A 288,358-nucleotide genomic window follows, 5' to 3' on the forward strand; every position below is an offset into this window, starting at 1 on the left:
TTTTATGAGGGTGTCCACCGGATTAGGTTTTTCAAATTTAATCTGTAAGTCACTCGAAAGATTAACGACCGACGCCAACAAAATCGTTTGTTTGAAAATGGTAGACAAACTGCCTAAATTTTATTTAAACTGTGTAGTTCTGGAATTGGTAGATCCTAGAAGACGTAGATTTCTTGCAATTAGAAACCCTGATTACATTTTACAGGTAGAAAGAGAAAGGGAAAAAACAGTACCAGCAGCAATAGAAGTATCGTCAGCAAATTGATGTGCACGTGTTCATGTATATCACTCACGTACAGAAGAAACAATGTGGAACCAAGAATTGATCCTTGCGGTGCCCCTTTTTCTCAAAATTACAAATTAAAGAAATTGGGCGATACTTTTGAATGTCACTTGGATCACCTAATTTTTAAAATAGGAGACACCCAGGCTAATTTCCATAAATCTGGAAAAGTTTCTGCATGCATACATAAATTAAATAAACGATATAGGGGTTTGACAAAAACTGTGGCCCAGCTTCTGATTAGGAAATTCGGGATTCCATCTATTCTGATACAAGATAATATTTTTATTACTCCTAAAAACCTTTATTAAACATCTTAATTTGAAAATTTTCTCTCAAGACTTCAGAAAATTACCAAACCGCAGTATGACTATTAATTGCCCTTGAGTTTATCTTGGACAATAAATTTCACAGCGTGCATTAGAAAACACGCTTCAGTCGCACTTGATTTATTTAATGTACTATTTATTGCTAGTCCGGAGGAAAAGGAAGTCATTCTAACTTTAATAATCCTCCACCATATTTTTACGCTCTTTAAACCATAACCATCTTGAAACGGATGTTGTGGTACACACTTCTCTTGCAGATTCGCTACATTATAATATTAATTAATAATAAAATATTAGTCATCAACGCAGTCCAAATCCGCATCGCCGCATCACCGCATCACCCTCCCGAGCCCGGAGCGATCGTCACCGTCCGTCCTCTCTTCGTCATCGCTGTTATCATCGTCATCATCATCCTTGGAAGGTTGTCGGTGTCGATGGGGTTCCGCTGGCGGCAGCGCTCGCTGAGTCGTCGGCGCAACGTGCAACCGAGTGGACGTAGTTCTCGTACGCAACGCAGGTGCTCGTAATAACAGTTTACGGTCGATTTGAAACAGTCGCGGTCGTGTGTTTAGAAAACAACAGAGTTATGTTTATTAACGGTCTAATATGTTGCTAAATCAGTGAATTAAATAAGCAAACAGTTAATATTATTCAGTGCTTTCCAACTGCTTTTGAGTGAAATGTGCACGAATCGAATGTTTTGATGACAGTTTCATCGATAAGATAGGGAGATCGTTTTTCTATCTATGATAGTAGAAGACAATAAATGGTTTAGATAAACGTCACTGTAGAAATGCGTGAAAAATGGGATACGTCCAACACCCCTGTCCCGATCAACGATGGGCAGCCGGTAAGAATTTTTTTCTATATTATGTACATACACTGTATAATTAAAATTCAAAAATACATTAACAAAAAAAAAACTTGAAACTCACTGTTTAGGCAAACTTCATTTACATATTTACAAAGACAACTTATTATTGTTGTTATTAAACACATTTGATGGTTTTACATATTTAATGGTGTTGTTATGCTGATTTTCATGTCTGTCCATATTTTACTTGTTTTGAAAAAATACAAACAGAATCACTTAATATGTGATGTGTAATTTATAATGGTTTTTGACGTTCTTTCTGACGTAAATAGAATTACTAAAAAACTTGCCGAATTTTCCAATTTTTTTATTTAATGTCTTATAAATGTGGTTTTTGTGGACTTATAATTGTTACAAGCAATCCAGATTTCCAAGATCTGCAGATTTCCCTCATCAAAAGTTGTACTTCAACCATGGGAAAAGTTAAAAAGACTGATAATAGGGGAGAACTTGATACAATAGCGTTACAAAAATCTATATTCTCGTCAGATTTACACCTGGGCCCTGCATATACTTTGCCAAGCAGGAGGGAGATTTAAGAAACAGGAGTTATTAGAATGGTTATAAAAGTGAAGGAGAGAATCCAGTCCAATGTTGAAAATTGTGTTTTAAAAATGTCTAAACAAATTTCTATAAGTATAGTAATTTCTCAAAAATGCTCACAAAAAAAGGAAATATTTTCATGCATTCTTGATACTTATAATCATTTCATACAGGATGTTGCGTTTATAAATTACACACTAAATCGAAGCTAATGAAATACAGTACCTTCTACTTAAAAAAGAAAAACTCGACATTGCATCGTAAATCTTTTATACTTTTCTCAGTACAATAGGTATAAAAATGTAAGTAAATGGAACAATGCGTTTCGTTTTTTTTTTTTTTCAATAACAATAACAACACCCTATACCATTTTCGTTATTTTGCTATAAAATAAACCTCACTTACAAACGGTATATCTCTACCGTGAAAGATTTTAACTTGAATATAAATTAGTTCCGATTCAAAACGTATTACGATGTTTTCTCGCAATCAGAAAAAGAGTAATCTTTCACCATCATTTTTGGAACACCATTGTGGAAACTAAACTGTTTTCATAAGTTGAGAACGAGAAATATTTACAAGTTTTTTTTGGTATTATCCATGTATTTTTTCAAGTTATAATTTCAAATATGACCAAATACGATGTAACGCAACTCACTAAACAAAGTTTAACAATAGTATATTAAAAAACAAGTTTCATCAGTATCTAAATCTAAATTTATTCGGATGCTCCAAAGCTCCACAGGAGCAGTTTAATGAATCATGTGGCAGGAAAACGGTTAACGGTGTAAGTAATTTTCAGCAAAATATTATGACAATATTGACAATAACCAGTTATTAATCTAACAGTAATTTAATTGTCTGAAACATTTCGTCTTTTTGACGCTCATTTTATTTGTTATTTGACAGTGACATTTGTAATGACTACCAATCTCGAACACATAAATTACTTCATTACACATTATTTATTAGTTTTCAAATTAATTAATTAATTTATTTTATGGGTAGTTTCCACTCTGTAGCTCACCGTACGTTGTTTATTTGTTTACATATTAGTTGTTCTTTCTGGGATCAAAGTTCCAATAATTAATTCAAATAAACTGCCATGCAGATAATAAAAAAAGCCACGACAATTTTATTGAAATATATCATCTTTTCTAATTTTTGAAATATTACTTGGTCTTGAACACACTGCAAATTTTTAGCAGGTCATATATATAAAAAAATGAGTACATATAGGTTTAAAAAGTCCTATCAAAAACTGCGTAAGGATTTATTTCATTGGTAACTGTAAACCCTGAATTAATGTCCGTTCAAAATAATCACTTCAGTAGTTTCGAAGATGATCGGCCTAATAAACTCTCAACAGTCAGCATTTTCGTATACTTCGACTCGTAAGAAAATGCCAAGAAAATATCATTGGACATCCATCAAAATTATTAAATTAAATGTTCCTTAAGTAAGGTTGTTTCCATTTTTTTTTAACCGGAAGTGCAATTATTATCATTTTCGTATATCCTAGAGCACGCTTACTTTTGTAGATTCTCTGTTGTGTGGTTTCCTATGATGGTAGTGGAAATGATCTGACAGTTTAAGTATAAAAAGGATCAGCCCTTAAAATACAATAATTTTATCGACAACGATCTGCGTTTACTAAAAAAGATAATTTATACAACAGGCGTTATTAATAATAATTATACATGCACTTATGTTAGATATTTGATCTATTCTAGGCCACAGTCAGTATAGATGCAAATATCCGGACGCCAAAAATATTTCTCATATCAGCTTGTCATTTGACTTGATGTATCAGCTTAACAATAGATAGATATGATAATAATCTCGATGATGACTAATATTAAGTACACAATTTCGATATCAGTTTTTCGTGGTAAATACGTATTTCTAATAAAATAATGTTGATGGACAATTTCACAAAACTTAGTCATCTCAAAAATGTACAACATAGTTTAAAAACTACACACATTTGACCACAGTTCTCCTGTTCCTTACTTTGAAAGCTATTTAGAAAATCCTTGCTATTGTAATTACTGGGTTCCAACTTTGAGTTTGAGTTACATAAAATGGCCTTTTGAAAGTAGCCTGTTGTTCTTTTGCAAACACAGTAAATAAAGGATTAGCGTTATGAGACCACTTAATATCCAGTACTTATCTAAGTATGCATAATAAATGAAATTAATGGCTGCCGCAGCACAAAGAATAATACCTACATATTAGTTAATGCAAACATTGTATTTGTTATTTATTATTCAGACAACGTTACGCAAAGTGTTAAAAATAAAAATAGCAACTACCATTAAATATTTGCTCTGAATAAAGTTTTACCTACAGCCGAGGGCAATAAATAATCTAAATTTTTTTCAATTGTGATAAGATGTGCAATAAATTTCGATAATCCTCGTTCCACTTGTTGAAATAATTTTGTTCAAAGATTAAATATTTGTTTTTCCAATCTGGCGTCTGCGGTAAATATTTGTTGCGGTTAGTTATAAAGTTTAATACTTAAGACGAATAAGTCTTCTCGTTAGGCACATGTTACTTTTGCTGTCTGGAAATTATCCTGTGCGGAAAGCATGAAATTCGTCACTGAAAAACATTTACCATGAAAGTAAAAGATGGGCTTGAAAAAGGTTGTTAGAAGAAACACCTCATAAAGTAGAGCAAAATCACGGTTTTATGATTTTCGCAGTTTTTCTTATTTACTTAAACTATGTTCACGTGCGTCATTCCGTCATTTATAACTTGTTATTTTAATGAGAAATCGAAAAAATGGATTACTTAATTACCCATTAAGGCGTCCATGAACTTCGGACTATTAAAGGAAAAGTTCATAATTGTATTAATTGACACAGATTTTTAAAAGTATGCATAATTGATTAATAAATACATGAATGTAAATGTTATCAATCAGATTATAAGCAGATTAGTTGTAAGTTTGAAAATGAAAGGAAGTAATTGCAAAATACGTTGACGGTGTTGTTAATAACCGATAAGTTTGTGATCGTTCATCAGATACCTAGTATTTGGTAACTAGAACGCATTAAATTCATTCGGAAAATTATTTAAATATGTTATTAAAAAGTGTCTGATGTCTTGAGCTCGAAGACAACGTTGAAAGTTGAAATTCAAGAAAAAAGTATTTGTTTAAATTATTGTTATTATTGTTGCTATTAAAAATTACTATAGTTAGCAATGCAACGTTATAATCTAGACCAAGCAACCAAATGTTGTGATAGTAAAAACGAGGTAGAAGTCAATTACTAGCTAGTTCACTTTCAACTGGACTTGGTTTTTTATAGCTACTAAAAAACTGCACTTTTGCAAGTGCAAATACTAGTTTTTGCTGTTTTGCAACGAATGATAACTTGTTCACTACGGAATACTTTGTAGTAGACCTGGAAAGCAAACGTTCTGAAAAAAATCATACTTCAACAACAAATAAAAATTTTAATTACCTACCCAAAAAAGTTGAATAACAGTGATTAACATAAATTTAGTTTGCAGAGTTCTTTATGTCTTCATTGTTTTACAACTTTGTTGATAATTAGGTACCAGTTACACACCAACGTGCCAAGTATGATTAACAGAGGAGGACTCATTGTGTACATACAAAAATTAGAGTAATAATCTTCTAAAGTATTTATTGCTTTGCTAAGGAAACACAATGACAAATCGTTTGTCAGAGTACTTATAAAAACAAATAAAATAGTAGTAATCGTAAAAGTAGATCATGTGTTTTGAATTGGAAGACAACAATTTGAAAAAATATGACATGGTGATGAATCCATAATCTTAGTTTTTAGTAGCTTTTACTGGTCATAACCCTGTCAAGAAAACAAAAATTTGTAGTGTTTAAGATAGCAAGATATTATGAACATCGTTATATGGTAAAACGCTAACCAAAATTTGTCTAATCACCCCCACCAACAATCATTTACAATAGTAAATATGATTTAAATTGTATAAAATAATATACCTCTGTAGTCGTGGTTTATGAATCCGTGTTGAGTTTTTACCCTAGATATCCAGATTTTTGAAAAAAATTAAACTGTATACCAGCATTTTGCAATTTAATTTTGAAAATGGAAAACTGGAATCTTGTAAACGTTTTAAGGCAGTCAGAAACATGGAAAATCGTTAATCAAAATTTATTTTGAGGTGGCTGAAAAATTATCGAAAATTTCATAAGGTTTCATGGAAATTTTAGAAAAATGGCTTAAAAATCTACAACAAGCTCTGGGATATAGATCTCAAATTATGTACAATGAGATCAATTCATTTGTGTTGTACACATTGATCTCAAAAAATTAAAAGTATTAAAAGTAAATCTTATCAATTTATTTTCCATAATGAGTCATTATTAATGACGATTATAATCTTTCAACTTCATTGTGTCTAATGTCAGGTGAGGTGATTCTGATGATATTTTCTTGTAACTTACTTTCACCGCTAACCGTTTTAGTGCCACGTGATTCATCTAACTGCACGTGTGGAGCTCTGAAGCATCAAAACAAGTTTAGATTTTAAATGATAATTAGAACAAAATCCAGTATTATGTTCATAAAATTGCCCAAAATTTAAAAATTAGAATTTTTGTTTTAAAATGGAAAAGAGGTGAAGAGAAAAAAATAGGAGTAGTATAAAATCCACGTTTCATAAGATATGTTCGTACTATAAAATCACGTCTTATGAAACTTGTTTTTTAAGGTACATATTTACTAATTATAACGTTTGAATTGAGGAGCTACCAGCTATTATACAATAGGAAAGCCGGTTATTTTTTCAGTTTGTAATTGTAAGTGAGAAAAAAAATAAGAGTTTGAAATTAGAGCAAGTATTAAATGAATAATGAAACTTGATAACACGTACACGTCGAGGAATGTGTTAACTTGTAGTTTTGCTAGCAGATGAAAAATATTCCGATAAACAACGTGAAAATATCAGTTATTTTTCTTCACATTTGTATATACCCGATGTCTGGAAAAACCGCTACGCTCAATCAACTGGTGAGTCTGGGAAAAATAGTAAAAAAATTCCTTCTCACATTCTGGTGGAGTGACAACGATTTTAAAATTGGTTCTTTTGCTACGTTCAACATCTTTTGAGCTTTTGATGTTTTATTTTTTACGGATTTGAAAAAGTCTTGAGTGCCGCTGTGTTTTTTTTTAATTCGGGAGACTTTTGGGTACCCATGGTGTATTACTTTGAGAGCCCATGGAAATTTTTTTGTTAATTAAGTATTTAAAACAACTTTGGGGGATTTTGCTATTCTCGTTTTGGAAAATTCTGATCTGACCTGTTTTTGAGTTAATTTTAGGACCCCGTTTTTTTTTGAAAAATTTAAAACAATCTTAAGATCCCAGGTTTGGAAAAAATTTGAAAGTGCTTTAGAGCCTCTAGTTCTTATAGTAATTTAATTAAATTTTTTTAGAGGATACGTGAATTGCTAAAATCCGTCTTATCTTAGAAGGTACTAGCACCGCCCACCCACCCTCTCTTTTCTTACAGGATATGTCATTTGCCAAAATCAGTTTTTCTTAACAAGTTTACTTTTATAAAATTACTTTTTTTATGTAATGTAGGTCATAAAAAACTTTTTTATTATTTTTTGGACTCTCTAAACTCTCGTACATAACGTACTGAAGAGTTAATTCACCGTTTTTGAGACATCCGGTATAAAATCAAAACTAGCAAAATATGTTTTCACTCTAATACAAATATCATACAGAATACCAGTGAACAATTAAATATAGGCGAAGATCAATAATTTAGTGGTCTCAATACGTACACCTAGAACTTCTTTTAAGGAACGCGATGTATGTAATGATGGCAAGCTATTGTTAAAGTCGAAAATTTTGAAATTTGAACTAATTTTAGTTAACTTGCAAAACTAATTGCCTTCAAATACAATTTACTGTTAAATAATATTTTTATGCTTTTGTTTTAAGTTTTAACTAGCTATAATTTTGATCAACACTATATATTGGATTTCGTATTACCTTTTAGTTATGTCCGACTTATTTTTGCATTATTTTCGCTGAAAAGCATCACAAATTTTCATGTCTAATAAATTAAATCTACCATTTGTAAAAATCTCGGCCCTGACTGGTTAACTTACTACAGAGCAACCGGATGACATATAATACCAGTCGTGATTGCAACTACATGCTGACATCAGCTCTGACGGCTTGTGATTTGAGTCAAAAACCTCGTAGCTCATTAACTTTGTGAATTTTGGTGGTTTATCACAAAAATAAAGCCATTTTATTTAAAACTAACGTAGTGTCAAGGTGTTTTTTAAAAAATTCATTTAGTATTCAGTTTACATGACAAAAATATATTTTATACTAACTCAAATGTAGTACTCATTTTATGTAAAATATCAGACTAAATTGCTGTGACGGTGAAAATATACCTGTAGCACTATCTTCTGCAAAAAAACAGTATTGAACCTCTATAGTTATTGCTAAGAAATCACCACTGTAAAACAATGTCTACAAAAAACTAATTTTGATGGCCGTAAATCGCCCAGATCTTGGATTTTCTAATTATAGTTGAGTAGTTTGAAATGAAGAACTCAAACTTAAAATTTTGACAGCTGAATAAACCAATAAATAAAACCGATATCTTTTTGCAACAGTGTGTTATGCCCATGTCATAGGTACTCAGTTCTTATCAACTAGAAGATTTAGCTTTAGTATAGTTTAGGAAATATCGTTGTACCCTATAAAATTTTATTGACAATAACGAGGCGGACAGTAGTACAATGGTAAGAAATATTTATGGCCCACACCAGTCCACCCGAATTTCTCGGACAACAATTAACAGCTAATTGTACGCATAGGGTCGGACTTCCGCTGTTTTAGAAATTTAAGATCTTCGGATTATTGCCACGCGACAACTTTAAGTTGTAATTATCTCTTGCTATTGTACTACTGTCCGTCTCGTTATTGTCAATAAAATTTTATAGAGTACAACGATATTTCCTAAACTATACAGCTAACGTGTGCTCTTTCGATGCCTATCCATGAATAATATTTAAATAACTTGTTTTTCAAAGAAGGGTGACTCGACGGGCAACGAACCATTTTCCCAGACTCTGGTTTTCCCAACTGGTTTCTTATATACCGTCATTATGACTTTTAAACCGCTTATTTCAAAGGATTGGGGTAGTTATTTTGGTAAATGAGTAGGAACAAATGAGCCATAAATGGCTGTTATAACCCATTCATTTAAAACCGTTATTCAATCATTGTCAGAAAGGTATTAAAGATGTTTTCCATTTTCATGCTACATATTTTTAATATGTAGGTATAGTAAAATAAAACGGTTCGTGCATTAGTGCCTGAATCATTGTGTATAATTTATTGGGGTAATAACGAATAGATGGTTGCCTTATCTCAAATGCCGGTTTTATTAGAAATTCAATTAAACTCAGCTTTGTGTAATATGCAATAATAACTTAATTAACCGATATTTTTAACAAGAATTCGGAAGAAATTCATAGCGAATTATATAATAAAGTAAACAGCTAGCGCAATAAATTGGATTCATTATACATAAAAGCGTAGAAAATTCGATTGTTGTAATTTACTAATCTAACAAGAATGTGAAAATATGTTACTACACCTTTCAATTTCACTATAGACAAGAATAATATTTCAGCTACGTATAACACTAACTAATAAATTATTGTGAGCATTGTCCATGATTCTTATTTAAATACACAGTTCTGTAATATTTATAATACCAAAAATAGAATGGCGCAATTATAAAGAAATAAAATAATAACGGTTTAAATAACATCTCCACAGAACTGTGACGAAGATCAAATACACTGCAATTAACAAGATTTCCAACGTCTGTGTTATTGTCTTATTGTTTTTGATTATTTAAATTATTACTTAGTAGTTATTACGTAAAGTACGTGAATCAAGGTTACTACTCAGTATAATTTCAGTAAAAACAAAGTACAACACGTGAAATTAATTGTAGTGTGTGACGACTATGTATCAAATTCGAAAAAACTGCAAAACGTTGGGTAAACTCACATATAAAACTTCTCTTTAAAAAATTTGCAAGTGCGAAATGTTTACTCAAATGAAAATAAATTTAAAAGTTAAATCCAACTTGTGGTTTCCGCTCATTTGAAATGCATTATGACTTTTTCGTTTCACCGGAAATAACTCAATTTTTAATTATTTCGGTGAGATGATGCATATTAATTTCAATTTATTGAAACATCCGCGTAACGACTGTGGAAAGTGCAAGTTAGTGAAGCTTAATATTTTGCTATTAAAAAAAAACTTCTGATTATTATGTATTTGAAAAATGTTTACCACGCATCGTGTTTGGGCACGTGCGACTTACGTTAAGTAAGGTAGCTGAGCAGTTTCAACTTACATGCCGACGTTTTTTCCAAATTTAGTATTGCTGGTAGTAAAGAAAGTTGTTTTACGGGAATGATGGGTTTTGTTATTAGCAAGGCTCAATAACACATTCAAGGTAAATATTGTTCATTATGAAAATGCTTATCAGAGTTTCCCATGGTTGAGCTACACTCAATTGTTTTCGATTTTATTTACATACTTACATGGTTACACGGATTTTCAATTAAAGGACATCGACACGATATCCATCCAAAGCCAAAGGTTGTAACTGTAATTACGCAAACTTTAAAAATGCTGAACTAGATTTAATAATGTCTTAGGAAATTATGGCTTATTAAAACTTTCGATTCGATACAAATAGCGGTAAATGGAGACCTATTTATTTCTATTTACTTACTTTCAATTAGGCCGACTGATTTAAAATTAAATGAACTAAGGGTTTAATCCAAAACTTGTGTAACAGCAAGGTTTAAATTAAGAAAATACACCCATTTCTACAAATTATATATATAAAAACTGATGCGACAATGCTAAATTACAGTGGTTGAGAATTAAATGCGCTGACTAAAAAATATGAACAAATCTAATTATTTTTTAATTATGAGTTTATATAAGTAACCGTAAAAGTGCGTATAAAGTACAATTAACTACAAAAGAAGTAAAACGTGAAGGAACAGTTTAAGCGACAATTTAGCGTTATTTCTTGCAGTGGCTTATTTTCTAAGAGAGAAAATAGAAGTACTACCAACAGGTCATTTGCGTTACGTGAGTTTAATTTCTTCCGTTTATTCCCAGCTAGGGCAAAAGTGGGTCTAAAAAATAAATAATGCGAACATATCTTAAATAATATGGTAGATGTAAAGAAATAATATAGTGTAGTTTTATTTTTATTACTTTTTTGCAACGCTATAATAGTTGATATGAATTTTGTTTGATGAAATGTTATCTAAAAAAACCTAATATTAAAATCTAATATCGTCAACTAGTACAAAAATTGTACAAAACGAATATACTACAAAATGATATCAATACCGGAATTTCCGGAAATAATTTTTTTTTTATTAATCGAGTAGAATATGTTTTTTAAGCGTTTCAACCATTTTTTTTGTTTTATTTAAAAAAATAAAATGTGGTGGCTAACAATTGATGTTTTATTAATTTTCCCACATTAATTAAATATTTGTAGAACTACAAATCAAGAGTGTAAAATAATGAGAAATCAGAGATATTACAGTTCGAGGAGCTGGATATGATTTTCAATGTTAAAAATATTGAAAAAGTTAAAAAAAAGGTAAAGATTATCTGAAGAGAATTTTCGAGCAAAATATATAAAGTCCAAGCGACATTTACTTCATTAGTTTAGCGAAATATTTATGATTATGAGAACATTAGAATATTATAGAATAGGAAATAAATAACTTTATGTAAAAAAAACACCCTTATACATTTATATCTTATATATTTTTTTATTTTAATTAGTAGTGCCAAATTCACATAAATTTTGGGGTAAACAGAGATGCGGCTGTATTTAATAATTTTTTTTCTAAAATAATTATTGTAATTCATTTTTTCAAGACGGTGCAAATAATAAATCAAAAGAACAACATTTTTTTATTATTATTATAATTAAATTTTATCATGAAATGTACAATTGTTCTATACAATGCTGAAAATTACTGCCACGTGATTCGTCTTACTGCATCTGTGGACTCGATGCAGTAATATCAGTGGCGGCTCGTGGCCTTTTGAAATGAGGGGACACAATTTGAACGATGAGTTAAATATGAAGATATAAAACAGGCTGTATATAATACATTCAATAAAGGTAAAAAAAAATTTGAGTACATAACTTTGGTTTTATGAACTCTTTACTGAGGACACACACAAAACAATTTATTATTTTTTTCACAACCGTACATCCACAAAAATGTATCATCCTTGCTATGTCGATTAAGATATCTATGAAAGTCTCATTTTGCCATTAACACGTTTTTTATCAATAAATGGGGGGTAGCTCTCCCTAAATTTTTCACTACAATTTTATCGTCGTAAGACAGAGGACGATCTTTTTAACTGAATTCATTATTTTTATTTAAAATCAAACAATTTCACTCGTACAGGATGAAAATGAACTCCCGTAGTTATTATTTATTGTTATTAATCTTGTTACGGATTACTCAAATTTACAAAGATAAAAGTAAATAAATATAGAAAAGACTTGAACAATGTACTTATTTATTGAATTACTCCTAGCGGTCACTGTCTCAAATGTGACCCGATTGCAGCCAAATACAGCGACTAGAGGCGCGGTTTCTATGGCAACGGTGTAAAGAAAAAATCTAAATGAGTCATGATTTGGGTTCGGCTTTTATCGAGACCTTACCAACAATATATCTAAGACACAATATCTTTAGATTTAAGTTTTGATGCATTTGATACAAATGGAGCGACATAAAAAAATTAGTTTTGATAATTATGACACTAACTTCCGGATAATTTTTTAAATATTGAAAATTAGTATTTTGCTATGTCCAGTGTGTTAGACCCCAGCCGCCCCCGAAAAATATGTTACAATCCTCGCCAAAATTTCCCAAAATTTAAAAAAATACAATTTTTATTTTAAAATTTGTATAATTTTTTTTTTAATTTTGGAATTCGTATTCTAAAATAACGTCTTATGAAACCTGTTTTTTGATATACTATTAAAGTACTAAATTATATCCACTTCACACGTTTCTTTGTAAGTTTGTAACCATTTTAAATTTCAAATTTACTTCGTCTCAAATAACTGAAAATTTAAAAGTTAAACGGGTAAACTGAGACACTTCCTATATAAATAAAAGACATTTGACAAAAACTGAACCAGATGGTGTAAATTTTATTAGCAAATCGGAAAATTTGGATAGGTATTAAAATGTTTTAATTGATTTGAGGTTGTTTTCCGCTTCTTGAACGTGTGAAGTTTTTCATTAGGAGACTGATTGATAACGACATGTTTCGACTTTATTACATAATAAAGTCATCTTCAGGTTTTTACAAGCTAGTAACATGGATTTTTAAAAAAACAGTAATAAAATTACAATGATTAAAATAATTAAAAAGCCCAAGTATTCTACAAAATGGTCTGGTTTTTGTGGAATGAAGTGGCGCAAAATCATGTAAAGAGAGTGTACTTGTTTAAACATGATGTACAGTACCACTATCAATGAATAAATTTCGGGCACTAGTATCATTTCGCTATCATTAGTTTTAAAGCAGTAATTAGTTATCAGTAACTTCATTTTTATAATTGTCATTTTTACTAAATTTTACATGTCTTCAAAGATTAATTTTTAAATGTCATGTTGATGTATGTGGTGCCAAATTTTTAACGCGCCAGTAAACTGGTGCCCGAAATTTATTGTTTGGCATAGCACATGGTCTATATGAAAAACGGTTTCAAATTTTGAACGGATTTTAAATTTTTAACCTCACTTTTTTAAATGTATTTCTTTGTGCATTATAATTCTTTTTTTAACACTGATATTGAATACATAATAATTTTTTTTTCTAACAAATTGTATTGTATTTTATTAAATAACGTAGCCAAAATATTTGTTTCTACGCATTCAAAAGAAAAAAATTCGTCAAAAGTTACTTAGACAGAACTTTCTTAAATAGAACTAAACTAATTCAGTTTTTTCGGAAAATTATAAAATTTTATTTTGAAAATTGTATTTATCTTATAAATAAAATAAATAAATATCGGATATATGAAATACGTGGAAAATATTCTACACAAATTTTTTGTAAATTAATTATCAAAGCGGATTCATAAAGTACGAGAACAGGATTATATTGTTTTGAGAAATTTTGCCTAGTGTTTTATCATCTACACGACATTCTTAAATCACATACAAAATTTTATAACAATCGATCGGGTAGTTTCGGAGATTTTCTATCTAATAAATAAAAATCGACACACACAGACACAGAGGGAGAGAGAGACGGAAAAGGGAGATATATTTCATACTCTTGGGGTCATAAAATGTCGGAAAAACATGAAAGTAGCCACTCGTCGGATAGAACGCATTAAAGTAAAGGAAGTAAAAAAAATCAGTGGGTTAAAGTGCGTTTGGACAGCACTTCTCATTTTTAATTTTTTCCAGATAATGTGCACACATTCAATGTAGGTGATATTGGAATATTACATTGTTTGATAAATAATCACTGATTGCTAAATGTTGTTAACAGTAGATTAAAATTTGTGGAATGGGGCACAGTCGGGTCTTCATATTGTTTACAGAATAGAAGTTTTTAACAAAGTAGTTTTATTAGTAGAACTAATCATCCCTACTTTGTAAACTTTAATAAAAGTAGTGTAATAGTGGACACAACGATAATTTTTTTCAAACAAAGACTAAGTTTTCTCAATGAAAAAAATAGTATAAAGTTTTTATAGTCATTGTCGCAAGTGGTTCGTCTTATAAACTTGAAGTGGTGTCATAATATTGTTACGGCGCCTTTGGGTTTTCTAGTATGTGCGGCGATGATGGGTGACTTATCGTCGGTGACGGGGGCCGGCTAAAGAAAAGCCTAAAAGCGGAATTTTGATGAGTTTTCCAGAAAGACCTCGATCGCAAAACATCGAGAAGTTTATGTATGGATTTAAATAGAGGACTCCTTCGGGAACGATTATTATTCAGTCAAGTCGAGTCCAGCTAATGTTGAGAGTAATCCAGACAATGGGTGAAGTAGAGTCTAATCAAATCCATTCCAGGCGGAATTATTCTGTACATAATCGCTGTGTAATTAGTCGTGTAAATTTGAGTTACAATAAGAAATAAATTGTTGAGTTTTAAATCACCGATAATCGTAACAATATTTAACCTTATAAAATAGGATTTTTTTTCTACTAATGTTTGGATAAATTAAATTCTGTGATATTCATTTAGGTTAGGAAAAGTTGAAAGAAATTTTTCCTAAGAGCGGAAACAATAATTCTTAATCAAAAATTGTACATGTTTGTTACAAATTAATTACTATTATTTTAATTATAAATAAACATTAACATTAACCTTTTAATAATTTGAATAATTTTAATAAGTTGAAATTGACTTTGGACTACTAAGTACCTCTATTTCTTATTTTCATCCTAACAGTTTGTATGCTACTTGAAGTTTATATCCAATACAATTCTCAATATATCCTACATTGGTTGTCTTTAATTCGGAGTGTCTCGTTAAAATTGTGAAGTCCGTCCCTATCTCTACTAAAATTGTAGCAGACGTTCTCTTAAAACAGTGGTCTTTGTAACTGCTAGGATTTGGCAACTTCAAAAAATGGTGAACTTTCAGTTGACGAAGGACGAAATCATTGAAGATTTAGTCCTTCGATATTTCCACTAGACATTATAAACTTCGCACATTAGTTTTTGTATTTGAAATTTTGATCAGAATAAACGACCCTATTGTTTTTAATAATTTCAAGTCGAAGAAAAGTCATTTTTTCTCACACTACTAATTCCAGCAATTAACACGACCTGGAACAATAAAAAATTATAATTTTTTTTTTAATGTAAAAATACTCATTTACCTTCATCGTCAAGTCCACCCCAAGATTTTCTATTTCCGATCTTGTGAAATTATTAGATTTATTAGACTGATATCTATCCAACTGACTTTCGTTTAATAAAAGCTATTAACCTTGCAAATCGTTTTATATCGACAATTTTCTTCACTGATAAGGTTATTCTCAGCATTGAATAAAAACTCTGTAATGTAAATATCTTGTTTCTTGTTCGAAGTATGCTAATAAAACGTCTTCATTAACCGACTTGATGCGCTTTTCTCTACACCAATACTCAAACTGACGATAAGCGTTCTCATACTCTTCTTTTGATTTATTTGACAGCAAGCATTGAACAGTTAATGCAGCTGACTCTTCTATACCCAGATTCAGCCCTACTGACCTGATCTAGCGTTTATATTTCTCGTCAAATAATTTTTCCATAATTAATTCACGCGCTCGTAGAAAAAATTATGTGTGAAACACTACATTTTGCTAAGTACGTTTTTTTTTATTGTTTGTCACTATTTTTTTGTGATTTTATTACTGTTGCTAGTTTGACATTATACTGTTTACCAGTTGTTATTTTGTCGGTAAGGCAATAAATTTATGAAGCAGATCTATTAATTTTTTTAATTGAACCGGTAAGGAAAAATATTGATGATTGTAACGTATACTTACAGTGAAAAAAATTGACGCCTCCACCGTGTATATGTAATTTATTATGTATACAGTAATTTAATAACAATACAGCGCTTAACAAAAGAAAAACATCCTTCATTATATTTGATTAGCGATTAATTTACGTGCAAATATTTACTTTAACCATGATCCATGCAAAAATAGTCCTTGATTAAAAATGCTTTCTTTTTTCCAGGTGCCCCAAAAAATTAGCTTCATCTACGAACCCTCCTACAAACCAAAACTTTTGCTCAAATCGCCGTCGTTGCGTGCGATAAGAAATTACAATAACTTATCGATCGAGAATTCCCAATCAAATACCTACGAAAACCTAAGCTTCATCCCCGAAAATGGAAATGTGGATATTAACACTTACGACGAAGCATACGCATCCACCATAATTTCGAACGATTCGAAACTCAGCGATTATCCGAACAATCAAGACTTGTACGATTACACAACCCTCGGATCCGCCTCGGTCAAAACGACAGCCTCCAACAATGGCTCCGAACTGGGCTCCGAAAGGAACGAAATGGGTTCAACGACTAAATTGGTTTCGCCAAGGATGGAAATGGTATGGTGATTTACATTAACCGTAATTAACTGTATGCAACCGAAAAGTGTAAACTTTAACATCTTATCGGTGTTATGTCACCGCTTTAGTGCTTAAGTAGGTGACTTTTCTTTAAGTAACGTTAATATTGCGAAAATATTTAAATTGTGTACGGTGTGTGCGGTTCCGACTCGGCTACAACAAAACAGACGGACAAGGTTAGATAGTGTTAATTGCTGGTTTCCACTTTTCCAGTCGAACGAGACTGATAACAAAAAGAAATATTTCTGACAATGTTATCAGGCGAACGTTGAAAAACAGTTCCATCCAGAAAGTTCTAGCGAGTTTTGAGTTCGTCGGAAGTCGGAATTGCCGCTTTTAAAAGTCGGTCTGTGCTTGTTTGATCGTTAGGTAACTGGGAAACATCGGAGGAAAAATACTTACTTAACCAGTTTCGTCATCACGAAAGAATTTTCTTCGGGGTTTTGATAAGACAAGACACTTGTTTATGTTTGTAAAATAATACTTTCGGTTTCTTTGAGTGATTCATTTGGTTTACTAAATCACCTCGAGCTAAGCTCTGTCGTACAATAAAATGCAAATGAGTGTTAGTCAAATATAGGAATTTTTCATTCAGTCTTTTAGTGTGATATGTTAATTTCAGATTATGACCTCATGAAAATACCTAACTGTATGATTCTTAAAGTTTCGAAATGTCAGGTGATAAAACGGATTAGTGGAACTATTGACAGAATAGTGTTTTCGTTTTAATGAAAGTCACATTCCAATGAAACTGAAATGAATTAAACAGTAAAACCATGCATGGATAAGAATTTAAATGTTATATCTAGAAGAATGTCTAACATTTTTTGATATTAGTGTCATACTAGTTGGTACTGGTGATGCTGTTATATTTCCAAGACTTTTAAGTCATTAAGTTGGTTTAATTTTATTATTTTATTTTCAAAAGGTAAAGTGTTGTCAATTTAATTTTCTATGGAAATGTAAAAGTAAATTTTTCCGGTGACGACCTTGGTACTTACTCACTTTGAAATACCGATATCATCAATCGAATATTAAAAATTAACGCCCAATTGTGACTTCAGAATTTATTAACAACGCTGCAGGGTATAAATACCAATAACGTTAATAAAGTAACTAGAAAAATAAAGCTTCACAAAACAACTTTCTAGTCTATAACGTTAAAATACAATTAAAATAAATTCACCAATATTTGATGCCAATCTAAAAGTCACACATTCCAAAAATACATTTGTATGCATTCGATGCTTTATAGGAATTGTGTAAATAAAAATACTATTCACTTTATGTGACAAAATTTGTTTTAACTAACCCAATTTTTTTTTTCTTAAAATCAAAATGAATCTATCTTGACAACCTATTTGCATAGGTATACAATAAGTTTGTTCTGTATGATGAGATTTATAAAGCTTTGAAAACAGTTATATCTAGATTCCCAAGTTACTCAAGTACCATTCAAAAATAACATTTGACTCAGTGATTCAGTTTATGTGGAAATATCACCTATATGAATGAACAAATAGAATTTTTTGACACCACATGAGATAAGATAATTTAAAAAATTAATTCCTTTTTGTTTACAGAATCAAAATTAAAGAAATTTTTAGGTTTTTAGGTCATCTAGCTCAAATGTTGCACCAAATTTAATGGTAATGTGGGTAAATCTGAAACCATGGTTGTTTAAACAGTACTCGAAAACATGTATATTGCAACTCGAGTACCTCATTTAAAATTTCAGTTGGTTTGGTTAACTTGCAAAACTGATTGCCTTCAAATCAGTGGCGGCTCCTCAGAGGAGGCAGGGGAGGCTGAGCCTCCTCTGTTTTTTGGAGCTGAGCTTCCTCTAATTTTTTTCGATGAAAGAATTTATATTTTTGTAGACATTTGTTATTTTTCAGAATATTTTGCTGGATTTCATTTACTTTCATCATATATCAGGTTAAAATGTCGCAAAAATTTATATTTACGCCCTCACAATCATAATTCACATTCACACCACTCCGCGTTTGGTTTCAGCGGCAGAGGCTTGTTAGCCGCTAGCCTCCGCCGAGAATGCATCTTGCTATTGAGACCCTAGACCTTGACGCATCGTCAGTCTGTATTGCATTGGCTAAAACGTTCATCGGACTGCCGCTCCAAGCCGCTAGCCTCCGGCCAGTTCATCTCTTTTCAGATCAAGTCGTACAGATAACTTTATCTCTTTCTTATTAGTTGGCGCAATCGGGTGTAAGTAGGAAAAACTTTGAGGTGGTTTCGCGAGCTCCCTGTTCAGTGATGGTGATGTTTAGGCTTTACGTAGGTAAGGGTACAAAAGGGGAGACCAACACCATCACTCCCATTAATTGTATTGACAGTTACAATTAGAAATAAAACAGAGCATTTCATGAAAATAATTATAATAAAACTAAATAGTTAACGGCTTCGGTTTTAAGAAACAAATTATACTGTTGGAATTGTGTATTATTTATAAGTGATAAATCTTCCGTTTGGGGTAAAACAGGCTAAAATAATTTACAAAATTTGTCACGAGCTATAGAAAGGCATGAAAAATCATAGGACCACATATTTCCTTCGATTAAATTAGAAATGCTTGGTAAACAAAACAATGCCAATCATTTAGATTCGGCTCATAAAAGGGAGAACTATTACGAGAAAGTTGGTGAAAATTGGGCAATTTTGAAAAGACTAATCGATGCAAAAGTTTATTTATCTATCAAGGCACGAGTGTTCTTTTCGTGGGCATGACAAAAAAAATATTCAGATAATGAAAGATATAAAAAGTAGTGCTTTTCAAATTTGAGCCTCCTCTGAAGAAAACTTCACGAGCCGCCACTGTTTCAAATACAATTAACTCTTATGCAACAACGTCATACCTTTGTTTTAATTAATCCTGATTTTGTTGATGCATAGAACAGTCACTAGAATTTATTTATATCCAGTCAAATATATCAACAAATCTATATTTAGATTTAGTGTCGGTAAACAAATTAAATAAAGTGATGCAATTTCGTATTATAGTCAGAACGTTATTTTTGTATCCGCTAAAATGTTATGAAATGCAAACTACCAAAAATATCATCACATTTTGTTTTACTTTCAACTTTAATATTTTTTGCAGTGAAATACAAATTTCAAATGTTTGACGGCACAGTGAAATCTTAAAATTACGTGCTTAGCTCGGGATTCTATCTACTACTGGTACAGTGCCATTTGAAGTCTGTTCACATACTTGTTACCGTCTTTAATTTCAGAGCAATGAAATTTTGGTCGATTGAAAAATAACGTTCTAACTATAAATTCCAGAACTGTAATTTTTCATTAATAACCGGAAATTGTCAAGGGATTTTTAATAGTGATATCTGAAACCCAATTGCCAATTAAGCTATGTACCAATATTCGTAAACAAGCGTCTTAAAGACTTTGTGCTATGTTTTAAACACACTGAAAAATTAAGTCAACGTAAGGAGGTTGTTATTGATTTTTTTCCCTTTGTGTATTTGTAGCGTTTCAACTATTAAATCTTTAGGTCAAACGATAAAACATTCCGAGGTATGTATTTATAGCTGCTCATTTAATATTCACTGCTTTGTACTTTTTTACCAAGTCTTACTGGTTTTAGTTTCAATGGATTTTTGTACACATTAAAAAAGATCCTTTTTACTTACCGAGCGCAAGCTAAGGAAGTATAGTAATCGAATCCATCGGACGAATAGCCACTTTTGTATTTTCTCGACGTTTCCTAACCCCAGAGTATTTTTATTAGACACGTAATCTCCGAAACTACTGGACCGATTGTTGTCAAATTTTGTATCTATGTTAAAAATATCATGTAGACGGTTAAATGCTAACCAAAATTTTGGTAATTATCCCCACCAACAATTTGATGACGTCACTTGAAAGAATTCTAATTTTATTTGATTTAATTTAACTGTTATACAACAAGTGTGGTATACGAATCCGCTTCTAGTTTTACCCTAACCGTCCAAATTTTTACAAAAACATAATGCACGGTATAACAACGGTGTATCATTAGCGTAAAGCATCCCGGTCGTGGTCTAGTGGGTACCAGTCAGGAATGGAACCGAACGTCGCGGGTTCGGTTTCAAACTTGGGCTTTCGTTTTTTTCTTTTTTCCTCTTTTTTTCTAGGCATTGTGTATAGTCTTTGCCATTTCTATTGAAACACCACTTGTTGTTGGTAAATTTGGCAACGTTCATATTCAGAGAATTTTCTAATTAAAAGCCGTTGTCAATCAACTGAAAGCTGTTACCAATTGCTGAATTTTAAGCAAAATCAACAGGTGGTGTTTCAATAGAAATGGCAAAGACAATATGATCTATGTTTATGACGTTATCACAAATTTTATATTCGTAAAATTACGTCACTTTCTCGAAAAGGTGAGAATATGCACCTCTTTATCAAAAATTTAAAACCTTGTCGGGGACGCCAAATGTCTTTTTTTAAGAATGTAAAACCTTCTCGGCGGTTCCAACTGTCTTTTTAAAAATGTAAAACCTTCTCGGGGATTCCAAACGTATCTTTTTAAGAATGTGAAACCTTCATGGGGGTCCCAATTGTCTTTTTTAAAAATGTAGAATCCTCCCAGGGGCGTCAAATGTTTTTTTAGAATGTGAAATTTCTTTCTTTTTAATGTGAAACTTTCTCGAAGGTCCCAACTGTCTTGTTTTAAAATGTGAAAACCTTCTCGAGGGCCCCAAATGTATTTTTTAAGAATGTGAAACCTTCTTGGGGGTCTCAGTAGTCTTTTTAAAAAATGGTGGACCCTTTCCGGGGGCCCCAAATGTTTTTTCTTAGAATGTGAAACCTTCTCGGGGATCCCAACTGTCTTTTTCTAAATTAAACCCTTTTCGGGAGCCCCAAATGTCTTTTTTTAAGGTGAAACCTTCTCGGGGGTCCCAAATGTCGTTTTATTTAATGTGAAACTTTCTCGGGGATCCCAACTGCCTTTTTAAAAATGTAAAACCTTCTCGGAAGCGCCAAATGTCTTTTTTTAAGAATGTGAAACCTTCATGGGGGTCCCAATTGTCTTTTTTAAAAATGTAGAACCTTCCCAGTGACACCAAATGTTTTTTTTTAATGTGAAACCTTCTCGGGGGCCCAAGTGTGTTTTTTAAAAATGTAAAACCTTGTCGAGGGCCCCAGATGTATTTTTTAAGAACGTGAAACCTTCTCGGGGGTCTCAATTGTCTTTTTTAAAAATGGTAGAACCTTCCCGAGGGCCCAAATGTTTTTTCTTAGAATGTGAAACCTTCTCGGGGGTCCCAAATGTCTTCTTTTTAATATGAAACTTTCTCGGGGGTCCCAACTGTCTTTTTAAAAATGTAAAACCTTCTCGGAAGCCCCAACTGTCTTTCCATAAGGATGTAATACCTTCTCAGGGGTCTCAACTGTCTTTTTTTAACAATGTGAAACCTTCTCGGGGGTGCCAACTGTCCTTTTTTAAAGAAGGCGAAACCTTCTCGGGGGCCCAAACTGTCTTTTTTTAAGAATATTAGATTTTCTCAGGGCTCCCAACTGCCTTTTTTTTAATGTGAAACCTTCTCGGGGGTCCCAGTTGTCTTTTCATAAATATAACAATTTTTCGGAGGCTCCTAGTGAATTTTTTAAGAATGTGAAACCTTCGGGTATTCCGAATTGTCTTTTTAAAAATGTAAAACCTTCCCAGGGGCACCAAATGTTTTTTTTTTAGAATGTGAAACCTTCGCGGGGGTCCCAACTGTCTTTTTTTAAAACTTAAACCCTTTTCGGGAGCCCCAAATGTCTTTTTTTAATGTGAAACTTTCTCGGGGGTCCCAAATGTCTTTTTTTTAATGTGAAACTTTCTCGGGGGTCCCAACTGTGTTTTTAAAAATGTAAAACCTTCTCGAAAGCGCCAAATGTCTTTTCTCAAGAATGTAAAACCTTCTCAGGTGTCCCAACTGTCTTTTTTTAAGAATGTGAAACCTTCTCGGGGGTCCCAAATGTCTTTTTTTAAGAATATTAAATCTTCTCGGGGCTCCCAACTGTCTTTTTTTTAATGTGAAACTTTCTCGGGGGTCCCAACGGTCTTTTTTAAAATGTAAAATTTTTTCGGAGGCCCCAAATGTATTTTTTAAGAATGTGAATCCTTTGGGGGGGTCCCAATTGTCTTTTTAAAAATGTAAAACCTTCTCGGAAGCGCCAAATGTCTTTTCTTAACAATGTAAAACCTTCTCGGGTGCCACAAATGTCTTTTTTTTAAGAATGTTAAACCTTCTCGGGGGCCCCAAGTGTCTTTTTTTAAGAATATTAAATCTTCTCGGGGGTCCCAATTGTCTTTTTTTAAGAAAGAGAAACCTTCTGTTACGAAAGAGTAAAATTCTGCAAAATCAAATTTAATAATATTTCAGAGAACCAGTATTTGTTGAATTGTACTTCTGAAGCGAGGGAAGTTCTGTTGAAATAACTTTCGACCAATTTTTCCAGGCGAAATGTTTGAATGGTTAATAACAAGTTTTCATTCAGTTTTCATGTTAAATTTTAAAAAATGGTCTTATATTTTTAAACAGAACTTCTTTCACCCTCGAAGCAAAATTAATTAATTCAGTTGTAGCGAAAAACGATATAGACAAAAAAAATCCCGCCACCGCCTTTGATTTCAACGCATTAAAGAAAAACACACTGTTGAGTTGTTTATATTGTTATTACAAAATGGGGTGTACCATGCTCGATTTAATCAGTAAAAAAATAAAAAAAAAACGTAAAAGCCGTCGGTGATCGAATCGCGGACAATTTATTTGTAAAGAAGAGCGCTCTTCCACAGACCTCTATATTAAACAAAACAAGGCGGATTCATAAAGCACACGTAGAGTATATCGCTTTATAAAATTGAAATTGCGTTACCAAGAAAAATTTAAATTGACACCATTACAGTGTGGGAATGATCAGACAAATTTTAGTTAGCGTTTCACAAACAACAAAAATCGGCACAAACGGTAGATAAGGGGCGATAGACAACATCAAGCAGCGGGAAAACATGAAAGTAGCCGTTCGTCCAATGGGATTTACTACAATACTTTTTAGTAGTTCTTTTTTTTTAGTTTACACGAGGAAGTAAAAAATACGAAACGTGCAATTTGTTAGCTTCACACTTTTAACTATCTACATGAGATATTGAGTTACATAAAAAATTGAATTATTAGCATATGTAAGTTTCGAGTAGATACATATTTGTATATTAATGCATCTTTAAGGTATATATTTTAAGGTTAATCAAACTAGGTTATTTAAATTTTAAACAGAGTAAATATCAACACTATAACTTTGTTTTTGGCTGGTGACTTATATTGACATTCATTATTATTAACTGCATTTTTATTTCCCGAGAGTAAATTGTATTGATCCGACGAATGGCTAGTTTCGTGTTGTAAATTATGAATTTGTTACTTTTACTTTTCAAAATTAAAAAAAAATAAACACTTTCTGTTTTTGTGACTACAGTCTATTGTTTTTAGGTCAAAAATTACGACTGTAGGTACTTTAAAAACCAACCTTTAGACAAACATTTTTCAATTTGTTTGAAAACTACACTATGAACAAACAACATTAGAAAATATATTAAATTCGTGTTAATTAACAAATTGGATGCAAATATTCCCAACGTCATTAGCACCTACAAATAACTGACCATTTCAACCAGTTTTGTAGAAAATAGCTTGATTGGGATAATAAAATATACATTAAGCACTTGTGTGTTAAAATTTCTGCTAAAATATGTAGCTTTCAGCATTATCAACACTGAAATTTATGCGATTATAATGTTGAACATCAAGCGACATTTGAAGGACTTGTTTAAGTGTGAGTGGAATGAAAACTCGCAACTTTATAATTTCTTTGGGAAGTTTACCGGTGGGAATTACCAGGTGCCGTGAGTAGGGTTGTAAATTATTAATACTGTAATCTTTAAATAAACCCATCCAAACTCAACTGGCCAAAGTTCACTATTTTAGAACTAAAGTCGTATAAATCAAGCCATTACGGAAGTAATAATGATAAATGTGACCACAAGATGATGCTTACGCTCATTCGCCATACTTCAATTTAGAGTGGATATTAAAAATGTTAGTGTGATGTCACATCACTTACATAATTTTGCGATGTTAATGATTTTAATCAGAGAGTTTAAAAGTCACGTGAACGAGATCACTACTATGCATATAATTCAATTGTGTCAAGACCTTTCATTGGACATGTAAGGTATACACCATGCCCATTTTAGGTTTAAAACTAATCGAATGTCTTTTAAAATGGCAAAGTTAGCATCTTTTCACTGATTAATTTTTAATAACCGTAACCGTACAGCAAATCGTGTAATTATTGTACAATTATAAATAAGTATGTATCCTGAAATTTGGCATCAGTTACAACAAATTTTTAGCGTTTTAACTGACGTACATAGGTTTAGTGTAAGTATTAAATTAACCGTACTTTTATCTAATCGTGATCGCATCAATATATTTTTTTTATCACGATAATCACTACATGTTTATTGCTAATTTAGGCCAGGTAAAATAAAACGGAATTGAAGGCCTTCTTACAAATTCTAGTACGACTAAGCAGGTAATGAAGATGCCAAAATGTATTTGTTGATAATGAGTAGTCTACTTATTGATTATTCGTTTTTTTGACTCTTTAAATTTCTATCGTCGCCTCTATGTTTCTATTTCTGTCTCTTGGTTTCTGTTTCTTTTTATCTCTGTCTCCCATTCTCAGTTTCTCTTACGATCTTTATGTGTCCCTTTGTCTTTCTCCCTCTGTTTGTTTGTTTGTTTTCCTCCCTATCCGTGTTGCTTTATCTCTAGGTTGGTCTTTCCTTCTGCTTTTGTTTTTATCCTCCTGTTTTTGATACCTCTCTCCTCTCTCTATCCCACTTCTCTCTATTTCTCTGTCTCTCTGTCCTATCTCTCTGAATGTCTATCTCTATTTTTGTAATCGTGTCTATCCCTGCTTCTTGCAATTTACGTTAAAATAATAAAAGCGCAAAATTATACAAGAACTCACAAGTTGGCTTTGAAATTTCGCGAAATTTGCCGCCTCGTTGCGATGATTGATGACTACTCATCGCTTGTTACCACACTTGTCAGAAATGTCAATCATAACCTAATTTTTTTTAATTTTTCAATGAGATAGATTGCTGCCTATCCATCTCAAGGAAGCGGCAAATTTGTATTAAAAATGCAGACAGCTTTTCCGAAGCCAACTTGATGTACGATATTTTGTAATCAATCCGTATGTCGCAACATCTATCGCATTTAATAATAGTTCAAATTAAAACGTTTAATTTTATAACAATAGAATGATAATTGAATTAACTTTTTCCTGATAAACACAAAAAAATTGGGTAAGGTATTTCTTGAGAAATGAAAACTATGTATTTAGATTTTGTCACGATAATCTATCAATTTTTATAACCTTGTATGCGATTTATTGCCGAATAAAATAATCCTCTATATAAAATCCTATTGTATTATAGAAAGATAGCCGAAGCACGCATACTAATTAATTAATTAATAGCTGGAAAAGGTAACTTTAACGGAAATTTCGTTATTAGCAATAATCAAATCTAAGGAAGCTATAATTATCCTGTTAATGGATATTACAACAGTTAATATATACCAAAATTTAATCGATCTTTCACGCTCTGAAAAATTTAAAGAAGCACTTAAATACCTCACTTTGATACAATATTTTCCCGAGAAAATAATAACGTAAGCGTTATTTTTAATATCATTTTGATAAGATACTTTACCACGCTACTTACACTGAAAAAATCGTATTTCGCAAAGCCATTGTTTCTTTGTTACCTTCTTAGTTCAGCTTTTACTCCAACTATCCTCAATCGTTTCGATAAAAATTGACGAAAGAATACAACTCTTACTTCCATGTAACTCTTGCCTCACTGCTTGCTCAATTTTTTTTTATCATACATGTAAATTTAACAGCCATCTGCCCTTCGAAGTTCGTCGAGATCGTGAAGAGCAAATTAACAGCTGTTTTTCACACTCCGTTGGGCTCAGATACTGGTGCTTCTTTATTAATAATGGTTACGAGTTAGTCTTCTAGCACGCTTCGTTACGACAACTACAAAAGTTCTGAAGGTGGATAGATCGTTGCGAAAATGATTCGAGATTTTAACTCGTGGTTTTACGAAAAGTTGTCGTGATGCTGTTAGATTACAACAGACAGTATGAGTATCAGCAGTATAATACGTATCCGCCACAGTTTTACTTACGGAGGTGCGAGAATTTAAATACTTGGAATTTTAAACTGAAGTGCATTGTCAAACGGTCTCATTGCTACAAGAACTTAGAAAAAGTCAAAGTGAGTATTTTTTGTAAGTAATAGTATTATGGAACTAATGAATTTTATATTCATGACGTTCCTATGACATGCCATAAACGCAGCTGCAGTCGCATGTTACACACTGTTGCATCTAACATCTTGTCAATTAATGTAACAAATAATGTAAATTCGCTCAGTTTTTGCAATTACGACATTTACATGAAAACTTGTCGACACTTTTTGCCTACTACCAGTTCCAATTAGCCTGCAGTTGCGGAAAAATTAGCTACAAAAAAATTCAGACGCGTTATTATTCTGAGTAATTCTAGTGTCACGACAAAAGTTTACTCATATTTAATTCAAAAATACGGATCTTAGCTCCATATAGGATACAGTTTTTTTCTTAATTTTAAATTCAGATTTACAAGCTCTACTGCGCATAATCACATGTTTGTACTGAATGCAATCATTCATTTGCAGATGGTATCTACTTCTTATGGACATTAAATTTATAAGTTACAGTCTTTTGCCGTTACCTTGCAACGAATAATATACTACGACTAGCTCGTTTTCTAAAATCTGCAATTAGATAGATAAACTAAGCTTAATGCCATGAGGGCAAGTATACTTACATACGAATGTGTGTTATTTTGCGTATTTTATAAATATTATTGTTTATTTATTGCGGCAAAAACAAGCTCGGAATGTGAAAATGTTTAAGTACGGTTGAGTATTAAACACAAATTCGCAATTTTCTCGAGAAGGTGGAACAAATTATATGTTGTTTGCAATTTGTAGTACTAATAAAAATACCTTGTTCGTGACATTTTTCGGTTTTGTTTGCACATTTTTCATGGAAATAATACATATAATTACGTCCATATCTCACAAGGAAATGTATTTTAGTTGACATTGTGGTGTTCATGTGATAAGTACGTATTTTCAAAAACATACCGGGACTTATAAACAAAACTAGGTTAATGCCCGATATTCCAATAAAGGTATTATTTTTAAAACATAGTAATCAGCAGTTATTTTTGTTTGAAATGGTATAAAAGAACGGAAAATATAGTGTGTTAATTAAGTTTACACATACTGTGGGTCTATAACTGATTATTACACTGTTATTACAGAGTATTTCACCGATAAAAACAAAAAAATCAGGTGATGCACATGTGACCATGTACTTTTCGTAATATAACAAACTAACACATAAATAAAAGAACTTCTGTTAGCAAAAATGTTAAACTTATAAATATTTATGTGTAGGTGTTTGGACATTTTAAATCTGAATTTTTGTGTTGCAAAAAATCTATTTATAATTATTAATATTAAGAAATCTACAGAAGCAATGTTGATCATGATTAAAATATAATAATTTAGAAAATGCACGAAAATTAACAACGTGAAAGTGGTTGTGTTGCATTTTGTATGCAAAACCGTTATAATTTAATTAACATAAATGAATGTATAGCTGCACTTTACCTTATTTTTAATTAGGGTACAAAAATTAGGTATCGTCTACATTAACACCAGAGGCAATATAATTAAACTTGGCGCAAAATAAATTTGCAGATTACGTGACATTTACCCCAACTTACGTAGACTTAATCGCTGTTGCGTGAGTATCCCTTGATTCCGGAATAATTAATTAAGTACCTTCTAATTTTATATCTTTATAAAGCCGCGCTATTAATCCTATAATCAATACATTTTCTCTAAATTTGTAACTCGTAACATATTATTAGCGTAAATGGCGTGAAATCAAATTAGAACCGTAGACATCCTGCCAACAAATTTTTATTGTTTGTAGAAAACGCATATTAATTATTCAATTTTCGAGAACAGTTTAATTGCAGTGAAGCGGGAAATTATGCAAATGTATCGAAGTGATTAATTCAGGAGATAGTTTATGGGTAATACAAATTGTACACATTCATTATATGCAGTAGAAACTATGGGATGGCTTCTTCGGGAATTTAAAAACTTGTACTAAAATTACTCGAATGAAAGTCCGTTGTATAAAGTTTATTACTTTACAAGCAATTATCTATAGAGTTTTATTTTATGAATCCTTGCGCTAGCATAGATATGGACTGCATTTTTTTTCAGCGACACTCCACTTTTCGCGAAAATACAGAATAAAGATAAAGACTTTCATTATTTTTCTATGACTATATATACCTACTACTTTTGAATAATAATTTTTCATGCGATTTTGTTGGTTTAGAATCAAAGAAAATTTTCTATTAGCAATAAATTACAAACCAAGTTGAATAGCCAGATTCCTAAAACAGAAAATTTTAAGTATATTTCCAGTAATTACAAGAACAAATAATTTATACAACAATTAAGCTGATGAATTAGGAATGTAACAAACAAATTACACACTGAAGTAGCAACAGAATTTTGAACTTTGTTAAAAAAATGTTTTACTTTTATTCTTTCTTGACCTTATAATTTATTAACTTCGTCATATCACAGCTTCTGTACATATTAAATTAAGTCTTTAACAATAATTATAAACGTAATTTTGTTGTTGTCGGACTCGCCTTAACAAATAATAACAACATTGCGAGTGCTTACCTTTTTCACCTTCAGTACATTTCCAGAATGTAATATCGCAATTATTATTAACAAACTTACCTACTTCTATGAAATTTTAAATATAAATCCTCCACGACTTTCTCTATATAATACAACCGCAGTTTAAAAAAAAACAGTTTACCATCAACATTCTTTTTAAAATTTTGATAAAATTCTTTATCACGTATTTTTAAAAGTCAATAATCTCAATTGTTTATGGAAATTTCGGAACACGCTTTTCACCACTGTTTTTAGCTTGCAAAGGTCTATATACTACGTAGAAAACATTGTCAATTTCTTCTACTGAAAATGAGATAGATACAGCAAAAGTAGCTTCTTCGACACAAAAAAAATCGATAATGTTCCCGAGTAACATATAGAGTTTTGTAAGCTGAAAACAGTGGTGAAAACTACGTTATGAAATTTCCATATATAATAGAGATATTAATTTTAAAGATACGTAGTGAAAAATTTTACCAAAATACTAAAAAGAAGAAGACGCTGTTTTTAAGAAACTAATGTTGCGTTATATCGGGTGTCTAGAAAATGGCGGATTAACTCTCTGGTGAGTCTGGGAAAAATAGTAAAAAAATCCTTCTCACATTTTGGTGGAGTTATGTATAATAATTATAAAATTGGTTTTTTGCTACGTTTAACAACTAAACAACACATTCAGAATCACAATAACTAGTAAAAAAACTTTTAGAAAATATTTCTTTCGCCCATGATCATGTTTAATTACCATTTCAGTTAGAATGTACAAAGATATGGTTGTGTTGTTTTTGTAATAATTTGATAAAATTCCATTTGACAACAATGCTTGCCTGATATAAAGCTTAAGTACAAATCAGCAAAAATCGAGTAAGCAGTTAAAAATGTTTGACCTATCAAAAATCCTACCACGTTTAGAAAGTTCGCAGTTAATTTTAGGCCCCCCGGTGTTTTATTTTCGGGTACATTTAAAGGATAAATTTTGTTTTGTGAAAAAGTTTTGAGTGCCACAGTGTTTGGGTACCCAGAATGTATTATTTTGGGAGCCCATGGAGATTTTTCAGAAAATTATTTAAAACAATTTTGGGGGACTGTTTTTGAGTTAATGTTGGGACTCCGTTTTTTTTTCTTGAAAAATTTAAAACAATCTTGAGGTTTTAGGTATCCCTGTTTGGAAAGAATTTGAAGTGCTTTGGAGCTTCTAGTGTCTTTTTTATATGAATGTAATTAAATTCCTTACAGGATACGTCATTTATCAAAATCAGTCCAATCTTAGCAGGTACTAGCCCCGCCCACCCACCCTCTCTTTTCTTAGAGAGTATGTCATTTGCCAAAATCAGTTTTATCTTAGAAAGGCCTGATGACTTTTACAAAATTTGGAAACATTACGAGCTTACTTATATTCATAAGGAAAGAATTTTGAACATCTTCTCTAGTGTTTAGTTGGTTTTTTCTTTTGTTGGTTTTGTTTTTTTTTTTTTGGTTTATTTATTAATGAAAAATAACAGCTTGTTTTATTAATAATAAAATAATGCACAACGATTAATGACTACTGGCTTCCAGTCATCATTGTTACTACTACGAAATCGGAAAATAAGCTGGAGGTATTTACGCATTAGGTGCATGCAGTGTTGCCAATTTTACTTTTTATTTCGTAATCTACATCATAAAGAATTTTTTTTTGGGATTCCCGAAAACTCGTATATAATGTACTGAAGAGTTAATCCGCAATTTTCCAGACACTCGGTATCGTGAAAGGTGTGGACAGATTATTTTTAAAATTTCGTAATGTGTCGGTATATCGTTTGTTGGCGTTAAATAACTTCTGAAATTATTAGATAGATTTCTATGAAATTTTAGATTTACGTATTTTAAAGAAATCATATCAGTATGTCCCCGGATTGAGTTCACAAGAGGAAAAAAAATGTATTTACTATTTTACAAAAAAATGATAGGAATAACTTTTTTGCTTAATTCAAAACGAATAAATCTGCAATTAAAACTTCAATATTCCTGGTCCGTACTCTTAAAATTATTTTTTTCATATATCTAAGTTCTTCGTTACTTTTAGTTTTTTTCGATTTTAAGGAACCTGCTACGATAAAACTGATTTTGGCAAATGGGTGGATGGGGCTAGTACCTGTGAAGATAAGACTAATTTTAGTAAATGACGTATCCTCTAAGAAACTTAATTAAATTTGTATAAGACACCAGAGGCTCCAAGATTGTTTTAAGTTTTTCAAAAAAAAAGAGGGGGTCCCAAAATTAACTCAAAAACAGGTCACGTCAGAATTTTCCAAAAATAGAACACCAAAGTCCTACAAAATTATTTTAAATACTTAATTTGCAAAAAAAATTTCCATGGGCCCCCAAAATAATGCACCATGGGTACCCAAGAGTCCCCTGGATTAAAAAAAAACTGTGGCACTCAATAATTTTTCAAATTCATAAAAAATAAAATACTAAACGTTCAAAAGATTTTTTCAAGTTCATCCAGCAACAAAACACCAGATTCATTTAAATTTATACGGAAATAAAACACCAGGGGACGTAAAATTAGCGCGGACATTCATTGATCCAGAAATAAATTACAGAGATTGAAATTTCCGAAAAAATCTACGAAAATTTTTCGTATATTATTATACATCAGAAATCAATTTTGCCATAGATCTTCGAATAACAAGTTAAAAATGGGAAAATAATTTCCAAACCCTTTTCAAAAAACTGTTAAAACTCTTCAGCTCGACGGGAAAAGAGCACAACTTTGCATAAAATTCGTCCAGAACGTCTGAAGAAAATTCAGTTATGAGTCATCTGACAAACTTGAAAAATTAATTTGCAAACGGAATTTTTCAAAAACTCGTTCCGAATGCAAAATGAAAAACTCAAGCTTTTTGAGAATTCGCCACGGATTATTAGTCTGAAGTCACACTATAGCTCGTCAAATAACAAATACATGAAAAAATAATTTCGAAATGGCAGTTCTGAAAACATTGTAATGACTTTCCAAAAAAGAACCGGAAAATAATCGAAATTTATGAAAAAGTTTTTTGTGTAATTTCGAAAGTAAGATTCGGGGAAGATCAAAAATTTCAAACGGGGAGAGGAGTATTGACAAATGAGATTTTGAAAATATCTAAAAATCCAAAAAACTGAGGAGTATAAATCTCGATGAGCTGATTCCAAAAACTTACCGTGTTGATGGTCCCGGACTAGGAATTTTCGAAATTTTAATTGCAGATTTATTCGTTTTGAATTAAGCAAAAAATGTTATTCCTATGTCATTTTTTGTAAAATACAAAATACAATTTTTTTTCCTCTTGTGAACTCAATCCGAGGACATACTGTAGATAGTAAAACGAAACAAAAATTTGTCGGATCATCGTCACTAAAGAATTTATGACGTCACTCCAAAATTATGCCATCTTACTTAAAATGTTCGTATACTTGTGGTTTATTAATCCGCTACTATTTTTGACCTTATAGGTTTTTGAAAAAAAAAATTAAAACTGTATAACCAAATTTTAGAATTTGTTATTTTTGATATAAAAAAAAACTCAACTTAGAAACTAGAGAAGTGTCAACTGTGGAATTTTGCACTCCATTTAAAGTTATCACAAACACGGAAAATTTGATAACATAATCTAGCAATTTTGTGACGTAAATTTTGTCTGAATTTTATAGTGTAACATAAAATGCTTTGTTTGTGGCCTAATAATATCTCATATTTTGTAAGAACAAATTTTACAGTTTGTCTTAGAATCTGCGACACGATTTTTTTTTTATTTTGGCAAGATATTAAAGTTCAACCAAAACTATAAGGCATTTACGATTGTGAGAATAAATATCATCTCCTTTAGGAAGTCAATGGCAAAAATTCATTAAATAACTGTTTATTAAAAAAATATTCAGAAATACAATAGATTATAATATATTTTTATAGTAGATTGTACAGGTTGTTAAAAAAAATAATAAAATCGATCACCCATATCTGATTTTTTTGCGTCAAGAATCTGTATGCATACTCTGAGATAGAAAAAAGAGTCACAGACTAAAGTTGTACTCCTATGTTTTTTTTGAGTAGCACACTTTAAAATTATTTTAGACTATAGAGTGTTTTGGTTTTGACGCATAGTACACAACTTTTTTTTAAATACACTATATATATTTTTACATATTCTCATTATTACGCACATTATTCTCATATTATTCCTAGACTTTATCAGCATAATTTATTTTTGAAACTCCGATGCAACGTTGCCACGCTATTTCTTTCAATTTTCTTGATTTTTTGCTTCCCAAGGGTAAGCTAAGGAGGCATTGTAATTGAGTTCACCGGGCGATTTGGAACTTTGATGTTTTCTCAACGTTTCATGACTCCTAGAGAGTACGAAAAAAATGGTCTCCCGTTTTCGTCTGTCGTCTGTCTGTGTCGATTTTTATTAGAGTCATTTTATTAGGCCATTTCCAAAACTACCAGACCCATTGTTCTCAAATTTTATTACGTCATCTCAAAAAATTCTACATTAAAATGACTTAAATGAGACATTTTAGAGGGTGCTCTTCATTCTACATTGTCCATGCGTCACAAGTACAAATAGAACCTTTCATTATAGAAAGTATCTCTATAATCATACATAGAGATGGATCATTTTAAGTTCAACATGGTGAGTCATTAGAATCTGGCAGTAGCGTAACATGCACACTTCAGAAGGGGGTGGTTTTTAATTTTTTTTTTTTTTTAAATCGCTTAACTCAAAAGAAAGAGAACAAACAACAGAATAAGATGTATGGTAATAAAATACAGGTGCTGTATTTGAAAAAACTGAAATATCGATATGGCAACGTTCCATTGGAATTTCAAAAATAAACTGTGGATATAAAGTTAAAAAAAGTTCAATTAGAATATGTAAAAATAATTTCGGTATATGGTCTTCAACAAACCATAGAATTTTTGTTCTTGACTTTTTTCTCTTTTTAGTAATTAATGAGACAACGAAATGCGCGAGCTTAGTGACTCATTCCGTATATTAAACAAAACACATGCTAAAAAATATCAAAGTTAGGTAATACATAAAAATTTAATTTTAACGGAGAAGCTACGATGTGGTATAGATTTCATGATGTATTGGAATATTTAGTTAACTTCTTTGGAAACTGGAGGTGTAGTGGTCCAACTATGACTTCGTTTGTATGGAACTGCAATGTCAATTACCGTAACCGTACAAGTATTATTAACTCCTTCACAATGGGATGGAGTCGTAAAAACGAACCAGCAGTTGGAACACTATACTTTGAAATAAACGCGCACACCAAAAAATTGATAACTTAGGTAGACATGAAGTTTACACTGTGCCAACTAAATTCGAACCCAACAATAAACAATATAATCCACAAGGTAACAGAGATAAACCATAAAAGACTTTTTATACTATTTACATCGATTGTTTCGTATCATTCTTTTGTTAAATTAACTTCCGCGACCCCAAATTTAAGTTCCTCGGACGCACAAACCCGACCTAGAAGAAGGTAGCGGTTTATGAATGAGCGCCTGCGGTGTCATTACAATTACAGGAAATTGGGAAAAGGTAACCGGAAATTTGCGACTGAATCGGCACTCGACAATCTTGATCGACTCGCACCTCGCCTATGGGAAGAGAAAGCGTCCTTCTGGAAGTAACCGCATACTGAAAATTTCTTTTTTGTTGCAGTCATGTCAGACGTGGTTTACCCATTTGGAGACGGTCCTGTGCACGATAGCCCTAGCAGCTGGATTTGGAAACTTGTACAGGCTACCACAAGCCACTCTCAACCAGGGTGGGCTGCCGTTTTTAGCGGCGTACGTCATTCTCACCGTACTCGTCGGACTTCCTTTGCTATTTTTGGAATTGGGTATAGGTCAGTTAGCACAGGAAGGGTTCATTAAGTCCTGGAGGGCGATACCCTTTTTCAAAGGTCAGTTATTCGCGTGGTTTTAGTGAAGTATGATAAGTGATAAATGTTAAAATTAGTATGGTTGGTTTCGTTACGGGCAACGATCTGGAAAAGACCTTTCAATTTCTCTTTGAAGTTTAGACCGGAGGGTATTTTTTAATTTTGTGGTGGTTCGCACACTTAAAACCTGATTGCGAATTTTAGCAAAAGTTGATGTGAAATAAAATGCGCACCTAATTATCAGTGACAGGTACATCGACAAATTGGATCACTGCTGTCGGATTCTAGTAAATCTGGTTCTTCATACAGGCGCTTCGAAAAAATAAAAGCACTCACTCAATTTTAAATTCGGTTAGGTATAGAATACTTACTTAAGATGGCAGTTTATTCTGATTGTGAGACAAAATGACTTGTGTAACTTCGTCTAGTATTTACATGAACAAGTTATAATCAAAACGCTAAACTCCTGAACAAACAAGTTAAAAAATGGAACCCATCCATAACCATGATTTTTGGAATGACAATAGATTTTAAACTCAAATTTTTGAGAAAAAAATTGAATATTAAAACTAAAAAAATTAACATTACCGAAAAAAGGTATTTAAATCAACGAAGGCTTCAGAAAGAGAAAGTGTGATATTACAAACATTAAATTTGTAATAAACTGAGTTCAAAGCGAAATTTTATGGGTTAAATGACATAAACTTCTCGTCAAGGTGGTTTAATAGCGGCCATTTGGAAGTGCACGAGGGCATGATTTTTTTTTTTTATTGTAATGAAGGTACTGCTCAAACTATCATCAATTAACAAGTCAATTTATTGATGTGTTTTCAATCGTCGTGTAATGTACACCAGAATCAGTTCGACGTTTAAAAAATTTTTGCCGTTGATTATGACAATGCAGCTTTCATGATTCCATATATATGTTGGACATTTTTGAATATACAGACTTCGCGGAAAATATGCCACCAGTTGTTCTAAAATTTTAAGTGTATATTAACATAGAACAGAATTTGTTTAGTCAGACCTCTCAAAAAATTTTCTGAACCTTTACTTGTACACGTTATCCTTAAAAGTAAATTAAATGTTTGCATACAAATTATACAGCGTGTTATTGAAAGGTACGTACAAAATAAAATCGGCAATTGGTCTCGAAGTATGGGTGCTAAAAGTAAAAAAAGTTCAGGTAAAAGTGTTCTCCTTTTAGAGATAAAAATTATTAAAATTTATTTCCAAATTCGTTGTACGCCTCTGATAAAAAGATCATCTTTCGTTTCTATAGCAACATTTAGTCTTGACAAAAGTTTTATTGTTACAGTTGCTAGGATTTACTAAAATAAATTAATTTTACCTATTTATCGTTCAGCAGCGTCTAAAAAGGTTGGATAAGGGTTGATTTTCCCCTTATAATTTTGATAACACAAAATAAGTTTTTCAGACTTCTTAGACTTCGCGATTAACTGTCAATTTTGTTGTACGTACCTTTCAATAACACCCTGTATAGATAACTAGTATTAAAAAATATTCTTTGAAATTTTGGTGAGACAGTAACATTAATGAGGAATAGAATGACATGTGGTTCTATACGTTTATTGTTCTGAAGGTAAGCTAAGAAAAATGTTGCTGCCTCGGTGGGAATCGAATCATACGTCACCGGCTTGCCGATATCTTGACTACTAGACCACGAGGCCCTTATCTTACTCCGCTTATCAACGTGTTATTGTGCCGTCACAGTTCTATAAAAATTAATGACATCATTTTACGCAAAAATTCTTAAGCAGGATGCGTGTATCGAGTGGATCTTGTATTTTCCTTCTAAAGAGGTAATCTCTGTCCTCAGAAGAACTTTTGATTCACATATTTTTGAAAGAAAAGCTAACTACAAGCCTACTACAGACTATAACTTTTTATAAATTCCTGACAGACTTTGACTAAACGAAAATTGTCAAAATATAGTGAATGGAAAGAATATAAACGTTTGATCGTTCCTAATTGATGATTTCAGTGTTGCAGCAAAAACATCAACCAATTCTTAATTCAGAGTAAAATAAAATAATGCTACAAGTACAATCTCATCTCAGAGATTAACGAGATTACTTGATTCCTAAATAAACAAAATTGATTGATGTATGTATTGATTACGTAATTAGGAATTTTCACTTTATCGTACACTTCACTTGAATTTTTCAATTTTATTACGGGAAATACACAATGTTTAAAATAAATTCGTTGGAATTATGCAAAATATAAGTTAGTAGGAACCAAAAATATATTGTTTTTAGGAAATATTTATCATAAACCATATTCGAAAAGATTATTTCAAGAAAATGACTTGTAGCGAAACAGCGTATTTATTCTGAATGAAAACTGCAAAAACATGCGTTCATTTCTTTTTCGGTCATATATAGGTGCCCCAGATAACGCTCCGCGATCTTACAGCTTGAAAACAGATAGATATATCGAAATTCTAACCTAATATTATTTTCAACTATACAGATTGGTTTGTTTTTGAGGTAAAGCACATAATTTAGTTTTTTTTAAACAGAATAGCCTATATATTTTTTTATATATTCTCATTATTCTAGGCTTCGTAATCATAGTTTGTTCTTAGAACCAAATGCGACGTTGGCATTGTTATTCCAGTTTGCTTGGGTTCACATAAAATCGTAATCATGTTATTTTTAAGATCTGTGTTGCAATATTTTATGGAAAGATAAAGACAGGTACGAACTTTGTTGTGGTATCAATTAAATCGAATTTAAAATATATAAATGTTCATTAAAAAATCTACACCGTTACAATTTTAAAAATATTAATATTTCAGTTTTTCAAATAAACACCCTGTATTTTATTAGTATTTCTTACTTCATTTTTTATGTCTTTCTGTCAATGTTCGGTGTGTCTCTTAAAAAAGTAAGAAATCGCTCAACTTTTTGTTAACCCTTTCGCTGCCAGACCTAGGGGCGGAGCCTACTTGCAAATTCCATATTTCCCTAGAAAAATTTACGATTTTAAACGTGTTTTAAATTTCTAAGGATAAAAAAACCATCACAATTGAGATCGGATGGGTGGGCGGTGTTAATATTTTGCCTTTTTTTCTTAATATACAGTATTAAGTATTAGTATTCTTTGAACAACACGATACTCAAAAACATGTTTTAATTTCCTGTAAAGAAGAAAGTATTTTGCAGTTAAGCTCCACCCCCTTGGTTCACGGCGAATACAAAAAGTCATCACAATTAAGACAGGGCGGGTGGGCGGGCTTACATTTTGCATTTTTGTTTTAATTATTATACACTTCTTTTCACAACATGAAACTGAAAACATGTTTAAAATGGAAAATTTGTGTAAGGAAATATCGATATTAGGATCCGCCCCATAATTACATAATCCATATTTCCTTGCAAAAATGTACCATTTTAACCATGTTTTCTTGTTGTGAAAAGATGAATATGCAAATTAAGAAAAAATATAATACTCTAGTTTTAAAACCTAAAAATGCATAGCAAATAATATACAAATATACGGGGTGTCTGAAAAATGGCGGAGTAACTCTTCAGTACGTTATGTATGAGGGTTTCGGGAGTCCCAAAAAAATTATAAAAAAATTCTTTATGCTATAGATTACGAAAACAAACGCAATTTTATAAAAGTAAAATTGGCAACACTGCACGCACCTAATGTGTGAATACCTCCATCTTACTTTTTGATTTCTTAGTAACGATGGTGACTGAAATCCACCTTTAATTTTTTTTTTAGGACAATAACCATAGCAACCAGAAGTTATTAATCGTTGTGCATTCTTCTTAATAAAATAAGCTTTTCATTAATAAATAAACGAAAAAGAAACTTTCAATAAGACATTTAAAACAAAAACAAAACTAACAAAATAAAGCATAACCAACTAAACATTATGGAAGATGTTCAAAATTCCTGCCTTGTGGATATAAGAAAGCTCGTAGTCTCCAAATTTTCATCATTTTTTGTAAAAATTAGTCATCAGTATTTGCTGAGATAAAACTGATTTTGGCAAATAGGGTGGGTGGGCGGGGCTAGTAGCTGCCAAGATAAGACTGATTTTGGTAATAACACACCCTCTAATAAAAGAGAGGGCGGGTGGGCTAGTACCTGCTACGATAAAACTGATTTTGGCAAATGGCATACCCGCTAAGAAAAGAGAAGGTGGGTGGGCGGGGCTAGTATCTGCTATAATAAGATCGATTCTGGCAAATGACATATCATCTAAGAAAAGAGAGAGACGGTGGATAGTGCTAGTACCTGTTAAGACTAATTTTGGGAAATGACGTATCCTCTAATAAATTTAATTAAATTATTATAAAAAAAAGACTCTAGAGGTTTCCAAACAGGAATACCTAAAACCTCAAGATTGTTTTACATTTTTCAAAAAAAAAAACGAGGTCCCAAAATTAAGTCAAAAACAGGTCAGGTCAAAATTTTCCAAAAATAGAACACCAAAGTCTTCCAAAAGGCTTTTAATTAATTTACAAAAAAAATCTCCATGGGCTCTCAAAATAATACACCATTAGTTCCCAAACACTACGGCACTCAAGACTTTTTAAAATTCGTAAAAAGTAAAACATTAAAAGCTCAAAAGGTTTTTTTCAAGTTAATCCACCAACAAACTAGGTACCAGATTTCTTTAAATTTATCCGAAAATAAAACACCAGGGGACCTAAAATTAAAATTAACTGCGAACATTTTAAACCTACAATTTTAAGATCATTATAACTCCACTAAAATGTGAGAAGGTATTTTTTTACGATTTTTCCAGACACCCGGTATAGCGTCGTTGCGCGACGTAAACCTATGTTTTTTAAACTAAGAAGAGGTCAATTAGGATGTGTAAAAATATAGAGGAGATTCCATTTTAAAAAAGTTTTGTGTTATACCTTAAAAACAAAACACTCTGTACAGTTGAAAATAATTGTATGGTTCTCAAATAACCTTACAACTTTAGTCTTTACCTTTTTTCCGATTTCTAACAATTACATATTATATATCACGTAATGATTCACGCTGTATATTTTCGGTTTTTCTTATTAGGCTTGGCAAAAATTACAAAACTATTGAATTTTCATTTTGAAAAACGTTTTGATGTAAAATCTAACAAAGTGAATTTAAACTGAAGTTTTATCTCTGTTTATCAGTCTTCACAAAGAGTGAAAATAAGGGCACTGCACTTATAAATTACTCAGTCACAAAGCATTCCAGTAAAGATAATTTCGACACTTAAATTTGCAGTAAAGATTAAAAATGAATTTCCAAGTTCATTATTTTCCTACGCTGTAAATTATGTACTACTACTACTACTACTACAGGATGTTTATTTAACAATTCTAACAATTCTTAAAAATTCAGGTTATTCCTTGGATTATTGAAAAAAAATTGTTTCGAAGATACAGGACGATAAAAGCTTCTCGAAAAAAAACTATTAATTTATATTGTACATGTGAAGATTCTTAATCTACGAAAACTGCTGAAAATGACTACCACCATCTTCTCCTTATTAACTGCCGAACTTTTTCAAAAATACCAGGGTTGTTTCTTATAGTAGCATTACATCCTTCAATTATCCGATTTTTAAAATCTTCATTTTCCACTGGATTTAAGTCTGAGGATAGAGTAGTTTTACTTTATTTTGATAGCCAAATGAAACAAAACGTCTTTCTGAACATCATCAAAGAAAAAAAAATACTGAAATAAACACGAAATTTTTGGCGTATGTTTCGTAAACACCCTATATAACAAAACACAGAATCATTTCATACAAAAAAATGTATCTACTTTCCGACAGTGTCACATAGGTCAGTCAACAATATAGTTTTAAGTATCCTGCAAATTTTAAAAACGTACGTGTTTTACGACCCATAGATAATAATAGGATACTGTGAATAAGTAAACATATTTATAGTTATCTTGAATTTAACGAATTTTTGAAAGGTACTTACTTAATATTTACTTCTATAACGCGTGGAGATTACCTAATAATATTTTCTGGATTAACGTTACGTCAAGGTGGTATTGTCAATCACCTATAAAATGTTTCATTCAATCAGATCACTATTTTATCTTCCTTTATCATAGACTACAAAATTGTAACTACAAACAAATGGACCCATACTGTTTTTATTTGTTAAAGACGAAGACAAACAATTTGACGATTGTTGTGTACAAAAAGTGGAACGATTATTTTCTGTTGTTATACTTACCTGATGTTCGTTCAATGGCTTATTGAAAACCACACCAAAGTTTAGCCTAAATTTGGATTTTGGTATACGGGCTATGTAATTATTGAAACTTAACAAGATTTACAAATTTTTCTCTACAATATAATAGTTCGTGATATTAATGATGCTCATTTCACCTTACTCTTCCTACTAGGGAAGCAGGAAGCACTTAGGAACAGACGTGTAAATTACGAGACAGCTAATTACATAAGCAGCACTATAAACAAAAGAAATTTAATGTGAAAAAAAGTTTTAACATAACACTTTGTTACCTTGTAACAATTTATTTATAGAACGGAAACAATAAGTGATAAATAAACAGTTTTTAAATACATAGCGTCAAACCATAATTGATAAGGATGACACGTAAAAACAATCAACTAGGATCAAATAATAAATACCAAAAATGTACAATTTGGTACCAGTATTAAAATTCATAGATATTGTAGATCACCTGGCGTATTAGTATTTAAGAAACTGGTCGGGATCAACAAATTTATAATATCCCAAGTAACATTTGTTTTACATTCGTAAACATGATGAACGTTGTATCTTACGTTTTTATAAAGGAATTAATTAATTTCATTATTCTCATGTCCTTGGAGTAGCGTCATTTAACACAGTCTTCTTCGATTGTTAATAATACATATTACGTTCAGGATATTAAATAACGAGTGTGGGTAATAACAATTTACATTGTTCATTATCTTTCCAAAGTGTAACATTTAAATAACAATTTTTTCTTTACAGGTATAGGATACGTCAAGCTGATAGCAGGATGTTTCCTCAGCATCTACTATCCTCTGTACATGGGGTTAGCACTCTATTACATCGCCTGGATTCCTTCACACACTGTTCCGTTTCCGGAATGCGCCAATGTAAAAATGAAAACAGTAAGTAATACCATAACCGACTCCAGTATTACTTTAATATCGCTACGAATAAACAAAAACCAGACCGACAATTTTTTAAGCGGAAGTGCTCAGTCCTTGATGATGACGGAAACATGTTTTGCATTATTACTGTGATTCCCTATAAACATAAATGCCGCCAATAAAACAACTTCATAAGTAAAAACACGATGAAAATCACTTGATTATCCGTTTCTGTTGTTAGCCGGTGTTTTGTCGTTTGATTGCTGTGAGTATAATTTATTCCTAACGTGCTATCAAGGTGTTCACAATTATTGTCTCTAAACAATGACTAATTCTTTCTTATCACCGACCAAATTATAAGGGTTTGTGTCAAGGAATTTTTTTTTTTTATAGTTTTCCTTTTAGAATTGTCTCAAGTACATCGTTAATTGATACTTTGCGAAAAGTTTTGGCCTCACTTGAAGTAGGTGTTCCCATTAACTACACAGAAGATAATTTTATGCAGCTCATCTGTCTTTATTAACTGTATACGACATGAATAACAAATAAGGTATTTACTCCTTTCAAAACGTTTTAATTGCTGCATCACACTTTGAATTTTTATAACGCCCACCTAGCATACACGTACATATCTACAACAATGGCTGTATAATCCTGGAATAAAGACTTAACTGTATCTTATACGAACACACACGGTTCAATAATGTTACGTAACGTTGTTAATATGTATTAAACTGTACCTACGTAGCTGCTGTAATTTACTCTTTTTTTGCTAAAACTCCGGGATGTAGAAATTGGAATACGAATTATTTTGGGTCTCATTCTCATAAGTTGTTACGTAAGTTTAGCGTAAAAAACAGAGTAATTGTACCTGTTGGCTAGTTCCACGTATTTTGACATTGCATCATAACATACTCATTTGTGTAATTTCAAAGACTTCGACAATTTTTCAAAAATTTGATTGATAAAGTAGGAAATAATGTATTGACCAAATTACTGCAGAAGCTACGACCTGTGTAGGAACTATAGTTGTATATAGCATGTTAAATATTTGTGCCCGTTATTAAATAATTTTAAAAATCATAGATAAATTACTTTTTCAGACGATAAATACAATCCTGGAACCAAATAATTATATATACCACGCTGAGTGACTTCTAAATTAATTCGTAAATATTTCCATAATTACCTTTTGTAACTGTTTTCGTAGTACATACTTAGTTATATCGTGGATTGAGTCCGATGACCTGTAATAAACAATATAAGATGACGTGTGTAACAAACGTTAATTTAAGGTGCTTCAAGCTTTTTAGATTTTGTAACTGATAATTAATTTTTCATTTTAAAATTACAATGTTTTCAACATGTTTTCTTCCGTTTTACTCTAAGAACGAAGATCCTTAGTTTCTTGTCGTAAGTCAGAAGTTTGCGGATTTTCAGGTTTTGAAAAAATAAACAGGCTTAATCAGGCAGCAGTACGATAACCAGAATTTGAAAGACGTATGACAACAGTTCAAAATAAATCAGCAAAGGAAATTTAAGAAAGCAAACATATCAAACAGAAATAAGAAATAAGCACACTGGTGGAACAACGAGATAAAAACACAATTTAAAAGTAAAAAATTGGTCGAAAGTTATTTCGACAGAACTTCCCTCGCTCCTGAAGTACAGTCTGCTTCTCTGAAAAATTATAAAACTTGATTTTGCGGAATTTTATTTTTTCGTGATGACCTTTATTTATTTACTAACCACAGTGTAACAGAAAAAAAGAAGGTTTCACCTTGTTAAAAACATACAGTTGGGAGCCCCGAGAAGATTTAATATTCTTAAAAAAAGACACTCGGGGCTCCTGAGAAGGTTTCACATTCTTAAAAACATCTGTGACGGCAGACAGACAGATAAACGGACAGACAGGCAGACGGAAAAGGGAGACCTATTTTGTCGTACTCTAGGGGTCATGAAAGGTCGAGAAAACGTAAAAGTAGAGAGTTTCACATTCTTAAAATATACATTTGGGGCCCCAGAAAAGATTTTACATTTTTAGAAAGACAGTCGGGACCCCGAGAATGTTTTATATTTTGAAATAAAGAGAAGCGTAGGAAGTGGGGTAATTTTATCAATCAAAAAATTGTTAGGACGTCATAGACATAGATAATACACAATTCGAAGAAGAGACAAAAAAAAAGAAAAAACAAAAGGTCAAGTTTGGAAGCGAACGCGCGACGTCCGGTCCGCATTCCTAACTCGTAACCACTAAACCAGGACCGGGATGCCTTCCGCTATTGGTAAACTGTTATTATACCGTGCATTATGTTTTTTTCTCAAAGCGGATTCGTACACCACACTTATAGGACTACATTTTTGTATAAAAGTTAAATCAAATAAATATATAATTCTTTGAATTGACGTCATCAAATTGTTGGTGGGGATGATTGGCAAAATTTTGGTTTGCATTTAACCATCTACATGATACAGACACCAGACAGACAGACAGACAGGCGGAAACGGGAGACTACTTTTTCATACTCTAGGGATCATGAAACGTCCAGAAAAGATAAAAGTGGCCATTCGTCCGATGGACGCGATTACTATACTTCCTTAGCGTACACGCTTGGGAAGTGAAAAGAAAACTGGAATATCTGTTTAAGTGAAAAATCAAAGGAAATCTATGAATATTACAAACAACAAAGACAAGTGATGAAAAAAATGGTACAACAGGATTATGACAAAGAGAAATTTGGGGAAGCTTAGAAAAATTAATATTAGTAATCAAAAGTTTTCATGAGAGAAACAAGAGTTATATTTATATATAAGAAAAATAATTTGGAATCAAAACTATTCGAAATTAACGCTGGTCTGAGGCAGGATGAGATCATGAGCCCGGCATTATTCATGGTGATTATTATTGACGATGTAATAAAAGGAACAAGTAAGGAAATCCATAAAGTACACACATGATGTAATAAATTAAGAACAAGGAAAAACACTGGCCTGATCTGACTTGACCGCAGAACCTCAACTCTGATCCAGGTCGGGCGTTCACGATTCCGACACCGTAACGGTCGCGGTCATATTCGTTCCTTCGGTATAGGATTAACTCCGGTCTGGCAGATATCTAGCTGGTTCTAATTATTATTTAATAAACATTATTTTAATAATTGTTTATTTACACAATATTAGCATTCATGGACTTACAAAATTTGTTATAAATTATAACATAACAGTGTTACATTTGCACGAGACACATTTTACAAAATCATATCTAGAAATGCGGTTTTCATAATATTTGCAATATTAGAATTCTACCGTTGTCTAACTTATTACACATCTACTTACTCGCTTATTTAGTTTCACGTTTGTTTCTATTTGCACGGGTTTTAAAATTGGAATTTAAAAAGGGATAGCTAAAATTTATACAAAATTTACAATAGATACTCTTATTAGTTTGGTCCGGAGTTAAAGGGAGGGATTAAGGCACTCCATATACCAAAAATAATGTAACGAGATTGGAGCGGAGTTAATGATCGTTCGACTTGACTTGACTTGACCTAATCCCACCTGATATATATAGGAGTAATAATAAACAGAGGATACAAAGAATGTAGAAACAGCGGTATGTAATAATAATAATTACAGAGACATTTCCTTACTAATCGCAGCGGATAAGGTGGATAAGAGAATTCTTGAGAATAGATTTATGAGAATCTTGCTAGATTTCGTCCAGGAAAAGGGATGCAAGGCTGGATATTTAATCTGTAGCAGATCAAAGAGAAAGTAGATATTACTGAGTATAAATTATTCTCCCTTTGTCCCAAATAAAGTGTCCGATTTGAAAATAAATTTTGTCTCAAAATAAGTGTCCGATTTCTAAAAAATTCGTTTTTTTTTTAGATAGAGAGTAAATGCTTTTGAAAAATTAATATTATTATAACTGTATTTTCAGTTTGTTTTTGTGATTTTTGTTTCGTAATGCTGTGCCGAAGAAGCCCAAATACCAAGGAGACGCGATCCGAACAAGTGAAATATTTAAAGCAGATAACCTTCGGGAAAAATGTATTCTCAAATTTTCAGTACATGATTAAATTCGCCTGTTTATGTTTATATTTCGAAAGAATTATACTATTAAGACGTTCAGGTAACAAGCATCAGCGACGGCATTGAAAATGAAAATTGAGCAAAACTTTAACAACGCCTCGAAGTTGTATAAGATTTATAGGAAGAACTGAGATTCACGGATACGTAGATAACAGTATATAAGATAGTTTAGAGACCAATACTACTTGACAGCAACAAAAGTTGGCTTTTGGCAAATAAAATGAAGAGCAAGGCTCAAGCGTTAGATAAGAAGAATAACACGAAATGAAAGAAATGTTCGGAATAATACCACATAGGTATCTTGAAAAAATTAAAATGGTGATTTTTTGCAACGAGCAGCAGTGAATTGTGCTGTAAAAAAATAAAATTGTGGGAGCATAGAAAAGGAATAAAACCTGTCGATATCTACAACAGAAATCAATCAAATCACTAATTTATTTTCAAATGTTAAAGATAACGTAAAAAAGACGTTTATAAACCTCCAAAAATTAAATACACATTTTAAAATAGGTTATATTTTTCGACTGATAAAGCACTGAGTGAAAAGTGTAAATATCTGAAAAACAATTAAGCTACAAGATACTATTAATTGAGTTCATTGGAATTTCCGGAAAACTTTATTCACAACGAGAAAGATTCCATTAGAAAAATGCATATGACGTCAGAACTAAAAACAATTGAACAAAGTAGATACAATTGTTATTCATTTTTTGAATTCTCAGTAGCTCCCACAGTGAATAATAGATCACATTTTAGAATAAGTTAACGCCGTTTATAGTCGGAAAAGAACACAATACCCATACTAAGTAATTATATCACTTATATCATCAAAGTGACATAACATTAAGAACAGCGACTAACACGCTTAGATTATTCACTTTCGATGTTCTTCGAGTGAAACTGTATATAGGTAGTGAACATCTCCATCATCACTGAAATTGCTAAGGCAATTAGAAACAGTTTCGCGATTCTCTTCACCGATTATTTTCAAATCCTCGTTAGGAAAAAATTTCGACCTCAATGCACAAAAAATTTAATTGAAAAATGACGTTATGCGCATTAACCACAGTATTATTCTGTTTTCCGGTAAAAAATAAGTTGGTCAGTACTAACTATTTAGATGGTTATCGTTAAAAGTAATTGACCGTTCAAGCGGTATAAGAACTTCGTTTATAGAATATCTCAATTAATCTATGCCGGAGCCAGAAAAAGTGTTTTCTGTAAGCTTCATGTTGTACACAACTATTACTAGTATTTTTTAAATTAAATTAATAAGAGTATCTTCCGTAAGAAAAAAGGTAATTTGTTATGGTTAAACCACCACGGCGTGGACGGACCATTACCAAATATATTTTTGTGGTTAATTTAACTAATTATGTATAAAATGTTGCGGTCTGTTTCCAAAAAATAAACTCAAATCAGCGTTACAGACATTTTCTATGAGGAAGAAATGTAGCCTTCTTCCACAAAAGCATTAAACTGTGTTAGTAAGTTTTTTGTTGTTTCAGGATGGCTATTCCGTGGACGGACACGATGGTCAACAATGCTTAAAGTAAGTTTACTTTTCTGGGTAAAGAAACACACTGTAATTTGAACTTTTTTAGAAAAACTTTTCTCGTGTCTCCGTGGGATGATCCACAGTGGTATGGAATCTTCGCGGGGATTTTATTTGTCATTTGGATCATAGTAATAATTCTGTACGTAATCACAATCACACTAGATGAAAAAACTGATTAAGCAAATTTGTAGGTCCATCCGCAGAACCAAAAGTTTCACTAGATCCATTTCCATCCTTCTGTTTCCAGTACTGGGTTGTATGATTGCCCTCATAGTAAAAGCAGTTGATGTTGAGGACAATTTCGAAAGTTTAGAAAGATTAGGCAGTAACAGTGACTGGTCACTTTTAGGACAGTCTTCTGTAAGTACCTACTACTCATTCTTTCCGCGTTTGATGCAACTGAAATTTTAGGTTTGGTACTACGCTGCCATTCAGGTTTTCTTTTCAACAAATGTAGGCTTTGGGACTTTCATCACAAATGCTGGAAGAATATACAACAAAGTGAACCCTTTGTGGTAAGTAGGTAGCAATTGTCTGGAATTCGCAAAAATCATTTTCTCGTAGGACTGCTTTGGGCTTCACTGTTGCTAATTTGCTGTTTGGAATCGGAGGAGTTGTTATCTGTTACATATTTTCTGGTGAAGTGGACATTGTGTCTCCGAGTGAACAGGATGTTCCAGAACTTCATCTTCTAGCTCTTATATACACGATCACAGTCAAGAGCGACGATAAAGACGACGCCAAAATTTGGGCTATTGTTGCCTTTGCTGCAATCTTATTGGCTGGTTTTATAAGCATGGTGAGTTTGTAAATACAGGGAAACAGTTTTTGTGTCATTATCATTTTAAAATCAATCTTTTTGATTTATAATATTTAATATGATTACAGCAACTTGATCAAGTAATTGCTCTTTCATAAACCGTCATAAAATTTAATGCATTTCATGATTTATGGGCCAATTCACGAACTGAACTGAATTTGCATCAAATTTCGTGATTCACGTCTTGGGTATTTAAACTTGGTGATATAAAATGAGACACATTTTATGGTTTTAAGTTATCTCGGTTCGTATTTTGTTCTGAGTAATAAACAAAACGACATCAGAAAATAAATACAGGATGATTAAAAAATGGCGCACTAACTCATCGGTACATTATTAAGTTCACAAGTGTAAGTGTGAAAAAATTACTGAAAATGTTTTTTTTATGTCGTTTGACGTTCACTTACAAGAACAAACCATATATTTAGACAGATAGATTTGAAAAATTGAAAAATAAACCATACGAAATATAAGTAATATTAACATATACTGTACAAATCAGAGCATATTTTTTAATAGAAATTGAATTTTTTGTGATGACGTCATCGATTTTTTGATGAGGAAGCACACATTAATTTTTTACTGTCATGTCAAAAGTTTGAATGGAGCTTTATGTCATTAGACAGGACACATGTCAACATGACATTTAAACAGAAGAAAAGAAAAGAAAGATGTGTATTTAACAACTGTAACAACTATAATGTAAAAAATGTCATATTTAAAATCTTCATCATTTTTGCAGATAGAACCGGGAATTAAAAAAAAACCACTAAAAGTTTAAACTTTGATAAATAAATTGATAAAAAAGAAATCATCTTGTATAAATAGAATGTGGTAATCCAAATATCCCGCGAAAGTTAAGGCATGCGCTCAAAATTATCAAAACCCGCGAAAAATTCAAAATTTGCCTTAAATGCGTATTCTCCGTTCTGGAGAGGGAAAAGCTGTGAAACAAGCTTTCAAAAATGAAATCAAATCGATACAAATTTTTGAATTTCACAAATTTAAACACAGAAATAAAAAAGAGAAATCGTCATTAAAGCAATTGGATGACATAGCTCGTCCCCGGAAATACGATTTTCACATCAACGTCCCCCTTGTCAACGAACAATGAGCATTTTACACTAATATCCATATAAACCGACACAATTAACCGTACTTAGCCCCTAATGTAGAAGTGATTAGCCAACCACAAGATATAATAAGAATTGACGAATCTTTGTTTCGTCGTTAAGAATTAATTAACACTAAATCGGTCAGTACCTATAATGTTTAGGACGGACGTAGATATATAAACATAATTTTTATTTCATACTTATTTAGAACTGTTTATCTCCACAATACTAAACATAGGTAGTGATAGTGATATTTTGAACCTGAATATAATAATTAATTTATGACAAGGCCCAGTCGACGTACATAAGGTAAACAAATTATCATTTTTTGAATGTGTGCTTAATATTTTTTAAATTTAAGCTGTAAGAAATTATTGAACCTGTAGAAAAATATTAAAGCCCTCTCCCTTTCGAGTCCACGGTGATATTAATTTAACCCATGATAAATTTCAAGATCCTTACTCTCAAAATAGATCGATGTTTAAGATTAGTTTTAATGAATGAATTGTTATAAATCTCGAGTGGGAAGTTATGAAGGTCGATAATAGAATACCTTAAAAACTTACAGGACCATATTGACACTAAAATAAGTTAAGCTTAAATAACTAAATTTTCTGCCATGTGTTTTATGAAAACACCTCCATTATTGTAGTTAAATTGTATTAAAAAAATGAACAGGGAATTTACAAACAATAAAACAAAAATAACACGTGTTGAAGGGGGACCGTGGTGTCGAATGCGATTTCATTTTATTTAAAGACCTGCTCTTTTGTAAAATTAAAACCAAAATTTATCTACCACTCTTAACACCAAACAAAAAGTGACACGCCAAAAACAGGAAGTGACTTTTTAGGATTCTACCTGCCTTGTCTTACAAAACTCCCTAGACTAAATAAAACATTCTGTTTATTTGAAAATAATTTTAAACTGGACTCCTAAATAAGTTCTACAGGAATGGGTCATCAAAAAGAACTCAAAAATTCATAGGGGTGGAATAATCTGCCAATAAAACATTGTAATACCTTGTATTACAAAAATTAAAAAAAATCAAACACACTGATCTTTTATTAAATGATCACCAGCATACTAATAAAACGTATTTTCTAGATGTAAAATAAAACAACGATGAATCTTTAGTGCGTAAATAGATAATACCCTTGGCTTATTGTTTTGATAAGATGGCCTTTACAAGATAAAAAATCTTGACATATATACATATTATAAAAGTTCTAATGGAATTACTATTCAATAATCCTAGAGATTTTAAATATAATTTATTGTAGTAACCATAAAAAGTTGCTATTTAAATGAAATACCAACAACAATTAATACAATGTAATAAAAAAACTAACTGTAATTTTTACATTTCCAGGCAACCATTACCTACACATTGCTCAAGGTAATAACAGTACAAAACAAAAGACGTCTGAAGTGGTGGCAAACCAGCATCGTTTTAAGCTTCATAGGCTTCATATTAGGTTGCGCCGTTCTGTTAAAGTCTGACTTCCAAATAGTACGCTTATTGGACCACTACATAGTTGGAAACTTAATCATCATTTCAGTCATCATTGAAATCCTTGCCCTTATCGCATTTTATGGTAATTGTTGTTATCACCACAAATGATTTTTTTATAAAATAGGAATTTGCAGGTACCGAACGAATAAAATCGGACTTTGAGTTCATGTTGGGTCACATTTTAAGCACAGTTTGGTTAATCCTTTGGTGGATTCTGCCTTTACTCCTCATTGGTATTTTCGCATGGGCTTTGATCACCCTTCCTAAAGAAGACTTCAAGAACGATCCTGAATGGTTGTGCGCTACGGGTTGGGCTATAGTTCTCACAGCTGCCATATTTATTTTTGTCATCGGATTTTACACTGTTACCAACCAAGATGGTTACACGGTTACTGATGTAAGACTCAAGTACTCAATTTTTAAAACCATTTTACTCTTCTTTCTTCTTACAGAAATTCAAATCATCGTTAAAACCATCCCATAATTGGGGTCCCAAAGACCCAATACTGAGACACACATGGATCCAGTGGAACAGTAAAGCAAAACAAGGCGAACGTGATTTCACTCTGAAACGAAGAGGTACCCGAGAGTACACCCGTTCTATTAAAAAGAACGCAAAGAAAGCAAGTCTTGGACTCAACACAAATCAGCTTGGGAAAAATGATCAAAATCAGAATGTTCGAATTAGCAATTGTAGTTCTGAGTATGTTGAGCCCTATTACTTGGAAAACGAAAGGTCGTCAGTCACGAATGGGGTTCGAAGGGAAAGTAATAAGCCCTTACGAGTTACGTCACTTGTAGATTCGTTAGACCCACCTAGTCCTTCCTTTACTGTTAACATAAGGAATTCATACAGTGGAGGATATAAAACTAACATTAACCCTTTAGCAAGGACGCATGTGCACGATACCCAGGAAAGTTCCAATTCGGAAGGATATGGTACCTTCAGAAAGGGACCGTATGTTATTCCTGAAACAGATAACATAACTCACGTGTGTCATAGAAGATTTAGCCAAAGTGAAGATGCCACAGAACTGTAATAATTCTCCTTTAATGATATACTTTCCTGTACATAGTATTCGTAGATACGTATTCTGTTTACTCATTATGTTATTTATTTTTTAAATATGGTTTTTAATATAAAATCATGAACCCTCATACTTGTTTTATTTACAAAAGTTTCCCTCAGTAAATTAACTATATTATAAAAAACGTTCAAAAATACTGCAAACATATCGCCAAATGCGGCGCACTCAAGAATAAATAAAAGAAATAAGACAAAGTGCCCATCTCATTTAGAGTCCACGATTATGTTAATTTAACGTATTTCAAAGTCTTTTCTCTCAAAATAGGTCACCATTGAAGATTATGGGCAATCATATGACTTCAATTGCAATTCACATTGAACCCATCTCTTTGTTTAACATTTTCTTTTCCGAACGTCATAAATGCATGCATTCCGTCACCAAATATGGGCAGCATCTACTGTCCACCCCTCAAATCAATCAAATCGCTTCAAGTGCAATTAATACACAACGTTACACAGTTTCATACGCGACACTTTTGCTTAAGGTCCATTAGATCTTTTTGTCAGTGGCCCGCCGCCTATAAAATCATGAGAAACGGATTTTTTTCACGTTCTTCATGCTCAAAAACTATTCTATCGCAAGCACTGCCCCACAGCACCCCTCCATTACGAACATGCCGTACGAGCAGGCCCTGACTTCTATTGTGCAGATGGCGCGACCGACAACTCAACAAAGAACCGTGCACTCCACTTCCGCCACGTATTCCTGTGTTATTTATCTCAATTCCAATTAAATGTTCAATTTCTATGACTCTGATATTAAACTACAACTGAACAAGTGTTAAAGTTTCAGAAAGAGCAATAAACAACATTTAAATTCGCCATACACTCTCGTGAAATTTTAAACCCAAAGCATTCTAAGCTGAGATCAAGTTTCGACATCAAACAATTTATATGATGGAAGCATTAATCAACAAAATATTTACATGGTAAAAAAATTAGCAATGTAAGAGTTTATTTAATAATAATGTATTTACAAAGTCAAAAAAAACACAGTACACTAATTATTCGGAGCCCGCATCCGCTGTCACGGCGTTCCGCCTCGGGGACGATTGCTGTGGAAGCCTTGGGGGCCACCCTCGCCTTCTCGGAAGGGGTAGCTCGGCGTGGTATCGGGGCTGCGGCTCGCCCGTAGCTTATCCACCCTGACCGGACACCCAGTGCTTGTGGAGTTCGCTACGAAGGACGAGGAGACTTCTACTGGGCAAGTCTTGAGTTGTTCCACCTTGACCGGACACCCAGTGCTTGTGGAGATCACCCAAGAGAGCTGGTAGAACTCTGTCTGAAGAGGGTGTGCTACCCTCTTTTATTAGTGATCCCCTCTCCTACTGTAGGGCTGAGTCGGTTATTTGTCCAATGGGGTGAGGGTGGTTTGGCGTGGGAGGTGTCGTACCGACATCTCCGCTGGTGACACGAGCGCTAACGCGGAGGGTCCGGCGGAGCGTATGGGTACTAATTTGGGGGATGTTACAAATCTCCCCCTTCGGAACCCCTAGACGTCCCGGCGGGGTTCTGATGACGTGGAGGTTGCTTGCGAGGGCGTCCTCTCCGTCGAATTGGTAGTATAGGTTGTGGGTCTTCGTCCTGGGTGGTGACCAATCGAAGATCGGAGACGTGGTACACCCCTAATGGGAGGGAAGGATGGTCTGGTGCTGCAATTTCAAAGCTGCAGGGTCCCTTGGCGTTGAGTACAATGTACGGTCCATCCCTCTTAGGTGCAAACTTTGATGTTCGACCCTTAGCTGAGTTGCTCACCGGATGAGTTTTGACTAACACACGATCACCAGGTTGGATTTGTGGGCCGGGTCGTCGGTGCTGGTCGGCATAGTGTTTTTGTCGGTCTTGTTCTGCCTCGTGTTTTTCTCGGGCCTCCTTCAAGGTATCGACGATCCTCACGAGGCGGGGCGTGACTTCAGGTATAAAATTTTCGCTTAAGATTACGGCCCTGAGGTCGTGCTTGACATCGCTGGGCGTTCGTGGTTCTTGGCCAAAGGTGAGGTATGCTGGGGAGAACCCTGTCGACTGGCACCGGGTTGTATTCATCGCAAATCGAATACTGGCTAATTTCTCGGGTCAGGTTTGATGTTCATTTCCCACGAGGATAGATATCTGTGGTTTCAAGTCCCTATTTTTGCGTTCCACCATGTTGGCCGCAGGATGATATACCGGTGTGAAGATCTGGTCCATGTCAAAACAATAACAGATCTTCTGCATGACGGCGCTTATGAATTGCGTGCCGTTATCTGATATGATTCGCCTAGGTAGTCCATATCGCAAGCAGATTTCTTGAACCAGGACCCATGCGCATGTTTCAGCCTTGGCATCCTTGAGTGCGAACAACTCAATCCATCGGGATGCACAATCCTCCACGATAAATATCCATGTTTCGCCGTCGGGTCCTTTTGGTAGTGGGCCAAACAGATCGATGGATATGCTTTCAAATCGTTGGCGCATCACAGGGGTTTGTAACAGTCCAGCAGGTTTTTGATTACTTATTTTGTACCTTTGGCACATCTCGCAGTTTTTTACATACTCTTGTATCATCTTTCTCATTCCTGTCCAATAGAATCGTTGAATGATCTTGTAGTACGTGCGTTCGGCTCCATAATGACCGGCAGACGGAGCGTCGTGGTGATCTCGAATGATGGCTTCGCGTTTGTTCAAAGGCACCACATACTGCGGATTTTCAGTGTCGTCATCAGATGAATAGCGGTGTAGCACTCCTTGTGACATCATGTATCCCCGTGCAGCCCATCGGGTAGATTCTTCTTGGTTGTTCTGCTCGAGTGAATCGATGATTTTCTTTAGGTCCGGGTCGGACAGTTGATCTTGGCGTAGTTCTTTGGCCCCTGTTCTTGGTAACTCTATGGAAACGATGCATAGCGGACAGTCGATGGTCGTGTCTTGGTCACACGGTGGCCTTGATAGGGTGTCGGCGAGTATATTGGCCTTTCCTGGCGTATATTCGATTTTTAGGTTATATGGTTGTAACTGCAAGGCCCATCTTGCCAATCTTCCGCTTGGTGATTTGAGGGACATCAGCCATCGTAGTGGCTGATGGTCGGTGATCGCAATGAAGGGTGCCTCCTCTAAGTACCCGCGGAACTTCTGGACTGCCCACACAAGTGCTAAAGCTTCCCGCTCGGTGGTAGAGTAGTTCCTTTCCGGCGGGGATAATAAACGGCTTGCGTATTCAACGGGACGTTCTTCGTTTCCCTCCCCCTGGAGGAGAGCTGCTCCTAAGGCATACGCGCTTGCGTCGGTTCGCAGTATGTAGGGTTTCCCGGGTTCAGCTGGCTTGAGAATAGGTGCCGAGGTGAGGGCTGTTTTGAGTTCTTCGAAAGCTGCTGATTGGGTTGGACCCCATTCCCACACTACGTTCTTCTTAGTTAGGTTGGTGAGTGGCCTGGCTACTTCCGAAAATTTATCGATGAATCTGCGGTACCAATTGCAGGTTTGTAGAAATGTTAGGAGGTGTTTTGTGTTCCTTGGAGGTGCCATGTTGGCAATAGCAGACACCTTCTCAGGATTGGTGCTAATGCCTTCAGAGGTGAGGATATGTCCCAGATATTTCACCTCGCTACAGCCGAAACGGCACTTCTGTCGATTCATTCGTAATTGAAAATGTCGCATTCGTTGAAAACAATCCCTCAGGTCTTGCATGTGTTGGTCATATGTCGGGGATAGAACTATTATGTCGTCCAGGTACACCAGTATCTGGATATGGTCTAGTCCTATCTTGAAGCGATCCATCAAACGTTGGAATGCGGCTGGGGCGTTCCGGAGACCGAAAGGAAGTCGTAAGAACCGATATAGGCCAAATGGGGTGACGAAAGCGGTTTTATCACGGTCTTCCTTAGCAACTTGGATTTGGTAATAGCCGGACTTCAGATCCATGGTGGATAGATATTTTGCCTTTCCGGTTGAATGCAAGAGGTCATCCAGGCGTGGTAGTGGGTACGTATCGGCCACGGTGACGTCGTTCAAACGGCGGTAATCAATGCAGAGTCGGTAACCTCCGCTGGACTTTGGAACAAGCACGGTAGGTGCGGCCCATGGACTCTCACATTCCTCGATTATCCCTTGCTCGAGCAATTCGCTGACCTCCGCGCGTAGTAAGTTTAGCCTCACTGGGTTTTGCCTATATGGTGGGCTTGATATGGGAGGATGGTTGTTTGTGTTAATCCGGTGTTCTGCGAAGGGCGTTGGGGGGCCGTGAGCGGAAAAAAGATCCATGTTTTGGCACAGCAGCTCGTTGAGTCCTCTCACCTGTGCCTCGCTGAGTTTCGTACCCTCATCTGTACGCAGGGTTACATCTTGGATGTCCATACTGGCCCTCCAAAGACGTGCGTAGGGCCCTTCTAAGTTCCTATCCCATTCTTGCTGGACAGCGTTAGCCGCATCCTGCATCATAAATCCCGTTCTGGAAAAGTCATTTGTGATGCATGGGCCGTATGAGTCAGCGATTCCTGATATGACGTCACATTCCATGGTAACATCAGGAATGGGGGTTAGCGGTCTGGGAAGGTGATGCTCCTCGAGCATCGTCGTAAGTTCTTCTAGCGTTGGCGTGTTGGCAGCTCTAATATCTAGAGCGGCGGTGCTACCGTTCGCTGGCAATGCGTCATCGTCCTTTGACACAAATCCGTATGTCTCGTGTCTGCTCCCTTTAAAATGCCATCTCTGAGCTTCGTAGTCGATTACGAGTCCTGCTGATTTGTGGAAGTCGATTCCAAGTAGCGTACGCGAATCCCGAGCATCTGGGAGTGACACGAACGTGGTGTCGATGGTTCTGCCCATTAGAGTCACCGGTATGGTAGTGACTAGCACCTGCCGGTTTTCGGTTTTGCCGTCTGCTTGTGTTAGCAAAACCGTCTTCTCAGAAAATGGGTACCCGCGTTGTTTGAGTAGTGTCGTGAGTTGGGCACTGGCAAGGCTGGTTTTGGCGCCACTGTCCAGGTAAGCGGTGCCTTGAGCGCCCTGGATCGTGATAGGTACTGCTGGACGTATGCTTGCTTGTGTGTCCAGGAAGCAGAAGTCGAACGATGCTGTAGCGATCGTTGGTTTCTTGCAGCAGTTGGAGCATTTTCTTCTTATGACGCCGGGTTGGCCGCATCCGTAGCAAGAAATACTTTTAGTGGAAGTTCGGTCGTTTGGAATTTCCAGATGCGCTGGTACCCTTGGTGCTTCTCGCCGGAGACCTTGCTGGTGCTTCTTCCGGCATACTGTTACATCGTGGCCATAGTTATGGCAAAACTCACATTTCGTTTTCTTTTGCTTTGCTCCTTCCTCGTCAGTTTTCTGTTTCCTCACTTCCTGAAGCGTTGCTTCTACTTGGCGAGCGGCTGTGATGAGTTCGGTGAAGGTGGCCACGGTTCTTCTGGGAACTCGGTCCCTGATTTCTATTTTCAACAGGCCATAGATGAAATCCATCTGTTTGGTCTCGCTGTCTGGAGGATCGATTTGTGCGAGGAGTGCGCGTTTTTTTGATATGAAGTGGCTGGTTGGCGTATTAGCATCTTGGGCGGTTGCGAATACTTCCTGGTATACCTGGTATGGCAGGAGGCGTGGCGCGAATTCGTTTCGTAGAGCGGCAATCGCTTCGTCCCAGGTTCTTATGAGGGAACTTATACCCCACCACCAAGTGTACGCGTCTCCTTGCAAAAGGAAACGGAGACCTTTGATCGCATTCTCCTCTGAGACCTTCTCCGATGTCCGATAATACTCGACGTCAGCGATGAATTCCTCAACCGTCTCGCGCTTTCTGGTTCCGTCAAAGCGTGATGTACACTGCGTGAATTGTTTGGCGGGAGTTTCTGGTTTCAGGCGTTGTATGAGTAGTTCTATTTGTTCTGCAGTGATGGCCATTGCGGCGCGTTGTGTTCGTGTTAGGACCGGGATGATGGAAAGTTCGTGCACACGATTCTTTAAATTCTCGCGTTTTTACGCACTTTCGCGGTATTTTTCGCGGTTTTTCACCTTACAACGGTTTTCGCGGTACTGTTCGCGGTTTTCCACTTCGCTGTGCTTTTCGCGGTACTGTTCGCGTTTTTCACTTCACTGTGCTTTTCGCGGTTTTCCGGCCGTAGCGTTGGGCGCCAGTTTGTAAGAGTTTATTTAATAATAATGTATTTACAAAGTCAAAAAAAACACAGTACACTAATTATTCGGAGCCCGCATCCGCTGTCACGGCGTTCCGCCTCGGGGACGATTGCTGTGGAAGCCTTGGGGGCCACCCTCGCCTTCTCGGAAGGGGTAGCTCGGAGTGGTATCGGGGCTGCGGCTCGCCCGTAGCTTATCCACCCTGACCGGACACCCAGTGCTTGTGGAGTTCGCTACGAAGGACGAGGAGACTTCTACTGGGCAAGTCTTGAGTTGTTCCACCTTGACCGGACACCCAGTGCTTGTGGAGATCACCCAAGAGAGCTGGTAGAACTCTGTCTGAAGAGGGTGTGCTACCCTCTTTTATTAGTGATCCCCTCTCCTACTGTAGGGCTGAGTCGGTTATTTGTCCAATGGGGTGAGGGTGGTTTGGCGTGGGAGGTGTCGTACCGACATCTCCGCTGGTGACACGAGCGCTAACGCGGAGGGTCCGGCGGAGCGTATGGGTACTAATTTGGGGGATGTTACAGCAAAGATTTATAAAAAAACATATGGTGTGAAGTAAAACTTGTGCAGACCAAAAATTACTGAGGTTAGGAACTGCAGAGCATGAAAATTTACGTTGAATTTAAATTATACAACACAGAAAATTACTGAGGCTGAAATTGTGAGATAGAGAAAAATTGCATGAGATGAAAAATTGCAAAACTAACAAAATTACATGAGTTTACTATTTGGTTACTTAACACAATTAGCTTCGAGAGTTTATATCATGCACTGTCCCCAGTTTATCCCAAACAAACACATGATAAATACAGACAAAATGCATCCAGCGTCGCGAGAAATGCTTCTCGGTGGTGTAATTTTCAACGTTGCGAGAAAAATGTCTCAGTGAAGTGATGATAATAACGATGATAACTGCCTAAGGGGAAAATTTTTAATCCCCTCGTACCTCAGTCCACGATATTATGAATTCTACCGCACTTTCCAATGTCTTTTCCCAGAGTGGGACAACGTTAGATTGATTTAACTGCCGTAAATGAACTATTAGCAATCTTGTGTGAGAAATTAAGAAGTGTAAAATGTAACGCTTAAGTATAAGCATCCAGAAACCTTATATATAACTTGATAACCAAAGGATGAGTCCTGACTAAGTGAATCTCATGAAATCTCCTAGCAAGTGCTTTATCTGAACAAATCTTATGACCGTTAAATTGTGTTAGAACCAGTAATGATTAAAATCCTAACATGAACTGTGAAATTACAAACAATAAAACAAATTTACACCACGTGTTAGCGTCGGTCGAAAATCCGCATATTTCCGCTTGGACAAACTAGCTACGCGTATTGGGGAAACCGTGGCGTCGCAATCGGTACGATTTAACTTTCGTTAAAGAAAATTTCCTCTTTTTTCTAACTACCAAACCAACTAAATTTAACCCAGCTTCCTTATCGCGTGTTTTCACTCACTACAACAAAAACAACAGTGACGCTACCGAACAGAATGACGCATTTCAACCCTCTACAAAGCAAGCCACCTTCTACCAACCCTCTCACTAGATACTCCCCCACAAATTCCCCTAGGACAGCTACCAACTACCCAAAAAGAACTAAACGTGCACATGGTTGCCTATGTTTAACGATTTTCTTGATTGAATTTGTTTTTCAAACTTTAATTCAAAGCTGGTCATCACAGTCTGTTATGAATCTCATGTACAGGGTCATCAAAATTGATTGAGAGAGTTGGTACCCCCTGTTTTTGTCGTGAAGTTTGTCAACCTTATGACAGATTTGTTTAAGGTTATGTGGCAATGAATTCAGTGGCGTGACAAAAATTTGAAACTTCAAATCTGACAACTAATATTTTTACCAAAAAAAAAATCGAAAAAAGACGCCACTGAGTTTTGAAATTTGAAACTTGAAACTTCAAATCCGACAGCTAATATTTTTATACAACTTAATAAAGCAAATTATTCAAGATCAGGTTTACCAACTCTCTCAATCAATTTTGATGACTCTGTAGATGACTAAACGCTAACAAAAATTTGTGTAATCATCTTAGATCATATAATAAATACATACCAATACTCAAACTGAAAGGTGTGACTAGACATGAAGCTATCTGTTGTCGTTTTCTACGTCCAGGGGAGTAGTATAATGCTATCCTTGTGTGATAACCACATCTTCATCTTTGTTATATGCATTTCATCTGTATATGTCTATTTCACTTCCATCCTTGTACCGCACCAGCCCAACAAGTCGCTTTTGACAGATGTTTCTTCTAACCTCTCTTTCGAGTTGTTGTACAAAAAACAATTTTAGAATTTAGAACAAAGATCCTATTTTAAGTGATGTAGTCATAAAGGATCACAATTGCTGCCCAATAATTTACTATTGCTTTCGTTATCTACTGTGAATTATTTATAAAATCAAGCTGTCAACATCTTTCTTCCGAAGTTAGTTCAGACATACTTCCTAAAATTTAGGCGCGCAAATTTCAAATAGTGATCAGGCAAGGATAGCTTCATTGTAATCCCTCCATTCACGAGAGAGATGTGTGACAGGAGGATGTCGTCACAGGCTGTCCTAGGGAAAGAACACGGCATGGTGGTATCTATTTATTATATGATCTAAGGTAATCATCCCCACCAACAACGTGACGCAATTCCCTCAAAATTTTTAACAATAAATATTTTTTAATGTTATAAAATCATATACTCCTACACTTGTAGTTTACTAATCCGCATTTAGTTTTAATCATAATTACTTCAAAAATGTAGTTGCTTCGGCTCTGTCGCCAGGAGGTGACTAATTTCTGATTTTCAAATTTGAATAAGATTTGCACTAGTGAGTTCGAATCTCATTCACATCCTCGTTACATCTTTTTTTTATATTGTGATAACCCAACTTCCCGCCTTAAATTGACACTTAAAAAAAACATTGAAAGGCTCGCGAAAAATTCAAAATTCAAAAATTCGCCTTGGCTGTGATCGTCTAACAAAAGGAACCTACGTTGTGTGTGTGTGTGTTTCTTTTTTTCTTGAAAAATGGCGGGAAGACCTTATTTCATACAAGTGAGCATACATTGCGTGCGAGTAGAGAGCGCAAGAAATAATAGACAAAATTTTTGGGACGGGGTTAAAAAATCGCGCCCCCTCTCTAGGAGGAAAAGAGCTGCGAGCGAGGACGACACGGACTTGCCATCTCTCGCATTCACTCCTCAGCCCCAAAAACCCCCTATGGTATATTCACCCACATATAATACATCGCAAATGAAACACATAAAAATATGAAAGAAAAGCCAACCGCGAATTAACAGACATACACATCTGGGAAACCGAACAAGTGCAAAAACCCTACGTTTATATGTATTTTGTATCAATACAAATATCCGAATATCACAAATTTAATAAAAACAAAGCAAAATCTGAATTAAAGTAACTGGATGCAAATACACAAGTTATTACGGGCGTGTGGCGTCAAACTTAAAATTATGGCAGTTAACAAGAGCACAACAAAAATACCTAGCACAAGCGGAGTTTGGGGCTCCCAACCTTGGCTGTTCTCCCCCGCGACGGTGATTCTATCTATCGCAAGCCTACCGCACAGCACATCTCCACTACGAACATGCCGTCCTAACCAGGTCGTTTCGGTCGAAAACTGTTGGTTGGAATGCAAGGCTATAAATAAGCTGACAGCATCACATCGTCCAGACAGTTCCCACTGACTCTATACAAAGCCTGCACCCCTTGTGCAGATGGTGCGACAAATCCCGCCAGGTCCCACTAGGAGCCGCGCCCTCCGCTTCTGCCACGTGTTTCGGTGTTATTTAACCTCAATTCCATTTTAAATGTTCAATTTCTTATCACTCTAATATTATCGACAACTGAACAAGTGTTATTAAAAGAGCAATAACCAACATTTAAATTCGCCATACAATCTTGTGAAATTTTAAACAACAAATAATTCTTATGTGAGATTGAAACTGGACATCAAATAATTTTTACGATGGAAACATTCATCAACAAAATATTTACAAAACAAAACTTAGCAAAGATTTATAAAGCAAAAGATCTGGTGTGAAATAAACTTGTGCAAATAAAAATATAATGAGAGGTTAAAACTGCAGAGCATGAAATTTACGTTCTCATAAAATTATACAGCAAAAAAAATTACTGAGGTTAAAATTGTGAGAGAGAGAAATAGTCTATGAGGTGAAAAATTGCAAAGTTAACAAAATTTACATGAGATTAATACTTGCCAGACTTTATCAACGATTCAAACAAAGAGTTTACATTATGTCAAATTATGTCATGATCCAAGTGATTGGTCACTTGAAAACAATTTACTTTGAGAGTTTAAAATACCGCCAACTGGTTACCCCAACAAAACACAGAATAAATAAACACAAAAATATCCAGTCATCGTTGAGAGGAAAAAGCGTCTCGGTGATGTAAATTTTATCGTTGCGAGGAAATGCCTCGATGATGTAAATTTTAACGCTGCGAGGAAATACTCCGATGATGTTATCAATCTTTAGCGTTGCGAGGACATGCCTCGTTGATGTTATTAATCTCTAGCGTTGTGAGTACATGGCTCGTTGATGTTATCAATCTCTAGCGTTGCGAGGATATGCTTCAGTGATGTAATCAATCGTTAGCGTTGTGAGGCGATGCCTCAGTGATGTAACCAATCTTTAGCATGGCGAGAACATGCCCAGTGATGTGATCACGATACGATGATACTAACGATGATAACCGTCTAACGGAAGAAATTATAGATGTGGGTCGTCGTATTCTTTAAAAAGTGGCCTTCATAATGCTTAATTACATATATTTAAAGCAAAAAATACAAGGGCTTTACTAGAAATACACCAAAGACAAGTTTTTTGATTCTAATAATTTCTAATAAAATAATTATTTCTGAAAACTTGTTTACTCTGGAAGTGTTATTTTGTAAGTACCTGCTTGGCAAATTATAAATAGAACATCTGGGGCTGAGCGAAAAGACCCAACGACACAAAGTCATAAAAATTCTTTGTCCATTGTTCCTAAAACGGGACAAGGTTTTGAAGAATTCCTTGGTCGAATTTTGATTTTATAAAGATGTTTGTGAAGTGATGATGGTTACCAAAAAAATTAGAGAGTGATTTAATATTTAGTTTTATTAAATTTATTTCATCTAATGAAAAAATAATGCTTAACTTCCGTATTTACTATATAATACATCAGATGTTTGAGGCGTGTATTCGGACTTTCCCTTTTTTCGGTATTTTTGTTTATTGCACTTCACAGTGAAGCATTTCAATATTTCCAGTTGGTTCCCAACCACCGAAACTTTCTCGTGTATCCGTTATTCATTTCATTTTTAAAGCAGTTTTGTGAAAATTTCTGCCATTCAGTGTGGGTTGTACTTATTAACACTTGGTAAGTTAATATCTAATAAAGTAATCATTTTAATTTTTACGTGTTTCTTTTATTTTTCATAACTGTACATAGATAACAAAAGCAGTTTTTTCAGATAAGCTGGAAAGACCACCATTAATCACTGAAGATACTCCCACTAATTATGAAGAACTTACGGTGATTGTTTTTGAAAATGAGGCGCTTTGCCATAAAATCTTGCAAAAGGTATGTTACTGCAATTTTTATGAACTAATGCTAATGAACATAATTTTATTCTAGATTTGAAACAAATACAAAACACATGTGCGAAACGAAAGAAATGCTAAAGGAAACAAGTGAAAAAATCTCCAACATGGAAACGTCATTAAATCTGACAACTGAAAAAGAAAACAAAAATAGAAGTTATGCCGCCAAGACCACACCTAAATAAATTTTGACGAATTACAAGATTATGTTTGCATATTAGAACAAGCAGATTTCTTTGTAAGTTAAAAAAATACAATGAATTCATATATACATATAACATTGGATATTATATACAGGTAGATGCCTGTAACACCACGATACTTTTTGGTAACTTACTATACATGGCACATTTCGCTTCATTGTAAAAAATTATTGACAACGAGATTTTCCTGATAGGGTATGCGTTTTTGTCAATGCAACCATTTTACGATTATCCGTTAAATTCAAGTTGTGGTAGCTCAGCGGTTTATTGATAATAATAAAACAATACAAGGCAAAAATATGGGTATGGGTTCTCGAAGAGGCGGCAATTCTCGTCGGGGATGGTGGCGGCTCCTGGGACTCGGAGCGTCGTAGGGGATGACGGCGGCGATGTATGTAGCACAGGGGACCTGGACGGTGCGACCCTGGAGATGACGACGTCGGCGATGCGGTACAGGGGACCTGGACAGTGCGACCCTGGAGATGACGACGTCGGTGGTGCAGCACAGGGGACCTGGACAATGCGACTGTGGAGATGACGCCGTCGGCGATGCGGCACAGGGGACCGTAAAACAGTGCAGCCCTGGAGATGACGACGTCGAAGCGGCGCAGGGGACCGTAAAACAGTGCAGCCCTGGTGATGATGTCGAAGCAGCGCAGGGGACCGTAAAACAGTGCAGCCCTGGTGATAATCTCGAAGCGGCGCAGGGGACCGTAAAACAGTGCAGCCCTGGTGAAGACCAGAAGGGGACTTAGACAGTGCAGCCCTTAAGGTGGAGATGGTGGAGTTCCATCTGCCTGAAAAGTGGTCGTGTTGGCCCTTTTATAGACAGGGTTCAGATGCGTGGGAGTACCTGTATAATGACGCAGCTTCAGGTGGGGTGCGTTCCAGTGGGGGTGAGCTTGGTGGGGTTGATACCGGCGATGCCGAAGACATCGCCCTCGAGAGGGTACTAGCGGAGCGCTTTGAAAGCTCCGCTACAAAGTAAATTTAGCATTTTTAAAATGCAGAATTTGTCTTCTGCTTTAAGCTGTAATCCCTTAAATTTAATAATAGCCAAATGCTTGCTGTTGTCCATAGACGAAAAAATTATTGCATTTCCATTAATCCATGCACTCTAACGGTTTTTTTTTTCAGTGCAATAAATTGAGACAAACTTAAAAAACTTAGCTTATTAATATGATTGTTAAAACAGAATTAATTCTTAACGGTACTTTTTTGTGTGTTGGGGACAGTTAAGTCGTCGTGAATTAGAAAGTTTTACAGTGCATTTTCAAATCAAGTAACTTCAACAATGCGATTCAATTGTCTTTTCCATTTATTCTAGTTTTTTTTTTATATTTTTTGTAAATAGATTTGTTTGTGTTTTTAAGACTGATTTATAATTTATTATAGTTTTCTTTTAACATTCTTTGTAACTACATAGATATCTTTGTGTTTTTAAATCCAATTTTTCTTTAAATAGCATATTTTATTGCAACGTTTATTTTTGATTGTATATTGTATATTATCCTTTTTTTTTGTTTATAGTAATTATACTCGTAATTATCTGTATGTAGATTTGTTTGTGTTCTAAGGAGTGGTTTGTTTAATTGACATATATTTTTTTATTTGTTTATTGAAGTTCATTGTTGGTTGTACAGAATTGTAGTAAATTTAATTTTTTTACACTAATTTGTTTTAAACTTTAATTAATATATATTTTGTTTTGGGGTTTACCTGGTAATTATAACGAATTATAATATTTTATTTAAGGTAAACAATATAAAAATATCAAATTATATCAGCGTTTTATTTATTGCATATTTTTTTCTAAAAATCAAAATATAAAAAACGTCTTAAAATGGACAATAAATGCCGTCTCTACAGACGTCAGTACATCACGTCAATAGTTCGTTAGAAAATGACGTCATCTGGACGAGACATTTAACCATCATTGGTACGTCAATATCACGTGAAATCTTTGGTCACTATGACGTAATTGATGACCATTTATTCACGTGAAAAAGACGACATTATGTTGCCTGGGTACCAAACCAACTAATTTAGCCTAGCTACTTACAGCGTCTTTTCACCATCCACTCGCACGTCACCTAACCAAAAAGACAATGAGCCACGCTTTCAACATGCCGCTCTCTCCTTCCAAGCCTCCCTTTAACTAAAACATGCAGAACTACCCCCAAGCGCTGACACAAAGCTTTATGGTATAAGTTAAACGGAATACTCTATATGTTTGAAAATACGTTTAAATTGTAGCTCTATTAGATTGCGTTGAAGAATTTTTGTTACAGTCTACAAAAAATGTTTAATTTTCGGCCCTTTGACCATTGAAACACCCCATATGAACATATTTTACACGAGTATTTTGGCAGTACTGTCGAAAAACAAATATTTGCAAAAGACGTGTTTAAGTCGAATTTTGTAATTTGTCTTTGGCGAATTGTATGTGACATTCGTAATTCCTTATTCATCCACACAGTGCGAAAATGACGTTCTGCTAATGAGTAATGTTGCAGTATTTTAATTAAGATTCACTTAGTGTGCCATGCATCGACGAATAAAAACTCTGCAAAAAATGTCCAATAAGGTTTCGGTGGGAATTTTTTGTTCATTTTTCGTGTTACGCAAAGGAGTTCGGTCGCAGTCGGTTTTGACTTTGTTGAGTTGTGTAGTGTAAATTAGTTTGTCTAAGTGGTTTTTTTGTTAAAAATAATTTGGTTTCGGGCGTAAATTGAAAGGTGAGTGTTGTGATGTGCTCATGAGGAAGGAGTCTGCAAGAATCGGCGCAGAAGGAAAGGAAATCCGGATTTAAAGGGTAAGTGTTGCTATTAGGCTTTGTGTATCTATGATTCAATGTATTTCTTCCAGTTCTTTTATTCTAAAAGTTGATACAAAAATGCAGATTTTAAAGGAAACGTAGCTTTAATGTTCAAATCGTTGCTTAACTACTTGATAAATGTTTTTTTTTTCACTAGTAGCCATGAAGCTTGCAATTGTCGATTTGTTTCTACCGCGCTTAAAAACGAAGATATAGGTTATGTATGAAATCTTTGAAGTAATTATTTCTTAAAAAATGAATAAATGTGTGTAATTAATATTACTGAAGTATACGCATGGTAGTTGGTAGACGGTTGAAGATAAATTAAGTATTTACACGGTTTTCTTTGTGTTGAAGATTTAGGTTAAGTTTGATTAAAAACACAGGGGAACAAAAAAAAACAAATTTTATGCGGCATTAGCTTTGATTATACTTTCAGTTACTGCTATTGTTGTACTAATCTGTTGTGTGATCAGAACATTTGAAATGGCTCTAGTTCGCAAGATATAGCTCTTCACGAAAAGTCATCCAAAAATGTTATTTTCAAACATTTCCCATCAAATCGTTCTGTTTCTTTATTACAGCTTTATCTTCGCGGTCAAAAATTTCTAGGAGAATCATAAAACAATAGAATATCGCCATTGCGTTGCCAATATCCTAAATAAATATTTGAAAAATTAGAAATTAACATGAGCATAGCCATTTGGACCCATTTCCTAACAGTCTTGGCGATTCCAGCTAATAGCAGGAAAAATGTTTTCACGAGTACATAAGGGTAGTGGAAGAAAAGTACTAAGGCCGATGGAAGCGCAAATGATGACAGATTACTGTTATTACTTCAAAAACAAATTGTCTTAATTCAAAATATTGTAGAAAATCCTACAAGAAACTCCTAACATATATTAGCAGTTTGGTTTGAAAATAACAGTCTTAAAATAAATTTCGTATATTTATTACATATCTGAGGTCGTGTAATGAAGATTTATTTTTTTTTCATTTATCTCAAAAACTAGAGCTAATTCGGCAAATCTAATATTTTTTTCGTATTCAGCAGACTTTAAATGCCCAAAATCGACTCTCGAAGTGGTTGCCGCAGATCCACTGTTCCCCGGTGAAATCAAAACAAAATCATTTTGCATTACAAAATTGAAGATTCATTCTTCAAATTATTGTCTTACGGTTTCTACTAGTGAAAAAAAAAGTATATTAATCAGGTTTGTGAAGCCAATTCCAGATTTTGCGGGTTAGAGCCCTCGACATTGCGCGTCTCTGGTTCTTCTAGAATGATTGTCTTCACAACCTTGGGTAATAAAATAATATACCACAAAACACATACCAGTGTTATAATGATAATATAACATATTTCAACAACAATTCAAACTTTAATATCTCGTCAGATATTTATTCTTTAAAACTGAAATAATTGATATTTAAAAATTAAATCCAATTTTGATTTTTATCTCATTACGGACCGTCTTTACGTTTTACACATTACTGCAATGCAATTAATAATATTTTTGTATTTAGGACATTACTTAATTACAACTAAAAGAAGTTCACTACTAAATCAACAAAACATTTCAGACAGTCATTTTAATTCATTGAAAACAGTTTCGGTTAAATTAACTTAAAATGTTCTTAACGTAGTGTAGCAGGGTTATTTTTTTTGTTTATTTTGATCCTATTATATAAATGTTTTTCTGTTCATCTTCACCAAGAATCGCGTGATGTAAATGTAAAATTTTTCTTAGAATTTATATTGATTTCAAAACTCTTTCTGATCAGTATTTTTTAAATCTTAGTGACTTCATAAACTTGTGTAATATCGAATTGCACCGTTGTTAAAAATAAATTAGTACGTATAAGGTTGATGTCAGCTTCTATGATGTTTTTGTTACACAAAAATTTCATGTGTTTTTTGTTGCAGTGGGTTCGTAAATGAAGATGAGGGAATTCGCTAAATTGTAGCAGAAGAAGCCTAAAGGTTAGAATTTTGCATTAATTTTATTTTGATTGTTGTATTTTTTTAACATATTTTTATCTTTTATGAAGGCTATTTTGATCGGTAATTTTGTCTTATTTCTGTTTTTTCAAACATTTTTTGACGTCTTTTTCTTCCATATTTTTTCAGTAGTTTATTTTATTTTTTTTATGCACTATTTTTCTTAGGTGCGCATATTCAGACAATTTTTTCCTTTCGATTTTTCTCTTATATTATTAATTGTTTATAACCGTTTATTTAGAGTTTGATTTTGTTCACAAGATTTTAAACATTTCATTAAACTATTCTTATTTCATAAATAAGATAAATAATAGGAATTAATAATAAAAGATAATTCTTTTTTAGTAGTTAATAAGTTAACTGAAGGAATTTTATTATCTATTTTTTCCTCTCTCTCATTATTATTCCCTTGCCCCTGAAGTACAATAAAACATACCTAGCTTTTTCGAAAACTTCAAAAATTTGATTTTGCAAATTTTATTATTTTTAAGAACTCCCGTAAGTTAAAATGAAGATATGTATGCACTGATAAAGTAAAAATAAAAAAAGTGCTACGTATATGTTTTAAGGGTCCCCAGTCGTCGCCCGCAAAATCGGTTTCAGTGAGAAGAATTATTTTTGTAACTATGCAACCCAAAGTACCGATCCACCGCAGGTACCGACCCAAAAACACGAGAGATTATGGTCACTGTAGGGAGTCCGTCATAAAATGTAAATCGGTAAACAACACCAGATAAGCTTATTTATTTTCAAATGAAGGGTACAGGGCAATAACCATCGAAATCCATTTGTATGTATTTTGAAAGAAATTGAGTGGAAAGTTTAAAATGCTGGGGAAAATAGATTGAGAAACCCACAAGGTTCAGTCTAACACAACTTTTTATTTTCTTTATAATGTTTTAAAAATATATAAAATAAACTGTTTATGTTCAAATATAACAGCAAAAAAAATTGGTGGAAAGTTGTTTGGACAGAACTTCCCTCGCACCTAAAATACAATGAAACATATCCAGCATTTTCGAGTTAAACTTTTACTTTAGGTACACAATTTTGTTATGAAATCATCAACATTTTGGAAGGACACGAAAATTAATGTGGATTAGATTAAAAATAACAGTATTCCCAAAATTTCTGGGAAAATGGAGTGAGTCGTTCCTGATTTAATCAATATCAATAAATTGACTCATTCATTAATTTTTTTGAGCCACCTAGGTATATAAGCAAATCTAAAAAATATGAATGCAATGATAAATTACAAGTAGAAACTCATCATATGTATTTTGCACATTTTTAGTAGAATTTATTCGGCAAAATTTTGAGATGACGTTATCAATTTTTAGTAGCATAATCCTGAACTTGTGGTTTATAAATACGTTATTAACATTTTTCGGCTTTTCGGTTTTTCGATTTTTCAACTTTTGATGTTTCAATTTTTCAGTATTTCAATTTTTGACATTTTCAGTTTTTCCATTCTTCAAATTTTCGATTTCTCCATTTTTTTATTTTTCGATTTCTCAATTGTCCGATGTTTCAATGATACGATTTCGCAATTTTTCAACTTTTCGATATTTTAATTTTTCAATTTTTAAAATTCTATTTTTTTCGATTTCTCGAGTTTTTAGTTCTTCTATACATATTTCAATTTTTAAATTTTCGGAATTCATTAAATTTCTGATTTTCCATTTTTTTTTAATTTTTCGATTTTCCAGTTTTTCGATGTTTTGATTTTTCAATTATACGATTGTTCAATTTCTCGATTTCTAAATTTTATTTTTTTTTTTAATAAAAGTAAAAAATAACTACCAAAATTGTGTGTGACTAAAAATATGTAAAAATTAATAGAAAGTAGAACACATTGCTGTTAAAACATAAAAATAACTGTGCTTTCCCAAAAAATTCTATTGCATGATTACTGTTCCACTAGTATTGCTAATTTAGGACGTTAGTATCAAACGCAATGAAAGTATTAACTCTTAGTTAAACAAAAAAATAGTTGCGTGTCAAAATCGAGTGAAACATGTGAGATGTGTGTAAACAAAAGCATCTAAATAATAACTATTTTCCGCAGAATTTCTGGAGGCCTATAGAGTCGACATTGGCCTGAGCGCGTTCCGGTCTGTGGATCATACAAGTTCTCGGGCAACGATGTATCTAACGGGGCAGTTGAAATATGATATATGTCACAGTGCAAAAAGTATTTCTCAAAAAACTTTCAAACGTTGATGTCTTTTTAATTGAACAAAACACAATTGGCGAACGCAATAATCCAGAATGGTGCGCAGAAAAATCCGAAAGTTATTTTGGTAAAATTTGCAAAATGAGAGAACAAGTAACACGGCTAATCCTACTGTACTGTGAAAAACATTTTACATCCCTGCAAATCTAGTTCAGGATGTACTCTCCCAAAATCTTTGCATAGAAAGTGAAGCAAGGGCAACTGCAGCATTTTGCAGTAACACCAAACTGACAATATGACAATGCGATTTGTACATTTTTAGCGGCATCGCCAGACGGCTTAATAAACAAAAACGCTATGGTAGAAATACATATATAAAATGTCCGATTTAAATAATGCTTCATTCAACGAGATGATAAATTTTGGGAAAATAATATGATAGAGTCCTAGAAAAATTGTATTTATATGTCTTACTTCCGGAGAGAGTAGATTCTCGTTATTAAACAAGTCAACCCATTAAACAAATTGTAAAGAAAAAATTGTACAATTAAAATTTTTTATTTGCATTCGCGTCATGTGTAGTTCATATAAATCTTTTGCCCTTCTAGTATAAACACACACAGGAATAAATAGTAATATTGGAATAGGTTTACTGGAGATATCACGTAAAAAACGTGCCTATAATACTCTACCTCATAGGTGGTGCGGAAAAGAGTATCAAAAAATTAAATTTAAATAAATATGATTGTTCAGGTAAATAAGTGGTTAGTGAAGTGATGGGAATCTAAATCTTGTCAGTTTTGTGTATTGATTAATATATAAAATGACAGATTAATAAAAAATATTTGAATAATTTTTTGAAAGAAAATATTTTAGTAGAATGTATACAATTATAAAAATCTGCATACTTGTAAATCAAATTATGTCAACAATGAAAGAAGTCGACTTGTAAACGAGTTTCAACAATGTTGGTAAGCTAAGAGTATTTATGAGTTTTATGACCCAAAGTACCTGAACTGATTACCTGAAAGGGATCTTTGTAAATAGGGTTGCCTAGTTTCACTTTATTTTCATTATTCAGTATTTTTTTAAAAAGCAAATATTTTGATAAATATAAATTTTAAACAAAAATGACCGGGTCTTCCCCATTGAGCTCAATGTTGTCTTTGCACTGATATAAAAGTTGAAGCGAAAAATGCTGTCTCCGCGTCTAAAAATGCAATTTCCTTCGAAGAATGAACGATTAATTAAACACTAAACAATCACTTATTTTAAAAAATATTGTGTCTTCCCCAGAGATTTAGACATAATCTATCAATTAAAATGTCGATTTTTTTTTTCAAAGTTGAAATTACGCCCGTAAATGAAATTGTATTTAACTCATTTTTCGGTCTGCTACTGGGCACCCTTTTAAGTGAGTTTTTCCATTACAAAAGTTTGTGATCATGTCATCAACATTTTTGCAAGGACACTATCAATTTGGATCGTTGCAGTGTAATACTAATAAGAACAATATTGTATTTCTAAAATTTCGAGAGTATGGAGTGAGTTATTCTTGATTTAATCAATAAAATAAATTTCTGATTTGTTAAAACTATCGCGCTAACCAAAATTTATCTAATCACCTCCAACAGCAATTAAATGACGTAAACTCTTTTTTCATATTTACGTTTTATAACATAACATACTCCTATATTTATGGTTTATGAGTCTGCCTTGATTTTTATCACATTACTTTATAAACATTTTTGTGCGCATAACTGATATTTGGGTTACGTGTCTTTATGTCTGAACTCCGACGTTATTGAAAAAATAATTCAATCTGAATGTAAGTATCTGTAAAATTTACATTTTCTGCTACCTGACAAATAAAGGCGATCATTTAAATTTAACATGTCGATTAAAAATTGCAAAAACACATGAAATCAAAATATTTATTACTTACAATAAAAACTTAAACCCCTATATGTAAACATGAACTCCACGCTTTTGTATTAACTTGTTTTAGTATGGTTGTTAGTGATGACCCTGGACCACACTCAAAGGTACGAGGAAAATATTCATCTTGGGTCCTTTCATATATCACATGAAGAGTTTGTTCCCATTTTACTGGTTTAACAATCTATTGTAAAAATAATTAGTTTCCAATGCAGAAAAATAGCATAAACAACCTTTACCTGTTTGGGCAACTGTTTTTTTATGTGCGCTGCGTTTTTGTATCTTTTACCATCTACATTTGAATATACACTTATTACTGGATCTTGTATTTCTGTCTTATTTAAAGCTTTTCTAAACGGTTCCACTGCTGGTAACATTAAATCAGAATGAAAACCTCCACTGACAGGTAATTTCTTGACTCTTCGAAGATTGTATTCTTTGGCATTTTTTTCCAGATAATCAAGAGCCTGCAGAAATTGTATTAATAAACTTTTAACTAAATGTAGTCAAATAATTACTGATATACTCCCAGCTACAACTTTACAGTGTGGATATAAATAATTGGCTATTCGACACTCTGGAAATAAATCACCTTTATCTACGGCCCATTCTTTGGCTTTCAATAATGCTTGATTTAATTTAGAATCAGGACCATATATTACTGTAACCATCCCTCCTTGATAAGCTTCACTAGCTAACTGCATTGCCTCTCCTCGTATTTTAACAAGCTGTAGACCTAAAAATTATGCAACTATTTATTACATCTACTTCTTTTACCATTAGTAAATATTACCTCGTTCAAAACCAATAGCTCCTGCAAAAACTAGTGCTGTAATTTCCCCTAAACTAAACCCTGCAGTTCCCGTACAGTTAAGTATAGCATTAGGCCTTTCTTCTTTTAGTCTTTCAATAGCTGCTAAAGAACTAACCATTATTGCTGGTTGACAATATTGAGTTTGATCCAATTTTTCCTTAGGACCTTCTTGGCACAACTTCAGTAAATCATACTTAAGAATATAATTGGCCAATTCAAATAAGTCTCGAGCCATTGGAAATTTCATTAACTCCTTAGTCATACCAACAAACTGACTACCTTGTCCAGGAAATAAAATTATTGATGTTTCCCGTGGATCTTGTTTCGGTTTCTCTGCGAAATATTCGCCTTGTTTCCGAATCTTCGCTTCTTGTGGATATGGTAAAGTGGCCCATCGTTGTTCTTCGTTTTTTATTTTCAAGTCCTCAAATGATGCTGAATCATCTAATAGTTTTTTCAAAGGAGATTCCTCGGGTTTGCCTTTATTTTCACACAGAACCTTATTAGAATTATAAATTGTTCTTTGTACAGAATGATGAATAAATTCTGTAGTATCATGTGTGAGCAAAATATTTTGCCCGAATGCTTTTCCAGTAGATCTAGTAATTAATTTATATAAACTCATATTAAAACAATTTAAAAAAATGCTTCACACTTTTAAACCCATGAAACCGAAAACATAACCTTAAACTTGTGCATCAAATTTACAGGTTATGTCGGTACATGTCCAACATTTGGGGTCCAGGTCGTTAGTTAAAGTCACTAACTCAGACTAACCAATGGCAAGTTTAGTTTAGTGTCACGTGAGCCAAATTGGTTATTGTGATTGGTAGCACAAATGCGACTTCAAAACGAGTCCCTTGTACTATTAATCAGCTGTCAACTTCACGTGTATAATGTTATCATTATCAAAGTTAAACAAAATTTTATGATAGGGGTAGAACGTGTTGCCAGTACGATTCATTGTTTTGTATTTACGCGATTTATCCTTTTACGAGCTCATACCCAATTTCGAAAACACGGTTTGTGATATAATTTTATATTTATCAACATTGGATACCCACCCAAAACAAACAAGAAATGACTAATACTCAGGATACTGACATAAACTCGGAAGAAGATTTATATTATTTTGAAACAGATCACTTGGCTTTAAGAGGAAACAAAGATTACAGTGAAGTACTGAAAAATTTACTTATTTTATGTGCTCAGAGGAAACAAGCCATTAAAGTAAGTCTTCATACGGTTACTATTATAGTTTATTAACTAAATGTGACAAAATTAGGATTACAATAAGGCTGTCGAATTGAAAAAAGAAGCTCTTGCAGACCCTTCGAAAGTACTCGAAAAAATTGTTAAAGGAGAATCACTAGGAATGCCAGATATACATCATATACCAGAAGTATATATGTTTTAATATTTATGGAATTTTACAGCTTTTATAGTTGATGTTTTAGTTACCAGTGATTGACTGGTCAAAATATGATGTTAAAATACCAGAAGATAGTTTAAAACTTATATATTCAGATGTAAATGAGTCTGTGAAGAAAAAAAATGAAAGCCCTAAAAAAGACACTAAAATTTCAAATAAGGTAATATTTAGTTTTACGTATTTAGGTAAGAGATAATAAATATTTCATTAGAGGTGGACAACTGAAGAACAGAAACGTTTAGAAGAACTTTTACAAATATATCCTCCAGAACCTGTAGAAATGAGGAGGTTCAAAAAAATTGCAGATGCCTTAGGTTTAGCCGACAATTTTGCTTAAAGTCTGGATAACTTATTTTTATTTTTTAGGTAATAGAACGCTTCAGCAGGTGTCAAGTAGAGTACAAAAATATTTTTTGAAATTGTACAAAGCTGGTTTACCCATTCCTGGTAGAATACCAAAATCTGCAGAAAAATATAAGGTAATTAAGTACTTTTTTCTCGCAAGTAGAAAATATTCTTCTGGATACTGTCAAATTGACACTACAAATCGCGCAAAAAAAGTTAAAAAACATTAACCTAACACTTTTTTTAATTGTTTTATTCATTTATTTATAGTAATATGTATTAACAATTTGATGCGTATTTGTCAACAGAAAATTGCAAAGTTAGTCAAAATACCAAATAATAAAAAAACGACTTCTAGTCAGCTATGGAATTATTTTTTATTTCCCGAGCGTAAGCAAAGGAAGTATTGTAATCGAGTCCGTCGGCCGACTCTCTACTTTTACGTTTTCTCGATCTTTCATGACCCCTAGAATACGAAGAAATAGGTCTCCTATTTCCGTCTGTCTGTCCGTCCGTCTGTCCGTCTGTCTGTCCGTCTGTCTGCCGTCCCGGATTTTTATTAGACAGATAATCTCCGAAAGTACTGGGCCGATTGTTGTCAAATTTTGCATTTATATTAGGTATATCATGTAGATTGTAAAACGCTAACCATAATTTGTCTAAACATCCCCACCACTAATATGATGACGTCACTTTAAAATTGTACATAGTAATTGGGTTTTAAATTGTATCAAATAACATAGTCTTACACATGTAGTTTATGACTCCCAATTGAGATTTTACCCGAAACGTCCAGATTTTTGGAAAAAAAATCAAAGTGAGGAAACAACATTTTGACATTTAATTTGGAACCTACAAAACCGAATGATTTGAAATCTTGGAGATGGTTTACAGTTATGATAAGCATGATAAAGTTTTAATCACAATATATTTACTTATCCCCTCCAAAAAATTGATCACGTCAGCTCAAAGGTTGCCGAGTAAATCCTATCTAAAATGTACAAAATATTGTGATTTATCTTTCCATTCATATTTTTTGGATTTGCGTATACAGGGTGACTCAAAAAATTAGTGAATGCGTCAATGTATTTTATTGATTAAATCAGACACTATAAAACCAAATGCTTTGAAATTTTGGAGATGTTTTAAAGTTATCATAAACATAGTAAATTTTTGTTCAAAATGGTATTTGCTCATCCCCCCTAAAGAATTGATGACGTCACCCCAAAATTTTGCTGAATAAATCCTATCTAAAATGTACAAAATATGATGAGTGTGTATTTGTAATTTATCATTCCATTCATATTTTTTTGATTTGCGTATACAGGATGACTCAAAAAAATTAATGAATGCGTGAATTTATTTTATTGATTTAATCAGGAACTGCAAAACCGAATGATTTGAAATCTTGGAGATGGTTTATCATAAGCATGGTAAATTTTGATCAAAATGTATTTCCTCATCCTCCCTAAAAAATTGATGACGTCACCCCAAAATTTTTCTGAAAAAATGCTATCTTAAATGTGTAAAGAATGATGAGTCTGTACTTGTGATTGATCACTGCATTAATATTTTTAGATTTGCTTCTACGGGGTGTCTGAAAAAAGCTAATGACTGAGTCAATTAATTTTATTGATTAAATCAAGAATTGCAAAACTGAATACTTTGAAATCTTGCAGACGTTTTAAAGTCATTGTAAGCATGGTAAACTGTTAATCCAAATAAATCTGTTTATTTCCCCCAAAAAATTGATGACGTTATGTCAAAATTTTGCGGAATAAATTCTACCCAAAATGTGCAAAATATGAGTTTTTACTTGTGATTCATCATAGCATTCATATTTTTTATTGATCAAATTAAGAACGAGTCATCCCATTTTCTCGAAAATGTGAAAATACAAACGTCTCTATTTAATAAGAATTATAATAATGATATTCAGAACATTTTGTCGATTGTAGCTTACTAGTTAATTGTTTTGTTCCTCTGTTTTGAGCGGTCGAACTTAGTCAAATCAAACTAATTTCTACATGACATTCTTCCGATGTATAAACATAAACACTTTCAAGTTGTTTTTCTTATCGAGGATAATCAATTTTACAGTAATGGAGTCCATTGATAAATTTGGTACTCGTTTCTCGATATTTCATAAGGCCGTAGCTAGGGGAAGCTAGGGGACACTCCCCTAGTTGTAGACAAGTTATAATTAACCAAATGTGAATTACAGCATCCAAAAACCAAATAAAATGTAGTGTTTTATTCAATAAACGGAAGTCACACCAATAAAAAAGTCTGGACCGTCGCATTGTCATCCGGTTATTGCAATTCGTAGAAACCATGTTTTAGTTTCGTTTGTATTTCACCGTCATGTCTACAGGTTGATAAGTGTTATGGCTATTTGTCTTAAATTAAAAGTACTATACAGGGTGTTCATTTTATCTGTTCACACCTGACAATTTTTGCATAGGCAACATACATATTATACACCCCAGAGACGACTTCGTGCATTTTAATTTTTTTTTTAATACGCAATTATAGCAATCACAGAAAAAAAATAACAAAAATGTCAATGCCAAATAATGATAAAACTGAAAAAATTAATTCAATTTATTTTAAAATGTCCCGCTGCAAAAATGTAATGGGAAAAAAACAATAGGCATGCAGTCGTCACGTTTCCTAAACTCTTTAAACCATTTTTTTAAAAATTGTGTTGGCAGTCTACACTGTCACATTTGTTCGTTTTTGAGGTTATGGGAAATGAATATGAAATTCTTCTATGCATCGCATTAGAGATTTGGACCATCGACAGTTTTCTTGTTTAACTCCATTTCGGTAATAATTTTGGATAATAAAAATTGCATGTTCTGTTTTAAATATTTTTTTATTACACTAACAATACCAATGTCAAACTAACCGATAACTCGGGTTCTCTAACTTCAATGAGAAATAATAGTACTGCCACTACTGTTTGTTAAAAAGTAGATTCCATGGCTGACTAGACGAAGTTTTTTTTTTCGACCATAAAGAGATCAATTGCAATGAAATCTTTGAATTTCTGGTGTTGTCTTAATTTTTTTTTTATTTTGATTATGTTATTGCAGAGAACATTACTGCACAAACACCAGCGACACAACCATTATCTCTGGAAACCGACCACTTTTTTTCCTGATTTATGTGTTCCCGTTGTTATGAATGACTTAGAAAGTGTTCCTGGACCTAGCTCAAAAGTTCCTGAGGAAACTCCCCAACAGTCTTCTAGTTCTAATTATTTAATTCCTACTGGATATCACGAAGAAGGTGACTTCCATCCACAGAAAAGTGAAACTGAATTACAACTAGAACTATTAAAAAGAGTTAAAAAAGTTAAAATAAAAGATGAAGAAAATGCCTCAAATTTACATAATCACGTTGGTTTTAAGGTATTGTCATATATACTTATTTCTTGATTATTATTTGGCTAAAAATTTTATTTACAGTGTGATTTATGCGGGGAAGAACCAATTGTTGGTACTAGATGGCATTGTAACACATGTACAAAAGACTCGATTGATTTTTGTACAGATTGTGTTTTGACTCAGATGTATTCCGAGAACTGTCATCCTTTAAAGCACAACTTAGTTTCATACAGCGATAAAGAAAGCAATCATTATTTCAGTGATTCCGAATCGAATGCTGGCAGCGGTGTGGCCAGTGTGAACAAAAACAACGAAAGTAGTGACAGTAGTGACAGTGAATTTAACATGGAAGATGTGAATGATGAGCAAATGAGCGAAGACGACACTGAAAAGATTAAAGATCATGTTATCTCCAACGGCGTGGAAGAAGACGCCGGGAGTAGTGATAAAATTTGTGATGATAATTTCAGTGATTTTCCAAAGCTAGACTTTGGAAACTTTAACAACGCCGAAGAGTTGTATGAATCTGGTTTAGGGTCGGATCTGTTTAGCGAAATTGAGAATATTTCGTACGACTATCTACACTCAAATCTACTTCTTGACAAAGAGTAACTTAGTGCGTAATTTGGTCAGAGTTTCAGAAGCGTGTTTTGTATTCGTGTTCGAATTAGAATAAACTTTGATTTTCATTTTGTGTTTTAACTTTTTTTGTTTACAAACTTTATAACTAATTCAGGTATTGCAGATAAACATTCACATGAACAATGACAAAGAGAGAAAAACTCACCTTTTGGATGCGGACTGGTCACTGGACCCATGCGTTTATTCGGATTAAAATTAGAAGCAAAATTTAAGTATACCACATTTTATAGGCAACAATGAATAGAAACAACGTTCAAATAAGCATCAACTTTAATTAAAGATAACATCAAGATGAAGTTCATCAAGTTAATATACATCCTGGGCGGAATCCTTCTTATGTTAAAAACAAAGTACATGTGAAATAAACACAACAGACACATAATACAAACAGTCAAAGTCAATATAAAGTAGTCTTAGTAAACGCTTCGCCATGGAGAGGTGTTGCTTCAAGAATAAATGTTCGAATTCAAGCTGTGGGAAAATAATATACAAATGATAACATACAATAAATATAAAATACCGGTTCCCGTTTCGAATCCACAATGTTAATTTAACTGATGAGAACTTTCAAGCAATGAAACGAAGATATACTTGTTGACAAAATTTAAATACATAATCCTTTTTACACACGTGTTTTTACTAGCACCATAAAACGAGAAATTCTTCCAAAACTTCCTAAACTAACAACCTAGAGGCGACATTCCGCCAAAACCGTCAATGTGTTACAACATGAAAGATTGTCTAAGATATGGGAATGGCTTTGGTGTTCAAATACAATTTCACGACATTTTTTCGGCGAGAAATTTAATTTTCAAATCGGGACCCCACAAAATGGAATTTTAAATTTCTTTTTGTGTGCTTGAAATTTGTTAATGAGCAGAAAAAATGTATCTTCATTTGTATTATTCGCTTTAAATGAATACATTTAAATTTTGTTTTTTATTCGCGGTACTTATAAAAATATGAAATAAAATTTAGTACGACCAGATAATCACCTGCATATTGTTAATGTATCGCTCATAAAATATAATCTAATATGAATGAGATAATATAAATTTTTATCTGACAATAAGCGGTAATTAATACACTTAACATTTTATCGATGACTCAAAAAATGGCGCTGATTGATAATAGCATGTCAAAACAATTCTGTACATGCTGTAAAATGCAATAAATTACAATCACCTTGACAACGCAACAACGCCCTGATACTTCGCACTAATGATAAAAAAATAAACACATCTGTTATAACATTTTGGTACAATTGGTAAATTATTGGTAAAATGTGTAATACATTATAGTCGTTGTGCCTCCAAAGATTAACAGATTTCGTAGAAATACGGACAGACTTTCCATCATTTATTCGTACAAATTATCAAAGTATAAATAAGGGGTTTTGAATTGTTGGTTGCGCTGACAATGTTGATGATACATACAAAGACTCAAAAAAATATGTCAAATGGGGTGATACCATTTTAAATCAATCGAAATAAAGTTTCTGAAGTTTGTATTGTGACTATCTGTTGTGCGGATTCATTTTTTAGTGGACTTAAATATTTTATAATCTTTATATTTTGGTCATTTTTGAATGCTTTAAGAATGTGGCGATCAAACTATATCAATTTCATTCTAGAGCACAGCAAAATTACCCATAGAGGGCGTTATAGCACGAGCGGAGTTTGGGTACTCCTGGTTGTGGTTGTTCTCCCCCCACGACGGTGATTCTATTCTATCAGCAAGTACATGCCACCCAGCACTCCTTTATTACCAAGAACCGTGCCGCGTGAAACAGACCGTCACGGTCACAAACTCGTGGTTGGGTCCCGGCTATCGGGCCAAGCCGACAGCGTCACGTCATCCCGACCGCCCCTGACTTCTATTCTAAATCTGCGTCTTTTGTACAGACGGCGCGACCGCCAGCTCGAGAAGGAACCGCGCATTCCGCTTCCGCCACGTGTTTTTGTGTTATTTACCTCAATTCCATTTTAAATGTTCACTTTATATAACTCTGATATTAAACTACAACTGAATTTAAATTCGTCATACACTCTCGTGAAATTTGAAACAGCAAAGAATTCTTATCTGAAATTAAGGTTGGATATCAGACAGTTTATATGATGGAAACATTAATGAACAAAATATTTACATGCTAAAAAACTAGCAAAGATATATTATAAAAACAAAAAAGATCTGGTGTGACATAAAATTTGTGTAGGCAAAAATATTAGGTGAGGTTGGGAAATTTACGTTTGATTTAAATTATACAACAAAGAAAATTATTGAGGCTAAAATTGTGAGATAGAGAAAAATTGCAAAGCTAACAAAATTACATGAGTTTAATATTTGCCACACTTTATTAACGATTCAAACAAAGAATTTACATTATGTTAAATTATGCCAACTTTATCAACGATTCAAACGAAGAATTTGCATGATGTGAAATTATGCCATGAGCCAAGTGACTGACTGGTTACTGAAAACAATTAACTTTGGGAGTTTAGGTATATCGACTGTCCCCAGCTTATCCCAAATAAAACACGTGATAAATAAACAGAAAATGCATCCAGCGTTGCAAGGAATATGCGTCTCGGTGATACAGGTTTCCACGTTGCGAGAAAAATGCCTAAGGGGAAAAAATTTAATTCCCCCGACCCTCAGTTCACGATATTATGAATTCTACCGCATTTTCCACGGTCTTTTTCCTAGAGTGGGACAACGTTAGGTTAATTTAACTGCCGTAAATAAACTAACAATTTTGTGTGAGGAATTAAGAAGTGTTATAATGTATAATTATCCAGAAACCTTTTATATAACTTGATAAACAAAGGATGAGTCCTGATTAAGTGAATTTCATAAAATCTCTTAGCAAGTGCTTTATCTGAACAAATCTTATGACTGTTAAATTGTGTTCGAACCAGTAACGGTTAAAATCCTAACATGAACTGTGAATTTACAAATAATAAAACAAATTTACACCACGTGTTAGCGTCGGTCGAAAATCCGCATATTTAGGCTTGGAAAAACCGCAAGAATTAGCTACGCGTGTTGGGGAAACTGTGGCATCGTCATCGTTACGATTAATTTTTGTTAAACAAAGGTTTCTCCCTTTTTCTAACTACCAAACTAACTAAACTTAACCTAGCCAGCTTTCCGCGTGCTTCCGTTCACACAGAACAAACAATAGTGACGCGCTACCTACCCTCTACCAAACAAGTAACTTCACGACCAACCCTCTCACTAGATACCACAAACAAATTCCTCTAGGAAAGTTATCAACTACCCAAAAAGAACTAAATGTGCACATGGTTGCCTATGTTTAGCGATTTTCTTGATTGAATTTTTTTCAAATTTAAATTATTCAAATGCGATTTCGCGCCGTTGTTTTTTTTTCAGCGCGAAATTTTAATTCAAATCTGGTCACCACAACATCTATTTATCCCCTCCAAAAACTCGACGACATCATTTCGAAATTTTGCTAGATAAATCCTGTCTAAAATGTGCAAAATAGTATTATGCGTTGTGATTTATAAGGGCAGTCATATTTTTTAGCACTATTTATACACGATGACTCAAAAACGTTAATAAATGAAACAACTGATGTTACGTATTAAGTCAAAATTCTGAAAACATTGTTGTTATTTGTACAACACTATTTGTCTACACTAAGAAATTGACGAGGTGATCACAAAATTTTATTAAGAAAAAACTCACTTGAAACATACGTATAGCAATGCTTTTTTACCTGTAGTTTAATAATTCACTCCTATTTTTATTTTAACTTATAAGGGGTAACATAAAAGACTAAATTGATAGAATTAAATTTTAGACAACATATTGTTACGTTGTACGGGTGATTGAAATCCGACGTGGGTAAAACTCAACAATTTATTCCTTACTAACTCGAATATACACGATTAACTATTACAGCGATTCTGTACAAACTATTTCCGACGCAACTTGGTTGGCTCTTCTTAACACTCGCTAGACTCGTAGTTTGACTGAATAATCCTCTTTCCCGAAGGTGTACTCTATTTCAGGGATGTTGCGAATATTCGCATCCGCATTCGCAAATGCGGAGCTTCCGCATTGATTTGGACATCCGCATCCGCAATAATCAATACGGAACTCATGCGGATGCGGATGTTAATGTGGTGCAAGTCGCGACAAGAAAGAAATTAGTTGGAGCCGACGAGTGACGCATAGCGACAGCATAGCGTGCACACGTGATGCATTGACCAATGGGAAGACAAGAATTCTACTTTCGGTGTTCCGTTTCGCACATCTGAACGTGTTTAGTCGGGGTTGCGCGAATTGTGAACGTTTTGTTTTTGTATGTTATTGGACAAGTGAATCTACAATGGCACCACCGATGCAAAGTGAGATTTGGACTTATTTTAAACCAGATGATGATCGAAATGAAGCTCAGTGTATAATATGTAATAAAACATATTCTCGCAAGGGTCGTACCACTTCGTCTTTGAAAAATCATCTGAAATCCATGCACCCAGAACAGTTTAGTTTGTTCGAAAGTTCGAATAACGAAAAACAAATGCAGAAGATGAAATCTGATGCACGTAAGTTTTACTATCAACAGTGTTTATTTATTAGCCTTAATAAAGCATTTTGCTTTTATTAATTACTAAGGGGGAGATTCTGGAAACTCTGATAAGTTGCAAATCGCTATCGAAACTGCAAATACAATGCAACAACAATACATGTTGCTATGGTTTTGAATTTGCAGATCCTTGCAAGGCCTTATCGAGTTTCGAGAATCTCCCCCTAAGTATATTATTCTTAATAGATTATCAGATAAGCTGCTTTAAGGAATTAATTAAAATTAACAGAAATGTTAACAGCAGATAAGGCCAAAGTTGGTTTATTTTGTATTTAAATAATACAAAAAAGTCGGTGCAATAAAAGTTTCGTTATTTAAAATCTATTTTGCATCCGTTTATTTTTGTTAATTTCCATAACAAGTTATAATTTATATGTGTATGTATTTTTAGATAAAATCCTCACTCCACTACAAGAAGCAAAGAAACAACTTTCGATTGAGGAAGCAGTTCAAAAAGAAAAAAAGTGGGATACTAACAATTCAAATTCGAAAAAAATTGACAAACTGATCGGAGAAATGATTGCACTTCAAAATTTACCGTTTAATTTTGTAGAGGGACTCGGTTTTCGCAGACTGATACAAAAATTATCACCAAGGTATAATTTAAGAGGGCGCAATTTTTTTACTGACTTTGTGTGCACGGAACTGTATGGCAAAGTTGCTAACAAAGTGAAAGAATTAATCGAAAAATTTTATTACATGGCGTTTACTTCTGATATTTGGTCGGATCCAAGCTCTAATGCATCTTTGCTTAGCCTGACTTGTCATGGAATCGCAGAAAACTTTGATCGATCATTGATTATATTGAAATGCGAAACCTTCGACGACCGTCACTTTGGTGACATAATTGCAGAAAAATTTGACACCATGCTTACTGAATGGAATATTTCAAAACAACAAGTGCACTGCATTATTCGTGACGAAGGCTCCAATATGAAAAGAGCTATGCGATTAGCAGTATTGAATGATTTGGATTGTGCAGTTCACAAGATGCAACTCGCTATTCGAAGTGGTTTACAATCGCAGGAAAACATAACAACCGTCGAACAAAAATGTAAGAAAATTTCGACTCACTTTAACCATTCCACCATTGCTCAAAAACAACTGCAAAAAATCCAGGACAAACTGAATCAACCGCATCTCAGAGTGTTTCAAGATTGTGTAACGCGATGGAACAGTACGTTTTACATGTTTGAGCGTTTTTTAAAGGTAAAAGATGCATTGAGTCTTTATATCAATGACAGTGAAATTGACCCTATTTTGCCAGAAGAGTGGAAAATTATTGAATGTTGTGTTGAGCTATTGAAACCTTTTGAAGAAGCCACACGGGAACTAAGTAACTCTCATACACTTATATCATCTGTGATTCCAATAATTAAAATGCTTGGAAAAAAACTTGATGATTATTTAACAAGACCACAGGATTCTGATCCAATTCGGGTGGCTGTCACGACTCTGAAAACTGAAGTTTCAGCAAAATTTTCTTTGTTGGAAGAGAACAATTTATATGTCATAGCCACGTACTTAGACCCGCGCTATAAGCACAAGTTTTTTACACCAGTGACCGAGAAAAATATTAAGGACGATATTTTGAAGATTAGGACAAACATAGAGAATGACGTCTCAAACTCTCAAATATCTCCAAATTTCAAAGCAGCGAAAAAAATGAAAATGGGAGATTCCTTCGTGAAAGATACGGAACAACCTGGAACAGCCAGAAAGCCATGCTTGAAAAGCGATCTTGCCATGATGCTAGATTCGTCAAGTGAAGATGAGAGTCAAGAAATATCAGAAAATGGTTCCCCTGATGCTGTCCTCAAGAAGGAATTGCTTTCGTATCGAAATAAAGCAAGGCTGAATATAAATGAAAATCCACTTAAATGGTGGAGCGTTAATCGTACCGAATTAAAAATTTTATCTGGAATAGCACGCAGATTTTTATCGCCTCCACCAGCTAGTGTTCCCAGTGAACAGTTATTTAGTAGTGCAGGATTAATTTATGAACCTCTGAGAAATAGACTCGAACCTGAAAAGGCCGCAATATTACTTTTTATTAAATATAATTCAACAATTTTTAAATTTTCGTACTAAAAATTTGTTTATTAAATAAAAATATTAAAAACCCCCATTTTTTTAACTGGTTTCTGTACACATACTAAGTTTCTTAAAAAAAAATTTTAGATCCGCATCCGCATCCGCGGATGTGAGACCCCAAAAATCCGCATCCGCATCCGCGGATGTTGAAAAATCTGCTCTATTTAAACAGCACGCGGTCCTTATCGAAACGTCTACGTAATCGTTTCTAGACTTCTCCAGAAAACACATTAGCGACTTCCGTTTCCAGGCCTTTCTCTTTAGCGCTCCGCCGACCGCTGATGAGTCATCTCCGCGTATACCAGAATAAACACACATATACTAGAAGACCCATAGGCGTCGTACCGGGGCGGCGTATGGGTTTCTTTCGTAATAATATTATCGAAAAAAAATCTTTAGCAGTTTTGGGCAATACTCTACAAGGCAGACTCTCCCAGTACGACACATAGGACCTAAATACAACCGAGAAATCCGACTTTGTGATTTGTTGATCTCTCGTAGTAGCTCCATATTGACCTATTTGGTACATATGATTGGTCGATGGTGCGACAATACGAGGGCAAAATATTGTGCACACGCATAATAATTAGACCAACGGCAACTTGCACGATAAAAGCCATCGGATGGGTGACTGGAAAGGCGCGAACAACTCGATGGACCAGTTCTTCGACTACGTGACTTAAAGTTCTTGGGGCTACTTTGCATGGTCGGACTAGATATCCATGAACGCTGATGTCGCCTATGAACCCGGGCCATCTTAGATTTTAATTGTCATTGAAGTGATCTAATTGGCGGTCAGTACATTCTATCTGGGTAAAATATGTGTATCGCGCAAGAACTGTGGAATAATAAAATTGGTCTAAAGAGTTTAGACAGTACTTCCCTCGCTGTCGGAAACTTGACGACTGCATGCCTATTGTGTTTTTTCTCATTACATTTTTGTAGTGGGAATTTAAAAAAAAATTGCGATGACGTCATCAACATTTTTGCAAGGACACGTATATCAGTTTGGGATAGATGTAGTGTAATACTAAGAATAAAATTATTATATTCTCAAATTTTCAGGAAAATGAATTGGGTCGTTTTGAATATTGATTTGTAATAATCAATAAAATAACGAAACAATTTACTCACGTATACGTATCCCAAGCAGCTGAAAATCGTGTATGTATAAACATTCTTAATTTAAGATGACAGGCGTAACAGCATACTTGAGAGTCAAACAGAGAAACTGTAAACAAAACGACCATCGGTTTTATTGCTTCGACTTCCGCTTATTATATAAAACATTGGGTTTTATTTTAATTCTTGACGGTGAAATTCACAATTGGTTGATTATAAACATGTCTATTTCACATTCGCGGAACCAAGTGAACGCATAAAACAAATGCAGGTCTGTAATGTTAAAGTCGATGTAAATAAGCATGCTATCCTTATGTTTCAACCGAGTTTTTCCTTTAACAAATTTTTTGTCTACCAAATTGGGTTGGTTGGGGTGTAATACTAATAATAAGTGTTGCCTTTAATTTAATCAATAAAATAAATTGACTTCATTAATTTTTTTGAACCACCTCTTAAGAAAATCTAAAAAATATGAATGGAATGATAAATCACAAGTACAAACTCATCATATTTTTTGCATTTTAGATAGGATTTATTCAGCAAAATTTAAGGGTGACGTCATCAATTTTTTTAGGAGGGATGAACAAATACATTTTGAACAAAAGTTTACCATGCTTATAATAACTTTAGAATATTCCCAAGATTTCAAAGCATTCGGTTTTGTAATTCCTGATTAAATCGATAAAATAAATTCACGCCTTCATTAATTTTTTTGAGTCACCCTGCATATGCAAATCCAAAAATATGAATGGAATGATAAATCACAAGTACAGACTCATCATATTTTGTACATTTTAGATACGATTTATTCGGCAAACTTTTGAGCTGACGTCATCAGTTTTTTGTAGAAGATAACCAAATATATTTTGACTAAAAATTTATTATGCTCTTTATAACCTTAAAACATCTGCAAGATTTCAAAGCATTCGGTTTTGTAGTTCCTGATTAAATCAATAAAATAAATTTACGCATTCATTAATTTTTTTGAGTCACCCTGTATATGCAAATCGAAAAAATTTGAATGGAATGACAAATTACAAGAAGAGACTCACCATATTTTGTACATTTTAGATAGGATTTATTCAGCAAAATTTTGGGGTGACGTCATAAATTTTTTAGGGGGGACGACCAAATACGTTTTGATCAAACATTTACCATGCTTATGATAATTTTAAAATATCTTCAAAATTTCGAAGCATTCGGTTTTGTAGTTCCTGAGTAAATCAGTAAAATAAATTTACGCTTTCATTTATTTTCTTGAATCACCCTGTATATGCAAATCCAAAAAATATGAATGGAGTGATAGATCACAAGTACAGACTGATCATATTTTGTGCATTTTAGATATGATTTATTCGGCAAATTTTCGAGCTGACGTCATCAAGTTTTTGGAGGGGATAAGCAAATATATTTTGACTAAACATTTATTATGCTCTTTATAACCTTAAAACATCTGCAAGATGTCAGAGCATTCCGTTTTGTAGTTCCTGATTAAATCAATAAAATATATTTTCGCATTCATTAATTTTTTTGAGTCACTCTGTATATGCAAATCCAAAAAATATGAATGGAGTGATAAATGACAAGTACAGGCTCATCATATTTTGTACATTTTAGATATGATTTATTCGGCAAACTTTCGAGCTGACGTCATCAAGTTTTTGGAGGGGATAAGCAAATATATTTTGACTAAACATTTATTATGCTCTTTATAGCCTTAAAACATCTGCAAGATGTCAGAGCATTCCGTTTTGTAGTTCCTGATTAAATCAATAAAATATATTTGCGCATTCATTATTTTTTTTGAGTCACTCTGTATATGCAAATCCAAAAAATATGAATGGAGTGATAAATGACAAGTACAGGCTCATCATATTTTGTACATTTTAGATATGATTTATTCGGCAAACTTTCGAGCTGACGTCATCAAGTTTTTGGAGGGGATAAGCAAATATATTTTGACTAAACATTTATTATGCTCTTTATGACCTTAAAACATCTGCAAGATTTCAGAGCATTCGGTTTTGTAGTTCCTGATTAAATCAATAAAATATATTTACGCATTCATTAATTTTTTTGAGTCACCCTGTATATGCAAATCCAAAAAATATGAATGGAGTGATAGATCACAAGTACAGACTCATCATATTTTGTACATTTTAGATATGATTTATTCCACAAACTTTTGAGCTGACGTCATCAAGTTTTTGGAGGGGATAAGCAAATATTTTTTGACTAAAGATTTATGATGCTCTTTATAGCCTTAAAACATCTGCAACATTTCAAAGCATTCTGGTTAGCAGATTAAAAATTAAATTTCAAAATGTTGTTTTATAATTTTGATTTTTTTTCCAAAAATCTGGACGTTTCGGGTGAAAAGTCGATTCAGAGTTGTAAACTACATGTGTAGGACTATGTTATTTTATACAATTGAAAACCCATTTACTATGTACAATTTTGAAGTGACGTCATCGCTTTAGTGGTGGGGATGATTCGACAAATTTTGGTTAGCGTTTTACCATCTACATGATATTCTTAATATAAGTACAAAATTTCACAACAATCGGTCGAGTACTTTCGGAGATTATCTGTCTAATAAAAATCCGGGACAACAGACGGACAGACGGACAGACGGACGGACAGACGGACAGACGGACAGACGGATGGACAGACGGACAGACGGACAGACGGACAGACGGACAGACAGACGGAAATGGGAGACCTATTTCTTCGTCTTCTAGGGGTCATGAAAGATCGAGAAAACGTAAAAGTAGAGAGTCGGCCGACGGACTCGATTACAATACTTCCTTTGCTTACGCTCGGGAAGTAATAATTGGTGGACAGTAATTTCTGTCCATATTTCGGTGAAGAATATATCTCGCGCCTGGACTGTTGAAATGATTTGATTGGTGGACAGTAATTTCTGCCCATATTTGGCAAGCAATTGTGTTTCGAGCGAAGAGCAAAGTTACGAAAGGACAACTTTCTGGTGCAATGGGGTTAATTTAACAACAACACGCTTTGCTTTACGATTTGAAATTTTTTCCCAATTCAACGAAAAACATCTTTTTTCAGGCTGTAAATTTCAGTTGTTTGAAACGCGTTGTTGAAATCTAAATATAATATACGCGATTTAATTAGATCACAATACAAACAGATACAAATTCTCTCATGCGAAATTAATAGCTTCGGGTACTGATTAATATTAAACTCAAAATAAAATAAAACCACTCTCCTTTATTTCAGTTTTATTAATTTTTAATAAACATTTTATGAAAATAAGTATTCAGTACTCTTTAATAAATAACTATTGTTTATTTTCAGGCACAAAATTGTGGGTCCTATGTTTTTATTCGTGAGAACTGTCTGGAGGCACTGCTTCAAACAATATCTGTATAAAGCGTGTAAATCTTTCTATAAAAAAATGTTTTTAGTGTATTGCTTCGCTCTTAAAACATCCATACTTACTCATAATTGTATCTGGAAAATTCTTTTTGTAGATAAAATAGTAATAAATAAAAACGCCCACTAAAATAAAAGCCAGTGCTGACAAATATTTAGGAGAGGGATCTGTCACTATTGGAGTTACGCTTAGATAAATTGCTATTAATAACGCAAATATCACAATCCATGTGGGCACCTGAAATAAACCATACCAAAAATGTATACATTGTCATTATAGCGATATCGAAATAATTTTTAATCCAATCAACTGTACAGTTAATATTAACTGTGAGTAACTAAGTAACTCACTTACAAAATATCTTGATCACAGGCACATCTTCAGATATGGATTCGGGTTTTTTTTTTCGAAGATATAATAATTTCGAGTGTGAATCTTTAACTAATTCAATATAAAGTATCAATTCAAATCCAAATCTGAAGTTTATTTTCAGCAACGTTCAAAATAATAAGTTAGATTTCACAAGTAGAAACTTTCTGATTACAGCTTCGACACTGACAGTTATTGGTGTTTTTATAATAAAACCAAACCCTTGTATTTGACTTAATTACCTTATATGGCCTGTGTACATCTTTCATCGTTTTCCGTAAAACTAAAAGAGACACGAAAGCCAAACCATAAAATATCCATATAAGAAAACTGACGAATTCAATCAACTGCACAATATCCCCGGCTACGATAAACACAAATGTGACTATTCCTTGCAAAACTACTGCTGGTGAAGGAGTTAATTTTTTATAGTGTACGAATGACAGACTTTTTATCATTAAACCATCTTGAGCAGCCACGTAACAAACTCTATAAAGAAACGTGTAGAAGGTATTTATTTGATTAGGAAACATACCTTGTAACACCAAACTGAATACTTAATGCGCACCCAAACGTGGCTAAAGCAACACCTAAGGGTATTAGGAACGAAAACGGTCCCAAAACTCTTTCACCAAATGTAACAGCAACTGCTTTAGCATTCATCATCTCAGGTATTGAGAGTACAGTCATATATGCCATATTCATGAAAACATACAAAGCAGTTACTATTGGGACACTTATAATAATACTCCTGGGAATGTTTCTGAAATATGAATGGACAAATTATAACGCAGATTCGATTTATACTTCGGCTTACACTTCTGGACGCTTTATTTCTTCAGTTACAATAGTAACAGCCGACCTGTAACAGAACACTGAGATTGTGCGGTTTCCAAATGATAATTTTATACAATTTGCATTTTTATTACCATCCGTCATATGCCCATAATCCGCTATAGAACGCTAAAGCTATATTTTTGGGAGAATATTTTGTGCCCTCGAATCCCTTGTTCAAATTATCTGTGTTACCTAATTCAATATATTGTTTTACTATATTCTAACGAAATCAGTTACTTATCTTATTACCTTTCATTATTTCATATATTCCTCCAAAAATTACTATAAGACAAGCGAAAACTTTGAAAGCTCCGAAAATATTTTGTACTTTAACATAGAACTTGACGCTTGTTATATTTATGTAAGTAATTGTACCTTTAAATGTTTAAATGTTAGTAACAAAAAAATGAACTCTGATTGTCTACATACCTAAAGCAGCTAACGCTATGGTTTTGATAACTTTTTCAGTTTCTTCGGGATTATGTACACACAAAACATCTAAAATAGGTTGACACAAATATTCAGAAAAAGTTAAAATGATTACAGCCACTTCTGCGGGTCTGATAATAAAAATCATGACCAATGAATAAATGAACGATGGTAGTTGGCCCCAAAATTTATGTAGTGGACCGAAGGAATCCATGTAATAAGCATACTCAGCGCCTGATCGAGGAATCACGGTCCCCAGTTCTGCGAAAGCTAACGCTCCTGCAACAAAGGTTTAAAAATACTGAAATGTGCTGTATATTGGTAAAGCGAGAACTTTTGATGGGACTGTTTCTGCAATGGTTCAGTTTTTTTGAAAAAATAAAGACCAATTTCGGATACACGGACGTAAAGCTATTAAAAAAATGAGGTGATTGAATATGGTAGAACATGGGTAGGTCAGTTCAGGTATGTTTTTCTGCATACTGTAAAAATAGGTTTTTTTTTTAATTAAACAGTTGTAAAAATTCCCTTCAAATATTTTCGGATATAACAATGTAATACCTAAAAGTGAGATAATTCCACATACTGTCCATACAACCAAGCACATTCCAACGGAACCAGAATGTTCTAGAGCGGAAGCCGGAGATACAAAAATTCCAGAACCTATCATTACTGCTAGAATCAAATTTATGGCGGAAAATAAACCCAACTCTCGTTTGAGTTGGACGCCATCTTTTGATGCAACATCTGGTGAAGAAACTGCACCTGAAAAAATAATACGAGAAAAGTACTAAAATGTTTCTAAAAATATATGATTTTTTTCCTGAGAAAAAAAAATATGTTGTAAAATCGGGAAAAAATCTATGTTAATTATTTTCTTTTATTTAATTAATTCTCTAGCTCTGTGTGTTACCAATTAGGTACATAGCTCCAAACTTTGCATGCGCAATGTTGTCTCATTATAAGTATGTATTATAGTTTTGACTTACGTAACCGTTGATTGAATTATATCGTAACTTTGATGAGCTTATGTTTAAAAATAATTTTAAATTCATATACTTCTAATTCTGAATTTTCAAATGACAGGTAATACAGAGAGATCGAAAAAGAAATTAGTCAAAGTTGGCCATGCACGACAAGCCGTTTGTCGTAATTTAATTTTTTTTTATTAAATGTCAAATTGGCTGTTTAAAATTAGAATTATGACAGCTACTTTTAAAACACAAAATTTTCCACAAATTCTTGAAAACAAGCCATATACGAATATTGCCATTCACCGTTTTCCAATTTTGTCTCATTTCTGAAGTAAGATTCTAACAGAAAAGCTTTAATTTCGTTTGATAACATTGCAAATGACTTTTGTCAACGTGACGTTTAATAAAACATTATTTTAAACTAAGACAAACGGCTTTTCGTGCATGGCCAACTTTGACTAATTTCTTTTTCAATCTCTCTGTATTTTTATGCATTTTACTAACTACACGGTTTTTCATGATTGAAATGTGTTTTACTTTTTAGAATTTTCTAACAGCACAATTTTTTACTTCCCGAGCGTAAGCTATTAGAGTCCGTCGAATGGCTACTATCATGTTTTCGCGACGTTTCATGATTCCTAGAGAATGAAAAATAGAGGTCCCCTTTCCGTCTGTCTGTCACCTGTGTCGATTCTTTATTAGACAGATAATCTCCGAATTTTGTAACTACTTACTTAGTTTAGATATATCCGGCAGTGGCGGCTTGTCCATAAGGTCGTTGGGACAATGCCCCCCCAAATATTTTTACGAATAAAAACATTATTTTTTTATTACATATTACTCCATTTATTATTTGATAATTTATTTTTGATGATTTTTACGTCCAAGCGCGATATGTTAACTCCGCAAAAAGACCGAGGTTTCCGTGCAGTCGGATTTCAGATTTGACTCTACAGTCGCTTATGGAGGCTGATAGGATATGTGGAAACTGCATTTACGCAAGACAGAGATAGGCTTTAGCGCGATTCAACATATCAGACAAGGTACAGAATATCCTCGACATACCTACAATGGTGTCGACGGCCCAGACTGTCGCACGCTTCCGATTTCGTACCAACACCACTAACCGATTAATTATCACAGTGGAATAGTGTTTTTGTTACATATATTTTCTAAACATGGTCGGAAAGGTAATTTTGTGCTGAACAACTCTCAAAAGAGATAATATACCCACGTCGTCGAAAAAAAAATATTCAAATTTTTATTGTCGTCCGGTGAACAATTAGAAAAATTAAGTGAATTCTAATTTTACATAAAAACGCGCAAGAAGCACTAAAAAATTGTTCCACAGATTTCTGTCGACAGATATTTAATTACGTCTACGATTAGATAACCTGCTTAGAATATGTAGAAGGATCTAACTCTTTATAAAAGCCTCAGGTATGCGGAAAGAATGGATACTTGGGTCTTTCTCTTAAATCTTTCTTCGAATTTCTTGATTTCTCGATGAAAAGATTATCAGCAAAAAAAATTTAAATGAAACATAATTTATGGAACGTTTGTTTCCTAAAAATTCACTGATCACTAAGCTAATTGATTCCCAAGTAAATTTTTCCGTATCATACAAATAGGCGTAGAACATTTGATCCTTCATTCGAATTTCAGGTCCAATGAAAATTCCTAAATATAGAAAACGTACATATAATATGAAAACTGAAATTCACTGTAATATTTTAGTTTTTACCTTGGTGTATGTTAGCAGCAGAAAGCTTAGGAAATATTGTTTTCAGATGTTGAAATGCTTTCTTTCTTGTATTTCACTTGCATAAGAAGCGCATATGCTTGGTATATCCAGATTGGAATCCAGTTACTAAAGCTACAATTTTTAAATCGTCTATCAAATTGCACTCAAACTTTTTGTCGTTAATACAGTTTAACAAGTGTTGAATATTCTCATATTCTGCAGTTTGTATGGAGTATGCAATCGGCAGTGCTAGATATTTATTCCCATTATGCAGTAGTACACCTTTAACTGGACCTACTTATGAAGAACAATCTCCAAAAAAAAATTTTTTTGACGACGTAGGCTTAATGTCTAATTAGATAGTTATTCAGCACAAAATAACCTTTCAGAATACATTTTCAGAATGCTTGTAACAAGAAATTTTTCTAAAATTGTTCGACTGTGTTATAATTACGAACTGGCAAAACAGCATTTCCAGGAATTATCACATGCATTGATTTTGTCTTTTGTTGTGCTGCAGTAGCAGTCTGTAGTTGGAACATTTTATAAGCAGTGTAACTTAGTATCAACTTTTTTAAATCTTATTTGACCCCCCAACCTCTAGAATCACGAGCCGCCACTGATATCCGGTAAGTATGGTAAGACGCTGACCAAAATTTCTCTAATCATCTCCACAATTTGATGACGTCATCTCAAAACTGCATGGTAATGCATCGTAATAGCTATTAACATACTTAGGATGTAAAGAGTGCCATAACCGCTGCCAGCCGTCCGTTTGAAATTCGAGCGTTAGCGAGGATTTGGCGGTTATAGCGCCGTTTACATCCGTGGTGTGTTCAAAATTTTATTTGCCCATTTTAATCCAATAATTCAAAAATTAATTAAAAAATAAATAAATTTGGTTGATCACGTTTGTATGACATATTTCGGTGTCATAGTTACATTTTATGTTTATTAAAAAAAAAATTGTGAACAGACTAAATTAGAAAAATGATAGATTTGGGCGACGTATTGCCCGAAAATATAAAAAATGCAGCTTTTCACATTCATTGCTTTTCAATTCTTTGACAAATGTTGATAATTGACATTTCCGTAAGGTAATATATTACCCTACGGATTTTACATACAGGATACAGTTATGGCTTTTCTATCAGCCAACTTTTATAAATGTAAACAGGCATTTAATAGACAGAAATCGGTAAACTCTATTTAAATTTATAAAATAGGTAATATATTTTCCTACTTGTGGTTTATGAATCCACCTTGGTTTTTTGCTGTAGGCATTCAGATTTCGACAAAAAAATCAAAGTAGTACAACAACATTTTACATTTTAACTTTGAAATTGTAAAACCAAATACTCTGAAATCTTGTAAAAGTTTTATGGTTATCGTAAGCCTGGTAAATCGTTATAATGCATTTTTTTAGTCTCTTCAAAACTTGATGACGTCATCTCAAAATTTTGCTGAATAAATTATATATTTGTAGTTTGTCAATGCATTCACAATTTTTAGAATTGCTTATACAGGGTGACTAAAAAAATTAATTTGTCATAACCTCCACACAGTAAAAACCATATAGATAATACTAGTCACAGTGTAAGAGAAAAAGAAAAAAAAGAAAGAGCTATGTTCAGTATCGAACACGTGACCATAAATCCGGGTGCCGACGTGAAATCAGAGCTCCTTGATTGCCAGTCCTCGTGCGAGGTTATTATATTTTGCGAATTTTTTTGCAAAAATTTGTGCTTAAGGGAAAACTGAAAGCGGATTCATACACCACAAGTGTACGAGTATATTATTGTGTAATTTAAATATATACAACTACGATACTTCCGTCGTCTACGCTCGAGAAGTAAAAATTGGCCGAAGGTTATTCGACAGAACTTCCCTCCCCCTAAAGTAGAGCTCAACATAACCAATTTTTTCGAAAATGTATAAAATTTGATTTTGTGAATTTTACTTATTTTTTTTTTATAGTAACACCTATAAGTTAAAGTAAAGATATATGACCTCATCCACATTCTAGCAAGGACACGATATCAATCTGGATAAGATTTTTTGTAAAGTAAACCACGAATAAAGGAATATATTATTTCACTTCATTTAAATAACCTTAACTATTCAAAATAATGACGGGACATCATTAAATTCTCAGTTAGGCAAATTTTGGTAATCGTTTTACCATCTATACGATTTTCGTAACACTAAAATTCTACAACAATCGGTCCGGTAGTTTCGGAAATGGTTTGTCTTATAAAAATCGACACAGCCAGATGACAGATCGACGATAGACGATAGACAGACGAAAACGGGAGTTACTTTTTCGAACTCTAGGACCCTTTTAATAAAGCGTCGAGAAAAAGTGAAAATAGCCACTCGTCGGATGCACCCTATTACAATACTTCCTTACTTCGGGAAGTAAAAATATTGATTTACTGAACCTAGTTATCTATTTATTAAGCAAAGAACAGAATAAAAGCAACTTTTGGCTAAAATATGTCCTAAAATAAATCGTTTTAAAATCATTTGAGGCGGGATCTGGATTAAAACATTAATTTACTACAATCAAGTAAAATCAAGTCATTGAAGATTTTGTAGATCTTTCGTGTCAAGGCCTCGTGAGTAGGTAGTAAAGTGGTTTTTAAATGAACAGTCTTCTCTACACGTGTATAGTAGTTACCCTGTTTAAAACAATTTATCTACAAGAATTTATTTAGTCGAAATCAAGTTGATTAATGTGCACTGATGTTTTCATTTGATTAATTACTTATATCAATAGCCAATTTGGTGATAAGCAGAGGAAGTGATCTGATAAGTAAAACAATTGTAATAAAATTACATGTTGAGAGTATTATATGACGAATATTTTTACTTTTTGAAATTTTTAACCTTCGCCTTGATGATCTCAGAACGCTCAGTAACGATTTTTCTTATAAAATTGGGAAAGGCTTTAATTTGATCAGTAACTGTAGGTGTTACCATTGTACGTATTGATTAACCATTATGAAATCACACACCCTGTTCTAAATATAAAGAATTTACGTCCATGCACTCAAATTAAACGAAAATCCGTGTCATACGTTTTTTTGAAATCCTACGAATTTTTTTAGTTATACAGTCATTTTTTAGAAACATTGCTTGTAAAATAACGTCATTTCCGAAGTAACTGATTAAATTATGTCAGAACAGTAATGTTGCTTATCGTTTCACCATCTACGTGACATTAGAGTACACATACATTTTCAAAAAATCTGTTTGTAATTTTGAAATTTATTTATTTAGAATCGTCAATAGACGACAGATACTACTTTCTTATTTTGGATGCTGTGAGATGCTAAGAAATGACCTTATTGATATAACTATCTCATATAGTAAATACATGTGCTGTATGGATATGTAATCCAGTTGATGTGAAATGTTTCTACTATTTTAAATAACTGAACATTAAAGTTTAAAATTATATAGATTTAACACCATTTTCCGCTAAATACATACCTACAAAGTTTAAACACAATGAAGTGGAGAAATAATATTACTGGCGACTTAACTAATACCTAACTAATATTTTTAGGCTTATTTACAGCATCGTCTTATAATTATTAGGTGGTTAAAAATAAACTGATATGTACATCGTCTAACAGTTCAATCAATATTAAGTGGCTAAATTAATTCCTAGTTTCTCACCATATAGCTTATACAGTTTTCTTTTTAAAGGCTCCATTTGAGAAAATGTGGCCAAGAAGGATGGGAAATTTTAAAAAGAGATGTAGATAACGACACTACAAACTTTTCAAAATCTAGATGAACTTTGAGTCATGAAATTCCGAACAGGTGTGAATCCGCATTACGTGCGCTTGTTGTAGGTAAAGATGCACACCTTAGTTTCCATGGTGACACCTTACGCATGCGATATAAAAACAGCAGGTTCAAAAAATCTGGTATAAATTCCATAAACTGCCATTTATTATGAAATGTTATATACTTTTAATAGGTTTTTTGAAAAAGACTAAAAAAAAGACGTGAACCCAATTTGAAAAAAAAAGCCTAAACTATGTATATCATAAAATAATAATTTTGACCGTTCAGTTGAGATGAAACAGCCTGTACCTACATGAATATAATATATCCGTCAAGATAAACAAAATTTGGATAACGCCAAAAGTCCAAAGATAAACCGTTGAGAATTCTTAAAAACACTAACTTAAAATATATCAAAAAATATTTCTTGGAAAAAGTAATTTTACCTTTAACAAATTTTCAAATAATATTAATCTTTATTATAAAAAACAATCTGACACGATTGCACGAGTGCATCTCTCATTGCCAAATAAAGTGTTCTGACAATTATTAGTATTTTGCAAGAAACTCAAATAGTTATATCTCTTCGATTTTTGCATACATTTTTAGACTTAGAAGTAATTACTAATTATTAATATAGGGCATTTTCGTTAAGCAAAGTTCCGGATTACACAATAGAGATAAATAATCAATCAACGACTGATAGAGTGTTTATTATCTTATGGGTAGATCAATCAAAGTTTTAAAACAAACAAATCCGAATGCTACTAAGTAACAGATTTATAAAATATATTCTCGCACAGAAAAGTGATTGCCTAAACTACAAACTTTACAAATAATAAAACTATAAACGTCCTTTGCATCTACCCAAATTATTTAAATAATTTAAATTAAATAATAATATACTCGTACATACGTTTAATTACTAGTGATTAAAAGAAAAGTAAAAACTTACCGGTCATTGTGTTTTTTTCACTAAAGTATAAACAAACCCAGATATATTAATTAATAAGCTAAAAGCATATTACGCTGAGTGATAAAATGTTAACAAGAGCACAGTGCACATCAGTTTTCAATTAAATACCAACGTGGTATCTGTAATATCTTGTTTAATTGTCAAGAGTATGATAGATAACAAGTATTAAAACTTGTATCTCACCGCACTAGGTACTTCTCTATGTCTGGGCCATCTGGACAAGCCGTAGTATCACTCATTTAGGAAACGAAAATTGAACTAGCACGACACAAATTGTTTAATACAAAATTGCGGCTAGTTATAAACGAAAATAGAGCGCTCAGTGTTAAACACAATCTTGCAGACAATATGAATGTTTTATTTAAAAAAATACCTATTAAATAAAAGTCCAGTAATTTATTGATAATATTGGTAACATAATAATAAACACATTGCCTGTCATGGAGTGTTTCAGTGTATAGTTTCAAACTCGGATACGTTAATTTCCACACAAGCAAAAATCTTGATGACCCTTTGGGTCATATTATTAAAATGCAATAAAACAGTATAATATCTTTCATAATACTTACATGATAAATATGAGTTACATTTTAAGTCCGATATTTACTTGTTTTGACAGCTTACACAATTACATTAATTTACTTATGTTTTATTTAAGTAGAGTTAAATTATCAGGTTCATCAAAATTGGTCTCTTTGCTTTAATGGAATTAAAACACACCGATATTACTTGCTCTTTTAGTAATTGCCGCAATTATTACATAAAGGACTGTTAAATTTGAGTCTTCCTTTTGCATTGACTTCCATGTTACTGATGATGTGTTGCGTTGTTAATAAATTAAATAATTATTGTGACGCTGTTAAAATAAGGTCAGTCTGCACCAATGCTTTGGATGCATTATGTACAACAATTGATAACAATTTTTCGTCACAGTATACTCAGAACTGATGTAAATTAAATCAATAAGTAAATAAACGCTGTTTATACTTACTTTGAACTGTTTGTTTAAAGATGGATATCTTCACATGACGGTATTTTTATATTCAACAAAGAATGCATGGCGATGTAATTTAGCGTCTTCTGCATTACACTATATCGCATTTTTATAATATTTTTGTAAATTCAGTGTTTATAATTGTCATTTAAGTTTAATTTACAACTGGATTTACTTTTTTTACTTTTATTAAAATGGCAAAAAAAGGACAGTGGAAATTATTATTGATATTATCAAAAATTAATACGGAAGTCATAAAATCTTATCTGGACATAAATACGGAAGTCTTCTTGTAGAGAGCAGTAACGTTTAGATGACCTATGACATTTTAAACTATGACCATTTTGTTCATATTTTTTATTATGTTGTATAAGCACAAATGTGATTACATGTTAGTAAAGAAAAGGAACAAAGAAAATGTTTTGGTATATACACAACGGTCACTTTCTCACATCGTTGTAATATATGTAGGTATGGCAGGTTGAAAGCCTGTAAAGGTTGTCAGTTATGTAATATTAAGTTATATTGTAAAATACAAATTACTGGATATAGTATAGTATTCTGTGGGAGCCAAATTATTATGCGCATGTGCAGTAAAATAATTTTTGCTGCTACTCACTTTACTGCCCATTCACAATGGACATAAGGCATAACAAGTACATAAAGCTTACATAAATACGTAAAGTTGAAACGATGGAAAACGTGTACCCCTGTTCACAGTGGACGAACGTAATTCTTATGCTTATGAACGTTTTATGTAATCCTTGTGTGCGTACACAAAGTTGAAATAAGTTCAACTTTGTGCACGAATTATGTCAAAATTATGTTAAAATCTAGGGACTTTTGAATGCTGCTATTGAATTCCCTTTGACAGTTGGTACTTGGCACTTCACACCTTTGATTATATTATATAAATTATAATCAAAGCTTCACACTGCGAGTCTGTTCTGTACTGCGAGTTGTTAAGTTCGAATATCGTATGAAATTGTAGGTTAGATATTTTTTTTGACTCAGTTTGAGGTTAGCCGTTTCTATGTTTGGCCGGGAGTTATTCCGTTCTGCGTTTGCGCAGTTTAACAATTCTTACAGAGTTCACTGTGTCCACTGTGAACGTAGATAAGCATAAGCCAGACACAGACCAAATTATGTTATGCGCTTGTTCTTATGTCTTATGTCCATTGTGAATGGGCAGTTATGAATACGTTGCAAGGATGCTTTTGTAAGTGTGTACACAAAGCCATTCTCAAAACAGGGATCTATGTTCTACAAATAAGTGGTGAGCATTTGTAGAACATTTTATTTATAAAAATGACATATTTAAACAAGAGTACTAAAAATACTGCCCTCGATTAGTACTATTGTGCCAATATATCTTACTGATGTTGAGCTCGTATTTGCAATATATCCGTGGTTTTTCACGCAGTGTCCAGATGGAAATAATAATAATTACATAATAAATAATGATGTTTGCCCATCGTGGAAAATACAAGGTACAATAAATCGAAAAGACATTCTATGAAGTGTTACAATTTTCGGTTAAAGCAATCCGGGGGTACCACCTCAAACAATATTTGTGCAAAACGCGTGGCTTTTCCTAAAAAATAAATGTGATGTAAAAATAATTGTTTTATTTAATTTTGTTCAACTCACTGATAATAGACTTCGGAATATTCTTTTTGTAAATAAACCAATAATATACGAATACTCCTGTTAGTACATAACCCAAACCAAACAAGTATTTAGGCGAAGAATCCATTATTATTGGAATCGTGGTCAGACAACTTACTGCTAATAAGAAAAATACGGCGATCCATGAAGGCACCTGTTAACAAAAATAAAAAAACTATTAGTAGAAATTGAGAATTTGGATATAAATTTTCAACGATTAAACGACATTTAAGGTCAAAAATAACTATAAAAACATACATCTCCGTAAACTGTGTAAGAACTCATCTAAATCTGGAATTTCTGTACCTTTTGCAAATTCAAGTTTATTATTACAAAATTAAAACTATAGTGTATTACATACTATCTTTTCGTTAACAGTTCTGAAATTAATTAAATTTAAAGAAAATGATTTAAAATTATTTAGACAGACCTTTCCTAGACAGTACAAGTCTAGTTCTTGAGATAAATTTGTTAATGAAATTTTGTTCTGTAAAAAATGGGAAGTTTTTCTTAATAAAATTTTCTGATGACGTCATTAACTCTGGTAAATTTTTAAAATGACGTCATCATATTTTTGGTGGAGATGAACAAACAAATTTTGGGCAGCGTTATACCATGTCATATTCTTTAAATAGGTCTAAAAAATTGGTCGAAAGTTGTTTCGATAGAACTTCCCTCGCACCTAAAGTACAATGAAATATATCCAGCATTTTCGTTGAGTTTTTTCTTTACACAATTGTGTGATCACGACAGGGTTGTGTGTGTCTGTTAATTAACATTAAGGCTAAAGGAGAAGCAATTGCAGTTGTCTTTAAAATCTGATTTTTTTTTTATTTTAGGTTTACTGTGAAGTTTCACTGATGTACCTATTCTTCTCGAAGTATTTCCGCATTACCAACGTAATAAATTGAAAATGTTATTACATTTTTATTTTTTATAAAATTCGTCAATTTATTTCGATAGTTCGAGGGTGGTGACATAATGTAACGTTGAAACACTGACGATTCTTCCACATTCTTAAGGAAAAAGACACACACACAAGGGACCCCTGAGATTCTTTTAAATTTTTCTGAAAACAATACTTTAAGAGTCCCTAATATTCAGTAGCGGCTCGTGGTCCTTTCGTTAGGTGAGGCAACAATTTCGTTTCAAAATCAGCAGGTATTAATTAACATGTTGGCAATTACTTTTGTTAAAAGACAGATTGTTTATTCGTTTTTATGAAAACAATACAAATAGCTTTGAGTCAGTAACACATCTCTATTCTATATGAGTACACTTCTCGAATAAAAAACATTTAATTGCTTCACACAAACCAACGAGAAGGTTTAAAGACTATAGAATTTGCTTTCTTAGCATTAAATATTAATTCATATGATCTAGGGCTAATTTAAATATATTAATCAATTAATTAATAAAGTTCTCCTCAAATCTGGATGAGAGGTTCTAAATCTTTGACATACAATTGTTCGTCGTAAGAAAACCGTGCTTAAATATTTAAACTTTATAAGAAATTCTGGAGATTATAGATTCTTATGTTGCTATCAGAATTGCAAAACTGACATTTTCATTGTCCTACTCTGTTCAAGTTAACTTAAAAGTTTTAATACACAACCTTGGCAATGCACATGCAGTGAACACCTTTCCTCGCGTCTAATTAATGCACAACTAAATGCACACTAAATGCATTCAGCATCCCTGTTCAGCATTGTGCAGTTTCACCGTGAGATTAAAAAATCCGATCTGATTGGCTTAAGGACGGTAGGCGTTGGTGCCTCCGCTGGCGCTTTGATAAAGCACTGATGACTATTGTCTTACTCAAAAACATATTAGCGCCACTGACTAATCATACTGAAGATATCCGTCTTTCTGAGGCATGCCTCTGTCTGAAGCTGGCCTACACGGCGGTGATCAGCGCTTATTCCTGTCGAAAGCGCGTACTTCAAAATATGTTTTATACCAAGACGCGTTTTAATAAATCACAGTGTTCCATGAAAGTTATTTGCTATATCTGTAAAATATATTTGAAGTTAACAGATATTAAAACAAAAACTAATAGTCAATTTTTCCAGGGGAGGCACTGCCTCCCCTGCCTCCCCTGACGAGCCGCCACTGCTAATATTCCTTCAAACTTTCTGAAAAACAAAACTAAACACAACTTTTATAAAGAAAACACACAAGTGGTCCCCCATATTCTTTTAAATTTCTTCAAAAACAACTCAAGTGACCCCAGATCTTCTTTTAAATATTTTCAAAAGAAAAACAATGAGGTTCCTTGAAACTTTTTCAAAATTAACACAAGGGGCCCCCGACATTCTTTTAAAGTTAAAAAAAAACACAAGGGCCCCCGAGATTCTCTTAAATTTTTTCAAAAACAACACAAGGGGCTTCCGAGATTCTGTTAAACCTTTAAAAAAACAACACAAGGACCCCTGAGATTCTTTTAAACTTTTTCAAAAACAACACAAGGAACCCCCGGAATCTTTTCACAAGGGAGCCCGGAGATTCTTTGAAACTTTTTCAGAAACAACACAAGGGGCCCCTGAGGTTCTTTTATGAAAAAAAAAAACAGAAAACAACACAAGGGAGCCCGGAAATTCTTTGAAACTTTTTTAAAAACAACACAAGGCATCCCTAAGATTCTTTTATTTAAAAAAAACACACACGGGAGTCCAGAGATTATTTGAAATTTTTTCAAAGACAACACAAGTAACTGCTGAGATTCTTAAAAAAAAACAACACAAAGGAGCCCGGAGATTCTTTGAAACTTTTTCAAAAACAGCACAAGGGGTCCCTAACATTCTTTTATTTAAAAAAAAAAAATAACACAAGGGAGCCCAAAGATTATTTGAAATTTTTTCAAAAACAACAAAAGGGACCCCTGAGATTCTTAAAAAAAAACAACTTAAACTTTTTAAAAAACAACTCAAGGGGCCCCTGAGAATCTTTTAATAAAAAAAAAAACAACACAAGGGAGCCCGGAGATTCTTTGAAACAGGCACGTAACCAGCCTTTTATTTTGGAGGGGCCCAGCCCGGGCACTAATTTCAAATAAGGAGGCCTTTAAAAAAGTCTCCATTAGTATAAATCAACATTTTACTTGGATCACAACCAGTATATATAAACTTAATGGGGTGCAAATAGTTGAAATTGACTAACACCATGAGAATTCATTTAAACCCTGCGTGCCAATCTGCATAGTGTGTAAAAGGCATATCAATTGTATCGGCTAACTGCTTAAAAAAGTTATCGACAAAACTGTTCACAGCAGTATCGCTTTACTCAGAGAGTTATATTACAAGATAGGAACATAAGATTACTCATAGCTAAAATTTACTGTTGATCTGAAATTTCGAATTTGCTTTCTTTTAAAATTTAAAATTAATTTAAGGGGGCACCAGGGGTGGCACAGGGTTTTGCTGGGGTGGCCTGTGCCCCCCCCCCCCAGCCCCCCCCTTGGTTACGTGCCTGCTGTGAAACTTTTTCGGAAACAACTTAAGGGGCCCCTGAGATTCTTTTATTAAAAAAAAAAACAACAAACAAAACACGGGGTCCCTGAGATTCTTTTATTTTTTTTTTAACAACACAAGGGAGTCCGGAGATAATTTGAAAATTTTTCGAAAACAACATAAAAGGCCCCTGAGATTCTTTTATTTATTTATTTTTTTAAACAATACAAGGGACCCCTGAGATTCTTTTATTAAAAAAAAAACATCAAGAGGCCTCTAAGATTCTTTTAATAAAAAAATAATACAAGGGCCCCTGAGATTCTTTTATAAAAAAAAATTGGTCGAAAGTTGTTTCGACAGAACCTCCCTCGCTCCTGAAATACAGTGATAATTTTTTTTGAGTCACCCTGTATATGCAAATCCAAAAAATATTAATGGAATGATAAAGTATAAGTACAGACTCATCATATTTTGTACATATTAGATAGGATCTATTCAGCAAAATTTTGGAGTGATGTCATCAATTTTTTAGGGGGGATGAGCAAATACATTTTGCTTATGATAACTTTAAAATATCTCCAAGATTTCAAAGCATTCGGTTTTGTAGTTCCTGATTAAATCAATAAGATAAATTTACGCATTCATTAATTTTTTTGAATCACCCTGTATATGCGGATCCAAAAAATATGAATGAAATGATAAATTACAAGTACAGACTCATCATATTTTGTACATTTTAGATAGGACTTATTCGGCAAACTTTTGAGCTGATGTCATTGATTTTTTGGAGGGGATAAGCAGATATATTTTGACTAAAAATTTATTATGCTCTTTATAACCTTAAAACATCTGCAAGATTTCAAAACATTCGGTTTTGTAGATTCCAAATTAAATGTCAAAATGTTGTTTCCTAATTTTGATTTTTTTTCCAAAAATCTGGACGTTTCGGGTAAATTCTCAATTCGGAGTCATAAAGTGTAAAACTATGTTATTTGATACAATTTAGAACCCAATTACTATGTACAATTTTGAAGTGACATCATCACGTTAGTGGTGGGGATGATTAGACAAATTTTGGTTAGCGTTTTACCATCTACATGATATTCCTAATATAAATATAAAATTTGACAACCATCGGCCTAGTACTTATTTGTCTAAAAAAAATCCGGGACGGCAGACAGACGGACAGACGGACAGACAGACGGATAGACAGATGGACAGACAGACGGACGGACGGACAGACGGATAGACAAACGGAAACGGGAGACCTATTTCTTCGTCCTCTAGGGGTCATGATAGGCCGAGAAAATGCAAAAGTAGAGAGTCGGCCGACGGACTCCATTACAATACTTCCTTTGCTTACACTCGGGAAGTAACAACACACAAGGGAGCCCGGAGATTCTTTGAAACTTTTTTTAAAAACAACACAAGGGGTCCTTGAGATTCTTTTTTTAACAACACAAGGGAGCCCGGAGATTCTTTTAAACTTTTTCAAAAACAACACACGGGGCTCCTGAGATTCTTTTTTCGGTAGGTTTTTCAGATTAAAATTTTTTTTCCAAAAATCTAGAAGTTTCGGGTAAAGACTCAACACGGAGTCAAACTACAAGTGGAGGACTATGTTATTTTATACAATTTCAAACCCATTTACTGCGTACAATTTTGAAGAGACGTCATCACATTATTGGTGGGTATGATCAGACAAAGTTTGGTTAGCGCTTTACTATCTTCATCACATTCATAAGACATCATAAGACACATATAAAATTTGACAACAATCGGCCCAGTATTTTCGGAGATTATTTGTCTAATAAAAATCCGGACAGACGGCAGACAGACGGACAGACAGACTAACGGATAGACGGACGGACAGACAGAGAGACGAAAACGGGAAACCTATTTCTTCGTACGGTAGGGTCATGAAAGGTCGAGAACACATTCGCTTAAGTTCGGGAAGTAAAAATATATAAAATCGAATAATGTTCTAGTATAATAAATAAAGCGGAATAGGAAAGAATAGAACGCTGGAAGTATAATAATAAATCCAGCTTCTTTAAACAATCATAAAATTTAATTTATTTTGAATGTAAGTTATTTTATGATAACCCCTATAAGTTAAAAATACCAGTAACAGTGTAAGAAAAAAAAGTTTCATGAGGGCATCGAATCGACTACCTCCACGTTCTTCGCGTGATTAGTCGAACATTCTTTACGTTTACTGGTGTAAACCTTTCAACCATTACTACTGCGTTGCTCTTTTACTGTTATAAAAAGTTTTATATAATTTGGTTTTTCTTTTTGGAAAATTTAATCTAAGATAAAAACTCAAGGCAGATTCATAATTTACAAGTACAATTTAAATAGCTAGTAGCAGGGAATCGGTGTATACAATGAAAGAAACATATATTTAAAAATATTTTTTTAGCAATATGAATGCATATTTTAATTTTGTGCATCACACAAAAACACAAAAAAATGTCGAAAATGAAGTCGTTCTCTTTTGAGCTTGACGTCAAACTTAATTAATTTTGGAGAACCAAATTGGTCAAATTTACTACTATCAATTCTGATCTCTTATTTTTAGCGAAAAAGTTAAAAAATATTTATTTACCTTATAGGGTCTGTGCACATCTTTTTTGGTTTTACGTAGAACCAGCAAGGATACCATTGCTAAAGCATAAAACAACCATACCAGAAAACTTACAAATTCTATTAGTTGTACTATTTCGCCAGCAATAATACATAGCAGAGTTATTGCTCCTTGTAAAACTACGGCAACAGATGGTGTCAGTTTTTTATGGTGCACAAATGACAAGCTTTTCATCATTAAGCCATCTTGACCAGCTACATAGCATACTCTGCAAAAATAACATGCTTAGAAAATCCAAAAAAAGAAAAATTTTATAAAAAAAAAGGAATATTTGTGTGCTGAGTGAAATGTTTACTATTCTATAAATAATACTTGTCTAACTGTTTTTAGTTACCAAAAGAAGAATAAGGCTGATATAATTAAAACTTTTTACATTACATTACGTCAATTTGCACATAATTTTATATTCTCTATCTTTACTGTGTACATACGATCTACATTTTTTACCTTGCCTAGGTATTGTTGACAAGGTAAGATATTGACAACAACAATGGACACGTATTTGTTCACCACTGCATCAGAAACAAACTTAAAAATTTTGACTTGATCCCAAAATGACAACTTCATATGTAATTTTGATAGAAAATAGAAAAAATTGTCTAACAAATGCGTAAAAAAAGTTTGCCTAATTATTATTAAAGAAAGTATATCAAAAGCACAAAAGTAATAAAATTTGACAAAAATATAACGGCTACTATGTTTAGTTAGGTACCAAATTTTGTCCCGACAATAAAACCTTGATATAATCTGTATATCGCACTGTGAGAGCAATACTCACGTAAGTCAAAATTTGCCGAATTCTTAAATTTATCATTAATGCATAAAAAAGTTAATGTAGTTTTAGTATATGTAAGTATAAACGGTTTTTAATAGTTGCGTAATGCTCAAATTCATCAAAATGTTAGTATTGCATTTCCGAACATTACGTGTGCACTTAATGCAAGACTGCCGTATCTCAAAACTAAAGTGAAATGCACGTAAGCTATGAAGCTATGAGATTTCAGTCGATGTTGATAATCTGATACTCCTACTAATTTAGGTACAAACTGAACACAACAAATGCACAATGCCTTCTGACATAGTTAAGAATTGACCGAAAACATGGAAATCAATTTTTCTTTGAATAGGAAAGGTAGGAAAGTTAAATAGAGCGAAATAAAAAAAATAAAATTTGTCAAAAATTCCGATGGAATTTTCTAACTTCGTATAGAAAGGAAGTATATCAGGAAATAATAGTCAATCAACTCCCGAACATCACGACAACGGCGGTATCAGACTTAAATGAAAATGATTAAACAATATTTATGAAGGTCCTTTAGCAATACGTAAAAAAATACGATGGACTGAATCAATTATGTATAAAAAACGAATTAAATACAATTATAGTTGGATTCATGTATCTTTTTACACACGTGACCAAAGTATCATACAAGTTCAGACAGCAACTACCATAGGAATCTTTGTTTTAAGGATTACAAAAAAAAGAGCCAGACAAATAGTATGTCTCCCGAAATGAGTCCAAATTACGCTCGACGTCAGTAACTTTCTTCCACAAAGTTTCTTGAATTAGAAAAAGATAAAATACATAATAAATGCGTCCACATCGTGCGACAGGCACTGATGTAGTCAATCTAGTGACTGTTAATAATTCGATTTTTCATCAAACGTCACTGTCATTTTTGGTTTTATTCAGAGTGGTAAATCGCAGCTTTTCGTTGTTCTATTCAAGTTTTCTATTCAGTTCTTCGTAAAGTTCGTTGGTTGTTAGTATTCTTGTGTCGTTGTCCTATTTTATGTTTTGTTATCTTATTTCTTGTTCGTGTTTGGTCTACAAGATGCCGGGCAAACCTTTGAGTTCCCGTCCCAGGACATGGCGTCTAACGTTATAAAGTATTTTGCTATTGAGAAGGAAAACGGTGGTCCTTTAATCTCATTAAATGCCACAGAACAAGTAGGGAAAAATCACTTGAAGGTTCATGGTTAATAATTTCACTCAAATTTTTAGCGAGTTGCATATGCTCTAGGTGTTACTCGCCGAACGGTTTCGAAGATTAAAACTCGAAAAAACAGACTCGGCGTGCTTCCCAGTCCAACAAAATCAAGGCCCAATCGGAAAGCACCGAAGCAAAAGACCTGCCTGAGCCTATACATTTGTGTCATGTTGACGTTATGAACATTGTGATCTTTTTGACTAATTACTACAAAGTCAGAGTTATTAGTTCGGACGTTAGCTTTTGGTCACGTGTGTAAAAAGATCCATGAATCCAACTATACAGGGTGTTAGGAAATGCTTGCAACAAACTTTCAGAGCAAAGGCATTACAAAAAAAGGAATCTAAAATCTATGGACAACTTTTTTCAAAAATGTATAGTTTTTATTTTAAATCCCCTTAAAAATAAGTATCACACCGTTTTGGAACTGCATGGAGGCCAATTTTTCAATAATACGTTCCATTATTAAAATTTCTATTGTTACTTAGCAACGAATTAGGAATGGCAATTTGCTTTCTATCTATCAAGGGAATCGTTAAAAAAAAGCATCGTTGCTTAGTTACCGAGATACACTAACATTGTTCAAATTGTTTCAAATATTATTGTTAGATTTATAACTGTCATTGTCAGTAATACTCATTGAGAAAAAATGCCAGAATACAGCATAGAAGAATATGTAGTAGACATGCATTTTGTTTATGGGGAGTGTGGAGCCAATGCTAGAGCTGCAGCAAGACGGTATGCTGAACGTTTTCCTGGGCGTCGACAACCGTATCGCGAAACCTTTTCAGCCGTGGATAGAAGGTTGCGGGAGACAGGATCAGTTTTACCTAAAAATCAGGAGATTGGACGAGGTCGAGATCCAGATATGGTCAACATTGAAGAGCACATTATCAATCGTGTTGAAGAAGACCCGTCAGCTAGTACGCGTGAAATTGCTCGAGAAGTAGGTGTTAGTCACTGGACTGTGTGGAGAACGCTACGCGAATCTCTTTTGTACCCGTACCACCTCCAGCGGGTCCAGAATTTAAGTCCGAACGATTTCATTCCTAGACAAAACTTTTGCCGATGGATAGTGAACAGCAATAATGAAACTCCCGGATTTCTTTCTTCCATACTGATGACAGATGAATGCTGTTTTACTAGGGATGGAATACTTAATTTTCATAATACTCACCGCTGGGCAGATGCCAATCCTCACGCGATTTACGAGACGCACTTTCAACAACGTTTTTCATTAAACATTTGGGCCGGAATAATAGGTAATCAAATGATAGGACCATATGTTCTACCGGAAAGACTGAACGGAGACAATTACTTTCATTTTTTGGAAACACATTTGCCATTGTTATTGGAAGATGTACCTTTAGACATTCGAGGAAGGATGTACTTTATGCACGATGGTGCTCCTGCGCATTTTAGTTTACAAGTGCGACAATTCCTGACGAATGTTTATGGTGAGAGATGGATTGGAAGAGGTGGACCCATCGTTTGGCCACCCCGTTCTCCCGATCTTAACAGTTGTGATTACTACTTATGGGGTTATATGAAATCAATTGTTTATCGAACTCCAGTTAATAATTTAGAAGATTTAGAAGCAAGAGTTATGATGGCCGCAGAACGGATTCGAAACGATCCTGAAGAATTAAATAGAGTCAGTAACTCATTACTCAGGAGAGAAGAAGCTTGTATTCGTGCAAATGGTGCTCACTTCCAACATCTGCTTTAATTTACTTGTTTTGTTTTTGCGTTTTTTGTTTTTTATTTTCGCTTATTCGTTTTGTTTATTTATTTTAATTAAAGGTTATTTTTCTTTGTGTTAAAAATTGTATTTAACAAATTGGTTTAAATTTTAAAATCGTTGGAAGATTTTGAACAAAGTTTATAACTTATACAATACATTTCTTGTATTTGTTGATAAACTATGTATTCTACCTTTTTCCGCAAAGCAAAAGTAGAATATAAATTTATTAAGAAAAGATAATTGCTGGACAATCGAAAAATAAAAAGATAATGTTGGACGTTGGAGTGCTAAGCAGTGTTTTAACACCAATTTTTACCTGATTTTTGAGAATATTTCAACTGCTTAGACTATTTCTAGGATCTTTTTTTATTTCCTAATACTAAAAAAATTCTTAAAAACAAGAACATTTAGTATATGGTTAACCATTAAGGAGTAACAAAGAAAATACCTTAAGCGTTCTATGATTTCAGTACTCTAAGGGTACCTTTTTATTATCAATAATGAAATCACTTCCATTGCAAAGGGGATAGTAAACACAGTTTAATATGAGGGAATTGGCAGGAAACCCGACAGTTATCGTACAAAGGGCAAATGAAAGTGCATATAAAATGAGTTTTTCTGTCATTTCAGTAGTAAGTGTTCCTTGCTACGGTTCACTTTCGAGTACACGGCTTGCGCCGGGATTGTTTGCTCATCTTGTTCTTGCCCAGGAGCCTCATGTACATTGTATAAGTTCGGATTTTTACCTACAAGCGGCAAATTATTTTGTTGTAATTTTCATAACGAGTGGTATACGAACGATCAACAAGCGGAGTTAGTTGTCCTACATTCCCAACCGTTCCGCTGCTACATTAATGGACCACATTAGGCGAGTGATCAGACCGGACTCGGAAATATGGACCGACGAACTTAGGTCCTACAGACTCCTCCGAATCTTGGGTGGAGCGTCCTCATTTGTTCATCAAACAGTTAACCATAGCCGCTTTTTTCAAGATCGAACAACAGGGGTCTGTACTAATCAAGTCGAAGGGTAGTGAGGAGGATGAAAAGTTTTATCACGAGGTTGGGTGCCATGAGTTGTCCCTTTTTGCCGTAGTATTAGATCAACTGGGAGCGCTATTGCGCTTGAGTTGACGAACTATTTCAACATTTCATTTACCACACTGCTGAAAGATAGATTTTTCTAATCTTTCTAGTGTTTTCCTTCGGGATTTTTTTCAGGGGAAAACGAAAAACCCCCTCTTTCTGGTATCACTGTAGGTTTTCAGAGGCCGTTTGTGGTGTTTTCTGAAATTTCCGTTAACAACCACGTTGGTACTCTTATTAGCGTGTCGGAACCGCGTCTATTTCGTTAAACGTCCGAATCAAACATTTTAAAACTCAAAGGTGTTTATTGTATTGATGTAAATGTGACATTTTTGTCAATTTTTGACAAATTAGATTTAATCGTTTCTAAGGAAATAATCATCTTAGTTCCAGAATTTTCACAACTACCTTAGAAAAAAAAAGACAACGTCGGCAGTTCTCAAAATGTGGGGACTGATTTTTCGATATGCTTTATAGAAAAAACTATTAACCTTTGAAAAAAGTGTTACTAGCATTTTTTGTTGTTCTCTTCTTCAGGAGGCTACCTTCAAATTTTGTTGCAAGCATTCCCTAACACCCTGTATAACACATTTTATAACAATTTAGCCACAGTACACTGACCGGGAAAAAATAACGGCCACCCTGAAAAATTTCGCAAAACGAAGCTTTAAAAATTATTAATTTAACTAGTGATCGTTATTTTATTAAAGAACCATTCACTATTGACATATAAGGTATAAATCAGCAAAAAAAAGAAGCCAATTAAACGCAGAATTAAATTTAATTTAACAAAATAACAGAAACAGAGCGACACTTTGAAAGACGTCTGTAAGAGTTAACGGAATTATTTTCGCGTGAAAACGTTTATTAATTGCCAAACTTATAATCAAATGATGAAAAACACTATTTACAACAACAGCCTCCTTTATTGTTTTTTTTTTAAGAAAATATCGTACTTGGTCTGTTTCTGTTATTTCGTTAAATTAAATTTAATTCTGCGTTTAATTGTCTTCTTTTTTGTGCTAATTTGTACAACATGTGTCAATAGTGAATGATTCTTTAATAAAATAACGATCACTAGTTAAATTAAGTTTTAAAGTGGTTTTGTGAAATTTTTCAGGGTGGCCGGTTTTTTTGCCCGTCAGTGTAGATGTTAAATGAATTAATACTGTGATCGTTTTGTGTTTTGTTATATTTTTTTCATTACAATGTGTTGCTAGTTTGACCTTAAATTTATTAACACGCAAGCCAAAATATTTGATATGATGTAGCAGTGCAATAGTCACGTAAGTCAAAATTTCTTGTTTTCTGTAACGAGTAGAAGGTTCTACTCTAAAGGAATAAAAACACGATTAATAATAGATTGACAATACGACTATAATGTATTTCGAAACCTTTGGTATTTAAGATACAAATAATATATACGAACTTGGGAATTTTAAATCACCATTACTCAAAACACGCTAGTTTTGAGTTACGTGAGTATTGCTCTCACAGTGCGATATGGTTTATCACTTTCCTCTCAGTGTAGTTCCACACTTGTTGTTGACTCTAACTGAGATACTAAACTTAATCTTTATACTTCGTACATTTCTGATACAGTTTTTTGGTTTTTAGATAATACTCATTTCCTTTTGACGTCGGCATGCATTTAACCACTTCAAACTTGTACACGCATTTTTGAGTGCGTGTCGTGTTTCATGGACGCTATCAAGACCTTATAACTCAATATCAGCCGAAAATTCTCGAATTTATTTTTAGACAAAACTTGTCCGAAAATTGTTTCAACAGATTTGCGTTTTTTAGTTGGTTCCACATTTAAAAATAGCAACAAATTACCTTGTAACTCCAAACTGGATACTTAAAGCACATCCAAATGTAGATAAAGCAACACCTAAAGGTATTAAAAAGGCCATCGGCCCGAGAACTCTTTCTCCAAACGTTACAGCAACAGCTTTGGCACTCATTATTTCGGGTATAGATAACACCGACATATATGCCACGTTCATAAAAACATATAATGCTGTAATGATAGGTACGCTTATACTTATACTTCTAGGAATATTGCTGAAATAAACCAATAACAAATTTAACATAATTATAAAAAAAATTAAACTCACATTTCGGGTTTTTTAATTTCTTCGGTAACAAATGTTACGGCAGACCTGTAATAAAATACTAAAATTTTGCAAATACCGTAACAGACTTTATAAAACCGTGTTGATTACCAGCCATCGTACGCCCATAATCCACTGTAGAAAGCAAGAGCTATATCCTTTGAAGAATATTTTGTTCCTTGAAATCCTTTAGTTAAATTAAATGTGTTACCTGAAATTTTAAAGTAGTGTGATGTGGAGGTTCTGTGTTACTACTAATACCTTCAATTATTAGCTCATACAGCCCCCCGAAAATCACAACAAGACAAGCGATAATTTTGCAACCTCCGAAAATATTTTGTATTTTAACATACAGTTTCACGCTAGACATGTTTATGTAAGTAATCAATCCTTCAACCAAAACATCTTTAAAAACAACTTTTGTAAGTGAAATTTTTACCTAAAGCCAACAAAGCTACTGCTTTTTTGACTCTTTCGCTGTCTTCCGAATTGTGTATACACATTACATCGAAAATTGGTTGGCACAAGTATTCCGAAAATGTTAAAATTATTATAGCGACTTCTGCGGGTTTCGTAATAAATATTAAAACCCAAGAGTAAATAAATGAAGGAAGTCTGCCCCAGAATTTATGTAAAGGACCAAACGAATCCATATAGTAAGAATATTCAGCACCCGATCGAGGGATTATTGTTCCGAGTTCAGCAAATGCCAAGGCACCTAAAAAACAATTTTTAGCAAAGTTGAGTGTGAAACTTGACACACAGTCGGGATTGTTTTAGTACAAAAATATTTCTTGGATTTTTTGAATAAGTTGAAAATTTACCAAACATTGAGATGATTCCGCATGCAGTCCATACAATTAAACACATTCCTACTGATCCAGTATGTTCTAATGTTGAAGATGGAGATACAAATACACCTGATCCTATCATAACAGCTATCATTAAATTGATAGCCGAAAACAGACCCAATTCGCGCTTGAGGCGAACTACTTCTTTCGGCTGCCCTTCTATACTTTCTTCTAAAATCAAAAGAAAATTTTATGTAGAACCCTATTTTTTTATGAAGACCTCAACTGAAAAAACCTGTTTACTCTCAAGTTTCGGCAACAAAGTAAAATTTTCATATTAAATGGTAGAAAGAAGTCTTTCAAACTAATATCTTTTTGTATATTATTTTAGCCGCTATAATGAGAAATATATAAAAATTCAATGTTGTGGTTTTAATTATACTAATTTAAAACTGTCCTTCATACGAACGTAATATTTGTGTACGTGTTTTCGTAGCCTTGTCACATGCGAATGCTGATGTAACGTCACACGCGACAAATCACTGTTACAGATCTAATCAAACACATCTAATCCTTGTTTACAGTTTTGACACATGGTGAGTTACATTACATATTGTTGAGTGTTTACCTTTAATTCACACAAAAATGTTTCAAAAATTATATACAAGATGAGTCAACAAGCGCGCGCTCTTCGATATCTTATTAATTATTATTAGAGATAAAAAAATACAAGCGTATTACATTTCTGAAATTCTTATGTGACGTTCAAGTTATTCCAATTTTTCTAAAAAAATAAGTTTATTTAATACTTGCAACCCTTCTAAAACTCACTCAAACAAAAGTACATACGTAATTAATAAAATATATTTACAAAACACACTATTATGTGTTCTGTCTAATAATAATGCACGACAGACAATACTGTGAAACAAAACAAATGTGCAACCTCCGATATGTTCAGATGGTATGGTTTTTTCTGACTTACTCGACAATTATTATCATAGTTCAGCTAATTTACACAAAACCTTCATAAATTATATCCTTAAATCCGTACAGTAGTTTTTGAGATTATCGCATTCAGACAAACAGACAGACACACACAGAGAGAGACTTTGTTCTATGCTATGTAGTATAAGGTAGCCGCTTTGTTATAGTATGAATAAACTACACAACTTTGGCTGACTTTTTTTACCTCTAATGATTAATGAGATATCCAAAACCGTACCTTTATTGACTCACCCTGTATATATTTAATAAAATTCAGAATATTGACATTGCACTATTTTTGTTGTTTAAAAATTTAAACACAATGATAAAATCGAAGTGTAAAACATTGTTTGTTTTCGTGTAAGCATAGTACAACTTGTAAAAATTTGTAAATGAAATTGCAAAAACAAATAAATTCATTTTAAGAAAACTCTGGAGGCCTCTATAATACTTCTGTTTTTCACAAAATTATCGTTCCAATTAGTTTCCAATATTTAATTACTGCAGTGAATTAAAATTAAAAAATCTTTACCACATGTATACAGTATGAAAGCTGAAAGTAAATTCAATAATTATTGAAAGGGACAACATTTAGCCTCGTTTCTTTACCATTGTAAAACTATTTTTCAACTTATACACCTTTATGCCCTTACTTTAATAATTTTTCATATATTAACGTTTTTAAGAATCCTAAAAATTACCAAAACAATTAAGATGATTTTAACAGTAAACGAATTGTCTGAATTTAGTTGTCTACTAGTTCAAAAAAACTTTAAAAAATTAGTCTGTGCATTTTTAATTTTACAGTCAACAAATATCTGAGATTATTTTATGACGCATTTTAACAACAAAGTAACTGGAAGTTACTTATCGGGATATTGGCAAGAATGTAAACTAAAAACTCTTAAGAATAGTGATTTGACTCCATTAAACATTCTTATTTTTAATACATTTTTCCAAATTTAAATAGAAAAGTTGGTACACTTTTAAGTATTAGTTTTACGATTTAGTAAAATTCTTTTGCACTTACCGGTAGCCATTTTATTATACTACAAAACAACTAAATTTGTTGCAATATCTTTCAAAACTGAACAAAACTATCTAAATAAAACCTCTTTATAAATGCGTCGACGGGCTAACTGATGCGCATCATTGTATAGGAAAGTGATTCTGAGGTAGTTATAACAATTAGCGATTTGTTGTAAAATACAAATTATGCTCATGTTACTATTAACAACTTAAATTGATATATTTTACAAGTATTAACTAGTATGGTCTAAAAGTTTAAGTGTACATGAAAAGTAAATATTCATTGCCGAAATTACAAGCTGCAAAAGTGCAGAAATAAAGATTTTGTTATTTAACTATTTACAACTTTTTGTGTTTCATTAAAACTGAAGAGTGAACTAACTTACATTTTTTAGATATACTTGAATAAAAACTTAAATATGTGAATGTCGAATTCTTAATACCACTCGTAATGGAACATTTTAAAATGGTGGATGCGCCGGGTGACCAAAGGTTCCCCCAAGAAAGTATTTGCCATTTTTACGATTTTTTTTTGTTTTGTTTATATATAGTTCGAGTCAAATAACTTAATGCTAAGAGTTCCTTGTACTAGTCTTTGAAAAGTATCTTTGATCTAGGCTTCAGAGTATAGTTTAAGAAATAATTTATATACTCTTGAAATAGCGAACTTACAAATATTACTCCTCTTCATTTCGTGTTTTATAAATGAGAAAACACATGTCACATCTAAGTTGCCTTTTCTCTCATATTCCTTTATTTAACGTATTTTTTGTTGATTATGCATGACAATCTTTAGAGAAAATTATTGAAATGAATCTGTTGGTAAATTTAATTTTTGAGATATTTCGTACCTACGTAATTTTAAAATATAAAGAAAAATTACGTCACACAAATGCGACCACATTTCAGAGTATACTGCCCATTGAGTAATGACTAATAAATACATGTTGGTTTTAAAATTTCTGAGCTATGTTGCAAAATTTAATGGTTCAAACTTATTTTTAAGGTAATTCTTATGCATAAAGTTGTAGATGATGTATTTTTTAACAACAGATGAACACATTGAACATTTCAAATCAGAAGTCTTTCAATAAATAAATATTTTGACAAGAGATGGTGAATGAAAAAAATTTTGGTCACCATTTAATAATTACTTTATTTTAAAATATCCTCAAAATTGTATACAGTCGATTAGGTAGTTTCACATGGATTTATTTGTTCTCATAAGCAAATCACACTTGGAATATTTGTATGAATCACTAAAAAAAACACACACAGAATTGGACATTTTAGAACGACGCTGTTTAATATAATGTGACTCAATCTTGAAATGTGTGGCAATTAGTAACTTTTATGAAATAGAAATATATCTGTGTCCTTGTTATGCTCCGTCTTTTCGACAGCAGGTATTTTTTGCTTCCAGTATGGCGATCCTCTTACTGTCATTTGGCCGTCAATTGCCTTGGTGGTAACACGTCTTCCACGACTGTTTGCTGGTTACCGGTGACACTTTCTCGTTGAATAGGGCTGGAGTTACTTTGGGACTGGAATAGTGTTCTTTCCGGTCCGTTAACTCAATAATTCTAGTACAGTCTGTCGTAACCTCAAATCGTAAACACATCAACCTTTCGTTGACAGATAGCGAAAATTACTAGCCTCGCGCTATCTTTGTTTAACACATAGGTTAGGTTCCTCTCTGTCGAATTCCGACCACAGGCAGTTTGCCGTACTTTCTAAAAGTAATAGTAGATCTAGTGACTTTAGTTTAATACGTTCCTTACCTGTCATCTAAGAATTAAAATTATTTATACCTTAGATTATTTGAATGATGTTTAAATGAATGTTGGAAGTACTAGAAAATAAAAATGATTCAACTAAGAAACTTTAGTCATATGTAATTAATTTACTACAAGTTTTTTTTTAGAAAAAAATTAAACATTAAAGAAATGCTATTCTGTTATTTGTATTGCTTGAATTTTTACTCGAATCGTGATGTTTTTAATCTAAGACATTTTCACTACTAAAGCAGCAGTTTCATATAATTAAACCTATACACGACGGCGACGTTTAATGAAAACCAAAATATTAAGTGATGTATGGTAGGTTGGTAGGTAAAGAAAAAAAGAATAAAACAATAATCTTAAAACTGTTGAAAGAAATTTGTATTTTTACTTCCCGAGCGTAAGCAAAGGAAGTATGTATTGTAATCGAGTCCGTCGGCCGACTCTCTACTTTTACGTTTTCTCGGCCTTTCATGACCGCTAGATGACGAAGAAATAGGTCTCCTGTTTCCGTCTGTCTGCCGTCCCGGATTTTTATTAGACACATAATCTCCGAAAGTACTGGACCGATTGTTGCGAAATTTTGTATTTGTATTAGGAATATCATGTAGGTGGTAAAATGCTAACCAAAATTTGTCTAATCATCCGCATGACTAAAGCGATGACGTCAGTTCAAAATTGTACATAGTAAATGGGTTTTAAATTGTATAAAATAACATAGTCTTACACATGTAGTTTATGACTCCGAATTGAGTTTTTACCTGAAACGTCCAGATTTTTGAAAAAAAAAAATCAAAATTATGAAACAACATTTTGCAATTTAATTTTGAATCTGCAAAACCGAATGCTTTGAAATCTTGGACATGTTTTAAAGTTATCATAGGCATGGTAAGTTTTTGATCAAAATGTATTTGCTCATCCCCTCTAAAAATTTGATGACGCCACCGCAAAATTTTGCTGAAAAAATGCTTAAATGTGTAAAGAATCATGAGTCTATACTTGTGATTTATCATTGCATTAATATTTTTTAGATTTGCAGGGTATCTGGAAATAATTAACTGAGTCAATTAATTTTATTGATTAAATCAAGAATTACAAAAATGTAATAGGAAAAAAGACATAATAGGCTTGCAGTAGTCACGTTCTCGACAGCGAGGGAAGTACTGTCTAAACTCTTTAGACCAATTTTTGTATCTCTCTTGGTTTTTATATCTAGTCTTCAAAAAAAAAAATAGAATTTTTTGGGGGATGATGTCAGACTTGCAACATTATAATAGATAGTCTTTAAAAAATACTATATGTGACTATTCATATTTGTGTTTTTTTGTCAGGTTTGCAACATATTTAAAATTTTATGATACCATAATACCTAATGCAAAATTGAAATTTTGGACGTCAATTCAGTAGTTGCCTTCTTCTCATTATGTGTGAATCGACATGTTAACATTGCTGCCAATAATTCAAAATTTCCAACTCAAAAATTAGCTTCAATCATTAATAGTCACCCGGTATATAATATATTTATAAAAATAAAAGATTAAATATGACAAATATACCTTCTTGACTGCAATAAACACGTTAAAACTCATGCAACTATTTTTGTTTTTTTTTTTTATCACGTTTGTTTTGTTTTTACTTCTCGAGCGTAAGCTATAAAAGTTTTGTAATAGGATACATCCGGCGATACCCTACTTTCATGTTTTTTTCGACGTTTCACGATCTAGAGTTCGAAAAAATAAATGAGCCGTTTTCCTCTGCCTGTTTGTCATCTGTGGTCTTACATCTGTCGCCTGTGTCGATATATATCACACAAATATTCTCCAAAACTACTGGATCGATTGTTGCAAAACATTTATATGTAATTTGAAACTGTGTAGATTGACAAAATTTTATAAAATGACAAACTTCTATAGCCGTAGTTTATGAATCCATCTTGATTTTTTACCCTAGACTTCTATATTGGGAAAAACACAAATGTGTTATACCGACACTTTTTTTTTTTAAATTACAATTTAACTTTGAAGTTGCAAAACCCAATACTTGGAAATTTTGCAAACATTTTAAAGTTACAAAAAAAGTACAAATTAAATCTCACACATTCTCCCATCGACGATGTTGTTAATTTGTCTGATGATAATTTCCAAGGTCCTTTGGCTCAAGATGTATCATCGTTTGAGATTTGTTTAAATGCCATAAACGAACTAAATGAAATATTTTATATATAGATTTACATGATTATTAAATTGTATTAGAACCATAAACATGTAGTTAAAAATCTTAACATAAACGGACAACACAAACAAATTGTTATATATGCAACCAACAATAGCCAATGCAAGGGTGTCATGGACGCCATGTCGATACACACGTGTGGAACAAACGTGGTGAATAAACCTACAATAATCTGACGTCTTATTATTGAGTCTTATACCTGTGATATACGGAATACACAACATATGGCGACGAGCAAATTATGAATACAAGGGAGTAACTTTCAACGCAAGAACGGGAGGAAAAGGTGAGAAAGTCTAACCGTTCTGAAAAGCACTTTCAAGCATGGCTAGTTACATCGGCATTATCCCTACATTCACACCGGACAGTGACTTCACGATTTTCGAAGAAAGGTTCGAACAGTTCTGCCTCGTGAACAAAATCGTGGACGAAAAATGCAAAGTTGCCCTGTTGCTAAGTCAGATGGAAACGGATGTATACAAGATACTTCGCGATTTATCATTTCCAATTCCACCCAAGGACAAGTCTTTAGAAGAGCTGAAAAAGGAGCTCCAAAAGCATTTCAGTCCAAAAGTAAACGTGTTTAGGGAACGAATTCAGTTCTTCCGAGCCCACCAAACCGCCGAAGAAAGTTCTAATGAGTGGTATGCAAGATTAAAAAATCTCGCGGTCAACTGTAAATTTGAGCACCTCCAAGAGACACTGGTTGATCGGTTCGTGTCGGGAATGCGAGAGGGACCCGTGATGGACCGACTAGTGGAAGAACCAGTCAGTCAAAGTCTCGAGAAGTTAATCGAAATTGCCAACAGCAAGGAGTTGGCGTTAGCATACACCACTGGTAAAGGAAGCGAGGACAGAATTCAGGCAGTATACAGTGGTCACCATAAACTAGGCAACTTCCGGGGAAGAAACCAACACAAACCCAGAAAACCAGATGCAAATGAAGAATATAAAGAAAGTTATGACATGGGAAGAGTGAAGAACCAAAGCAGAACCACCGTGAAATGTAAGTGCTGTGGCAAAACACATGCTGGAACGTGCAAGTTCCAGAATTATACCTGCAATGCATGTGGCAAAAAGGGACACTTACAGAGTGTCTGCAGGGCAAGGCAGATCAACGCAATGGAGACCCTACAAAGTGAACAAGGAAGCGGAAGCGAGGTTAGTATATATGACGAAGGACATTATCTAAACTCTATATATAACATTAACAACACTCTTAAGCCAATCGAACTCTCTGTGTTAATAGATGGCAAAAAATATTGCATGCAGTTAGATTCAGGTTCCGGCATATCTGCAATAAGCAACAAGTTTTATGTAAATAATTTGAACACTTACCAAATTCATCCAACAGTAATGTCGTTTAAAGGTTACACAGGTGAATCAATTGTACCATTAGGATTCATAAATGTTACAGTAGAATATGGAGATATGGCAAGTGAGTTAAAACTATTTGTAATTGAAAATGCTATGACAGGATTGTTAGGCAGGGATTTCATCAATAATTTTAACATTATTTTCACTCCAGCAGGAATAAACGCCATTGACTCGGTGGTGGACGTGAAGACTACGTTAAGGGGGGAGTTTCCTGATGTGTGTACTTCAGCTCTCGGATGTTTTAAACACGGTAAGATTTCTTTGAAGTTAAAGCCTAACGCCGTCCCAAAGCACCATTCTCCGAAACCTGTACCCTTAGCCCTTAAATCCAAAGTCGAGTACGAATTAGAGAGGATGATTCAAAGAGGAATCATTACACCAACCGTAACAGCAGAATGGAGTTCCCATATTGTCCCAGTTCTGCGAAAAAATGGCACCGTACGCATATGTGGTAGCTATATAAATCTCAACAAAAATCTAGTAGATGTGTATTATCCATTACCACGCATAGATCAGATTTATGCTAATCTGAAAGGAAATTACAAATTTTCCAAAATAGATCTAAGCGACGCGTATATGCAGTTCGAACTCGATGATGCGTCAAAAAAGCTGGTCACTATATCCACGCATAAAGGATTATACATGGTTAACCGAATGCCCTTTGGGATTAAGTGTGCAAGCTTTTACTTCCAAAAACATATTGACCAACTTTTTCAAGGCATCGACAATGTATTCACCTTCCAGGATGACATCTTAATCGGACATAAACGTGGCGAAAACCACCTAGATATTTTGAGACGAGCCCTAACCATATTAAAAAACGCAGGCCTAACGGTAAACCTGGATAAATGTCAGTTTCTCCAAAGTAAAATCTCGTATCTGGGATACGACTTATCAGAAAACGGTTTAAGTAAAAGCAAAGATAAGATCGAAGCAATAACATCTGCTCCACCACCAAATAATATTACCGAACTTAAATCGTTTATTGGAATGGTTAATTATTATAGCAAATTTATACCCAACATTACAGAAACTCTAGCACCCCTCTATCAGTTACTAAAAAAGGATGTTAAATATCAATGGACAGATAAATGTGATACAGCGTTCAGAAGTATTAAGCAAAAGATTGCGTCTGATACGGTTCTAACTTACTTCGATCCTAATCTACCCATCATTGTAACATGTGATGCTTCTGAACGTGGCATAGCAGCAGTTCTTGCACACAAGATGACAGACAACACTGAAAAAATGGTGACATGTGTATCAAGAACTTACACTAAAGCTGAGCAGAACTACTCAGTAGTACACAAAGAAAGTTTAGCATGCTATTTCGCCATAAACAAATTCCAAGAATACTTATATGGACAGAGATTTATTTTGCGAACAGATCAAAAATCGTTGGTCTACTTGTTTGGGAAACAAAAGGAAATAAATCAGACATATGCTAATCGAATAAAGCGCTACGCACTGTATTTTTCAAACTTCGATTTCCAAATTGAACATATAAAGGGACGTGACAACGCAGTCGCAGACTGTTTATCGCGATTACCACTAGACAAGCAATTTACAGTTGACGAAGTAGAATACAATAGCATATATTTCTCTAATGTAGATATTCCGATAGACAATACAATGGTAAAAGAAGAAACAGCAAATGACGCTATCTTAACTAAGGTTATAGAATTTGTTCGATCGGGATGGCCAAACGAGATCGATGAAAATTATCGACCATTTTATAATCGCAAATTAGACCTCCACGTGGTAAATGGCTGTTTGTTGTTTGGAGACCGTATCGTGATACCAACCACAATGCGAGAAATAGTAAAAAAAGAACTACACTCTACTCATGAAGGCATCGTGCGAATGAAAGCTATGGCGAGATCGTTCTTATGGTTTCCTGGAGTCGACAAAGAAATTGAACAGATATGCAAATCGTGCAAAGCTTGTCTGTCTGTCACATCTCATCCCCCAAAAACCTATGTATCCTGGCCGGAATCTTCTAATCCGTTCGAAATAGTCCACATGGACTTTTTCACGTTCCTGCAAAGACAATACCTGATCATAGTAGACAGCTGCACTAAATGGTTAGAAATTTACAGTATGAAAAACATTACAAGCGAGAGTACTGTAGAAATGCTGAGAGACTGCTTCTCTCGATTTGGGCTGCCAGAAACAGTTGTTTCCGATAACGGACCTTCCTTCGTCTCCGAAGAAATGGAGATTTTCTTTTACCGGAACGGAATCAAACACATGACAATCTCGCCATACAACCCTCAAAGTAACGGCCTTGCTGAAAACGGTGTTAAAATAGTAAAAAACAAGCTGAAGTCGGCATTGGCAGATGAACAAAATAAAAATGCCACCATCCAGACGATACTTTCCCGTTTCCTGCTAGTTTATAGAAACACACCGCATACGACGACCAAAATATCTCCAGCTAGTGCTATGTTTGGTCGAGAATTACGTACAAGGTTTCATCTAATGACTCGTACTGACCATGTCTCAAAAAAAATACCCCGCGAACCAACTACAAGTCGAACTTTTAAAATCAACGACAAAGTCATAATCAGAGACTATCGGACAACCGAGAGGAAATGGGTTGATGCGAAAATAATAAAAACAATTGGCAACGCCACTTATTTATGCCAGCTCGCATCTGGAACGGTGTGGAAACGTCACCCAAATCAAATAAAGAAAAGGAGTGAGGGTTGCGAATCAGTATTGAGTAAAAGCACCGCCATTAAACAGCACAGAGGACATTGCAATGTGAAAATCGGAATGCCCATAAATTACGATCCTACGTTACCACAACTACCCATCCCTGCCCCAGTACGTAGCACTTCCACTAATCTGGATCCTGTACCAGCAGGTATGAACAACACACGTCAGGACACTCATCCTTTACCAGCCACCGAGCCAATGTGTCCTCCCGCAGCACATGAATGTATTAGACCATCTAGAATTAGGAAAACCCCAAAGATCCTAGATGATTTTATTGTTAGTATGTAAGATTTCAACCTGTAAATATTATTTTAGTTAGTTTAGGTAAATTTCATTGTTAGGAGGAATATTTTGTAGTTGTAAGTTAAAGAGGGAGATGTGTTATATATGCAACCAACAATAGCCAATGCAAGGGTGTCATGGACGCCATGTCGATACACACGTGTGGAACAAACGTGGTGAATAAACCTACAATAATCTGACGTCTTATTATTGAGTCTTATACCTGTGATATACGGAATACACAACACAAATCATAAAACCAAATTACACGTGTTAATGGAAAAGTTAAAATTTTACACATTTCAGATTAGATTGGCGGACTGTGGCATCAAATGCGATTCATTTTTTGTTTAAACAATTGTCCTTAGTGAAAATACCTACAAACTAAATTACTTATTAGACGTAAGTAAATACTTTAAATTCTAAGATGTGTTTCATTGCACTTACTAAACAAGAAATGAAATGGACGCTTAAAAACTGGACGTATGCGAGATCTTTTTTTGAATTATATCTGCATTGCCCTTGTATTCCAATCCCGTACGCTAAGTCGAGGGTTACAAAATTTGAAACATGAATGGTTGCATAGTTATCTAATAATTATTGAATTTGTCTCGGCGCGAAATTTAAATTCTAAATTCAGGACACTACAGCAGATATTTGTATTTTTACTTATAGGAATTATAAAAAATGAGTTACAAAATCAAATTTAATAATTTTTCGAAAAAGGTGGATATGTTGTTTTGTACTTCACTTTTTACAAATTCTATGAACTGATGGTATGAATTTATGCTTTACACCTAGGTACCATAATAATAGGGTAAATAAAAATATGAAGTAAAACCGACAATAAAAATGTATTTTTATAAAAATTATGTACAAGTGTCTGGTTACAAAAATACAACATCCAGGAATATCTTTCCCAGCATTTAAGAGTGTTGTGTTACACGCTTCACCGAAAAATTTCGTTACAAATACTGTTATTTATAAAGAAGTGCAAATTTATTTCGGATTCATTCATATCAGAATGAAAACTTAATTTGAAAATTTTAATTAAAGCTAATGAATGCTAACTTATTTACTAGAAATACTAGACAAGCTGATCTTTATACAGCTAATCATAATTTTTAAAATAAGTTAATGTAAATATCATACTGTGTTAAGGAATTAGTGTAGCATTGTGTCATCTGACTAAAAATAAAGTAAGAGAGGATGATAAACATTTTTGTCATTTAATAACTTTAGTAAAATTTTCACACTCCTTTTGACACTTCTGGCAGTTCATGGTTGACCTCCTAAAACATGAAACAATCAGAACTAGCAAACAAGTAACACTAACTCCTACTTTATAATTTTTAATAAATTTTCACTTTCTAAAGTTTTTGTGTGTAAAGAATCTTGTAAAGAATCTATAATCGCGTCTTTTTCTCTTAGCTGCACTTTTAATTCATTGATAGTTTCTTCCAAGGCTTCAAACATTGCCTGCAAAATGAAACATAAATTATGTATTCATATTACATATGTATTAATTTACCCTAGATTCTTCATTTGTTTCTGAATAAATTGGCGGTTCATTCAAACAGAAAAAATCCTGAATTTCTTGCGTCGCCATCAACGTTGACTCAGCAACTATGGCATTAACCAACGTTTGTAAACCACTGACTCTTTCTTCAAGAAATATAGGATCAAAATTGTTTTTCAACCACCGCTTTCGCGGTAACAACTGTACAACTTGTGGATGTGAATTCCTTATTCTATTACACAATCTGACAAAGTCGGTATATCGCCGAAAAACGTACCAACAATCTCCTGTCACCTTATTTTCAATTCTTAGTTTGTACACCTACAAGTAATCATTGTTAACACGAAGCAGATTAATAAAATTATTATTACTGTAAATCTCGCCCTCTCCTCCATTATCTCATAACCCACGATGGGTATTTCAATATTGTCAAAATTAATATCACCATTACAGGATAAAAAATTGGCGTTTTCTTCTGGAATGGTATGTTCCTGGACCAAAGTGGAGTTTGTTTCATTGGAAGAAGTGGAATACTGAAAGCTGCGATACCTAAAAGTTACCTTAGTTTTAATTAATGCAGAGACGTTACTGGAAGGCTACCTTAAAGGCTCTGATAGATAGTCCTCTGAATCTGTTGTTATTGCTTCTTCGGCAGTTTCACATTGCGTTATTTGAATATTGTTGACTTTCAAAGGGTGGGATATGTCTTTTACTTCAAGTTTATTGAAATTTTCAGCAACGTCAAAATTTTGCTGATCGCCCATTGTAGTTTAAAAATAGTAGGAAGTAACACAAGTCATAACCTCAAAACGTAGTTTCGATTTACAGTAAATGGTTGCCACTTGAGTTTTAATTATTACAAATAAAGAAGTTAACTGTACATAACGAAGTCATTCGTTGTAGGAGAATTCAAATGGAACATAATTAAGTATGTAGAGCACAAAAGACAACAAACTACTTAACCTTACAAATAAAAACAGCTGATTCGCTAATCGCTAATTGACAGGTGACTCCCCACAGCATTTACTTATTTTAGGTAAGGATATTTAGCAACGCTTTGTTGTGAAACTTTGCCAAATTAAAGAAAGTTGATTTAACTATGTCAAATTAAATATGCATTGTTTATATGCGTTCTAACGTAAATAATTTAAAACGGTCCTCATTAAACAGACAATTTATATTTGGTATAAAAATATCTTACAGTCACAACTATAATTTTAAATTGTGCTAAAAACGTATTTTTGTGCTTCATTTTGTTTTTTGATGATTCCTGAATTGTTCTGTAATACTAAGTTGAAGGGTTTGCAGTGTGTTATTTTGAATGCAGCTTCTTATTTTTTCGAAAAATCGCAAATAGTGATACACGTTATGGCTGAAAAAATATGTGATTATATTTTGACAGGAAAGTAATGAATACTTACATCATCACTAATATAGGCCCCAGAAGCTCATGTACTGACAACAAATGATGAATGTATGCTCGAGAATACTTGGTACATGACAAACACTCACACCCTATTAAAACTGGCTGGAAATCATCCACATACCTACGACAATACTGATAATAACAGTCAAATTTAAGTAATTATTTTTACTTTGAGTCTCTAAGATTGATCTCATAAGTGTTGGTTTGGTCTGTTATTTCGATGGCAAATGTCATTGCAGCTGACCTCTCTGTAAGTATGTGACAATATGAAGTATCAAACAAGTCGATTCCTAGCTCCACCAAATTGATTATGTTAACTGGGTTCCAGCAACCTTGCACTACACGCAGTTTTTCAGTAGGTATTTTATTCTAGAAATATTTATTATTGTCTCATTAAAACCACTATTCATCTAATTACCAAAATACATCTAACTATAGGTTCTATCTCATTAAACTCTAGAAATTCAGCCTCTGGTCCGTTATTATGGAGGCCATCTATTAAAAATCCATCTACATTTTTCATGTCTTCGAGTATAAAACTAATATAGCGTTCTCTAGATATTTGTTTGTAACCCCCAACTATAGGTGCAATTACAAAGGAATGTTTCAAAGCGTCTGATTTTCTGTGTCTATCCAAACATTCTTTATAAAAGTTCATGGTATTACTGACAGATTTTGCTATTCGTTTCTCAGAGCTGCTAATATTTGTATCTCCATCAGAGAGCAGGAAATAGATGTCTGGTTTAAAAGACTCCACAACGTCCATGTAACTTTTAGCGTCATAGTAAACTTTGCCATTCTTTGTCCAAATTGGAACTTTCAAAGTAGAATGATGGCCTTGTTTTGTTATATTACAAGGGTCTTGTAAAGTCAAACATGAGAGACTGTCCTTACTGCCTACAAAATTATTTATATAAATATACTTTACATCTACCCACTTACCAATAAAACTTGATATGGTGCCCTCATAATACTGCATTGCTTCTTTAAATGTATGCATTCCAGCTAAGGGAATTTGAAGTATTTGCGACTTTCTACTCACCAGTTTGAATACTTCGTGTGTTATATGAGGAATTTGTCCGCCCTGATAAAATACGTTTCTACAAAAAAGTACTGAGATCTGGAATGGGTTACCTGTGTATGCAACATTACAGCAGGAGTCTTTATGTTAACTGTCGGTTTGGATTCGATCTCTGAAAGAGAGCCCAAACGTTGGGTGCATTTGGACAACGGTTCTACGTAAAATTTCATTTTAATTTAAATAAAAAGTAATGTCGGAGAGTTTGAGCAGTTTAAAAGACTAAAATTACTTCCAGTACTATTTTGTGACAAATAAAAAAATCATGACATTTATATCCAAAAAAACTGAACACATGCTAAGTTAACCTAACTGGACGCTAGTCACTACCGTTCGTACAGATTATTATTTAATACTTCCAAACATGCTATTTTTGGAGAATCAGGTGTTTTATTTGCAAAATTATTATAAATGAGAAAGTAATAAATAAAACTAGGTTTTAATTAATAATTTTTATCAATTTTTGGAAATGCGAATCTAGTTATATTTATGTCAAGATTGTTATGGTCGGTTATGTTGGCGACCCTTGTTTCAACAAGTGTCAATTCTGTCAAATTAAAGAGTTATCAAAACAAATGTTTACTCCTAGTTTAAGAAATAGTTGTTGTGTGGTTGTTGTGTATAAACAACGAATTTAAAATGGTGTACATTCATTTTCCTGCCAATTTCACAGAAGAGGAGCTTATGCTCCAAGCTAAATACCAGAAACTGAAAAAAAAGGTAATGTACAATTTACTTTTGAAACGAAAATAAAGGGAACTTCTATCTTGTAGAAAAAAGCCTTACAAGCTTTAAAAGCCCCGAAACCCGAACCAGAGAAACCTATTACGCCTAAACGTCCAGCGGAAGCCCGAGATGCTCGAGAAGTAGCAAAAAAACTCATCAAATCAGGTGCAATTCCTGCTATTTCAAAACAACAGAAACAACCAGAACAAGGATTTAAACGACCACGAGGCCTTGAAAGGAAACTTATTTCTGACAAAATTGTGAGCGGATATCAACCATTTTCTGCAGTACAAATGGATGACGGTCCCGACAATCCAGAAAATAAACCACCGCGAATCAAGAATTTGTATGATACTTTTGCCAATGCCAGAGACAGGGAAGAAAGGGGTCTCACGGAGAAGCAGCGCGAAAAGCCTGATAAACCTCGGCAAGGCAACACAATTTATGTTTCTGGATATAAAATCACGGAAGAGTTTTTGAAAAAACATTTCTCAACGATTGGAAATATTGTGAATATTTCAATGGAAATTGAGAAAAAGTGGGTTTTCGGAAGTACATTAATTTGTTATTGTGACGTTTTTATGTTTTAGTCGAGGTTTCGTAACTTTTGATAAAGTGGAAGCTGCAGAACGTGCAATTGCAGAGGTGGCTGTGATTTAGCAATTTTTACTAGATTGTGAAAAATATTTTTTTTTAGATGGATGGCAGTATGGTGTCAGGTATTCAATTAAAAGTAACTTTAGCTAGGCGTCAGCCTCAAATAGAACCAATAAATGATGCATCTTCGTCAGCAGCATGGGCAACCTTAGGTATATTTGAAAAAAAGTTGTTTGAGTTGTTTTTGATTTTGTCATTCTTTTTACAGCGTCAAGTCATTCCCAGAAAGGCAACCACAGGGACAAGCGAAACCTCGTATCGTACGACGATATGTTTGACTGATATTATTTCAGTGAGGTAATAGTTTATTAAGAAAAAATATAGCAAGTTTATAGAATGTTAAAGTTATTAATTTATTGAAAAGATATTTGACAGTAAAGAATTGAGTTCGCAAGTGGCTATAAATCATTTATTTACATAACTTTAAAATCAACATTAACAAAAAACTTAATTAGTAAAAACAGATCCACTTAAAAATTGATAAAAAAGAAGAAATTAAAGGTCCCCTGGAGGATTGAAGAATTCCCAGTGATGATAATGAACAGTCTTTCCATCACCATAACCTAACAAAATTAACCCGGCGATTAAAATTAACAACAGAACGATCATAACGTGTAAATCTTGTTGTCCATCTGTATTCCTTAAAACGTTATTAGTGATGTAAGATATCAGTCTTTTAATAGAGCTGTTGGCAGCTGACCCACAAGCTTGCATCAGTTGACCAGTAAGCTGAGGAATCGTGGGTTCGGGAGATCTGTAGCGACGTCTGGAGGGTGGTGAAACCGGACTTTCGTCTGAACTCGACCTTGAAATGGGAGGTTTTTGATGGCGCCTTCGTCTAGGGGCCATGGGAATGTCACCTTCGAGACTTTCTACATATTGTTGGGCCCTAAGGGCGTAAAAACTAGCAGGGGGTTGCGAGGATATGTACTCGATTTGAGGTTCGGGAGGTCGAGGAGGTGGTTCGTCGTCAATCTCCGGTTCTTCCATGTGCTGCTGCTCTATTTGTATATCTTCCGGCAGTTTTTCTAGCGTTTCTTCTTCTGCCTCTGATGGTACTAGTTCTGGTGCTTCTTCTTCTACTTCTACTGGTACTAGTTCCGGTACTTCTTCTGACGGTTCTTCTGTTTTTGTTTTTTCTGTGTGACGCGGGGGTCGCTGAGGCGCTTGTTCTATTACTTCTTCGATATCTTCAGGTACGTTTAAAACCGGTTCTGGTTCTGGTTCTGGTATGGTCTGTTTTCTGGAGGAATCTGTTCGTACTGGTGGTTCTGGGGGTTCCGCAGCTTGAATTTCCTCAGGTATGTGTGATTCCTGAATTTCTTCTGTTTCAGAAATATTAAGTGAATCGATCTGGGTACTTTCTATGTCTATAATATGGGGTTCTTCTATTAAAGCATCGGTAGGAGGAACTGAAGTTTCATGGGTTTCTTCAGTTCTTCGGGGGGGTCTTTGTGGGGGAGGCGCTTCAACCATTACTTGTTCAAACGGAGTTTTTTTTTGTCCTGCGTCGTCTTCTTCTTCTTTTGTAGAAGTTTCAGCAGCAGGCGTTGGATCTCTTGGTCCACTAGTCTGTTGTTCTTGTGCAACCGATTGCAATCTTTCGAACAGTTGCTGGATAATTCCTGGTGGTAATTCTATTTCACCGACCTTCAAAGCTCCGGACTTGGAGCTTATCTCGGTAGCTTGAATATTTCCGCTATCGATTTCTGACACGATTATCCTGCTGGCTAACAATTCGTTCACACTTAACCTGTCTACATCTAAATCAGAAACTTGAAGTCTTTGAGCTTTTAACACTTCAACTTCAGTACTAGAGTCTGGTTGAACTAACACTGGACGTTCAATTATCCTTTCGATAACTGAAGGTTGAAGTGGAGTGGTTTGCAGAGATGGTTGATCCCTAGATTCCGTATATCGTGATGGTTGTTCAGCCGGAGGGCGTGGACTGGTTTGTACTGGTTCAGGATCCTTGAGTTTTGTAAATTCTTGGGGTATTTCTGAAGTTTCATCTTCATAATCTTTACTTATTGGAACAATCCGTTCTATGGGTGACTCTATTCGACTAAATTCTGAGTCTGGTAATATTTTAGCACCATTTAATGGCTGTACCACCAAAGAACCATGGGTAATAGTTTCTTCGTCGTACGTGTAACTCGTAGGGGTAATTAACCGTCTTTCAACCCTAACAGGTGCAGTTTCTTCTTCCGCTAACGTTTCGGTCACTATCGTAACCTCTTCCGTCTCATACGGCACTGTTTCGTCACAGAGAAAATCATCTGGAAGTGGTTCAGTTTGAGTAGAAACTTCTGCTTCTTCAAGAAACTCTTTCTCTATTTCTTCTAGATCTTCTTGTGACTTCGTCAAGATATTTTCTTCAGAAGTGATATCATGAAGAGCTCGAGTCTTCCTAGGCGGTCGCGGGGGTGCAGGCAGAGGACGATCGCGCATCTTCTGTATCACTTCGCCCGAGTGAAGATCACGATTAGGCTCATCCTCTATCTCAATATACTGCGTGATATCGATATTCTCTTTCTCTTCATCTGTCATATTCACAGGTGGTTTCCTTCTCGGAGGTCTGCTTGGTCCCAAAGTACTGTAATTCCTTATCGGTCTTGTCGGAGGTTCATCGCTGAACGGACGCGGTACCGTAAAGAACTTTTGTTCGGAGGTAGCGGACTGAACCGATCTTTTGCGACGAGGGGGAGTGCGAGGAGGCGGAAGCGGCGGCTCCCGTTTAAGATTTTTGTCGATAATGGCATAACCCATATTGTCGCGAAAATCTTGGACGCAAATTTCTTCAACACATGGTTCTTCTAGCGTCAGAGATTGCGTTTGTGAACGAGATCTGGTTCTGGTGGGTCTGGGTGGAGTTTCTTGTACTATGTGGATGTCTTCGTTTTCTCTGGATTTGGAACTGGAGCGGGAGAGAGTTCGCGCTGGTTTGGTTGGAGGAACTTCTGGCGTAGGGATTATGTACTCGTGTTCTGTTTTATAAATTTCAACCTGTGGAAAACACGGCAGGTTAGTTCCAATTGTGTTTGTTTTGTTTTAACGTTATTGTTAATGTTTAAAGGAGTATGCAAAAACGAAGTTAGCTTGTTCTTTTAATAAGGATAACACTCATGAAAATTAGTCTTAACGACAAAAAATGAAATCTTTTGAAATGCCCACTGTTGGAACAGAAACTTTTTCGCAACCAAAAGATTTCCGAAACAAAGCAGATGTTATGTTAAAGCACATATGGATAATTAAGTTGTTATTTTGTGCGATAAGGTTTATTTTGAACAAACTGAAGCTCCTTGAAGGTCCATATTATGAGTCTGTTCTCAAAAGCCCTTTACCTAAGTGTTCAACAAGATGGTTTGTTTCCCGGCAAACCCACAAATATTAGAAAAGATAGCTAAATACAAAATAATTCCGTTTTAGTCTATTATGTACACTGAAACGGAATTGTCACATGAAATGTTGACATCGCTGATATGAGATCCTGTTGATGCTAAAATTTTATCTTGCCAGTAGAAATATTTAACAATCAAGATGGGGTCTTAAGTGGAAATATTGGTCCTAACCTTCACTCTTTCCGTGTGCGCCGTGGTAAAGAATGTCTCTAGTTTATTTAGGGTTTAGTAACAAATAAAAGCACTTGTTTTGCATGTTACTTACTTCTTCAGACGGAAGTTCTCTGTCCGGATCAACGTCACCAAGAATCGAATCGTGCTCTGAATAGGTCAAACTTTTTAAACTTCTGTGCTTACGAGGTGGTGCCGAGGGTTTAGTATCTTCCTTGAAAACTTCGTCTTCGCTATCATATTTAGCTTCGTGTTCGGCGTAAGGATCAATCAGTGTGATCTCTGGTTGTTCCTTTCCTTGCATCTGCTCATTTTCATACATAAAGTGTTCGTGGTCATCGCTCTGTAAGATTCCGATTGTAACATCTGGAACATCAACTGCTATGGTCTCTTGATACGGAATAATACTTTCAAGCTCTTTCTGCTGCTTCTTATTCCGCCTGCTTCGACGCTTTGGTCTAGAAGGTGGTAATTCGGTATCGAGTTCCGAATCTTGGTCAAAAGAAACCTGTTCTTGCGATACATGAGGCGTTTTCTTTCGCTTTGGTTTTCTGGCAGCTTTACGTTTAGACGGAGTTTCCGGAAGTGACTGATTCGATAATCGTGCGTCGTACGAGTAGTCAAGCGGTTCTCTTTGCAAGTCAGCCAAAGCGTTGCTGGGCGATTTAAAAGCCTCTCGTATTTCGGAGCTGAGATACATTCCTACTTCGATGTTGTCTTGCGAAATACCCTTCTGTCGTAAAAAGAATTCATCGGAATCGATTTCTTCAAGGACTCCCCGACGGTGAATACCCAGAGAGCTTTCAGAAGAATGTATGTCTTTACTAGTGTTCGTGTCAAAGCTCTCATGGGGAGCAGGTGCGTCCATGGGAGAATCCAAATCCGTAACTTGTCGGTTTCTAGAATCATCTAGAATTTCTTGGTTTGGTGTTGGATGGAAGCTTCCATGGTTCCAGCGACTGTTGTATCCGCGACTAAAAGGTGACGCTGTGTGTATTTCTTGGTTTTCCTTTTCGTAAGCGTCGTCAATATCGATATCATCATCGTATCGCATATGAGACGCTATCCTTCTTTCGACCGAATCTTCTCTTTCCTCATCTTCGATCGAATCTTCCGCGCGCAGAGGTATTCGTATGCTGTCACGACCACCCCATCTGTCATCTTCTACTTTATTTCGTTTCGTCCTAGGGACGGTTGCGAACTCGGGAGCTTCGCGTTCACTTTTCGAACTGAAAGATTCGAGGTCGTCTTTTGGCTTCTTTTTGAATAGTCTAGGATAAGTTCTAAAGTCGAAATAATTTTTCTTGGAACCGCCGGCATTCGATTCCGTCGATAAATTTCGTTGTTTCAGAGGTCGTTTCAGAGGATTTTTGCGTGGCAAACTGAACGTCGGTAAAGTAATTTTGGCCGTGTCTGGTATTTTCGGCAAGTTGATCTTCGGTTTTTCGATTTTGAATTTCTGGAAGTTGGGTTTTTTGAACGTAGGTTTTGAAGGCAGCTTGATGTTGGGTTTTTTGATCTCGTGAATCTTTGTCTTGAATTTGTCGGTTTGAGCTTTTATTGCCTGCTGGAATTTGCTTGGACCTTCTGACTTCTTTGGCTGGCTTTGCTGAGATTCGGAAGTGCTTATGGTAGTGATGGTGTGTACGGTAGTTTTTGGTTTAGACGGCGATTCGGCGGATTTCGCGAAGTATTTGTCTTCGATTTCGGACTGCATTTGTTGCACTGTGAAAGACTCTTCGGGTCTAGTTTCGACTTCGGCACCCAGCATACGGCGCTCCAATGACGTGGTGCTACTAGTCAGGCTTGTAGGTTTGGGTTCGCGGTCGGAATCGATTACGTGGACCGTCGGAGGTGATGTCGCTACGGGACTTACGTTGTCGGGTGGTGGATTCACAGGTTCGTATTCGTGATCACTGAAAGAGAAACAGATGGTTAAAGTTTTCGTTGTCTTTGGAAAAGTTTTCAAAAATGCAAATAAACAACTGTGGAAGTATGTTATGCAGGTAAGTCAATAGCAGAAAATTATTACATACATACTTATACAAATTTATCTTTTGATTTTGTAGTGTTTTTCTGGGATGGTATAAAGTAAACTTATGTAAAAAATTGGTCGAAGGTTATTTCGACAGAACTTCTCTCGCACTTGAAGTATAATTCGACAAATTCCGCTTCTTTAAAACCTGTGATAACCTCTATAAAGTAAAAACTAGCGGCATAAATAACACTCCCCGCAGCGCCTGTGCCAAGAATTTGCGTCCCCAAGTACAGACAACGTAAAATATATTTAAAGCAGATAACGAATAACGGGAAAAGCAGCACTAATAATAAGCTTAAGTTCAAATGTTTATGTTTATACATCGAAAGAATGTCAGTTTGTTTGATTTTAGTGAATTTGTCTCCTCAAAACAGAGAACTAAATATTGTAATTCTTTTTTATCATTGTTAAATAAAGTCGTGGATATTCTCATATTTGCAAGAAAATGTAATTAAAAAAATAATAGCGTACCGTCTATGCAACTGATATTAGGTAAAATGTCATTCTTTCGACTATGCTTCGATAATCCAACCTTGTTTTTAATTTTCTTCACATGTATTAAAAACATTGTTAGTTTCCGTCGTCGATTATCATCAAATAAATAAAATTTCGCAAAATTAAATTTTATAATTTTTGGATAAAGCTGGATTTGTTGAATTGTGCTTCACGGGGAAGGGAAGTTCTACCTATAATGTGTGTATCCATGTGAGAAGCTTGCCAAAAATCTAAGACTCGCAGCTATATTACATCGATAAATTAACAATACAGTTTTTAATCATCGTCAATTCACATAATGGATTTTTATGAAGACGTTCTGATTTTTTGATTTTTATTTGCTTTAAAGTATTTTTTATTGTTGTAAATGTAATTTATTTTTAGATATTTATTATACAAATTATTGGTTTTGTATATTGGGTTTCATTTTTATATTCCGCAGTCTTAATAGATACCTCTTACAAACTCCATTTGGTCTTTTTTGGCTGTAAAAAACAGCTACTGCCGATCAGAATTAATATAGTTTAATCTTTCAGTAATCAAATTAGCGCTGGACGGCTGCTGCATGACGTGTCATATTGCGTGTGGTCGGGATCAAATGAGGTAACTCATACAAAAGAGTAACAAGGTCAAACAACGCTGACTGACATCTAATTGCCTGTCAGAGTTGGACATCAGTTTGAATACCACTACAACCAAATAAAAAATCTTATTCTCAAGCATCGCAGTAATAACATACTACCAACAAAAATCATCCTCTAGCTGATGTGGAATGATTAGCTGTTTTTCTCGTCTCTCGCTGTGTGTGGCAGACGATGAGAAAGACAGCTTATTTGTCTAGGGGTAACGATTTTTGTTAATAGCCTGACCTGGTAACCGGATTATGAAAAAATAGAACAGTATCTAGTACATTTTTTAACAATTTTTGTAACGTAAAGCATATGTGTGTTCGTTTAATCCGCTACAACAAGCTAAGTCAAAATAATAGCACTGGATGTAATACCATGGGTCGGTTCTAAAGGAAGTACGCCAATTCGCACTTCAGTAATAAATCTAGGTTAAAAATAAAAGCTAATAAACCATGCTTAGTTTGCCGGATACTTAGGATGTAGCTACTAAACTGACTACAAGAAAACCAAAAGTTACTAGTTGAACAATTACTCCGAAAAGATGAACTTTTTTGAAAATTTAAAGACAGTTTTTAACTGTTTTAAACTTGTTGATGTATGGATGAAACCCTGGTCACAATGGTCTACAAACTGACTGAAGATAGTGACAATGGGCGAAACAAGCTAACACTGGACTTTGCTTTTTTTGCGGGATTTGTTGCAGAGGTCATTTTCTTAATAACGCGTTTTTTCGGGATTCTGAGTCAGCATACGAAAATATTTAAAGAAAGACGTGTTACAGATAACCACGAATTCCATCGGCCTGTTGTAAATTATTGTGGGGACAAAGGACTAATCGTTTATTAGTTTTTCCCATGGACATTGACTTTGACCGCAGAATCGAATTTTGCGAAATAATGGCAGACAATTTTATTTGCGATTTTAATTTGAAAAAATGGTAAAAATGATGAGGTTGTTTTAAAACATATAGTAGGGGAATATTAAAGACGTTTCAAGCCAGAGAGATCTACCACAGATCAAATTTTTAGGTACAATCATTTTACAATGATTCATTTGTGTGTTTTCTGCGTATAAATACTGATGTATTTTTTCATATTCACATTATTAGCAAATTCAAAAGAAGGACTTTGAGTTTTCAGAAAATTTGAACAAAAAGTAGGAAAATATCCTGGAGGCAGAATGACAAGAGGGAGCACGCCTCATTGAACCAATCTTAAAGAAATGTGGGTAAAAGACGAGGGAAATTGATTTAGGATGATCCTTTTTTTTCTGAAGAATCCTTACTAGACATATTTTGTCCCTCTTTTATTAAAATTTGCTTTTAAACGCCATTTTCTGTGAAAAAAAATTAGAACATGCAAAAATTATGACATTTACATTGCGCTTACAACGTGCAATGCGAACAAAATTGCAAAAAGAGGGACATACAATGGACCTTCCTTAAAAGATTGGATAAAACTGTTTTTCACATAAATAGTGCACAATTGATACAAGGCGAACAAAAAGCAAACTCTGTACACGTAAAAACTGATCGAAGTTTGCAATCGGTACCTACGTGGTGCAATCTTTAACGCCCACTGGACCGGATGTTGACCATGAAAGTGAGTGGATGGAGATTATCCGGGCTACCTCAGATTAACCCTACGATTCTTCAAATTGCTTGCTCGCTTTATCTATGTTTCGATTTTCTTTTGTTATTTCTTTTTAAATAAATCCGTATCCAATAAATATTTTCTCCGACATAAAGTATGACATTATCCTTTACAGATTGATAATGTGAATTTTGAAAATAATTGTGTTAATCCGAAAAAACTGTTAATGGAATAGCAGTAATTTATCACTTCATATCTACGTATTATTTAAAATAAATGCAATTTAAATCGCAAATAAATTAGGCAATTTTCCAAAACTATTAGAAACATTTTCGGATACTTTAAGGTAAATTATTAACATTTCGTTATAACAACCGATTATAAAGAAAGTGGGCGTTTAAAATTGGGGAAAAATCTTTACATATAACAAGAACATAATTATGGGAAATTATCGATGGCAAAAATAGTTAAGTATGTATTAATTTCTGTGTAACTAAAGATCTGTTTTTTTTTTGTCTTGATCACGAACGAAACGTGATATTGCCGAAAAAATGTATCTGTTTTATTACCCACTATTAAATCGGGTACACCCTCCACCGAGCACCCCGGTCAGAAAAACATATCCAGTGGGACAAAATTCGAATGCATGAAAAAATAGCAAAACGTGGATCATGATAAACAGGAAGAAATAAAATTAGAAATATAATGAACAAAAGTCTTGCGAAAAATTTTCGGAGAAATCAAGACACAGACAGGGGTGAAGAACGAATCAGGTCATCATCATGTACAAAAGACCAAAAATTACACACAAAATCCAAGCGTAGATAGGCAGTTGGGTTGCACACATTACTCGGCAGAGACATGTCAAAAAGTATTACAAATTGAAGAAAGTGGGAAAAAAGAAGAAAACCCCCAAGGAAGAAATGGTTGGAGGAGGTAAAGAAGGATGTAATGGAGCCAGGAATGAGCAAGTGAAAGGAAACAGAGGAAAACTGAAAAGGTGAAAATAAGTAGCCAAAATTATAGAAGTCAAAAGTCTATACAAGGCCTGTAGTGCTGATTTGTGTATATAAAACTTACGTTTTTTTGACGTGTAACAGTGTTCTACAAATAAAATACTTTGTAACTTAAATTGTATTACAAAGTTTATATAAAACATATAAATATTTAATAATGATTAATAATGAATGTATGCAAGTCGATGTTAATTAGTGTTATATTTTAGTTTTATCCTTGCAATCTATTTAGGCTGCTGTTATTTTTGGCGGAGTAGGAGTAGTACAACGTGACGAACATTTCAAAGTGAAGCTTAAAAATTCTAGCAATTTAGAAACAGTATTATGTATTAAAAGCGCCTGTTACAAAGATGAAAAGAACAAACGAGAATGACTTAAAATCCTCACTTCTTTTCTGAAAATGTGAACATCGTTCATCGTGCTGATTTATCAACCAACTCTCCATTGTTAACAGAATAATTGTTATGAAATTTTAAATATAATCTGCAACGTAAGAGCAGTTTTTTTTAAACAGTTTATCATCATCTTCTTTGAACATTTTGACGAAATTTTGCATCACGTATTTTTAAAAATCAATATCTCAGTTATATGGAAATTTTGGAAGGCGGTTTTTGCTACTGCTTTCAGCTTACAAAACGCTAGCTGAAGCTGCAAGCTGAAAATAGTGGCATAATAGTGTTATATAAAGAAATTTGTGAACAAGTTGTTTAAAAATTAATAAAAATAAATGTGTTAATAATGGAGATTGTAGCTGGTTCAGTGAGCCGAAACTCTTTTATTGATAACAATATATACACAATATCTCAGGGGTTAACAAGTTATTGCACACAGACTTATAAGGGTGCTTTGGCTTAAGCCGCTTAAGTCATAACATTTTTACAAGGTGTAAGTCAAATGAGTTTTGTATACTCGAAGTTAACCATGTACCTATATTTTCTATCGATCCCACTTCTGCGGACCACGGAACCTTGCAATTTGTGTTCCCGTGGAGCAGGGCCTGTGGGGGATGCTATTTAAAAATGTTAAACTCATTCAAATCAAAATAATTTCTACGTGACATACTTTCGAAGTATAAACATAAATAAACACTTGAGCGTTAGATTGCTATTACCTCGTGTTGAAGGACAAGGGTTGTTAGAGATGGATTATTTTAAGTTCAACATGGTGAGTCAATAGAATCTGACAACGGACTGTCAGTCAGTAGCGTAACATGAACACTTCAGAAGGGGGCGGTTTCTAAATTTATATTTTTAAATCGCAAACAATAACACGCGGAAACATAAACTTAAGTGAACTGGTCAACACGCTAGCACGAATGCGGATGAATCTATTAAGCACTAATCTAAACAGGTACAGGTACCCAGGTAGAAAAGTTCATTATGACAGAGAAACGATGACGGACGCCTCTGAGGATGCGCCCTTTCGAAAATGCTGGATATGTTTCATTGTACTTCAGGAGCGAGGGAACTTCTGTCGAAACAACTTTCGACCAATTTTTTTTATCTTTTATGAAGACTATTTTGATCGGTAATTTTGTCTTATTTTTTGTGCTATAAAAAAAATTTTTGACGTCTTTTTGTTACATATTTCGCAAGTATTTTATTTTATTTTTTATGCACCCTTTTCGTTATGTTTTTATGTTCAAACAATTTTTTCCTTTCGATTTTTCGTGCAGGAGAAAAAAATTACGTTTTTTTTCTTTTTTTCAAGAATATTTAAATTATATATTATTAATTGTTTATAAACCGTTTTATTTAGTGTTTGATTTTGTTCACAATCTATTTTAAACATTTAAACATTTTTTAAACTATGTCTAAAATAAAGTTAAAGTTCACCGTTGTATTTTGTCAACAATACAGCCTTATTTTAACAAGAATTTCTTTCACACTAATTCTATCGAATTCTATCGAATTCTTTTTATTTTACTTCATCTACTGTTTCTTTAACATACGTTTTTCTTTTCTTTATTTAAACACCAACCTGCTAATCCTGCTATACTGTGTCAGGATAAACTCGTTTTGGAATTAAATTTCCCAGAATTTTTCGATTTTCGATTTATCCCATTTTTAGATATAACAATAGAAGAAAATTCTATTTTATTAGTTAATACGTTAACTGAACGAATTTTATTATCTATTTTTTGCTCTCTCATTATTATTCCGTCGCCTCTAAAGTACAATAAAACATATATCTAGCTTCTTCGAAAACTTATAAAATTTGCCTTTGCGAATTTTATTTTTTATAAGAACCCCTATAAGTTAAAATAAAGATTGAAAGGACACGTGCATCAATTTGGATACATGCAGTGCAATACTAAAATAACAGTACTGTATTCCCAAAATTTCGAGAAAATGGAGTGAGTCATTCTTGAATTAATCAGTAAAATAACTTCCTCATTTAGTTAAGAATATTGTGCTAACCAAAATTTATCTAATCTCTCTACCAACAATGCCGTAAACTCTTTTTTTTTCGTATTAACTCATATTTACATTTTATAACATATAATAATACTATATTTGTGGTTTATGAGTCTGCCTTGATTTTTATCACAATTACTTTACAAAAAATTTTGTGCGCATAGCTGATATTTGGGTTATGTGCATAACGACTGCCGGGAGACTTGTGTATTTCTTAGAAAACTTGAGCTCTGCTCGAGTTAGTTCGATGCTATCCTTGTCGACATTTCTTTTTTTCTAGCACACTGAATTTGTTTGAATATTTGTCTTCAGGTGCGAGGGAAGAGGTGTTTAACTAACTTTAGACCAATTTTTTGTACTGGTTAACGATACCATTTTTGTTTAAGGGTGAGGTTTCTGGTTCACTTCGGTCAGATCGTTTTATCATTATACCATAAATCAAAACGATTCTGTTAAAACACTTTGGAAAGATTTCAAATTCCGGTAGTCCGGGGGTTTAATTTAGTCGTTTCACTTTTGCTTTCAGTTTCTAGAACTCTCAGTAAGAGTAAAATTAGAACTTCGTTACTTGGACAGGAACTTTTGGTTAATAGATATTTGCGTACATAGAATGCAAATAGGTACCAGAGAGTGTGTTGTCAAATTTCTCGTACCATGTACCCAGTGGTTCGCACGCACCACAAAAATAAAGCTTCGTCATTTCCACCTCATAATTGCTCGTTTGCACTATTTAATTATCGTCCTCGTACAGATAGATGTTGGTAAAAAATGCGTCCCTCAAAAATAGAATGTGGGCTTTGTGTAGCCGCTATTAATAGGCGTAGACGTCTGGGGTCCGTTGTCTCGTACGTACCCAACTTTCGTGACCATGTTGCTGAGCTGGCTGCTGGGCCGCGTGCCCACCGGGTTGATCCTGTCCGGCAGCAGCGAGTCCGACTGGAAATACTGACAGGCGCACCTCACGTCCAGCGACATCGCCGAGGAGCCCGAGGGCGAGTCCCGCGAGACGTTCGTCCTCCTGGGGGCCCTACGCCGCCCTTCCGACGCCGACCGCTGCTGGCCCTCCTTCAGCGAGCCCGTCGACATCTTGCGCCGCCTCCTGCCGCCGACGTAGGTCGGCATCGCCGGTTCGGCCGCTTGCATCTCGGTTGTAACCAGGCGTTAACCGATCGGTAATAATAATAATATCACATTTTTGGCGGTTTCGAGCGACCCGCTCGGATATCTGCGGTCCACTGTTTAAAATTAGTGTGCAGCCTATGGACACGATGTCCACCGAGTCGCCGCCGACGCCGTCTTGACTATTTTTACGCTCGGCTGAAGTACTCGACGAGTCGACGGTTTCATGGTCTGCGTGTTTGCTTCGGGTTGATGTGGGTTTGTGCGTTTCTTGGCTTGGGGACGTGCCAAATGGACGGAACGACGATAACTGCGGTGGTAAACCGTGTTTATTTCGGATAAATTATCGCGATGCGGAATGCTTCCTGTGTGCCGACTTTGTGTCCAAATCATCAGGCTTAAAATAATAATTAAGACGGGAAGAAAACGAAAGTGGTACGCTCGAAATATTTATGGGATGGACTTATTCTGCATGTGCTTGGATTTAGCACGGTGCGCAATTACTGGGATTTATTTTGAATTTTGGAAAAATTGGCTCGGTGGAGAAAACACAGAAATTAGCTAAATTTGCATTGTGGTGTTGTTGTAAACAAAGTGGTACTAGAAATTTAGTTGGAGAGAGAGAAGAGTATTTTTATTTGGCGAGCGATAGATAACTATGTTATTAATTAGAGCAACAGGGTGATTTTGACGAATCTCGAATTTCATGTTTTCCTGTCAGTTGATAGGATGTTAACTCGACAGTGTGATTTTTTTTGTCTCTCTGGTACTACCGAACCGAATATTTTAAAATTTTAATTGTACTTTAAGATTATCCTTAAAATTTTTAAACGTCGATCAAATTTTGGTATTTTTAATAAAATATAAAAATGTTTCGTCATATAGTTTAGAGTTCTGACAATGCAGATTTCCCATTTCCAACTGCAACTTGTGTCTTGGAATTTTTCTTAGAGAATTTCTGAAATTACTAAACCAGCTGATTTGAAATTTGATGACGTCTTCTCAAAAAGTGTGTTAATTAAAATCTGATTAAAAAATAGTCACTTAATTTATTATTGCTTGCGGTATGTAGTAATACGATTTTAGGAATCATCTTCGATCACTCGATGCACGATTACACTGATGACCCTACAACATCGAAAATACAAAATTATTAATCTTAGGTTGGTATTATCTAGATAATGTCACCATGGTTGGCGAAAAGCGTCAACAGTTTTTGTAATTTTGTATTATTTGCGGTGTTGTAGGGTAATAAACGTTATAGAGTTTCAGTATATTGTTACGAAAGAAACCCATACTTCTAGTATATGTGTCTTTATTCTGGTATATGCGTAGATGACTCATCAGCGTCGCTAAAGAGAAAGGCCTGGAAACGAAAGTCGCGAATGTGTTTTCCGGAGAAGTCTAGAAGCGGTGACTTAGGCGTTTCGAGAAAGACCGCGTGTTGTTTAAATAGAGTACACCTTGGGGAAAGAGGATTATTCAGAAGAAGTCGAGTCCTGCGAGTGAACGAATTCATTCAAGTTGCACCACGAAGTGAATTTGTACATAATCGCTGTAATAGTTAGTCGTATAATTCGAGTTATTAAGAAATAAATTGTTGAGTTTACCCACGCCAATTTTATTCGCCCGCTCAGCGTTACCATATCTTAACAAAGCAAATATATTAAGTAATTTATTTTATCATTTTTCTTAAAAATGGTTCATTCAACTTCAGTACAAATCAAGCCGTTTTTGTTCACTCCCACTCTATCAAAAATAAATAACATTTTTACTTCCTGAGCGTAATAGTCAGCGAATCCATTGGACGATTTGCCAATTTTAAGTTTTCTCGACATTTCCTGGCCCCTACACTACGAAAAAAGTAGTCTCCCGTTTCAGTCTGTTTGTCTGTCTGATGTCAGTGTCGATTTTATCAGATACGTAATCGTAAATTTTTTATTTATATATGAATGTCATGTAGATGGTCAAACGCCAACCAAAATTTGGTTAATTATCCCTACCAACAACTTGATGACGTAATTTCAAGGAATTCTATTTTAAAATGATTTAAATGTTATACAGTAATATACTCCTACACTTGTGGTGTACGCATCTGCTTTGAGTTTTTTCTTAAACGTCCAAATGTTCACAAAAAAATTAACAAGTATAATAACAATATACCATTAGCGTACGATATCGCCACTGTGGCTTAGTGGGTAACAGCTCGAAACGCGGACCGGCACTCCCACGTTCAACGCCAAACCTTTGGCGCTTGTTTTTTTTTTTTTTTTCTCCCGCTTTGTGTATTATCTATGGTTATGACGTTATTACAGTTTTTTATTGATCAAATTAAGAACGAGTCACCTCATTTTCTCGAAAAGGGGAGAATATGCTCGTCTTTATTTAATGAAAATTATAATAATATTCAAAGCATTCTCTTCCGATTGTAGCGTAATTAATGATTTTAGTCCCTTGCTTTGAAATGACAAACTAATTTCAAATCAAACAAATTTCTACGTGACATTATTCCGACGTATAAACAAGCACTTTTAAAATTACAGCTCGTTATTACTGCTGAGGGGCCTTTTTCCCGTTAGTTATCTACTTTAAATATAATTTTCATTATCCGTACTTGTGCAATTTGCACAATCCCACTATATATATAAAAAAAGTAAGGAACATGTTTCAAGGTTTTTAAAAGAGGTTCTTATCTACTGTTATTGAACTACTATACGTATGTATTATATGGCATAAATTTGGCCGAAAAAATTTACAAAATAAAAAAAATAATCCTCTCAGAGATATAGCGATAGATAGAGTTGTACCCAAATTTAATGTTTTTGATGCAAATAGGTAGTTCTGAAATAATTTAAACCGATCATTTGAGATGAAACATGCTGTGTTGCGATTATAATATATCTAATTAATAATTATGTACTTATTACAAAACTTAATAATAACGTGCACTAAATAGGACAATACCTACTAAAAATATTTTCGAAGATGGTCATTTAATCAGCTAAACAACTTTATGTTTATTTCAAAAAATACCAAAAAATAGTAGAACTATTTAAAAAGATAGTCGTAGTCTAAAACCATTTTTTAAACTTCCATAATTGTAAAGAAAAAGTTACTGTAATTCTAGGAATGTAGTACTTGAAAATCACTTTTACTCTTTTAACTGAATAAAAACAAACTAGTATTTTTATAATTTGCGATAAAACCTTTCAACTTAGAATTAGGTAGAAATTTTAGCTAAAGGTTTTGGCAAATTTATGAACACAAGAAAAAAGAAAAAAGATAAAGCTGTTAATGCCACGGAAAGTCATGCCCTCTTTAATGCTCCGAATAATTAAATATAGAAAAATTTGCGTTTTAGTATTTTTCCTATCTTCAAGAAAAATAAAGTTGATGTTACCACTGATGAAAGAATGTGTTAACGAGATGACGGAGTATTTAAAAACATACGAAGAAGCGATGATGTGAGTGATGTGCTGATGCCATACACGTTGTATATGTATATATGCTTTTGGAATTAGTTTCTACTCTCTTAAACAAAAAAATTCCTAAATTCTTCGGAAGCATTAAAACTGTTTAGTGTTAAAGAATTTTTCAGAGCTTTTCTTTTGTCCGGACGACAACTAATATTTTATCACGTATTTCAAACTAACGGGGAACGTGAGAAGAGGAAAACTATGTATAACAATGATTTTATTGACTTGTTAAATAATTTAACATAAAATGAAATTTTGAATCACAAAGATTTTTTTTCTTACTTTTGTTAGTATAGATGAAATGGAAGTACTGTACATGCTATGATCTCTTTCTCGGTTAGAAACAATACATTTATATGAATTATTACAACTTTTGTTTTACATAATTTAGTCTTAAATAAGAACATTCCGGAGTGATTAATGAATTAAATACACATGTGAATAATGTAGAGATTTTAGCTACCAAGTATACGAACAGTCCTACAAAAGAAATATCTTTATGGTAGATAAAAAACGTATTTAAGGTATTTTTAGAGATTTAAAGGGACCAAAATGACTGACTATATGAATAATAAATAGTCACATTTAGCTACTTAAAAACTACTAGAATTTAGATTTTACAGTTAACGTTTAAATTTCGAGATAAAATAGCAAAAATTCTTGGTAAAATTTGAATATACAGGTTGAGTCAAAAAGTGTACGGTTTCTGATATCTAATTATAATTAAATATTAGAAATAGAAAAAAAAACGACAAAAATATAGAGTGTTCCGTTTTTGCGGAGTAATACACAATTTTGTTTGGCTTGTTCTTAGATTGTATACCCATAGTTCATTTTTGATATGCTAATGCGACGTTGCCATCGATTTAATTCAATCTTAATATGTATACAGAGTGTTTATAAAAATTTCTTTTGTGAACCCTTGTTTTGTAAAAAAATCAAAAAAATGAAAATAACATGCCAACGTCGCATCGGAATTACAAAAGTAAACTGTGGTTATAAAACCTGGTAAAAGGCCAATGAGAATGTGTAAAAATATCTAGGTTGTTCTATTTAAAAATACTAAGTTGTGTATTATGCCTCATAAACCGAACACTCTGTATAATTGAAAATAATTTTAGTGTATGCCACTTGTTTTTCAATTTTCTTCAGTAATTACTGATATATTGAGGAACGGCCACTTAGTGTATGTACCTGTATATTGATAACATCTAATTATATTTCGTAGTTTACCCTAACTCGATGAAGAGTGATGACGAACACAAGTAATGTTAGTAAGCTAAAATAGTTCTTTGAAGACTATATTGCTGGATTAGCAATTAATAAAAAAAAGTAACGTGAAGTCTAAATAACCCATTTCTCAGTAAATGGATACGTATGTAAAAAATAAAGCATATGTAACACGATTAGTGATAATCATGAAAGAAATAAAGTTAATATTAGTTTTTTGAAATGAAGAAAAATGTGGTTAGAATTAGTCCAACTGTAATTTTAAGTCACTTTTTTGACACATTGTAGTCTTCGAAGACGGAGTGTCTGGAACACCATCTTATATACTAAAAAGAAAAAGGAAGTAGTATTTTTGGAACAAAAATAAATTATTCATTTAAAGTTTTTGATATATTGGAGCAAATGCGCTGTCAGATAAAGTGTTGGCACGCTTATCAACAACTTTTGGGTTGTATTGTGCAACAATTGTTACAAAATATCACCAGTAAATACGCGTACTTGTATTTAATTTTCTTTGTTCTAATTTTTATTTGTCTTCTTTGAAACATTTAAAAATTTCATAGCATAACAAGGCCCGGTTTAACTAACATGGTGTATAGATTTATACATTTTAACTTTACCTGTACAATCACCCGAGATTTTAAGCTTCTTTGGATACCCAACAACCAAGAGCTAGACACAAACTAGTCAAAAAATAACTGCCCTAGAGCCAACTAGGAACTATTTAAGATAAAAAATACAATAGTTATATAAAAATAAAAGATTTAAAATAGCACAAGCTCTAAACGAGATTATTTTTATGTAGAAGTTTGAATTCTTTATATTATTCTATATTTTATTAGAAGTTCCCACATTTAGTTATCATCTATTAAATTTATAGCTGACTGTGTATATAAAAATGTTTTCTCAAATGTCTATAATAATTTAAAATTATTTGATTATTTTATATGCAAGATATAAACAGAAACTTTAACTGTAACGTTTACATATAAACAATCACGTAACTAGAAAGAAACTAATAATATTTATATAGTTATTAAATTATACATATCGCGTTTTATCAATTTTCTGCATTAATAAGCATAAACAACTTTGATTAACAGCACTTCCAGTTAACAATGTGTATTCAAAGCAGCATTGCATTTTAACGGTGCCTTCGTCTTAATTTACTGGCTCTATGAATGAATTGCTGTACACGATGAAGGCGTTAGTTACTGATACACAATGTACTAATTATAGTGTTTAGAAACATATTCAAAGTGCACTTACCTTAATTTTGACCATCTGTTATAATCCTCTTCAAGCGAAGTACTTTTGATTATTTTTTGTTCATCAAGATAACTCTTCTCTTCATCAACCGACATGGACTGACTGGTCCCCATTACAGCCAATTTACTTTTGTGTTCGTCCGTACTTTTATCCTGTGCCGATTTGTCACCCGGAGGTGCTTGTATATCTTCGTAATCTCCGTCTTTCGAGTCATCTTTCGATTTTCTTTTAAATGAAACTTTCTTTTTTAAAGTGGGAGATCCGTCAGTCTTCAGACTCGACTTCAAGTCTTCCACAACTTCTTTAGATTTGACGTTTTGTTCTTGCTTCGCCATCGCTGATTCGGTCAACTTCAAACCGTCTTCTTCATCCACCACCATTTTTTCAACTTTCTTTTCTGGTACTTCTGCAGCTTTCACTTTACTTTCGTCAGTTTTTGTATCTTCTGTTGGCTTGTCTTTGGTGTCATCTTCTTTTTTCTCTTTTACGTCTTGTTTACCTTTTTTAGCTTTAGCTTTTGTTTTCTTTGGTTTATCTGGTTTAGGTTCACTTTTCTTTTCTTCTTCAGGTTTGCTTTCGGTTTTTTCCTCGGGTTCGACTTTCTTTTCCTCTTGGATTTCGGTTTTTGTAGCGTCTTCAGGTTTCGCAGGAACTGTTTCAGAATTTTCCTCTTCCTCAACCGACTGTAGTTTTTTCCGTGATTTAGGGGATGTCTTGTCAACAGCGTCTTTTGCAAGTTCTTGCAGTTCGTCAAGGCGACTTGCAAAGAAATTTTTACTTTCAGAGGATGGAGTTTCAGGTATATCGGGGTGATCTAGAACTTCATCATCTGAAGGTGGAGTTAAGAAAATAAATTGAACACCTTCGCTTTTGGGGCTCTCAGGGCTTTCTACAGAACTTTGTTCTTTCACACTCGTTTCTGTCTCAACAGGTTTTTCTTCTTTTTTCTCTTCAAATTCTAAGTACGAAAACTCGTCCGTTTGTCCTTCGGGAGGTTTCAATGGGATGTGAATATATTTGGGTTGGCCGCCAGATGGTTCACTTTTTTTGGCCTCTTCTTTAGTTTCTTTAGGCGCACTTGTTTCTTCTTTATCCTTTTTATGGGATGCCTTTTTCGAACTTGACCTTGATAAGGAGAATTTTGGAAGTTTAAATTTATCTTTAGCTTCTTGAAGTTTTTTAAGAAAACCTAATTTCGATAAACTAGATCTGCTATGACTACTCTCTACTGATAATTTTCGCTTCTTTTCTGGTTCTGCTGATTTTGCACGACCTCGTGTGCTGCCTTGCCGTGTCGGAGTTCCTCTTCTAGATCCTGCTCTACTCAACTGCGGTTCATCTGGTCCTGACATAATAATGATCATACTTCTGGTTTCACTTTTTGCGTCATCTTCTTGTTCAATAATCAGATAATCGCTACCTCCCTGAAGGCCATTTTTCGTTGCATGATCTAAATCAATGTTTTCAGTTTTTAAAATTTCAAAAGCTACAATATCATCGGGATCACCACTAAACCGTCTTTGATCATAATCAAACGCGTCAGATATTTCAATTGTTGGAGGTTCAGAGATTTCAATAGTTGGAGCTTCGGGAGGTTTTGGTGGTTCTTCCTCCTTTGGTTCTTCCGGTTTCTTTTCACCAAATTCTAAATACGAAAATTCATCAAATTGTCCTTCGGGTGGTTTTAGTGGAATATGAATATATTCCGGCTTTGCATTTGGATCCACCTTAATTTTTGTTCCAGAATCCGTCGTTTTTTCTTTCTTACTTTCAGGATCCTTCTTACTTTTTCCTGTGGTACCCGATTTTAGAGGATTAGATAAAACCGACAGATTTGGTAAACTAGGCAAATTCAGTTTAGGAACTTTAATTTTATCTTTTGCTTCTTTTAGCTTTTTAATAATCGCTAATTTTGATAAACTTTTTCGACTGTAACTACTATCGATCGATAATTTTCGTTTACGTTTTGGTTCTTCCGATTTGGCTCTCTCTTGTCGTCCGTTTTCTGGCGCAACCTCTTCACTTTTCTTTGCTGTTGATGTTCCAGCAGGCTCTATCGTTGGTTCTTCTTTGTCTAAATACTGACTGATGTTGTCCGAACTTTCAGCTGATTCTAAGTTTATGTTTTCTGCTTCTCCTACATCCTCTATTGTGACTGAACCCCCTGCAGCTGGTACTTCTTTGGAATGGTTTTCTGAATCACTTGGTACTTCCGTAATGACGATGTATCCGGAAGGTTCTGGCGTTAGTGTGTCTTGATGTGTGTCACCTGTGCCATTAGTTATTTCTTTAATTTCCAGCCGATCTGGCTGCTGCTTTTTAATTGTCTTCTTAGGTTTTGTTTTGGTGTCCATTGTAAACACTTTTGGATCGAGTTTTTCGCTATAAGGCTCCTTGTACAAATAGGTCCAGGGGTAACCACCTCTTAACCGCTCTCTCCGAATGTCTTCCCACTTGTATGTCTTGATCGGTACCCGTGGAGCTTTCTTCCCTAAAAATTGCAAAACCTTTGAAAATACTTTTGATATTTTCAATGAGCGGTTAATAGTTACTAAATTGCTGAGTTATAATTGTGATGTTCAAATATGATATTAGTGTTAATTGTGATTCTGTTGGAAACAAGTGATTGATACTGACATGTAGTGTGATCAACAAGTATAATTCTAATCAACGAGAATCTATTTTATACATTTATAAGACTTTATCATTCGTTATATTTTTCCCACAACTGTGTCACTTCATTATTTTACATATGGAAAGAGTAAATTACAAATAAATCGTGTTCATACTACACCGGTTTTCACGTTTTGTAAAGGTTCTTTAATATAAAAGATACAGGCATCAAAATTACTCTGAAACCTTTTCGTTTATTCATTCCTGAACTAGTTAAACTTAGCAACAGTTTATTGATTTGATACTAGACACATCCTGTCCTGCCTGAATTATTTTAACACCGTATTTTTGGACACTAGTTGCAAAAATTTGTAAATTTTTTAGGCAGTTAGTTTGGTTTCTTTAACAATTTAATGTTTCTGAAAAATTCTTAATATTTAGAAATCGTGTAATTATATATATTTACAGTTACGAAAGAGATCTATGTGGATAAAATAACAAATGTGATGTGTGTAGGGACCTTTGAACAGAAATATTATTCACAAAGGAACAACATTTTTTAATCAATTTATAGCACGATTTATAGTATTGTTGAAGAAACGAGGGTTGAGCGGTCGAACCTTGACAGTTTTGGATGTGATTATTGTCTCTACTGTTAAATGTGAAGGAACTTTAGTTAAAAAATAAAAGTACGGTTACAAAAAGATAGTGGAAGTAAATTTCCATTTGATTGTATACGAGATTTAATTTTAAGTAAACCGTTTTGTAGAACTATGTGATTATTTAAAAGCTATTGAGTGGATAGATTTATATTAAATGCAGGATGTTAATTTAGCTTGTGCGTATTTATGCAAGATTTTATACACATCTTTTGATACAAAAAATATTCCGAGTGAATTTCTAGTAATTTTCCTGTATTGTTCATCAAAACCATTATTTATACAAGAAAAGTGGTTACTATTTTTAGATAGAGGAAACGTATAAATTTAAACATAATAACTTTTGTGTTTTCGGTTTTGTCAACATTATTATGATAAAAATTGCTCATTAAACACAGATTAAGAATATTTTTATTTATTGACGAGTTTCGAATGTAGTTTTCTTCTTCTTCAGGTGTAATTAATGTTTTGACAAACTTCATCTATGCTAGAAATCCAGTTTTGTCAAAAAATTAGACCCGAAGAAAAAGGAAACTATCGTCAGTAAATTTTTATCATCTGTGGTTTTAGTAAAAAATTTCTTCTTATAAATTTAAAGATAATGTAAAGAATTAAGATCCAGTTTAAAAAAAGAAATTTGGCCAAAGTACAATAAATTTACGTTGATGGCGCCAGCTAATATTGAAAGTGATAAAAAAATGTACGTATCATGAGGAGAATTTGTCTTCTTGGTAGTACAGAAATGTTCTATACGTTGTTACCACAAAACGTAGAGGTTAAAATTAAGTTTCATAACTTATATCTACAAGAAATTCGCTTAGTTATTTTAGTTTAGGATTACTTAGATGAAGCTTTTAATGTAATTCTTGTGTCGACTGTTTCCAGAGCAAGTTTTGCGAGTTTGGTCAATATTTAAACCGAATCGTAAAATAGAGATCAAGAATTCTAAACAGTTGTGTTAAATACGCAACTCGTGTGTAGTCTGCTTTTTTATCATTCTAGTTACGTAACATACAGTGTTTTTTTTTTTAACGCTGGCCATAGGGATTTACGTCCTAAAAATTTTGAGTCGTAAAAATATTCCAGCAGGAATTTTCAAGAGAATATTTTTATGTTTTCTAGGCGTTTCATGATCCCTAGAGTACGAAAAAGTAGGTTATTATAAATTTTCTAAGTATTTAGAAGTCTCGTATCATCCCCACCAAAAAATTAATGACGTTCTCTCAATTTTTTAGTAAACCCCATTTAAAATTTATAAAATAACATACTCTTGTGATTTTGGTTTATGAATCCGCCTTGCCCTTTTACGCTAGGCATCCAAATTTTTCCAAAAGAAATCCAAACCATAGGTATATGCCTTCATAATATCGTCCCTGACTTGTAACACTAGTCTAATATTGTGCCAAATTTCACCTGAAAATTCCTACTAGAAAACTTACTATCACGTCCCATACAGTTAGTGCGCAATTTTTGAATTACCTTGTATTTTTTACTAGATATTAAACATAGAACTTGAAAATGTTAATTACAGACGATAATGACAGTGATTTGTCCGGTAGAGAAAATGCATGTAGATATTTTATTTAGCTATTTAAATAATAATAATAATAATAATTAATCATTACCAAAACTTTTCATTGTTAGAACAGATAAAACTGTATGTTTCTAAAATAAGTTAAATCATTTCCAACATTTTATTTTACTACAACTAGTATATATATCATATTTTCAGATTTATTTAATACAAATAAACGTAGATACACATTGCTTATATTTGTGATTGTTTTTTGGTTGGCAACATATTTAAAATTTTATGATAGCATACCTGATTGTCAGATTGACATTTATGACACCAAGTCAGTTGCTGTCACCTTCTCAACACGTATGTTAGGATCGTGCATGTCAAAATTAACAACAATGAATTGCTGCCAATAATTCAGAATTGCCAACACAAAAATATGCTTCAATCATTAATAGTTACCCTGTATTTTTCATTGTGATTTACACTACTCGTATTTTAAGCAACAAAATAAGACAATAAAGTAATATCTATCTATACATTGTGGAAATTAAATTCAGTATTTTAAAAAATGATACAATACGAAAATTTTCAAGTAAGTAAATTAATTTTCTTATTTCCGCTTCTTTTAATGTTTTCATTTATTTATAATGTAACGGAGTTTTGAAATAATTATGATATTTGCTTTTTTTAATGGATGATATAGATTTTTTTACGCATTTAAATAACGTCGTCAAACACATGCTCAGTAAACCTTCATTTAATTGCTTTATATTTAGTAGTCCTCTGGAATTTACAGTTTTGCGTAACTTACAGATTTAAATAGTATCGTATATCAACATTTAGTGCGAATTACTGTCACATTTTGTAAATAACCGTCTGCTATTTCCTTGATACATTTATTTTTTTTTTTCAACAAAATACTAATTTTAATTTATTTTTGTCTCTAATAGAAAATTTACTAAAAACAAGGTCCTAAGAACAGAACACATGAAGGTGGTCTTCAAAAAAGTTGCTTTTCCATGAAAGAATCATTCGTCATCATAACTCAGAGATTAATGACGTCACAAAAATAAGTACGCCAAAAACACCTTAAAATTTTGAATCCGAATTTACTTTTAGTAATTTGCAAAATGCATATTGTTTTAAAATCTTAGATGCAGACAATGTCATATTTTGGGACTTAGGGATAATTTAAAAGATAACTTTTTTCCACAAGCAGCACACATACTTATTTTTTTGTCAAATGTTTCAAAATAGACACTTGAGAACTTTCCTAAAAACAAAATAATATTTTTACCACAGCAGTGGTCATTATGTTTCCGTATAAAAATACTTAAAATTACCATAATTAATAATAATGACTAAGTAATTAATTAATTCGTTTTAATTCAAGCCACTCAACATGTAGGTCAAACAATTTTTCTCCCGAACAGGTATAAAATCACAATTATCTCTTTCATGTTTGATGTATAAATGTACATCATTATTACCAAAGGAATAAAGTAAAATCAAGGGAATAAAATAAACAATATTTCCCTGACGACGGCTTGCTTTAATAACCAGATTAAGTGCAACACGGCTTGACTTCCATTAAAGGGTTATGATTTTAGTCAAAAAAAGGTCGGAAGAAAAATTTTGTATTCATCCCTGGAATATTCCTGCTAAATCCCTCGACTGAAAATGCCCTCGCTCCCTACGGCCGCTCTGGCATCACTTACAGTCTCAGGATTAGAGTCGTCGTTTATTCCCTTGATAAATAAGTGACTATTAAAGATTTAAACCGAAAAATATCAATACACTGTGGACGTGTTTCAACACGGACGCCGTCATCTTCTCCGACAAAATGAAACACAAATAATAAACATAGGTGGACGAAAATTTTCAAATTTCAAATTTTATTCGATTATAATATACATATATTAATAAATAAATTTCAAGGGAGTTGGTTTATAAAAAAATATATATCAAAAGAAAGTCACAGCACTTTAACTATTTTTTCGCACATAATAATTTTAAGAAACAAAGCAAGTAACAGCTGTTAAGAAAATTCCCATTATTATATGTATATAAATGTTGGAAAATTAAAAATAACACGTGAAAGAATTTCCTACTAGTCCCAGCGAAGTGGAGCACACATATTGTATACTTAGCGTAAATAAATTGTCCATCATGTATTTTGACTTGTTTATCAATAACTTTAATTTGTTTATTTTATGTGAAAATGTTTCATAACGAAAATTAATTACAAGCGAATAAAAAACTAGACATCTACATAATAAAACAACTTAAAAAAAGTGAAGCACGCGGTTAAGTACTCATTGGAAATTTTAAAATTTGGATTTCAACATATACAAGGACTTTTCAACAGCTCACTATTACATTTTACCGTAGTTTTGATTACACGAGCATAAATATTTACGTATGAGATTAAAATACTGAGGGGTAAAGGTTCTATTCTTTTAGTAAAAATAGTGCTTATGTTACAACAGGTGGTGAGGACTTAAAATTACGTAATTTTAACCATGGATTACAAGCTCGTTAGACAAATTTAGCGTCTTCATTCACACGCCGTTTTATGAATTTTTAAACGTTTCGGATATTCGTGGAAGCTTACATTATGAGTCGTAATTTTTGAAATGGCTATAATTTCAGTAAGTAGGTAATGAATGAAGTATATCTACTATTAAAATAAATACCTGTGGTACATAACGGGAGTCAATTTAGCTCATATTTTTCAAATATTTGAAACATTCGAAGTGCGCAATGTGACATAAATTAGCACGATTCAGGTTCAAAGGAGTTTTTTATATAGTTATTGGCTCCGCCAAAAATTTGTTTTAGTTGGAGTTTCCGTTCCAATAAATTTTCCAAGATGTGGGGCATTATATTTTAAGATATTAAAAGTGTCGCCATTTATCAGGAAGTTAAGAATTGGCCGTCTCCGACTTGTAATGTATTCTTTTGAATTATTGTTATGAACATTCTGAATCACATACTAGAAATTGTACTTGGTTATTTTTGAATCTTTTATGGAAGCGCCTATAAAACAATAGAGTTGCAACATAAGTAGAGCGGTGTGTGGCTATTTTCGACAATCTTTAAAAGTTTGCTATTAGTTGGTAGAAGGACACGTAGTGCTAGACCGAACTCAAAGTTACATAATTTACGAGACCATTTTAACCTTGCGTTTTCGTGTCTATGTACAGGGTGGTTTGTCGCATAAACAATTATCACGTGTCAAAGATCGGTGTAAGTGCAAGTAAAAATAGTGGTTAGCCATGGAGGAATTAGAAATGAACTTGTTCGTGTTGATGTTGCGCTCAGTGCCAAAAATCTCTTGGCGCGCCAAAATAAGCTGTGCTGAGTGTACGGATGAAATCACTATTTTAGCCGAGTTTAGGTTTAGGTGTAAGAAATGTCATATGCCGCCAAAACAGACACTTAAGACTTACTGTGCCGCTTTTCTTTCTTATGTCGTTCCATTACTCCATACAGCACCGCATTGACGATACGAGTTTTCCATGTTTCGAAAGTGGGTTCACTACTGTGGTTTTCGATCAAAAAAGCTGCTCTTTCCTACAATTTCGGACGTTATGCACACGCGTGAAACGGTTCTGAAATGCTCTTCAGTCTTGGTCTGGCCTGCAACTGAGATAGGTTCGAACGAGGGCTATTTCTGGAGGGTCTATTTTTGAAAACTGACGTGCTTTTGCAAATCACGCTCTCTGAAATTCTCTTTGGATCAACTGATTGTTGGCGACATGTTGCTGGTGTTAAGAATTGTAAATAAATAAAATGCTTACGTCTTCAGACGGACACACGTATTAGACGCTCCCGTTTCCACGTATTAAGGACGTTGCATAACTCGATTTTGGTAAAATATGTACTCCTAATTCATTACCTACTAGTACGCTGTCGAAAATCAATAAATCGTGTGCACGATATTTCATGAACAAATAACCAACGGTTCATTGAAGGTTCGATCAACACTGAGTGCAAATGAATGTTTTTAATTATTTGTTTTCGGTGAAACTGGATTCATTAAATAAAATTACTTTAACAAGGGTGTATTATCCTTCAGGAAATTTCGTTGTTGTTCATTTAAAGAACAGACAATTGGAAAAGCCACATAAACATGGAAGTCCTTGTTTTTCTCGCTGATTTTTGTGAGTTGAAACGCAGGTCATACAGTAAGTGGAATTTGTACCCTGTTTACACCGGAGAAAATAGAATGCATTAAAATATAAGTAGTATTTAAATTTCACCTTGATTTTTAAGCACAAACCCAGCTCTTTTTACTTCACTCTTTGGTATTTATTAATTGATTTTCTGCACGGGGAAATTTAATTACAAAATTAAAAATTCACTTTGACCAATATCTATGTTGCAACTGATCTGTTGATTGCTCACACAATCTGCGTTTTAATGAATTTTTGATTTTTTGCTTACACTGTCAAAACTGTGAACGTTTAAATTCCAGTTGTACGCATGAAAAATATGCAAGGTACGAAAATCTCTTTGACATCAATTTTGTCAATTGTTGTACACCCACCAGCCTATAAAGTCAAAAAGTTGTAGTGAGATAGTAGATGAAATTAATAAATTGTAAACACCTTAAATTGATAAAGCAAATATTTCTCTGTGAGTCTATGACAAACATTCAGACAAGGACTCCGTTTGTATTTTAGAGGTCCTTAGATTCTTCAATTTGACTTGTCCTTATTTGAAATATGGAGTATATAAGAATTTCAAGGTGTTCTTTGTATCGTTTAAAACCCAGTACTTTTGTCAAGAAAATTATAGTATTGTTGTCATGACTGCATTGTTCTTAGCAAATGTGCAGAAAGAATATTCTGTTAACTTATGCCTGATACCTGATATGAATTTAAAACGTAAACTGACAGAGAGAAGGGAAAATACTCCTTTAAGTTATGTTGCAAGTTTAGGTCCTTTACAACTTTATATATTTAAAAATTAGTCATATTCAGCTTCACTTCACTTATGAAGATATCAAACTTAGACAAACCACAGTCACTATTATCTATTCAAAAATTAAAAGACCATTCAACCGGCAACATAGGATGAAAATTTAACCGGTACCATTGTCTAGGGAGAATTTTGGTGCCAAGATCTCCTGTCAAAAAAATTTAAGTTAAGATGACTATGGTTTTCATTCAAAACACATTGTTTTTATTTATTTTATTTTGACATTTGAAGTTTTTTTTACTACCAAGTTACCAGTGTAAAATAATCCATAGAGAAGAGTTATTTGGTACCAACTTAATGCAACATTTGGTGTTTTTTTAATTTTGAATCAACAATAGCTAATCTGTAATTGGTTAGAACATGATAATAATCCTCGTTTGTACAAGTATAAATACTCCAGACACGAAAATCAAATTTTGTAAAATTACAATCATGTAAGCTAACATTTCTTTTCTTCCGAGCATTTTGCAGCACAGAACGCAATATATTTAGACCACAATAAGCTTTTTTTTATTTGTTCCACTTCCAATACTATCTTTAATTCTTGGCTGACTGAACAAATGCGGGTACGTATATTGAAGAAAATGGTTGGGGTTATTATACCAAAATAAAACCAAAAGTTAAGCTTAAAATTTAAACACTTGGACGAATTGTTTGTTAGCGATTATCGACTGACGTTTCAGGCATCTTTGGCAACCAAAATCGTTGCTATTTTGGGTTTTTGTCTTGGCTGTAGTTTTGTCTAGACCTTTTAGTTCATTCATTGTAGTGCAATTAGATAATAAATGAAATTAATTCTGAAATGTTAGAACTATCATTCCATCAAAAGTATTCAGAAATAAATCACCGATCAAGATAAAGTATTAAAGAATAGATTGCTTTGTCCATTAGAATGGAAATGCTGTGAGAGGAACGTGTTGAAAAATGTAATATGAGTAGTGTTATAAAATAGTTTATATAAACCACGTGTTAGGAGATTCACTTATTCTCAGACTTCACTCTTTTGTTTATCAAGTTATAACTAAAGTTCCTGGATGTTTTTACTTCAGTATTATGTATTACAACACACTTCTTACTTTTCGTTCGAGATTCATAACACTTATGCATTTGTGGCATTTAAACAAAGGTTAAACGTTTATCCATTTTGAGAGAAGGGACCTTGAAATTTCTATCAGTTAAATTAATATCCTCGTGGACTCGAAAAACATGCCGGCTTTAATGTTCTCTTAATATAGGCTTAATATATAGTTTGTTTCAGGTCTAATTATTCCCTTGCCGCTTTAGTAATTTTGTATATGTGTAGGTAATCGGTGAAGGCATTTTGATCTAATTAATAATTTGAAATCACACATCCTTCAATAAAAAATTAACAACAAAACGAACGTTTTGAAGGTCTTCGGTCAATTGCGGCAATGTTAGTAGGGGGGAATTTAGCTCTAGTTTGTCTCGCAAAACTTTTTAATTTTGTTTTGTGTGGGGTACCTACTTCTTCGTGGGGTGCGCTTACCTTTCGGACTGATAACGCGCGAAGAAGTGGATGATGCGATGAGTATGTGTTGTATCTCAAAAATCTCATGAGGTAAAAACAATCTATCCCCTAAGTGATTTATGATTTGGGCTCTTAATTGAAACCTTGGTGTTTCATATTTAAATTTGCCACCGCTTTGGGGTTCACCACTTTGCATTTGAACACATTCCACCATGAAAAAAAAAACACAAACGTAGGGTTCCACTTTTGAGATCAAATTTTGAATTTTTCACGAGTTTTAAAAATGTTGTGCACATGTTCCAATTTTGACGAGATGTTTGAGTTGCCACAGTAAATATCAGTGTTACTTCTGAACCAGAGTAATTGGGCACATGAAAAAAAATTAGTCTAAAAACTTTAGACAGTACTTCCCTCGCCATGATGTCATCAACATTTTTGCAAGAACACGTATACCAGTTTGGATAGATGTAGTGTAATACTAAAAATAAAAGTACTGTATTCCCAAATTTTCGGGAAAATGAACTGGGTCGTCTTGAATACTGATTTATAACCACTAAATAACGAAACAGTTTGCCGCGTGTATTAGCAGAGTGTATTAACATTCTTAATTTAAGACAACAAACGGTAACACTTGTTGAGATTGTATACGTGAGAGTGAAACAGAGAAACAAAGCAAACAATGTCGATGGTCGTCCAGACTTTTTTATTGCTTCGACTTCCTCTTATTATATAAAACATTGGATTTTATTTTAATTTTTGATCGTATTATTCACAATTGGTTGATTATAACTTGTCTATACTACATTCACGGAACGTAGTCAGTGCAACAAAACAAATGCACGTCTGTAATGTTAAAGTGAATGTAAATTAGCGTGCTACGCCTATGTTTCAAACGAGTTTTTACTTTACAAAATTTTGTGTCTATCAAATTGGGTTGGTGCAATGTAATTCTAATAATAACAGTGTTGTATCTCCAAATTATCGGGGAAAATGGAGTGAGCTATTCCTGATTTAATCAATAAAATAAATTGACTCATTCATAAATTTTTTTGAGCCACCTGTCAAGCAAATCTAAAAAATATGAATGGAATGATAAATCACAATTACAGACTCATCATATTTTGTACATTTCAGTAAATTTTTAGGGTGACGTCAATTGTTTAGGGGGGATGAGCAAATACATTTTGATTAAAAATTTACCATGCTTATGATAACTTTAAAACATCTCCAAGATTTCAAAGCATTCGGTTTTGTAGTTCCTGATTATATAACTAAAATAAATTCACGCATTCATTAATTTTTTTGAGTCATCCTGTATATGCAATTCCAAAAAATATAAATGGTATGATAAATCACAAGTATGGACTCATCAAACTTTGCACATTTAAGGTAGGATTTGTTCAGCAAAATTTTGAGGTGACGTCATCAATTTTTTTAGGAGGATGAGCAAATTCTTTTTGACTAAAAATTTACCATTCAATGTGAATATTTATTCTCGAATGATTATTTTAATTTTAGTCATAATGAATATTGCCTGCTGTGTTTATTTCAAGTGCTTTGACTGTACATATATATGAATAGCGTTTACTTTTAGTTCAAGACACGGTGAACACATTTTTGACGTAATCAGTGGCTTGAATTAATACATAATTTAAGTTCATGCAAAATTATTCGATGTTTGAAATTCTTGATAGAGTGTGGCGTAATTAAATTTTGCTTCTTTCTTTTCTTGTAATACTTATTTTACTATCGTCAATTATTATTAACTATTAATTATTATTGCATACATATTTCTTGTGGGAACCAAAATAAATGTATACACATATTGTTACGATTTACGGAGATTAAAAAAGGTGTGGGTCAAACTCAACAATTTATTTCTCAGCAATACAAGTTTACACGACTAACTTACACTGCAAAAATGTAACAGCAAATAATTCCATCTCAACTTGGTTTATCTGATTAATCGACTGGGCTGGATTAGACTAGACTGCTCGCTCCTGAGGGTGGTCCTTATTTGAACAGTCACGCGTTTCTTCTGGACAGTTCACGATCGCTGTTTCGAGGTTGTTCTAGAGTCCACCATCGAGACTTCCCGCGAACCGCTTCCAAGCTTTTGTCTATTCGAGAACGCCGCCGTCACCGGTAATGAGTCACCATTCAACGCGGCAATGTTTTCAAGTCTATGAGACTCCCATTAAATCCAGAAAATCTAGCAACACTCCATCAGTGCCGTAGACGTCTGTAACATCTGTCAGTTTTAAAAATTAGGAAGGTACTTTTTCCTATTATACTTGAGATAAGTAACACCATTTTAAATCATCATAAAAAAATAAATGTATTAAAACACACGTCATGAGACACGATAGTGAATGCAGTGAGTGTAAATTTTATACAATAGTCGTACGATTCATTTTGCTTACGATACCTGTGGCGTCGCAACTGAAAATCGTGTAGATCGTTGTTCAATATCCACAGCAGCTATAAAAATGAAGAACTGAATATCTGGGGTGTCGTCGTCATATGCACGTGTGTTTTATCTAAGCTGCCTCAGGATGATTTTTTATGTGTGCGTATGTGGCAGAGGGGAACCCATAGAACCACGGACGTGGGGGCCCTGAGAACAAGGTCACAAATACCCTATGGGGAGGGGCCCTGACATACAGAGCTCTGCGGAGTGCCACAAAATCATAAACACTCAAGGCGGACCAGAAGCAAGGTTTTTCGGTTTGGCAACCCACAATGTAGCGTTCTGACGCCAGCCAGCTCCTCTACACGTGTCCCTGTCTCAAGATTTTACGGTGAAGGTATTTGACGTCATTTCCAAGCCAGACACGCTGAACCACATACAAAATTAAAACAAGCGTTGATTGGTGATCGCGGAGCACAACACAAACGCTGGTTGGAACTGAAGACATGGGGACTGTAAAACTCAATTCTCTTGTTGAACATATAGCGAGTAAATGTCTGAACAAAGTTACAAAGTGTGTTAAGAGAGCTCTCTCTACAGCAAATGCCAGCTATAGGATACAATCAAACGTAACATCGTTGGTGTCATTATTCCTGCCAAATATAACTACATCTCTGAATAGATAGATAGGGAAAATGCCAGCAGGAAACAATTTTAACAATGGACGTGCAGGACAGTTCTTCTTTTCTACTGTCACTAACAACCACCGGTGAAGCTTGGTTCTAGTATTTAATCAGCAAATTCCTAAGACTTAGACGAATGGAATAATAGAATCAGTTGTAAAAACCGGTAACAAGCTAATAAGAATCGTAACCACAACAAACTTGATGCCAGTCGAGAATTTTACAAAATATTCCAAGATTTTAGCAATTTTAGTTGGAGTGTTTATTCAAAAATAATGGAGCTCTATAGAGATAAGGACAAGCATTGTTTCCATGAATAATAATATAGTTTTTTGTTGCGCTTATTATTTTAATCATAAGATAAGAATATTTGTATATCAAGTACTGTAGGGTTCGTCACTATATCCTTAAGTGTTCAGCAGTGTTGGGCAGTATCTAGATACTTGTATCTAAATAAAGTATCTAGATACATTTTTGGGTATTTAGTATCTGTATCTAGACAAAATCTAATTTAAGCACAAAATATCTGTATCTAGATATAAAATTAATGGCGGAGATACAGATACATTTTTTTATTTCACTTTTTTTTCAGTAGTTATTAGTTGAGTTATACTAGTAATAATTTTTGATACTTCAGGTTGGTGATTTTGGTCACATAAACAAAAATAGAGGTAAGAGGTCCACTAATAGTGTTCTGTCACGGAAATTTTCATATTTTAAATACCATCATTTCCTACATTGCAACCTTTAGTACTTAATACATCTTTAAATATAATCCTGAGAGGTAATAAATCTAAGCCATGGTAAGATGGTATTTTAAAAACCATAAACCACAATTCACTATTCACTGCGTTTTACGCTTATCGGGGCAATGCATTTTATCTGTGTACCTGAGCAACCCGGGTCCGGTAGGCCCGCTGGTTGTATTTGTGTTATTAAAAAAGAGTAATTTTAATAGTAAAAATATTTGTTTAAGGTATGTTATTATTTTTAGAAAATAATAATTGCGTATTACATAATGATTAATTTTTTCAGTTAGCACAAATTAGTTCTGTAAAATCGACTAATCGAATGTTCAATACATACATTTCTCTAGCATAAATCGCATATTTGTTACTGTTTTATACCTTTATTTTTCAGACAAATGTAGCATCTTTTCCTGTTGCCACATGTTGGACCTAACGCGAGGCGAGCTTGGCAGGTCCGTTTTGCCCTAGAATGTACCGATTATGTTGCAAGTAAATCTTGGGCAATAAAATTAATATTTTTACAACCCTCGGTAGAATAATTTATCGTGATATATTCTCAGAAATCGTGAAACGAGATTAAAATAAAAAATCTGAAAATTTAAAGTTGCACTCTGGTGATTCCGGCCTGCCAGGCAGCCTTTGATCCTGTAAGGGGTTTAAATACCTTTCTAAGAAATTGTACTTATTTTGCCTTAAACGGAACCAGCAATTCTTCCTAAAATGTATGTACCTGCCGCACTGGGATAGACGATTACCGGACATGGTCATAAAAACATCGTAAGCCGATATTGAAGAATAATAATTTATGATAGGTTGCCGACAACAGACCTTCAGCACAGAATAATCATTTCCCGTATTCTTTTGAAATATTAATTTTAATGCTGGAGATAATTATTAGATATACTCAAACACAATTTGGACATTTTAGTATGGGAATAAAAACAAAAAAATATTCTTTTTAAGCCTACGTAATAAATATTGTACAATTTGCGACACATCAAACAGCGAAGCGATGGCCTATTTGCAGGAAAAAAGAAAAGATTTTTCAGTCTTGAATAACTATACTACAGTCAAATGTTTATTTTTTAAACTTAATACCACAATCCCTTCTTCTGCACCTGTGCAACGGCTGTTTAGTAGCGGAAACCAAATTCTGACATCAAGAAGAAATAATTTAGGTGACAATACGTTCGAAATGTTGTTAATTTTAAAAAATTCATTAAACAATACATAAAAAAATACATAAACATGTTTTCAGTTATTTCATTCGCCAAAGCTCCAAAAAGTATCTGTTTTCTTGTAGGTATCTGTATCTAGATACATTTCGAAAAAATCGAAAAAAAACCGTATCTAGATACTTTTATCTTCCATATGTCTATATCTGTATCTAGATACTTTTAAAAGAATCTGTCCCCAACACTGGGACTCAAACATAATTTTCTGGCAGAACATGAAAAAAGAAGGTGCGATGAGTAACAACCACCATGACATGCCAAAGTTCCAAAGTACATTGTCATGTCAACCTTAAATTCACATATTTAGATAATAATAGCTCCTAGTAGATGATTAATAGGTACGCTAGAGGGAATTCTCGTCAGTGACATCATATCTAATATGTGTGCAGTTCCTGTATAAACAATGAATATTCATGTACTTTTAGGTACTGGCTAATGAAAATTCAATGCATCCAGATCACCCATAACTTGGTTGAATGGTTCCATCTCCTGTGGTTCCATCAGCTATACTAAAGTTGTTTTTTTCTGTGTTAGGTCTCTGATTAGCGCTTGATCCGTAAAACTGATCTACAGTTTCATCCTTAGAAATGATCGCTAGACCTTATGATCTACTGTCCATTAACTTAATTAAATAATGTAGGTAATTAAAAAAAAAATTGTGATTTTCTCACAATAGTTAGAGAAGCTTCTAAAAAAACTAATAAGGGGGTTTGATTTAAAAAATAATTGTGACAGTGGACCGTGTTGCGTTATTTGGTGATAAAAACTAAATATATATATAAAATTTCAACCATAAAAATGATAAAAAGGCAAACAGTTTTAGAGTTTGCAACTTTTCCTTATTAGAAATATTAACATGTAAGGTTCTCAAATACAATTTAACAGTCATAAAATTGTTCATATAAACCATGTGTCAGGAAATTCACTTATTCAGGCTTCACTCTTTTGGTTATCACGTTATATCAGAGTTTCTTGATGTTTCTGCTTAAGTATTATATTATAACACACTTCTTAACTTACTACTCGAGATTGCTAATAGTTGGCATTTAAGCTAAACTTAAACGTTGATCCATTTTAAGAGAAAGGACCTTGGAATTTCCGTCAGTCAACTTAATATCTTCGTGGACTCGAAAAACGGGAGGGCTTCAATCTTTTACTACAGATTTACAATAGTAGATTCTTTCAGGTCTAATTATTTCCTTGCAGGTTTAGTAATATTTTTGCGGCTTGAATTCGAACATTTATTCTCTCGACGGTGCCGCTCTAGAGCGCAGCGTTTCCGACATCAGCCTATTGTGGTTGTGATGAAATTGCATGTGTTTTTTTTTTGTAAATTCTTTGTTGATTGAAATTCTTGATAGAGTGTGGCGTAATTAATGTAAGTAAGCAATTCTAATATCATTCAGTCATCGTTTTAAATTCGAGAGAAATAAAATTTGAACTTAATTAAAATAAAAAGGGCACAAGTTTGCACAACGAAAACGGAACACACAGAACAGATATTGATAGTGAAACTTCAAGAGGTGACCTGCGTCCGCGTCAAAGGCGCAGTTAGTTTTCATAGTTCGAGAAGACCGGGTAAAGAGTAAGTAGAATATGCGGCAGGTTTTTTGGATATTTGTAATTTTGTGCACGTTTCATTTTGGCGGGATTTTTGAATTATCACGATGGTACATACAGTTGGTGCATTTTATTGTATCCTAATAAAATGTTATGCTTTTACAATCCCGTAAATGTGGTCGGCTTCTGTGGATATTTGTCACATCTCCAGCATCTGCTCTGAGTGATTTACAAGTTACTTTTCGAAATAATACGTCCCTGCCTTTTTACCTATGAAGCGCACGACCGCGACCGCCGTCAGTTATGAAAATAAAGTAACCTCATTTGACATACACCTTGTAAAACTTCTATGACTTAAGCGGCTTAAGCAAACCACCCTCATACGTCAAGCTGGCTATTGTAAGCTTTATGGACCCGAACCGTAAGGATTATTACTGTCCATTGTTGCCATAATGCAGCTGTGAACTGAGTTAAGTTATACAACAGCCAGTTTGACTTTAAGAGTGCTTTGGCTGAAGCCGCTTAAGTCATAAAAGTTTTACAAGGTGTATGTCAAATGAGGTTACCTTTTTTTACAACCATTCTTCTCTAATGACGGTTGCAACCACCTTGTTGCTGTCGTAAAATTTTATTAAGGATACAGATAAAATGAACCAAGTATAATAGAGTTCATCGTTTTCTTGGATAGGGTCCGCCTCTGTACTTTTAGTGACTTTCGTGTTACCGGTCACGTGAATTTTTGACAGCTGACAGTCGACAGTCAGCTGATTGTCAGCTATGTGTCCGATTAGAGTTATGTTTATTATTAGGTGTTTATAAATAGGTCGGTGTGTCCATATCTAGGGATTGACTAATATAGCGATAAAAGAAAAATGTCTCAGGTAGGCAGACCAAAGTGAAAAATATATTTTACATTAATTTTTTTATCAGGCGGAGAAACGAGAAGTACCCCCCGCAATTAAAAATATATTAAAAGCCGACATCGAAATATCGAAACGATTTGTACTATGGGCTAATCAGTTTTTGCCTCTGAGGTCACTTCGAATTCATTACAAAGCCCTAGAAGTAAGTGAACAGAGATACAAAGGTACAGTGTGATTCTCAATCTTATTTGTAGATTACCTGTCATGGAATTCCGTGGTTTGCATTTTGGATTGCATTTACGTGGCTATTTAACAACACATCACTCATTCAGTTGCAAGTCAACATATTAATCGGTAAGAAAAGAAGTTTTTGACAAGTGTGTTTTTTACATTTGACTGTGTTTTGCTGCAGGATTACTGCTGGATATTATTTTAATAGCCATTGCAAAGGCATACTTTCGACGCCGAAGGCCAGTAGCCAACAGTGATGATGCTTTAGGACAAATCGGACCAGATGTATTTAGTTTTCCTTCAGGGCATGCTAGTCGGGCAGTTTTTGTAACATATTTTTTTATTAATCTTTACCCTTTACCTATATATTGCATACCGCCGCTGTTAGCTTGGACAACTTCCGTTTGTTTAAGTAGAATTCTGATGAATCGGCATTATATTCTCGATGTTTTGGGTGGAGTCATGTTTGGGCTGATAGTAGCGTGGACTGTCAGTTTTATTTGGCTTGATGAAAGTGCCGCAGTTTACTTAATGTCGTTTTTATCAGATGATAAAATTGATGGCGGTGATTACCATGTGTGATATTTGTAACTAAGAAATAAAAGTAAGGTAGAGATAACATTGTTTATTGAGTTATTTTCACATTGAGTTACATAAAATAGCAGACTTTTTCAATATTTTATAGCATAGAATACTGTTGAAATTATTAAAGCTCCAATTTCAGCGGATTAAAAAGTTTTCAATAAACATATTTTGATAGACGAGGCTGCAAATAAAAATAACACAAATTTGAAAAATCTTTGGTGATAAGTACTTATAAAAAATAAAACAAACTTAATTTAACATTGAAGTAACGTATTACTTCTTAACCAGTTAAGTAGTTGACGCACCAGGTACCATCAGCTGCCTTAGTACCTTCCAATGTGCTTTAGTTCTCTTGTGCCAAATTACTGCTATATCTTAAATCTATTAGCTGCTTAATTGCTTTCGAAGTGCAAAAAACTAAATTAATTTCTTTGATACAAAAGTTAATAATTAAAAATTGGTCTAACATGGAATGTTGTTCTGGAAACCTTTTATTCTGGATAAAAGTAGTTATATTGCACGACTAAGCAATGTATTAAAAATCGTAACTAAACTGCAACTAGTTAGTCTAAAACTGAACAACATGCTCAACAATACATCTATAATATGTGCTATAAATTTTTAATAAATAAATAATATACAAATAAATAAGTACAGATACATGATATAAAAAGCAAGGTACACGTCATACAACTGTCTTAATTTGAAGCTGCCAAAATGTTCACAATGTCCTTTATAACTACTTTACCACAATTTGTTGTGGTAAAACTTCAGATCAAAAAATCCTTGTTCAGTTAAATGGCTTGGTGTTCGTTTTCCAGGTGATTTATTTTCAGGAGTTGGTATATTTTCATCTTTGTGTTCTACGTCTGCGCCATTCTCTGAAATCGTCAATTTTTCTATCGTCTCTTCCTCGATATCAGTTTCTTTGGGGAGTACCTCACTTTCTACATCATTTTTTTTATCTTCCGTCTGTTCTTCACTTAGCTGTATAGAAAGAGATCGAGGACGTTCCAATTTTGGCGAAGAGCTGACTTTTTCTTCCATTACCTGGGTATCACTGGAATATTGCAATTATTTTCTAGAATTTTATTTTACTGCGAGGCTATTTGTGCCCTGTGGGGAGGGAGAAAAATCAAAATCAATAAACGAAAAACAAAAATGCAACATAATTATTAATTAAAAAAAAAGACAAAGAAAAAGCATCTTCAAAATTAATTGTGTTACAAAACTGTAAATGAGAAACGAACTTGTGGAAGGATGGGTCTGTGATGAAACATGGGTAGCTTACCTCAGTAAACACGTAACTGGCATGAACAACATATAAATTTGGTTATTTAGTGGGTTAGGAAAATTTTAGGATCATGTTAATACTAACGATCGTTGACACTGATCATGTTGGTTGTCATTACTTGCTTTAATCTGTTTTAATATGATTATAGTAAATGTTACTAATAAAGGTTTTGTGTTTCTTACGGATCACGAACTTGGGACGGGTATCCAAATTTCAAACCATCGTCAACGTTTTCCACATCGCTATAGGAAAATTCTTAGTGACTTTTGTGTTGTGTTAGTTTCAAGTCTTACCCCTGTGCATGATAGACAGATTGTGGTTCATTTTGCACGTCTGTTTTGTTAACAATAGAAAATTGAGGATTTCTGACACGAGCAGACTCTCCTCTGGCTTGTGGCGTTTGTGGCGGTACAGCCACATTCTGTGTGTTAGTCATCGCTGGATTGTAATTATATTGAAACGCTTCATTTTGGAGTCGCGATCTTCTAGTACTTAGTTGAGGCAAGCTTTCTTTTGGATTATTTGCTGTAGTAGGGTTTACGTCAGCTCTTAGTGCTGGCTGAGGTGATCTTTGCTCCGATCCATACTGCATCATATTTTGAGGTGGATATTGAGTTTGATTGGTTATATTTGGTTGTGACGTCATGGTTTGCTGGCCCTGTATCGGGCTTGTTAACATTACGTTTGGCTGTGTCATATTAACTGTTGGCTGAGGCACGTTTGGAATATGTGGTACACTGTATGACAGATTCGGTGCAACAGTTGTTACCTCATTTGGCATTACTGGTTGAGACACCTGTGCCATATTTTGGATTTGATGTTGTGAAACTGTGTCCATATTAATAGGTACAGTAGATTGCGCCAAACTTTGATTTGTTCTAAAGATAGTTGGCTGGGGTTGTATTTGACTGGTCACGAGGTTTCCTGAAGGTATTTGATTGGTCATACTAACAGTTTGAGGCACTTGAGTTGTCATCGCAATGTTTGATTCAAGTGCCGGATTTGTTACTACATTTGGTTGCAGTAGTTGGTTTGGTTGATTCTGAACTAGTTGATTATTATATTGAGCGTCTCCAGCGTTACTAACAAGTGGATACTGCATAGTTGCACTGGCTGCGTATTGAGGAACTTGTGTGCTGCTGGTGGGTGCGTGGTATGGTGCTGTCGGCATTGTATAACCAGCTGAATTCTGTGGCAGGGTGTAAGTAGTTGGAACAGTTTGAGGATTGGGTGGGACGGCTGTGATACCTGTAGGTCCATAAGTATACTGTGCATTGTTTTGCAAATTTTGTTGTTGAACTTGAACGTTATACTGGTATTGATTTAGGTCTGTAGGTGTGTACTGGGGGTTACTTTGTAATACTTCCGGCACGTATGACATTTGCTGGGCGTTAGCTGGAGCTACCAATGAGGGAAAAGATTCATTTAGCGTCACATTTTGATTTTGAATTGGGACCTGATTTTGCAAATGTGGAATCTGCTGTTGAAGTATCGGTTGTTGCATGGTTTGTTGTGGAGTAGAGTATAGATACTGAGGGGGATACTGTTGAACATTTTGCGGAACTTGGTTTGCGGACTGTTGCAGATTTTGTGTGTTATTCTGGGCATTGTAGGTTTCTTGTTGATTTAAATTTGGAATGTATGTTACTTCTGTCTGTTGTGCCACAATCTGATTGGTCGCTAAACCTGGATTTTGTACATTGCTGGGTGTAGCAGCAACAAACTGAGAAGTCTGATGCTGTTGCGACTGCAACTGCTGCTGTGGTTGCATATTATACTGATTCTGCATAACCTCCTGCTGTTGGAATGGAGTGACATTTTGTTGCTGAGTAGTAGCTTGAGGATACGTATTAGTAGCGGCCATTTGATTAGAATCATCGACAGTATTAGCATTTCCATAATTTTGCTGCTGCTGCTGTTCATAATATGTATTTTTGTCACTTTCATAATTTATCGTAGAATTTGGGCCCAATCCGTCAAATTTCACATATGGCGCAGGCGGCTGGTAATACATATTGGGGGTACTTTGGGTCATGTTTGGATTTCTGGAGGATACAACGGGACTGAAAGGACTAATCCTACGTGCAATCCGACTTACCTGTCGTTAGCAATACCCTGATAATTCATGTCACCCGCCGATCTAGCATTCACAACACTAAATACTTTGCATGCAGTAAAACATTGTACATCTAACTTTAAACTTACCCCGTTGGTTCAGTATTTTTTGGTATAGTAGACGTTTGGTTATGTATTATCTGCAATGATAGTTATCGGCGATGAGGATTAAATTTGTTTAAATTCGGTTATAAAGTTATACCTGGCCCATACTGCAAGGGGGCCTCGGAGCCCCGTAGCGACCCATTGGTGATGCATAACTGGTTGTTTGTAAGCCATTAGCTGACTGTTTTTTCCCCGGAGTGCCACCGCTAAAATTACGTGTTAGTACAGCAACAGAATAGAGTGTGAACGTTGTTATTTTAATGACTTTATTTTTAGTAAATTGATATAGGTTATTTGTCAGTAGATGCATCTGAAGACCAACCTGTGGGCCTGAACCTCCACCGCACCATTTTTCTCCGGAGTACTTGGGAAGAAATCGTCGAAGACCACGTAGTTGTTCATTTGCTTGACTGGACTGTTTAACGAATAATGCTTGTTAAGGAAACCCAGAAATTTGTCGCTCGGTCTGTCGATAGCCATTTTTACGGGTTCAATTTTTTCCTCCTGTGAACCGAGAAGGGTGGAAAATTAATGAAGCAAATAGGGTGATAGTTTAAATTGCAAATTCGATGAAAGATAGGCCACGTAGCTTATCAGAACGTGAGGGCGTGATTGTAAATTCATTAGCACTTCCTCCTCCGTTGTTACGTTTTGTGATACCACAGATTACAGCCCACGTTCGACCGATGAAGTTACTCATTGAAATGGGACCACACCTGTTCCTCAAAATGAACTGCTATTTATTTTGTTCGTTAAACTTTGGCTAGCAATTAGTGTGAAATAATGCTTGTCGACTACTTGTACCAGTTAAAGAGAAGAACAGACGTTTCTGGGTCAGAGGGTAGAAGACACGTAATCTGCATATACAGTGTAAAATTCCAAATGAATTTATATGATGTAATATTTACTTGTATCACGCAACTCACCCGTATCCGATACTCAATCTCATCGAAAACAAAAGTACCCTTGACATGGAAGAACAGGTCATGTCTTAAATTCATGTTTCATGTTCGATATATGGAAAAAAGACTGGCACTGATTATCCATGAGGTCATCGTTGCATGATGATAGGAACATTCGATTCGCGATCTTTATTAGATTGTTTGCATGAGATTAGAATATCACTGACGAGTTTGGCATCGACTTTCCAGTGTTGTGATTAATGTAGCTATTTATTTATTTTGTACTTATTTAGAAGTTTGTTCAGACGACGTTATTAATGATCGGTTTTATAAATATCCACATGAGGAGGCGGATAAAGAAAATATTTTCTATCAAAATTTCACCCATATTGACTGTTTATATGATGCCAACAGATATAGAACAAAGGGTTGCTTGTATAAATTGACTGCTAGGTCATTAAGAATATTAAGATGGGGTATCGATTCTTGGTAACCTACTTACATGCTTTTTTGGCTATTTAATTAAAATATGGGCAATCACTCCAAAATTAAAATGGATGGGTTTATTTCAGATTAATAAGAGTTTTCTAGATAAATCTACTGAGTATAATTACTCAATCCTTAAAATAACAAAATCCGGTTCAGTTCAGGTTAAAGTATAAAAAAATATTCTCAGCACCATCGCATTATAACAAGTTTTACATTATAATTACCAACAGGATACATCGGTAATTACGTTTAACCGTTTTCAATGTACTCAGCATAGACTAGCGCCTCCACAAATCCTTTTGTTCTAATTAACCGCTACTTGACTACCATAAATAAAAAAATTCTGTATTAGGAAACTTACTGAGTTACAAGAGACTCAACCTACTGGTATTTTACAAACAGAATTCCTTTAGATAGATGACGCCTTCACACTTTTTGATCAATGTCACGAACATATTAGCATATTAGCAGTCGTTAGAAGCGTTGTTAGATTTTTTGGTCGATTTGGTTGTATCAAGATTCGACCTCTCGTTTGGTCGGTCGGGGTCAATAATACGCCAATACAAATTCAAACACCTACCACCGGCATATCTTACCTCCAGCATATGTTCAAATAATCGTTTTCCCAGACCTGTGCGTTGGCGAGATTCGTGTATGTAGAAGTCCAACACGCATGGTGGTGATACCTGGTAATGCTGGCCGTTCCTGTCGAACACATACAATCCTTTCTTGCCTGTCTTCAACATACCAGTTACTGCTCCCCTGCCACTGGAAAAAAAATGTGTAGGTTAGATACATACTTAACATGTAAAAAAAATGCAATTTTTTACATGGACTACATTTTAGTAACAATGTATTTTAGGAACAAAGTTCAAAATGTACGACTAACCATATTAAGATATGTCGTCCTCGACACATTCTTTAAATAAGGACTCTATTTTTTAGTACCTACTGTATTAAACATTCGTAATCACAAACAGTAGTTATTATATATTAAGATCTGAAAGTGCCGCTTCCGCACATGGATTGAGCACTAGGCGGTCCTTGAAAAAAGAGATAGTGATGCACGGTGCCAAAACAGTGCCGTTCGTTACAAACATTAAAAATTAAATACTGAAGACATGACTGTTACTCGATTTATTGAGGTCCACAGTGGCCCACAAAATTTTTTTGAACCTTCCTTGTGTCTTCTTCATTTTATTTTACTCATCGAATTTTTGTTAATTAATAAGTGCGCAAACTTACCCTAAACAAGAAATGTATTGGCAAATCCATCAACTGGTAAAGGATTTTTTTCTATTTCCCGACGTGTCCTTGTTTACAGTATGATAACTGAAGTAAGAAATTTAAAAACGATATACTGATTTAATAAGAAAATACAACCGGGTGATTCACATAACAGTATAACCCTAAAGAACTTTTGATGCAACCACACATACTCTTATCATAAAACCACCCTTTTCCAATTTCATTTTGTTTAGGATTAATGATCAAGTTTGTGGGGAAAATGGAAGAATAATTATGTACTACCACTGACGAAAAAGTGGAATGATTTAAATTTATCCAAAATGCCCGAAAAATGGCGTAGCAGCTAATTTGTATGCTCAGCGGTATCCCGCTAGAAGACATTTTACGGATAAAATTTTACGAGGACTTAAGAGAACATTAAGAAGACTAAAAACAGCAACAGATGAAGCCTGTAGAACTTTAAAACAAGTCGATTCCACTGTTATCACACGTTATGTTGGTGCAAGATCTCAAAGAAAATAATTTTCTTCGGGGAATAGAATTTTGTTATTTCATGCAGCAGAAAACAAATACAGATATAATAATTTCCTGAATTATATGACGAAGCAAAATTTAGTAATAACACTATGTAATAACAATGGTTCGAATCATCACAATTGCCATTGTTATGGACAAATGAACCCACGTTGGATACGACGAATGCATTTTCAAAATGTTTATTCTGTAAATATTACTGGAAAGCATGTGATCGGGCCATATTTTTTTAAAGGAACCTACCTGGAGACCGATATTTAATTTTTTTATCAAACGAATTGATTGGTTTGTTAAATGGTATAGCTCCCCTGACACTTCATGGCAGATGTGGTTTCGACAAGACAGAGCACCACCCTACTATTTCTTAAATGTAAAAAATCATTTAGACCAAGCAAACACTTGAAGATAGGAGAAATTTTAATTCTGGAATCGAGCTCAATAAAGTTTAGGCAGCCATTTTGCTGCATTAGTTGTGTTTTTTATGAATGCATTTTGTGACGGTTTTAATTTTTTTCTTTTGACAATTATTTTGAAAGACAAGAGAGTCCAAATGATCTAACAGGCTTGACGAAGAGCAACGTGCATTCGTATTCGGTCTCTGTAAATTTGTAGGATCTAGTGATTGGTTATGAATGTATTTTGGGCGTCGTTAATATAATTATGTGAATCACTCTGTATATGTGTACAGGTGTTTCAAATTAAATTTCGCGGCTTTATATCTTGAGAACGCATAAAGGTATTGAAATTTTGTAGACGCCATTATGTTTAGCTTGAAAGGGGAAGCTCAATTTAATACACTGGAAAACCTGTATTTATTTTTTAAAGGCTTGTAATTAAATGATAAGTATAAAATGCATTTTTTTTAGGTAACTTAAATAGTTTGTTATGTACATTAATAAGTTTGTTCAGTAGAAATTGTAAGTATTAAAATAAAACGTGACCAGTACAATGTGCAAGTATTTAATTGTGCTGTGTTTAGTAAAAATAATAGATGTTCAGTAGAAATGCTAGAGTGTCTGGTTGCCACGTTTTAATGAATACTCCTGTTTAGTAAAAAATAGTAATCTATAAGTACATACGGGTACTTGTAACAATAGGTAGGAAACAATATTTTTAACAAATATTTTTATTGGAAAAATAAAACAAAGGCCTATACACACTAAAAAAAATAACAATAAACAGTAAAATAATAATAATAAACAGCCTTCATTGTTTAAATAATAACAATGGATTCCTCATATATCCCATAAACTATCCACAGTTACACCAATGAATGATCATCAGATAACACTTGCCGAATTAATAAATACCATCAATAAGACACACAACTGGAAATCACCAGGACCAGACAAAATCCATAATTTTTGGATAAAAAAATTTAATTGTGTACATATTCATTTACTAAATCACTTAAATCAGTTCCTTCTTGACCCATCCTCCTTTCCAACATTCTTATGTCATGGTGTAACATACTTAAAACCTAAAGATAACGACACAAAAAATCCATCAAAATACAGACCTATCACATGTTTACCAACAATCTATAAAATATTAACCTCATGCATTACACAAAAAATCTATCAACACTGTTTTAACTCTAACATCATTAATGAAGAACAGAAAGGATGTATTAAAGGATCCTTTGGTTGCAAAGAGCAATTAATCATAGATTCCATCATCTGTGAACAAGCTAGAAAAGAAAACCGAAACATATATACTGCTTTTATTGATTATAAGAAAGCTTACGATTCTGTCCCTCATTCCTGGCTATGCAAAATTCTGGAATTATACAAAATTGATACTAAAATCTGCACTTTTCTAAAATGTTCCATGGAATTTTGGAAGACCACCCTTCAAATAACCTTAAATGAACAAACAATTCAGTCAGATCCAATAATGATCCGAAGAGGAATTTTTCAAGGCGATTCTCTTAGTCCGTTATGGTTCTGCTTAGCAATAAATCCCCTCTCCGATATCCTGAACAGTTGCAATTATGGGTTCAATATAAGAATTAACAAACAAAGAGAAAACAGAATAAGTCACTTGCTGTATATGGATGACATAAAAATATATGCAAGTACACAAAATCAGTTAACAAACCTATTAAATCTGACTGAACAATTTTCCGGTGATATTGGTATGTCTTTTGGTATTGAGAAATGTAAGACCCAAGCAATCAGAAAAGGCGTCCAACACCAAGTACCACATATAACCCAGAATAACGAAATAATCGAAGCACAAGAACGAAACGATACATACAAATATCTGGGTTTCTGTCAATCATCACACATCAATCATACCAAAACGAAAACACAGTTGAAAGATCAATACCTAGCGAGATTGAAATTAATATTGAAGACACAGTTAAATGAAAAAATTTAATGAAAGCAGTAAATACATTCTGCGTTCCACTACTAACATATTCTTTTGGAGTCATTAAATGGTCCAAAACTGATCTTGAAAATTTAAACATCGCAACAAGGAAAATCTTCACACAGTATAGAAGGCATCATCCAAAATCGTCGATTGAAAGATTCTCATTACCAAGACAGAATGGAGGAAGGGGTTTCCAGAACCTAGAAAACTTATGTCAGAGACAAATCTCAGATTTGAAGAAGTATTTCTTGAAACGAGCGGAAAGAAATGAAATGTTTCGCACCATCACAAGAGCAGATTTGAACCACACACCCTTAAATCTGTCGAACACCGAAGAAATCCACACCCCCCACACAATAGATAAAATAATAAGTGGGCTAAAACAAAAACAACTACATGGAAAATTCTACAAAGACTTAGAAGAAACTCATATCAATAAGAAGATGTCATTGATTTGGTTAAAAAAATCAGGTTTGTATGCCGAAACAGAAGGATTTGTGTTTGCTATTCAAGACCAAGTAATCAATACCAAGAATTACAAAAAATACATCATCAAAGATCCGAACATAAAAAACGACTGCTGTCGCCTCTGCAAAGCAAAACCTGAAACGATCCAGCACATAATCTCTTCTTGCAGCATCCTAGCACAAACTGACTACAAAGCTAGACACGACAACGTCGCCAAAATCATCCACAAAGAATTAGCAACACTTATGAACTTAATCGAAGATACGACACCGTATTACACTTACATTCCATCTCCGTTCCTTGAAAATAACAAATACAAATTATACTGGGATCGCACAATACTTACAGACTTAAACATTACAGCTAACAGACCAGACATCATACTTATCAAGAAACACACGAACGAAGCCATTCTCATTGACATTGCTGTTCCCAACACAAACAACATTATTCAAACATACCACACCAAGATTTCAAAATATCTACAGTTATCGATAGAAATGAAATCCATGTTGAATCTTAAAAAAATTTCAATTGTACCTCTAGTTATCTCTAATGTAGGTGTAGTTCCAAATAGCTTAGTTGAGAATTTAAAGTCTTTGCATTTGAATGATTCAATAATTATCAAAATTCAAAAAGCTGTTTTGTTAGGAACATGTCATATTGTTCGTAAGTTTCTTGAACAGTCTGATCATGTTAGTCAGATTAGGTTAGCACCAGTAGGTCAGAGTAGTGTAGGTCAATTTTCAAGTGATGCGCGGATAAATGGTCGGTAGTTACGCTAGACTTTTGGGGATGGGGTGAGATTAGAGAATAATAGCAGACTAATTTGTATGCTGTAATTCTAGAATCTCGAAAGTTGTTCTGTTAATCTAATCAATGCATATCATTACTTGGTCTTAGTACCCGTAATGATAGAAGTCTTGCCTGAATGCCGGTCATTTCCGGGTCAGTGGTGGGTCTTAACAAATAAATTATTCTATATAATGAAGACTAACATGCATATTCTAAAAAAATAATGAGTTTATGTATGTGTGGGTGTTAACTATAAAAAACACCATAATTTTCTAACGAACCTGTTCAATTTCTACTAAACGTCTATGATTTCTACTGTACATCCAACATTATTAACTAAGCTTTCGTTATTTTTACAGGACAATAGTTTTATTTACTGAACAAAATGAATAATATACATAACTTCCATGATAAAAACATATCGTTAAAATTAGTTACTGTAACAAAAAATTTGTTATATGACAATTATATTTTCAAATGAACAATTATATAATATATCGGTAAAGGTAACTTGTCGAAAAAATATTATACTGAGCAGAATATTTTTACCGTTTTTTAAATTGCAACTTATATTTTTTTTAACTAATTTTAATAAATCACTATAATACATAACAATGATGTAAGCCACAAGTGTTCATTTCATTTTCAATATATAAAAAATAAAAGTTATAAAATAGTAATTAGTAAGATCTGTTTCAAAAACAGTAATTTAAGTATGGTATAAGAACCGGCACACATTGAACACAAAACTTGTCATTAGTTCGCCACTTGTCATGACTAATTAGAGTATCACGGGTTAAGGAAGCACAAACATTCCATATTCATTTTTTAATCTTTTAAATCACGCAAGGGCCACAAATACGATAAATCTGTTATGTATATCAGCATTTTCATAATAATTATTGCAGAAATAAAAAAATTCAATCATTTTCGAGAGGCAGTAAAGAAATATTGTAGTAGTGTAATTACATCTGCACATCTAAAGCAACTAGATATATTCCAGCTTTCTCAAAAAATTTAATTTGGTTAAAAATTTACCATGCCTACGATAATTTTAAAACGTCTGCAATATTTCAAAGCATTCGGTTTTGCAGTTCCTCGTTTAATTAATAAAATAAATTGATTTATTCAATGTTTTGAGTCACCCTGTATAAGCAATTCCAAAAAATATGCGTGCAATGATATTAAAATCCATTTACTATGTACAATTTTGAGGTGACGTCATTGCATTGTTGGTGGGGATGATTAAACAAAGTTTGGTTAGCGTTTTACCATGTACATGATATTCATATTACCCATACATAAAATTTTACAACAATCGGTCTGGTAGTTTCGGAGATTATCTACCTAACAAAAATTTAGACGGACGTCGGATAGACAGATGGAAACGAGAGATCTATGTTTTTGTATTCTAGCACTTTAAGCACCATATTTGGTAGTCTTTAATTCTGGACCGCGACTTTTTTGATTGGATAGAAAACTAAAACTTGCTCCCAGTGTTTTTTGATCAAAAAATTCAATTTTCATGTCAAATTTGAGTTTTGGGTACTGTTCAATTTAGTGGACCGCCGTCTTTGGTAATAAAGTATATATTTTAAAACCGACGTCCAGTTAAGTAGACGTTGTTTTTTTGATAAATTTCGAAGTTTTTCGGTCAATTACGTGATTATTTACGAGTATATCCGAAAGTAAATGCACCCACACTGCACATACGGCATTTTGTTTTTCTATTTACAGAAATCTGAACATATACAAATGGGTATGTATTCACATTTTTTGCAAAAATTCAAGTACACTTTTGAACCGGTAGAAAATTTTGGAACAATCCCACAGACCATACAAACAATCGTTCCTTTGGAACTAAATACAAATTAGCGTCCAGTATACTGGAAGCGGTCTGTGAGTCAAAACCACTGTATCCAATAAACTGGACGGCGGTACTTAAAGTGCTAGGAGTCACAACACATCGAGAAAATGTGACAATAGCCAGTCGCTCGATGGATTCGAATACAACACTTCCTTAACTTATACTCGGGAAATAAAAAGTATGTTGACATTTAAAAAAATATAGATCTACGTCGCGCGACTCCAAACGTTATCTAGAACACATGTATAACATATATGGTAAATTGATAAAATATAGTTATATCTGTAACTTGTAACCACCAATCCTAATTAAAACAAAGAAATTATTTTCCATTTTTCAAGTTATTTATAAAGTGGTAATCATTTAATTCAAGTGGCACTAATTTCAATAGCAATTACACAATTACACCTATGTGTAATTTTTGAAAGGGGACATTACTTTATTTTTTTAGATCTAAATGATAACTGTATGTTATAGAACTACAACTGATTCAAGTTTCTGAGGCATAAACTTCATTGTAATATTAAGAGATTAGGTCATATGTGCAAATAGACAAAACTGAAACTGGTTTTGTGATGTATTTTCGGCATATTAATTTCTCAAGAGCATTCACCCTTTTATTAAAATTCGTTTTTCTATAAATTCAAGTGATCTAGTTCTGACAACGAAATACCGTGAAATCGAAAATAAAATGGATTAGCGTTACCTGTCAAGCGTTGGATGGTACTACTGCCCTCAATTTGACGTGAATCAATGTCAACATAATCTTTAATTAATCACTTTTTGTGATGACACTGCGTCAGAATTTTGGAAAAAATATTTATTAGAGCACGAAACATTTTCTCTTGAGCAGCTATTACCGGAACAGCGAAAAGTCGAACAAATGTATACTCTTACCCAGTTTTTCTGTAATAAGTGTTTAAGTTTTGACACAGATAAGTGCCAACCTGTCAGCTGAAAGATGTGATGTGTCAATTGTGCAGTAATGCCACCTGTGCATTATTTGGTCTCACAGCCAACTCTAACTCGTTTTATTTTTGACAGCATACTGTTAATGGGGGAACAGTGAAACTAGGTGGCAACAAAATAATATCAAAGTACAACTGCAAATTTATTTGTATTTTAAACCTACATATATTAAGCTTCTATTTCAATACATTTAAAGGTCAACACAGGTCAGCAGGAAAATGCCTGTAATTTTTCGATACTACGACTAGAAAGAAACATCTCGCTCAATAAAGAAAACAAAAACTAAACTTTGATTTGAATATTTGACCAGGAATAACAATACATTGATCGTATTGGTCGATTTAAAAGCACTGCTGAAAATATTAAAGTAGTAAAGCGACGTTCCAATAATTCTTTTACTCAGTGAAAACTTTTAGAGTTATTCACAGCACTCATGTTTCCAACGCGCGAGGTTTGCTCTTCGTAAGTCATAATTCATATTGAAATGACTGTTTCCAACTGAGTGTGAAGAACTATAAATTCAATATTATGTTTATATATAACATGAAATTAACACTTTTCCTTTGTATATGCTTGAAAAAAAAATGGTATTATGTAGTTAGTTAGATCTGAAACGATCTAGAAATCAACGTTTTAGAATGAAGGCAACATACTACGTACTGAAAAATGCTATATTCTGGCCAGCAACAGATTAGATTGGAATTTTCCACGATAAATAAACAATTGAGACAATTTTACAAAACTTCGTTAAAAATACAAAAACAAAAAACGTCAACATAACCTTGGTCTAATCTCTGGTTTAATGTAGGAAACAAAATTTCATTCATGGTAGATGCTCTTTAAAATGCAAATACATCTGAATCGTTACATCAGCGATAAAGATGTTTAAATCGCATTGAAATATGTGTTAACGAAGGGAAAAATATATTTGAGTAAGGTTTTTGTGACACTTATTATTACATAAATGCCTATGACAGCATATCGCTGGTATCATCTCCAAATCTTCAGAATTTTCCCAGTCATTTGCAAAATGCAGATCTTAATTCCACTATTTCTAATGTCTGTGTATATTTTGTGTGAAAATAATTTGAAAAATTGTTACAAATGGTGTTTTACTTTTTACATCAATTCAACACTATCACCAGTGTATCTTATTTATTAAAAAACATACCGTTTTATGTCGTAGAATATGAAAGTAGAAAATATTCAAGTTTCCAACAATTTCAGTACCGACTTTTCTCAGTATATGGTCTTTTAAATTTTCCCCAAGGTTATAGTTTTATTCAACTCGACGAGTGGGTGCGTGCAGCTGGAGTCTGGGAGGAAAATCAATAATCCGAACATTTTGTGATGCACCGGATTTGTGAAGTAAAAAGCAACACGATTGGTTTCCGCCTCTAATACATAAAACAATGGGATTAAATCAGGAAATTATTAATCTGAACATTCCAATACCGCATTTTTTTAGTGTGGACTTTAAAATTACTAAATTAAAAATGAGGAATAAATCAATGATTAGATATTTAGATATTCGGCAAGTACCTATTTGTATTATCAACCTGTTGATAGTATTCTTTACCAATGTTATGGAAATTTGTAATGACGTTGGTAATCCATTATTCAAGACAATATAAACGAATTCTACCTGTTGGCAGATAATTATCCTATAATTATGGAAGAACTTTTTATGAAGACCTTGTACTCCTTTCAAAAGGATAAAAATAATATCGCATTTAAGATATCGATTTGTAGCCTTTTAATGAATAAACCCACATTTCAGATTTATTTGCAACGAGGACTAATTACGTTTCGTTGCAATCCTTATTAGCAAAAGCGTCACAGATTATGCAATGCCTATTATTTAGAATTGGAATTAAAAAAAAAAAAACACACACAATAAATGAACTGTCTTTCGTTTTGTATAACGTGATTTTTTTGTAACCAAAGTCAAGACGTCAACTTTCAGCCAAGACATGTATCGTGCAGACTGTTTTCTATTTCTAATGCATGTCTAGCTGTGAAGAAATAAAAACATAAAAATACGAGTTTGCTATTTCTTTGCGTGCTGATAATAATTTCGATACATGTGCAAGAGAACCTGTAATTTGCTTTAAATTTTTAGTTCAAAATAATAGCCGATTCTAGCGAATTGAAAGTTTTATCAACACTATTATCGCCAAGTTTGATGAGCCATTGTGCAATAGGAATAAAACTGTTGAAATAATCGAAACTTTTGAATTGTATTTTAAGGATAAAACCTATACTGTCATGCAAATGCGGGTCAGAAGTGCAAATATAAAGTTCCAAAATAAACTACGTGACGTATACTGCCGTACCAAGGTAAAGAGCAAAGACTACAATTATTTTCGAAATTTTTGTGATGTTTAAAAATGGAGTTACTGCTTTTTAGTTTTGCACGCCAGTAAATAAAGGAAAAATAAAAAAATTGCAATGGGAAAATTATTGCAGAATCTGATACTGACTGACAGTTCAAAACTAATGCCATTGCTTGATATTGACTATATGTTTATTAAATACTGAAATAATATTTGTTTAATTCAGTGCTTTGAATCGTACTTATTTGAATGGAAAATACAAAGTGTGGAATTACTGGCAGTTTTTGTCAGATTCTCTAACCTTGAATTTGATAAATTTCATTTTTCATTAGGGATTTTTGTATATACGAATTTGCTTGCCAACTAAATTACTAAATTTACATGGCCTACTTATATATATTGTATGTGTGCTAATAATATTTGTCGAAACAACTAAGACAGCGTAAAACTTCATGTGAAACCAAACATTAAAACAACAGAAAGAATACGAAAATCCACTACATCCAATTCAAAGAAGCTGTTCTGCAGTAATCCGCAACCAACAAAATCGTCCTACAGCTGATCATCCAGGCGCAGGATAGTCAGCTGTTTTTCTTATCCCTCGTTGTGTGTAGCAGACCATAAAAAAAAAGCTGCTTACTCGTCTAGTGCAGCTTAAAAACGACTTTTGTTTCATAAATTACAAAAAAAATGTGGAACACTTTTAATTAACGTTATTTTAGACAAATTTTATTAAAATATCGGTGATAAGATTCTCAAAATTAAACCTTTCAGATTGGATCATTCATCGTTTGTAAGAGCTTGCTTAAAAGGCGTAGAACATGATCTAATTAAAAAGGTAGTTCTCATATAGCATTTTAGACAGTTTTATTAGACAATTGGTCTAAAGGAGCAGATTTCGTAATCAAATGCCAGTGAGGCAAAATGGAGACGAAATGTCGCCTTAAGACTGCCAATATTTAAAATTTCTCGACGAATAACCACCGTTTAATTTGCATTAATGTGAACCAAAGTGACGTTCTTTCATCGATTTTTCCCACACAGAAGACGAGAGATGAACAGATAGTGAAAACAGTTGGTTTTTAATGAGATGTCCTGCGAAGGCATTACAGCAAATTTGTGAGACTAGAATTTAAATTCATAATTCGTGTTTACTGTATTCATTACTGGTAACAAAATAGTCTAAAATTTTTAAAAGCACACTTCTAACCTCGAAAAATAGAATACAATAACACAGTTACCAGAATTGCTGCAACAAACGTTTACCAAACATTTTTGCTCTGTTGCATGGCTTCCGTGTTTGTTAATTTTATTTAGTGCTAAGTTCAACACACTAGACGCATTAGATTTACCGTATTGTAAAAAACCTTTCCATCCTGCAGACATATGGACTGCGTTGCTATTTCAACGCGCTAAGGTCTAATTGTTGTGAAAACGGCGCTGAATTCATCGTTCAACATTCAACTAAAGTCCTAATAGATACCTGCACAAAATAACGATTACAGAGTCAGTTCATCACGATGAGATTGTCATTCAACTGTAAATTCTGCGAACAAAAACCGAAAGACGTATGTACAGCATGTAATTAATTCATACATGTAGTAATTACACTTCTTCTATTCTTTTTTAAGGTCGCAGACCTCATATCTGCTTTTCCATTTTTTAGACAGTTAAAAACTTAAGTAAGTAGGATTTTATCGATTCATCTCAACTACATCCTGAGAATGTTTAACTAAAAGTACAATATATCTTATTATTTACGTTTCTTATTTCTAATTCCATTGTTCCACCTTTAGTTCTTTTTACGAAAAAAGAGGATTATACTGCAAGGTGAATATTTATTTCTTTTCGAGACAGGCCATGCAATATGATAATCTTAACCAGCGAAAGTGGCCATAAACCTAACAAATTGTGTGTATTGTCTAACACGTAGATTATTTAGAAAGCTGTAAAAATAGGCGTCGTAATTTCGATCAGTCAGCCGGAGAACGCACAAAACCAATAACTTATTTTTTATTTACGAAATCGTACACGTACACGTGTGTACACAATAGGAAGAAAGCAGGAAAAAAAGAATGAAGTGTTATGTAAAGTATCGCCATGATCACACACTGTGACTTCAAAAGAAGAAACTTGGTAGATTAAAAAGATTTTGAGACTTCTACGTTACAGTTTCTACTTTTCAGTAATTTAGTTACTGTCACTGATTTTCAAAAAGTATCAAACATTGATTGTTGAAGATTTGCCTACAAATGTGGTCGAAAAGTGATTGCAGACTTACTTCTGACCAAATCGCGTGAATCTATGAGTTTGTCTATAGGCGTTTTGTGAGATGGTATAAGGAAAAAAACAGTGAAACCTATTCCGAGAACGTTTTGATGGTGTATTTTGTCGATTTGGCAAAAACAATGAAATCATCCACACTGTGGTCGCAATATTCCATAGTAAAGGCGAGTTTTAATATAAAAAAATGGCATAGACATAGAAAAATTTTCAAAACTAAGAGCGTTTTTGAAGAAACAAGCGGAAGGTTACAAGTCAAAGAAATCAAGTGTTTTAACAAATGACCAAATAGAAGATTTTTTAAGCCATGCTCCAGATGAAAAATATTTATTTACGAAAGTAAGTTTACAACTTAAATTAATGAAATGATTGCACTTCATAAATTGTCCTTCAGGTCGTTACAATCTTCGGAGGGAGTGGCGCAGACCGTTGTCAAGAATTGGTGGAATTAAGAACAGACAATATTGAAAATATTAAATCCGGTCTACTTGTAACGATTCCTCATACGAAAACTAAAAAGCCAAGATCATTTACCGTTCTGTGGAAAAATATTTTAATATTTACCATAAATACAGGGTTATTCAGCTAAGATGACCAATTTGTGTTTTTAAAATAGGCAACCCATAATACCGATTCCACTTGAGCCTGTATTACAAAAAATGTTCCAAAATTGAATTGTATCAAAGTTAATGATTAAAAGTAAATGTTTCCTTGGTAACGCATTTTTTTTTCCTAATTACAAAAACGTCTACTTTTAGTGTTGAATTTGTCATCAAAAGTGTCATGTTTTAAGACGACTGGAGAAAAATTTTTTTTTCATTATGTTACCAAATGAGTCATTCTAGGTCATTTCTGAATACAAAATCTAAATTTTTGGTTAGGTTTCTTTTGCCAGAACATGAAATGAAATAAAATAAATTTTCGTCTTTGGTAAGAAAAATTTTTGAGACAATTTTATTTGCGATGAAATTACCCTTAGTATTTTGAACGTAATTGTTCCACGTTAATGGCTTTACAATTTTACTTGCTAGATTCAGTCATGGTGGTAATAAAACGGCCTACGAAAGCCTAAAAAACATGTCTTTGTGTTTTATTTAATAATTGATAAAAGTTACTGTTGATATTTATTTATAATCAAAATAATAAATATCTAGCAAAAATGAATTAAAAGTAAATAAAATTTGTATTAAATCGGTTTACAATTTTTGGTATGAAATAGTATTTTCGCCCTTTTTAGGAATAATCCACTTATCCTAGCTCAAATATTTCATTTTTCCAAACATTTGTCGAAAAAATATTTATGATGCTATGGCTATGATTTATACTTCTCTTGAGTGGTCCCAAGAACGAACATTGGTAATTCGTAACTTGTTTGGAAATGCACATGAAATAATAATACCGAAAAAGTAATAAAAACACGATCAAAAGCAGCCATTCTATCAATACCAATCTTCAAAAATTCATCGTAATTTTTATTGCTCTCTGGTATAGAACACAAATACGACTTGTGGTACACCAAGTTAGATAATTTGAAAATCTGCGCATATATCAATAAGAAAATAAATATAGAAGAATGAGACAGTTTAACTTCTAAAATGTAAATACGAAACATTATTTTCAAAAATGTAACAGCATCAGGCAGATATTCAATACATCTTCATTAACTTCTAGTCCTAATTGCGCTCTAGTTGTAACTTTGATACTGGCACTTAATAAGAATAGCTTGATTTAAATGCTGCATCTTTTTCTCAATCGATTTTTCAGGTTTTTCGTGTTTGTAACACGTACAAGTTACAACCCTTCTTTTAAATAAGGCCATAAAAAGAAATCAAGCGGTATAATATCCCGAGATTTTGTAGGCCACCGAATATTCTGATTGCGATTTCCGTTCCACTGCTCAGGATAATGCACATTTAAGTACTTTGCATTCTGTGGCCTACAAGATCTTCAAATCTTACATCCCGTAATTTATTTTTATGGCCTTATTAAAATCTAAGGCGCATTTACAAGTCTCATAAATTCCAAGAGCTGAAAAATCAAATATCTAGTTAATGCCAACGTTTAAATTAGCTTTATTGCTTGAGAATAAATAATAGCAGTATGACTTATGAGGAAAACACTCTTGATTGGCGTAGATTTATCTATAAGTACTGGTTCACAAAAACTGTATCGTTTACTTGGTTAGTGGTTTTAATTCAATCCACTTTTTTAAATTCTGCACCAACATTTTGATCACTACAACGTGGTAAAGAAGCACCATTTGAATTCAGAGTCTGTATTGGCCATATTGGATTTTTTTATCTCTAGAAATACACTGACCGGCAAAAAAACCAGCCACCCTGAAAAATTTCGCAAAACCAAACTTTAGAAATTATTAATTTAACTGGTGGTCGTTATTTTATTGAAAAACCATTCACTATTGACACATGATGTAGAAATTAGCAAAAAAAAAGAAGACAAATAAACGCAGAATTAAATTTAATTTAACAAAATAACAGAAACAGAGCGACAATTTGAGAGACATCCGTAAGAGTTAATGGAATTGTTATTTTTTTTTTCACTGAAACTGTTCGAATTTGATGCATTAGTTGATTAGCACTGTAGGGTGTACACGTTTAAAACATAAATCACCTCTCTGTCGCACAATAAAAAGGTAAATTTAAGGTAGCTGTAGTCACAAGGGTAGTTTTGCGTGTAACTTTAAACTTATCTAATTCATCGCTTTCTTGGTAACGCACTTTCAACACTCGCAACGGTCATTTCAACGACTTTTTTAAATTTAATAGTCTTCGTTTAGTCGAATATTCAAATGAGACCAAGTTTTCTGTGAAAAATAGTCTGTGAAGTTTCATTCATAAAAATTGTCGTAACTGCTTAAGAAGACTAAAATTGCACGTTTTTACAAGCTTTTTAAAGCAATTATCTGAACATAACCAGTTAAAATTGAAAAGGTAGTTTGACCACTATAACCTATAAGTAACTACAAAAATATAACGTGTTGCATTCATAAAATGTAAAAATGCGTTTACTTTAATTAGAAATGACAGAAAGCATACGAACTAGGAGTATAATAAAAGAACAATCAATTAAGACAATTCTAATTAATAGAAACTTCTTGGTTACGCTCTTTGGAATTAAATGGTACTCAAACTGGAATGTTGCTCGCGTAATTCTAAAATTATTTAATCTCAACGTATCCCCAGGCATATCCATACATTATACGAAAGTTCCTAACATGAGTTTTATAGTTATTTATGTATTAAGGGCATAATCAGGGAGATTGTGGCACGAGGGAATGTTTAAAGCCCGACGAAGGAGGGCTTTTAATTTCCCGAGTGCCACAATCGACAATTATGCACGTGGTACATACAACGTTTTATTCTATTTTAGTTTCTAAACTATTTTGAACGAAATATTGAGTATTTTCGGCAAGACTGTGTGAATTGTGCCGATGCGAATTTTAATACATAGCTGGCTATTATTTTGATGTTGTTATGGATACCACGTTGATTATTTGATAATTCGTTTTTCAAAATGTAAATTAAAGAAACGGAAAACCTTTATTCAAACGAAAGTTTAGAAGAATTTGAAGTCGGTCAGGTAATGATTTGATAAAATATTATTTTTCCAACTTAAGAAAAACGTTGAATATCGAGGCGTGTTTGAATAATTAATTGATTAGTGTAAATGAACAATCAATTGTTGCTTAGCAATTTTTGACAGATTTGTGCTAAAAAGGCCAATTTAAGCCCGCATTTGGGTGCTTATAAATAAGATTATGGTTCTAAAATAGAATAAAGATTATTATTATTCTTAGATGCTTTTATGGAACACGAATAGTTTTCTTGGCAACGTGTTTTCAACAATTTTCAATTACTTACTTGGCAGCATTTTGATCAATAAGAAGATACAGCGTGTGTTCCGAATTTCTCAATCGGTCAGCAGTGGTTATCGGTTTTGTAAGTCCTTGCGCAGCAGCTGAAGCTTCTCCCATTGCATTTACAATTTCTGAAACTTTTCCCACGATGTCCCTGAAATAATTATGAGAATCAATAATATGAATGAAAGGTAAAAGATAACTTGTACCAACTATGGGCAAACAAAAACAATACACTGTTTTGATTTTCTGAGAAAAATTATTGAATAGGGCGGTTAAGCGAAAAAAGGCACCTTCTGATTAAAAAAAAAAAAAATAAATTAAAATATTGAAAAAAAAAGTGTGGACAACATTTTCATGAAATTGCACGTTAATAATTTTTTTGCAATATTTAAAACACTGCATTTATATGTCATTCATGATATTAACATTCAGTAACAGGCTAAGCTGGCATTTTACAATTTAAATTATATACCGATTTTCTTGAAAGGAGGCCATTGTTCCAGTTTTTTCTTTTATTAACATAATGTTTGATTATGATTATTTTTGTTTTTAATAAAAGTACAATTTTGACCTTTTTAGCGTATTTTTCTACTGAAAACGATTAAAGCAAACGTAATCCTTACTTAAATGTGGCTCTTTCTAATAACTTCATTAAACGAAAAAATGCTGATTCCATATTTTTTAAATAAAGTCTAGCAGTCAAAATCAGTATTTTTTTTGTTGATCCAAAAAAAGACCAAAACTGGATCCAAATATACATTTAGGGAGAACAGCTAAAAATATAAATCTGACGCATTGCCAGAAAAAGCGGAAGTGACAGACCATTATGTTATGTAAAAGTACAAATTCGGGTATTTTATCAATTTCGTTGTAATTCATAAAGAACGATAAAAAAACGAAAATGAAACTCGTTCGTGCGACGCTTGGTATATCGGATCTATATTTACTCAAAAAGTTAAATTAATTTGAATATCTACAATTAACTTTACAGTTACAAGTTATTTTTTTGCATGTGTAGCCTGATAAAGTACGGTCATGTGAACTGTAATAAAGCTCAGAAAATTATTTCCTTGACCTTCCTAGTTTTATCGTAGCAGAGTCAAATTAAGTTGTAGCATTTTTTATATAAAAGAAACAATTTTAAAAGTTAATTTTCTAAAACACCGATTACTATGCAAAATAAAAGTGTAATTATCACTTTCTGGACGCAAGACTACCTGTTGTCGTCCTTTGGCACAACAAATATACGGATGAGTTCACTTGTAATGTTCATCTACTGTGACATTAACGGGAAAGAATATCCTGTTTTATTTTTACCCATCTTCTGAATATGATGAACCTTTTTGTCTACTAAGGTGCTTTCTAGCGATTTTTTACGATTTTATTATAGTAGCTCTTTTAAAAGTCTTCTTTTTTTATTTGTGAAATAGCTTAAAAAACTTGTTGTGAATGAGTTAATAATTTTCAACTTTTGCTATTAACCCGCACGATTTTAAAAAGCTCTCGCTTACTAAATATTTCTTGACAATGGAAAAAGCACAGTTATGATTTTTTGTAGCGGAATATAATTTCGCGAAAATTAGTTTCTTTGGTAAATCTGACACTAGAAAATTATAGCCACGCAATTTTCTTGCTAAAGAGTTTTATCGACTGACTTGTACCAGTTTTATTTCTTGAACGCTAGCTAAGAATTGCGATAGGGTTATTTTGAAGAATTTAAACTTTCCGGCGAAGATGAATATATAAATTTTAATTAATGATTTGTAATTTCGAAATTAATGTCGTTTTCAAGAAGGGAGTTACGTAGTTCCTGCGATAAACTGTAAAATTAAATTGTAAAAACTCCATTTTTTTGAACAATCTATTCGTGGAAAGTTAAAAATAGGAGTGAATTTATTAAACCACAAGCAAAGGACAGGCAATGGAATATTTGAGATTTTCTTACAAAGCGAGAAATGAATCGGCAATTTTGGGTAACGCTTTTTCATAATTAAAATAACATCGTTTTAAATAACGTGACAGGTAACAAGTAGAATAACAATGGTTTTTCTATTTGGGCATGCATCGAAAAATAGAAGATTGAAGAACTTTTATCGATTTTCTGCTACTGTTGACAGTTTAGTGTTTTCGAAGTGTTACGGAATGTCGAAAATTCCACCTTACTTTAACTTAAGAATGAAGTTAATCACTCTCGAACTTTAAAAAGTGAATCTCTGTATGTTTTATGAATCACGCTGCATTAACATCATGACTACTTTCATCACATGTCGACATCACGCAAGCCGACGATAAACATTCGCCTAACAGAACCTTAAGTGTTACAGCTATCCTGCAATTATAATTAATGAAACAACTCTTTCAGGAACACACAAGCATTTGTCGTGGCATTAAAAAATTTCTGTAATTTTTATCAATCAAATTGGTAGAAACGATTATCCGTGAAGTTGATGTCGGAATAACAGGCAAAATTAGATGATTCATACCATTCAGGTAGTTTTTAAGTTTTTATGACACGCAGACACGATGATATTCCGTGTTCTTCTACATTACAAATTAGGTAAGCGCAGAAGAACGTCTAATTTTATCACGGTAATTAATTTCGTAACGGAATAAACATTTCAAAATTAGCAAACTAGAAAATCATTTCAAACTAATTTAAATAGTGCTAGATACCTTCACTTAACATTCACGAGTTGTAGAAAAGTGTTGATGAATAACAAATTCACCGGAATGAGCTAGTCTGTGATGCGTGGGGAACAAGAAGGTCAAAAACACGTTCTTAGGTATATTCCATTCTAGAGTGATTAGACTTTTTTGGACATTTACGTAACGTAAACCAATAGAACTTAAACTTTGTAATTGTAGCATGTGTTAAGTACGGTTTAGTTTATTTATTAACCAAGCTCGGCTGGCCAACCTACAGCTATGTAACTGTGACTTAAGAAAATCGTGCTTCCGGTCACTGCTAACACCACAGGACACCAGTTAATGAGCACGTGGTGACAGAAACAGTGAAAATTTCGTTTTATGACTGCTACATTCAAACGTTCCGCGTAAGAATAACACGTGATGACATGCCCGCAATTGTCTCACTCTTTCTCGTTGCTTTGTACATTGTCGCTTCTATTTTAATCCTCCAGTTTAAAATACAAAGATTTATTATGGTTGAAATTTGTGGAATGTCAGTTTATCAAGTGAAATGAGCCGTAAATTGTTCTGCTGTGTACCGTTCTGCAACAACAGACATAAATAGAATTGATGTAAGAAATAAACAATGGGATAAATCAAAACAAAATTGGTGTTCACGAAAACCAAAATGCAAATACGAAAAAATTTTATAATCATTTTGAAAACAAATCATAAAAATTTTAAAAAATCTATGAAATGGACAAGATCCAACCCTCCGTTTAGAGGAACGATTAAATTTTTCACTCTTCTCCAGATCATATCCCACACACGTTCCATAGGTGAGAGATCGGAAGATCCAGCTGACCATGACAAAATGGTCAATTTAGCATCCGATAAAATCTTGCAATTAATTAGAAACACATGCACGGAGAACGATACTACTTCTACATAACTAATTAAATCCACTCCTCCATTTAGAGCATAAGAACCTTGTTGGATTAGGATCTTGTTGAACAATGCCAACTGGTACATTGCTCGGTAGTACATCAACAAGACTCTCCAGAAATCGAAAAAAAAATTGTTAAAAAAATCTCTGAACCAAATTTTTGACAATATGAAACTTCAAAATTGAAGAATTAACTTCGTAATTCTGATGTTTTAATGTGTATCGATCATTTTTTGTTTCTTGAGACCGTCGTACGTCAATATTCATCCATCAGCTTGGCGCAAGACCTGCCAACAACTCGTTTTGGTAGCTTTGTAAAAATCTCCTTCCATTCTTACAATAATCTAAGAAAATTAGCTGTATGCGGACATTTTAGTTGTCTTTGAATTAAAGATAATTCTCCATTTATACGAGTGACAAATAAACAACTTACTCTGACTACTTTGAAACTGTAATTACTGAAATTATACAGTCTGGCAAACATTCGTTGTTAAAATAGATAAGCTTATTTGTGATGGTTTTATCCGGGTGACAAGATCATCCGAGGAACCCATCCTAATTAAATTTATCTATGCTAACAATGGAATATTTACCAGACTTCCTAAATTCGGTAGTTATTGCTCTGGAGCTAACCGCAGCAAGGTTTTATTGCGTCGAACACCTTATACATACAAAACTAAGAGAATAATTCAACTGCTGATCAATTTTTCTTTATTTAGGCGTTCAACACTTTTAAAACGTATGTATAAAAATTGTTCTTTGGTAAATTAGCAAGTGTGGTTATCAGATTTTCTCAAGTACTGCGTACACTAATTTCAACAACGTTCTGAAAACTGTCCCATTTTAAATACAGTGAACATGTTTCATATCATGTTTGTACTGTTTGAAAGTGTACACAAGCAAAGCAAACGAAATTAATTTTTTTCAATTTTAGGTTAAGTCTCGAAAACGGAACACTGTATTGGTGAATTTTGGTTTATGCTGTTCCAAGAGTATGACAATGGTTTCTTCTTTTTTTTTTAATAATATTTATTAATAACACATCAAACAGTACGCGCTTATTCACTCACTCTGTATGCTTGCATTAATAAAATTTCATTTGTGATGAACGTTAATTTAGTGCTAGGACGACGAAAGTGAATTTGAAATTGAACCTTCAACCGATCAATTTAGTCTATAAATAAAGCAAACGATTGTTTTTTCAATTAATTAAATAAATAACTGAAATCAAACAACCACTGTAAAAATATAGAAAAAGTTTTATGTTACAGAAGGTACTCAAAAAGCTCGCCATTAACTTCGTTGCAATAATGAAGGCGTTGGATAAATAGTCTTCTGATGACCTCAAATTCTAGGACGCAATAACGTTTTCATTGGTATTATATAATAGACATCAAAATTAATTTAAGCTTCGTCAATATATTGACGAATTGCATAACAGCGTTACGAAAAAATCGGCCCGTTTTTTTCTATTTTATAAATATAAAATACGCCCTGACATATATTGGGTGTTGGTGACGCTTTAGAAAGCGAAGAAAATACTGTCCAAATTCCCTGGACCAATTCCTGTCGTCTGGTTTATACTGTAATTGTTTCAATACGCCTGTAATTATACCATCAAGTTTTATAGTTAGAATTTGTTGGTAACTCCCTTTTATTGATTGTCATTACTTGCTTTGTTTTCACCATGTTGTGTGTGTCTCACTTGAAGTGTTGGATGAAATCTGTGCAAATTACGGTGGACATATTTATATTTGTGAATTGATAGCCGAAATTGCAATAATTATACATATGGTATCAATAAATGTGTATTAACTTTTGACGTATTGCCAACCTTGAAATCTTATTAGTGTCATTAATTATACAGGAGTTTGTCGGTAGGATAGCGTAAGTAGCTATAAGAAACTACACTGTAAATAACTAATAGTTTTAATACATCGTGGGAACGTTACGTCGTTACAAGCTAGATTGTTTTACCTATAAGGACTGTTTTCGTTTTTCTTTAAACACATTATACATTGGCAAATAAAAATTTGCGTTTTTTTTGCGATTCATTGCAAATAAACATTAAGAAATTTTATTTCTCGATGTATAAACCGTTCAGGATATTTTTAGACAAAAGTCAAAAATTTCTTCTTCACACTGGATCAACTGATTCATTGACAAAACGGTTTCTGTCAGTGCGTGAGACTGACTTATGTTTATGTCATTAAAATTTAAAACGCCGAAAATTATTTGGTTACAACAAAATTTCAATAAAAAGGTGCTATCTGCAAATGAAAAAAGATAGTCCCCAACTCAAGTAATTAGACCAGAAAAAATGTCATCTATCAATTTATTGGCACATTTAGACATACTAGTTATAGGTGCTGAAAAACATGGAACATGAAACTGTATTTTCGAGAGCAAAATAGAGCAATCAATTTTATTATGAAGCAGTTTAATAAAAAAATTAGCACACTGCAATTACGTCTAGACGAAAGGGACTGCATTCCATGGCGTTGTAATAATAAGTTCATATCATGGGATAAAAGCCCATCTGGAATGAGAGAAACTTCAGAAATTTTCTTTGTATCTTGTCAAGCATTTAGATGTTGATTCATGTAGATGGGGTACCAGATTAATGAGGCACATTCAATTTTACCCAACACAAATGCAAAGAAAAGAGATTTCAGTAAATTAGGATTATTAAAATATTTAGAAACGCGCATTATAAAACCCAATGATTTATTTGCTAAATTACTTATGTCTTCAATGTGGATATTAAAAGTTAGCTCAGAGTGGTAAGTTACACTCAGATCTTTAACAACTAACTGACATTAATAGCATAAAAAGTATCTTTAGGATTAGATTTACGCGTATATGATACATACAAAAATGTATTAGTGTTTAAAACAAGCTTATTATCAGCACACAGGTTCGTGAAGTTGTCAATACAGTTTTGCAAAAGCATCATGTCGTTAAATGAGGAAATTATATGACAAGACCAGGTCATTTGGGGGATAACAGTAAATCATTAAGAAAAATGTCGGAATGCAGTGGACCAGGATCTGAACCTTGAGGAACACCGGTCGTTGAGATAACTTTATGGGAGGAAAAACCGTGGTAAAAAACATAATTAACTCGATTCAATAGATAAGATCCAAGAAGTTCAAGGAGGGGAAAAGAACATCCAATATTGTCAAGTTTATGTAGCAATATGGCATGAGATATGCTGTCAAATGCACGGGAGAAATCCCACATTTCACTAATTTCTTGGGTAAAAACCGCCAAATTTGTTATAGTGGATCTTCCTTTCATAAAGCCATGCTGATTCAAACCTATATGGATGACTAACATTATTGTAAATGACTCGATAAAGGATCTGTTCGAATACATTAGCAAAATTGAAATTATCGTCACTGAAGTCGAAAATTTGAAAACTTCATCTCCTGGCAAGCGATCCCCACTGACACTTTTTCAAATTATGTATTTAGAAAAGACCTGCAACGACTAATTTGGCAAAACAACGAAAAAAATGAATACCCAGCAGATACACTTTTGGATGATTCGCGAAAACATTTGAAATTTAAGGGGGGGGGGGGGGGGGGGGTCGAACAACCTTGAACAAAACTCTGAAGTCGATGGGTACAAACATAGCGAGGTAAACGGCCGCAAAATTTTATGTAAACAAAAACATGTTGTTGCAGCAAAAATTACTTGTTTGAGAAAATTCCTCCAATTTCAAAATTCTTGCGAGCATTCGTATACCTCGACGAAATTTGGATTTACGAAAATGGTTCAGTATGATTTTGTCGTTGGGTGCACGAATCAGATGTAAAATGTAATGCCACCAAAATTAAAACTGGAAGATCAAGATTTTCAATTCTACCTGTAGGAAGCCAATTTGGGTTTGAAATGGTGTTACCTTGTCATTGAAATCGAAAAACAATGATAGAGATTATCACAAAACAATGGACAGGATATTTTTTCAAAATTGGGTGGTTAATCAATTTATTCCTGCTTTGGCTAAGTTGGACAGAACAAATGTGTGGTGGTTATGCACAACGCACCATATCATTCAGTGCAGTTGGACAAGCCACCAACATTTTCTAGTAAAAAAGTCAAATGCAAGAATGGGCGTTTAACCATAATTTGAACAAAAATTTTCGATAAAACAATTGTGGGAATTAATTAAACCATGGTCATGAAATTTTTAGAATACCCCCATACCATTTCAATACAACCCGATAGGTTGGGGAATTTATGACTTGACTTTCCAAACATGTGGCAAAATTTTTGTGGACATTGTGAAAAAATTATTTTGACCGACTAGAAAAAACATAAAATATGGGAAATTTTTCGTATGAAGACATTCCTCCTTTCATTATTTCACTAGGTGAATCTGACTCAGAATCAGAAGACGATGATTATGACTCAAATTTTTCTAGTGATATAATCGAAATCGAATAAAATACTAAAGCGTAACTTGCCGGAGGATTTTTTTTTATTTCAGAAATTGTTCAACTGAAAGGAACAGGTATTACCATTCTTTAATTCAGGGGCGGCTTGTTCTATTAGACAGGTAAGGCCTCAGCAATGAATTTGCGCTGTATTATTATTTTACTTATTTCTCACCGATACATTTCCGTCGAATATTTTTTGTATTATTTTAAAAATAAATGTAAAAAAATATTGTTATTCTTGTCTTGGTACGTTTCGAAGAATCTAGAAGAAATTAGAAGAATCTGAAAGAGTCTGCAGGGATCTGAATGGATTTGTAAGGATCTCAATTAACCTGAGCAGAACTTACAAATTTTAAAGAATCTTGAGGATTTCGATTAAAACAAAGAGTCGTAAAGAAAATGAAAGAATTCGAACAAATCTGGAAGAATTTGAGGAAAGCTGGAAGAATCTGAAACGATGGTAAAAAATTTGAAAAAATCTGAAGGAATCTGAAGGAATCTGAAAGACTCTGGGAGAATCTGAAGGAGTCTGTGAGAATCTGCGAGAATCTGAGAGAAATTGGAAGCTTTGAAAAGAATCTGAAGGAATCTGAGGAAACTTGTGAGAATTTGAGCGAATTTTGAGGAATTTCGAAGATTTTAGAAAAATCTAAGAGAATTAAAAAAAAACTGGAAGAATTTGGAAGAATTTTGAAAAATCTGCAGGGATCTCCAAGGATCTGTAAGAATCTGAAATGATCTGAATAGAACTGAAAATTTTGAAACAATCTTGAGGATTCCTGACGGTGTCTTTGAAAGTATCTGAAAAAATTCGAAAGAATCTGAAACAATCCGGAAGAATCGAAAAACATCCGGAATAATCCGAAACAAAAAAAAAATCGAAAGAATCTGGAAGAGAGAATCAGAAAGAAAATTAAAGCATCTGGAAGAATCTGGAGGAATTTGAGGAAATCTGAGAGAATTTGAGACGAGTTTGGAGATTTGGAAAGAATCTAAAGGAATTTGAGAGAATCTGAAAGAATCTGAGAGAAACTGGAAGATTAGGAAAGAATTGCAAGGAATCTGAGGGAACTTGTAGAATCTAGAAGAATCTAAAAAAAAACTGAAAGAATCGGGAACAGTCTGCAGGGATCTGAAAGGATCTAAATGGAAAAACTTGATAGGATCTGAAAAATTTTGAGGAAATCTAAGGGAATCTTGATCGATTTTTTGACATAGAAAAATTGCACATTTTTGGCGTGCTTAATGTTTCTAAATTTTCATTTTTTCCGAAAAAAATCTAACTAAAAATGTAAGCACGACAACATAATTTTCTCGATATTTAGATACATATGTATATTGAAACATTTACGGCCGTGCCTCATTATATGTACTTTATTTAGAAAAAAATCCAACCTCATGTAAGTTTAAAAAATTCGTCATTTAGTCTTTAATTAAATACACTTTATTACAGTTTATTTTTGACCTGAGGACGATTACCTTTTGGATATTATTCAAACAGCTGTAAAAACATACAATTTGTTTTTTGTCTCTTGATCCATGTATTCCAAATTTTGAGCAGCATCAACTAGAACTAACCTGAACACTCCTGAAGCACAAGAAGCGTGCAGAAGCGATGTAGACATTATTCAGTTATTTATTCCTTTTCATTATTTTGTGTTAAGTGCTAGGAATAATTATATATTATAATCAAAACTGTTGATACGGATTATTATTAAAGTTAAAACTTAATTACTACTTATTCAAATGTCTTACAACTTAACCTAATATGATAAATTTAATTTTTCATTAGGGATGTTTGCATATACGAAATTGGTTGCCAACCAAATTACTAGATTTACATGGCCTACCTTTGTCTAAAAGCATCCTGAACGGTATAATAATTCAAAATAGTTAAATAAAATCTCTAGATAAATTTAGTATTGATTAATTTTACAAATATGAGAAAGAGTAGAAAAAACAAACACTCCTTTTAAAGTGGCTTCTGCGGAATGTTAGTTACGTTTTCCCATAAACGAATATACAAGAATTTGTTTTTTGTGCGAAATATTTGAGCTTGTTGCGCAAAAATTTTACGGATTAGCAACACTTCGTTCAATAGGCGGCGTCACCCAAGAATCGACGAATCCAGGACCTTTAACAACCAGACCTTTAATGGACACACACTATTTTTTTTGTGAATGGAATTTTTTATGGAAATCTGTCTCGCATACGACGTCATTTAAAAAAAACACGAATACCACTAAGACTTTTATAATTACTATGAATTAATTCAGATTGAGTGGATTGAAATTTAAATTCGTTTCGTAAAGCAGTACACACTCACACATTTGCATGGGAGTCGTACGAAGACCGTAAAATATTTATAATTCAAATAGGGTACCTAACCTACCCTACCACCGGCAGCCACACCGCGACCAGACATGATCGGGTTAACCCTGACACAATAAATGACTGCTCTTTAATTGGTAAATTTCACTCGATGACTCGCACCGCTTGTTCTCTTTTAGCAATCCAGTAATCACCTCGATGTTTTTACTTTAATAATTTATTTACGAAATTTACGGACATCGCTTTAGGGTTACGTAAATTATTACTCACCAGAACGCCCTCCTGTCGCCTGTGAAGCCAGGCGGTAGCATGTTACTGCCAAGCCTGACAATGGGCTGTCGAAAAATTTCGTTTACCGAAAATTTGAATTCCATTTTTTCCTTTTTGTCTAATCACTGATCTGTAGCACTTCGCGTGAGAGAACTTTCAAGGCCGTCACTTGCGCTATAATAATTATTTAAATATTTGATGAAGCGCACATCACAGACTATTAAAGTGATTCGATTTTATTGAAAATATAATAAAAGCAACTGTTCCGCGCACTGAATGACAGAAAACGGATTTTCTTTTTTTCCTCTCTACCACCTACTACGTTCTAGCTTCGACGGCGACAGCGCGCTCTCTACTCGCTGATCCGATCGTCTAGGCTGTTTCATAAAGGAAGTGTGAGCAGTGGGCCATGCAGTCATGGGCGGAGGCGAAAGGGTTCTGCGAACAACAAATTATTTTTTCGTTGATTTCGTTCAGTCATTTTTATACCTGTGAACAATGTACACTATAATTACTGTAATACTGATTTAAAAATGCATTAAATTTTTTGTTGTGTTATCTGCAAGTGGAAAGGTTATTTTCACCGAATTTTTATCGTCTTTTAAATACGAGCTTCGATATGCACCTCGAGGTATATTTTTCGATAAACATTAATTAAAAATTTTTTAAGGTCACATTATCGAGTTTATACTTATAAAAAATATTAAACACAAATAGTCGTAATCTTTATTAATTATTAATTTACAATAAACATCCATTACACGAGTCAAACAGGAAAAAGGGTTTAAATATATTATCCGATTCTTTAAATTTCTAATCTAAGTTGGCTTTGGAATACAAAAGTCATGTCGTTGATAACACCATACACATACCGCGAAAGTTTTGTTTTTTAAACTTGAAAAGTAATTGTTTAGCAATTTTGACTAAAAGTTGTTTATTTAAAACCATAATAAAAATGGTTTCAACTCAAAATTAAAAAGCTTACATCATAGAAGCTTATTTTCGCACCAATCTGCTGTGAGTAACTAAGCGCGCGGTTCTCAATATCTCATTAGTTTTAGTATAAATGGAAAAAAATCAAAGACTAAAATTGTACGGCTCCTTAAGTATTTTGACATTTTTCTTAATATACGTAGCCTTCTTTTCACAAACATGAAACTTAAAACATGTTTGAATTAGTCAATTTTTATAGAGAAATATGGATTTTGCAGTTACGCTCCGCCTCTTGGTGTGACAACCAATGAGAAATTCATCACAATTGGGATCAGGGTGGGTGGGTGGGGTTTAACTTTTGGCTTTAATTTTTACATATTACATATAGTTTTCTTTGAACAACACGATTCTTAATAAAGATTTTGCCCCCCTCCCCCCCCCCTCACGACGAACATAGAAAAATCATCACAATTGAGACAGGACGGGTCGGCGGGGCTTATGTTTTGCCTTTTTTTCTTCTCAGTGTACATAGTGTTTTCTCCACAACAAGAAACTGAAAACATGTTCAAAGTGGTAAATTCTGCCCATCACATTCCTCTATAAATATACTAGAAAAGAGAACTACGTACATGTATTAAAAAAATCGCAAAATACCAAGCCCGCCCACCTACCCCCACCTCAGTTGTGACGACTTGTTTTATTTGTCATGAGCTGAAGGGCGGAGCTTAATTGCAAAATGCTTATTTCTCAACAAGAATCAACCATGTCGAACACGTTTTTATGTATCATTATTTTCAAAGAAAACTATATATGTCAAGGAAAAAAAAGTAAGAAATAAAACCCCACCCGCCCGCCCCAACCTCAAATGTTATAAATTTTTCATTCATTGTCTGACTAAGGGGCGGGGCTTAAGTGTAAAATCCGTGTTACGCGACAAATATGTACCATTTTAAACGTGTTAAATATGCTGTCGCAAAAAGAAGATTACGTACATTCAGAAAAAACGGCAAAATTTAAGCCCCGCCCACCCACTCCCCTCTTAAATGCAAATAATTTTTCTTATTCGTTATCAGCCAGAAGGCGGAGTTTAATTGCAAAATCTTTATTTCTCAACAAGAACTTACCTGCAACAGGTTTAAAGTATGATGTTGCTGTTGAAAGAAACCTGTATGTATTAAGAAAGAAAAGCAAGAATAAAGCATTTTATACAGCATGGTTTCAAATGACAATATTAACATGCATTTCAATTATTTTCAACTATGCAATTTTTTGAGAATTTTTAGGCGACTTTTTCAAAAATAAAATTTGACACATTTTCGATAATTTTCGAAATTTATCTAAATACATTCTCTTGTAGATTTCGGGCCACAGAAGTTAATTTCGGCTCATTTCTTCTAAAACTCCAACCGTTTTTCCAGAATGACCCTATTGAAATATCGCAATTTTTGAAAATTTCAAAAAATTCGAATTTCACTCTCAATATTTCGAAAATATTGCTCCGTGATCCCAAATAGGCTATATTTTTGGGATCAGCTTATATTTTGACATTTTTCTTAATATGCGTAGTCTTCTTTTCACAAACCAGAAACTTAAAACATGTATAAATTAGTAAATTTTTGTAGGGAAATATCGATTTTGCAGTTACGCTCCGCCTCTCGGTGTGATAACCAATGAGAAATTCATCATAATTGAGATCAGGGCGAGTGGGTGGGGCTTAATTTTCGGCTTCAATTTTAACTTAATACATACTTATTAGTTTTCTTTGAGCAACACGATTTTTAATTAAGCTTTGGCCCCCCTCCCTCCAGCTCACGACGAACATAGAAACATCGTTACAATTGAGACAAGGCTAGTGGGCGGGACTTATATGTTGCCTTCTTTTTTCTTTCTTAATATACATAGTCTTCTCTTACCAACAAGAAACTGAAAACATGTTTAAAATGGTAAATTTTGTCCCCTACATATCTCTATAAATTTAATAGAAAAGAAAATGACGTGCATATATTAAGAAAAAAACGCAAAGTACAGACGCGGCCGTTGAAAAGTACAACACTTTGACACGTCTTTGTGAATTGCTCCGAAATTGAAGTTTCTAAAATGTCACTTCAAATGTCACTGAAAGCATTGTCGTAGACTCGTAGAGCAGAAAATTTTACTTCAACAAAAGTTAATGCTTTATCGCAGCACCAATTGAATGGATTACGCTTAGGAGACCTCTTGGTATATTGATAAGACGGCATTTTGCACATATTCTAACGGGATTGCATGTCAAGATTGTCAGGTATCTGAAATGCTTTTTATCAATTCTTCCCGGTGGTTTGGCAAAACCGACATTATTAAATGTGGCATTCCTAAACTAGCGTGCGACACTGTTTTGTCAAATGTTGACAGTGAGGTTGTAATATTTGATGCAGAACCCAATTTAGGCTGTTCGAATTTTTAAATTTTCAAATAGTGCGCCAAAATGCAGTGTGGTACTTTTCAACGGCCGCGACGGTACAATAAAACATTATCCACCTTGTTCAAAAAATAACAAAACTTGATTTTGCGAATTTTATTTCTTTTTATGGGGTCATGAAACGTCGAGAAAGCATAAAAGTAGCCATAGACCCTATTACAATGCTTCCTTAGGTATTAGTTTACGCTCGAGAAGTATAAATCGCAATAACGTTATTTTTTAGATCTGTGTTGATTAATAGAGATATACACGCTTTTTGTAGTATCAGTTAAATGCAATTCTAAGATACAGTGTCCATAAAAAATAACTACCAACTATCAATATATAAAATACTGAACAAAAAGAAAGAGAACATGAAAACATAATAAGATGCAGTAATAAAGTGCAAGTAAACATTGTATACTAAAACCCAATTCTATTGATATCACAATAAAGCGTGTATCTTTATTTATATCTCCACAAAATTTTGTAACCCAGATTTTAAAAATAACCCAATTGCGATGTTTTGTGAACCCTTTCATTGCCAAAAAAATTTCAAGAGTAAGAATAACTTGGCAACGTCGTCAGAATTTCGAAACTATTCTGTTTTTTAAGTAGAATAATATACTACATACTTTGATCGATATTTTCTTAAATTTTATAACCATAATTCACTTTTTAATTTAGATGCGACACTGCTACGCTATTCTAGTTTTCTTGAGTTCAAATATTTTCCAGCGAGAGTTGACAAAAAAAAAACACAACAACGTTATTTTTAACATCTATGTTACAATATTTTGTAAATATATAAACAAAGATACACGCTTTGATGAGATGTAAATAACACTGAATCTTTATACATAGAGTGTTGATCAAAAAAAATATAACTTTTGGTGAAAATAGATTAAGGTGCAACAACAAAACATAGACTATTCTATTAGAAAAATCTGAAACTTGGGTATTTGAAAATTTAAATGTTTTAGAATATTGTATAAACACTCTAGAGGTTAAAATTGACTTTAACTGACCACAACAAAGGGAATACCTGTATACAGCTCTTAAAAAATAATACTTGTTGCGATTTTTTTTCTGAACAGTTGCATTGCTAAAAAGTTGCTTGAAAATTTAAATGAATACAATGTTGTAGAGCAGTTCCTAATGACTTTTATGATTTGTCAGGGTGGCTAAAAACGGTAAGCTCTATGAATTGTGTTCTTTAACGCACTGTATGGTTAATCTAGCGAGAGAGAATAAAAACCACGATCAAAAACAGCCAAGGGTTTTTGAAAAGTTGGTCTTTATTTGTTGCATTTTAAATTGGAACTGTCAGGAATCGGTATATGTTATACTTACTTGGACAAAATTATTAACAGTTTCGCTTTCTTTCCATAGAAACGTTTAAAAATTTAGAATTCAAAAAAAAATCTAGAAGTTAGAAATTATTAAGCCAAATCAATCTGTTTTGTACAAAATCCAATTTCAAACCGATACTCAGTAAATTTTCAAACTTATTAGACAGGATTTCATTATTAAACACTGAAAGAAAAACTAGCATTTGAAAATTTGACTTGCCAAAAAGCGTGAAAGAATATTTCGTATTTCTGATGTGTGTGCTTTGCTCGCTCTTATTCGGTTAAGTACAATTAGCACATTTTTTTATTGTCCTATTTTCATTTCCCACAAATCTTCTATTTTCTCTCTTGCCTAACTGAATTTTAATTAATATCGTAATAACTTTTTTATTCTTAACGTTACTAATAAAATTTGCAGATAATAATTCTGTTTTCTATGAACATGTTCTTTACACAATGTTTTATCAAACTCGTAGTTACGAAGTTAAATAAAATAAACAATTGCACCCCCTTTTCAAGATGGTGAATGATAATAGTCCCTAAAATTCAGTTTTACACTCAAGGGTCGATCCCTCTACGAAATTAAAAAAAATCTACGTACCTAAAATGCAAGAATTGACTACATTAATTATTTTAATTACACTTTTATTCATTCTTGTTCTAATCTTATTGATCTTTTTCAAACTGTGGATTTGCATTAGTCTCTTGTCTATTTGTATCTTTATGTAGTTAAAGTTTCTTAATTATCAAAATTTGAAATGACTTTGTTATGTGCTTTCTAAGGAGTAAATTGAAAAATTGCATTGTATACTGTTCCACGTGCATATCGGCCACTCTGTTTTCTTTATTCTCTATTTATAGCGGTTTTAGATGGACTGCTTTAAAGTTTGTTTAAATGTTCTAAAATTCCAAGGAATAGGTATATCTAATTTTAGATGTCACATTATATATAATTTCATACTACATACCATGATCTAGAGATTGCTTAAATAATGCAATGCAATGATAATAATAATAATAATTTATTAACCGTCAGAATGTGGTAACTATAGATAAAAGCAAGTTCAGTGCATAATTTAAAAACATAAAATAATATATACTTACCTATCTAAATATTGCAAAATTGCAAGACCGCACGGAAGTACAAACGAACACGCAAACAAATGCCTACATCCCCTGTTAGTTATATTATAATTATATATAGAGTTGAAAAATTAGATTCAAACTTAGTAGTCATTACTATAAAAACTGTTCTTTTGCAGAATACTTCAAAAATAATATTTCTCTTTAATTGGCCTTACACTTTCTTAATAAAACGCGTATAGTTTTTCTTTTTTGTTTTTTTGAATAAGAAAATTCTAAAGAAATGACTTCCGCGAAAGGGCAGCACTGTCTTCAAGTCACAATAAATTAACAACTTACTTAGTTGAAATACAAGAGGAGCCAATTTTGAAGCTAAAGGAGTAATATGTTATTCCCACGTGACACGGTTATCTATAGTATGTCTAGAGACTTTGCACTGATCCGGTTATTAGCTAGATTGCTAGATTTTACTAATACAACGACGACGACTTATTGGAGTTCATTATTAAGTAAATTGTTATCGGTGAATCAGCTCTTTTCATTGGATATGTTAATTAAAGTAGTATCATCCGCAAAAAGGATGTGCTTATCGGTATGTCGGCAAGTCGTTGATAAACATAAGGAATATAGAATAGCTTTCGAATTCCACAGAAGCGTAACTTTTCTAACAAAAAGTCTTGTTTTAACTTGTTCTTCTAGACCTCTTCGAATCACGGATCTGCCGTTGAGTTTAAATATTTGAAGTATTTTACAAGTTTTACAAAATTTTGGAAAAAATAGCTAAACCTGCTAATAGTCCACTATAAGTATATTACAAAATATTATTAGTATGTGTATACATTAAAACGATCAATTATGATCATGTTCCTGGTTTTACGGGTTTTTAGATAATAATTTGCAGTTTGCAACCTCTATGTTTAATCGGTTTATTCTAAAACAAAAGTGTGTAAAACAATATGCTATTTTATTATCAAAATGATCAGATAAAAGTAGATCAAAAACTCTTACCGATATGATTTTGTCAACACACATTTGATTAATACAGAGTTTTTCAAATTTAACATTATATATTCACAAATATAGCAATGCCAAGCGGTTATCGAAATATATTTCTCTGCTTGTATATTTTTTTTAAGTCGAGAATACTTTATATTATTAACAAAAATACTTACACAAGATAATTCAATATGGTCTGCAAATTTAAACTTGTCTACAAAAAATGGAACAAAATTGAATCTACAAAAAATCACATTTTTCTCAACACTACCACTATTCTTGTTACTCCAACAGAAATGGGAACTCAAAGAAAATAATAAAAAGAATAAACTGTATGTTTTACAATGAGGACCAGTCTTCTGAATAATAGAAAAAGTCAAAATTTTCCCTATCATTAAAGACAAAAATTACTGTTTTAAAATTTTTTATTAGAACCGTTGGGGTGCAAGCTACTAACAATAGACTTTGTTATTTTATATTTTTATTTTATTTTAAATTGTTTTAATTTTGACAATAGTCGTCGAAGAAGCATAAGTATGTTCTCAGTCTTTATATCTACAAAGGTTTGAAGGTTTCCATTTATTTTGTTTTTTTTTATTACATTGTATTTAAAACATAATTTATTACTATCAATTGTGCTTTTTTTGGGTCCTGGTTGATAGACGACGGCTTAACTATTTAATTAGAGTTAAATATTTAATAATTAGTAATTATTATGTCTTAATTCAGACAATTTCATTAGTTGATCATGGCCAGTTAATTGTGTAATAAAATTACCGATCGTTAACTTACTGAATCTTAAACTTTTAAAGTATTTACAGGCCATGTTTTTATTTCAAATCTAATAAGTAATAACCTACCCCGCTTTTGAATATACATACATTGCGCGAATTATGTAAATAATATTTAGGTGTATGTTACTTCACGACATTAAAACAGAAACATTGCCTATTATTATAAGCTATTAAAGTTATTAAAAACACAGTAATACGGAGGAACTCTGAACTTGGTGACCTTTTACTCCGGCAACTTTATCAACAACAAACAACTTTGATCTGTGGATATTGCCCTTAGCAGATATAGCAGGTAAGAACATGTGTGCTCAGCAAATCGTCTACAGATACAAACAGATGATAGAGAGACGGAAACGGATGTGGGTATTTTGTGTATTCTACAGCTGTGAAATGTCGAAAAACTGTGAAATAAGGCATGCGTTAAAATTACCCTATTATAATATTTCTTTAACCTACGTTCTATGAAACTGCCTTGGGAATGAAGTAAGATGAATAAATAGGAACGATCAGTAATAAGGTGTAGTTTATTAGATGCTGCATATGTAACAAAAGACACAAGTACTTAAGCAAATTTCCTAAAAAGTTGTTTTTAGAAAAAAAGAAGTTAAAAAAGATACAGTAAAATTAAAACGAAGACTGAATTATTAGACTCCAAATAAGTTTGAAGACAGTAAACAAACACATTTTTTTACCGTTTTACCATCGTCATGAGAAATTTAAAATACCTTTAAAATTGTTTCTCAGATAGTTGTAACAGATACAAGATAAAAGATGACAGTATGCAAAAGTTAAAAAGGGCGCTACAAACTTTTTTAATTTTAAATGCCGTAAAACATTAAGAAAATATGAAATTCGTCTTTCGTCAAAATGAACAATGGACTTTGGAATTTTTGCTTATTGGTATAAAATTACTAACAAAATATTGGAATATTTAGGGGTTTGCTATGGTGTGGTGTCATCTATTCCATGATATACTGACTCTCTATTAAACTATTAATACTAATTGTATAATTGACTGTTATTATGCATTTAAAACAGTGTTTGTAGGCACCAGAAACATACTTTGTACGAGTATAAGGTGCATCGCACCAATATGTCTTTGTTGCATCTTTTTAATTTGCATCTGGACCGTCAGTTGTAAGTTATTTTTATCGTCATCATCTGAAGTTTCTAGATCTGAATTATCTGGATCGAATTCTACAATTTCAATTGGAGCTTCTAAATTCCTTTTTATTAAAACCATGAGCAAACAGATATACAGGGTGACTGCGAAATAAGTGCAAATATTTTAACCACGGCATCCCCCACCCTAGTAGAGCCGAAATATAGAAAAAAGAAATTAAAAATCGAATGGGGCAAAACCCCCATGAACCACCCTCGATACGAAGGCACTGAGCCACCTTGTAAACAGAGTTGGAAAAACGTTCGAATAAAAACGACCTAAACACTTTCAGTTTCAATTAAAAGTAAAACCGACTTTTTGCTGCTTATCATTCGTTCATTCATTTACTCATTCATCGTTAAAGGTCAGTGTGAAAGTTTTTTGGTAATTTTGATTCTGACGGATGTTTGGTCCTTGTCACAACGATTTTACGTTGTTTATTGGAACAGAAATAAGAGCAACTTAGAATGCTACTACCTTTTTACAAGAAATGTTGAAAATGTTGTCCTTGACTAGCAATACAGGCGTCAGAGCGTCGCAAGAGGTTTGTTGATAGGTAAAAAAACACCGGAGTAGCGGGTGTCACTTTCACTTGTTGAAGCTCTTCGATAATTTCTGGACACTGTTGATTTCCACAAACGAACTGTTTCATCCAACTGATACACATTTATCGAAAACCGTCTCTTGAAATCGTACTTGTTGACGACTACGTGGAGTTCCATCGGACAAAAAGTGAGTTACACAACGTAAACAATCAGTGGACTCCAAACCGTGCACTTTGTCAACATGGTATGGATGTGGCCGTATTCTTTTAATGTAGGATGCACTACAAGCTGTGAAAATCCAACTTCTTCTTTCTGTCCTATCACGGCCACGATCATGAGTTTGAGGTTGAAGGTACCATGATCTCGGAGATGCTGTACCACTGATGCACCCATTACCATATCGACACAATCTACATGGGAAAACTGCACCATAAACCGATTTCACCGACCGCTCGATGCTAACTGGCCCTTTTCGTGTTTTTCACGTTGCGATTAAAAAAGTGCCTGATAAAGTAACTTTTTTGGTTCTTTAACCGACTCGCTCTGTTCCATTCATTGTAGTAATTATGTAGGTCACAAAACAGTCCAGCGGCGCGTACAACAATTTACATTGAATTTCAAATAATTTTTTCTCGACACTGCTACTACTTAGGACCGTGAATTTTACCCAGTGACATAATCATATTGTGAGCTATTCCCCATTTTTTTTTTGCATGTATTTCGCAGTCACCTTGTATGTGAGTTTCTGTGGTGAGTAAGTTTTCAGCACTAACACCATCATAAAAAAGTAAGTAAGATTTTACATCAAATTACTCAGAAATACATGACAATTCTCATGATGCCGGTTAACTATATTTGAAATAAAAGAAGTTGTCATGTATACTTATTTTATTAGCCCACGTCTTGATGCATTCGTATATGTTAGATAAAAATAACATAATTAAAAATATATGCACAAACGATATATCGACATTTCTGTCTGGCGGAACATGAGATTACAAAATGATATCTGTGATCTGAAGAGGCTCCATATTATCGCATAGGAACTAAAAAGTAGAAAAGTAATTTCGTTTAATTATTTTATCATTCATTCAAACTAAAATAAACTACAACAGGTCACGAAAAAATATTTTTATGTCTTTATAAAGTGGATTTTTTAAAAATGAATATCTGATACAAACTTCCTTTTATTTTTCATTTACATATATTAATTGCTTAAAATACAAAAAACGTCATGAATATCAGGAGTGTCAAGGGATTTGCCTATTGTAAGCTGTGCTGAGGGGTGTGGATCAGGCGCACATGGTGAGTAATTTAGGTTAGCAATGTCGATTTACATTTCTCAAGTCCATTAAATTATTAAAATTGATCGTAAAAACCCATAATGCATTTTCCCATCAGCACATAAATGCAAAAGAAGGATCTTAGCCAACCACTTGAAAATAAATTAATGAAAGGTTGTGCTATCATGACTGGAAATATGAAACCTATCAAATCTCTCAAATTAGTTTGTTTTGAAAATCTCATTGGCAGTTAATGGACAGTTTTCGAAACAAATGACAGAGTACATAAAGTATGCATATATGTATTATATGACTGAATGCCTAAAAGATAGAAAAGATGTGGGTTTTTGTTCCTGTTTGTACATACTGTGAACAACCTACTAATATGAATAATAATTTAGGTTACATTTTTTAAAAGAATACACCCAGAAAAATATACCTGATTTTATGCTTACATTTTTTACAACACACCAAGTATTTCATAAAACGCTAAATGACTTCTCTTACCTGCCTAAACAAATACATGCGCCGTCTATGATGATGACTAACGCGAGGTGCATTAAAAACCGTGGGGTTGAGAAATGGTAATGGAACACCGGAGCAATGGAAATATTTCAGGAAGACGCAGTGTTTAATTAGAATCCGAAGACAGGGCTTTTCACTCTATAGTTGAAACTCACGATTCCAAGTCAAGAGTCGAAGAACCCATTGTGACGGGCTTGGGAGATTTTCAAAATTAACTTTTGTTAATTTAGTATATATTCTTGTCGTGGACCTTGTGCCCGACATATAGTGAAAATATTATTTATTTGTTCGTAGGCTGGTTCGTGATGATGGTAACACATTCTAGTGACTGGACAAAGGGACTACTTCAAGTATATGCATTTTGCTTAAATGAATAATTATATTTAATTTAGAAATGAGTATGTACAAAAGAGATTTAGTCATATGAGAATAATTTGGTATAACAATAAATTGTAGTGTAGTTTAATATGCAAATACAATTATCAGAAAATGAACTTCAGTATTGAAACATTTTTAAATAAATTCAAGAAAACCTTATAAGTTTGAAACTAAATTTTTGAAAGCATAATAAAACAAACATTTAAAAGAATCTAAAACAAAAATATAACAAAACTCAAAATTGGTACCATAACTCAAAATTTGGTAACATAACTCAAAATTTGGTAACAACTCAAAAACTTGGTAAGGAACATTATAGTAGTTGCGTGGTCAGCGTTCATCAAACAATATAACTGTTTAACTAATAATTTCAATGCAAATTAATCTTTAAAAATAGATCTAATTCTCAAAACGGTATCCAATCGAGAATACAAAGGGCGATTTATCATCAAAATTAAATTGAACTTTAAAAATATTAATAAAAGCAAAACTTTGAACTTTTTATGAAATCGTGCACATTTTTGGAGATGTCAACACTTACCCCTTTGTGTCACAACACAAACACACACTAAACAGGCAACTGGCTAGAGGACTCTGGTCTTTTTTGGATCCTTCGATCTTTTATAAGTAAAGACCCCTCCAAAGGAGTTGTTTTCGCAAAATTGTTTACAAGTTACCAGTTTATTTGGGGAGTCGTAAAAGTATTTGTGTTTCCACCAAATTAGGCTTAATTAACTGTAATATGAAGATTTTTAGTGGCAAAATGTGCTTTTTGTTAAAATTAACAAATTTAAACCATGAAATTATAAAACTGGACAAAGACATCGTGTCCAGCCAAACGGCGCCAATATTTAACTGTGAAATTATAAACCTTGATTAGAATGGTGTGAAATCATAAAATCCAAGTTTCACAAGGACAACCTTGATTTTTACGACAATGACGATTGTTCTGATTCATACCAACATCTCCAAAAATAAGTAAATTTATCGCCCGTTACATCTCCTCCCTGCTAGGGAAGCAAATGCTATGCTTTAATTAGCATACATTTGATTTCTGACCAGGCAACTTCCTTACCCAAAATTCCTAACTACTATAATCTTTCCTCTATCCGTCTTGAAACATAGATGGAAAGGCGTCTTCACATAGGGAATGGAGATTCGACCAGATCGAGGGAGGATTCCAATTTTCATGTTTGCCAGCACAATCGAGTCGTGTCACCAAGGACTCCTTTTCATGAACTGTCCAGATTGAGATAATTTTGCAGTAACCTCAATCGATTCTCAAAATTCTTAAAAGTTGATGGTTCTTCAGCTAAGTTCTTTGTTTCGGACTTCAAGCTCGCTGGCATGTGGGCCTTCGGATAACATCATTCCCTTGCTCAAAAGTTGACTTTTGACTATACCCACTCGATAATATGTCGATCTATAACACTCATTCCCAATGTGTGTTAGTAAAAGCCTTATATTAAAATCAAAATCCTAATATCTATTGTTAGTGAGAGTCCTCTTTTAAAAAAAAAAGATTAATAATTGAAAAGTAAGACTAAGTATGCCAGCAGGGGCAAGTGTTTTAATCTCCGTGATATGCAGTAATAAGATATATATATTTACGCCTCTTTGTAGTCAGTATCATCACTTCGTTTTTGGATGGTTCCTAAAAAATAATAAGACCACGTAACTACTATCTTGGATTAAAAGTAATTATAGAGTTCTAAACTTGCCAAATCTGTATTTGATACGTTTAACTTAGAACTTTCTTTATATATGTTTATGTAATACCCACGGATACTCGGGAGCTTGTCCTTTGCTCCTTGTATGATAAGCATGACGCGGTGGACTACGCACGATAGATGAGGTTGGTTCATTTAACTCCTCTGTTTCAGAGTCTAAACTGTCTGAACTTATATCAGAAGTTTCTGATTCAGCAGAACTTATTTCTTTTTGAATATCATTTTCTTGTTTGACTTTTACATTTTGTTCGTCGCTTATAACGATGTCATCTATTGAGACATATAACGGGTCTTTTAATTCTAAATTTTCACCATTTTCTGTGGATACCGTTAGTGTATTTGGATTTACAGTTTCGTATAGTTGATTTACTTCAATTGGTCCTTCTATCCAATCAAGTTCTTCTTGATCATCACTTTCGTCAGAATAATCCAGTTTTAATTGAATATCTTCAGTTTCTTCATTCTCTATTTGGTCATCAGATTCTGCTGTTCTTATTTTCCAAGGTTTTAATCGCGCTGCATGAACTAATTGTTCATTAGCAGAACCAATTTCGATGATTCTATAATTTACTGGTCCAGTTCTTGAAACAACTCTGTAGGGTCCAGTCCATTTTGGTACAAATTTTGTAGCTAATTTCTTTCTTTTTATAGATGGTGTATATAGCCATACCTTATCTCCTAGCTGATACTCTTTCGTAATTACATTTTTATTGTATTTTTCGCAACGTTGATTTATGGATCCTTCTAAATTTTTAGCAGCTTCTGTGAGTGCTTTATGCATTTGTTTCAGTAAATTTGGTATATATGACTCAGAAATTTCGTACTGTACTTGTTCAGATCTTACGAAAGCATGAAATGGAAGTTCCATATCTCTTCCAAACATGAGAAAGTGAGGAGATTCTTTTGTTGCTTCATGAATTCGATTTCGGTATGCCATTAAGGCAAATGGTAATAATTCATCCCAGTCAGCATTTTGTTCATCTAAATAATGTGATAGCATAGTCTTTAGTACACGGTGCATTCTTTCAATTACTCCATTTGTAGACGGACGATAAGGAGTAGTTTGAATCTTTTTAATACCCATCAAAATACAGATTTCCTTAAAAAGTTCTGACAGAAACTGTTTTCCACAGTCTGTTAACAAAGCTCTAGGCGTTCCATATCGTAGAATTATATTTTGTACAAATGTCTTAGCTACAGTGCTTGCTTTCATATCTGGCATTGGTATTGCTTCTGGATAGCGAGTCAGATAATCCATACATGTAAGGATATATCGATTGCCTGATGTTGTAACATTTAATGGTCCGACAATATCCATGGAAGCAAATCCCCACGGGCATGAAGGAACTGGCATATGTTGCATTTCTGTCTTTACCTTGCCAGAAGATTTTCTTGCTATGCATGAACTACAGCTTTCACAGTATTTTCGAATATCTGTAGTCATGCCCTTCCAATAAAAATCACGAGAAATATTCTCTAATGTTTTCTTTCTCCCTCCATGGGATGCTATTGGTGCATCGTGATAAAGTTCTATAATTTTCCTTCTTAATGTCCTTGGTACTAGCAATTGATCATATCGCTGTGAAGCAGTTCTCTCTTTATAAAATAGTCCTTTTCTTGATTTATAAAATCCCTCAATAGTAATTAACTTCTGAATATCTTTATCTTCACTTTGTAGTTCTTTTAATCTATCTAGATCGTATAAAATTGGAGTGCAATTGTCGTTAATATGTCTTAATGTTCTAACTAAACATGAAGATTCTTCTTCCTCTTCTTCATTTTCAGCTGTTATTGGATCTAAGGGGTAATCTAATCTTGTTAGGGAATCAACGTGATTATGTTTACCTGGACGATATTCTATTGTAAATCGGTAATCTGTTAAGCTCATTGCCCATCTAGCTAGTCTAGAACTAGGATTTTTCATGGATAATAGATATTTTAAAGGTCGATGGTCAGTATAAATAGTAAAATGAACTCCTATTAAATAAATTCTGAAATAATTAATTGCCCATACCACTGCTAAACATTCTTTTTCAATGGTGCTATAATTCTTTTCGGCTCCTTTCAGACATCTGCTTGCGTACCACACAGGATGTTCGATGTCGTATTTTTGGGCAAGAATTGCTCCTAAAGATACATTTGAGGCATCTGTTACAAGAATAAATGGACGTTTAAAGTCTGGATACTTTAGTACTGGAGGTGTAATTAATGCTAGTTTCAATTGTTGGAAACTTAACTCGTGATCTTCTTTCCAGCAAAAATCCACATCTTTCTTTGTTAAGTTAACTAGAGGCCTAGATAATTTTGCAAAATTAGGCACGAATCGTCGATAGAAACCACAAAGTCCTAAAAATGCTCTAATCTCACGTGGATTTGTTGGTTGAGGGTACAATTCTATTGCTTTAGTTTTCTCAGGATCTACTTGGCATCCTTTTCCTGATATGATGTGTCCTAAATACTTTGCTTCTTTTACAAAAAACTGACATTTCGTTGGTTTAAACTGTAAATTAGCCTCTCTCATTCGTAAAAATACGTTTCTCAATCGATCTAAATGGATGGTTATATCTTCATTACTAAAAACAATTAAGTCATCCATATATACGAGACATTCAAGTCCTATCATTCCTGAGAATACGGTAGACATTAATCTTTGATAAGTTGCCGGTGAATTTGCCATACCCATTCCTAAACGTTTCATTTCCCAATGCCCGGTAGGTGTACTAAAGGCACTTTTCTCTTGGTCTTCTGGATATAAAGGTATTTGAAAGAAGCCCATTGCTAAGTCCAATACAGAAAATAAGCTTAATCCACTAAGTTGGTCAATTGTTTCGGTTATGACTGGTAACGGAAAATAATCAGGTTTAGTAATCTTATTAAGTTCTCTATAATCAATACACAATCGGAATTCAGGCTCCTCTCCTGGATGTCTTTTTTTTTCTACTAGCAAGACTAGAAAAGACCATGGTGAAGTACTTTCTTCTATTATGTTATTATCTAACAATGTTTGTATTTCCTTATCTAAGATCTCATGACGATGATAAGGTACTCTATATGGTCGTTTACTGATGGGTGGAACATCTTCCGTTATAATCCTATGCTGAACTTTATTAGTGCATTTTAAAGGTTGGCTTTGTGTTTTAAATATGTCAACATACTCTCTAATCAATTGTTCCAATGGTTCTGCGATTTCTTTATCTTCCTTGGGGTACCTTAGAATATCCAATAATTCCTGAATTTCTTCTTCAGAGATTTCTTTTGTTATTAAATCATCTTCATTTTTATTCTCTTGTATTCTTCTTATAAATGAATAAGTTCCAATTTTAGTTCCTTTTTCTAATTCTATTGGATGTGGCAACACATTCACTAATAAAATCACAATTTCTTTTTCTGCTCTGTTACAACTTCTTGCCAGCCAAAATAACGACTCACTAGTTGGTGATAATGGTTCTACGATAATTAACTTTAACGGATCCCAATAAGTGACTAAGGCCTGACATAATTTGCGACAGTTAGGAGGGATTACTGTTCTTGATGTTAAGTATAATGGATATCCTTTGTTTATTTTATCATCCATTCCTAACTCAGCGACTAAGATCATGTCGGGTCTATTTTCTTTTACAATCTCCTTTTTGTATAACTTCTTTTTAACCTTTTCATTAGTTTTCAAGTTATTGACACCTATACTCGGTCTTTCTGACAAAAAGTGGTGACACGGTTGGCCAGACCATTTAGCAGATTGTGCCTTCATGGCATCTTTTGTTACTGACCTATAACAATCATGCTCACTCGAGCTCTCAACTTCCTTGACCTTGCTGTCAAGTATTAAACAACTGTCAGTTTCCTTTACTGACCTAAAACTTTTTTTCAGTCCTCGAGGACACAGAACTATCGCGCCACTTCTGCTCCTTAGAACTAAATAACTGCAGTTTAACAACATCATTAATAACATCACTTTCCCATTGCAAGGGGAACTCTGGCTTCATTGAGCCTACCACCCCTTTCTCGGGTAACACTAGCTCCTTTACTGAGCAAACAACAACCCCTTTCTCGGGTAACACTAGCTCCTTTACTGAGCAACCAACAACCCCTTTCTCGGGTAACACTAGCTCCTTTACTGAGCAACCAACAACCCCTTTCTCGGGTAACACTAGCTCCCTTGAGCAACCAACAACCCCTTTATCGGGTAACACTAGCTCCTTTACTGAGCAACCAACAACCCCTTTCTCGGGTAACACTAGCTCCTTTACTGAGCAACCAACAACCCCTTTCTCGGGTAACACTAGCTCCTTTACTGAGCAACCAACAACCCCTTTATCGGGTAACACTAGCTCCCTTACTGAGCAACCAACAACCCCTTTATCGGGTAACACTAGCTCCCTTGAGCAAACAACCCCTTTCTCGGGTAACACTAGCTCCCTTGAGCAAACAACAACCCCTTTCTCGGGTAACACTAGCTCCTTTACTGAGCAACCAACAACCCCTTTCTCGGGTAACACTAGCTCCCTTGAGCAAACAACCCCTTTCTCGGGTAACACTAAGTCCTTCACTGGACTCAAAATGTGTTCGCCACTAGAATTAAAAACATTTACGTTGGAACTTAACATTTTTCCTTCAGGTACATTGTTAATCTGGAGCAGATCTTCATCTAATTTCATTATTGGGCCAACTTCTTGTTCACTTAACGGCATCTTTATCTTGTCTTCAATTTTTTCATAGCGATTATTGATCCTTATTGAATTATTATACAAACAATCTGAACATTGACATTGTTTCTCAATTTCAGAATCTAATTTTAAATATCCAACCTTGACCTCATCTTCCGTGAGCAGAGTAAATGAAATATCATAAAGTTTAAAAATTTTACGCTTCCAACAAATACTTGCCGAATGTTTAGACATAAAATCCAAACCTACTAGTACATCACCACCAAATCGAATATTATCTTGGACTACAATGAACTTATGATTAAATGTTAAATTAATTTTATCTGTTAAGACCATTACAACCGACCCACACTGAGTTATTGCATTACCTTGTACGTAAACCAATTCAGTATCAGATTTAATTACTTTTGTTATTAAATTTAATTCACAAATTACTCGACTTTTTACAAGTGATATTTCCGATCCGGTATCTATAATTGCATGCAACTGTTTCCCACATTCTGTAAAAATTATAAACGCATTTAAATTTTCGGAGCCTAAATTAATTTTAAAAATAGTTTTATGGTTATTGATATTACTTGGCTTTAATGTGTGACTGATGTCCTTTTCTCGCTCGACCAACACTGGCTTAGTGAATGGATTTTTACGAGTGTTCCGGATATTTACAGGAGGTTTCTCAGCTTGATAAAATCCAACCCTCGAGTTATTATTATTTGGTCGTCTTTGTGTCGTCCAAAAATTCTGCCGATAATTAGTCAGATTTGCACAATTTGACCTGATGTGACCTCTTTGGCCACAGTGAAAACAAACTATATTAGGGCATGTAATGTAATGTCCTCTTGCCTTGTGACAATATTTGCAAATATTCGCAGCAAAGCCATAACTAAAACCAGTTGGTCGATACTGATTTAAATTTCTATTATACGGTTGTCGCAGATTCATTCCTGCAGTGTTTTCATTTTTCTCGTTATTTTTCTGATTTGTTGAAAAATAAGTATTTGCAACCATTTTTTCATCTTGTGATTTTAATTCCTTATATGTCCCAACTGCGTTAGATTTTTTATTTAAATTTTCACGAACATCTGGATCATTGTCCATTTTACGAATCATATCACTTCGGTTATTTTTTTTCAGCAATCTTTCTATCTGTGATTCTCTAATGGCGATTTTAACTGCTTGTTCAAATGAAATCGGATCACCTGCATAAACTTTTGCTTGTAAATTTGGTAATAGTCCGTTAAGAAATTGATGTAAGCATTCTTCTTGAATGCGTTCAGCCAAAATTCTATCTTTTCTTTGATCACCGGTTTTTTTCCAAGTAGAAGCGGCAATTATTTGTAATCGCTCAGAATATTCTTGTACAGGTTCATCCTCTCGTTGTCTGCAGTTTCGGAAATTTTGGAGAGCTTCACCCGGTAATAATGCTTGATCGAAACGGTTCAATAACGCGTCTGTATGTATTTACTATTCAATCTTGAACGTTGAACGATTATTTCCGAACATTAAAGGAAAGTGAGATTTTAATTCTAAGATACAGCATGACGAAATTTATGTGACTTCGTCATGGTGATCTGCCTATTTTTATTACCAATTCTGGGGTTAAACGGAGTTAACTAGTTTACTTTTTTTGAATACTTTGGTTCTCATAAATGAATTTCGTTAAAATAGATTTCCGGCTAATTTAGACCAAATACATCATAAAAAAAATTGACATTTCAGAACAGACTTTGAAATTTTAATGTTTCTCTCCTTTTTTTCGTTTTTCGTCGTTTGTGATTCGTTAACTTCAAATTAAATTACGGGGTACGAAGTTTTATAGCTGGGTGTTAAATAATACGGAAATATCACCTTTTCAAACAATTTTACCACTAAAGTGCAGGTTACTCTTAATATGTGCTTGATCTCGTGATCTGCTTTATATCGTGCGCAAAATTGTAATACTGTTTTCTTTAAAAAAAAAAATTGTTTATGGTTACTGTGATTACAAAATAACTCTTCATTCTACTACTAAAATGCACAAATTTAATTACAGTGTGTACTTAAAACAAAAAAACTGGAAACAACGGAATCATCTTAAACACCTGTCAATCCTCTTTCAATTGTTTTAATTAAAAATAATCACCACCTGGAATATTTATAAAATACCTGCGATTTTGGCCTCTTTTTTTTTACGGATATAACTAGATCTGTCAATCTACTAAAATTTATTATTCTATTTATTGATCTTGTCATTTACTGAAATAAATTCCTAAATTAATGAATAATAATTTCCAAAAATAAGTTAGTCACTAAACACCATTTTTACTGTTTTTATAACATTTCTAAAATTTAATGAAAAAAAATTTTTTTTCATGAAAATAATGCACTTATCCATCACATTTTTCAATCGCCCTTTTTTTTAAACTGTATCTTTGATACTGACATTCTGCTAGCTTAAAATTTCAATTTCTACATAACTCAGTATTTTCGTCGATTGCAATAACCCTACATAAGCAAGTATTTAGGAAGTAAACTTTACGCATTTTTCGCTCGATCGTAAAATAGTTCAATCTGACCTCATAAGCGATCCCACACACCCCGCACGCATTCACGGTCACTATGGAGTGTGGCTAATGTGTTAATTATGGTCGTTAAAATCGTTCGCGCCAGGTCCGTACTCAAGTATTACCAGTCAAAAAACAAATTCTCGAAAATAACGCTCAAAAGTTCTTACCATTTCTTTTCTCTTTCTAAACAACATTATTTCTCAACAATTATTGAATAAAATAGTAAAAATTAAATTTTTCAATTTTTCTAGAGCGCACAATTCTCAAACAAACAAAAGCATATACATCCAGTTCAAAAACCAATCCTACCGACTGCGCCAAATTTTCTCCTATATGTGACGGGCTTGGGAGATTTTCAAAATTAACTTTTGTTAATTTAGTATATATTCTTGTCGTGGACCTTGTGCCCGACATATAGTGAAAATATTATTTATTTGTTCGTAGGCTGGTTCGTGATGATGGTAACACATTCTAGTGACTGGACAAAGGGACTACTTCAAGTATATGCATTTTGCTTAAATGAATAATTATATTTAATTTAGAAATGAGTATGTACAAAAGAGATTTAGTCATATGAGAATAATTTGGTATAACAATAAATTGTAGTGTAGTTTAATATGCAAATACAATTATCAGAAAATGAACTTCAGTATTGAAACATTTTTAAATAAATTCAAGAAAACCTTATAAGTTTGAAACTAAATTTTTGAAAGCATAATAAAACAAACATTTAAAAGAATCTAAAACAAAAATATAACAAAACTCAAAATTGGTACCATAACTCAAAATTTGGTAACATAACTCAAAATTTGGTAACAACTCAAAAACTTGGTAAGGAACATTATAGTAGTTGCGTGGTCAGCGTTCATCAAACAATATAACTGTTTAACTAATAATTTCAATGCAAATTAATCTTTAAAAATAGATCTAATTCTCAAAACGGTATCCAATCGAGAATACAAAGGGCGATTTATCATCAAAATTAAATTGAACTTTAAAAATATTAATAAAAGCAAAACTTTGAACTTTTTATGAAATCGTGCACATTTTTGGAGATGTCAACACTTACCCCTTTGTGTCACAACACAAACACACACTAAACAGGCAACTGGCTAGAGGACTCTGGTCTTTTTTGGATCCTTCGATCTTTTATAAGTAAAGACCCCTCCAAAGGAGTTGTTTTCGCAAAATTGTTTACAAGTTACCAGTTTATTTGGGGAGTCGTAAAAGTATTTGTGTTTCCACCAAATTAGGCTTAATTAACTGTAATATGAAGATTTTTAGTGGCAAAATGTGCTTTTTGTTAAAATTAACAAATTTAAACCATGAAATTATAAAACTGGACAAAGACATCGTGTCCAGCCAAACGGCGCCAATATTTAACTGTGAAATTATAAACCTTGATTAGAATGGTGTGAAATCATAAAATCCAAGTTTCACAAGGACAACCTTGATTTTTACGACAATGACGATTGTTCTGATTCATACCAACATCTCCAAAAATAAGTAAATTTATCGCCCGTTACACCATGTCAAACACCGTCAATCGGAACAATGCGCTATGAACAAAGAGATTTTACGTAACGCTATTTTTCACTTACGTTGGCTGATAATTCCATTGTAGTAGTAATCGCAGTTATATTTTCTGAGTGAAGAGGTTTTTTTTTTGTTTAATATCTTATCGCACGAGTAGCGCATAGGTATCTGATTACTGTGAATGTGTTGTACCTTTAAACCCTACGACTTCTAATAGTAATAATAATAATTTTATAGTTTTTTTGACGTTTTCCAATTTCACATGGATTATCAATTTTTGAAAATTATTTCAATATACCTACACATATTTAAAAGGATATTAAATTATTAACTATTATTAAATAAAACCACTAAAGTAAACATAAACAAGTTTTTTTACGTATTCCAAATTGGCTAATTTAATAAAACTGCTTTCCTGAATTTGTATACTTGGCGTTTTAACTTCTTTAAAAGGTTTATATTTCCCCGACATATAATAATAACTTTATTTACGGAAAATGTCCATTACATATAATAAACTAACAAGTAATAATTCTATGTAATATACTAATACGAAGTTCACACAGGTTGTATAACAAAATTTTATGTTATTGTAATTAGTTAGAGAACAATAACCTTTTCAAAACATAAACTTTTTAACATAGATTTTCCATTATAAAATTTGTTTGCTATGCGGGTCGCACTTTTGATGTAATTTTATTGATCACTTCATTATGTACAATCGTTGTTATTGCAAGTCAAAGTCTACAAAATAGTTAATTTTACACAACTTCCACTGTTCAGATCTAATAAGACTTTAGTGCCTTTGTTTAATCGATGTAAAATATCACTTTTTAAGAGCTTTTATAAATTAGTAGCTCCATCAATTTTAAATAGGTCTATAAATTTTATTGCTTGATCGTATCGTATAAAGTAGAAAAGTATTGGGACGACTTTTATGCTTTACTTTTTACAATTAAATACCTCTGAGAATACTCTACCGATGTTAAAGGTGCCTTTTATGAAAGTAGTTGCTTATACTTACAACAATAGAAAGGCAATAAATATGTACCTACTAAAAATAAATTAAATTCCAAAAATTAAGTTGTTTAGAACTTGTGTGATAATTTATTACATACATCTTGTAATGCTGGTGAAATTATGCGCATTATGAAGAACTTGATACATAGTAACAGGAGCAGTCATGGTGAAATTTTGATTAATGTGCTTAAACTTTGCATGTTGAAACTTTGCGAAACTCGGTCGCACATTGTTCAAAATTCTTTAAAAGATGCTATTTTTCTAAACCAGTGGAACTATTGTAGGAAAAGTTGACAAAATTAACCGAGAAACTACGGATAATTATGATTGCCAACATAGTTTTTAAATTTCTTGTACCAGTAATGTAAAATGACCAATGTTATAAATGAAAAAGTATTTTGGACAGACAGTAATTGGACAGAAATTGATAACAAAACTGAAAACGTTTTACTCTATTAATCATAGTTACTTACGTAAATGCATACAATAAAATTTCTTTATATAATGGAAAATTTTATTTAGAAAATCTCATTAAGGAGTAATGATGCCCATCTTAAATTTTTTATGACTTGGTTTAATGCACATTAAATCATATAATATTTTCATATACATTAATAATTTATTATGTAAACGTAAATAATAAATTCAGTGTTCACTCAGCTTAAATAAAATGTTTTCGAGAGAATTTCTGTTTAACTATGCAAGAATGAAAATTACACTTTTACATAAATAATAGTATACTATTTAAATATAAAACATTTAAATTATTTTAAGAAGTTCTGTTAAAAAAAAGCCAAATAATTCAGTTATTAAATTTTGTTTATTGGTGTATTTGTAATACATACTCGTATCTTTCAAGGAATGACAGTATATTAAAGTTAATGCATGTAAACTAAATGTATGTGAAACGATGATAATAATTTATATTTTGTGTTGTAGGTACTACGTAGTTTATATTTTAACATCAGATTTGGTTGTCTTCTGCTATATAGTAAAGGCTTTATTATTGCTTAATGTTTATTAATAAAATCAAAAAAACTAAAACAAAGCATGCACTTTATTTTTTCTAATGTAGATTAAAAAAAATTGATTATTAGTGTATAAATTTACTGTTGCTTTAAAAGTTTTAACAATGCGTATCACACAATTTCATTTAAATTTCGACACATTATGATACTGTGTACCTTCATAAACTCTAAAAAAAAGAAATCGTTTACATATTTTAAGTATATGTGTATGACTTCCTGATTTTTACATGTTACGACACTGTCTCCAAACCTATCGATTGTTGTCATTCGTCAAAATTAGCGCGTGTGCGCAGTCTTCGAATAAATATGAGTCTTGAATACTTGTTATTACAGTTACAATTATTTTATATTGAGCTGGAAATATAGTTGTTTATTTGTATGAATCATACGTAATTTTAATCATTAATTACAGTAAAAAAAAATTACTTCCACCTTGAACCAGTTGTAGGTGTCTACCGACTTGTGACGTAATGAACATTTTTAGCTGTTTGTGTTTTGTTAGATAAATAAGTGTTTGTCCAGAATTTAAAATTTATTTATGTATGTAGCGTCTACATTATCATATGACCGAGTGCTAAAAAAACTACTATTTTTATTAGATTTCTAGCAAGTTAAATTAATGTTTTCTTTAGCTAAAATCAAATAATAAAATAACCTTCTAATAGCAAGTAAAGAAATCTTTATATCGTTATAACTACCATCTGTTATTAGATCCGTGAATCAAATACAAGCACCGCTTTCTACACTGTTATTGATTTTCTCCTCAGTGTATCGCTACCTTTTGAGAAAAGCTTACCAGATGTCGCTATCTGTACAGTTAGTTGAAAAGCTAGCATTGTGTAACAAACATGATTATATATGACTCAATAATGATGATACTATTGTTAAAACAGGAAAAATAATCTGAACAAATATATTTTTTGTTCTGATCCAACTGAACCGATTAAAAAAGTGAAAGTACTTGATTTTATTTTATGAATTAGTTGTCTATGGAATTTTTTAAACGAAAAATTATGTGCAGCCAGACAATCACACAAATTCTACACTATGAATTACTGGTGGATGCTTAAATAAATTTCTATATCCAAACATTGCAAATTATTGCAGAAATACTACAATATCTTGGTATTATGGAATTTAAAATCTATCAACATTATTGAAGCCAAATAAAGTTTTAAATTTTTTTAATAAACGTCTTTACAAACTGGAGAAACGTTTGATTCTCGAATATTGTAGAAATTTTTAAAAATCGCCGTATTCCACTATCTTTTGTTTTTAATTCTGCATAAAATAACAATAAAATTATAATGCAACATACCCAAATTTTGGAATAGTCAAGTAAGAGAAAGATATTATGTAAGATAAAAATAAACGTTAGGTACTCTTGCATGCAGTTATGTAAAAAATAGAAAAATTAATCTTTTGTGTACTTTTTAGGGAAAACTCAAACAAACACTGAAACCAGGTTTCGCAACTAGTGTTTCGTAACAAGGTAACTAGAGTAATTTTAAGACAAAAATATAAAATTCACTTCGAAATACTCTTTACTCGATATTTTTTTTTTTAGTCCAGCTGTTTCTAATTTATATTTTTTTTTGTTCTGTTAATTTATTCAGATAAAAGAGTTTTTTTCAATTACTTTTTTGTTAAATTTAGCTTCTTGAAAAAGTAAACAATATCAGGAATTTATGAAATGGTTGTAGATTGTATAGGTTTTTCTGGGACTAGTTTGATTAGCTTCTGAAATGGCTACAACTGGTGAAATAGAACGAATCTGGTTGAGTTGTGCATGTGGGTGAAAATAATATGGGTAATTATAAACTTGGTGGCCTTGTGCATTATATCTTCAGGTTTCCAACTTCAAAAAAAAAAATCATCAGTTAACTGATTCTCTCCGTCTCTCTCGTATCAATTGAACTTTTAATAATCAGCAAAACATCCAGAAAGTATTATAGTTTTGGAAATTTCATTGTACCCTATAAAATTTTATTGGCTATAACGAGACGGACAGGGACCATCGTTAGTCATGAACGGAAATGACAACTACCTGCCAAATGTTCTCAGACAAATTCGAGTGAACTGGTGTGAGCCATAAATATTTCTTACCATTGTACTACTGTCCGTCTTGTTATCGTCAATAAAATTTTATAGGGTAGAATGAAATTTCCAAAACTATACCAAACTTACATTTCCGGTTTTGAAAGAGCTAATAAAAGTAAATAAGAAAAACATAAACAGCAGTGTTTGGACTAAAACCTAAAACATTTGTGGAAGAAGATATCGACTTACCGATATATCTTACACTGGATTAAGGGATAGTACCTACTTTTTACACAAAAATAAAGATCTTCGGCATAGTTAGACTGTGTATTATAGGTAATTCAAACGTTCTCCAAAATTAAGCATAACATGTTTTTAAGACAATTTCCTAATGTTTTCTTGTAGACCGGTTGTAACACATAAAATCTGTTACTTCGTTGCGTCTTCAAAGTAAGTATTAACAGGCGTTCCATATACTTATTTGAAAATCACAAACATTTGTTTTGTTTAGAATTTTCTTTTACTGGAATTTGTTTAGTGGCATACTTTTATAAAGAAAAATCACACTGATTATGCCCGTCTGACGATTAAAATGCAGGCTATATACGACAAAGTATGAAGTGTTAAGTCCGTCGACTAATAAATCTCTACAAAATAGGTACCAAAATACAGACTACAGCAATCATTGTTCCGTATGAGGGAATTAGTACCACATGTTTTAGACATGTCTGGGATCAAAGAAACATTTCAATTTCCGTCAGTTTGTTCACCAAACTGCGGGAAAGATTCTGCAATCATTTTCTCAGATTTTAAATTTTTTTACGAAGAAATCTAACTATAAAGATTTCAGTTTTATTGCTATAATCAGTATTCAAATACAGTTGTCGACTTACCTAAAATATCGTTGTAGAGATAGATTAAAAATGTTAAAAATTAGCCACTGTTGTCATTCTGAACAATTCTTAAGTTTTCTGTAGCATTATAAAATGAGAAAAACTATGGATACAACCAATATCATGTATGTTTTCCAAATTCTCTAAGGTTATATGGCTGTTGTAAAATTAGAGTACTGTGAAGTCGATAATGGAGCAGTTAATAAGGCAAACCCACAATAATTGTAAATATTTTCGACTGTATACTATATGCAAACATTTAGTACGTTTATGGCTTTGACGTTTAAAGTACTTTATCGCGGACCCTTCATAAAATTTAGCAAATGCAAACCATGCCACGTGTCAGGGACGGCCGAGACAGTACTGCCCTGTGCGCACTAAATGTTTGCGTCTAGTATACCTGCCTCCGTCCGTCATCCATGTCAGAGTCAGATACAAGAGAATGCGTTACTCTTCCAAAATATGCAATTACTTGGACATATAACATTGCACATATTTTACACTATTTTATTTCCGAAATCTATATGTTCCATTTGTAAGTAAATAAAGTCTTAACTGCCTTGAAAAAATAATTGATGTTTTTTTAAAAATTACCAAGGCAATTATTCTAGATAAATAAGTGACCTATTTTCTACTATACGAGTAGATTTACAAAAAAAGTAGTGTAGTAATATTGCTATCCTTAAACAGTGACGTCGCTTATACAGGGTTTTCATAAATGATTCTAAGCGTCTGGTTGGCCATGGATTTCAAAAATCCCGCTTTGCTGAAATTGTGCCTCATTAGTAAGTACGTAAGTAAGTAACTAAGTTTATTATATATAAAAAGTCGGAGACGTATTACATGTCATTTATTTTATTATACACATACATATAACATACTTATAACAATTACAGATGGGTATTAAGATATTCTTAATGACAGTTTTCACTTGTCATTAATGTCATTTGTAACCTGTCGTTTAAAGTCATCGCTTTTTTTTGTTCTAACGTTTTTCAATACCCTGATTTGCAAATGCAAGAAATATCGTTAGAGGGTCACATTAGAGCTGTAATCAACAGATCTATTCGAAGTGGGAGTGTTAACTAAGGGAAATTTCCTTGAAGACCTTCAGTAGCCGAGGAAGTTGTTGGTGATTTGAGACGACTCGAGCAGAATCAGCAAACATCTTTGACAAGATTGTCTCAGCAGCCAGGAGTTCCTGTTGCAACATGACATTGAACAATGGGTGTAAAGCGCGTGTCGCTGGTCAGTGACTCTTATTGCCGATCGCGTCGCCTGATTTTAGAGAACCAAGGGACTACAGATGTTATGGACTTCTGTTGATAACCGCTATTAATTATTAAAAGGAATTGTACTTATCGACTCCGATGAAATGTCATCTAAAAATTTTGTACTGTTAAATGCCTTTTACAAAGCGAAAATCCCCAGAGTAACTAGATTGATTTCCGCACGACAGGGTAGAGGCGCTAAATGTACGTGAACTTTCCATGGATATAGGGATCGCCATGAAGCGTCGCCATCCCAAGCCGTTTGTGTACAAACCTATCTATTCTACAACCGTCGTCCAAAGCATTGACGAGAGGATGTAACATAATGGTGAACATTTTCAACATTTACTATGACATTTAACACCAATAAATGTATTTTTATTATAATGAATTAATTTTATTTATTAATATTGTCACGGAACTGCTAGTTGCCCTAGTTATGTAAAGATTGCCTCATGCCATGCTTGTGGGATGTCAGCAAAAACCTCTTTTTGCTGGCATTACGGAAGCTTAGGTGGGGGGCAGTGCGGACTGACGAAAGGGGCAGTCGGTACTAACTAGGGACAGGGAGAAGGAAAAAAGTGAGAGAAGTGAAGTGACGCACCGTACCCCCTAAGGATGGAATTTGTAATGTAAGTTGAAATATATTTAGTTTATTTAATGTATTTGGGATTTTTATTCTTAACGTCGGATCGGGTAATTATCCTTAGCTCTACCAATCTCTTCCCCCCTGACCCGGTCGTGACATATGGTGGAGGCGCCCAAAATTTCGCGCATATAGTGTTTTTTAAATCTTAAGAAAAAACAAAATCTTATTTTATGAATAATAAAAACCCCGCGGATCCAAAAACCCGTCAGCAATACAAAATCCGTATAGAAAAAGAGTACGGTTCGTTTCAACCAAAAAGCAGAAGTTCTGATATTCACGGAGTCGTTAAATTAGGGGGATGCGGTTGTGACACTTCAGAAACAGATCCGGAACCACTTGTGCTTAGTCCAATCCCCATCGAATTACCAGAAACCAACCTAAAGCAGTTAACATTGTCCGCACCAACTTCACAAAATTCTGAAACAGTAGACCAAACGTTCGATAAAATACCGGGAACAATCCCCAACAAATCGCCTCACTTCACTGAGCAAAACATCAGAGAAACAAACGACCCATCTAACGAAAAAATGGCCAACGTTACAATCACCGAGGCATTCACAAGCCAAAAACATCCATCGATCCCGAGCTTCATTAGTCCAGAAATTTTTGATCCAAAACGTGACGACCCACAGCGGTTTATCCAGAATTATGAGCGGGCAGCAGTGGCCAACGCGTGGAATGACAACTTGAAGATTTCATATTTCGGCTCATTTTTGTCAGGAATAGCGAACAGATGGTACGAAAATTTTGTTACGAATAATGCTACAAAAACCTGGACAGATGTGAAGAAAGAATTCCTAAAAGAATACAGAATGTCGGACTATTCGGAAGACAAGGAAAGAAAATTTGAAAACCGCAGACAGACCCGAGAAGAGTCAGTAAGAGAATACTTTTTGATTTATCCTTCCTAGCGTATGAACTGGACCCATTAATGGAGGACGAAAAATTTATCAAACAATTCGAGAGAGGCATGCACGATAAATATTTTAGCAACTACAAGATTCTAAAACCAGATGACGTTACCGTACCAGAACTTAAATCAATTATTGCGAAACTTGACGCTATAGAACAGCGAACAAAAGAAAGCCAAGGGTACTTTCATGACCGACAGGAAGTTGAAGAAGCGAATAAGTATACGAAATTTACCACAAACTCTAGGAAATTTGATAGTAGGCCACCACACTTAAATGGAGGCAATTTCAAGAAAAATGTACCAAACACCCGCAGCTCTAACGGACGACCAAGGTGCTACCATTGCGGAAGAATTGGACATTTTGCAGGCGCATGTTGGCACAATACAAGTGGCAACAATTACAAACAGGATCACCACCCAAACGCCAAGGGACGACGAAACTAAACCTCCCAGTCGTCCTTACGCAAAAAGGGAGAAGCAGCGGCACTTCAACCCTCAACAAACCTCCGCGTCTGCTAACCCTAAATGTACAAGTTAACAAACAACATCTTACCGCAATTGTAGATACAGGCGCCGCAACAAATGTTGTTGTCAGCAAAATAATACCGAAAAACGAAATTCGCAAGCAGCAGCAAATGTCTTTTTTATTAGCGGCGGGCAACGCGAAAGTTCCTATCTTAGGTACAACCTCCCTGACTTTAAGGGTAATGAATCATACAAAAAACATTTCAGCATACGTCGTGGAGAATTTACCCTATCCAATTATCTTAGGCATGGAATTTTTATGCAACGAAAAATCTATCATTAATTTACAAGATAACACGATTATGCTGACAGGTAAAGTTTTCGAACTGAATAAATCGTTTCATGTTTCACAACATACAAGCTATACGCAACGTAGGTCAGTTAAGGGGTACAACAACACCTTAGTCGACATTCCTAAAATGACTTATTATAAACAATGCGTTGATGACATATCGCAAACATTACGTGCAATCATAAAACGGAATAATAACACGGAAATGACACAAATTCGACAGAAAGAAACTATGACACAAGTCAACACTATACATGATTCACTTCGCGACCACAAATTACTGACACGGCAAGACCTAGACCTTCAAGAACAAGACACATACGAAACCTTCGCAAAAGCGAATTTTGACATTTTTGACACCATCACTAGTTGCAACATCTCCACCATGAAAGTCCAAAGAAACAGTTACCCTTGTGTCACATGGTTGTTCAATGAACAAAATAAATTAAACATACGCAAAATATATTCCACTAATAATAAATTAAATTTTGCTCTTAATGTGGCAAGTAACTATCAAATGATATGGCACGTTCTAAAAGAACTAAAACAAATAGTAACGAGGAAGAATATTACACACATGTATTTACAAAAACCAGCTGTGAATAATACCCAAATTAAAGTTGCCGAAATTATCCGTATGATTTATTACATTTTCAAAGACACACCTATTAATATTTATATTTTTGAAAATTCAATTTCCACTTCAGAAATAAATTCACAAGATTACAACACTGTAACTGTACACCAGACATCTTCCCCCTTATGTGATTCAGTTTCTGCCCAAACGAGTGATCAATTGCAGCAAACCGGCGACCGAAACACACACATATTAAAACTATGTCTATCAAAAGATTATAAAATGGACCCACATACGAAAATTACGGTAAAGCTTACCTTAAATGGAGACGTCAGGGACATCACATTACCTCACTTATCAAACAATAACAAATTTTTGGTCAAAAAAGGACTCATTTTAAACGTTGCAGACGACTTTACGTCAGGAACATTAGAATCTCGAGGTCATAATGCATTAAAATTATTTAAGGGTACTGCTGTTGCGTACCTAGAAGAACTTGTGATAGACAAACCCTTATTTTTAATAAATCAACTACAAACGGGCCAAACGAAAAATCGCGAAGTTAAAATTGACTCTAAATTGTCCTCTCAACAAAATGAAGCAATTAAACATTTAATTAACTCATACAGTGATATATTTGCGGACGACCTAACCGAAATAGGCTCTACGCAGCTAGTTGAACATAAAATACAATTAACAGACAGTACTCCCATTAAAAGCAAACCATATAAAGTATCCCCAAAAGAACACCAAATAATTGAAGAGCAGATCACGGAAATGCTAGAACAAGGTGTAATTAGACCTTCCCAATCTCCGTACTCCTCCCCAAGTGTTTTGGTAAAAAAGAAAGGCGAAAAAGAAAAAGTGCGATTTTGCGTGGATTACAGAAAGTTGAATAAGGTGACAAAAAAATCCAATTACCCATTAAGTAATATAGATGAAATTCTTACGTATTTCGGAAAATCTAACTTTTTCAGTACGTTAGATCTTTTTAGCGGTTTTTGGCAAGTTGGAATAGAAGAAAACTCTAAAGAGTACACAGCGTTTGTAACACCAGGTTTCGGACTTTTCGAATTTAACAAATTACCTTTCGGTCTGTGTAACGCCCCGTCGACTTTCCAGGATCTAACGGATAGAGTTTTTCGGGGACTGAAATGGTCGTCCGTTCTAGTGTATCTCGATGACGTGATTGTTTTTTCAGAAACTTTTGAGGAACATTTGGACAAGTTGAAAGAAGTTTTTCAAAGATTAAGAGACGCTAATCTTACATTAAAAACTCAAAAGTGTACGTTTGCAGCTACGCAGGTGAAAGTATTGGGGCACATTGTTAACAACAATAGCATACGACCGGATCCTGAAAAGCTCGGCGCAATTAGAGATTTTCCCAGACCAAAAACTGTTAGGCAATTGCAAAGTTTCTTAGGTTTAGCCAATTATTATAGAAAGTTTATCGCAAATTTTTCTAAACTCGCTCATCCCCTGCATAAACTACTATCAAAAAATTTCAAATTCAAATGGGATACGGAACAAGAGGATGCTTTTAATGTTCTAAAAAATAAACTCTGCGAGTCTCCCGTCTTAGTGCATTTCAATCCCCATATCGGTTGCGAACTTCGAGCAGACGCGTGTAAAGATGGTCTAGGGGTGATTCTACTTCAGGAATACGAGGGGCAGATGCACCCTATGGCATATGCCAGCAGGTCATTAACAAAAGCCGAGAAAAATTACTCAATCACAGAATTAGAAGCTTTAGCAGTCCTATACGGTTTAGTGCATTTTCGACACTTTGTTCTTGGTCGCCCCGTTACAGTAAAGTCGGATCATCACGCTCTTTGTTATTTGAAAAACGCAGATCAGTCGACAAGCAGGTTAACTCGCTGGGCGATCAAATTACAAGAATTTGATTATCAGGTAATATATAAAAATGGTAAAGCACACACCGATGCCGACTGCCTTTCACGCAATCCAGTACTTCCCGCTCCTGAAGAAGAATCTGACCTTTTCGACGTACCTACCTTCCTGCTGGACAACGTAGATATTCGCTTTGAACAACAGAAAGACCCGGGTTTACAACAACTAATACAAATAATTGAGGATCCAGAAAACAACGAATCGACAATAGCTTTGAGGAGAAAATCCAAAAATTTTACACTAATCAACGGCGTCTTATACAAAAAAAAAATGCAATACCAAGTGGAAATGATAACCTCCTAGTAGTCCCGCATCATCTGAAGCACGAGATCCTTTTTGCACACCATTCCGAACCCTTGGCAGGACATTTAGGGATAGCAAAAACGTTCCATAGAATTAAAGGGCGATTTTACTGGGACGCTATGCAGTCAGATGTGGAAAAGTTTGTAAAAGGGTGTGCAGACTGTCAAGCGCGGAAGGGCGAACAACATAAGAAACCAGCCGGACTTCTAAAACCTATTCAAGTGGGGTTGCCATTTGATAGAGTAGCCATAGATATCTTGGGACCATTCCCAAAGAGCAAGAGAGGAAGTGTAGTCATAGTTGTAGCCACAGATTATGCAACAAGATGGGCTGAGACTCGGGCGATGGCTAATGCTAAAGCAGAATCAGTGGCCAAGTTTATTTTGGAACAGATACTTACGAGACATGGAAGCCCAAGATACCTTTTGAGTGATAGGGGAACCAACTTTCGGTCGCAAGTGGTACAAGAACTGTTGAAATTGATGGGTGTTTATCACAATTTTACAACAGCTTACCATCCACAGTGTAACGGACTGACAGAGAGGTTCAACAAAACACTCGCCGACATGCTCGCCGTTTTCACAAGCACCAGCCAGAAAGACTGGTGCCAGTATTTAACTCACGTAACGTTCGCCTACAATACAGCTCGTCAAGATACCACTCAGTTTTCTCCATTCATGCTTGTCTATGCAAGAGAAGCAGTCTTACCTACGCAGGCAAATCTTCTGCAGGAACCGCTGTCAAGCTACGTGTTTGATATTAGAGAAAAGGCATTGGCCGTTAGGAACTGGGCTGTCGAAAATATTTATAAAAAACAAAATATTGATAAAGAAAGATTCGACGAAAAACATAGGCACGTTGAGTTCATGCCTGGGGAAAAAATAAAAATATTTACTCCTATTAGAAAAGTGGGAAAGAGTGAAAAATTATTATTAAAATATTTCGGTCCATATACGGTGATAAGAAAAATGGGGGATGTGGATTACGAGATTAGAAAAGGCTCGAAAAAAGAAGTTGTACATGTAAGTCGACTTTTAAAATATAATGATCCATGGAGTCCACAGGTGAGTAGCGACAAATAAACAATGTTTTCATTGATCTACTTTTGCATCCATTATAATGAGATAATTTTGTCGAACTATATAAAAGCGTTGGGTGTTAGTTTTTATTTTAAATGTATGCTTTGTTAACGGGGGTTTACGAGAACTTTTCAAACGTGTGAGCCTGCGTGTCGGAAAAAGACATACAAATAGTACAATTTTTAAGTTTAAGGTAAAACGAATTCAAAATAAATGTATTAACATGGCTTTCCTACAGGCTGTTCGCTATCTTACTAATCAGTCAAAATTCTTGCGTTGGAGGACAAATAGAAGTGTCGGCAGGAGCATTCTGGAGGCCCCTTGTGGAGACTTTGAATTACGAGGCAACCATACCAATAAAGTATACAATGGCGTGGTTCAAACCACAAACAAACAGTACGGGCACATCAAAACAATGTAGTGGCGATCACAATTGCGAGCTGGCGACCGCTATGCACCAGTTAATGGAAGCGGTTGACGGCGAGCTGGAACCACAAGAGTCGGAAGAAGGATGGCAGCTTTTTGAAGATCAACAGCACAGAGAAAAACGCAGCCTGGATTTTCTAGGAGAGGGACTGGCTTGGTGTTGCGGCGTTGCAACACAACACAAACTAGACTCGCTGCACATGGAAGAAAGGGATTTACAGAAAAAACTTCGACAATTGGAGGGGGGCCTATCTGAAAATATCAAAACGCTAAGTCAAAATTCTGTGGAATTTAAAAAATATACAGATCAGGTCGGGGAGGCTTTTAAATCCACGGAGAGGAGGATTAAAGAAATGGAAAAATCCATCACAAATTTTAGGAACAAGACGAATGAATGGGAAGGATTTTTCGGTACTTTAATAGAAAATCAATTTCAGAATACTAGACGTATCGTAACAATGTGGCGCGCGTTGGAACAAAGGGACGTAAAACTGTCATGTCGACAACACCAAATACCAGAAAAGGTGTTGCGGCCCCAACTTTTTCAAGCGAACTTAATGGAACTTCAAAAGGAATTAATCAAAGCAGGTCACGATTTAGCTATTGCTGTCACGGATATACACAGGTATTATCAGTTACCAATAACAGATTGTGTAATTTCAGGTAATAACATAACACTGGTAGTACGAGTGCCCATCGTACAACAGGGCATTAGGTGGAGTTTGTTTGAGCTCATAACTGCACCCTTCAGTTGGTACAATCAGAGTTGCAGAATAGAGTACAGCACCTTGTTTTTGGCGGTGGCAGAAGCTCCCTACACTAGACACCGGAGGCACAATTTGTACCGACAAACTTCTGGTTTGGGGTTGCATCAGTGCAGGCCGCACTCCGACAAACTGTGCTTTCTTCCTCGATTCGGAGAGGATAAACTTCATGGGCCTACGTGTGCACGAAAATTATATGAAGGTGCGACAGTGGAGGAATTAAGTTATCACTGCCCCATGAAATGTCACGCATCGACATCGCTTACCATCACAGAAGTCGAGGAGGATTTATTTATAATAACAAATTTAAAGGTAGGCGCTTATATAAGTTGTCCCAGCAGTAATAAAACCCTAACTGAATTCGGAAGCTTATTGGGCGCGTTAAAAATAAAACTTCACTGCCAGTGTGCACTTGTTTACCTGCATGATGTAATAATACCTAGACGTTTTCCCTGCTTAGATACTATCCCTCGCATCCACGTAAATCACATAATTCCAGCAGCGTGGTCGAATCTAAAATCTTTCATTCTTAACCCCATTCATACCCACTCGTTACCATCATATAACAACTTTTCGGAATGTATTAATCCAAATTGGTCATTGACTATTCCGCATTTAAATTTAACCTCCCCGAATAAACTTCTCCAAAATTTTGTCGCAAATATTCCAGAATCACCACAAATTTTTTCTTTTGCGGACAGTTATGGTGTACATACATCCGCTACTTTAGTTGTTTGGAATCTAATCTTAACTGTTTTATTAATATATATATTTTGGAAATCCAACCACCCAGCGATAGCCTCCCCCAACCAACCATGTAACCCTACCACCTCCCTTCTACTACAAGGGGGGGAAGCCGTTAGGATAACTGTAGATGACGCGTCGTAAATTATATATATTATCACCTTGTGGATCTTGTCTTAATATTTGGACTCTCGATTAAAAAGATCGTTAGACAAATGCTGAGGCAATATCTGTGCAGGTCGATTGAAGCCTGCAGGCATATATGTATTACCCATATATAGGTTATATGTAGATAATAAGTAGTTGTCCACTGTTTTATATTTTAGATCGGAGATTGAACATAGATTTAGAAAGTTATTTAGATATTGTGTACTGGCTTCGCTTTATCTATTTTGTAGGAGTATAAGGTAATTCTAATGAATGAATTTTTTTTATGTTCTGGAACCGGGTCTGGCAACGGGAGACACCTACCATACATAAAGCGTTCTTGCTCGAGACAGAACCAGCATGAAAAAAAAAAAAAAAGGCCCTGACATCACTCTCGCATACGACGCTCTCGTTCGAGAACCAAGCTTCTACGACGACGAGTTCTCCTTAAAGAAGACTCCAGTTAACAACGGGACTTCGGCCAGTAAGCTGGGACGTTAAAATAGCGCTCATCAACTGCTGCAATTAGTAAGAGAGTGCCGCTTGTCGCGAGAGATTTTAAAATAGTTGCTTCAAAAGATAAATACCTTAAATCAATTTTTGTCTTATTCAAGTGTGTAAAATGTTGGTAGGGTCTTCCTGGGTATGTCGACCAGAAGAATGTAATTTTGTATCGTTGGGTATCTTTGTTATTGTAGTAAAGTAAAGTAGGAGTGAAGTCTAATATGATTGTATATTTTATAGGGTTGTGTTTGCAAAATGGATAATTTGTGGCTATGTACGTTTTATGCATTGTATTAGTTAAGAGATATCTGTTTGTAAAACACTGGAGGTCCAGTGTTCCTTAAGGGGGGAGATGTGTCACGGAACTGCTAGTTGCCCTAGTTATGTAAAGATTGCCTCATGCCATGCTTGTGGGATGTCAGCAAAAACCTCTTTTTGCTGGCATTACGGAAGCTTAGGTGGGGGGCAGTGCGGACTGACGAAAGGGGCAGTCGGTACTAACTAGGGACAGGGAGAAGGAAAAAAGTGAGAGAAGTGAAGTGACGCACCGTACCCCCTAAGGATGGAATTTGTAATGTAAGTTGAAATATATTTAGTTTATTTAATGTATTTGGGATTTTTATTCTTAACGTCGGATCGGGTAATTATCCTTAGCTCTACCAATCTCTTCCCCCCTGACCCGGTCGTGACAATATAAGATAATAATTTATGCAACCAGTTATACAGATGCGTGTGGTATCTGTCGTGACTGAGTCCTTGGGCCTTTAATAAAATCCGCATAAAGTGATAGGCGGCACCTTTCCATGGCTTACTTCAACCCTATAATCATTTATGAAAACCCTGTACTTGAGGCGAAGTATTTTTCGAAACATGAACGGACAAATTGTATTTGTATACAAATGAGCAATATAGATAAAGCTGGATCTGCGCTGGTTGGCCAAGATATTGGGACAAATCCTTGATTTGTGACGGTATGCTCGTGCCGGAGACTAACCCACGAAAGGGATTATTATTTCCCATTATTAGGTTTAGTGGGGGCATACAAACCTATAGAATTTAGAAGATTAGATTCAACATTGAGTAGTAAATTAAAACATGGTCAAACATCTGAAAGAAAAATTAAACCGAAGGCCTAGGAATTTTTTAAATTATTTTTTCTTTGTTCAACAAACAGTCCTTAACAATGTGTCATAAAGTTAGTGTGCCATCCTGAATAAGAGTTAAAAAAATAAAATGTATAGTCAAATTTGATCAGTAAATCCAACTGACTAGATACTGTGTATGAAAATTTCTGCAAGGCAATGCAGGACTCTAGGAAATTTAATTAGCGAACAATGGAAACATTTAGAACAGGGTATTAAGAAAGCAGCAAACATAATATTAAGGATTAAACAGAAACTAACTAAGAAAAGTTTAATGCAGAATACAAAGAAAATAGATAAGAATGCATGACCGAAGAAACAAAATATTGCAAATAAATAATGAAGCACATCTAGAAAGGTAAAAGCTCAAAATAAAGTAAAACGGAAAAAGTTTATAGGAAGACAATGAAAACATTTTGTCAGAGGAAACTACAAAAGGTAGAAGAACATTATAACAAAAAATAAATTAAGAACTTTTTTTAATAAATTAAAAAGACAAAGCATGGGAATCAATCAATTACAAAATTCATAAAAACACAACGTATTAGATGGTTAGAACATGTTGGAAGAAGAGAGGAGACCCGGAAGTTGTTTACCTGAAGACGTTAAAAACAAACAAAGAGTCATATTTTTATAATTTTCAGTAATAAATAAGAAAGTCCGTTCCTAAACTGCAGGTATATACCTACTCAAGTCATGGATGGCCTTAGATTTTGAGAGGAAATAGATGTATTGAAATTCCGTAAACGCTATTGTTTTTAGCTTAAAGAGGGAAGCTTAATTTAGTATACTGTAAATGTGACACATGCATATACGTCAGCGGCGCAAATCTAACTTTTTTCAAATACTTAGCAACGTACATAACATTTCGGTGTTTATTTCATTTTCAGTTGATAAAAAAATAAATTTATGAATATAGGAAAATTAAAATTGAAACATGTATCACGACAAAAATAAATCTAAGGGAGTTAGGCCATCGAGTAATTTCGTAATTTAATGATCAATCAAAATCCCTTAAAAAATAAACATTGTCATGTATAAAAAATATAGCTTTGCAATGCAACACTGAAAAAGGAGGTTGTGGTCAACGCACGTAGGGCATGGTAGATAGAAGAGCTAATGTTTATTGGAAAAAAATAGGATAAGCTAACGTACATTAAGCCTCTCTTTATGAGATCGGATCATTTGTACAAAATTAACCTCCCCCTTCAAGCTAAACATAATGGAGTTGACAGAATGTCAAAATTTTTATCCCTTTTCAAGATATAAAATTTGGGACGCCTACACATAGGGGATTGCTGGCTTTCAGTGGCAAGGGAACTACAACTGTGTATATGTAAATGAACTACTAAGTATATGTTATACTTAGTAATTCTGCTATGAATTTCTGCAATGTTTTTGTACAATTGTAACCGTAGTTACAAGTTAGAAGTAGCAAATAATTACATGATTTTCAACTTTTAAAAATATAAGCGTGAAAAACAAAATAAGTACGTAATTTATGTGGTAGAGAAACGATAAGTTCAATTTTCATCTTAAATTAGTATGTGTTTTACGATCCTAGGGAGCAATGTTTATTTTCCATCTAATAAAATCTCACATTAGAGTGTCATCGTGGTAGCGTGTGGTATTGAAATCTGTTTAAAAAGCTTCAAACAAAACAGTTAATATGCAAAATTAAATATGCTTGATGTGGCACAAAAAGTAGATAGTTTGGTACGTATAAGCAATAATTAATCGATGCAGATGTGAATTTTTACTGAGTATTTATTTGCACTTTTATTTATTGTGAATAATTTAAATATAGTTTCAAATGGAACCAGCGTTTGTAATTTTTATGAAGAGCGTGATGTTTAATTTTTTGTGAAATTTTATGGCAGTTCTATTATGTATGGCTAGTTTTTCAAACTATGTCATAGTTACCTTAATTCACCAGGTGATGTAACATATTCAAGAAACGGAATTCATTTTAACAATTAACGGAACATAATAAGTTTATGTTGAGGTATATAATAAGGAAAAAAAATGTCCGCTTTTTTAATTTTGCGGAGTACGAGCAGTTTCGCTGAAACATCTCTATTAGGTTGTGTGTATGTAAAGAAATTTTCCGTGTTTATATTTTATCTTGTTTTCTTTCCACCACATGTCCTCATACATGTTTAATATATCGGCATGAAATTGCACGCGTTCCGGGCAATTTCGGGCCGGACGAAGTGGTCAGTCAGCCAGCAGTTCTCTCTCCGGCACTGCAATATTTCCGGCCTGGCCATAAACAAGCGAGCCTTTATACCCGCCGTTAATTTAACGATACCACTTCAAATTATTGTTATTATATTTTACGAGTCTACTCCACAATATTACATAAATATACTTGGACTTCATATACACAAGTTATTGGGCTACAAAACAGACGCCGGGGCTGTGCATTTTTTAAATGAGGGCTTGAGGTGAATTATCCTAACAACAGTTTTCCGGTTACAAAAATCTGAAAAATAATTTACATAGACCATAGCTTTTATTTTGAATATCGCTGTCTCCAACTTCATGATATGCGTTATAATAACAAGGTAACTCGAAACAACGTTATTAAATTAAGTTTTAGGGAAACTGGGCGAACAGTTTTTGAATTAACGGATAACGGATTTTGAGCCTTCTTATTTATGAGGTACGGGTCATACAGAACATTTGATAATTTTTTAAGACGTTAAGTTACCAGAGAGGTGAGTCATAAAGGAGAGATGGATGGATACTCATCTGAGGATAACATAAGAAAACAAGATAGTAAAGAACAGCAGGATGTATTCAAAAGAAGTAAAAAGTTAATAAGAACCTGAACAAAGCAGACGAGAACAAAATGCATAAATTGAAAGAAATTATGATAGAGTTGATGAAGAATGTAAGAGAATTGAAACAAGACCACAAAAGGTGACAGGAGGTATGAAAGAACTGAAAGGAGAGAATGAAGGCGTTAAGAAATATATAATTAATATGAGTGAGAGAATTGGGAACTTAGAAAAAATAGAATAAGACACAGATAATCTTAACTGGAATGAATATTGATACAAACAACAGAGCAGAATTAAGAAGCGCGATGAAAATCTGCATCGAACAAAAAATAGCAGTAAAAGTAGATGACAAAGAGGCGATTAAGACATCAGGGACGAAAGCATGCAAGACTGAATTATAAATTATGCAGAAGAAACGCGAGATAATGACAAATAAAAATGAACTAAAGGCAATGTAAGAAAAGATATACTTGAATAACAAATTAACAAATAACGAATTAGAAATACTAACGAGAATAAGTGGTGGCACAGGACAAGAATAAGTGAAGAAAAGTAAAAATTAATATGGGGAAAAAAGAAAACTATAAAAGAACCCAAATGAAACCAAAAAACCTAAGAAGGAATAGTAAGGCAAATAGAAATAGGACGAACTAGGAAAACGAATTAGATATCAATAAGGAAATGATTAAAACACGTTATAAGAAAAAGAATAGTGATGAACACAAACGCAGATGGCGAAAGTAGAAAATACAGTAAGTGTAGAAACATACGAAGTTTAAAAGGAAAAGAAGAAGAATTATTGGTAAAGGAAATAATTATACACAAAGTGGAGGTACTGAACACACAAAAGAAAGGAAGGGAACACATGAATTATATTGGTTATTCTGGTCAGGTATAGATCAAAATGAAGGAGCGAAGGAAGGGGTAGTATTAATTAATTAACTTAGTGTTGTTGTCGAAGAAGCTGCTTTTGCTGTATTTCAGTTTCAATAAAAGAAACCGGCAATGGAAACAGTGGTGAAAATCGCGTTCCGAAATTTCGATAAATAATTGAGATATTGAATTTTAAAAATACGTGATAAAAAATGTCACCAAAATTTAAAAAAGAATGATGATGGTACTTTGTTTTTAAAAAAACTGTCGCTGTGTATTTAGAGTGACTATGGACAATTTATATTTAAAATTTCATAGCAATAAGTCTGTTAATAACGGAGATATTAAATTCTGCAAATGTCAAGAACACCCGCAATTGAAAAAGTTAGAGACTCACCTTAAGGAGAATACGAACATGCAACAAAAGAAACTATAGATGAGTTCTGTGGAGAATTGGAAAAACTAATAGATGAGGGGGAGGGAAATATGATAATAAGGGGAGACTTAAATGGCAGGGTAGAAAACCGTAATACAGGCATAGAAGAATTTTTAGGAGGTAAGAAGATGAAACGAGGAACAACAATGGAGAAAAATCATCTTTCATACAAATTTTTGAAATTTGTGTGGAAGATGATTTAGTAATAAGCAGCACTAAATTCAAACACAAAGGCAAGAAAATTAGCTAGTAAAAATAAACAATCAAACAGAAGAAGAAAATGGAAAACTGTAAAAAATGTAAAAGTCACAAGAGAAGCGGAAATAAGAAGTGACCATTATTTTGGTAGAAATGAAAATGACGAAAACAAAAATAAAAAGAGAAAAAAAAATAGAATAAAAAAAAGGATACATAGTTATAAACTTGAAGAAATCAAATATCAGGAAACTTTAAAATGAAAGGAATTTAAAAATAGTTCGCTAGACGCAGTAAGAAAGAAAGATCTGTGGAACTAAGTATAAAAATAACAAAAAAAATTGGTCCAAGGTTACTTCGACAGAACTTCCCTCGCTCTTGAAGTACAGTCCAAAAAATTTATAAAAAATTTTTGTTTTCTTTTTCTAGTACTTACTTGCTAAGATGAGACTGATTTTGGCGAATGACGTACCTTCTAAGAAAATACAGAGCGAATGGGCGGAGCTAGTACTTGCTAAGGGGGCCCATTGGGATTTTAATTTTAAAAGTACCATCATACAGCTCGCTTCGATCTCTGAAAGATTTTAATGGTCCTATTCGTGTTTTTTTTTAGAAGTGTCAAAATACAGCGCGTTTCACTCGCGAAAAGATTCTCGGCAACCCATTGGTGTTTTCTTTTTAGAAGTCCCATAATACAGCTCATTTAGATCACTCAAAGAATTCCAAGGAACCATTGATGTTTTATATATTAAAAACCAGTGGTGCAGCCCTTGCGTCGTACGAACACTGTAAAATATATTTAAAACACGTAACTAACGGGATAAAATGTCCTTGAGCACTAGGTAATAGCAGTTTGAAGTTCAAGTGTTTATTTATGTTTATACATCGAAAGAATGTCACGTAGAGATTAGTTTGATTTGAATGAGTTTGTCTCAAAACAGGGAACTAAAATTATTAAATAAACCACAATCGAACAAAATGTTCTGAATTTGACTAATAAAAAATTTGTGATGACGTCATCAACTACTCACAGCACAAAACAAAAATAGTCACAGTGGCTATTCGTCCGATGGACTCGATTACTATAGTTCCTTGGCTTATGGTCGGGAAGTAAAACAAGATAAAAAGAACAAAAAGGTGGACCACAGAAATAAAACCAATAATCAAAAATAAAAAGATAGTTGAAAAAAATACATAAATACAAAGAGATTAGAGGATTATGAAGAAAACAAAGAACAACGGAAGAAAGCGAAGATGATAATAAAGAAAGAAAAACAAGAATCGTGGATAAAAGAAAGAGTTGAGAAAATGACTTAAAACTACAGAGAAAACCAAAAACTATTTGTCGGAACCCATAAATAGCTGAAATAAAAAAAAGGAATATCATGTGATTAACATTAAAGACAAGGATGGAAACAAAATCATAGATGAAGAGAAAATAACGGACAGATGGTAGCAGTTGATAGAACAATTAAACAAACTAATGAATGATATAATACAGGAAAGTAAGATACCAAAAGGATAGAAGTCAGGAAAAATATTACCGACATATTATTATCAAATATTCCGGGAAAAGTCTTGGCAAGAATAATGAAAATAAGCAAAAGAAAAAACCAACATAGAAGGCACTCAGTGTGCAACGAGAAGAAGCACAAAAGATCTAATATTTATGATCAGCCAAGTTTGTAAAAATTTTCCAAACAAGAAAAAGAGGTACATGCTTGTTTTATAGACCTGGAAAAAGCGTTTCAATGGATAAGATGATAAGAAGAAAAGAGATGTGAAAAATCTAAAAAAAAAGACAAATAGATAAGGGAACAATAAAAATTATAAAAGAAATGTAAAAAGAGAACATACATATAACAGCGATGAATCAAAAGAATTTAAAGCAAAGATGGGAATAAAACAGAGATGTGTATTGAGCCCACTCCTACTTTCAAAAATATTGGATGAACTAATAGAGGCCAAGAAAGCAACGATTGAACGAAAAGTGGGATCCTGGCAGATGCAAGCAATCTAGCTAATGTTTGCAGATCATATGACCGTAATAGCAAAAACAGCAGAAGAAATTAATTTACAAAAATCTTAGACGGACAAGTTATTTGCGAACAATGATAAGTACAAAGCAACACAAAAATTGATCAAGAAATACATGACAAAATGAAGGAAACAGGAAAAATGTTTAACAAGATAAGAACAACATTCCTAGGATAAAAGGAACTAAAAAAAGTAAAAGTAGAAAGAGTAGAAAAAGTATACAAATGATCGACAGACAAAAGGACAAATGAACTACTAACTAAGTAAGTGTATAAGTCGCATGTATGTATCAGGTAAGAAGAAGAAAGGAAAAAATGGAAAGATTGTGTTAAAGAAGCCGTGGAAAAAATGGATATAGCCTGGGAAGGAATTAGAAACAAGATCCAGGAAAGAAAACAGTGGAAGGAAAAGTGCAGAAACACTTAAACTCAACTTCACCATAAGATTAAGAAGGGGAAGAAGTCGTTTCCACAATTATACGAGTATAGCATTTGATTGCAGTAATTCATAAATATTTAGTAAGGCTTCATTTATTACTTTTAGTAGGTTCACAGTTTGTTCAATCTGTAAATTAATTTTCATTGAAATAAAAAACAAAACAAAAATTTTCGCAATTTGCAGCAAATCAATAAATGAGTATTAGCATTTTTGTGTGCAAACATAGAGTACTACTTGGTTAATCAAATTCCTGCGCTGGTTGGTTTACACCTGCTAGTAACAAAAGCTTCTTTGTCTGTGATCAATATTCTCTCTTGAAAAAGGTTTATTTCAGTTTAAAAAAGACACAAAGAGTTTTACATTCTCTAGAATTTTCAACGGAAACTCAGGTAGGTATATACGATAGAGAAGAATAAGGCGATGGAAGTGTAGCAGCAGTTTCCGGAGCAGTTTGTTGTTTATCTCCGGCACGTCCTAGCGAGACATAAAGCCGGTCCGGAATTAAAGAAAGGAATGGCCACACTTGTCCCACGAGTCTATAAACATGGCCACATAAATTTGATGCTCTGTACCGGCCGTCCTCCTGAATATTGATGTTACTAGCGCGCTATATCACTCGCCAACCGCTTTCTATACATCGAAAAAAAGGACCCAAGGAAAAAAAACGTTCTGGTGATAGATTCACACGTAAGTAGGATAAATGTAGATTGGCAAAGGAGATATGTTGAAGGGTAAAATATCGAGGAAAATTATAGGCCAAGTAGTGTAAGGGCATGCACAAAATTTATACGTAAATTTTATCAAGAATTTTCTCTTGTAATTAATTTACGAGTATAAGCTTTGAAAGCGATAGGTAGAATTTGTTGAAATTATTTTGAATGCAGTGATTTTATTTCGCTTTTAATTTATAGTTTTTAGTTTTTATTTTGTTCTGTGTTTGACCACAGGATGTTTCATTAAGTATTCGCCTCATAGTTGTCCATGATTTTGTCTTATGATAATGAAGATATCAACTCAGTCGGTAATAAATAAAATGCAGTTAAATAGCCTCATTTAATAATGTATATGATGTACTTCTTTGGCAATTGTGCTTGTAGAAACTAATATTTGTAAAAAGTAATACCAATAACCTGATAAGAAGATAAATGGCATCATATAAATTCTTTTTGATACCGTATATTTTTTTTTGTTTCTCTACCACATACCACTTATTTTTTAATGACACTATACATTTTTCTACAGATCTTGTTAAGCTTGATTTTTTGAATCCATTAATGTATCATACTGGTACGTTGAAGGGCTAATTAAAATCGGCGAGGGTTAAACTCTGAAAAATTTTGAGAATAATAAGGAGAGACAAATTTTGTTAGCGTTTTACCATCTACACGATATTCCTAACATACATATCAATCGGTCCAGTAATTTTGGGAATTATTTGCCTAATAAAAATCTGGATAGACGGCAGACAGACGGACAGACAGAGAGCTCGGGAAGTAAAAAATCACATCCAAATTCTGTTTGAGATCAGAAATTAATCTCAATGGTCATTTTGTATTTTTAATCAAAGTTGTATTTTTCTATGGTTTTAAAAGTATAAACCACATTTTACTGTCTATTGACATAAACAACGGAAAAGTTTTTACTCTTGAAAACAACCATTTGTTTAACCTAAAAATAACATACCTCGATTTATTTTTCATTGACATTTTCATTGACGTGCGGAACCAGACTGATTTATTTTTTCGTACCTACAATTTTTTCGCAGTCGGGTTGCGAGCAGTCACCGTGACCTTACTATATATAGTCGCTGGCCATCTGTTGCTAATAACAAATGAAGAACGATAGCAACAATTAAAAAAAAAGTTCTCAAGTTATTTAGACGAGTAGTAAAATTTTGTGATGCCCAGATTTGCTAAGGTGTTATTTAAAAAAAAAACTGTTTTAACTAGTTTTAATAAGAGTAGAAAAACAAACGGTCATTACTCATTATGTCTGCTTGCATAATTCCGATGACACTTTGTGTTTTATGAATAATAAATTTTGTTTTCCTATACTGTAACTTTTTTTGAAATTAAACACAATTAAGTAATTACGTTAAGTGGCTTTTAATATAGTATGTAATTCAGTAATTAATACAACTGCGATTGCCTCTCGTATTAGATCAATACCCTACTTATAGAACAGCCGTATGTAGGAGCAACCTGTTTAAACATTAACGCAGCAAGCAAGTGTCCAATTTCTTATAACGTTGGGGTTTGAAAATTTGACAAAATCATATATTAAAAAAAGCCCTTCATTCATTTCTGCGGTGTTGTCCGACAAATAGGAGTGCTCCTAATGGGATGATTTGAAATGCAGATGTATGGTCAGCAACTCTAGTAAGATGTGTACAGATGGTCCTGCCTGCATGATTTGTACGACCACTAACGGACAGCGTTCTCCCTAAGGTTCTAGTTATTCCTCATTCCTGCAAAACTGGACTCCTGTAACATAGAAAACGTCTCGCTCGGTCAGTTTCGGCTTTACCCACGATTAACATGCAACTCATAAATTATATCTAGTAAAATTAACGAGGCAGCAGGGAGTTACCGAGATACTTAAATTAATTATTGGTGTCCTGACACCTTCATCTTCGGTATCGCTTGTATCATATAAACGACTGGAGTTTGTATAATATAATATATACAAAATTTATAATTTATATAATTATTAAAAACGTAGCAACTTAATAATGGAGTTAGAAACACGTAGAAATTAATTTTTGCACAATGAGATACGAGGTGTGATTACTGAAAAAGGCTGAAGCTTAAAAATTTACTGTGAGCATAACAAAGACACTTGTCAACTACCAAAACGTAATCGAATCTGGAAAATTAGCTGTTTTCAACCATCAGATACTTTGATGACACTTTGAACGGCATGAAAATTATGGACAGTGGTTACATCATCTTTGTTTAGATATTCATATACACCTGGCACTTTTGCAGGCGTTGTCAAGTTAATTATACAAAAAATAATTATAATATTCGCAGTTTAAAATGAGTACGGAACAATCAGTTGGAAATTTATTTTAAGTATTAGAATGTGTTTCTGTTTGAGAAGTTTTTATTTAGAATAAATAAGTTGACTTTTGTTTATGTCACTTCTGTAGGGACTGAATCAAGCTTCGGAAATATATTAGCTCAGACAACTACAACAACAGCTGTGCCTGACATACTTTACCAACATGTAAGGAGATAATCGTATTGTTTGCCTCCCACCAGGTAATTTTTATGACATTCCTGACTTCAATCAATTGCCTTTGTAACGACAGCCGATTGTTTGCATGATATCAAAGGAAACTGAATTCGTGCGCTAGTAGTATGTATCAGGTTAGTTTCTTTCCGTCTAAAGCTGCCATTTCAAAACATTCAGATTTATTAAGAATTGAAAACCACATGAAGTTAATTTGTGTATTTACTGTCATTCTGACATGCTATCTGTTCATAATTCACGTGTCTTTGCAATACAAAGCATGAAACATTTTAATTTTTCTTATAAATACAAAAATTACAGCTTATTGATTTAATAAACGGGTGTACAGTGGCACGCTGAAATATTCAATAAATCGCTCTGTCCCACATCTGTCCCTGCAATTATGAATCACTCTAATGTAAAAAAGACAATAATTAGATGCTGTCCGTCCTACCGGAGCGAGTTCATACTCATAGATCGCCACTGACAAAAAATAAATAACAGCTCTCTCGTACTAGACAAGGAATATAATCCATGCAATGCAGTTATAAGCTCCACCCACAGCTGTAGCTCATTTTCTATGCACCATTTTATTTAAAACATGAGTTCTCTCTACATAAGTCTCCTTCGGAATATGCATAAAATTGTTGTTAAAGCTTCACTTATTTAATTGTGGGTTTGTTAAACAAATATGCCCACGAATGGAACAAATTCCCTAAAGTAATTTTCTGATCGAATAGTTACTGTTTATTTGGAAAATTTAATATAAAAGAAATTTTACTTTCTTGATTTTGTTGTAGATAGCAGAAGAAATATTTTGAGATAGTGGATCCAAAATTGCATAATTTTTGAAAGTTGTATATTTATGTCAGAACAGTTAAAATATTCTATTTTATTAGAAGACAGAATTTTATTGAGAAACATATAAAGTTGTGATAATATCCCTGCTCAAAACACTTAGACTGTGATGTTTTTTTTTGTGACCAAAAGTATATGCGTTCTTGTATGTTACGGATAATTTGCTATGGTAACATATCAATTAAGATTGCAGAAGTTCAAAATTAATTGAACAATTATTATAAGTTTTATTTTTTAATTAGATATTAATTTTTAACACAACTCTAAATCATCAACACTACTGTCACCACCTTCACTATCACTGTCATCTAAAACGGAATCAACATTGATAATGACTTGATTTGTTTCACAATTGTCCAGGATCTTTTCCGTTTGCCATACCGAATCTATGATTTTTTGCGTGTGCAGGAAAATTATATTCCCAGTGTGTATTGGGAACTTGGTTAATTACATTTTCCCAAGTTTTCAGTACATCAACAGGAGAAGCGTTAGTTTTTGGAATACTTTTATCGTACATTCGTTTACATTCCGACCATGTCATATCAATTCCATTAAAATGCCAGTGGTATGGTGGAAGTCTTAGGACACAATGTCCATGATCTTGAGCATAGTGATCTAAATTTTTCGGGCAGTCTATTGCGCACAATATTTCCAATTTGATCTGTCATCATTTTTTCAGGATAATTTATCTTTTGTTTGTTTAACCATACCACAATTTTTTTTTTGTCCGACTGTAGAGTTCCGGCTTAGTGTTGCGGTGTGCAGTGTGCATGCAAGATAGTGCTTAAACTTGTAGTAATATCAAGAAACAATTTTACTTTGCGGTAGGAAGTTGACTTTTAGTATCACCTACATCTTCACTGGTGAGTTCGTTCTGCTTGGGATGCTGGAATAGCGTCATATTGTACTTGTTCCTTAAGCAGTCGTACTTAAGGTCGATTTTGGGAAGGTACTTTTTATTATCGTCTGATACAGTGATACGTTATCGTTCGTATAACTTTTTACCAATATCCCCTGCTGGAGGATAATCTTTTTGTAGTTTGCCATAATGGCTATCAAATGCAAGAAATGTAACATGTACATTCCCAGAAATGAGGACTTCATTAATTGTAGAAAAAATTGGGGAGTCACCTAGAATCCTAACTGCGTTAATCTCAATTTATCTGCTTATATTTCAATGAAGGTTGAAGAAGTCAAAACATGGGGTTGTGGACTTTGTAGTCCATATTCTCTTGATACCAAATAATGCCACTAGCTTACCGCCTACTGTCAACACGGCAGTTGTTTTAAACGAAGCCGTGTTTAAAAAATTGCCCGATTGTGTGAAACATGTTTTTGCGCCCTTCAAGAGTCGTCAAAATTATTTTCAAGTAGTCTTGCAAGTTGACATTATCTCATACAAAAACGGTTTAAAATGCAGTCATTGCCTCATAGGGGCGTCGATATTATCCGGTGCTACAAATGTAATGATTTTAACTATTCTAGCACAACTTGTAAGAAGAGCTTTTCTTATCCCCGACCTCAGCAGCTCATGAATTAAAAGACAAATTCAAGAATACCGACGATCATTTAAAATGCATCAACTGCTGTAGTATTCAACACAGAGATAACACTGTTTCTTTTATAAAAATTTGGTAAATAAATTAAAGACGGATGTTTTTGGTTTACCTATTTTGTAGCAACAAATTTCTTTAACTTGTAGCAGAAATTTAGTATCTTCGTGTAACTATGATATCTTTTGTCTCTCTGAGACTTGGTTTAATGAATCCGTCGTCAACTCTGAGTTTCGCCCTAACAGCTATGAGGTCTTTAGATCGGACAGAAAATTTGATAAAATGCGTCTTTCCGGAAGCGTGGCAGTTTTAATTGCCTTCAGACAACAGCTCTTTGTCACTCAACTTGATTTGTCGTCTAAAGAATTTGATACTTTTTTTGAACACTTTATCATTTTTAGTTTCGTAGTGTATGTTTAACCTAGGCCTCCGGTCGAAGAATACACATTATTCTTTAATTTATTAAGCAGTTTGACAGAACTTTATGATCAGCATGTCTTAATCATTGGGGACTTTAACATTCCAGAATATAACAGTAATTTAAATGATATAATTATTGGTAATAACAAATTATCTGAATGAATTACGTTTCTAAATATTTCAAATCTTAAACAATTCCTTAATGTGTCTATAGAATCAAGGCGCCGAATAAAATCTCACGCGCTCAATCCGGTGCAGCTAAAGTCACTAGATCTACTATTACTTTTAGAAAGTACGGCAAACTGCCTGTGGTCGGAATTCGACAGAGAGGAACCTAACCTATGTGTTAAACAAAGATAGCGCGAGGCTAGTAATTTTCGCTATCTGTCAACGAAAGTTTGATGTGTTTACGATTTGAGGTTACGACAGACTGTACTAGAATTATTGAGTTAACGGACCGGAAAGAACACTATTCCAGTCCCAAAGTAACTCCAGCCCTATTCAACGAGAAAGTGTCACCGGTAACCATAGATAAAGTAATATTATATTGTTATATAGATAGGAATCTGTAATGTTTCAAAATGAAACGCTATAAAGCACCCTCTGTTGAAATGTTCGCCAACTAAATATGGTCTGAATTGATAGCTCCAGATTTAGTTATAATTAAATTTAATTTGATTTAATAAAATTGTTTGCATTGTTTTTAATAAACCGTGCATGATTAAACTTTTTTCAATAATTGTCAATAAAACTGTTAAATAGTCTCAGATTTAGATAAAAACAATGCAAACAATATTCTTTATCTCAAGATGCATTGTCAAATTGTTTCAAAATTAATTTATTTCGACCTATTTACATACTTTTTCTTTTTTTCATAAAATAATTTTGCATTCTTATACACGTCATCATTGTTCTTAGTGCTTCTAGCATCATTTCCAGTCAAAATCCTGTTAATGCCCCTTGTCCAGTTGTGGCAACACAACAAGGTGAATGTTCTAATGAGGCTCTCCTTCACTTCTCCATTGTGGTGGCATTCACTACTAAATTGAAATTTAACATTTAAACTCAAAAAATTCATCAACAGTTCTAAACCTTTTTTCTTATAACATATTTTTGGTAGCAAGAACTTTATTCCATTATAACACGTAGCAAGACCTTTTATGAGCTGTGGAGTGCAGTATTTTAACTTATCTGGAATATTTGCCATATTGAATTCTTTTTGTAGTGTTAAATCATGCCATTCCTCGATTTTATTTCTTGTGATCAAATTAAATTTGCAATTGTTGCAGGTTGTTAAGCTTCGAATTTGTTTGGCCACGTAACCAGATACATATCCTAAACATATTTTATCCATGTAGGCAAAATTTGGAACAGGAATTTCCATATTTCTAAGATCTACGACGTTTACATTCTCTTCGTCTTCTTCTTCCTCTGTTTCTTCCTCTTCTGATAATCCTTGCGTAATAAACTGCCTAATGGACATCAACATATGTTCGGCTTCATCCTCTTCACAATTAGCCACAATAGAGTGGCGAGTGGTCAAATTATTAAATAATAATGTTTTAAAGTGGTTTTTAAATTGTACAGATGTTGGATTTACATTCCGTGCACCTTGCTGCCTAATTTGTCCAAAAAAATGTTCAATGGGATCTTGGTTGAACACCCTGGGCTTAAAAAACAATATTTCTTTGTTTTTTAATTCATAGAAAATTTCTTCCAAACCATTCAAAGTTACCTCCCAGTTTTTTAAACTAGGAGGAATAAACTTTTTGCCATCTTTTTCAAAATACATATTTTTAATCGATTCTCGAGCTGTTTGCCAAAAACGTACGTGTTTTGATTCTTGGGTGACGGCACATCTTAAGATATTTCCTCTCTTTGGATACAATGAACTCCCATTCACACTGTCAAATAGATCGTTGAAAAATTTTAGAAGTTTGGCTGTCTCTTCGGCATATTTTAATGAGTTATCAAGTCTGGACATTAACGTCATGACAGACGCTACAGTATGGCTAAAAACTTGAGTTGCACATGAAACTTTCATTTTTTTTATTTTTCTGGGATTGACATGATTTTCTGTTAATTTAGGCATCGCTCGCAACTCAATAGAACATCTATCATTTTCATATGCTTCCTGAATATGTGACCATTTTGCAGTGAATTTTTTATTTCCATGACTCCAAATTAAATTGTATTTTAGGAGATTATTTCGAACACCTTTTAAGAGATGGGGGGGATCGTAAATATGAATCACTTTCTGGTTTTCGATGATAAAATATTTTATGTTCCTTCCAAAATAAGAATTTTCTCTAACCGTATTTTGCATTAAATAATTAATAGCAGCTTGATTATTGGTACCCTGATCACTAATAGTTGAAATGATGTGCAGTCCTGCTTTTTGGCAGCTAATTATCACATTTTTTATAAGCCGTACTAAATCTATTGTTGTAACAGCACCGTTTGAAAATGTATACATAATAGGTTGTTTCCACTCCCGTGTTATTCCTTTAACTAGAAAAACTAACGCTCGATCGGCAATCTTTCCAGTTTTAGTATCACCAAAATCTTCAAATCCCTCGAACTCTTTCGTATTCGTGTTAACTGATATATGTGGTTCAATCGTAACTTCATCAAACATTAGTACGCATTGTTTTTCTTTTTGCGCTAAAGATTTAACTTTTACCTTTAAATTGTCGAAAAGAGCTTCGTTGATTCCAGCCCTGATGGGTATTCTATTTAGAAGGGATATAATTGTTTTTCTTGACGGCAGCGGAAACATTTTTGAAAACAATTTATACGCTCGACTACTTTGTTTGTGAAGAATTAGCCCCATTATTTTGTCATCCAAAGTGAATCGTCGACCTTTTGGTGCAACTCCAGCCAACCTAATTTGGGATTTCACAAAATTTGCTAGAGTATTATTCAAAGGCTGTGTAACACGTTCGACTAGCTCATCTTTGTCGAGTTTGGCTCTTTTTTTAAATATGGTTTTACGATAATTTAAATATCTCACTTTAGACTGTAGCTTTTTTGTTATCTTATGTAATTTCCATGCATCAGTACATAAAGATCTAGGGCCACGATTAATTCCAGCTTCTACGAGAATGTTAGGACACTTTTTCTTATGAGGAACGGGGATAGAATTTGTAAGTGAAAAAGGTCTCTTAACGGGGGTTTGGATGGAAGTTCTGGATGTCTCAGCAGGATCAGCAGCAGACGTAGAGGGAACACTGAGAGGCGGATGTTCTTCAGGATTAGCATCTGGAAATGTCATAGGTTATTTGAATACACAATGTTAAAAATCGGTGTTTATTACTGTACTGTTCAGATAAACGATTTTTGTAAAAAAAATATTTTAACAAATATGTAGATAGTGTAGGAATCATTTTTTAATTCTCAACATATCCCATACTCAGTTTCTACGTTCAGTTTTAAAAAATAATACCGTTGTAACTCCATCTCCCCCGAAAATTGCTAAAAATGCATACGCTATATCATCAAGTTTGCTTCCCCAAAAGAAAAACAGTAATTTATCAGAAAACCTACGACGAATTTACATTTTGTTACCCATATAGCGCAAAATGGTGTATATTTGGTTGCAGAATTAATTTTTTTGAAATTAGTCAATACGCGAAAAACAAGTGCATTAAAATACCTTAATTATTAATCGTCCCTATTAACAAACTTATTGGTTAAAAGCGTTAAAAGCTAATGTTTCAGACAAGTTCACATTAAGTTTTTTTTTAACAAACCAGATGGGCGTGTAACATTGCTTACATAGGTACTTTCGATGCATTGATCTGTGTTTTTAAAACTGAACATAAGAAATAAGCATGGGGTATGTTCAGAGCTAAAAAAATGTCCCGATATATTATGTAATGAATGGTACTGGACAGTATATGGTCGTGTATAAAAAATGGTAATGTTTGCATGTAGTGGATTTTACCATCATTAATAGAGTCGACTTCATAAGTGACTTTTGTCGTCAAAGTTGGTAACAATAACCGAGGTACTGTGCCCTTTTGCAAATACATGTTTGACGCTCGATCTTCAGTTCTAAAATGCTTGTGACAAACACGATGCGATCTATATATTGTATCAGGCTCTTTTTTGTTGAGCTCTTCGTCTCCACATAAAGTTATCCATTTTCGGAAGAGACTAAGACTTTTGGCAGGATTCGGAAAACGATGCCGAGGAGACTCCCTATCCTCGCATCCACGAATGGCACACTTCCTTACTCTGGGCATTATAACACTACAAATTGTATATTACGATATGAAACATTAGCATTTATATTCTAATTTTGTACCCGTACAAACTGACGGTGATAAACCCCAAATGAAATAGTCTTTGATCAAAAATAACAGGAAAAACGGAACAACAACACAACAGAAACGCGAAAAACACAAATAACAACAAGAGAAAAAGCACAAGAAAAACTCAAAAAAACGAAAACACACTTGTAAAACACTTTGAGGCAAAAAAAACACACAGTAAGAATAATTTGACAAGCAAAATTAGACGTGTAACCATGGGCCACTATGCTAATTCAAATTTATAAATTTTAAAATTCGGTCGCCGCGCCTCTGGTGAAATGTTCTCCAACTATTAAGTGCTTTACAGGGAATTATGGAAGAGTGAGCAGCCCATGCCGGTAACCAGCAAACAGTCGTGGAAGACGTGTTACCACCAAGGCAATTGACGGCCAAATGACAGTAACAGGATCGCCATACTGGAAGCAAAAAATACCTGCTGTCGAAAAGACGGAGCATAACAAGGACACAGATATATTTCTATTTCATAAAAGTTACTAATTGCCACACATTTCAAGATCGAGTCACATTAGGTGCAGCTGCGTCGATACATTGACTACAAATGTATTTTCCTTTTGGACTATATCAACATAATATAACATTTCAAGATCACAAAACTGTTGTCCTGTGGTTAAAAAATTAAAAGGGCACCGAGTATTATTATTTAAAGTAATATAGTATTACAGAAGTAGTATTATTAGCAGCCGTAAACACTCCTAGTGAGACGCACTGGACATGTCCTTGTGGACTAGATCAAAGCGTTCCCGCTACTCGCCGTAAAACACACCTTACTTCAACTGGGGGATTGCAGTACCGAGATTTAATTCCGCGCACTGATAATAATAATAGACTCCTGGATTTTTTCAAATTTCAGTGCTCTGTTGAAAAATCGGAGGATACTGTTCTCTCAGAAGACTCCCATCATCCTCCTCTATTAATTACCCTACATTATCGCACGCCAAATGAAAGACTCATAAGCAACTGCAATTATTCAACAAAGCAATTGAATTTTTGAGAAGCTGACTTTTCGAATTTATATGAACATTTGGCGCGAACTGATTGGTCCAGTCTTAACGTCGTTGATGATGTCAACACTGCTTGTTACCTTTTTTACAATCAACTCAAGAATATTATCAATCTCTACATCCTTAAAACTCGTCGTAAATTTAACAATTCGTACCCTTCGTGGTTCATTTTTGATATCATTAGGAAAGTCAAGTCCAAGTGGAAATACATGTTTATGTATGGATGTGGCCTTGTTCTTTTAATGTACGACGCACTACAAACTGTGAAACCCCAACGTCAGCTGCAAGTCGGCGCGTGCTGATGTCGGGCTCTTCTTCGTCGCGTTCCAAAATTTGTCCTTCAGCTTGCAGTATTTTTTCTCTTCTATCACGGCCACAATCGGGAGTTTGAGGTTGAAGGGACCATGATCTTAGAGATGTCGTACCACTGACGCAAATATTCGCGCACACCAGGTACCATATCGATACACTCTGAATTGGAAAAATTCACCATGAATCAACTTCCCCGACCGCTCGATGATGACTGGCCCTTTTTGTATTTTTGCACGTTTCTTATCAGTAATTTTTTTGGTTCTTAATCCGAGTCGTTCTGTGCCATTGATTGAAAGAAGTAGGTCAAGAAACACTACCAGCGGCGTGTATAACAATTTATATTTAATTTCCAATAATTTTTTCTAGACACTGCTACCACTTAGGACCGTGAATGTTACACAGTGATATATAATCTTATTGTGAGTTATTCCCCATTTTTTGCATATATTTCAAAATCACTGTGTATATAATGCGTGCAGCTCAGAGCTAAACCTCCAAAATTTTAAATCTGCTCGCGGGGAGTTAAAGACTTCTATCAAAAAGGCTTATGTGCAGTACACTGTTAATTTGGAAAACAATATTAAATCTAATCCCAGTAACTTTTGGACACATAAAAAATCTGAATAAACGCTGAGGTGTTCCGTCTCAGACGAATTATCGCCATAAAACTTTACATAAACCGGTAGATAAAGTGAATGCATTTGCAAAACACTTCAGTACTAATTTTTCTAACACCCTTATAAATGCAGATGATTTACTAAAATTTGTTGATTATTCCTCTAACACCACTGTTCACTTTTATTCTGTTGGAGACAAGGAAGTTCTTGAAGCTCTTCAAAGGGTAAAATCCAACTTCACTAGTGGACATGATAACATTCCGGGCTTTTTTCTGAATGATCGTACTAATATTTTCGATTTGCCGTTGTCTAATTTTTAATCTAATTCTAAAATCTGCAGTTTTCCCAGATGTAATATTGCTGGTGAAGTTATTGAATATTGGTCTGTCAAGTCATCTGGTTCAGTTAATTTATTCTTATTTGTCATCAAGATGTCAGTATGTTAAACATTATGCTTATCAATCCGATAAGATCTCGATAACTTCAGACGTTCCCCAGGGATCTATTTTAGGACCTCTCCTCTTTGATGTTTTTATTAACGATATTGTCAACAATTATTAAATCTGAAGTTTTGACGTATGTAAATGACTTAAAGATTTTCTGGTGTATTTCATCTATAAATAATTGTCTGAAACTCCAGGAAGATATTAACACCTTTCTGGATTGGAGTGAATTATACTTGTAAATTATCATAAATGCCGCATTATGTCAGTGACAAATAAGATGTGTAGAAAATCATATGACTGTACCGTCGATGCACCCTGTGTTATTAAGAGTTGATTCATTTAGAGACTCAATCATCTTCGATGCCAAATTTACCTTTTTTTTACCACATTGGAAATAGTCACAGAAGCTTTTAAGCTTTTTTTGTATTGTGTACTGTGCTTTTGTAAGATCCAAATTAGAGTATGCTCCGTCGTCTCAAATTCATGTTGATACCCTCGAAAAATTCCAGAGACGGTTTCTGAAATTTTTGACGTGCAAGGTTGATGGTGTTTATCCTGTCGGAGGAACTCCTCAGTCCGATCTCTTGCAAAGATTTGGGTTTGATACCTTACAATTTAGGCGTCTTAAAGCTGCATCGTCCTTTATTAAAAAAAAAATATTCACCATGAGATCGATTGCTCACAACTGCTGAAACAGATATGTTGTGTACCTAAATGTTCTTCTCGTTACAATCAACTATTCTATTTGGCAACACGACGTATGTATTAACATTCAAAAATTTTCTTCCCCGTGTGAAATGTGTTTATTAATTTATTTCTGTATTTTGTTCTAACTCGCCTTTTTAGGATAAGCAGTAATATAGTAGCTGCTTACTGTGTTAGACATTGATTTTCTAATATCTTCTTGTTTTAAACTGACTTGTAATTGGTTGTAAACCTGTTGGCCGGCATATTTAATAATAATAATAATAATAATAATAATAATAATAATAGTTACGCTGGACTTTTGGGGATGGGGTGAGATTAGAGAATAATAGCAGACTAATTTGTATGCTGTAATTCTAGAATCTCGAAAGTTGTTCTGTTAATCTAATCAATGCATATCATTACTTGGTCTTAGTACCCGTAATGATAGAAGTCTTGCCTGAATGCCGGTCATTTCCGGGTCAGTGGTGGGTCTTAATAATAATAAAAAAAATAATAAAGACAATTCTACAAAGACTTAGAAGAAACTCATGTCAATAAGAAGTCATTGATTTGGTTAAAAAAATCAGGTTTGTATGCCGAAACAGAAGGATTTGTGTTTGCTATTCAAGACCAAGTAATCAATACCAAGAATTACAAAAAATACATCATCAAAGATCCGAACATAAAAAACGACTGCTGTCGCCTCTGCAAAGCAAAACCTGAAACGATCCAGCACATAATCTCTTCTTGCAGCATCCTAGCACAAACTGACTACAAAGCTAGACACGACAACGTCGCCAAAATCATCCACAAAGAATTAGCAACACTTATGAACTTAATCGAAGATACGACACCGTATTACACTTACATTCCATCTCCGTTCCTTGAAAATAACAAATACAAATTATACTGGGATCGCACAATACTTACAGACTTAAACATTACAGCTAACAGACCAGACATCATACTTATCAAGAAACACACGAACGAAGCCATTCTCATTGACATTGATGTTCCCAACACAAACAACATTATTCAAACATACCACACCAAGATTTCAAAATATCTACAGTTATCGATAGAAATGAAATCCATGTTGAATCTTAAAAAAATTTCAATTGTACCTCTAGTTATCTCTAATGTAGGTGTAGTTCCAAATAGCTTAGTTGAGAATTTAAAGTCTTTGCATTTGAATGATTCAATAATTATCAAAATTCAAAAAGCTGTTTTGTTAGGAACATGTCATATTGTTCGTAAGTTTCTTGAACAGTCTGATCATGTTAGTCAGATTAGGTTAGCACCAGTAGGTCAGAGTAGTGTAGGTCAATTTTCAAGTGATGCGCGGATAAATGGTCGGTAGTTACGCTAGACTTTTGGGGATGGGGTGAGATTAGAGAATAATAGCAGACTAATTTGTATGCTGTAATTCTAGAATCTCGAAAGTTGTTCTGTTAATCTAATCAATGCATATCATTACTTGGTCTTAGTACCCGTAATGATAGAAGTCTTGCCTGAATGCCGGTCATTTCCGGGTCAGTGGTGGGTCTTAATAATAATAACTCTTTCGAGGAATTTCTTCCTACAAATAAAGCAGAAATATAAGTATAATGTACTATCAAAACTAAAATAAACTAAATCATAAGTCTACTGTGGTAAGTTGCATTATCCATTATAGTAAGAGATAGTGCCGGAAGATTGGATATTAATTGCTCTTTAAACCGCTTTTCAAAATTTTCTTGCTTCATGTTATCGTGATAATCGCCAGATTTTGTTTTTGCTTTAAAAATTCGAGACGCTCCTTCAATAAATCTGTGTTTATTGCCAGCGTCAATTACAATATATTTACATCTTTCTCCCGTTTTTTTAATTGCGGTTTCTGTTGAACCGTCTTGCTATGTTTTTTTACATACATTACATTTTTTCATTACATATCCATGTTTCATCCAGAAAAAGGGGTTAGTAAAATTTTGTTGGTTTAGAAACAATCGATTATTATTTTTACAAAATTTAAAACCAACTTTAAACTCCAGTATCTCTTTCATAACTATAACATGAAGCGACTTAATAGTTACGTGTTCATTATATGTAATCACTTTTACATAATTTCTCTGACTGACATTAAATCTATAGGATTTACTAGAGTTCTAATAATTCTAATACTATTGGACATATTCTTTTTGTATTCCGTACGACTTCAAACTGTTTTTTTTTTTTGTAAATTATATAAAATTTTTTCGGAAATTTTTAATATTTTTACCGCCGGTTCTGTTTTTTTTTCTTAAATTGCACAACATTATGTTTTTTATTAGATAATCCAACACATTTAATACAACTTGTTATAGTAGTAAAACGTTAAATAGACCAAAGATTCTGTTTGCTAAATAATTCTGATGAAAAATTTCAAAATTTTACATAAAATTTCTACGACATATTCAAAATTTGGTAATTTTTGTCTCACACAAAGTCCATACGATAGAAAGAGAAGTTTTACATGCTGTGTTTCCACCAGAAGTTCTTTGTGTCACTCTTTTTCATTTAATTTCAAAAATATCTCCACAAAAACTTTTTGGGATTGGTGTATTGGGATAAGTGAAACCAAAAGCTTATAAGTAGTAATAATTTTTATGACGTTCATTCTTTACAGAATAAAGTTGGTGAAATATTATTGTTGATATGAAAGGAAGTGCAACTTATTTGTCTAAATAATGCCGACTTAATTTTGTTGTAGTTGGACCTCATTTTACAGCAGTCATAGTACAAATAAAAGAGCAAAAAAGCAACAGTTTTTTGTGTTGTATAAAGCCCTCATTGCATGCAAAAATTTGCAAAGTTAATTTTTTCATCTTGTAAATTCTCTTTGTTTCGTTTATGATGCGACGAGGCGTATTTGAAAAAATTTCCAAATTACCACTCGAGCCCCTTTACGATTCCAGAAGGATTTGCGTAGAAATGGAACGGAAATTTTCTTAGTATCTATGAAACGAAAACCTCCAACAAGTCGGTTGGTGATTCGGCAGTTTTATTTTGGTTCCGAACACTGAATAAACGAACTGTGGAATAAATACGTGGGGAGGTGAGAAAGAGAAGAACAGATCGTAACACTTAAAGTGTAAATTGGAAGCTATTGAAAAATCTCATTTGGAGGTAGATATTACAACGTCGTCGATAAAGTTGGAATTGACGGGGCGCGTCATTCTCGCCAAACTGCAAATAGTTCTGCAGGAGGAACGGTATTGTGGCTGGAACTCCTGGGAAATCAACAGGACTGCCAAGATCCTCCATGTGCCACTGGATGCTTCTTACAGTCGAATAATGCCGAAAGTCGCTTTTACCTTCCTTTATTGGAAAAAATCGATTTTCTTTATTTTATCATCAGGATAATACAAAGAAATATTCTTAGTAAATTATATATACATAGCAATATTTACCTACGTATACAATGAGAAATCTGTGAAGTTATTTACGCAGAATTTTTGTTAGCTTTTGCTGTATAGTAAAAACACACATAAAATAGCATTTAACAAAACAGTTTACGTCGTGGTTACTCTTTGAAAAGAACTCACAGTGTTACACAGAGTGTTTTTAGATTTTAGAATAATTATTATTAATAGTGAGCCATTTATGTCAAATCTTATGCGTAATGTGTAAATATATAAAAAAATTAGTGTAAAAAGTTGAGGCAATAACTTTCTTGTCTTCTGAAGCATTATTAATATTCTGTGCACGTCGTACTTTTCTCGTAAGGGCTCTAGCAAACAACCGAAGAAAATGGTGAACCATTTATTTATTAATTAAAAACATAAATAATTGTTTTTTTTTCATGTACTAAATTTATGGATTTAGGACGCTTTCAGGTTGATTTTGTGCCGAAAATAAGAAAAAAAGAGTGAAATGTGCGTTGAAATTAAAATGCTGTATATTTATTGTAAGTTTTATTTTTTAATAACATAAGATATGAAGCATTTAGGCAACCAGTTATACAGATGCATGTGGTATTTGTCGTGCGTTCTTGGACATTTAGTAAAATACGAAAGTGATAGGCGGCATGCTTCGAATGACTACTTTGTCCCTATAATCATTTATAGAAACGATGGAGGGTTATCAGGAGAGGATAAATAGACACATTGAAACCGGTATTCTGTAGTCACTAGATATTTTAAAATTTTTTCAATATGTTAAATTGTAAGAAGTCCGTTACTCTAGTAGAGATGTAAACCACGCATAACAAATTATTTTAGAAATAATAATTTTACGTGAAATATGTTTGCATGTAAAAATTTACACTAATTAATCGAGTAATTCTGGAAATGCATTTTTGTATTCAGAAACGTTTAAAATCGTAAGAAACGTGAAATTAGTATTGATCGGCAAATCATTTTAGTTGTTCACGTAATGTAACTAATCTTCTAATAGCTTTGAATACAGAAAAATGAAAAAAACAGTTTTGAGATTTATTGCTAGTAATTTCCTTATAGAGAGAAAGCTTGAATTGATTACTGGAAAATCTCGCTAAGTGAACAGGGGTGAGCCTGCTATACATATATTTGAAGGCATAAAATGAGCATAAAACGAATACGTATGAAATATGAGGGATGCTCCGTAACGCATTTTTTGACGGTTCACCAAATGTGCCGGTATATGATCATACGATGTGTTACAGGTTCACCCCCTGTAAGTGCAGAATACTTGTCTCCCTCGAGGATGGGGCTGGACCCCGCGGGGCTCCATTGATGCTCATTTTTGGCAGCTGTAATCGTTTTTGGATCACTGTTATTCCTATTCATAGCCCCGTAGCTTTGTTATATTAGATTACGGTCTTATTCCGTGAGATTGAGCCCAAGTGCTGGCTTTATGTGGTGATTTTGATTCCGCCTACTTGAGATGAGCCTATAAATCTCCAGTAATAGCTTATAATCAACTTGAAAATAAACCTAAAAAATAAAGACATAAAAAATGACGATGTAACACTTAACAAAAGTAATGATTTATATAAATTTAGCAATAATAATATGTAAAAAAATACTTCTCACCTTGTTATCCCATTGGTACAGCTAAAATTGTTATTGTTAAAGAATGTTGCTTATTTTTAATGCTTCTGAATGACAAATAATTTACATTGGCTACATTTTACGCCTTGTAATTTAAGGGAGAAAAACTAGATTATATAAATATCAAATTATTCCAAGCAAAATGATATTTTAAAAAGGTTTGTTTGTTAATAAAACAAAATTGTTATAAAAGAGAGTTTATAATCTAACTAAATTAGAACAGGTGAGGATGAAATTAAACGAAGTGATGAACCGAACGATATTTTCGAATTTATAAATCATCAGCTTTTCACAATCTCTTTCAATGTACTCTCGGTTTGGGACACTAAAATAAATCTAAAATAAGGAAGTTTCATTACAATACATCTACATCTAAACGTAGGTGACCTTCGTGACATTTGTCAACCGTCAAAAATTATATCAGAATTATAATAAACGGTATGTGGTCAATAAAAACAATTCTTTGTGGCACGTCCATTTAAATTTCATAAAAAAGATCCGGTTGTGGTCAATTTATACCCATCAGTGGGTGGTCGAAAAAGCGTTTAAAAATAATTGTCAATTATTAGTTCATCAAACAGCGCATAATGTGTCCTCATATGGACATTAGTTTGCTTACAATTTTTTCTAATATTATTGTTAGTTTTGCTAGAAAAGCTAACTGCATTATTCAGCGTCTATTCCAACTTATAAATTAATTCTATATTAAATTGTTTAATTAAATTAATAATAATTATAAATATTAATATATTAATCCGCTGGACAGTAAAGAGGCTAACCTAAGTATTAAGGCCGTAATTGGATTAACATAAAAGCATAAACTTCTTTTTTGTCTGATCTGGTCCTATTGTTACTGTCCTTCCGCTTGACTCACCTTGTAGTCGCTCCTGTGTAGATATTTATTCATAAATAGAAGAGTAATAAATATTATACTATCCTCAAACGTATTTGGCGTTTATGACTTCACACCAATTTGACTCCCATTATAATTCAATAGGCCGTCACAACCGGATGTCTTAAACCCGCTCACCGATACCTACCTGAAAAGACCTTTTCTGGTAAAAGCACAGGGCAGGACTGAGTTTTGCATTTACCGACAACTGCGCCTTTCGAGTTTTTTATTTTAAGTAAAAACAAAGTAATTTTGTACTCAATCATTTTTTATTACAGCACAACTATTTACTTATTAACTACTACTGCTTATTTATTGATCGAAATAGTCACTGTCATCATCACTCGACTCTTCTAAATTAATAATTAACGGTGTTATCAACCGTGCCCTGTAGTGGTCTTCTTCTTTTGTGGAATGTCGTACACAATTGGCCCACATTTCGGCAGTTATTTTGGAAGCTTCTTCCCTAATTATGTCAATTGTTGCACTACTAAATTTTGGTGCCGTATTATTCCTTCTTATATTATTTTTCATTTGCGACCAGATTAGTTCGATGGGGTTAAATATACAATGGTACGGCGGAAGTCTAATCACCCTAAATCCACGATCTCGCGCCATAGCATCTATTTTATATTGTTTCTCAAATTTTCGAGTGTGTAACACTTCTAATAATTGTGTCAAATTCGCTCCGAAGCCAGGATTATATTGTTTGAGAAGTATTTCTTGGAAGTGGTTAACGACTTAAATCCGGTCCCTTATTATTTTCGGAAATTCCGTTATTTAAGTGTATTAAAAGTATGTTTGAGACGTTATCCTGTTACTTTTCAACTTGAGTTTGAGTGAAAGCATTTAAAACAGTACACGTGTGTCAATATGTCGAAGATAACTCAAATTAATTTATAGATTAAATCTTTTCCTGAATTTATTCTTCAAGAAGGCACTGTGTTTTGTAGCTTCTGCTACAAACCGCATTTCTACTTACAAATATATGTTTTTGGGATCACCGGCAAAATTTTTTGCTACAATATTTCGAAAAGTATTTAAAAATAAATTGTTACAAAAATACTAATTAAATGGCCTGTTATTATTTTTTTTTATTTATTTGTCACTATTTAATGTAAGACAATAATTTTTAAAAATTTTAACAAACAAAATTACTCTGAGTCCGGTCCTTCGCGTCTCGACCGTCCCTGGCACGTGGCATGGTTTACATTTACTAAGTTTTATGAAGGGTCGGCTGTAAAGTACTTTAAACGTCAAAGCCATAAACGCCAAATATCTTTGAGGATAGTATACTCGACAAAAGTAAGTACTTTTGTGGTAATCCTATCACGGCCTTAAAAGTTAGGTCTGTCACTTCTATTTGTCTGGACTATACTAATTTCTACTAGGTACTAAGTACTGATAACCCTTATGATCCTTTGTTTGAGCATAATGGGAGTTAGACCCTCAGCGGTAAACTAACCGCCACCTGCAACTGACCCTTGCCTCTCAGGTACTTCGCCCAACTCTCTAATGAGATTTCGACCACCTGCAAAGTTTTTGAGTGTAGTGTGCCCGTATAGCTCTTCTTCCAAAAAACCTTGGTTAAAATCTATGTTTTTGAACTTTATGATCACCGGCGCCCTGGAGTGTACTATTTAGCAAAAGTGACATTGATAATTTAACTTGGAAATCTTCATTAGTATCTGTTGTACCAAAGTGGTAAATACTTCTAAAATAAGGGCAGCCCTATTTAGGTATAGTTTATTAAAAACCTTAAAACTATGTTTCTATTCCCTAAACTTCTATTTTGCATAAAATCCGAGCTCTAATTAGCACTGAGTGTTTTTACTTCCTGAGCATACGCCAAGGAACCGAGTCTGTCGGAGGACTTGCCACTTTCAAGCTTTTTCGATATTTCATGACCCCTAGAGTATAAAAAGTACTCCCCGTTTCCGTGTGCCTGTTTGTCTGTGTCGATTTTTATTAGACAGACATGCTCTGAAGCTACCACCAAAGAGATGACGTAATCTTCAAAATTTACAATAGTAAATTGGTTTTAACTTTACAAAGAAAGATATTCCTACACATACACTTGTGGTGTATAAATCCGTGTCGAACTTTCACCCTGTGTAACAACATTTTAACGTTGAAACTGCAAAACCGAATGGTCTGAAATACTGCAAAAAAAAGTTAGTTCAGATCAGGTCAGGTTTTAAGGTTATCGTAATCATAGTTTTTAGGATAACTTTTACGGTGTCACTCAAAGAAATTAATGTGTGATCTATTAAAAAATATGATTTATTCAATACAATCGAAAAATATTGTGATCTTACAAAAAATATCAATGCTCAAGTTTGATAAAACACTTGTTTAGTTTTGTCTTTGGACAAGTTGGACTTGAAACTCGATCTTCTTCTCCCATTTCAAATATATATTGTATAGATTCTCGTCGCAGGCGAGATTACGCCACCAGTAGAAATGGCGGGTCATTTTCCTGTGGGGCTTCATCAGCGTCATCTCCACCCGCTGGCGATGGTCAACGTTCAGATGTCGGATGTCATCCACAAGTTCCTGGATGATTTGTATCCTGAGTCTTAGTGGTACTAGATCCCTGAAAAAATATATATTAAACAATAAACCATTTGATATATAATATAAATTTTACTACTTACATTCTCTGTGCCTTGTCGATTTTCTGACTCCAATCGTTGTGTTTGTTCTACGAACATTCGTGTCTTTGTGACACCGAAGTGCAACGTAGAGCTTATATATACCTACCCAATTTTTTGAAAGACCACCACTAACACCCATTGGGGCTATTAGCGTCCTTATTGGTTCTCATTATTAGGATGAATTCTTTCCCTTCCAACTCAAATCAGGTGGGAATGTATTCCGACAAGGAGAGGAGTTTTTATTAACTATGTTAATCAACAATTAATAGTCTACCCTAAGTGATCAATTTTGTATATTAATTTTTACAGAATAATGAATGAGTGGTATTCATAAAAATAAGGATGTCCTTATAAGCAAATGCTTGTAAGTATAAGCTTATAAGCTATAAGCTTTTACTTATCAGTAAAAGGTTCAACTAAGAGCAAATTCTTATTTCTATATTCATAATGAAATACTTAGGCCATAAGGATTTGCTAAAGTCCAATAAAAGATAAATGCAAATGACTCCAATTATGAGTATTGCCACTGTAACATCTAACATCTCCAGTCGCTTTCAAAGCTGTACCCTGAGTAAAGCTGTCAATCAAAATTAGTCCCTACCTTTGTACATTTCCAGGACCGTATTTGTTCTCTAATAAATGCATTCCTAATGCGTAATGGTTTTGTTGCAGGTGGCGGTCTAAAGCACTAAATACCCCTCATAAAATAATTGACGGCGTTTGCATTTATCTTTCGGTGCACTTTACCTGTTATGTGAATTGCATCGTGGTCGTTTCCAAGAAATAACAAAAAAACTTTACCCCACCATCGTAGTCAAGTGTACAAATAGCAACGAGTTTTTTTGTTTGAAATCGCAAGTACGAGTAGAAAATAGCATTTCATTTCGAATTTTGATGTTGTATAGTGCACATGTAGAATATTATCAAAATGTTTAGCTCAAGTAACACCTCCGACGAAGAAATAAATTATAACGAGGAGAAAGAAATTTTCTGAAAAGCAATTAAGTCATTTTGGGTAAAAGTCAAATTCCATCAACAAAGGCAAAAAAAGACTTAGCTCCTGAAAAATTAAAGGATAAACTTAGGGATAACTTGGGTAAAAATACCGAAATAAAAACTATTTTGAAAAAAATTAATAATTTGAAGGCGTCTCTAAAGAACAAAATCTAGACACATAGAATTGAAATTCTGGAAATTAATGTAATAAAACTTTTCACGATAAAAACACTACTTAAATAATTACATACTTGCGTCTGAAACGTTTCGCAGAAACATTTTCATGTTTGTTGCATTATCAAAATTGCTCCTCCGCGTGTTTCTGCAATTTTTGGTAGAAAATGCTCAGAAAGCCGTTGTACACTTTCAGATCAGAAGCGAAATAACTTTATAAAGTTTTTGTTTTCGTACTACTTTATTAAACATTTTAATTCCTATACTTCTCATATGCAACTGAAGAACCAGACTTATGTTTTTTGAAGGATATTCTTAATTTGCCAAGGAAAAGGTGATTGCTTTGAATAGTTAACGATGGAAGGAAAAGCTTATACTTGTTACCTAATATTAAGCTTTTACTTATTATAAGCATTTACTGAGAATTTTATGAATCTAAATTGAAGGATTTCCTTAACAAACTACTAGAAAAAGAAAATGCTTACTATTATGAATACCACTCAATATTTTTAAGAATGTTTCCGTTTAAAAGAAAATTTATTTGGATATGTGTTTATTAAAAACTCTCAAATTATGTTTCTATGCTCTGAATTACTACTTTGCCTTAAATTTGAGCTCTAGTTATGACTTAAGGTTTTTGCTGCCTAAATGTAATCGAGTCCATCATATAACTCGCCACTTTCATGTTTTCTCGACGTTTCATGATCCCTATAGTACGAAAAAAAGTAGTATATCGTTTATGTCTTCTGTCCGTCTGTCTATCTATCTATCTATCTATCTATCTATCTATCTATCTATCTATCTATCTATCTATCTGTATCATTGAGATGGTAAAACGGTAACCAAAATTTGGCAAATCATCCCCTCCACTTAAAGGATGAAGTCATCTCGTAAATTTAGGAGACAACAAATTTGTTTTAACTTTTCAAAGCAAGATACCACAACACGTACACTTGTGGTGTGTAAATCCGTGTTGAGCTTTCACCCTGGACATGCAGATTTTTGAAAAAAATCAAAGTTCTGTAATAAGATCTTCACCTCGAAACTGCAAAACCGAATGGTCTTAAAAATATTGCAAAACGTTGTAACAAACCTCTGTCATTCTATAAAGTTAGTTCAGATTAGGTCAGGTTTTAAGGTTATCGTAATCATAGTTTTTAGGGTAACTTATACAGTGTCACTCAAAAAAATGAATGTATGATGTATTCAAAAATATGATTTATTAAAAACAATTGCAAAATTATCTTAAACAAAATATAAATCATCAAGTTTGATAACACTTGTTCAGCTATGTTTTTGGACAAGTTGGACTTGAAACTCGATCTTCCTCCCCCATTTCAAATATATATTGTATAGCTAGTATTTATAAAAGCAACCTACTTGCCTGAAAAATAAGTTTTAAAAAATTATTGTATATATAACGTCGATGATAAATATGTCACGCATTTTATTATACCTAACTATATAGGCTGGAAAAGTAAAATTTAATTCTTTTTACTCTTGATAGAAAAAAATTAACGCCACGTTATATGAACCCAATTAGAATACATATATATCATTTTTATAGTGTTATAATTTGTAGTTCTATACTCTTAGGGATGGTTCCATGTAAAAGGTCACAATAATGTCTAGGTATCATTAGTATTTGGTCTTTGTGTTTGTAATGATGTGAGTCTTGCCTGAGTGCCGGTTAATTTTTCGGATTAGTGGTAGGTCTGACCAAAATAATAATATCTAACAGACCAATAATTATATAATAAATGGTTCTGCTTAGCAATAAATCCCCTCTCCGATATCCTGAACAGCCGCAATTATGGGTTCAATATAAGAATTAACAAACAAAGAGAAAACAGAATAAGTCACTTACTATATATGGATGACATAAAAATATATGCAAGCACACAAAATCAGTTAACAAACCTATTAAATCTGACTGAACAATTTTCCGATGATATTGGTATGTCTTTTGGTATTGAGAAATGTAAGACCCAAACAATCAAAAAAGGCGTCCAACACCAAGTACCACATATAACCCAGAATAACGAAATAATCGAAGCCCAAGAACGAAACGATACATACAAATATCTGGGTTTCTGTCAATCATCCCACATCAATCATACCAAAACGAAAACACAGTTGAAAGATCAATACCTAGCGAGATTAAAATTAATATTGAAGACACAGTTAAATGGAAAAAATTTAATGAAAGCAGTAAATACATTCTGCGTTCCACTGCTAACATATTCTTTTGGAGTCATTAAATGGTCCAAAACTGATCTTGAAAATTTAAACATCGCAACAAGGAAAATCTTCACACAGTATAGAAAGCATCATCCAAAATCGTCGATTGAAAGATTCTCATTACCAAGACAGAATGGAGGAAGAGGTTTCCAGAACCTAGAAAACTTATGTCAGAGACAAATCTCAGATTTGAAGAAGTATTTCTTGAAACGAGTGGAAAGAAATGAAATGTTTCGCACCATCGCAAGAGCAGATTTGAACCACACACCCTTAAATCTGTCGAACACCGAAGAAATACACACCCCCAACACAATAGATAAAATAATAAGTGGGCTAAAACAAAAACAACTACATGGAAAATTCTACAAAGACTTAGAAGAAACTCATGTCAATAAGAAGATGTCATTGATTTGGTTAAAAAAATCAGGTTTGTATGCCGAAACAGAAGGATTTGTGTTTGCTATTCAAGACCAAGTAATCAATACCAAGAATTACAAAAAATACATCATCAAAGATCCGAACATAAAAAACGACTGCTGTCGTCTCTGCAAAGCAAAACCTGAAACGATCCAGCACATAATCTCTTCTTGCAGCATCCTAGCACAAACTGACTACAAAGCTAGACACGACAACGTCGCCAAAATCATCCACAAAGAATTAGCAACACTTATGAACTTAATCGAAGATACGACACCGTATTACAGTTACATTCCATCTCCGTTCCTTGAAAATAACAAATACAAATTATACTGGGATCGCACAATACTTACAGACTTAAACATTACAGCTAACAGACCAGACATCATAATTATCAAAAAACACACGAATGAAGCCATTCTCATTGACATTGCTGTTCCTAACACAAACAACATTATTCAAACATACCACACCAAGATTTCAAAATATCTACAATTATCGATAGAAATGAAATCCATGTTGAATCTTAAAAAAATTTCAATTCTACCCCTAGTTATCTTTAATGTAGGTGTAGTTCCAAATAGCTTAGTTGAGAATTTAAAGTCTTTGCATTTGAATGATTCAATAATTATCAAAATTCAAAAAGCTGTTTTGTTAGGAACATGTCATATTGTTCGTAAGTTTCTTGAACAGTCTGATCATGTCAGTCAGATTAGATTAGCACCAGTAGGTCAGAGTAGTGTAGGTCACTTTCCAAGTGATGCGCGGATAAATGGTCGGTAGTTACGCTAGACTTTTGGGGATGGGGTGAGATTAGAGAATAATAGCAGACTAATTTGTTTGCTGTAATTCTAGAATCTCGAAAGTTGTTCTGTTAATCTAATCAGTGCATATCATTACTTGGTCTTAGTACCCGTAATGATAGAAGTCTTGCCTGAATGCCGGTCATTTCCGGGTCAGTGGTGGGTCTTAATGTAAATAGAAATAATATCAAAATTCGTAACAATTGTTTAACACATCAGCACCTATTATAGATTACTACTGATCCAGATAGAACAGTTAAAACAACAAGTCCATTAGTCAACTCCATCCTGTCATTTATTCATTATGTCACTTTTATAAATGTGTTGTATTTTTACAAGACCATCAATGTAATTAATACAAGAGTTTCTTCACTTTATTGCGTGTACATTTTCGTTCCCTTTCTCTCTGTGATTCAAAATGCAATCCAGTTTCCTAATAGTAACAGATGTGCATCTCCTAGGAATTACTAATTCGGGAAGTACACAATTTTTATAAAACTTTTCAAGTTTTGCACCATCGTTTTACAGAAATTTTTATCGTAGTTGATTTTTTCGCTTTCGATTCCTTTTTCTGTCCAAATGCCAAATATGCAATATTCTCTCCGGGTAATATGTAGTTGGTAAAAATAAGGGTGTTTTTTATTAATTGACATTTCACATTTGTTATAAGTTTGTCAAAGATGCTTTCATCCGGTGTAATGTCACGAGCAGAATATCTATGCCAGTTCTTCTAAAACTGAAAAACCAATACCAGCTGCGTTGGTAGCGCTAACAGCAGCCATATTTATATTTAGATGATCTTTTTCAACAATCTCGCTAGACACAAATTCAACAATATTACATAATTTACACTGCAATTTAAACGTACTTTTTAAACCAAACCTCTTCTCTGAAACTGTGAACATATCATTTAGTCCACAATTGAATGGTTCATGCTTAGAAATTTGTAGTAATCTTTCAAAAAATGTTTGAAATTTCATTATTCTGTAGCCTAATACGTTATATGAATTTTCCGGCTGTGTATTATTAATTTATTACTGATACTATTGGAAGTTGTGACTTAAAGGATGAAGTCATCTCCTAAATTTACAACAAATTTGTTTTAGCTTTACATAGCAAGATACTACTACACGTACACTTGTGGTGTGTATACTATCCTCAAACGTATTTGGCGTTTATGACTTCACACCAATTTGACTCCCATTATAATTCAATAGGCCGTCACAACCGGATGTTTTAAACCCGCTCACTGATACCTACCTGAAAAGACCTTTTCTGGTAAAAGCACAGGGCAGGACTGAGTTTTGCATTTACCGACAACTGCGCCTTTCGAGTTTTTTATTTTAAGTAAAAACAAAGTAACTTTGTACTCAATCATTTTTTATTACAGCACAACTATTTACTTATTAACTACTACTGCTTATTTATTGATCGAAATAGTCACTGTCATCATCACTCGACTCTTCTAAATTAATAATTAACGGTGTTATCAACCGTGCCCTGTACTGGTCTTCTTCTTTTGTGGAATGTCGTACACAATTGGCCCACATTTCGGCAGTTATTTTGGAAGCTTCTTCCCTAATTATGTCAATTGTTGCACTACTAAATTTTGGTGCCGTATTATTCCTTCTTATATTATTTTTCATTTGCGACCAGATTAGTTCGATGGGGTTAAATATACAATGGTACGGCGGAAGTCTAATCACCCTAAATCCACGATCTCGCGCCATAGCATCTATTTTATATTGTTTCTCAAATTTTCGAGTGTGTAACACTTCTAATAATTGTGTCAAATTCGCTCCGAAGCCAGGTAGGTACAAGCATTAAGGATTATATTGTTTGAGAAGTATTTCTTGGAAGTGGTTAACGACTTAAATCTGGTCCCTTATTATTTTCGGAAATTCCGTTATTTAAGTGTATTAAAAGTATGTTTGAGACGTTATCCTGTTACTTTTCAACTTGAGTTTGCTTTGAAAGCATTTAAAACAGTACACGTGTGTCAATATGTCGAAGATAACTCAAATTAATTTATAGATTAAATCTTTTCCTGAATTTCTTCTTCAAGAAGGCACTGTGTTTTGTAGCTTCTGCTACAAACCGCATTTCTACTTACAAATATATGTTTTTGGGATCACCGGCAAAATTTTTTGCTACAATATTTCGAAAAGTATTTAAAAATAAATTGTTACAAAAATACTAATTAAATGGCCTGTTATTATTTTTTTTTATTTATTTGTCACTATTTAATGTAAGACAATAATTTTTAAAAATTTTAACAAACAAAATTACTCTGAGTCCGGTCCTTCGCGTCTCGACCGTCCCTGGCACGTGGCATGGTTTACATTTACTAAGTTTTATGAAGGGTCGGCTGTAAAGGACTTTAAACGTCAAAGCCATAAACGCCAAATATCTTTGAGGATAGTATAAATCTGTGTTGAGCTTTCACCCTGGATATGCAGATTTTTGAAAAAAAAATCAAAGTTCTGTAATAACATCTTCACCTCGAAACTGCAAAACCGAATGGTCTGAAATATTGCAAAACGTTTTAACAAACGTCTGTCATTCCTAACAGTTAGTTCAGATCAGGTTAGGTTTAAGGTTTTCGTAATCATAGATTTTAGGATAACTTAAACGGTGTTACTCAAAGAAATTAATATATGATGTATTAAAAAATATAATTTATTGAAAACAACTGAAAAATCATCCTAAACAAAATATAAATCGTCAAGTTTGATAAAACTTGTTCATTTATGATTTTGAAGAAGTTGGACTTGAAATTCAATCTTCCTTCCCCATTTCAAATATATATTGAACTGTTGTCCGTCGCAGGCAAAATGCCGCCACCACTGGAAATGGCGGGTGATTTTTCTGTGGGGCAGAAATGTTTATTACCCTTCTATTGTTTTTTCTACCTGATCTGTTTCTCTTTTCACTGTCTCTTCCGCTTGACTCACCTCTAATTCGCTCCTGTGCAGAAGTTTATTCATAAATAGAAAGGTAATAAAACTAATAAATATTTATTGACAGAAGTAAATACTTTTGTGGTAATCTTATTACGACCTTAAAAGTTAGGTCTGCCACTTCTATTTGTCAGGATTATATTAGTTTCTACCAGGTACTAACAAATGATAACCCTTACAATCTTCTGTTTGAGCACAACGGGAGACCACCCACAGCGGTAAACTGACCAACGTGGCACGTGCAGGTGACCCCTGCCTCACAGGTAAAGTTTATCCAGAATTATAAGAATTTTATGGACTCCCAACGTTAATTCGTTTTACAGCCCAGGCGTCAATTCTATTGTACAGGTAAAGAGCCTGTCAGGGGAAAGCCGATGTTTTCTGTACCTGAGTGCGCCCCGCTCTTCAGCTGTACAATAAAATTGACAACAGGGCTATAAAACGAATTAACTTTGGGAGTCCATAAAATTCTCATAATTCTAGACAAACTTTACTTAGTTTTGCCCACAACTCTTAGAGAGATTAGGAGCACCTGCAGAGTTTTAGATTGCCGGGCGTAGATGCAACTTTTCGGGGTGCACTAAAGTGATCCAAATGTAAAAACCGTTTGTACAATTCAAGCAACTTTGTTTGAATTTCGGATGGGACTGGCTCATTCCAAGACAATGACAATGCCCATAAAGTATAATTAGTTTTGCAATAACTAATGTGGGATTAATTACATCTAACGGATCAAGTATACCTGAAATTTATGATAATAAATCCCGTTTGATTAACGACTTGATTTTAGATTTATACCATTTAACCGTAAATTTGTAAAGATCTGCTTTACTATCTCATTTGCGAAATAAAGTTCTGGTCCCTTCTTCTCTATTTAAAATTAATGATGTATTACTGTTATAGTTATTGTCTAGTACTGGTAGAATTTCTTTTTTTTTTGGAAGCCCGTTTGTATAATTTGAATCCTCCTGATTGTAGATTGTAGGACAGATCTCAATTGTTCTCTCAATATGATCGTCCATGTAAAAATCTTTCTTGATGCAAGATGATGCAATTGGAAATTTATCTACATTCTCAAAAGCTAGTTGGTGCAAACATCTTACAGCAAGGCATGGTGTGCAAGCAGTACCATATGTGACCGTAGACAATTCATAGTGCTTTATCTCTAATGCCGGCGATCTGATGGTTCAATTAAGATTTGCCTGAACATTTTGTCAATATTCGCAACCAAAACCAGTTGGTGAGTTCGAAATCGGATCAATTTGGAAAACAAATCTAATTGGATTGTTGGGCCAGTCATTAATAATTGATTTAAATTAACCCCATTGGATGAATTTGCAGACCTGTTGAAAACCATATGCACCTTGGTGCTAATACTTGTTTCTTTTTCTTCACTGGATGGTGACTAAGATAAAAGCGATTTTCTTTCAGTGGGTCTGCGGTATTTATTGCCTCCATGTGTCCCAATTCAATATATTCGGTCATAAGTTTACTGTAATTATTGTGAAGCTTAGGAGCTTCCATAAACCGCATTCCTAATAAGTAATGATTTGAAAGAGTTTCGTTGAAAGAATTACCTGGCTCTAGATAGCCCTCTTTAAAGGGTAGCTTTATAAACCTAACGGATTCATCTCGTTTGAAGTTTGCCGAAAAATGATTTTCATATAATTGTTCTTCTTTGGAGACAGGCTTACTCAATTTGCCACAATTTAGCTCCCTGAGTTTCTAACCAACTGACTGCCACATTACACGTTACCTGTTAAATCCTTTTCGGAATTTTAAGTTTGCCATCGAAAACCCAACCAAGTTTTGTTTCTCGGAGGGACGGTGAATCTGTACCAAAACTTAACGAACCCGCTAAAATCAATTTCCAAAAAACTTCCTTGCTAAGTAGTAAATCGACAGGTCTAGATTTATCAAATTTAGGATCAGCTACCTGGCTATTATTTGGAATTTTGAATAACTAATGCGAAAAATTGAATGCCAAAGCGTTTCTTGTGATCTGTTCTAAAATTAAACAATTCAGCTGTGTAGCAAATGAACTAACTCTTCATTTGATTATAATGATTACACTATTGTTAATAACTGTAGGAGAAGAATTCTGAGGGTTAATTCTTGAAATTTGCACATTAGTTTGTGAGGTTTCTAAAGCAAGTTTATCAGCTAAAGATTTTGTAATAAGATATAATCTAATCTAATAAGGCACGATAAAAATGATAATTTCCATACCTGTCCTTTATCTATATAAATATAGTTGATAACAATACCTTAACATCTTTTACTTGCGAACCGAAACTCGATTTTTATACTTCCTTAGCTTACGTTCAGGAAACAATAATGTCAGCTCATAACTAAAGCTCGGATTTAATGCAAAATACAAATTTAGAACATAGAAGGATAGTTTTAGAGTTTTTAATAAACCCAGAACCAAATAAATTTTCTAGAAGACAATTGCCTTTTAATTTGAAACACCTAAACCTGAAGATAATTATTATTCTGTAAAAACTAATGTACTTACAAAAATGATGACTTGCTCTAAGATGACTAAGATTATTAATTGACAATTAACATTGTTGATAAGAATCTATCTTCTTGCTTGAATGCATCCATACCACCCTCGGATGGAAGGAAAGGGTTCATCTTAATAATGAGAACCAATCAGGATGCTGATAGCCCTAATGTGTGTTACCGGGGAGGGGTGTTTAAAAAAATTGGGGGGTATATTAAGCTCTACATTGCACTTCGGTGTCACAGTCACACGAATGTTTCTAGAACCAGTAGAACGATACTAATAAGAAGAGAGAAGTCAGAGATGTAAGTAGAAAAATTTCTATTAAATTGTGGTCATACATATATGCTTATATATATCTAATTGCTTATTATTTAATATCTATGTTTTTTTTTTCAGGGAAGCAGTACCAATAGGTATCAGGATCCAGGTGTTGAAAGGGCTGGGTGACGATATGCGTCATCTAAATATTTACCAACGCCAACGGGTGCAAATGACGTTGATGAAGCCTCAGGGGAAGATCACCTCAAATTTCCACTGGTGGCGTCACCTTTCTTTTGAGGACCAGTTTTATAATATTTATGTAAAATGGGGTAAAAAAATTAAGGTGTATGTCAAAAAAACCGAATAATATTTCTACCAAACCGTTAATAATTATTGTATATTGCTATTTTTTTATAATTATATTTTTAATAAATTTTATGAAATAAATGATGTATTTATTACATTAATTTCTTTGAGTGATTACGCCACGCCCTAGTGGTCATTGCCTCTCAGGTAGTTTATGTGTATCACTTTTGTGGTATTAGATTCACCTGCAGAGTTTCTGAGTGTAGCGCCCCGCTATAAGTCATCTTCCATGAAACGTTGGATGTCCCAAGTACGGTCGATTGTCAACTCCGAATCAAGATCATATTTCGTTACATTGGTATCTGGGGTGCCTTAATCCTTTTCATTATTTCCGTTCGAAATTGATAATATCATGTCTTGTAAATTCTACAAAAAATTTATTTTTTTAATCTCAATTTTAAAATTCGTGCAGGTAAAGCAGACGTGAAGTTAAATAAGTCCTGAGGTAGACGTGTAATAAATAAAGTTGGACAAGGGAAAATTTTATATCGCAAAAAATTTTTCAATATCAGGTCTAGAAAGACATAATTTTTTAAAATTTGTCTCAAATAACTCTATTACGTTATAATTTATAACAAGTAAGTAATCGAAGCGAAAATCAGTTTGACATTCAGGTTATAGATTTTCTGAAAAATATGTTACCTGGCTGGCAAATTATATGCTTGGAGAGTATTTTGAAACAAGAGGAGGAGCATTAAAAACTGTTCAAAACATGACCATTTTTTATCGATTTTTAACTAGCCTTGGTTTCCAGTGGGGAATTGGCGAAGAAATGGGAATTTACCAAACCACAGTATCCAAAACTGTATCATCAGTGTTAGAAAAAATTATATTGGAAGCTCCTGATACATTTTCCGAAAACGACATAGGAAATGATCAGTGCTCAAGAACAATGGCAACAGTTATATAGATTTCCAGGAGCTATTGGCGCAGTTGATTGCACGCATGTACAAATTGAAAAACCTAAACGCCACGTAGATGAATACCTACGTATGTAGAAAAAAAATTCTAAGTATAAATATTGAGGCTACATGTAACAGCAAAGAAATATTTACAAGCGTAGATCCAAGTTGGCCTGGATCACTCCACGACAATCGAATTTGGCAAAATTTGGCCATTCGATGGATGATGCACAAGTTTTTTTTATAAAACTACGCTTATCGGCCTTTGGTCGTCGTAGCAACAATCACTCCAAATTTTTACCAAATAAAAACAATTTGCGAGCATTTGTTTCTTATCAGGAGGTACTGCTCAAAAGTAAAAGGTTGCGTTTATTCATACAGATTGAGGTAAATGCTCATGCTCAAACCTTTGACTTAATGCTTTTGCTCTTATTTTTTGCTCATGTTTTTTTTTTGCTTTTTTTTATTCATACCGCTCGCTCAACGGCCAAAATTGTTGTCGTACAGTGGCTAGGGTGCATTGACTTCCTGCATGTTTAAGTTGCCTATGAATATCTGTTCTTATTAGTTAGTAATGTGATGGTTTTTTGGGATATCATAAAGATGTTTTTGTATTTCTTGTAAATCAGAATTAAGTAATCTGCCGCCCACGTGAATTAGACCATGGTTATCCAGAAATGGGTTTCATGAAAGTAAGTAATAATTCGTTTTATTAACCTGTCCGTTACTGGTTAATTATGTAATTTCGCTAGAAAATATTTGTGTCTGAAACAGTTTAATAAGTATGCATCGCTTAGCATTTTCAATCTCTTCAAACGTAAGTGGTTTCGGATTTTGCATAAATAGTCTTGCATTGTCTTTAGGTTGGTTAAGCTGGGCTTGTTTTCTCAGAGCATTGTGTTTGAACCTGAAAATTCATGCTACAATAGCTATTAGTAAATCGACAGGTCTAGATTTATGAAATTTAGGAACAGCTACCTGGATATTATTTGGAATGTTGGATAACTAATGCGAAAAATTGAATGCCAGAGTGTTTCTTGTGATCTGCTCTAAAATTAAACAATTCAGCTGTGTAGCAAATGAACTAACTCTTGATTTGATTATAATGATTACACTATATTTAATAACTGTAGTAGATGTATTCTGACGGTTAATTCCTGAAATTTGCCATTAGTTGGTGAGGTTTCTAAAGCAAGTCTATCAGCTAAAGAGTTTGTAATAAAATGTGATTCAGGTCCTCCATCTAATAAGGCACGACAGAAATGATAATTTCCATACTTGTCCTTTATGTATATAAGTACAGTTGATAACAGTATCTTAACGTCTTTTACTTGCGAACCGAAACACGATTTTTATAATTCCTTAGCTTACGTTCAGGAAATAAAAACGTGAACTCATAACTAGAGCTCAGATTTTATGCAAAATACAAATTTAGAGCATAGAAGCATAGTTTTAGAGTTTTTAATAAACTCAAATCCAAATAAATTTTCTTGAAGACATTTTTTTTTTACTTTTTAATCTGAAACATCTAAATTGAAGATAATTATTTTTATGTAAAAACTAATATACATAAATGATGACTTCCTCCAAGACGACTAAAATTAAGGTAGATTATTAATTGTCGATTAGCATTGTTGAAGAGAGAGTTGAGAATCTTTCTTTTTGCTTAAGTGCATCCATACCACCTTCGAATTGGAAGGAAAGGGTTCAGCCTAATAATGACAACCAATCAGGATGCTGGTAGTCCTAATGTGGGTTAGCGGTGGGGATGTTTAAAAAAATTGGGGGGTATATCAAGTTCTACATTGCACTTCGGTATCACAGTCACACGAATGTTTCTGGAACCAGTAGAACGATTCTATTAAGAAAACCGAGAAGTCACAGAGATGTAAGTAGAAAAATTTCGATTAATATGTATTCATACATATATGCTTATATATATCTAATTGCTTATTGTTTAATATCTATGTTTTTTTTTCAGGGAAGCAGTACCAATAGGTATCAGACTTCAGGTTTTGGAAGGGCTCGGTGATGATATGCTTCATCTGGATATCTACCAACGCCAGCGGGTGGAAATCACGTTCTTGAAAACCCACGGGAAGATTACCTCCCATTTCTACTGGTGGCGTCACCTTGTATTTGATGGTCATTTTTATAATATATATGTGAAATGGGGCAAAAAAATTAAGGTGTATGTCCAAAAAATTAAATAAACGGTTAATAATTGTGTATTGTTATTTTTTTTGATGATTATAATTTTAATAAATTTTATTAAATAAATGATATACATATTTTAATACACTAATTTCTTTGAGTGACTACGCCACACCCTAGTGGTCATTGCCTCTCAGGTAGTTTATGTGTATCACTTTTGTGTTATTCTGCAGAGTTTCTGAAAAACGTCGGATGTTTCAAGTACGGTCGATTGTCAACTTCGAACCGAGGTCATATTTCGTTACATTGGTACTTGGGGCACCTTAATCCCTTTCATTATTTCCGTTCCAAACTGATAAGATCATAGTCTAAGAGCCAGTGGCCGGCTACTTGTATGTAATTGACCAGACCTCGAATTTTGTACAGAGAGTCTCCTCGATCCAACATACAAGGGGTGGGGACTTACTAAGCCCAGCGCGGCTGGCGCAGCTGGAGCTCAGGTACGCCAGGTATCAAAAAATGACTAATTTTAAATGCGTTTGACCACGTCTGCCAATTGGAAATTTTAAAATACATGTTTATTTTTATTAAAAAGTAACCATGGCAGACCATTATCACGCGTCTAACATCGTGGCAGACAATTCTGAAAATGCCAAAAAATATAAAATTTTCAAACTAATTTTGACCAAGTCTGCCATTAACATATTTTGTTTATTGTAGTCTTAAATAGAATATTATATTTATCACGGCAGACGTTTTTATTGAGTATACACTTCAGCAGATAACAAAATCTTAACTACTACCCGAGCAGATATATAAAAATGACCCATTATATCTTACATTTATTTCATCTGCTTTGTAATTAAATTTATTGTTGTTTTTAAAAATTGATATTTCTGTAGGAATTCACATATCGTATCCGATAACTCCTGTACCTCTAGCTTTATGTCATTTAGATGGTAGTATTTGTAAAACGGTCAAATCCGTGCTTTCTAAATGTCTGGAACCAAATATTGATCAAGAACCACCTCACAATACAGATGCATTTTTAATTGATGGGTTTTTCATTCTTCATTCTATGAAAGAAGTACCAAAAACATTAGAAAATATTTCCAAAAAATTTTTGCAGATAACAAAATATCTAGCACGAAGAATCGACGTAATTTTTGCATCCATCTATAAAAGACAATGAAAGAAGTCTACGACATGAAGCATCGTTAATTGACTTCACAATTTCTGGGCCTGACCAGGTACGACCATCAGATTTTACAAAAGAGATAAAAAATACGAAATTTAAAGAACCTCTCATTGATTTCTTTATTAAACATTGGTGTAGTGATGATTTGTTGGTAATCAACTGATACATTTGAACTTTCGAAACTGCCATTCTTATCGAACTGTTAATGATATTATACAATCAAATATCAATTTTTAAAGACAACAATAAATTGAATTTCAAGCAGATGAAATAAATATAAGATATAATGCGTCATTTTTATATATCTGTTCGGGTAGTTGTTAAGATTTTGTTATCTGCTGAAGTGTATAGGTACTCAATAAAAACGTCTGCCGTGATAAATATACTATTTTAAGACTACAATCAACAAAATATATTAATGGCAGACTTGGTCAAAATTAGTTTGAAAATTTTATATTTTTTGGCACTTTCAAAATCGTCTGCCACGATGTTAGACGCGTGATAATGGTCTGCCATGGTTATTTTTTAATAAAAATAAACATATATTTTAAAATTTCCAGATGGCAGACATGGTCAAATGCATTTAAAATTAGTCATTTTTTGATACCTGGCGTAACTGAGCTCCAGCTACGCCAGCCGCGCTGGGCTTAATGAGTCCTCAGTCCTTGTATGTTGGATCGAGGAGACTCTCTGTACAAAATTCGAGGTCTGGTCAATTACATACAGGTAGCCGGCCACTGGCTCTTAGACTATCACCTATTGTGAACTTTACAAAAATTTCAGCTGCCTTTTTGTAATCCCAATTTTAAAATTCGTGCAAGTAAAAACAGACGTGAAGTTAAACAAATCAGAATGTGTATGTGTAGTAAGTAAAGTTAGAAAACGCAGAATTTTATATATACGTTTACTAAAAACTCTAAATCTATGTTTCTCTGCTTTGAATTAATATTTTGCCCTACGTCCTGAACGTAAGCTAAGGAAGTACATATAGTAATCGACTCCATCAGATGATTTGTCACTTTAATGTTTTCTCGATGTTTCATGACCCCTAGAGTACAAAATAATGGTCTATTATTTCCAATAGGTATGAGAATCCAGGTTTTGAAAGGGTTTGCTGACGATATGCGTCATATGAATATCCACCAACGCCAGAGGGTGGAAATGACCTTTGTGAAGTCCCAGAGGAAGATCACCTCCCACTTCCACTGGTGGCGTCACCTCGCTTTTAACGAACATTTTTATAATATTTGTTTGAAATGGGAAACAAAAGTTAAGGTTTATATCCAAAAAACTGAACAATGTTTGTAATAAAGGGTTAATAATTGTGTATTGCTGGTTTTTTAGATAATTATATTTTTAATAAATTTTATTAAATAAATGTGATTACGCCACGCTTTAGTGGTCATTGCTTCTCTGGTATAGTAGTCCAAGAGCTATAAGGTTATATGGTCATCATAAAATTATCCCATTGTGTCGAAGTTATTAATATTATTTTTATTATTATTAATGTAAATTGGACAACAGATTTTACATCCAATTATAGCGCAATTATATTAAGAGTAAGATATTAATGTTAGGAGTATCTATTACAATCAAGTAGCTACAAGTTATTACTTGTAGCTACTACTACTAGTAATTGTCGGAGATAGATTTTCCAGTACTACAATGACTCTGTTTAATGATGATATTAGTAATAGCAGTAGGTGTAGAAAAGTTGCCAGAAAAGTATACAATAAATTGATTAACAATGGTTTGTGGGCTAAAAAAAATTTTGTTCTCATAATTCATTATGCTGTCACGTTTTTCAATGAATTAAGATGAGTCCAAAATCGTTTTGGATTTAGCTTGACGACATGATTTAAATTAGAAATATAGGTTTTGTAAGAGGCTTTGATCTCTTTTTTAACTCTTTTCCTTAAACCTGTGAATTAATCATAATCTTCTTGTTCACCTGATTTTCTATGCTTTGTTCATGCTATATGTTTATGTTTAATTAAATTAATGATATACATACTCGTATTTGTTAAACCATGAGGAATAAGTTCCAA

General features: G+C 33.6%; 14 protein-coding genes and 1 long non-coding RNA gene across 17 annotated transcripts; 8 read left to right on the plus strand and 7 right to left on the minus strand.

Moving 5' to 3' along the window:
* The first annotated feature begins 1,039 nt into the window (after positions 1-1,039).
* On the plus strand, positions 1,040-53,479 carry LOC135128044 (sodium-dependent nutrient amino acid transporter 1). Of its 2 annotated transcripts, XM_064054853.1 has the most exons (12): positions 1,040-1,462; positions 16,865-17,242; positions 35,872-36,115; positions 43,093-43,235; positions 48,821-48,864; positions 48,917-49,009; positions 49,062-49,230; positions 49,282-49,385; positions 49,435-49,669; positions 52,178-52,403; positions 52,456-52,718; positions 52,774-53,479. In XM_064054853.1, the coding sequence occupies exons 1-12, from the start codon at positions 1,406-1,408 to the stop codon at positions 53,359-53,361; spliced, it is 2,544 nt and encodes an 847-aa protein (XP_063910923.1). In that variant the 5' UTR covers positions 1,040-1,405; the 3' UTR covers positions 53,362-53,479. The 2 variants fall into 2 exon arrangements, with proteins under 2 accessions (XP_063910923.1, XP_063910924.1); XM_064054854.1 differs by lacking the exons at positions 1,040-1,462; positions 16,865-17,242 and adding an exon at positions 27,443-27,622.
* A 20,798-nt stretch (positions 53,480-74,277) lies between these two features.
* On the minus strand, positions 74,278-75,818 carry LOC135128435 (probable malonyl-CoA-acyl carrier protein transacylase, mitochondrial). The gene is made up of 4 exons (XM_064055342.1): positions 75,091-75,818; positions 74,816-75,033; positions 74,537-74,764; positions 74,278-74,481 (listed from the first exon to the last, which is right to left on the minus strand). Exons 1-4 carry the CDS (start codon positions 75,734-75,736, stop codon positions 74,314-74,316), a joined length of 1,260 nt encoding a protein of 419 aa, XP_063911412.1. The 5' UTR covers positions 75,737-75,818; the 3' UTR covers positions 74,278-74,313.
* A 70-nt stretch (positions 75,819-75,888) lies between these two features.
* LOC135128436 (ZZ-type zinc finger-containing protein 3) lies at positions 75,889-80,969 on the plus strand. Its single transcript, XM_064055344.1, has 7 exons — positions 75,889-76,341; positions 76,397-76,513; positions 76,569-76,703; positions 76,755-76,857; positions 76,910-77,022; positions 79,987-80,304; positions 80,362-80,969. The coding sequence occupies exons 1-7, from the start codon at positions 76,192-76,194 to the stop codon at positions 80,890-80,892; spliced, it is 1,467 nt and encodes a 488-aa protein (XP_063911414.1). The 5' UTR covers positions 75,889-76,191; the 3' UTR covers positions 80,893-80,969.
* A 4,236-nt stretch (positions 80,970-85,205) lies between these two features.
* On the plus strand, positions 85,206-87,628 carry LOC135128235 (zinc finger BED domain-containing protein 4). The gene is made up of 2 exons (XM_064055132.1): positions 85,206-85,496; positions 85,929-87,628. The coding sequence occupies exons 1-2, from the start codon at positions 85,280-85,282 to the stop codon at positions 87,626-87,628; spliced, it is 1,917 nt and encodes a 638-aa protein (XP_063911202.1). The 5' UTR covers positions 85,206-85,279.
* A 4,358-nt stretch (positions 87,629-91,986) lies between these two features.
* LOC135128437 (b(0,+)-type amino acid transporter 1-like) lies at positions 91,987-101,618 on the minus strand. The gene is made up of 10 exons (XM_064055345.1): positions 101,263-101,618; positions 94,353-94,556; positions 93,792-94,070; positions 93,612-93,737; positions 93,455-93,554; positions 93,343-93,387; positions 93,061-93,288; positions 92,768-93,014; positions 92,222-92,393; positions 91,987-92,167 (listed from the first exon to the last, which is right to left on the minus strand). The coding sequence occupies exons 1-10, from the start codon at positions 101,267-101,269 to the stop codon at positions 92,103-92,105; spliced, it is 1,473 nt and encodes a 490-aa protein (XP_063911415.1). The 5' UTR covers positions 101,270-101,618; the 3' UTR covers positions 91,987-92,102.
* A 2,110-nt stretch (positions 101,619-103,728) lies between these two features.
* On the minus strand, positions 103,729-119,826 carry LOC135128438 (b(0,+)-type amino acid transporter 1-like). The gene is made up of 10 exons (XM_064055346.1): positions 119,791-119,826; positions 117,807-118,004; positions 117,422-117,700; positions 117,244-117,372; positions 117,094-117,193; positions 116,986-117,030; positions 116,705-116,932; positions 110,006-110,252; positions 103,928-104,099; positions 103,729-103,871 (listed from the first exon to the last, which is right to left on the minus strand). The coding sequence occupies exons 1-10, from the start codon at positions 119,798-119,800 to the stop codon at positions 103,801-103,803; spliced, it is 1,479 nt and encodes a 492-aa protein (XP_063911416.1). The 5' UTR covers positions 119,801-119,826; the 3' UTR covers positions 103,729-103,800.
* Positions 119,827-124,126: 4,300 nt separating this feature from the next.
* On the plus strand, positions 124,127-128,188 carry LOC135128236 (uncharacterized protein K02A2.6-like). Its single transcript, XM_064055133.1, has one exon. The coding sequence runs from the start codon at positions 124,127-124,129 to the stop codon at positions 128,186-128,188; it is 4,062 nt and encodes a 1,353-aa protein (XP_063911203.1).
* Positions 128,189-129,017: 829 nt separating this feature from the next.
* On the minus strand, positions 129,018-130,706 carry LOC135128049 (sorting nexin-16). Its single transcript, XM_064054860.1, has 5 exons — positions 130,302-130,706; positions 130,073-130,250; positions 129,714-130,022; positions 129,525-129,661; positions 129,018-129,474 (listed from the first exon to the last, which is right to left on the minus strand). Exons 1-5 carry the CDS (start codon positions 130,463-130,465, stop codon positions 129,408-129,410), a joined length of 855 nt encoding a protein of 284 aa, XP_063910930.1. The 5' UTR covers positions 130,466-130,706; the 3' UTR covers positions 129,018-129,407.
* A 153-nt stretch (positions 130,707-130,859) lies between these two features.
* LOC135128048 (queuine tRNA-ribosyltransferase accessory subunit 2) lies at positions 130,860-132,683 on the minus strand. The gene is made up of 6 exons (XM_064054859.1): positions 132,262-132,683; positions 132,070-132,211; positions 131,546-132,024; positions 131,297-131,496; positions 131,123-131,248; positions 130,860-131,073 (listed from the first exon to the last, which is right to left on the minus strand). Exons 1-6 carry the CDS (start codon positions 132,376-132,378, stop codon positions 130,950-130,952), a joined length of 1,188 nt encoding a protein of 395 aa, XP_063910929.1. The 5' UTR covers positions 132,379-132,683; the 3' UTR covers positions 130,860-130,949.
* A 38-nt stretch (positions 132,684-132,721) lies between these two features.
* Positions 132,722-133,984, plus strand: LOC135128050 (negative elongation factor E). Its single transcript, XM_064054861.1, has 5 exons — positions 132,722-132,925; positions 132,979-133,469; positions 133,522-133,576; positions 133,629-133,740; positions 133,797-133,984. Exons 1-5 carry the CDS (start codon positions 132,845-132,847, stop codon positions 133,868-133,870), a joined length of 813 nt encoding a protein of 270 aa, XP_063910931.1. The 5' UTR covers positions 132,722-132,844; the 3' UTR covers positions 133,871-133,984.
* Positions 133,984-160,886, minus strand: LOC135128047 (uncharacterized protein). 2 transcript variants are annotated; one of them, XM_064054856.1, is made up of 4 exons: positions 160,688-160,886; positions 152,442-154,932; positions 137,255-139,076; positions 133,984-136,594 (listed from the first exon to the last, which is right to left on the minus strand). In XM_064054856.1, the coding sequence occupies exons 1-4, from the start codon at positions 160,716-160,718 to the stop codon at positions 134,084-134,086; spliced, it is 6,855 nt and encodes a 2,284-aa protein (XP_063910926.1). In that variant the 5' UTR covers positions 160,719-160,886; the 3' UTR covers positions 133,984-134,083. The 2 variants fall into 2 exon arrangements, with proteins under 2 accessions (XP_063910926.1, XP_063910927.1); XM_064054857.1 differs by having other exon boundaries at positions 152,442-154,948.
* Positions 160,887-171,085: 10,199 nt separating this feature from the next.
* LOC135128052 (inactive phospholipid phosphatase 7) lies at positions 171,086-172,060 on the plus strand. Its single transcript, XM_064054863.1, has 4 exons — positions 171,086-171,228; positions 171,278-171,412; positions 171,465-171,564; positions 171,623-172,060. The coding sequence occupies exons 1-4, from the start codon at positions 171,220-171,222 to the stop codon at positions 172,021-172,023; spliced, it is 645 nt and encodes a 214-aa protein (XP_063910933.1). The 5' UTR covers positions 171,086-171,219; the 3' UTR covers positions 172,024-172,060.
* A 952-nt stretch (positions 172,061-173,012) lies between these two features.
* Positions 173,013-204,678, minus strand: LOC135128051 (uncharacterized). Its single transcript, XM_064054862.1, has 11 exons — positions 204,308-204,678; positions 193,689-193,838; positions 177,528-177,699; positions 175,863-176,044; positions 175,638-175,746; positions 175,526-175,575; positions 175,419-175,475; positions 173,614-175,365; positions 173,503-173,562; positions 173,318-173,448; positions 173,013-173,086 (listed from the first exon to the last, which is right to left on the minus strand). Exons 1-10 carry the CDS (start codon positions 204,409-204,411, stop codon positions 173,400-173,402), a joined length of 2,685 nt encoding a protein of 894 aa, XP_063910932.1. The 5' UTR covers positions 204,412-204,678; the 3' UTR covers positions 173,013-173,086; positions 173,318-173,399.
* LOC135128053 (uncharacterized) lies at positions 189,417-190,521 on the plus strand. Its single transcript, XR_010280319.1, has 2 exons — positions 189,417-190,146; positions 190,202-190,521. It is a non-coding gene; the product is annotated as an uncharacterized LOC135128053 (long non-coding RNA).
* A 28,255-nt stretch (positions 204,679-232,933) lies between the features above and the next one.
* On the plus strand, positions 232,934-241,187 carry LOC135128054 (uncharacterized). The gene is made up of 2 exons (XM_064054864.1): positions 232,934-233,155; positions 239,011-241,187. Exons 1-2 carry the CDS (start codon positions 233,142-233,144, stop codon positions 240,848-240,850), a joined length of 1,854 nt encoding a protein of 617 aa, XP_063910934.1. The 5' UTR covers positions 232,934-233,141; the 3' UTR covers positions 240,851-241,187.
* Positions 241,188-288,358: the final 47,171 nt, after the last annotated feature.

This window comes from Zophobas morio, unplaced genomic scaffold (genome assembly GCF_036711695.1).
Source record: "Zophobas morio isolate AGI-343-1 ecotype UQ-CSIRO unplaced genomic scaffold, CSIRO_AGI_Zmor_V1 ptg000012l, whole genome shotgun sequence".
Taxonomy (NCBI): Eukaryota; Metazoa; Arthropoda; class Insecta; order Coleoptera; family Tenebrionidae; genus Zophobas; species Zophobas morio.

Excerpts from the sequence above, each read along its gene's own strand:
- LOC135128044 (XM_064054853.1), top strand. The coding sequence starts at position 1,406 with ATGCGTGAAAAATGGGATACGTCCAACACCCCTGTCCCGATCAACGAT. Across the intron at positions 49,010-49,061 it reads TGGATCATAGTAATAATTCT|GTCCATCCGCAGAACCAAAA; the intron begins GTACGTAATCAC and ends GCAAATTTGTAG. Across the intron at positions 49,670-52,177 it reads TGGCTGGTTTTATAAGCATG|GCAACCATTACCTACACATT; the intron begins GTGAGTTTGTAA and ends TTACATTTCCAG.
- LOC135128435 (XM_064055342.1), bottom strand. The coding sequence starts at position 75,736 with ATGAGTTTATATAAATTAATTACTAGATCTACTGGAAAAGCATTCGGG. Across the intron at positions 75,034-75,090 it reads AGCTATTGGTTTTGAACGAG|GTCTACAGCTTGTTAAAATA; the intron begins GTAATATTTACT and ends CATAATTTTTAG. Across the intron at positions 74,482-74,536 it reads AAAAACAGTTGCCCAAACAG|ATTGTTAAACCAGTAAAATG; the intron begins GTAAAGGTTGTT and ends TTTTTACAATAG.
- LOC135128436 (XM_064055344.1), top strand. The coding sequence starts at position 76,192 with ATGACTAATACTCAGGATACTGACATAAACTCGGAAGAAGATTTATAT. Across the intron at positions 76,704-76,754 it reads ACACTAAAATTTCAAATAAG|AGGTGGACAACTGAAGAACA; the intron begins GTAATATTTAGT and ends ATATTTCATTAG. Across the intron at positions 76,858-76,909 it reads AAAAATTGCAGATGCCTTAG|GTAATAGAACGCTTCAGCAG; the intron begins GTTTAGCCGACA and ends TTTATTTTTTAG.
- LOC135128235 (XM_064055132.1), top strand. The coding sequence starts at position 85,280 with ATGGCACCACCGATGCAAAGTGAGATTTGGACTTATTTTAAACCAGAT. Across the intron at positions 85,497-85,928 it reads GAAGATGAAATCTGATGCAC|ATAAAATCCTCACTCCACTA; the intron begins GTAAGTTTTACT and ends ATGTATTTTTAG.
- LOC135128437 (XM_064055345.1), bottom strand. Across the intron at positions 93,015-93,060 it reads ATTCAGTTTGGTGTTACAAG|AGTTTGTTACGTGGCTGCTC; the intron begins GTATGTTTCCTA and ends GTTTCTTTATAG. Across the intron at positions 92,394-92,767 it reads ATGTACACAGGCCATATAAG|GTGCCCACATGGATTGTGAT; the intron begins GTAATTAAGTCA and ends GGTTTATTTCAG.
- LOC135128438 (XM_064055346.1), bottom strand. Across the intron at positions 117,194-117,243 it reads GTATGAGCTAATAATTGAAG|GTAACACATTTAATTTAACT; the intron begins GTATTAGTAGTA and ends TTAAAATTTCAG. Across the intron at positions 110,253-116,704 it reads ATCCAGTTTGGAGTTACAAG|AGTATGCTATGTAGCTGGTC; the intron begins GTAATTTGTTGC and ends TTATTTTTGCAG.
- LOC135128236 (XM_064055133.1), top strand. The coding sequence starts at position 124,127 with ATGGCTAGTTACATCGGCATTATCCCTACATTCACACCGGACAGTGAC.
- LOC135128049 (XM_064054860.1), bottom strand. The coding sequence starts at position 130,465 with ATGGGCGATCAGCAAAATTTTGACGTTGCTGAAAATTTCAATAAACTT. Across the intron at positions 129,662-129,713 it reads AAACAAATGAAGAATCTAGG|GCAATGTTTGAAGCCTTGGA; the intron begins GTAAATTAATAC and ends TTCATTTTGCAG. Across the intron at positions 129,475-129,524 it reads AATTTATTAAAAATTATAAA|GAGGTCAACCATGAACTGCC; the intron begins GTAGGAGTTAGT and ends TTCATGTTTTAG.
- LOC135128048 (XM_064054859.1), bottom strand. The coding sequence starts at position 132,378 with ATGAAATTTTACGTAGAACCGTTGTCCAAATGCACCCAACGTTTGGGC. Across the intron at positions 132,212-132,261 it reads CTGTAATGTTGCATACACAG|GGCGGACAAATTCCTCATAT; the intron begins GTAACCCATTCC and ends GTATTTTATCAG. Across the intron at positions 132,025-132,069 it reads CACCATATCAAGTTTTATTG|GCAGTAAGGACAGTCTCTCA; the intron begins GTAAGTGGGTAG and ends ATAATTTTGTAG.
- LOC135128050 (XM_064054861.1), top strand. The coding sequence starts at position 132,845 with ATGGTGTACATTCATTTTCCTGCCAATTTCACAGAAGAGGAGCTTATG. Across the intron at positions 132,926-132,978 it reads ACCAGAAACTGAAAAAAAAG|AAAAAAGCCTTACAAGCTTT; the intron begins GTAATGTACAAT and ends TCTATCTTGTAG. Across the intron at positions 133,470-133,521 it reads TCAATGGAAATTGAGAAAAA|TCGAGGTTTCGTAACTTTTG; the intron begins GTGGGTTTTCGG and ends TTTATGTTTTAG.
- LOC135128047 (XM_064054856.1), bottom strand. The coding sequence starts at position 160,718 with ATGGAACGACATAAGAAAGAAAAGCGGCACA. Across the intron at positions 139,077-152,441 it reads AACAGATGGTCAAAATTAAG|TGATCACGAATACGAACCTG; the intron begins GTAAGTGCACTT and ends TTTCTCTTTCAG. Across the intron at positions 136,595-137,254 it reads GAGAACTTCCGTCTGAAGAA|GTTGAAATTTATAAAACAGA; the intron begins GTAAGTAACATG and ends TGTTTTCCACAG.
- LOC135128052 (XM_064054863.1), top strand. Across the intron at positions 171,413-171,464 it reads TTCATTACAAAGCCCTAGAA|ATTACCTGTCATGGAATTCC; the intron begins GTAAGTGAACAG and ends TCTTATTTGTAG. Across the intron at positions 171,565-171,622 it reads GCAAGTCAACATATTAATCG|GATTACTGCTGGATATTATT; the intron begins GTAAGAAAAGAA and ends GTTTTGCTGCAG.
- LOC135128051 (XM_064054862.1), bottom strand. The coding sequence starts at position 204,411 with ATGGAATTCAAATTTTCGGTAAACGAAATTTTTCGACAGCCCATTGTC. Across the intron at positions 176,045-177,527 it reads TATTTGAACATATGCTGGAG|GAGGAAAAAATTGAACCCGT; the intron begins GTAAGATATGCC and ends CTCGGTTCACAG. Across the intron at positions 175,476-175,525 it reads AAAAATACTGAACCAACGGG|TGTTGTGAATGCTAGATCGG; the intron begins GTAAGTTTAAAG and ends CAAAGTATTTAG.